At 40.4% G+C, this 208,599-nt stretch overlaps 17 protein-coding genes and 1 long non-coding RNA gene across 32 annotated transcripts; 4 read left to right on the top strand and 14 right to left on the bottom strand.

The window, feature by feature from the left end:
* Window positions 1-11,957: 11,957 nt before the first annotated feature.
* On the bottom strand, window positions 11,958-19,226 carry LOC103709552 (probable 2-oxoglutarate-dependent dioxygenase At5g05600). The gene is made up of 3 exons (XM_008794978.4): window positions 18,698-19,226; window positions 17,149-17,479; window positions 11,958-12,506 (listed from the first exon to the last, which is right to left on the bottom strand). The coding sequence occupies exons 1-3, from the start codon at window positions 19,183-19,185 to the stop codon at window positions 12,261-12,263; spliced, it is 1,065 nt and encodes a 354-aa protein (XP_008793200.1). The 5' UTR covers window positions 19,186-19,226; the 3' UTR covers window positions 11,958-12,260.
* Window positions 19,227-21,613: 2,387 nt separating this feature from the next.
* On the bottom strand, window positions 21,614-32,300 carry LOC103709560 (PHD finger protein ALFIN-LIKE 2). Its single transcript, XM_008794991.4, has 5 exons — window positions 32,016-32,300; window positions 31,895-31,927; window positions 31,515-31,737; window positions 22,168-22,288; window positions 21,614-22,087 (listed from the first exon to the last, which is right to left on the bottom strand). The coding sequence occupies exons 1-5, from the start codon at window positions 32,113-32,115 to the stop codon at window positions 21,836-21,838; spliced, it is 729 nt and encodes a 242-aa protein (XP_008793213.1). The 5' UTR covers window positions 32,116-32,300; the 3' UTR covers window positions 21,614-21,835.
* Window positions 32,301-33,443: 1,143 nt separating this feature from the next.
* Window positions 33,444-39,275, bottom strand: LOC103709570 (dnaJ protein homolog 1). Its single transcript, XM_008795002.4, has 3 exons — window positions 38,977-39,275; window positions 38,437-38,867; window positions 33,444-34,163 (listed from the first exon to the last, which is right to left on the bottom strand). Exons 1-3 carry the CDS (start codon window positions 39,139-39,141, stop codon window positions 33,722-33,724), a joined length of 1,038 nt encoding a protein of 345 aa, XP_008793224.2. The 5' UTR covers window positions 39,142-39,275; the 3' UTR covers window positions 33,444-33,721.
* A 4,864-nt stretch (window positions 39,276-44,139) lies between these two features.
* LOC103709576 (60S ribosomal protein L13a-4) lies at window positions 44,140-47,590 on the bottom strand. The gene is made up of 4 exons (XM_008795015.3): window positions 47,266-47,590; window positions 47,074-47,190; window positions 46,892-46,979; window positions 44,140-44,629 (listed from the first exon to the last, which is right to left on the bottom strand). Exons 1-4 carry the CDS (start codon window positions 47,535-47,537, stop codon window positions 44,486-44,488), a joined length of 621 nt encoding a protein of 206 aa, XP_008793237.1. The 5' UTR covers window positions 47,538-47,590; the 3' UTR covers window positions 44,140-44,485.
* Window positions 47,591-52,496: 4,906 nt separating this feature from the next.
* On the top strand, window positions 52,497-58,539 carry LOC103709587 (carboxy-terminal domain RNA polymerase II polypeptide A small phosphatase 1-like). The gene is made up of 6 exons (XM_008795026.4): window positions 52,497-52,945; window positions 55,712-55,840; window positions 55,929-56,049; window positions 56,153-56,234; window positions 57,803-57,956; window positions 58,103-58,539. The coding sequence occupies exons 1-6, from the start codon at window positions 52,655-52,657 to the stop codon at window positions 58,235-58,237; spliced, it is 912 nt and encodes a 303-aa protein (XP_008793248.1). The 5' UTR covers window positions 52,497-52,654; the 3' UTR covers window positions 58,238-58,539.
* Window positions 58,540-60,258: 1,719 nt separating this feature from the next.
* On the bottom strand, window positions 60,259-93,580 carry LOC103709595 (symplekin). Of its 3 annotated transcripts, none has more exons than XM_039124290.1 (28): window positions 93,131-93,580; window positions 89,726-89,885; window positions 88,118-88,210; window positions 87,890-88,001; window positions 87,596-87,758; window positions 78,814-78,988; window positions 76,328-76,453; window positions 75,673-76,245; window positions 74,976-75,563; window positions 73,574-73,642; window positions 71,451-71,567; window positions 71,129-71,371; window positions 70,425-70,472; window positions 70,191-70,331; window positions 69,215-69,373; window positions 69,055-69,117; window positions 68,834-68,941; window positions 68,355-68,438; window positions 68,205-68,252; window positions 66,511-66,585; window positions 65,133-65,228; window positions 64,980-65,060; window positions 64,822-64,893; window positions 64,167-64,211; window positions 63,948-64,031; window positions 60,946-61,049; window positions 60,704-60,854; window positions 60,259-60,592 (listed from the first exon to the last, which is right to left on the bottom strand). In XM_039124290.1, exons 1-27 carry the CDS (start codon window positions 93,343-93,345, stop codon window positions 60,710-60,712), a joined length of 3,987 nt encoding a protein of 1,328 aa, XP_038980218.1. In that variant the 5' UTR covers window positions 93,346-93,580; the 3' UTR covers window positions 60,259-60,592; window positions 60,704-60,709. The 3 variants fall into 3 exon arrangements, with proteins under 3 accessions (XP_038980218.1, XP_026660999.2, XP_017698891.2); XM_026805198.2 differs by having other exon boundaries at window positions 89,738-89,885; XM_017843402.3 differs by having other exon boundaries at window positions 60,270-60,584.
* On the top strand, window positions 78,995-87,540 carry LOC120110161. The gene is made up of 2 exons (XR_005510920.1): window positions 78,995-79,695; window positions 87,376-87,540. It is a non-coding gene; the product is annotated as an uncharacterized LOC120110161 (long non-coding RNA).
* A 3,892-nt stretch (window positions 93,581-97,472) lies between the features above and the next one.
* Window positions 97,473-100,543, bottom strand: LOC103709609 (putative serine/threonine-protein kinase-like protein CCR3). The gene has a single exon (XM_008795055.4). It carries the CDS (start codon window positions 100,113-100,115, stop codon window positions 97,734-97,736), a length of 2,382 nt encoding a protein of 793 aa, XP_008793277.2. The 5' UTR covers window positions 100,116-100,543; the 3' UTR covers window positions 97,473-97,733.
* Window positions 100,544-105,001: 4,458 nt separating this feature from the next.
* Window positions 105,002-106,647, bottom strand: LOC103709618 (rhodanese-like domain-containing protein 10). Of its 2 annotated transcripts, none has more exons than XM_026805350.2 (2): window positions 105,932-106,647; window positions 105,002-105,858 (listed from the first exon to the last, which is right to left on the bottom strand). In XM_026805350.2, the coding sequence occupies exons 1-2, from the start codon at window positions 106,375-106,377 to the stop codon at window positions 105,639-105,641; spliced, it is 666 nt and encodes a 221-aa protein (XP_026661151.2). In that variant the 5' UTR covers window positions 106,378-106,647; the 3' UTR covers window positions 105,002-105,638. The 2 variants fall into 2 exon arrangements, with proteins under 2 accessions (XP_026661151.2, XP_008793287.2); XM_008795065.3 differs by having other exon boundaries at window positions 105,002-105,840; window positions 105,932-106,454.
* A 513-nt stretch (window positions 106,648-107,160) lies between these two features.
* On the bottom strand, window positions 107,161-119,530 carry LOC103709629 (NF-X1-type zinc finger protein NFXL2). Its single transcript, XM_008795074.4, has 13 exons — window positions 118,254-119,530; window positions 117,943-118,056; window positions 117,793-117,848; window positions 117,037-117,103; window positions 115,940-116,032; window positions 114,910-114,995; window positions 114,672-114,834; window positions 114,306-114,527; window positions 113,867-114,057; window positions 111,721-111,802; window positions 109,213-109,419; window positions 107,677-107,763; window positions 107,161-107,594 (listed from the first exon to the last, which is right to left on the bottom strand). Exons 1-13 carry the CDS (start codon window positions 119,391-119,393, stop codon window positions 107,436-107,438), a joined length of 2,667 nt encoding a protein of 888 aa, XP_008793296.1. The 5' UTR covers window positions 119,394-119,530; the 3' UTR covers window positions 107,161-107,435.
* A 394-nt stretch (window positions 119,531-119,924) lies between these two features.
* On the bottom strand, window positions 119,925-128,807 carry LOC103709636 (phosphoinositide phospholipase C 2-like). Of its 2 annotated transcripts, none has more exons than XM_039124289.1 (9): window positions 128,342-128,807; window positions 126,278-126,474; window positions 124,377-124,512; window positions 124,059-124,295; window positions 123,733-123,968; window positions 123,348-123,465; window positions 121,404-121,524; window positions 121,199-121,285; window positions 119,925-120,862 (listed from the first exon to the last, which is right to left on the bottom strand). In XM_039124289.1, exons 1-8 carry the CDS (start codon window positions 128,696-128,698, stop codon window positions 121,230-121,232), a joined length of 1,458 nt encoding a protein of 485 aa, XP_038980217.1. In that variant the 5' UTR covers window positions 128,699-128,807; the 3' UTR covers window positions 119,925-120,862; window positions 121,199-121,229. The 2 variants fall into 2 exon arrangements, with proteins under 2 accessions (XP_038980217.1, XP_008793309.3); XM_008795087.3 differs by having other exon boundaries at window positions 121,375-121,524; window positions 128,342-128,801.
* A 5,437-nt stretch (window positions 128,808-134,244) lies between these two features.
* LOC103709645 (protein DOG1-like 4) lies at window positions 134,245-135,716 on the top strand. The gene has a single exon (XM_008795098.4). It carries the CDS (start codon window positions 134,560-134,562, stop codon window positions 135,538-135,540), a length of 981 nt encoding a protein of 326 aa, XP_008793320.3. The 5' UTR covers window positions 134,245-134,559; the 3' UTR covers window positions 135,541-135,716.
* Window positions 135,717-139,650: 3,934 nt separating this feature from the next.
* LOC103709653 (uncharacterized protein At4g08330, chloroplastic-like) lies at window positions 139,651-140,872 on the top strand. The gene is made up of 2 exons (XM_008795111.4): window positions 139,651-139,935; window positions 140,040-140,872. Exons 1-2 carry the CDS (start codon window positions 139,856-139,858, stop codon window positions 140,389-140,391), a joined length of 432 nt encoding a protein of 143 aa, XP_008793333.1. The 5' UTR covers window positions 139,651-139,855; the 3' UTR covers window positions 140,392-140,872.
* Window positions 140,873-144,512: 3,640 nt separating this feature from the next.
* On the bottom strand, window positions 144,513-145,588 carry LOC103709660 (fasciclin-like arabinogalactan protein 12). Its single transcript, XM_008795122.4, has one exon. It carries the CDS (start codon window positions 145,477-145,479, stop codon window positions 144,739-144,741), a length of 741 nt encoding a protein of 246 aa, XP_008793344.2. The 5' UTR covers window positions 145,480-145,588; the 3' UTR covers window positions 144,513-144,738.
* A 2,505-nt stretch (window positions 145,589-148,093) lies between these two features.
* LOC103709669 (dnaJ protein P58IPK homolog B) lies at window positions 148,094-156,601 on the bottom strand. The gene is made up of 9 exons (XM_008795132.4): window positions 156,330-156,601; window positions 155,180-155,345; window positions 154,131-154,332; window positions 153,868-154,028; window positions 153,441-153,534; window positions 153,132-153,344; window positions 150,501-150,581; window positions 149,923-150,141; window positions 148,094-148,655 (listed from the first exon to the last, which is right to left on the bottom strand). The coding sequence occupies exons 1-9, from the start codon at window positions 156,427-156,429 to the stop codon at window positions 148,467-148,469; spliced, it is 1,425 nt and encodes a 474-aa protein (XP_008793354.2). The 5' UTR covers window positions 156,430-156,601; the 3' UTR covers window positions 148,094-148,466.
* A 1,563-nt stretch (window positions 156,602-158,164) lies between these two features.
* LOC103711143 (zinc finger protein MAGPIE) lies at window positions 158,165-159,487 on the bottom strand. Its single transcript, XM_008797172.3, has 4 exons — window positions 159,361-159,487; window positions 158,830-159,229; window positions 158,664-158,735; window positions 158,165-158,567 (listed from the first exon to the last, which is right to left on the bottom strand). The coding sequence occupies exons 1-4, from the start codon at window positions 159,485-159,487 to the stop codon at window positions 158,165-158,167; spliced, it is 1,002 nt and encodes a 333-aa protein (XP_008795394.3).
* Window positions 159,488-184,078: 24,591 nt separating this feature from the next.
* Window positions 184,079-198,221, bottom strand: LOC103709679 (probable E3 ubiquitin-protein ligase HIP1). Of its 9 annotated transcripts, none has more exons than XM_039124285.1 (8): window positions 198,051-198,221; window positions 195,061-195,138; window positions 186,293-186,415; window positions 185,507-186,196; window positions 184,975-185,387; window positions 184,798-184,896; window positions 184,574-184,717; window positions 184,079-184,420 (listed from the first exon to the last, which is right to left on the bottom strand). In XM_039124285.1, the coding sequence occupies exons 3-8, from the start codon at window positions 186,387-186,389 to the stop codon at window positions 184,259-184,261; spliced, it is 1,605 nt and encodes a 534-aa protein (XP_038980213.1). In that variant the 5' UTR covers window positions 186,390-186,415; window positions 195,061-195,138; window positions 198,051-198,221; the 3' UTR covers window positions 184,079-184,258. The 9 variants fall into 9 exon arrangements, with proteins under 9 accessions (XP_038980213.1, XP_017698913.2, XP_038980209.1 ...); XM_017843424.3 differs by lacking the exon at window positions 195,061-195,138 and adding an exon at window positions 187,009-187,316; XM_039124281.1 differs by having other exon boundaries at window positions 186,293-195,138.
* Window positions 198,222-199,824: 1,603 nt separating this feature from the next.
* On the bottom strand, window positions 199,825-205,471 carry LOC103709701 (protein transport protein Sec61 subunit beta-like). 3 transcript variants are annotated; one of them, XM_039124287.1, is made up of 2 exons: window positions 205,021-205,470; window positions 199,825-200,115 (listed from the first exon to the last, which is right to left on the bottom strand). In XM_039124287.1, exon 1 carries the CDS (start codon window positions 205,356-205,358, stop codon window positions 205,044-205,046), a length of 315 nt encoding a protein of 104 aa, XP_038980215.1. In that variant the 5' UTR covers window positions 205,359-205,470; the 3' UTR covers window positions 199,825-200,115; window positions 205,021-205,043. The 3 variants fall into 3 exon arrangements, with proteins under 3 accessions (XP_038980215.1, XP_026661298.2, XP_038980216.1); XM_026805497.2 differs by lacking the exon at window positions 199,825-200,115 and adding an exon at window positions 200,226-200,500 and having other exon boundaries at window positions 205,021-205,443; XM_039124288.1 differs by lacking the exon at window positions 199,825-200,115 and adding an exon at window positions 200,507-200,874 and having other exon boundaries at window positions 205,021-205,471.
* Between the last annotated feature and the right edge of the window lie 3,128 nt (window positions 205,472-208,599).

Below are 208,599 nucleotides of genomic sequence, written 5' to 3'. Positions count from 1 at the left end.
TCACATGTACTTTGTAATTTATGATTCTGGAAGGTCGACCAGATGCAGTGTGTTGAAGTTGGTTCGGCCAATGGGCTTAGAAAATAGGCTAGATTAGACATAAATGAGTAGCTAGGTTGCGACGGCATTAATTGCTGATTTGATTGAACCGGATGGGTTCCACATGTTCGAAATTGGAGTCATGGGGTTGGCTAGCTACTAGTTTATATTATTCTAGTCTGAAGGATCTTTGGTATTTTGTCAATTTTCCTGTAGCTAGAAAGATGTTGCTATTTTTCAACTGCGAATGCAAATAACATGCAGAGTTCGAGTTTACATTTTACTTTGATATGTATCTCATCTGCCCAATCTATATATGGCATCATATCTGAGCTTCTATTTTGATTATTACGATGTCATACAGCATGAAGCTTGGATAGACTTGCAAGGATAAAAATTAATGCATGGGAAGAAAATTTTTTGGAGTCCACATTGAAGCTAGCATCTATGTAACTCGATTATTGATTCCATTTGCAACAATAAACAGACTAGAATGGCATCCAAGATTTATATTCAGATAGCATTAGGTCCATACATCTCTAGTTTTTCATAGGATTCGGCTAAGAGTGGAATGGTGATTCTAAGTGCAATTTAAATGACCTTTCACATTTATAGATGCTTATCTTCTGATGACCAAATTAAAGTTAGTTTTATAGTTAAGATTATACATACTGTTACGGGGGGTTCCCCGAATTTAGTCCCACATCGGCTAATCAGCGGGAAGGTCTGTGCCATATAATGGGGGGCTCAATCACCCTTCCCTTAGGAGGCGCCTTTTGTGGGGCAAAACCGTGAGGCGCCGTGAGGAGGGCTCCGGGTACGCTCGACCCCCAAATCGGACCCAAAGCGGACAATACCTTCTGAGGGACACTCTTTCTTCCCCTGCTCGGCTGGTGTGTGGGCTCTGCTGGTGACGGGGTGCAAATCCCGCATCAGATGGCGCTAGAAGGAGGGCCTCGGCCCTCCGCTTATCCAGCAAAGGAGCCGACCCGGGCACAGGACCTCCCCGCTGGGGGGGCTGTGTTACGGGGGGTTCCCCGAATTTAGTCCCACATCGGCTAATCAGCGGGAAGGTCTGTGCCATATAATGGGGGGCTCAATCACCCTTCCCTTAGGAGGCGCCTTTTGTGGGGCAAAACCGTGAGGCGCCGTGAGGAGGGCTCCGGGTACGCTCGACCCCCAAATCGGACCCAAAGCGGACAATACCTTCTGAGGGACACTCTTTCTTCCCCTGCTCGGCTGGTGTGTGGGCTCTGCTGGTGACGGGGTGCAAATCCCGCATCACATACATACATACATACATACATATATATATATATATATATATATATATATATATATATATATATATATATATATATATATATATATATATATATATATATATATATGTATGTATATATACCCACCTTTATAAATATCTAGAATTAGACATATGTTCTTGCGTACTTATAGATATTTATAACATCGTGAAGAAATGAGTTGTTGAAAATTAATGAGGAGAATGTTCTTAACTCAATAAGGACAGATCAAAAAGAAATAACTTATAAAGATATACATGCAAATAACAAACTTGAAAGAATATTTATATAATTTTAGATATTTACAAGGGTATATATATCTATATATATATATATATATATATAATTAAATTCTAGTTAAACTAACATCATTGAGTGGACTGTGATAGATGTGCAATAAAAAATAATTTATAAATGTATCACACAAATAGTGAATTCATGATAGTATACATGTAATTTCAAATATTTATAAGGATATACATGTGAAAATCCTGGATTAGATGGAAAGCATCAAACACTATGGTGCAAAGCATGTCCTATCATGTGAATCGTGCTGTTCTGCATACTAAAATGATTCTTCAATGTATCATGATGGAAGCACACCGTTATTACCCTTTCTTGTATGCGGCCAGAAGAGTGTTAATAAAAAAAAAAGAAAAAAAAAACAGTCTTCGATCCTTTATTTGTTACAAAAGGAGACATATGGTTTCACTAAAATTGCTGCATCAATTGGATATAAACATTAATCCAATTATATGAGTTAGTGTTGTTTTTAGCCTTTAAACTAGTTCCTTCACACCTTGTGAAATGAAATGGGATAATTTGCCAGCTTTTGATTATCATTCAAAAAATAAAGAGTAAAGAAGCGGAAGAAGAAGCCCTACAAGGGATCCTACATTCCCTAGATTGGATTCTCCTTTAACATAGTACAATATAGCTTGCTATGCCTTTAGTCTTAGGGATGCAAATAATCGATATTATTGTTAATTAACTACGACAACATTATATTATTAAAATGCATGCAATGTAAGTTTTAAACTTTTAATAAAAGCAAATTTTAATAAATATAATAAGAAAATGTTTCATAATGCAACTCGCATCCCTATCTATATATAGTCACTCAACCTGACTTACTATCTTCTATCGTTTCTCAAATATTTTCTAAAAACAAATTAATGTGACATAATCCGCATGGTAAAATTTATGCTTGTGACATATGAGTATGTTTTTATTGAAACTCAATCTGATGTGAAGGAACCAAATAACGATTACATGCCAAATGCCATGACGTTCAATGGAAAGCGTGGCAAGCTGGCAGACAAGTCTTATCACACGATTTGACCAGCAATAGGAGACCTGAGCCACAAAAATCTTGACCATCTTGGCTTTCCTCCTAGCTTGCGAATTCTTTGCATCGTCGTGGAAGTTCTTGGCAACTTTTTGTCGTTCCCTTATGTTAGCCCGAGTCCATAGGCATGCAATCATCCTGGCTCTCCACGTAGCACAGATTAAAATATTTTATGGTTTTTCTCTCTTTTTTTGTACGAGACTCGGTAATTGAAAACCTATTCTTGTGAAGAACTACTTAACCACGTGGAAGCGAGATACCGACAAACTAAAATTAATAGTCGTTGGTAGAATATTTGGAGACTAGCCACTGATGCAGTGTTTCTTTTTAACACTTCCGCATTAAGCAATCATACAAAGAACTTATTGGTGGAGATCAACGTCAGTCTATAGAGATCACTCATCCATAACTGCATATAAAATCCCAAAACACACCACCACCACTCAAAAGCTTCAAGCTATATCCAATGATGCTTTCTCCACTTGGCTTTGTTTACACTTCAGAGTTGATTAAAATCCTAAGCTTTTTTGGTTAGATTTGCCCGAGGGATGCGTGATCGTGTTGTCCGCCGCCATTGGAGAAGGATTCTAAACCGCTGAATCCTTCTGTGGAATCCAATACCCAGTATTCGCATGCACTAATACTTGGCTGTTATCATTGCAGGAGATGAGGTTTTTATCATTTAAGTTTTCCTGCGTGGGGACAATCCAAAGTTGGCCCCCGCAAGAGCCTAAATGGGTGGCTCTTAGATAGCGTTCGGCCTATTCTGCACGCTGTGAAGGAAGGGATCGAAGTTTGCAAGATGTCCCAGAACGATCGTCTTGTTTACCCCCTCTCTCTCTCTCTCTCTCTCTTCCCCTCCCTCCCCACACACACCCAAAAGAGCCATGGATGGACCAGATAAAGAATTTAGATTGCAGGCATGCGATCATATATATGTACATTCTTAAAGGTGCCATTTTTCTTCGCTTGAGACTGACTCAAATAAATCTGATCAGAAGTCCAAAGAAGAACAGTGGAAAGCTATGCTTTACATCGATCACCGAGTTCTGATTCAAAGCAGTATCCATCTGGGAGGATCCGAGATCAGGTCCATGGAAAACATCCAACAGGACTAAGACCTTGGACGTCCACCTGGCTTCCCACCTATCCCAAAGTGAGATGCCGACTGATCCTGCCTTAGTCCCCAACCCCCACCAAATTGTCCAAGAACCTAAAGAAGGTGGGGGTGAGGGAGAGGAGCGGACACTGCAAAGAAGAAACACCCTTCCAACCACATGCCGCCGCAAGCTGGTTGACATCTGGGGCATCAGAAAGAATCCCATGCCCACAAACCCTTGCATCCATTGGCTTGGCCAGATGCATGAACCCTGCAACCATATATTATATGTATTTTATATTTTTGTATCCCTATATCACTTCAAAACAAAAGAAAGGGTCAACCCTAGCAAGCTTCCTTTCCATTATATTTCTCATCCCTCCTAGTAGGTGCATGTTCCCGTGTCCAGAGTCCTATCTGATAGGCATCTTATAATTGGCACATACATTATAGTGGCTCGAAAAAGTGCAGAAATGAGACGACGATGACGACAACGACGATGATAAATAGATAAGTTTAAACATATGATTGTGATATTAAAAAATTAAGTAAAATACAATCTTTCTAAATTTATATTTATTACACTTACATCCAACAGTTTGTAAAATCTACATTAATACCGATTAAATTAACAATATTAGTGAATCCAAAATTATCTTTGAGTTAAGATGAGGATACATACATTAAGTTAACGGTGTGACTAACGTTATGTTAAGTCATGAATTAAAATATTCGATAAAAAAATCACAACAGACTAGCGTAGGTTTTTTATACTATTGGATGCAAGTATAATTGATCTCTAATCTTAAAAAAATTTCTATAATTTATTTTTATAAAAACTAATTTTTTTGCTTAAAGAAAAAACAAATTAGTTCTATAGCAACTAATGAGCCACACGCAAGCGCACGTCATATGTATATATTATTATAATTCAAATTACTCCGAGCATTTCATCGTGGAGATCTTTTTCTCTTAGCTGTCCAGCCACAAGCAGTCATGCCCATCTGCGGCTACATGAAAGAGATGGCCTTGTCGTATGTGCCATGCATGTGCTTTGCCACATAGGGAAAATACGGGAATGGCCATATCTACTTTCTTCTTCAGACAACATAGCCCATGGAGATAATTATTTATTCTAATTGTAATAAAAACAGGTCTTATATTGCTCAATAAAAGATTAAACAGACAGAGGAGGCCAATCAATTAGATGATGATCTTGTGGTGCGTAATATAAAGCTCTATCAAGAATTGAATAAAATTGGAACAGGACAAGGAGGAAAAAAAAAAACATGTAGGTAGATATAGAGATCAAAATTTGATGGAAACTGAGAGAGAGAAAAATACTATGTTGGCTATGCGGCATTAGATATCAAAAGAAAAAGAAAATAAAGCAGTCATGCTGCCTCTTGGAGAGTTGCTTGCTAAGGAAATAAATTCACTCTTTTACAACAATAAAATGAAAGGTAAATATATCTATATTTTCATTAAAAAATATTACACAACTATATATTTCTAATGAATGATTGAAGTATTTAAATTCACGACAAAGAATGAAGTATTTTTTATCAGATTCCCACCCACTAATCAAATGTCAACTTGCTTAAATGCATCACATTTTTCACACATGCTTAAATGATCTAGTCTTGATATATTTAAATGGATTGAAAAGGATGGCGACAGGTTTTGGTCCAGACATTAATTAAAAAAAGATAAATATGATTATGAAATGTCTGATCAAGTTAATGTTCAATAAACATTGCTTACCTAACTGCAGCCTGGCTATTTAGTTGCACACCTACCTTATAAAGTTATAAAAGCTTTGGAGATATAGCGTCAATGGTGGTAAATACCTTTTGAGGCCTCTGGTTTAGGCCATGACGTTGTACTTGCATCCATTCATTATTTGGATGTCGAGGAGAAATTCGAGCAGGACTTAAACTCGAAATCCTGTCTTGGTGCGATTCTAACTTGTGCCACAAGCGAGTGGGAGCCTGGTGGGCCTTGGTTGATGTGTGATAAACAAAGACATAGATAGACCTCCTAGCCCAAGTGAAAGGGATCTATGCTTGCCTCCAGGATATTTTTGGGGCATGTGAGGTATTCAACTTCACCCAAAAACTATCCAGATTCTTCTGGATGATAACCCATATAGGATTAAGCATAGCTCGTAGTCAATCTAAATGAACCCATGCGGTGGTATTCCTCAGTTCACATATGATAGGCCAAATCTGTTTTAATACCATTTATAACAACTCAAAGACTCACCAAAAAGCTGGTTGGAAGATATTATGTGAATTTTTTAGTTTCTTAGGAGATATTGGTTTCGATATCTTAAAAGGAGGGACAAGACGGTAGAAAAGCTACACCTCACATTTCATTCATGAAATGAAATGAGGGACATAGAGCTACAAATAACTCTAAGAAGTACAGGGAGAGCAAATTTGGGAACTTACATAATGGAATTCTAGATTGGTTCCCGAGCACCCCTCAAACAGAGCACTGGCCTAGAACATTTTTAAGTCAACAACTACAGACAGAATGCACAGCTATACTAAAGAAAAGAAGATCAGATCCCAGCCACTGAAACTCCTAATTACTCTCAGCTGAAACCAAACTCAGATACTGAAATGCGTCCTGCTCTGTCTTCTCCGACGAACTAGGCTGCTTAAGATTTTTTCCCCAGCATGGCATCAGGCCATTCCTTGACATTGATAGCATGGAGAAGTTGTAGGAAGTCCTTCCTTCGGATGTAAAGATTGGGGAATAATAGATGCCCCGAAGTATTTTTCATCTATATTTCCCTACATCAAGTATAGGTACCCTATGGTCACGAGTGACTTTCCAACATCCTCCAAAATCTTCAAAGCTCGTTTAGTTTGCAGAAAGAATATGTCACGCCCCAAACCCAACACCCGAGCTTGGGCACATCACACAGCCGCACATCCCTAGAGCAGAGCCCTAGAGAATATGCTAGGCCTGAAATGAACACAATTCACACAATACCAACAATTATAATTAAATCAATCCACAAATATTAGATCATCAACAAGTTTAATTACAAATTTTTTGATATCCATCAGTATCATCAAAATAAAGAAATAGCTAACTAACTAATGATTAGCTGCATAAACTCCACGTCCCTTTCATTCGAAACTACGCCTCCCAGAGTCCGTCGAAGTCAGGGGGTAAGGAGACTCCTAACCGGGTAAGGAGTCTTCCTCCCTCCGCCCCTCACATACATCGCACGTTTAAGCTATTGGGCCTAGCCTCTTTGGGCCGGGCTACAAGCACAAAAAAAATTCTGGATTGTTATAGAATATTTTTTCATTGAAATATTTTTTTCTAAAAAGTTGATATTCGGGTATATGATGCCTGAAAAGGTGGTGTTGATATATTTTTGTTGACTACGGAAATGTAGCATATTTCAGAATGATTCATGTTTGATTGAGTATCTATTTTTCTGAGAAGTAGAATATGTATTATGTCCTTAACCAAGAAAAAGATTTTGCATCACTCTATCTAAAAGCTAAGCACTTTTGAAAAAAAAATATTCTAATTTTCAGCACGTGAGAATTAAATTTTTCCATATCTCACATATATATATATATATATATATATATATATATATATATATATATATATAAAATATAAAAATCTTATTTCTATAAATATATTCTTTTTTATTTTTTCAAAATACTATTAAATATGAAGCTTTTTTTTTTTCGTTGACCCCGTTGGAAGCCAGGGATTAATGGAGTACACGAGGTTGACCGTCGATATATGCCCGTGTACCAGGCTACTAGGTAGGGTGAAGCCTTTTTTTCGATGTCAAATATCCATGCATATCTTATCCTATCTTTGCTATTCCAAACATAGATCCCGATTTCTGACATCATGAAGAACTCGATCTGTCACTGACAAAGGAGGCACACCGTCGCTATGCTCGTCTCGAAAGGTCTCTTATATCAGGATTCAGGAGGGCAACAGGTCATCACTTCCAGTTTGCCAAACAAAAATAAAGGGGAAAAAAAAACAGAGAAAGCTTTTATATGGGAAGGGGGTCAATTCTATCTTATTTCCCAAGAACCATGCCGAGCGGACCGAGCCGGCTCACCATGAACCAAGCTTTCCGAACCGAAGACCCTGCATCATTCCTGACATTGCCATGACTAGTAAATGTGATTAGTAAGGGGGTCAATTCTCGATACAAGATGGGTATATATGTGTATATATACATATATGACAGGTCAAATTGCTAACCTAACACTCCACTCATTTAATAAATTGGTGTCTTCATACGAGCACTAATGCACTAGATTCCATCAGGACTTTTCTAGTAAATTGGCAGTTTTATCTGAACGGACACAAACCCAAACCCACTATAGATCAACTTGAGTTTGTGGATGGGATCAAAGATCGAAGCCTCCATTACAGGGGTAAGGGCAACTCATGGACCTTTAAAAAATCATGCCTGGAGAATAATGCTAGATCAGCAGTTCATTGGTGCATGTCAAAGTGATCATGCTCCAAAGCACAAATTCAAAGCCACCTCTGTGACTGCACCTAACCCCATAACGAGAAATTACCCCAAGGGAAAGAAACTTCCACAAACAAAAAATAATGATATATATATATATATATATATATATATATATATATATATATATATATATATATATATATATATATATATATGTATGTATGTATGTATGTATGTATGTATGTATGTATTGATGTCCTCAAATTATGACAAAATAGGCTCTTTTAACTGATCTTAGGGCTCTATTAGGACCGCAGAATGAGCACATCTGTCTGCAACTATAATTAAAACCAACTTCGGTTGGTACACAGACAGGAATTCCTTTCCCTAAAATATAGAACGGTTCATATGATAATGATGGTTATGTAGAACCAGTTGCTTCATATTGATGGCAAATCAGACAACATGCAATTGGCCACCATAGCTTCCATTGATCCATTTTGGCTATGGTAGGCCTTATTTAGTGTTTCTCCTCTGCCTCTCTTTCTAGCAACTAGAAAAATTTTCTAGTTTCAAATTTGGACTGAATCATCATTATGTGCCATCTCTAGAAATATCCTTCAGAAAGCCACCTGACCAGCCGAAAGAAGCTAAAATGCTTCAATGGCTAAGTCCAACAAACCGCGAAAGCACTAGTCTACCAAATAATAAGCTTGTGGAGTACACTACAATGGGCAATTAGGCAACAGTCTTAACAACAATGGCAGGAGGCCTCTCTGTCATGCCATGGTTGGAGGGTTTTTTTCTTCTCAGCCATATGCCTGCTTGCTGGAAACTAGCAGTACTTCTCAGGAGAGAGTTGGGTAGCAGACAAATTAAAAGCCAAAAGCAACGAAAGACTGACTGACATGATATTCGCCAACTCTTATAAGAGTCATGCATCAAACAATGTGATTCAGGCTCTGAAATTTCAACCAACTTGTCTTCTTGTAAGATGCTAGGACTATATATGGACCGCCAAGAAAAGTAAAGGATGGCAACACTGTTATGTGGCTTCATCCACAGATACATATGTTAGGTCCATCTTGATCATTTTTGTAGAATTCCTCCAGCTTCTGCATGAAAGCTGCAAGCTTTGCATGTGTGCTAGCTTTCAGGACTCGAATCACCAAGGAACTTGAGCTCGAAAGATTCCATTCATTCGTTCGATGCAGCTAGCGGCACGTATCCCCTTCGTCCTTGCAACTCATATTAGGATCTGCATTAGCCACATCTTTCTCTTTCCCATCTGTGGTGCTGTGAGGATGAGCTTCACCGACAACTCGTTACCTGACAGGACAAGCCAACCAACCAACCTTAACGATGAAGAGGGACATCAGTGATTTCCGCATGCATGGGGAAAGAGAGATTCAATGCATGCACGTCGCTATGCTAAGCTGTCATGATCATCATCGTTTGAAAGACTCTAGAAAAAAATCATGGGCAACTTCAACTGAATGTACATGTCTGAACTCAGAACGAGTGGTCGATAGATATCATAAGAAACATTAATCTTCTTCACTGTATGCTGTGATCCTCAGCTTGGTTGTATCGTATGGACTTTATATATGCATCCCTTTCGGTGGTCGTCATCGACTGTCGACATTTTCAGGGACAAAGCTCAAACATACTGCTTGGGCTTCTAAATAAATATCGTCTCCATGACAGTGAATCAACCACTCGAATCCTCTACTAAGGTGGGCCGCTCTGAAAAGCTAACAATCCCCCAACTGTCAGCATTATTGATATTTAAGCACAGGAGTTGCATAAAAGCTCTGGCGTAATGATAATACTGCACCATGTCAGATACATCAAATGCGTTCTATATGTGGACCTCTTTTTCTGGAACAAGTGCAATAATTTTTCATACACATTAAAATGCACCATTTGCCGATTCAGATATCATTACACAAGTACAAATAATTCCATACATGATTTTCTTTAAGCCCGAGATAAAAGGTTTTATGTTACCAATAATCACTACCAACTAGCTCTCCAAATCAATCATATACTTACCAATTTTCAGGCAGCAATTGTCCTCAGCCTCATGCATTTCTTTAAGCCCAAGATAAAAAGTTTTTTGTTGCCAATAATCACTACCAATTAGCTCTTCAAATCAATCATATACGTGCCAATTTTCCGGAAATTTTCCTCAGCCTCATGCAAGCTGGCCTGTAAAATATCAGTGAAATCTTGTGAATCATAAAAGGCAGCTTCCACATCTGGAATTTCATAGAAATTTTTATATATTAGTTTTTTTTTTTCCAATAAAATCTTTTGCTAAAGAATTATTATGACGCACAACTGCATTTCTTTAAACCTGATATGGGGTCCTGAAAGGTCTACTTTTGCTTCATTCCAACTTCTCTTTGGAATGAGTTTGGCTAAGAAAGACTACTACGTAGGGAAATTTTGCTATTCCTTGGCATATAAAGGTGAAGGACGTATTAAAGCAAATATGATGAGCGAAATGGAAATTCCACCTTGTAGATGAGTGCAGCTGGTAAAAACCTCGTGGAGGCAGCGTTATCTTTTAATAGTCTTCAACTTGTTGTAATCTTCGTTCTGTTTCAGTCACTAATTTTCATGTTCTCTTCCTTGTTCAACGCCATCATCATGGAATTCACCAAGTCGCTGGACAAACAAATAAACAGTAATTCCTCGGCTTCCCAACCATGGCAAACTGATGGCATTTCTCAGATTCATTACAAGAATGGATTTAAATTGACACAATCTAAGAGTGAGAGACAATTACATGTTGGGTCCGGTGTAGACTATAATCCAAGAGGATCATCAAATTTGATATGGACCAGTTTGGTTTATTACCGAAATCAAAATAGAATAAAGGAATGGGACTTTCTCCAACCAAATGCACTCTAAATTCTATTAAGAGCAAGAAGAGATGCAATCAAGTGATCGACCGGCATAATGCCGCACAATGACATGATTGCAGATCATAGCAAACTTTGACAAGAATGCTTCCCCCATCACTGTCCAAACTAGGATGTGCGTGGCTCTGGCTGTGGCAAAAGCTCCATCCATTCCCATCAGTCGGCCTCATGGAATCGCGTGGTTCAAGGCATACTTTCTACTACTCCAACAGAGCGTAATTGGGTGGTCTCCATGCGTGGATGGTATAAAAGAGAGAAGCGGTTTTCATGAGGGCAGATGTATGCGTACCGTCGGAGAGATCCAATCGCTTGTTGATTGCATCATGATTCGTGCAGGCTAAAACGGATCGTACGACTCACGTGGATCATTTCAACAGATATAATGCCAATTTCTCTCGAAACCAGTCACATGAATCCACAACACAGTAATCAACATAAATGCAAGACTAGAAAAAATAACCCAGGATCGTGACCCCATGAGAAACAGCACAAAGTCGCCCAAAAGCTCGTTCTAGAGAGCCGCTTGCAACAAACTACGAATTGACGCCTAGAAAGCAAAATTTGGAGCTCAAAAACTCTCAAACCTCACCTGCAAGATATTTCTATAGCCTAGATATTAATGTTATTGATTGGGCCCTCCATGTTCCTCTCAATCGTTACATCATTCGACCAAAATACGTGTTCTCAAGCAGAGTCAATTAAAGATGAGTACTTGCCATGCAATTAGCCAAGTGGATCCTGTACTGCCACAAGATGGCCATTACAAATAGAATTTAGCTATTAATTGTTTCAGCCGAAGAGAGTGGACGTACATTTGTAATTATCAATTTATCCGTGTACTTGAAATTAATTTATAATGCGACCACATAAGCACAAGCCTTGTGAAGCATTAACATGCTTGAAATCTACTGCCTTTCGCATTAAAATTAAGGAACATGAAACGATACATGGTGGGCAGATAGAATCAATCTTAAACAAACATTACAAATGAAGTTCTCTTTCCTTCCCCTTTTTTTTCCCTTGAGAAACCGGTGCAAGAGCTACCGATGAGAGAAAATTTAGGCTACATGGCTATCAAAGATTCCACTTGCGACTTGCCACATAGCCCTTTCTTCCTTATAAATAACCTGTATTTGTCGAACGTCATCGGTTTATAGAGTGGAGGTCGATCTGGGGTCACAGTTTCTGGAGCAGGTCCCACTAGCAGGTCACCTTTCGGGTTGTAGAAAAGAGCAATGGATATCCTTGCTTCTGCTGCATTCACAAACACACGATGCTCCACGCTCTTGTAAATTGCATTGCTTAGCACCTAAAGGAAGACATAAAAATTAGTCTTACATAGTAGTTTCATATATTATTTTGGGCATTTAAAATGACACCTTTATGTCATCTTCTTTCTTTTGATACTAAATGTAGTATTCATGCTAGGCTGATATGAACTATCGCTGTACCTAAAGAAAAAAAGAAAAAGAAGAAGACACCCAAGGATCCTATATATGTACATTAGCAAGGCCAATGACCAAGAGGCTGTATGAATACAAGTTATGAATTGTATCATGATGTTCAAGAGGTAGCATGATCGGTGAATCGATAGGGACTCAAATTTGATTGAAATATTCAAATAATTAATGACTCTCCTCAAGAGAGAGACGCATTCAACATGGCTAACTAATCTTTAAGTACCTTTCTTCTCCAAAAAAAAATCTAGTCTTCTTGGTGCCCAACAGGTGTGAAAGATACCGAACCTTTGATTGTTAGCCAAAGACACATTTAAAGTGACGCAGAACTTTGACCCCTGATGTTCTTAGGTTTGCAGATTGTAGCACATGCTGCATGTGTTTGTTTGGAATGTGTGTGTGTGTGTGTGTGTGTATATATATATATATATATATATATATATATATATATATATATATATATATATATATATATATATATAGGCAACCATGCAAGTAAATGGATGTGTGCACGAATTTCCTCTCATGGTGCGAGGAGATTTGGACCGTGAACTAGACTGCATGGTTCTTCAAAACGAGACGTCTCTTAAGTGCACTAAAGTGCCTTGATCAAGGACTTACGTCAGTTTTGCGAGCCCCAAGAATGAGAAATTTGAATCTGTGAGGGTGAAAATACTAAATATGTGATGGGATTTTGTCTTCTCTGTTATTAATTTTCTCGTTCTTTGTAGTACTAGTGAAATACTGAATCGCTTCTCTATTATTGCAGCACGGACTTGTGCGTGTGCATGCGTGCGTGCATGCATGCATGTACATGCTTATGTACGTATACATGCACGTACCAGGAAGTTTAGCCAAACCACCTTCAAAAATTGGAGAATTAATTTGACCTCCCAAAGTCCAAACAGAGTGGAGGATCACCAACTTTAGCTGAAACCTGAACAGCAAAAGCCGGAGCAAGGAGGAGGATCAGAAATTACAGACCATCCCAACAAGAGGAACACGTAATTGACTGATCTAATGCTCCACTGGAGTAGGTAACACCAGAACAACGAAAAGGAAAAACACGCTAGAATAATGAAGTTAAATGGAAAGAAGAGACGGAAGGGAACAAGATTCTTCTTTGGACCCGACTTTTATTAAGTGCATAGCCGCAAAAAGAGTTAGTGCTCCTTTTTCACAAAGAAGAAGAAGACTCTCCCGCACTCGGAGTGTTTTTTTTTGGTTTTTTTTTTGGTTGGATGATGATAAGCTCACACGCTCACAGATACCATGCTTTTGCCGCATATATTTTTTAAACAATATTCAGAAATTGAATCCTGGATCTCCAGAAGGGCACAAAATTTCAATAGGATGAGGTGCCAACCTGCTAGGCTAATAGTTCTCGACTTTGTCACACATAAAATCACTAGAATTTATAAGTTATGATAACTTATTCACAATTAATCTTTCTTAGAAAAAAAAAAATACTAATAATAAGATGAAGGACTAAGGTTTGATTACCTACATGGCCTATGCCTATGTTTTGTCAGAAGAAGAAAAAAATTGCTAAATTGACAATAGTACAAATAAAAAAATGTCAAAGAATTAAGATGAACACCTAATTAATTGTGATTAGAGATGGATAGCCCCTACTTTGGTGTTTGGCACTAGTGTTCTCCACAGAACATCTTTTGTTGGAGCAAAAATTGGTGAAATGATGCATGCTTTGGATTTGTAAATCATTCTAGCTCTGTTCCCTGTTTCTCTATTGGCAGATTAGTATTGTTCATCGAAATTTCTTGTCATGTAAGGCCAAAATTTAGTTGGACTATTGTCTTCTTCAATTTGATCATCTAGAGTTTAATAATATGACTTACACGACTTCCATATTTTATACTCTTTTAATAGGAATCTTCCCAGGAAAGTATGGTGTCAAAATCTCACCTAAACATGTTGAGCAAAAGGAGAAGATCGTGATAAATTAGATTCATGTCATCGTATGGTCATTGGGTAACAAAACAGAGGATAAACTTCATTCGATTGCCTGAGCTTAAAGCGAAATACCACTAAGTGAAAGGTATGTAAATAGAATAGCAGTTTTAACAAAGTGCATCATGTTTATCCAACACAATTTTGCATGCACTTATCTGTTTTTTTTTTTTTCTTTATCCCCAGAAAAATGCACCTAAATGTTTGAAGCAATCAAGTTATAAAGGACAAGCATGAAAAGGACCCCCGGTTGATCTAAAAAAAACAACTACTCACAATTTAGAGTCTAAAATCATTTTATTTCGGGTAGTGTCATTATTTTATAATTGTTGATCTACCCATAGCTGGACCCCGTGAAGTGGATTGATGCAAGTCAAATTGCTGGTTCGCACGAGGTGCTCTAATGACCACACGTCACAATAAGATCTGTACGTCTTTGAGTCACATGTTGGAAGATAATTCTAAGAGCAACACCCACGAAAGCGCCCGAGAAGCAGCATTCATTGAACAAATAATGAAGAAATCCAACTAAAATAATGTTGTGTATCTATCCGGTGATGGTGTACGTTGCACTCAGAATTAAGACTCGTCTAGGATATGCCTGCCATTTCCAAGTTCTTAGTATTGCCAACTGTTCCAATTGAATGAGCACTGCCCATGGTGCAGAGATCAATTGCAGCTTGGAGAGGGCCACATAATTGGAGTCCTACTAATTATACTGTTTAAAACAGTCCTAAATGTCTCTAGCTGCTTTCTAATTTTATGAGCTCGAGGGGGAATTAATCTTTGCAACCATAAAAACAACACAAAGGCAAGAACCAGGTAGTACTGGATTCTGAACATTTAATTGCAATCTTGTCTCCTTAATGAAATCACAAGAGCTAGGGTCATTATATGCATTCAAAAGTTAGGAAATTGTCGAAAAGAAAAGTCAAGAAATTGTCACTAGTCGCGAAAGGGAGTATTAGGGAGCCATTTGACCATTTTTGTTGCAAACAGTGACTCAATCACGCTGGGAAACAATAAGAATTACTGCAAACTTTAGAATCATATTTTCGGGAAATATTGCATCCCTAGCTGGTACATAAAAGAAAAGGTAAAATAGAGGGACCATAAAAAGAGGGACCATAGTTGGATCTAACCCACCTTCTCAGCAACTTGTTGCATAGGTTTCTAATTTTCATTTCTCTAGCTCGTCTTTGGCTTGGTCAAAAAGTGAGATGGTAGCTAAAACACATAGGCTGCTTAATTACTTGTAGGAAAAAAGAAATAGAAACGAGGGGAATACAAAATGCGATGTTATCTTTACTTTCTGGTTTCTGCATGCGAATCACATTCCGTTCTACGCTTGCTCCTGGAGAGGACGAACTAATTGATGATGTTATGGTCATAGTGCTTGACTCTTGACATGCCATCGTGAGCCGTGTCCAACTTTTGTGAATTACTAATTAATTAAGGATAATGTGTCACCTTCCACTATCCCGCAACCTTTTCCTTTTTTTCTTAAAAAATAATGAAAATATTCATCGATCACAAGATCCATCTATTAAATAGAAATTGAAAAAAGAGATTCCTCAAACAAAAAGGGTAGTGATGTATCCACAGCTTATTTTATTGTTTTCAGAGTGGTAGAATCTAATTTGATCTCTGATTGCATGTTAGCTAGTATTTCTTCTGTTCTAGTTCTTCAAGAAAATAAAAAACAAAAAAAAAAATATTGAATTATCATACTGTAGACTTAAAAGGGTAAAATAATCTTGGAAATATTTTTCAAAAAATCTCATTATCCAAAAAAAAAGGTGGTCGAACAAGGTTTTGAAAATACGGATATCCCCTAATAATAGTGGACTCGCTCAAAGCCATTATTTACATAATCAAATTTAGTTTAGTAGAAAAATAGCTATTATATGGATATTGCTAATCAGTTCCCACAACAGGCAATATACTAGAAAAGCCAAAAAAAAAAGAGTTATTTTTCAAATATAAAGAAATATTTTAATTTAAAATATTATTTTAATTGAATGACTAGTGAGAGTGGTAAATAGTAGTTAATTTTCTCTTTATATAATGACCATTATGATGATATAATAGCCAAAAATATTGTTACTTAAATACCTGTTATATACGTAAAGAACTTAACGAGAGCTCGCAAAACCCTCTCCCCACTTAATTATGGAGGCAATACCATTCCTTAGTTATAATTATAAATCATAAAGTGTTAAGTGCAACCTGAGTAGGCCTAACTGCATTGGTAGTTAACGTGACATGTATGTATATAGAACATGCATTATATGCAAGGAGCATATATTTATTATGTTAATAGGATACAAAAAAAAAAAGGATAAATGCTTAACAAAAAGCTTCGCATGTGCAATTCAGATAAGAACATCATCATCATATAACCAGCACTAAGTTGCTGCTTTTTCTAGTGGCATAGCATCTATTATCAACTTTTCGAGTCAAAAAAAAATAAAAGAATGCAGATTTATTGAAGGATAAAAAAGAAAAAAAACGGGAGAAAACCTGAATTTGATCTCCGAGGTTCACAATGAAAGCATGGGGAACGGATTGCACGGTGACCCATGCGTCACCTTTGCGCACTTGAAGACCTTGGACACGTTCGTCAGGGAGGAGGATGGTGAAGCCACCGGGGTCGGAGTGGGAGGAGATACCGAGGGTGAGGTCTGGTTGTGGACATTTTGGGTAGTAGTTCACCCTCATGCAAGCCCCGGCTTCTTCTTCCCCGAATGCCTTCTGAAGAAAGCTCTCATCCAATCCTAGTGTTATTGACAGCACCTGCATCAGTACCCCGCACAACTTTACTACTTCTGTTCCATAGGCTTCGGTTATTTTCCTGCTCAAACATCGAATCCAGTACATAGTTATTCTCATAATTCTAGCCAAGAAATGGAACATAAAATGGATCCCTTACCCCAAGTTAGTAACCCGTCCATAAGAACTATATGCAACAGTCCCGGTTTCTCGACCTAAGGAGTCTATAGTTTTAAACCTGTCATGGCGGTGAAAGCCTCGTGTTTTCTTTTGCCCACCTCTCTCTCCCTTTTTCGGTTCTTTTATTTTTTTTTTTCCAAATTTTTATTTGGATAGATAGAAAGAAGGGAGTGCCTAGGCCCAATTACTTGGGGATACACCACCAAGAATTGAACCTAAAACGCCTGTCCAAAAGCCAATATCCTGGATGAAACTTCAGCTTATTTTCTGAGAGACTCGTTAGTTTCAGGAAAAGAGAAACTAGTCGATTGGGGTAATAGAATTGCTTGCATGTTCAGTAACAAGTTTATATTAGCTAGTGAACAATTGTTTTCTGATTATGAGCAAACCTTTTAATGGCTTTTGTTTATTTCCCGTAATAGTTTGTTATTGTATAAACAGGACCATATAATTACCTAAATACATGCACCATTTTAGTACGTAGCTTTTGTTTACAAGTTTTGACCAAATCATATTCAAGAATAAAGTAGTTATTTTCATCAAATTCTACTTATATCAGGCACAGCTATGTGAGATTAAGTTATTCATAATTAACCTAGTCTTGCAATAGAGTCCCTCTTTTTTCATTTGTTTTTTCCAGAAAAGGAATAAATTAATCTCTTAATTATGCATGCCTCTGTATATTTTGTTGTTTTTTAAATGATGGACATGAGCTGTCCTAACTAGAAATATTCTAAAAATCATAGCCAGACAAAAGTGGGAACGACTTGGGAAATAACCATTCCTCTTCTACTTCCATTATTCCTGTATGCATGAGACACATTAGAGAATAATGCTCGTCTTTTTCTTGTTTCCGTCTAGTAGTTTTTGTCTCTTATTTTAATAAATATGTTAAACTATATATCAAGCTTAAAGAATGAAACTGTAGATGAGTCAGCCCGGCACCCCCTCTTCGTTTAAGTTCATCGAGCGATGTAATTTGTTCTAAATCTATTTCAACAAACGAAAGTATAGCAGATTTTGCATGGCTCCTGGCGTTGGTCGACGTTACTCAGAGACCAGGCAAAGTTGCCCCGCCTCTGCCGCGTGTGTATATATATATATATATATATATTTATACCTCAAGGATGCAGGAAGAGCAGGCCATTTGTCTTGGTTCTTGATCGACTCCGGGCGGAGATGGAGGAAGAAATAGTCCCCCCAGTCGAGGCTTGCACCCTTCTGGATACCAAGCCGGCTCCCGTACCCCTCGAAGGTATTCGGGGAGTTGGCAAACACCTGCTTCTCCTCCGGAGGCAGGTGGAAGAACTCCCTCCACACCTCCCTCGCCCTCCTCATCAGCTCCGGGCTCACCCCATGGTTCACCACCTGGAAGAACCCCCACTCCTTGCACGCGCCCGATATCTCCCGCATGGTGGCCTCGCGCTCCGCCGCACCGCCGGTGAGGCCACCAAGGTCGACGATGGGGATCATATCGACGCTCGCATCCTTGGACGCATCGCCAGGCCGCTCCGACGGCGGCTTGACGTATCGGTCCGGGATCACGGCGGCATCAGCCAAGGATTGGACCGGAACCACGGGCTCGGGCCACTCTAGTGGGCACTCCATGCATGCCACAACTTTTCTACGCAGGGATATTAATTTGATTGTGTGATGATAGTAGTGCAGCAGCCATGCAAGATCTCACGACGTATTTATAACATGGGACTCTCGTTATGCGTCACCCCACCTGGTGAGCTAACCTCCTAGCGCCCACCGAGAGCATGATGCAAAGATCGAGGCACTACTAGAGGAAGGAGTAAGATTTCGGAGGTTAATTAACGTGCCGTAGGATGGTAGTCAGCAAACAAGTGATCGATGCAGCCAAGGAGTAGCTGGGGAATTGAATTGATGCACGCGGGCTTGTCGCGCGTGCAGGGCCGTCTATAAACGTGTTAAGTATGAGGTTTTGAAACGGTATCGTCTCCTACTCTCCTTTGACTGCCGCCTTGGGTGGGAATTGTGGGGCGAGGAGATAATGAAAGCGATGGCATGGGGTGGGAGAGAAGGGGAAAGGCCAAACCGGACACTACGACCGGTCTCCACCTACAGTGAAGTAGAGGGAGACGTGAGCCGGCTCATGGTCCTTTTTTTAGAATTTTGAACAGTGGAACGTGGAACATGGGGGTGGGTTGTGCCGACATCCTGCCCCCCAACCTGGTTGAATTTTGCGGTACCTTTCCGAATTTGCGGTTCGGTCCAGGGCCGCAACCGTCTTGTTACTTGATCCCATATGTAACCTATAAAGTAAACCAATAAAAATATTTGTTTGATATAATTATTGTACAGTTGAGTCGGATGGACTGCAGATTTATTTATGAGATTGTTCAGTTTGTTGAATAATTTAACTGATTTATTTATAAATTACTATTTTTTATAAAAACTTTTTATTATATATATATATATATATATTCTTTATAAATAGTTTTTGTAAATTTTAATTTTTTAATAAAGACCGGTGGCTTTACGTTTCTCTTCAGACTGCTGCTATAGTGGCATGGCCTGCATGTATAGTTTTTTTACTATCTAGGTAACTAGATGTTGTGGATCAATATTGTGAATGTGCTTTTTTTCTTTTTTTTTTGTTAATATCGAATCATGTGTTGTCAAGTTGGTGGGAAAAAATATTCGCAGCAATATATATAATAGCGGTTGAGCATCACCTTTTTTTTTATTTTTTCTTGTTTTAGCGTTTTACCAGGAATAGCGGCTCGGCTTACCTCGAGATGCGACAGGGTTAACTTCTAAAGCGAATGGGCACCACAAAAGACACGGAAATAATCCAAGCCTCCCAACTCACCGATCGTCAGCCACGAGATAAAGACGTGATCCAAAAGATTCCACGCAGTACCTCCATACCATCTCCATTTGGATCCCAATGCAACGTTTTCTTGGGCACGTGGAAGAAGGATTGAGTGAGTTTGGACGTCGTAAAAGAGTCATCGAGCTGATCGAGTGATTACGGGAGGTGGGGCAGGAAGAGGGTGAGCACCCGTTTCTAGAAGACAAACGACACATGTTAAAGCACTACCATGCTGCTCAGATCAGACACATCTTTCGGAAGACGAGCCAAGCTACAGATTGGATCGTCTCATTTGCTGTTTATTATTTTAGAATTTTTTTATGGATCCAGCAGTCTTCCATTTCTTCTGATTTCTGGTTTATATAGTTTTCTTGATAGTGATGCAGCTGACTGTACTCATACAAAAGCAGTGTGAGCAGCCAGTGTATAACATAAAATAAAATATAAGAGAGAGAGAGAGAGAGAGAAGGTGCAACCCATACATTTGCTTAAGGTATGACCGGCATACATTTGCTTAGGGCAATCCATATTCACTGTACAAGTCAATTTAAAACCACACCATTACCCATCCCTTAATGGGCTGCAAGCCACTACAAAGATGAACCATCACATTGCCATCAGATCGAGTTACTATAGATCACCTTGTAACGCCATTACCGTAGGAAATTGTCCCACAAGTTCTGTCTCGGTATTCTATTCCATGGATAAACAACAATTTCTTCAAATGTACCAAAAAAAAAACCCAATTTTTCAATATTTTTTCCTCAGCTTCTTCGAGAATATATCTACCAGCTCATGTAAGGTCCGGCGAGTCTTGCCCGCAACTAGGCGACTGGAGATCAAATCTCGATGGTTTTGATCAAATCCAAGTCTTCAACAAACATGGACTAAAAGAACTATACCTATGAATTCACGACTGGTCTTTTTATTTTTATTTTTTTCTCTGTGTAATCTACCAAGTATCCTTGAATTTTCGAATGTAAAATTTTGAAGCCATCAACCTGCAATATCACCCCATTCCAGTAGAAAATCAAGCAACAAATTATGCCATTGCCCAAGTATATTACCATAAATGGATATTGGTTTTCCATGCTATAAGAGCGAGAATGCAAAACTAAACAATGTTTAAACGCAATGGTTATCCATAAGTATTCCCTACAATTACTACAAGCATGCAAAATAATCAAGACTGGATGATACAAGGGTGAAAAAGTTAAATTCATTTCTAAAATGTTAGTATGAATTATAGATTACAAAGAGCTTCCTGGATCATAGCACAGATCTCTTTCTAGATGAGCACAAATAACATTACAAAACATGGACTGCCACACCTAAACTACAAATGTTAACAAGAACAAAGTCTCTAGAATTTACCAGTCTGAAATGGAAAAATACTGGAAAACAGGTTTTTTTAAGTTACAGCCTTCCTTTCTTTGAACTGCAACTGGGGCATTTGTATTGCTTTATGTTCTCAGCTTTTGCTGGAGTTATCTTCACGCACTTGCCATGGAACCACCTTTCACATATATCACAACCAATCCAAAACTCGTCTGCATTATAGTTGCCACCACAGGTTCCACACAGAGTTTCACTGTGTTCATCATCATCTTCACCATACCCCTCATCAACTGTCTTTGAATTGTTTTTCATCTGTCCATCACTTGACCTCTGAGGAAAAAAAAGACAGTTATCACCATGTTTATTTACTAACAATAAAGACACAACTAAGACCTCCAAAATGTCTTAACCTTTGTTGAGAGTTTGGATTTACTTCCGCCATCCATGCCAGGCTTTTCTCTTGATTGCCTCCTATCGGTTACAACTTCAAAGACAGTTGGAAGATCATTGATCATGCTAAACAAACGTTTCCTGTTGATATGGACATACAGTTTTTACTATCATTTTTGAAGTGAGAGGTAGGTCAGATTGCAATCAAGAAATTCTAACAAACAAACACCAAGCACCAAAAAGAACATTAAGACAATATACCTTACATACTGCATGCATGTTGCATGCAGATGATTAATGAGTACAACCGATAGGCGGGGCTTTCACTTGTTGCATAAGCTTAAAATACATAACCTAATAAAGCTGTCCTTTCTACACGCCAAATGGCCTTCAACTTGTCTTGCAATCTCTTTCTTTTAATTCGAGTTGCTCTTGCCAAAAAAATTTGATACCAAAACATAGAGATATAGTTATATTTAAAGGTCTCTCAAACAAAACAAAAAAAAAAAAGCAAACCTTGATGGACCATAAAAAACCAAACCGTATGGAAAGATAGGGCTTGCTGGCTGAAGTTAACATTATGCAATTGGTGCAAGATTAGCATTGCTCCATAGGTGATCTTTCCTACTGACATTCAGCAATGTTTTAGCAAAATCAGAACACTGCAGTGTGGTTTTGATGTACACAGAAACTGGGACACACATACAAGGCTTCCTCACAGGAATCTCATAGCATTCCTAGATAGACACATTTCTAGAAGAAATGACATATCTACACTCATGTAGAGATAGACTGCCAAAATGAGCAGTTTGCACTCAACAACATCCACGTGCTGTGAGACCCCACCATGTGGCCTGCTGCTGCTCGGTGTAGGCCTCATATGACGTGGAGCTCCTTTTATTTATATAGTTCAAGAACATGTGTTTTGAATAGTACCTTTAGCTAACCTACAAGCAATTTAATCCACGAAAGACAATAAGCTAATTCTCTGAGCAATATAATAAACTAATTATGTTGCTTAAATAATTAGATAATTCGCACCTAACTGTTAAATGTCAACTATTGGACATATAAAGCTGGCCCTTCATGTTTAGCTTTAAACATGCATAAAACAAGAAAAAAGTGCTGAAATGTTCGCCTGATTATTTGAAGCGAGTTTTGCATGGGTTACCTGGAATTCATCGACTACAGCTGCATCCGCAGAGCATGCCTAGGAGCTCATCATTCAGAAAAGAAATTACAAGATTTGGATGAGCAATCTAGACTGCATTAAATGCAGTATCTACGAGAACAATAACAAGCATTGGGAGATAAAGTTATGATGGAACAATGTTCCCAAGATACGAGCAAAAATCCAAAGCACCTTGACTGTAGATTATTTATCACCATCTGTTATTGCCTAGTATTGTTTAGGCATACACTAGGTCATGACTATATACAATATGTTAGCACAACTTTAGCTCAAGAAAGTGATGGTATGTTAGGGCAAATTTGTATAAAATGTCCACCCTGAAGTTCTTCAATACCTGGAAACCAAGAGAATTGTGCATCTTTTCTCTTTGCAGTTTACTGCCATCTTCCTGTATTTCCTTGTGATTTAGGGAGTAGGTTGATTTTTATAGTCTCAACTGAGTCCATGGTGATATTTGCAATTGAACAAATTGAATCAAAAGCCTGTTGATATATCTAGATATTTGACTGCATGTTTGCATTAAATACCGTACTTGGTAAAAATAAACTGACGTGTCGATCATGTATTGGCCACCTGACGATCTATAAGCGAATATAAATCGACATTTTCGCCATGGTCCTTTTCAAGCAGGTTCTTTCTTTTGTAAAGTGTCATATGTCAAAATTCACTCTGGGAGCACTGAAAAAAGTGATTTAATACTGTCGCACTTCACAGAAATTTCTTTTGAGTGGAAGTAAGGCATATAACAAGAACCTGTAGGCCATTAGGCAAAATCTGATTCATAATCTTGCACCCAGACCTACAACATTTAAATGATTTGAGGTGTTTTATTGCACTACTTACTAGCAATTGCTGCAATCAGTAGTCAGCACTATGCTTCTATCACACCAACGTTAATACAATTGACAGACTTAATTTATTTTGGCCATCTTCATGTTCAAAATCATGCACATGTTTGATTACATTTCATAATTCCATAAATTTCTTTTAGTTAAAATGTGCCTTCCTAGGTGCTCTGAGTAACTTGTGCTCCTCTTTTATCACTCAGCATATGTAACGATATGGACCTAATCACAGCATAACTAACCCATCCTAGTCTGACAAATTCAATAGCTGACCATGACCTTCAATTCATTACTGAATATGTAAAAGTATAAACTTTTCGACTTTCAAGCAATTTTTGACCCAAAATTTCACCGTCAAAAAAATAACCTTCTCCGCCTCTGATCTACATCAATACTTAGATATACAAGAGAAAATTCATGTTTTCATATATGGAAATCAAATTTTTGTGGAAACTCATCTGCTTCCCTTCACCATTTTCCACCAAAATCCTGCTTTGTAAACCAACAATCCCCTGATTCCCTTCCAAAACTAGCTTTCGTTAAACAATAGCTGAAATTATACCTATATTTCCAGCTAATAATTTTCCAGCAATGGTCACAATTTTCAGCATGATTTTATAAATATACAGGATCATATACTAGTTATTCTTTTTTTAAAAAATAAAGATCACATACATCAACAAACACCACACATCGATAGAGATGAATGGATAGAGCCTAAATACTTATTGCCAGGAGATGTATGGTCATTGCAACGATGACTACTCATGGTACACCCACTTGATGCACAGGATCATGCAAACATGGGAGAATCTGGGACATGAAGCTCAGCTGCAAGTGATAGGAGTAATGTGAACTTCAACTATGGGCACACACTATCTGGGCCCAATTGAGCAACACTGCAACAGCAAGTCGGCAAGCTTGCATGGTTTATTGTACTGTCCTGCTTTGACTTCAAAACATGAGAATGGGGCATTCATGTGGTTCTCTTTTTTTCTTATTTTTGTCCTTTGGGTTTTATATAGTTTTTGTTAATTGGTTCCATTTAGTGTTAGACTCAACCATTTAAATCTCTTAGTACATACTCCTCACAATATCATAGTTGACAACATTACATGTTTTAAAATAGCTTCTTTATTGTTTTCAAGAAAAACAGTCAGATATTGACTCAACCCAAATCATGGAGTCGTATGACAATATACATATCAAATCTAGACTCAACAAAAAAAAAATCGGCAGCAATTAGGCAATCAGACCTGGACCTGATCAAAAATATATCTAATCACATCCAATTAGTCCTGATAGGAAACAAATCAACCCACTAAGTTAATGGGTTGAAACCCAGTTTCAAACTTGAACCAAAATTTTTAGGGTTGGATCAAGGTGGTGTCAAACCTAGATATTTAATAGATAAAGCAAATCCACAGTTCCTTAAGGATCCTGTAAGCAAGTAGGTTCAGATTGTCATTTAGCTTCAGTGGCGAATCTAGGTACAGATGGAGATCCGGGGAGCCATTTATGGAAGAAAGTCCAGGTACATGTGCTGATGGAAATCTAAACCTAATCCTAACTGGCCCGGTTAGATTTAAATCAAAAGTTGTGATTGGTCCATGAAATTCAAACTTGACTTGAGATTTGTTTAGGTACACAGGTCCAAAAAGATAAACCTGACTGAAACAAACCCCAGTTAAATCAGGCATATGTATATATATTTTAAATTGTCCTTTAATTCTTCTTTTAAAAGAGCGATATTAGGACCATCCAGTGCATGTGAAAAATACCGGAATCCGAGTCAATTCAGTACAATCTTTTCATTCAAGTCCGTAGTATGATGACCCAAGAACTGAAGATCATCAAAGCTGGGTTTGCACGATTTTTCTGGGCATAAGGTAATCAAGCCTTCAGGAAATATTTTATGCTTAAGAGATCACATTCATAATAAAAGATCATACCCTATAAAAAGGATGTTGTTTGTCCTTTGAGAGTTTAAGCCATTATATGTTCTATTATATCATAGCTCTTCCTTTCAAACTTTTATAAACTTTGACTCAGTTAGCATTAAAGTTAGCTAGTAAATTTCGATTTTTATCTTAAACCTTCACTAACAAACAATTGATACTACCGTACAACATAACAAAGAAGGTTAAAAAAATATCTTCACAATCAGAAAATGCAATAAAAATATAAAAAAGGAAAAAAAGATCTTTGAAAAGTAAGATAAGATTATTAATAGAGATACAAGTTGATTGAGTAGATTCAGATTTGATTTGTACTCAACATCATGGGAACCTTACTAGTAACAATTTTCATGGCTAGGGTGAGAATGATCTCTAATTGGATTCTCAAGTTATAACCAGGCTAGAAATCAATTGTACTTAATTAAAGAATGGGATCCTCTTCGGTTCTGCAGCATGATGCATGATCCTCAATGAGTAGAGATTCTCCAATGCTTTAGCTTTGACTTCTCAAGCTCCCCTTCACTTAAGAAAGAGAAAATTTTAAAAAAACTCTATCTCCCCAAAGCCCACACCCCAAATCGGAGGATCATCTTCCACCCCCACACACCATGCACTCCATCTCTCTTGCTGTGGCTTGGAGCACAAACACGCCAACATGGAAGCCTTTTCAGTCCTTTGGTGGCTTAGATGTCAAAGTGCATTACTTGATCCTAAAATTTCTTCTCTCTTAAGATTACAGCCCTATGCATATAAATCAACCAAGCAATTTCCAGTGATGCTTTGGAGTGGATGCCAGACCACTGTATATAATTATCTTGTGAGACACCAAAGAGATGCCCTTTCAAGATTTTACCTCTATACTTCATTATGAGGGGAAAAAAGATTTGCATTTCAATCATACTCTCTTCATGGAAGCCAACTAAGAAAGAATGAGCCTAGGGAACCAAACAAAGAAGAGCACCTAACCCATAACAGTAAGTCCAAATTCTTAAGCAGTAAGAACCTTCATCAACTTTTACTGTTTACTATTTGGGAACACCACCAGCATATAATTGCTAAGGATTGCACCAGATACCTCTTTATAGTGCTCTAGACAGGCTCCATCAATGTTTCAAGAAATATTGGAATGAAAATCGAGGAAGAGATGGTGTGACATTCTACCAAGGAAGATGGTGTCAGGTCAAACCAAACACTAGCACGGTAGCACCAATAAGGTTCTCGACCCCATCAATATCTGACTAGGACTTGTGAAAGAAAAGGTGGTTCTACCTTGGGATATCCTAGCGAAGTCCTTGGAGTTAGGGTGGTCTAGACATGAACTACGGCTGAGGGAGATAGGCCCAAGGAATTAAAGGTAATAGGAGTAGATGAGAAGAAATGGAGGTAAAGGGGTTCCACTGTCTATGTTCTTTTCTCCCATCAGACAGAATGATAGAAAGCTAAATATGATAAAGAAGTTGATGGTTAGAGTCAACTGTCATTGTTTTAAGAGATTACTGATACTACCTTTGCCTTTCTTTTTAAGTATAAAACTTTCAATAGTATAGCAATAGGAGATCAGCTTGATGCACAAAATAATTCTTGTATGTCAAATTTATGAATAATTTAGTGATGTTTGTAAATAAGTAGCAATTTTTTCCTCTACTTTTGATTAGAGCTGTCAAATGAGCAAGTGTTCATAAGCAGCTTGATTTTGGCTCAAACTGAGCTTGCTTAATTAGTAACGAAGCCAAGTTACATGCTTGGCCTGCTTAAGCCACACAAAAAAAAACAAATAGCTAATATATATTATTTGAATCATTATTTATAGTAAACAGCTGTTTCTATACGATATAATCATAAAAGATTAATATGCTACTTACAAAAAAATGTATATTCATTATAATATTGAAATATGGTGATGAAAATTTGATCGAAGTGTGTATATATGATGGTGTTGAGGGACATCGAACTCTCCCTACTGTTAATAAGTTGTTTGCAACCAAATCAAGTTCGACTAGATTAAAAAGCAAGCCCAGCTTGAGCTACATTTGGATAACTCAGCTTGAGCATGATGTAACTTTGGTGTTAGAAGTCCATGATATTTAGAGGACTTACACATAAGTGGTTGTTTATGGACCCTTATAATATAGGAATCTCGATAATCCAAGTAAGATGAGAATGCAATTAAAAAAAACTCAGTAATAGATTTTGATGTATGCCAATCACCATAATCGTTACTAGTATGCAAATTTTTAAGTACAAAAAGGTCTGCTTCAGCTGTGCAGATGAATCTAATGTAAATACATCCTCCAACTATTGGAGAGATGATAAGTAGGCCTCTTGTGGGTTAAATCTCTGGCAACACTGTAAAGGACAGAATCCTTTTTCACCCACATTGGCTCAATCCTGTAACACTTACATAACCCTCTAATATCATCCATAAAGATAACTTACCATTTAAAAGTAGCAATCTCTAGTAATGACAAAACCCTTTCAGTCATCATTACAGGGCCGGCCCAACCCTTAGGCGACTCAGGCGGTCGCCTAAGGCCCCGGCCCGAAAAAAGGCCCACCGCAGTCCAGAGCTACAGTAAAACCGTGAAAGCTACAGGCTATCTCATGCCTTCAACTTCAAGACGACAAGACATGGAAAGTCGTCGTCCCAATCCCATCGCAGCCAAGCTTCTTCCATGGCTCCCTCCTCCCCAAACCCCTCCCTTTCTCCTCCCCCAACCCCACTCCTCGCTTTCTCCCCATCCGCGCCAAGTTCCGCACCAAGGCCGACGGGGAGAGAGGCAGCAATTGGCCACCGCCGCCGCAATCGGCGACGGAGAAAAAGTCCTTCGCCGTTTCCATGGGTGAAATCCTCGGCCTCACCTCCTTGCTCCTCCGCAACAGGAGCTCCACCGCCCCAATCTCAACACCGCCTAGCGGCTCGGAGGTGTTCCAGGATCGAGAGGAGGCGTACTTCTCAGGAAAAGGGGAGTTGATTGCATCAGTGGTGGAGGACCCAGTGGTCGGTGGACTAGGAGGTGATCTGGGAGCAAAGGTTGAAGGATTTAGAGGCCGAGAAGGAGAGGAAGAAGCCAAGAAGGTGACAAGCCCTGGGTTCTGCTTCTCGGCCGCTGGCCCTCTATTTCCCTACCATCTTGGGGTTGCTCAGTTCCTTCTCGAGAAAGGTTACATCAAGGTAATTCTTTTGGCTCTCGTCACAAGCATTTCTTGTGTGCGGATTGTTTTCGGGGAATCTGAAGGTAGATTATCTAAAATGTTACTCTAGTAAATGATATATGTAAATAGATATTCAATGTTTCTAGGATCTGGAAATTAATGACTTGGGGCTATGAAACTGTTCTGCATGAAGAACATTGAGTTGAACCGTGCTACACGTCTTCTATCTGGTGCTTCTGTTTAAAGTTTAAATCTTTTTAAGAAATGAAAATTAGGCTTCTGTGCTACATAAATACATTGAGTTTCAGTGCCTCCGCATGCTTGCTAAGAGGTGATAATGTATGTTTTGGTTCCTTTGTTAAGTTTATAAAAGGAAAAAGGGTAGCGAAGTGATTTACAAATTACACATTACCAGAGGATTCCACATATGATTTATGGGTACACATTACCAGAGGATTCCACATATGATCTATAGGTGCAAGTGCTAACATTACCTGTTTAACTTAAAATGCAAAAATATCCCTTCAAGAATTTAGGTACTGGTTATACATATTGCCTGTTCATCTCAGCGATAGTCATAATCAAAAGGACTATTATGATCAATCTAGAGCACTTATATATGCCATTTTTTCTGGATTTTCGTTTACAAATGATGCCTATTACCTAACCACTAAAAGAAGTAAGGAATACTTTTATCAGAGTCAGATACTTGTGTATTTTAATATCTTTAGTACAATATTGAGCTTATCTTACAAGTCAAGAAACTTAAACACCTCTAATGACTAGCTCTGCTCCAAGTTTCTGTAACTTTGCTTAGTTTAGGATTTGTTGCCAGCAATCTTAGACCACACATCTCTTGGATATCATTGGATTTTTTTTTTCATGAAACAAATTTTCTAAGAGATGCTTTAGAAAATGAACTTAGCCTATTGACATATTGATAATGAATCTTGAGTACAAAAGTTTGATTAGTAATTTTGCATCTCAAGAAGCTAGACGAATTATTTTAAATGAATTTTTAAAGTATTTTACACTTATTAATTTTTTTATTTTTTTTAAAAAAAAAGCCTCTCTTAATGAGTTCGCCTTAGGCCCCCAAATTCATTGGGCCGCCCCTGCATCATTACTACCAAAAAGCAGCTTATAGACATGCACCAAAATGTATGGTCACTTTAAACTCTAAAAAGAAGTGCAGATAGCCTCAAGGGGCCTGGGTCCGTAAGCATTGACTGAGTCCCTTTCCATCGTTGCTCACACTCATACCAACCTGAGGTTCTAGGCAGATTATATTCTAAGGAGAAACAATAGATGGCATGAACAAGTCCATACCACTAATAACCAGAGCCCCTTCCTTGATTATTTATGAAATCGAGGACACAATTCAAACTTTAATGTCTAGGCCGCTCACCTTGATCAATGTTAGTTTTGTTTAATTTTTAATCGCATGCTATCATAGAAATAGTTATTACAAGCATACCGCTGTATCATGTGAACAGTAAGGGTCTGAGGAGTCTAACTAGAACCCATTTCAATCAATAATCAGACCTGATTACAAGTAGACTATGATAGCCACTCACCCAAGAAAATAGAACATGATAAATAGTTTCCCGGAGCTTGCAGAATAGTTCGATATTGTCCTCAGAATGATGTATAAAGAGGAAAGGCAAGCTAGGTATTGTCATTAATATCCATGTGCATCGTTAATTTTGGCTTATAAAAGAAGGCTACATAAATCTAATGAAGAGTAGGTATTATAATATTCAAAAGAATCCAACCTGCAAACAACTTTTAGATCCTTTCGCAATTCAAGAGTAGAACATTGAAGTTGACGACCTGATTCTTCCTCCTTTAACAATTAGAGTTTGCAAGCCCATTGTCAATCTAATATACGTAGAAAAGTAAAAGATCCTGACCATTTAATATTCAAGAAACTTACAGCATGCCAGAGTTATCACCCCAATTTTCTACCGTAATTTTCACATAAGCATGTGTAGTCACATCAAATAGATTCAAAATTAGGTTTTGACAAAATCTCCAAGGTTCTATAAGCGAATACCAGCCATCCTATCCCTCCATATCACATAATCAGAAAAATAAGAGCACATATCTGTTCTTCTATAAATCATACAATATGAGAAACCATATTATAACAAGGCAACAGAATATCTAATAAATTAAAGGAATGGAGAGGTGGAAAGCCGACAAAGGCGACGGCATACCTCTCATTGCGGTTCAGGCGGGCCCCGAGGTAGAAGGCAACCGAGAGGAGCCAGGAGTCGCTGTGCACGGCGACCAGGGAAAGCCAGTCCTTGCGGTTCATCCCATCCCTCGCGAAATTGATCCCGAGCGCCGGCTCCGGCAGCTCCGGTGGCACCTCCTCCGCCGGGAGATTCACCTCCCATGACTCGTTCGGGTGCCCGTACAGGCAAAGATTCTCCTTCTCTGTTCCCATCCAACCAAAAAAGAGAAAAACAAAAAAACAAAAAATTGCAACAAAGAGGAAAGATTAGCACAAATTCCGGCAGGAAAGAACAAACTCTAAAATCGAGAAATTCGGAGCAAGAGAGGTCCGATCTGGAACCGAAGCAATCGAGGTCACCTGGATCGCATTGCGCGTAGAAGGAATCGACATCTGAGAGAAGGCGACAGAAGGGTTAGTAGCAAGAAGATTACGATTGCGAGAAAGGAAACCAAGGGGGACGAGGAGATAAAAACCCGACCTGTGGTGAGAGCTCGGACGATGGCGGCCCTCCGGCCGCCATAATCCTTGAAGATTTCCTCGACGGTGCGAGGAGCCGAGGAGATCGAGCCCACTTCCATGGCGGCGGAGATCAGAGAGGAAGATCCGCCGTTATCGGTCGCTCCGAAGCCAAGAACAAGAAGAGAAGGACGACGGGAGATTGGGAGAGAACGCTCGTCGGGCAGCGCTGGCGATCGATTAAAAGGGGGAACTTACTAAAAACGATTTCGAAGCGGAGTGTGAGAAGGGGGAGAAAATAGAGGATAGGTTTCTACCTTTTCTTTCTTCCTTTTATTCACCCACTTGGAAACCATGTACCATCACTATAGAAAGAAAGAGATTTCGTGACATGCCACGTGGATATTTTAATGGACTTTGGCAACATCTTGGGTTCCGTTGTCTAGGTCGCTTTACCATCGCTCTGATAGTCGGCATAAAAATGTTTTGTTGTCCGTATCAGACAAAACCCAACCAATTCCATCAAAGAGATTATGTTTTCCGATATGTTGATGTTATTCTTCGGCGACGCGAACTTCGTAGGTTTGAATTATATTAGACTGGCCTGGCCCATCCGTAGATGCCCCGTCTGAAGATTTCTCATCATAAGGGAAGTGATGCTGACGGTATAATAACCAATTATGTCTAGCTTGGTTGTGGTATATATATGGCTGCTCTCCTATGTGTCCCTTTAGAACTCGCCTAGGTCTTAGCTCCAGAAACAGGATAAAGGAGAATGGTGGAATTTCATACAGAAAATGAAGGCTATATTGTTGGTTCTTTGCAAAACAAGAATCTAGATGGAACTCTTCTTACTTAAATTATCAGACTGGGAGAAATTAACCGTATTCTCTATTCTTCTCCGTTATGAGAAGAGGTACGCAGCCAATGAGACAATGCTCAAAACTGAAGGTCCGGCCAATATTTAAACATAAATAAATAAATACGAAAACCTACTGAAACTTGGGGAAAACGGCATGAGAATGATGGCTATAATTATTTGCCACTGGAAATCTAATGCTGCAGTGTAGAAGTCATGCCATGAAAATATAGAGAGTCATTCTAAAATGTTTTTTAAGGGAAGAAACACCAGGAGCATGCCCCGCAATGCATTGCTTCTTCACATGTGACAAATTTCAGGACATGGCAAGCTAGGATGCTTCACCTCAACAACAAAGCTCTTGCCACGAAATTAGATTTCAAAAGATGCTTAGTCTCTGCATCAGTCTTCGCATAACTTCAGCCCAATTGCATTCCCAAAGTCTGCTGTATTTCCCGTAATAAACCAACCTGCCACGGCATATTGGTTCCCCAATAACTGGGGGTGAAATTTTCCGCACAGATTTTCTCTCTATCTTACCAAAAAGAGACAGCCATGCTGAACCAAAATAATTAACATAGAATCGTTGTATGGTCTAAGAGAAGGCATTGGAATAAAACCTGATAATTACAAAAGAACATATCCATAGCAGCTGCAAGCGGCAAATCCAACTAAAAAGAAAAAGAAATTAAGCCCTAAATCAACTACTAAGCAAAACTATTAAGGTCAGTTCTGCTAGAATTTGTTATAAATAAATAATTAAAAGAAGCAAAAAAAAAAAGCTAGCACCGTTACAGTTTCTTCACAAGGTCACAAGATGGGAGCTGAAGTATTCAACAAAATTACAAGAAAGAATAAGCATAAACCAGTCAAGAAGGAGCTAACAACTGCTTGATGCCCGTCTTCTGCTCTGGTGTAAGTTTATAGGGGAACTTGATTTGAAATTTAATCCTTAAGTTCCCTTTCTTAGATGGCTCTTTTGTAATTGGCATCCCTTCACCTTGAACAATTTCCTCATAAGTGGGGCTGATTATGGTATTGATGGGAATAGTTAGACTTCGACCATCGAGGGTTGTCAGCTGTACAATGTAACCTGTGAGAGCTTCAACAAGTGAGATCTTCTGGGTGACGATCAAATCATTCCCTTCCCTCTTAAAGACACCATGAGGCCTTTCATCAATGATGAAAACCAGATCTGCAGGTATTAAATTGCGCTGCTCATTGCCTTTCTCTGGGAATGTAATCTTTGTACCCTTCTTCCAGCCAGGCTTGATATCAATAGTCACCATCTCCTCTACAGTAGTCGGCCTCCTACAAAAGAAGTGTACAAGATATCAACCAGATGATTGGCTTTCCTCTTATGTAGTCCTATGGAACTCTCTCTGCGATAATCATTAAGTATACACAACAGGGCCTCCCACCCCAAACTAAAGTATAAACATATTTGCAGGATGCAGGAGCCCAACCCACCCACCCCTTCCAACAAAAGAAACAACAACAACAACAACAAAAAGGCACTCACATTCGAAAAAAAAGTTATGCATTTTTTAAGAATTGGTAATAAATATAATATAATCTCTTTTTCTGGATAAATAGAATATATAGGATAAGGGAGCAATAAAAAGCAAGGGTGATTGAACTCCACCAGATGCAGATTCATCAACAACAAAATCAAACCTCTAAGATTCATTTTAGCTAGAAATCAGCCAATTTATGCTGTATGCCAGTATTTCCAAAAGAGACATTAACTTGCAACAAACTCCAATTGACAATACAGGTAATCTGGAAAAAGGTGGGCGCACGATTTACCTTCTCAGTCTAATTATTTGTTTCCGCATATGAGATTCTGTGGTTAAAGGAAAATAAATAATTTAAGCAGTATACTGAGTTAATACTGCAGACCCATGTGGTAACCACACATACCTCTTGTATAATGACAACTGCGCAAACTGGAGAGCTACATTGATAGTTTGGTTGGTGTAAAATCACACTGCATACATGTAATGTTACCAAGTATAGAAGCTGATGGACCTGGATTCAACAGTCAACAGTTCTTATGCTCTAGTAGCTAGTCCAGATTCAATCTTCAACTGGATGAATTTAGAGCATGGGTGAGTGGAATTCAGGAGTTGTTTGAAGAAAGCCTTTTCTCATAGAGATAATCATGATCTTTGAATATTTAAGAGAAATGTAAACTTATCAAGATGTTATCATGGGAAGCACACTGGAGCATTTCATCCTCAACTTTCTAATGGGTAACCTGGGTTACATGCTTCTCCCCAAAGATGTGGAAGCCTTGTTAACCAGAGAAGAGCTCGAAGAATTAAGTTAAAATCACTTAAAAGGATGAGCAAAGCATTGTAAATTTTGTAAGAGTAGATCCAAAGGTGCTATTAACTATTCTGGACAGTTTCCTTATTAATATGCCAAAATTGAATAGTGATAGGAGTTAATATGGAAAACTGTATCATGCGCACATTCAAGAGGTAAGAAAAGATGCTACAAAAATGGTATGACTGTTTTGTCAATCGCACTGGGTGGAAAAACTCAGTCAAGTATATGGAACTTGAACTTGTGTGAGCATATTTGCCAATATAGACCGAAAGTGCATTGTTAATGCAATGAACTAAGCACAACAATAACTTTTAATCACCCAGCATTTGATTTTAAACATTTTGCCCAAGTTCAAGGCCAAAATGCTTCAATGTTACTGTTTTAATGAAACAGGACCCGAAACTGATTCCAAACATGTGGTGCATTCCATGCCAATGACCCATCAACATGCCACAAAGGGGCTCCATTTAGTGCCAAGCAAAATTGCCTGCATCAATAAAGTGATATTCTGCATCATAATGTTACATTGCAGTTATATTTATAGTCCAATATCCAACAGCTTTGGTGTATTTGACTTAAATGCATATTATCCTCCCCCCATGGGTTCCTAAATCCTTCTATTAATGCTACGAAGGTCTGATCACATGATTATGACAACCAGATCTAAAGAACTCAATGTCCTGATATATTCATCTCTAAACGACAAGCTAATTTGAAGATATCAAAGTCAAACGAAATCAGGAAACCACCCCCCCTCCCCCCGCCTGCCCGCCCCTCGGGGACTTTCATAAATCATTCTATTAATGCTACGAAGGTGTGATCACATGATTATGTCACCAGATCTAGAAGAACTAAATGTCCTGTTTATTTATCTCTAAACCACAAGCTGACTTGAACATATCAAAGGAAGTCAAATGAAAATCAGCAAACAGTAGAACCATTATCATGAGGCTTAAGGTCCATATATGAATCAGTGCTCAGATTGATCAATGTAAGTCAAACCTCTTATGGCTTATCTATGCGATATTTAGCCAGCATCAGCAATTGATGTTCCCTTATATTAATATGTGATTTGTCTCTTCATTACTAATATCTCGTAAGAAACATATTGGCACTTAATTCTTTTGATCACTTGTGAGGATTATAGGGAAAAAATGAATCATCTTTTTTGTGCCAACACATGAACTCAATACAAGGAGTAAAAGTATAATTCATGCATAAGGAATCAAATGACTAAATATGGCCCTTAGTTGAGTTTGAAATGAAATAGACATGTATAATTATCACTGTTATGTGTTGCACAAACAAAACCTATTCCATGCTCACCGAGTCACAAAACTGAAGGGGCCAAAGATGGGCATGTAAGAGCTCATGACTAATAAAATACAGAATCTTATTTTCAGAGTTAAGAATGAGTTAATATGAACTACAAAACGTATATCCTGAAATTTTACATACAATTCTTTTTCCTAAATAATTTTCTTTCAAAAATGAGTTCACACTCACTGAAGCTCAAGTCATATTTATATAATTAGCAAAATAAGACCCAAGCAATGCAATAGTTTAATGAGTTTTTTTAGCTATTAACAAAACATATTTCATAACTTAAGATATACCAGTAATTAAACATTTAAAAACAATGGACCAGTTGAAATGAATAATATTATTTACAATAAAATCAGATAAAGTGGCATGATATCATTCATTTGCAAACATGAATTCCTTGAAACACTCGAGTTAGCAAAGCGAAGTAGCAATTACGGGCACTTATTTTTAGAGAAGAAGTGGGAGCATAAAAACACTGAAATCAGCAGTAAGACAAAAACAAACAGAAGCCATAGCTGGATAAGGAGGAAAGCTAAATGTTAGATTCTTAGTCTCAGAGTTGGAGCAGGATGACTTAATATGCATTATAGAAGTGGATGAATGAATTAAGTTTGTAGTGTAAGAGTTCACCTAAAAATAATGAGTTTGTGATGCCAGCTGTAATAGGCGAGTAAGTTGAATTGACATATAGTCAAGCCAGGGTATCATCACCATGCCTAAAGCATTCAGTTTCATGTACTAAATTGTACGAATATTGGCACACTTCAGCATAAAAAACTATGTACTCGAATGAAGTTTGAAAGATACATATGACATGTTTGATCACTTTCAGATGAAAAATCGTATGGGTGAAACACTAAACCATACATTTGACATGACAAATCATAAATCTCAAATTATCTATTTATCTTGGATAAGCATGTTGGCAATTCTAAACATAATCATAGGATGCAATATATCAACAATTCTATCTCATATGTTAACATCAAAGATCACATATGGTATGCTAATAAAATAAAAAACCTCAAGATTTTTAAATCCATAACCATATACTATTCGGCTTTAAGCTGCAAGTATGAGATGAAAAAATTTAAAGACTTGGCACAAGATACTCTGATCATCAAGACTCTACACAAAATATTCCAAAACATCAAGATAATAAATGACACATTGCCACAAAATAATATGCATCTCCATGCACCATGTCAAAACTATACCAACTGAATGAAGCCTGTAACCAGTCCACTTTTTACCAGATGTTATCCATCCACTTCGCAGCTAAAATGTTGAGCGTCCTGCTCATGTAGGATTATTAGCACTCCCAATATTGCCCTCAGTTGTACAGTCGAATGTTGTCAATTTAGACTGTGTCAAGAATACTGTAGAAACATAGAGTGTAGACCACATAGTTAATATAGCATGTAACCTCTCATGCACATAGGCGGAGATGCATTGTGTCAATAGACTGGTCATGTAATAGCTCCCAGCTTAGATGAGTGGATTTGGTGCCACTTTGCGATGAATGTTGCGGTTAGTCTCATCTTAAATTGTATATTTAGGACAATAATTGAAAATGCTACTGTTTGTTGTGGTGTATTTGGCACACATAGTTATACAAGGGAAGTTTACCAAACAGTGCATTAAGATGCAAGAAAAATCTTCAAGCAGTCATCCATTATACCAGATCAATGTGACTCTGCTCCCCCTAGAGATACTGGAGTCTGAACCACATTTATTGGGCCAAAAATAGGATTAAAGGAGGATACCATGTAATACAATACGGTAGCTCCATCAACCTAATTCCCGGGTTGAGCTAAATCTCATTACAAGGATCCAATGCATATGCTATACAATTATATAAAAGAATCAAAACAATATGAACAGCAAAAAGAATTTGACGAAGAAATTGAGCAACTCAACTCACCCACTGGAGTCCATCACATCCCTCGAGATCCTCATCTTCTTCGTCTTCCCCTTGTACAGATCCTCGAGGCTACAAACCAATGTCCGCTCGATCTGCGGCGCCTTCCTGGCGGACGCCTCCGCGCCCCCTCTCCCTCCCCCAAACGCCGCGAATATATCCTCCCCAAAGATGCCTCCGGGGAACGGAGCGCCGCCGCCGCGGGACCCACCGGCGGCACCATCCCCCATCCCCCGGCCGGCGGCAGCACCGAACGGGCTGGAGAAGCCGAAGAACTCGGAAAAGACCTCGTCGGCGCTCCGGGGGTTAAACCGGAAATGAGCGGCGCCGCCGGGGAACCCCGAGGCCCCGCCGCTCGGCGGGGGTACCTGCCCCTTGAGCCCTTGCTCTCCGTAGTGATCGTAGATCGCCCTCTTTTGCGGATCGCTCAAAACCTAATTCAAGAGGGGAAAAGAAAACCAAAAACGGATCAAGCTCTAGGGTTTAATGTCGGGTTCTTGATCAACGAGAGAAGAACAAAGAATCGAAGAGAGAGAGATGGACATCGTAGGCTTCGGAGATTTGCTTGAACTTGGCCTCGGCGTCCTTCTTGTTGTTGGGGTTCTTGTCGGGGTGCCACTTCATGGCGAGCTTGCGGTAGGCCTTCTTGAGGTCGTCATCCTTGGCGCTGCGGTCGACGCCGAGGGTCTTGTAGTAATCCACCCCCATCTCCTCTTCCTCTTCTTAGCCGCTCTCTTTCTCCTTCCTCCTCATTTTATAGCTCCATTCGTCGGGCGAGCCACCCACTAGCTTTCTTGAGATAAACTTTGACGGAAATACGTATTTCTGATAACGGAGGCAGCACTCAGCAGAGGAGTGGACTTTGTGAATTGTGACGAGAGATCGTAACTTCAAACTCATCATAGTCGAGGATCGACGTCTATTCGGTGCGACTCGAAGCAAAGCCCAGAGCTACATAAAAAAGGCATCATCCATACAAGGCCGGTATAACCATGTTGGCAGACAACTACGGCTCCAGAATATATAAAGATTCTCTAGAGAATGCACCTCCTTTCGAGTCACTCGTATTCAGAGTTATCTGCACATCATTCAAAAGAAAATTTCTAAAAAAATTATCTTTTTTCATCAATTTTGTTTTATGATCTTATTTTTTATACCCATGCTTGATAAAAAAAAGCCACGACCATTTTTTTTTTTATCTCTGCAAACTTGTTTTTAATTTATTAATTATGTTTATTTTTATTTATTAAAAAAAATTGTTTTGAGCACTAGGTTTTCCGAGTTTTAAATTGGATCTCTTAAATTCTGATCCAATATGATCTTTTCATCCAATCTTCATTTAATTGATCTCCCTGCATTGTATTTATTGCTGGAACCGGGGCAACCGCGAACCAAGGAGGAGGAGCTTCTGCTGCGGTGCGGTGGCGGACGACTGTCTCCAGCGGACCTGCAAAAAGCCTTGGGTCGGAGGATCTGTTGAAGATCCTCCAATGCTTAAGTTTAGAGAGGGATCTGGAGATATTTTTAATGAAAAGGTGTTTCCTAGCGAGGAGAGAAGATGCCCCTCTCTCCGGAGTCCCCCCTTTATAGGAGGGGGTGTAGCGGTTACACGGAATCGAATGTGATTGCGCAAATCTTAGTTTAAATAAGTTACCTTAGATGACACCAGATTTCAAGCTAGCTGGCGATCGGTTGAAATTGCGAGGATTCAAATATTGACAGCCGTTGTGGCAAAGACTGTGAGATTTGATTCCGGATATGGAGGATTTGGCAATCCCTTCTTTAGGAGGATCGGCTTGACTGTTGGTGGCATCGGGGTCGGCCTCAGCTTCTGACTAGATCTTCCTTGATCTCAAGGTCAATCGGGCTTTGCTCAGCCGAGACCATGCCTGCTAAGGTCATGCCTGCCGAGGCTGTGCTTGTCGAGGCCACACTTATCGAGCTTACGTCTGCCGTCGGATTCGGATGCTTTAATTGTATTTGTGAGGTGGTCCACTTTTCCTAGGGGTGGCAAAATATGACCCGACCCGCCAACCCGACCCGTGTTCGACCCGCTATAAACAGGTTTGGGTTTGGCCTAAATGGGTTCGGGTCGTAAACAGGTTGACCCGTTTAACCAGTTTATTAATTGGGTCGGATACGGGTTTTAGATATCTAACCTGCCTAACCGTTTAACCCGTTTATAATTCCATGCCCAAGTTTTTTTTTTGTTTGTTTATTTGCTCGCTGGGAGGTGGGAGCCTGGGACGGCTGGGAGGGTGGGACGGTCGGGCAGCCCATAGAAAAATCCCCAATCCCCTCACGGCTCACCCTCACTCCCACAAACCTTCTCCCCCTCCCTCCCTCCCTCCCTCCTTCGGTCCTTCCCATTCTCAAAAATCCACGAGTGTCAACGAAGAAGAGCTTAGAGTTCCCCTCCTGCCGTCCAAGGACCCACTGAAAGCCCCCCTCCAAGACTCGTCCCCTCACCATTCTCGGCCCCGACGACCCGTGCGACGCCCTCGAACGCCGACGAACCCCGCGACGCCCCCGAACGCTGACGAACCCCGCGACGCCCCCGGACGTCGACGAACCCCGCGACGCCCCCGGACGCCGCCGACCTGAAATCGAGCAGCGGCAGGGGCTAGGGTTAGGGTTTCGGGCCCTCCCCTCTCTCCGTTCTCCTTCTTCGGCGATGAGAAGGTACGAGTTCTTCGTTTGCCGTTTGCGGAAGGATGGGATCATGGAGGAAGACAGAGTAGGGCCGGCTGCGAGTGAAATTTTGAATCGGTGGTTCTCCACCGTGGAGGGATTTGAAATTTGGGAGGAAGAGATTAGGGGCCTACTCTGGCTGTGAGCCTGTGAATCTGTGATCTAATCCCTAATTTAGGGCGTTATTAGGGCTGGCTGTGAGCCTGTGAATCTGTGATCATTTCTGTCCCAATTTTTTTTTTTATTAAATGGGTTAAACGGGTCGGGTCGGGTTACCCATTTAATAAACAGGTCAGGTTCAGGTTGCAATTTTCTGACCTGTTTATTAAACAGGTCGGGTTCAGGTTTACAATTTTTTGACCTGATCTGCATCTGACCCGACCCATTTATGTCTGACCCGACCCGATTGCCACCCCTAACTTTTCTTTTCCCCCATCAATATTATATAATGTCCGGGTGACAATTTTAAAGATTAAAATATACTCATGTTGTATGGAGGAAAAAACAAGAAAAAAAAACTCTAATCCTCCTAAAAAAATTATTAGTTGAACAGGATCTACTGGCTCAGCGGCAGATCAATCTAATCACAACAGCAGCTCCACTGTCGCCGGTGCTTGCTTTGCATCCCCTTGCTCCTCCACCAACTCTGCGATCCGCCCGACCGCTGCCGCCCCCGCAGCCATCACCTGCCTTAATTTGGTTCTCCTTTGCTAGGCACAAGGAGAACAGCCTCCAATCTCCACCTCGCCACCCGCGCACTACTCCCGTTCTCTTCTACCAGCCCTACCAACCCCTCCACGGTCTCCCTCGTTGTTCCAGGCCACCACCGTCCACACCTTCGCCGGTCGTGCCCCCGCCGCCACTGTTCCCTCCAACACCGCGGTTGCACTAATTCGCGCCTCCATCGCTAGGTGCTCCCTCGTCACCTACACCAATCTCCTCAGCCTCTTCGGCCGCCCTGCCTTCTCCGCACTCTCTCCTCCATCAGCGAGTACATCGCGAGCACCTCCATCCTAATCCAGATCCTCGAACACGATCTCGATCAACGTCGATAAGTGACATGGCGAGCCTCTCCTCGGAGTTCAGTAAGGCAGGCACCGACAAGACTACCGTTGCGTTGCAGTGGATCACGGCGAGCCTCGTGAAGGGACATACAAGGGAAGCTGGTGGAAGAGATCAAGAGGGTGGTGCGGAGTGATGCAGGAGGACTTGCAGAGGATACCATATTTGAAGGCTGTGATCATGGAAGGGTTACGGCCACACACACCGGCCACTTTGTGCTGCCACAAACAGTGACGGAGGACATGAATTTGAATGGGTACTTGACAGTGACGGGGCTAAGCTAATCGTATGAGAAGGTACGACAGGAGCTAATGGAGTTATGACGCAAAAAGTTCTTTGCTGGTGGTCGGCTGAGTGGGTGAATATAATCGGGTGCAGGGAAGTGAAGATGATGCCGTTTGGCGTTCGGAGGAGGATGACTTGGGCTGGCCATGCCCCAACTCGAGTACTTTGTGGCTAATCTAGTAAGGGAGTTTGGGTGGATGGTTGTCGAACGTGGGAGGGTTGACGGGGTTTCTTTGGGTTTTTTTTTTGGTGAATAAAAGTTGACTTGCTCAAGACGCTTGAATTCGTTGCGGCAATGAGGGCCTTTTCCTAGGAACAAGCAAAGAACGTGTATTTGTAGGATATCTTATTTGTTTCCTTTTATTCTTTTATTTATTCTCTCTCTCCATTTTATTCAAATTTAAAAACTGAAAATATTAGAGTTTTTCTCCAAGAAAATAGGTGATTAAAATTGAGAAGAAAAAAAAAATCAACTACCCTTTTGATAATTTGTGGAGAAATGGCAGATCAACTTGGAAGACTGATTAGAAATATGTCGGAAGAAAAAATAATTTTTGGAGAAGAGAAAGAGAGAAAAGAATTGATGAACCCATAAAGAACTAGAAGAAGAAGCCAATGAAGAAAGAGATGGGGAAAAGGGTAGATGAATTGATCGCAAAAAACTCTAGAATCTGGATTACAAAACTGAAGCTCATTCTAATTAGAAATTTTAAAAAACAGCAAGAATGATTTTGTCATCTTAGACAGTGCCTTAATAGCATCAAGTAGTAAGTGAGGCTCAGGCTCATACTGGATGGCTTAATAAATTTAAAAAATTTAATTGAATTTTTTTTAAACAATTACAAGGTAAGGGAAATTGGGGGAAAAAATGAAAAGGTGGATAGGTAATTTTCCCTTTCACTCTAGTGCCATTAATTATCCTGCTTCTCTTGATTTCTTTCGTTTTTCAGTGTCCCATAGCGACTCGGAGGTTTAAGAGAGTTTGGAGAAAGAGAGAAGGCAAAACGGGGGAAGGGCTTTGGATGGAGAAGAGTTGAGGATCAGAATCCATGGATCCAATAAATGCTCCATCCTTACACGATCATCATGAATTTGTCAGTTAATACGTTCATGTATCTTATGGGACTCATATGGTCATCATGGCCTTTGCACCATAAACAGCTTTAATCCAACTGGCTCTCTCTCTCTCTCTCTCTCTCTCTCCAATGCAATCCTGAACCAAAGAGGATCAGCTCCCAATGTTAGACAGCACCAACAACTTGCAGGAGCAATTAAAATGGAATACCTTTTCTGAAAAAGTAGTCATAAATTTTTCGAAATGTTAGCTTTCTAATGAAACAAACGCAAAAAATTAGATTTTTCAAGAAAAATCAGTTTTCCAATTACATCTAAACACGTCCTAAAATAAAACACTTCCAATTGTTTTAGCATAAAAGATGCTCATGCACATATTTCCATTGTATAGAAGATAAAGGAGAGATTTGTTAAGTAAAAGAGAAAATAAGGGGGACAAAACAGAAACCGGCATCCACTGCTTTCCATGTTGCAATTTCAAAGAGATGTAGAGTCTCCGCTCCTTTCCGCATGGGAATTCTACTCCAGAACTCCTGTGATGAAAAGAAAAGAATGGCTCATATATTTCAATACTATCAACAATAAAGGCCATCCTGAAGATAATGGTGGTCGTAGATATCAGCCCATGAGCAGAAGAATGCTCAGTTGCATTAGCAGCAATATCCTATAACAATACTACGAAATGCCAATCTAAAATGTGTTCCAAACAATGCTGAGACAAAGCATAGGCACAAGAAAAAATTCTACAAGGAAAATCAAGCCACTAAAGCGCCAGCAGTTGCAGTCTAAAGTCCAAACATAACTTTGTGCTCATGTAAAACAAAGTAGTCAAAATAGTCACCATTGCAGCTTCCAACTCGGAGAGAATGACCCAACTAATAAATAGCAAAAAGGATTAATATTGTTGTTCCACAAAAAATAAACCTAGGAGAAAACAGTCTCAGTACTTCAGTGGGGCAAGGATATCAAGCTGGGAGCCAAGCTTCTCTTCTGCAGTTTTTTCAGCCTTCAACCTCAGTTTTGCTAGTTGCTTCCTCCTTTCATATGCCACCTGAGACCTCTGTTTCCTCTTTGCCTCCAGCTCCTGCACAAGGAGTTAAAATTGTGAGAGATCTTGACATAATAGCAGAAAAGCATTCCTGAACCAATAACTTCCACAGCAGCAAAAGGAAACAACATATTGTCTTAAGGAACCTCCCCCTTTCCACGAAGCTTACTTCAGATTGTCCAACAAGCAGGATGAAGCTGAGGCCAATGCGCTTGCCAGAGCATTATCTCAATATAGTATAGTGTGCTCACAAGCCAAGTCCAGACTGGTCGAAATGAGACCAAAGTTTATGGGGACCAAAATAACTTGATGGTGTTTGACTCAAACAACCAATGACTGCATTAACATGGGTATTGGAGACAAAACATACTTCTTTCTATCAGTTCATTCAAACTTGTCACCATTTTGAAGAGGAAAGATATATTTTGATTCAGCAAGATATATTTCAATCATATATATAATAGGTGTACAATTAATATGCAAAAAATAAATAGTTAGGGTGTGTTCTTGTTCCTACAGGAATATTATGCAGGAATCAAGCCTGTTGGCCCGCCCAGCCTGCGTCTTGTAAGGTCCTGCTAAAGCCCCAGCCTAAATCCCAGTTGTGGCCTGTGGGTATGTAGGAAGGAAAAAAAGACCCATTGAGATTTTTTCCCACTTTCCACAGGATTCGAACAGGGGGGATTTTGGGTTGATATCCCAATCCACGAATCCAGCAGGAAATTCAGCCTAAATCCTGCTAAATTACCAAAACAGGCCCTTAAACTGATATTTTATCCAAAAAAATACTTTGACATGTGCATCTCACAATTACCTGAGTTTTCTATCCAATTAAAATATGGTGTTAGGCTACTTGACTAGTTTATGGTGTATAACTCCAAAGTAGAGCACTAGACAGACCAGAACTTCATGTAGCAATGTTACACTCCATACAGTATGACACCTAGATAGACCCAGATGATATAAAAATGTATGCAATAGATATGTCATAGAAAATTGCTATATGTGCTGAACAAGAGTCAGGCATAGGCAAAGAATTTGGGCCCACAAATTGATAAAAGAAACATCAATATGAAGCTAAACATCTTTAAATATACTAAATTATTAATGTCAATGACGAGATGGGCCCTTTAGAACTTGCAATATTCATGACATAACATCTGAATAGTACAGTTGGGAACACCCTTGTACATAATTTGTTGACAGAAGTATTTTGCCTCCAACTAAAAACGTTCATTTTTTGTGTGTGTGTGTTTCTTTTTTTTGGGACGCGGGCATAACTAGATGCCTGGATTCAGCACCCAATGGCATCAAAACTCTAACAGAACCTTCTAGATCTCTATCTTGGGAATATACAAATATAAACTGCTGGAAAATTCATCTGGTAATGATTTGTAAAAGTACTATCCATAGCAAAAAAATTTGTATACCTTTTAAATGGCGATTGGGAAATCCATATCCCACCAGGTTATTGTTACAGCTAAGCTAACTTGCAATTTGCTCGGAAGTGATGGATTGGAAATAGTACAGGTTAGATTATAGTTGATTTGTTTTTCCCCTAAAAGCTTCTGTCACCTTTCTGACTAAAAAGAAAGTTATTACTACAACCCGTCACCTCAAAAACAAAAAAGAAAAAAATTGTACACTTGAAACAAACAGAACCCACAGCACTCTCTCTTAGCAGTCATGAAGCTTTCAGTAATCCCCTATAAGACCCCAACACCCTCCAATACTAATATCCAACAGGGTATTAGTTCAGTAATCTTACATATCTAAAAAGAAACTGCATTCTGTCCAAGAAGATGTCAAGATTATAAAAAAAAAAGGAAACAACCTCCAAATCTATAAAGCAATATTTGCGTGTGCTTTCCATTTCCCATTTTCTGCCCTCCAATTAACAAATTATCAGCATTTCATTAAAAATATAGGTCCAGTGCACATCCTAATTGTCCAGACAACAAAAGAAGACGTACAGTAAACCAACAGATCATTGTTCTCTGAATTCATAATTGCACCATTTTACCATTTTTTTCAATAAACAAAGAGCTAGGCAGGCTACTGCTGAAGTTGGCAGCATTACAAGTGACTAAAAAGTGTGAAGACATATTAATCAAGCGAAAGAAAACAAGAAAAAACTACATTACATCGAAAATCATAAATGGATGAAAAAAGATCGTTATACACATCAAAAGATAAGCAGGCGACAAGGTTAACATAGAAACATCTGACGGCACGTAAAAAGGTCACCAGATAGTAACTAAACATATAAAGGAAGTAATGGAGCAGATTTGGTCTGACCTTAATAGTATCATAGTAATTCCATCCAACCTCCGAGGAAAGCCGCCCCAGCAAGCAGTACTTGTGCCCAGCCTGAAGCCTCAAAACCCTAATTCCCCCCAGGAAAACCACCAAAACATCAATAAAGCCGACAAAAATCGAAACTTTTCCAGACAAGGATAACAGCAGTAGCTAGCTCGTACTTGAGAGCGTCTGGAATGACCATCCTCTTCATCCTATCGTACGGCGGAGGCACCCCCTCGTAGGCCTTCAGCCTGGCCAGCGCGGCCGCGCCGCGCTTCGTCTTGTGCGGAATCATCCTGCCAAAATAACGATCAAATAGGACGAGATTACCGGAAAAGCCTAATTTAGAGAAAAAGAAGCGGATTACGGACCCACGGATGGTGCGCCAGAGGATCTTAGCAGGGGCGCGGAAGTGGATGGGGCCGTGGGAGGGTTTGGTGTTCATGCGCTTGCGGAGGAAGCGGAGGTACTTCATCTTCTGGCGGACGAGGCCGCCCGAGAGGCAGATCTCCTCGCACCGCACCACCACCACGCGCTGCCCGTTGAGGAGCTCCTTCGCCAGGATCGACGCCAGCCGACCGAGCATGTGGTGACGCGCGTCCACCACCACTCTCCTCGCGCAGATCCCCGATCCCGAAACCATGGCTCTCTCTCTCTCTCTCTCTAATGGATTCGCCAAGGTCCCTCTTTTATGGGGATGGCGGCTAGGGTTTTCTATCTGTGGTTTTCTGAAAAGCGCCGACGAGTATCGGTATAATGTCTCGCGGGGTAGGATAAAAAAAGTCGGCTGCGGCAATTGAAGCCCCGACATTAGTAACGTAATGAAAATTTACCTGCTCTGATTGGATTAAATTTAAATAGCCCGTGGTCAAAATCGTAGTTTCACCCATTCTTCACTTTCTACTCCTCACTTCTATACCAAAACCTACTCAGGGGTCTAACCAAGTGCAGTAAACATTTTTCCCATTTACTACATCGTTTTTCTATCATCTTTGTCATTTTGAGCCTTGTTTTGAACTTTCTTTGATCAGCTTTAACTACTAATGATATGCAGTCAAACTGTATTCAGAATTGGTCAGCACCTATGTTGACATCCCTCTATGGTCTCCTATAATTTTAGCAAAATTTGAATTTCCTAGCCCATTCAAATTTACGGCCACATTTTGCTAATTGAATATTAAAACTTAACCAATCGCTAAGTTTACCTACAAAAGTGACCCACTTTTACGATTCATTAGAATCTTATTAATGTTTTCTCTTCATTGATTCTAGGTGCTAGGAGTTATGATCCATCACAAAGCCCAACTATGTGTCACATTTCAACCTAGATCATATCGTCCTTAGAACTCTTTAAAACATCGAATTCTTTATCCAAAAATTTTCCATTTATAGATATTCCCTTGGTCAAAGCTATGGAGTGGTATTTTAGAAAACTTTGAAAAAACTCTTGCACTTAGAATTTTGAAAATCTCTTAAACATAGATCTAGGGTTATAAAAGAGAAGATAGGAGAGCTCCCATTTACGAAGAATTTACCCTCTTGATCTCCTCTTAACTAGATCTACCTCCGCTAAAAACAAGCTTAGGCTTCAAGATCCATTCATCCCAAGATCCCCCCCCCCCCCCCCCCCCCCCCCTCCGTGCAAAAAATAAAATAAAATAGAAAAAAGAGGATAAATGTGATTTATGTACACCTTTGGTAAATCCCAACATTTATAAATCCACTGAAATATGTCTTAAAATTAATATTTGCTCACAAAAGGTGAAGCATAATTCATTATGGCAGACGTTCATATCCTAGTTGACACATATTTTTGAATTTCAGCCAAGTATGTTGTTTATATAAACTTTGAGTTAGTATTGAAAGAGCAAATTATTTATATTTTTTTTCAAAAAATTAGGTTTTGGGGGACTAGGACAATCAGATGGTAATTGGGACAGCCAACCAGGCAACAGATGCATTTCAATAAATTTCTAAAATCATTCTAACATCAATTTGGTGCGATGCCCTGTTGCAATTGTTGTTGCTATTTGCAAATGGTTTAATTCAAATGACTACGTGCTGGTTGTTGTGACGTTATATGCGCCGCTCAAAGCATTGATTCTTGGTTGTCCTAGTTGGTTGATTTAGTAAATTAGAATACATACATATACGTGCATACATACAGTTACAAGATCTTATATAATCCGTATAAGTAGATTTTAAAGAAAAATCATTCATAAACCACTACTTTTAAAGTAAAGCTAGTTGCTGTAAAACATTAAATGTATAAGATAAATTATTTGACAGCTTATCCTTCTTTTTGCCCTTTTGATCATACAATATCCATTTCATTGTCAAGAAAGAGGATTCTATTTTATTTTTCTTTTCGTGGCAACTAAAACCTAAGATAATGGACAAAATTCATAAGAACGCCATAATTAAGCATAACTTACGCAAAAATACCATTATAGTTTGCTCTAATTGAACTTCATTAATGAAAAGAATCTGTCATAGAAGGCACAATTAAAAATAGAGTTTTTTTACATATACAGCCTTCTAAATATAAAAAATTACATGAATACCCTCATCAAATTATTTTTTTATATATATCTTTATATATATATATATATATTCATACCATCTAATATTGTTAAGAAAATAAATGGCTTAAAACTAAAATAACTAAAATACCCTTATGGGTAGATATGTAAAAAAAAAATTATAAAGGTATACATATAAATAGCAACTTTGCGAGGGTATTCATGTAATTTCTTATATTTAAAAAGGTATATGTTTAAAAATTATTAAAAAAATCAAAACTCAGCTGAAATTTGCTAAGTATTTTATGATTTAGTTGGATCGATAAGTCAAAAAAAGATTAAGCGATATTGTCGATTTCTTTTTTAAGATCATGACTCGGTTAAGTTGTAATATTAGATGATCATTTTGGTAATGCTATTCTCTATTTAATTTTGATATAATTATCATCATTGAATCTATGACATCTATATATTCTTCATTATTTTTAACAAATTAAAGCATATCAAATTTAAATTAATTATAGATTCTTATATTAGTAAAATATTTTTTAGTGATTAATAAATGTTGAGTTGGTGTTTGTTTTCGAGGTAAGAATTTCATAAAAACAGCATGATTTATTCTATAAAAGTTGATATTAACATGAGAACATATGACATAGTAAAATTATTTTTTTATCATTTTTTATTAAAAATAACTGAATTATCTTTACCAAATTTTGATTATTTTTTATTGAATTTTTTTAAAGTGTATATCCTCCTAAATATGCATAATTGCATGAATATCTAGAGTATACATACAAAATAAGTATTTTATGAGAGTATAATGCAAATAGCAATTTTATGATAATATTGATATAATTTTGTATATTTTGGAGGGTATATAGGCACAAAAAATTTTAAAAGTATCCATTTCTAGTCGTACCTGATAAACAAGTTATTCATTAATTTTAAAAATAAGTTTTGTTGTTTTATGTATAAAAAAAGATAATGTTTCTTGTTGGTCATTGACGGCCCCACTTTAGAGCTTCACCTCATAGCTAGGGGTGGCAATTGGGTCGGGTTGGAGATAAACGGGTTGGGTCAGATGCAGATTAGGTCAGAAAATTATAGACCGACCTGTTTAACCTGTTTAATAAATAGGTAATCCGACCCAACCCGTTTAACCTGTTTAATAAATAGGTAACCTGTTTGTCCAACCCGACCTGACCTGTTTAACATGTTTCGAGATATCAGAGGGAACTCAAATCATTCATCCGGTGAGGAGTGAAACATCGATAAAACACCATTATTCACCATCAGGGAAAGGAAAATATAGGAAAGAACAGCAAGAAAGAAAGATTAAAGAGAGATTTTGGGGGATGAGAAGTATCGGTTGCACCTGGAGGTTGATGAGGAGCTTGGTGGTGACCCGATCCGTGGAGTCCACGGTGGAGGAGATGGCCGACGTCATGGCCCAAAACTTGGAGCGGAGTAGAGGGTAGGCCGAAGAAGGAAGGGAAAGGACCTCATCTAGCTCGCAACTAGGGTTCTGGAGAACGTACTTGGGACGCCATTAGAAGAAGAAACCCTAAATTAGGGACTCAAAGAAGCTAGGATTTCATAGAGAGAGAAGGGAAAGGGGAGTACTTCCATATGACGTGGATGAAGTGCTCTTGAACTCCGTTCGGAGAGCTCCGTAGTCGAAAATGGAGCTAAACGCCATTGGTGGGAGGGAGGAGGCTTGTGTTCCTGCTTCCTTTGCTGCAGACACAACTCTCTCTCTCTCTCGAGAGAGAGAGAGAGTCTCGAAACTAGTAATCAAACAGATTGCCAGAGGTGTAGGACCGTAGGTGTATAGCTTCCATGGGGCATGGGCAATGGGATTACGATGGCCAGACCGCGGACGGCAACTCCGCTGCGAGTGATTGCAACTGCGATTCGTGGTAGACTCGGAGCTTGGGCGGGGGCTTCTTTGGATTTAGGCCAGCCCTAAACGGATTAAATGGGTTAGACATTTAAAATATATATCTGACTCAATTAATAAAAAAGTTAAACGGATCAACATGTTTACGACTTAAATTTATTTAGGTTAAACTCAAATTTATTTATAAAGGATCAAACATGTGTCGAATCGATAGGTTGGATCATATTTTGCCACCTCTAGCCATAACTTATCATGCAGGTCCGTTGCCTTTAGATTCTCCACTATTGCGGTACTTTTGAGAGAACTAAAGGATACGAAAGGGATCTTTAGAAAGGAATCCTTTCCTCAGGGCAATGATACCCTGAGACAAGATAAAGAATCAAATATACATAAAAAAAATATATAAATAATCAAATAGCTCTCACTCACTCGCGCTAAAAGGTGATGCTAATCAATGACGAAATAATGAACAACTTTTCTTTAAAGAAAAAGGATAATAAATTCCGTAGTTGCATAGGAATTTACATCTGAATTTATTGCAGAGTAACCAACTACTCGTCATTAGATCAACCAATTCAAGTGAAGACAGCATGTTATCTATATCTACCTTAATAGGGCTGAGGTTGCACATAATTCTTTATTTGCCATGTGAAAGCCCGTATTAATGATGCCAACAAAAACTTCTAAAAAAAGCTCAGCATGTATAGAGTTCTCTGTTTACTGTATAGATGTCAGTATCAATTACATACATTTTTGTTTGACCATAAGTTTATTTAGCTATTGAAGTATTTTATTTATTATAATTTATTATATTATCATATTATTTTAAAAATTAATTAAAAAAATTGTATCACGTGTCAACCTAACTTCGAAAATAATATTAGGAGTCTCTACCTAGTAACTCAACTTATGTACAGTTCTCGTTTATCACATGGATATCGGTACTTGTAATAAAAATTTCTACTGATGATTATTAAATTTTTTTAGTTAATGTATAATAAAAATTTAATATTTTTTTAAATTTGTTATAATTATTATGTTGCTATATTATATTTTTAAAAAAATGGAGAAAAAAAAAAATAAACGGCGTCCTTTGCATTCTTTTTGAGGTGGGGTATGAAATGCTATCCAGCCCCATGTTACCAACCGTGCATATAATATTGCTTTACTTAGAAACAAGCGAATCTCGGAGTTCATCCGGATCACACCAACCTTTCATTTCTCTTCCCCTCGTGGCCACTCGAGCGGCCGCCCACCCACCGGATCCCCTCCGCCGCGGAGGCGTCCGCCCCAGCCATCCAGACCGCACTTCGTGCCCACGCGAGTCCCATTCAGATGGAGGAGCTGGCCCGCTCGGCGCCGGCGGCCATGTACTCCCCCGGAGGCGGCGCCGCCAGCAGCCTCCCCGTGTGGCGGACGGTGGTGAGCTGGGCTGGGTTCCTGCTACACATCCTGCTCCAGATCCTGAGGGGAACCCCCTCGTGGGCCCAGTTTCTCTCCTTCGTCCCCTTCCTTTCCTCCTCGTCCTCCTCCTCTCCAGCCTTCAGGCCCCTCCCCGTCGAGGCCCCCGCCGACACTCCGCTGCCGCCTCCCACCGTCTCCGACATCCCCTCCGACAAGCTCACGGTATTGCTTCGATCCTGCATCTCCTCTCACTTTGATGTAAAAATCCCTCCTTTTCTGTTATTCTCTCCGCATTTTCGTGTGGAGATCCCACCATTGTTATTTTCCTCCCCAGAGTGGATAGGAATTATGGTTCAGTAGTCTCAGTTGCATCCATTATGTGAAGATCAATGACTTTACCGGTCGAACTAGTGAAATCAATGTAGGTTTGATCGCTAGCGGAAAACAAATGGTCTGAGTACTGGATTCATGTTGCGAGTAACATGCTTGAATTGGGAATTTAGAGCTGTAATGGAAATTTGAAGGAACTTAAAATGATCTGGAGTAATTAAAATGAGCATACATGATAATCCAGCCATCATGGTATGTTTGTGTCAGCGTGATGCTTGAGATTATAAGCGATTTCATTTGATTCTTTGATTCATGAAGTTTCTTTTATCACACTTCACCTATAGTTCTTGATATACTGGATGAAGTGAAACTAGTTATCTCAATTCTATATTTTAGCATGATAAACCTGAATCTCAGCAAGAAATCTTGCATTTTTATTGTTAAAAATGTTGATCTCATGACTTACTGAGTTCAGATTACAGTCTCATCAGTTAGAAAGCCTCTTTGGCAGTCTCTATGGTTACCATATATTTCTGACAGCTGCAATTTGTACTTTAAAATACATGTGTACAAAAATATTGAATTTTCACAAAATATGGAGGTTAAAAGAGGCTTGAAGATTTGCTTATGGAGTTTAAAAGAGGCTTGAAGATTTGCTTAAGTGCCAGCACTCATTTTTTGTATGCAGTTGTTTATTTTATAATGCGATTGCTTTACATAGTAGTATTGGATTTCTTGGTGGGGATATGAAATAATTGATTGTTTGGGGAAGTTCCTCTCTTTGAGAGAAGCATTGATGACATAAGTGCTCACTTATGCTGTCTCCACATCAATGATTTTGCTTATGATATGATTGTTAGTTTTTTCTCAAAAAGATATGCCATTGTTCTGTATTACTCGATTTCAATTGTTTCAACTGGAAGACAGGTTCCTTTTCTTCTTCTTACCCCCAATCTATCTATGAATAAATTGTTTGCCTCATTTGTTACATTTGGGTGCCAAATCTATTCTATGTTTCGTAGAAGGCAGACTTACATAAGCTGTTTATGCTAATACTAGAGGCCAGCATATGTGATGCATGTGCATCGAAATTTGTGGACGGCTGTCTTTTCGTTTAAAAAGGGTTTGAACGGGAAAGAGTTTCTTTTGTTTTTTGACCAGCACATATGGTGGGAAAAATGTAATATGTTGTTTTTGTGGGAAAAGGTGTGTGGGAATCGAAGAGGGAAATGCAGAACCTACATCTTTATTTTACTCCTTCTGGTGGGCGATATGTGAGGAAATACTGAAGCTGTGTACTCCAGGCCAGGGATGGGAGAAATGGCCTCCAAGGCTTTTCTACCATACATAGTATGAAGTAAGATTAAGTATACTGTTTGATGTGGAGTTTCAGGCGACCTTATTTTGGGCTTCTGCTTGTAGATAATATGGATGCATTAGCAAGAGCGAGACCATGACTTAATATTTGGTTGGCTTAAGATGATTTAACACATAGGGGGAAGACAGTAGGAATTCAGGTAGTGGAATTCAGAATTCAGTAGATATGGGTCTGTTATTGGTGTATGATGTTCTGATGACTTAATACCAAGCACCCCTAAGGTTGGATTTTGGTGGTTACTACAAGAATGGATTACAGTCTACAGTTAAGTAACAACAGAAATAATCAAACAACCAAGGCTACTGCCTGCCATCACTTCTTTTCACTTTACATTTCACCATGCCATGCTACAAATAATTATCTGGCCTCCCAAAACACATACTCAGGCATTGTATGAACTGTAGAGTGTGTTGTGGCAAACTATATTAAGGAACATTTGTAAAATCAAGTAGAAACTCATCTGAGCATTAAGTTAGTACATCGCAAGCTGTTTTAACTTGAAGTGTAGCTGAAGTTACCATTGACTCTCAAACTTCCAAGTCTTTTTTATTTCAGCTGTTATGAAATCTCCATTAAACTTTGGATTTATAACTTCAACTGGATCTTCCATTTTGAGAATGCCACGTAGATGCCTGGTAGTAGCTTATTTCATGTTAACAGATTTAGATATTAATGATCAGGTTAGTTGATATTGGCAATGACCCATGATTCATGCTGTGAAAATTAACCCAGAACTTGAATTGATGGCTGATGCCATCTATTCGTTATTTTCTAATGCTATTTTGATATCTGTGACATTGTTTCAATATTCAAGTAGACTTCCCTCTAAAGAAACAGGCTTTTCAAATTTTGATTGGGAGTTTTGTTAAACACTTGCCTGGTTTTTAGTTTTGAAAGTAGTAGGAAACCAGCATATGACCTGGTGATTCTGATAAAAGCTGGTTTGTGTATGGTTTGTTTCTTAGGTCCTCATGTTGTATTTATCTGATTCAGCTTGGTGGTCAGATGTGGTTTTCAATATTCTGTCCTGAACTTTATGTTACACATTAGAAGGCCTTTTGTTTTCATTTCTCTTGCTTCTTTTCTCCCCTACCCCTTATTCCCAAATGATGCATAATTAAATATTTTGGTTGGCATTTTTATCCTATTCATTGGAAAATAACCAGAAAAATGCGGTACTTTTATCAAGTATTTTAGTTGGTCAGATGCTTGATTTTGTATTAGTTATTATATTTTGTATAAATACCATCTGTTAAGGGGAAACTTGGTATAATGTGCAGGTTGTTCTTGACTTGGATGAGACTTTAGTATGCGCATACGAGTCATCTTGCCTTCCTTCCCTTGTTCGTGATCAGGCTATTGAAGCAGGTCTGAAGTGTTTTGAGCTGGAATGCATATCTGTGGAGAAGGTTTGTCCCTTTTGAGCTGTATTTTTCTACTTGCTGTGTCTCATGTTACAAGAGGAACTTTTTCAAAAGTAAAATTCTTGGCTTGAAGGATGCTGAAGGAAAACAAAAGGTGAATCATGTCACAGTTTTTGAACGTCCTGGTTTGCGAGATTTCTTGCAGCAAATTAGCGAGTTTGCAAACCTTGTTCTCTTTACTGCTGGTCTTGAAGGTCTGATTGTTTGGTTATCTTCTGTTCCACCTCTTGGTCATCCTTTTAACTAAGAAAGAGAAAAATTCCTCATTATGGTTATCATCCTTGTATGCTGTTTCAGGTTATGCAAGCCCTCTTGTTGATAGAATAGATGTTGATAATAAATTTTCTCTTCATCTGTACCGGTCTTCAACTGTCAGCACGTAAGTTGATCTTATCTTTCATAAGTAGCTGGAATTACTTTTGGACTGAATTTTCATATTTTTGAACAAATTGTTAAGCAAAACTCTGCCGTGTCAGTAATAAATTCATTATAATAAGCTTCTCGGTTTTCCCTATCATTGTCATTCCTCTGCTCTCATTCATGTTATATCATTATTATACTATTAAAGTCGAATTTGATTTATTTCTGTATGATTAATACATTAATTTCACATTGGCTTCAAGCAATTAACAATAGTAAAGGTTTGAATAGAACTTGTCAGTTATGGTCAACATGTTAGCAACTGCAACTTCTTTTTTTGAGGCAGCCCAATTTTCAACTTTTCGCGGTCAGTAAAACTAAAGCTACAAAATTCAAATAAACAATAATATTTTGCTGATCATCTAAATACTTTTCTAGACAATAACTGTAAAATAATCTGCTTCTCTATCATAATGTTACATTAGTTGGTTCCACCTTAAATGCTAAAGATATACTCTTTAATAGTGACCTTATATGATATTATGATCTTCATGGTAATCGTTTTCATTTATTTTAAAGCAAATAAATCTTAGTGTTTGATGCCTTCTAATTACAAGTATTGTAATCAATGGAAAGAAAGAGGATTCATAACAAAATCCTTTTCTTGTTGATTTGACATCAGAAGGTCTTGTTTCCATAAACAGTGGTGTACACAACAACTACTGGGTAATGATATGATATCAATTTTTCCTTAGATGTGCTGCTTGATTGATATTCTGAAAGCATGTCATTCTGATTTGTACTATTTCAAGTCTTCTGAAAGTTGGGCTGGTAGATGATAGAAGTTAGTGCCAGTTATTTGATAAATTATGTGTATCGGATGAATATATGTCAAAAGAAGTTTAGTTCTTCCTTAGCCGAGCTAATTGTTCTTAACTAATCTAATGGCTCAATGGTAGGGTATATTAGCTCTTCTGCTATTTTTAAGTCCATAACTGGTAGACTTTATTTCCTCATTTCTTTTTTGGTTTTAGCAAACCTACAACGTCAAGGTCCGGGGGTAATCAACGAATTACCCATCTAAACACCATCTACTTTGTCTCAACCAATTGAAGTTTTCTTACTTCAGGCACTTAAAGTATGTTCTAGATTTTGAAAGTGAATTGCCCCAATGGTCATGCTACTCTGCATAGCAACCAGAGTTCCTGGGTTTGAGTCTTGGGTGGTGCATCCCCAAGCATTTGGGCCTGGGTCATTATAATGGGTGGATCTTCCTCCCTTTTGCTCAAAAAACGAAGAAATTTGGAATGTAGATTTAACAACCCTTCCTGCCAATGATGTTTCAGCCCTAAATTGAAATACTTGCTCGTTCTCTGATTGGCATTTTCAAACACATGACGATGCTGCTTGTTGTACACATTTTTCCCCTCTAAATTTGGTTTACCATTCATAACATTTGTTATTGTTTCCCATCACCCAATCTTGACTGGATTATGGAATGAATTTTGCAATAGCAAGAGAGGGATGGAGATGTAATAAGCCTAGTTTTGCATCATGTGATCAAACTTTTAGCATTCTATGGATCAGGGAATATCGGGAGCACGTCAAAGATCTTTCTTGCGTGTCAAAAGATCTCTGCCGGATTGTCATTGTTGACAACAATCCTTTCAGTTTCTTGCTGCAACCACTGAATGGAATACCATGCATCCCATTTTCTGCAGGACAGCCTTGTGATGATCAGGTAGTGAGAGATTATAATTTCCTATGAGATTAGCCAATACATACATGTATATCTGCAATTAGGGTGCAATTTCTTCACCGGAATCTTTTTCTTGGAAAAAAGTATTTGAGTTCTTATCTCTTCTCATCATATGTTGTGCTTATCAGCTTATGGGGGTTCTTCTTCCGCTTCTCAAGCACCTATCGATCCAGAAGGACGTCAGGCCTATATTATATGAAAAATTTCACATGCCAGAGTGGTTTAAACAGCATGGAATACCCATCCATGATTGTAGTTGGTGAAATTTACCGGGTACGATTGCAAAGCTGTCCTTCTCGAGGCCTCTGAGCTGGTGCTGTCTTTCATGCAGATCTTTCTGACCCCAAAGGCTTGCTGTACGTTATCATATTATCCGGTTGTATTTAGGGAACTCCGGAGTTCAATTAGACCCTCGTCCCTCCCATTTTAATATGCCATTGTTATACATTATTTCATTAGCTACATAAATAGCGAATATAAAGTAGCAATTATCTGCTGATTTTGTCATGTAGTCAATACATAATATTTTTATTATATTTATTGTTGAGAATTTTCATAGTAGAAATAACTGGCTGGTAAGTTGCTGAAGGTTTTGGATGTATCATGAAGATGTGGGTGTGTACTTTGAACCAAATTGGCTACTTAGTGAACTCCAAAGAATTCTTATTTTGATTTGCACCTTTGTACTAGAACCAACATTTCTTCATGTTCTCTTTTCTTTTTCTGTTCCTTTTTTCCTCCTCATCAGCTACATGACCACCTTGGCATCATCCTTATAGCTGCGACACATTATTTTTCATTTTCTAGCAGATAGGGATGGTATGATGATAAGTTTTTGATAAGAATATATGATGATAATTAAGCTGCAAGTTGAAGCTCTGACCTTATTTCTGGGAATCATCACTTTGTCTCAGTATGATACTGTACTTGCATTATTTATTTACATGGTGTGGAGAGACCCATAATTTCACTTTTTAGCATGTTGACTGTGCGTGTACTTCGTTAAGTGCTGGTGTCCAACGTCATCTTCGAGGGGGATCCATGACAGCTTGTGGGCTCGCTAAGCTGCCGAACGATGGCGAATGGCCAAAGTTGGTACCGCGTGCCCAGAATCTTTGAATTCGTTCACCGGCCCGACGACTTTTTAGCTAAGCTCAACGTCCATCCCTTGAACGAATATAACCAACCCCGGCTTTATAGAAGATAATGAACTGATCAAGGGAAATCCAGCGGGTTTCTCAGTGTAGCATGGAGCCCCACCAGCCTCCACAGACCAACGTCAGCCGCATCCTGACCCTTTTCGTTGTATGCTTCACATTGCTCCTCTCTCTCATTGGATTCACTTGTTTCCTCACCACCTACATCCCCTTGTCTCGTCACCAAGTCGGTGGCAAAGAGGCTCTCTTCCTCTACAAGGCCATCAACCGGATTGGAATTGTGCTCATGCCGCTCCCCTTTGCTCTCGTTTTCATCTTGCTGCTCTTTCTCGCATTCCTCCGATGCACCGGCCGAGCCAACGATGATTCTCCGGTGCCGATGTCGGAGTGTGCCGCCGATGAAGCTGGGAATGCGCTCGGGTCTGGTTCGAAGACGGTGTCCCACGCCGTTCACCGGACGAGCTGGGATGGAAGCGATCCAGCACCACCTGACTATGACAAAATGAATGAGCTGATGCTGGCTTTTAGATTGGAGAAGGAAAGAGCATTAAGGGAAGCCGATTGGGGTGGTGGGATGTATCGAACTTGAGCTCCTGTATTTAGATTAGCTACAATGTTAATTTTCTCTCCAGGTCCAGGGTCTTGTGTTTGTGTTGAGAGAATAGGGAGCCGACTCTCTTCAATTTTCTTCTCCAGGAATAAATTCTAATCCTTTGATTTCCGACCGATAACCTTCTCTCTTTTAGAAGAAACTGGTAAATTTGGTCTTATGTTTATGATCCTCCCTGCTTTAAACCTTTTGTTTTTTTCCGCTGCAAGACGCCCTGGGTATCAAGTCCCGTGAAGGGAAGCGTAGTGTATTAGAGTTTCTGAGCGATGGGAACAATTAGGCGATTTTACAGTTCTCAGCAAACCATTGTACCCGGGCAAAAAGGGCTACTTTCGTGAGGCATACAAAGGCCAGGCTACCTCATGAAGCTTGCAGTTTAGAGCCTATCAAACATGTAATCTTGTTCATTTAGATGTGAATGATTAACCAAACTCCGAAGCAAGGGGAAGTGAATGGGGGAAAAAAATAACACAGACAGTCAGATACCAAGAATAAAGACCAAAATTAAGTAACGGATACATCAAAACCACTGCAAATTCATCTATGGCACATTTTATTTCCATTATTGTTCCAAAAAAAAGAACCTTATCATACATTACTCCTGGTGCCAAGAATCCATCGAGTAACTCTTACATATGACATAGAGGACCAGTTTTCTAACATTTCTTTGTATAACATTTTGCAATAAACTGCAGCAATGAGACGGCAATACAACCATCAGACCAGCAAAGAGCGAAATATAGCACCACACTTTCTACTGGGACATTATCCAACCTCAAGAATATTTGCTTCCGGTCTCAATAAAATCCTTTATCATGGTCTGCCATTTTGTTGGAAATAATACTGAAAACCTAAGGGAATATAAATTAAGTAGGCACCAATGAGAATCAAAATCAAAAGGAGCTTGTAATGTTGCAGTTAATTGATAGCCACTGACACTAGCAGGATCAAAAACTCCTTACCTGGCCTCAGCTAACAGCCGTAGATTCTTGAGTTACTTCCGTAGCAACATCTGCAGCAGAACTGCCTGTTTCTGCAGCCTGACTCTGGCTTGTCTGTGCTGGGCCTGAAGCTTGTGAATCTTGCACAAGCCCCAAAACCACAAGTGTAGACCTGGAGTCAACATATAAAATCAAGTTTCAACATGACAATTGCTAACTGAAAATCACAACATGACAGAAGAAATATGAAGGGCCCTATGGACCTCGGTAGAGTTGAACGTATGTTCGGCTGGTTAGCATGCTCGGCCAGTGGAGCCCTTAGCATGGGATTTCTGGTCAATGCATTTTCAAGCTGTGGGGCAGGCAACTGGCAAACACAAGAATGGTGCAACGTCAAATACTAACACAGCTCTACTTAACAAAGACATTATCATAAATGGATCCATGCTAGGTGCAAGATTATGCATTACAGCGAGAAAAAGAATAAATAAAATTATACATTAAAATCAAACATCAACTTGCTATCAGGATTTGTCTAACAACCTTCGCACATGATAGAAATTTGGGACCTCAAGATACATAACATGGGCTATTTATTATACAACATTTTGTAATTGAAAATTTATTCTCTCTCTCTCTCTATCTCTATCTCTATCTCTGTGTCTGTCTCTATCTCTGTGTCTGTCTCTGTGTGTTGGTGGGTGGGTGCATACAGAGAGTAAATTCAAATACCACTCTAAAAAACAAAGCAGGGAGCTTATTTTTCCTTTCATAACCATTCTTAGATCACTATGTTTCTCAATACTAGACTGATATATAATAATTAAATAAACCATTTAGCAAAAGGAACAATTTTGTCATGATGGGTAATCCGAACATTCATGTGATCAGACGAACTTGCTAAGGTGATACTGGAATCAGCTTCCAGCATAAAATAAATGGTGCTTGCTAGTCATCAGGACCTGCAAGTAGAATGACAATTAAAGGAAGCACCATAGAAGCATGTGTGGATCAACTTAGCCTAGAGTACCTGCACCCAACACTTGGATATTGAAATTGGTAAGGACACTCAGATGCGATCATGACAAGAAATTCTTAGATATTAACATATGAATTCAAGTCCATTTTAACATATGTGCAGGTTCAGGTTTCTGAGGGGAGTATGTTACTCTAGGTGCAAGTTTCTTCTTACTAAGCTTCTCCCCCTCAATTACAAATGATGATATGTAAACAAGGTTTTAAAACTTAGTTTTGTTATTGGTTTTGGTTGGTTCCATGGAGTTCTCAAATGGAAAATTTTAGTGTTTCATGTATTTATCTCCACATTTCAAAATTGCAATTCAAAAATTTGAGGAAAAAAAATCAAAGAAATGAAAAATGAAGAAAAATAAAAGAAGCATGTAAAAGTTAACATACATTAGTTCGAAGAGTATTTTTTGTTATATGGGTTCTTTATTTATATAGTTTTGACAAGTTTAGACTGATATTAACATTGCAAATAGGTTAAGTTCATGTGCACTGGTATTTTGTATTGCGAACATAGGAGTGCCAATAAGCCGGGTTGGGCCTTGGCCCGAAGCAAGCCCAAGGTTTAAACCTCAAGACTCATTCTGGCTCGACCTGAATCTGGCCCTAGGGCATCATATTCAAGCCTGACCAAGCTCCGAGTATGCTTTCAGGTCGATCCGGGTTTAGATATTTACCCTATTCTCAACTTGGGCCTGGCCTAAAAATTGACTGGCCCTTAATTTCCAGGGCCTCAGCCTGGCTTGCAGCCCTAAAACCTAAGCTCAAGCCTGTTTTTTCCAGGTTCAGGCTGGCCTGACCCGTTGACAACACTATGTGAACATATACACCATTCCATTCACTTTGGTTATATGAAAATTCATAATATCTAACAATATGAAACCTTTTGGCCCATAGTGCGTCCAAATCTTTTTCTACATTTTCTTGTAAAACTCACAAATATGTTAAGTGACTATTTCTTCCCCATAGTCTTGAGGTTAAGTGTCCATTTAATCAAATTCATGTCATTATATAATGTTATATTTATTTTATATGTAAAAATGTTGTTCCTATAACATGTCCTGTAATTGTTGTTCATTTTAGTCTTCATTGCAAAATAATAGACCTTTTAGAGTCCTCGACACATAAAGGACACGTTTTGTCCATCTTCTCTTTTAACTCAGGATATAAAAAAAAGAACAACTAAAATTGATACCGTACAGCCATCTACTTAAATAAGTAGAGAAATGGCCTCAACATGATAGTAACTATCAAAATAAAATTACATTGTTAGTTTCAATCAATTCACACCGAAATTAGACCAAAACCAGTCAATCAAAGCTAACTAAAAACCGCCGATCAACCAAAATTTTGGCCAAAACTAACTGAAATTGCTGAGATCTGCTGAAACCCAAAACAACGGTTTAGTTTTGGTTCAATCTGGGCTGAAACCAATCTGTTTTAGCAGAACCTAAAGCCTTGTCGGTAAATGTCTTGGCAGCAACAATCCAAAGGGTACAAGTTTTTTTTACAAGTACAGCAGAAATTGAATGATGTAGCATTACTATTGGTACAGAAGTAATGTCAAGTGCAAGGTCAATGCTGTGGTGAGCATGTGCTAGACTAGGTCAAGGCTTGGCAATTGACTCCTCATGGTAGATGCTTTTCAAGGTTTTCTTGCACGGATATTTTTTTTAAGGAATGGGGTTGACCTTTAAAATGGGGATTGTTAAACTAAGGTGTTGAGTCAAAAAAACACTCCTGCTCTTGATCCCACTACCACTCAGAAATATAAAGAATGATTTTTCCGTCCCTCCAGATCTCATTCCTACTCCTAGCTTCTATGGGCCTCAATTATTCCTTGTTCTAAACCTCTATTGACATGGAGCATGAGCATTTTACTGTAATTTCTCCATTTCTATTTTTCACTAGAGGAGAACCTTTACCAGCAAGCCAGATACAGAAACTGAACCTTCTATTAATATTAATGAAAGAATTCCCTAGTGTATAATCCTAATTAGTCCCTAGAAACGATTTCCTGCACAAACTTTAACATAAGCCACAATATTCTAGTCAATATAAATAATGTCTCCCTTTCAGTGAAGTTCTCATCCTATTTCCAAGCAAAAATGTTAGCATGCAAGAATCTTCAGATTTCCTCCTATATTTTCCGAGCTGTCCTACCTATCAGCAAGGTAGTAAAAGAACAGTAACTTCAAAAGCACATAGCTAAAAAGTTTTGAATAGCAAGTGAACCAACCTGCAGCAGAACACTGAATGACTGAGGTTTTGTCTGGATAGCACACTTCAGGAAACCCACCCATAACTTTGGATACTTCCATATCTGCAGCAATATATGAAGGCACACAATTTACATTAAATGATTGCTCTTAGAAAAAGGTACACTACAGGTCATCGTTGTTTATCAACAATTGTATCTAGGGGAATTAACTACTCAAATAATTTCATAAAGAGCTACCTGCTTGTTTATAAGCCGCGATAGAATCTCCATTACAAAGTCCACCTATAGAACAATCAAATCAAACCATTATTATAAATAATAGAGGTGCCATCAATGAAAAGGAGAAAAATAGTATGATAATCGAAGTGAATTCACTTAAAGTAAGAGCCAAATAAATAAATAAATAAATCATTGTAAACCATGAAGAATGGGGTAAACATAGTCGGATTACAACAAAGAATTCATAGTTTTCCACCAACCCAAACATGAATTTGATTAAAACACAAATTTGGTCAAAGGACTGACTCTATTGCAGTACTATCCAAGGGTACGAGTCAAGAAATACCCATCAAATATCCAAGCATTCAATGGCCGAAAAATTACTAGATCTGAAGCCAATATTAACAGATATATAAGCCACAAACCATATAATACTTCTATACAGAACATGACCATCGTTATATCTACCAACATAGAGCGGATACCTATCAAGGTGGCAAATGGTTGGGCAGGGTTGGTGTTTGGCATTAATAATGACAAATTAGACTTGAACCTCAATTGACCTATTAGCAATTCTATGGAGTCTTACTTGACAACTAGTTGTCCCACATGACCTGACTCTAAGACAGCTTTTTATATAACTTACATCTCCAACTTTAAAAAATTGACTCACCAAGGCAGGGAATACACCTATTGCCTGTATGACAGTTCGCATGAACAACAAAGGAAGAGGTATCTGTTCAACCTGTAAAAAAGTGATTATTCTCAATGATCAAATAATCAGTAATAATAACAAGACGTGAGAAGTCATCTAGTTCCAGAGGTACATACTAATTGATTCAAAACCTTTGCCAAAACTTGTTGAGTGAACACATTCTGCTGTTCAAAGCAAGCAGAGCAAGCATCCATGACCTACATTGCAATCTAAACTTAATTATTTGCACAATTGAAGCCAGCACCAAAACTAAAACATGGCTTGATTACCTTTTTCAGAGGTATCTTATCTTTCTCAGGATCTATTCCATGGATAGCAATCAAAATTTCAGGTGGACTGAGGCAAGGGCCAGTATGTGGTGACCCCTTAATAAACACAAGGAAAGAAACCAAAACAAAACTAAATATATAAGAGAAATTTACTAGGTCAAATAAAAGGATGAGATGCTAAGCAGACTATATAAATGTCCAATCCTCAAGCAAATTCATGGAAATATAAGGCATAATTGTCTTTAAGCATTTCCAAATGTCAATTGAGAATAAATGTCTTTGCAGTAAAGCAGATGAGATGACTTCATGCAATATACCAAAAGGAGAAAAAGCACCAGACTCCTAGACAATACTGCAAATATTTTGTTGATGTTTAGAGAATGAGTAAAGCACTTACAACCCCACCTATCAGTTCCCTATAGGAACTATCCGCCGAACCTCCTTTGCATACTGACATTTCCTTATCCTCACCCAATTCCATTCACTTTTTCAGGAGGTTCTCATTACTTAAAGATAAATAAATTCAAGACCCACAATTTTCTTCACATACAAATCAATAAATTCAAGACCTACACTGTTTACATACAAATGCAAACTCGCTTAAGTTAATCTTTAACCAAGAAATCCATACGAAGCATCCAGAAGAAATTGTTAAATTTACAAGCTTTTCCAAGCCACTCATACAAAATAAGGACCATCAACATAATCAAAGTTGTTGATCACATTCACCCTACCAGTCACCAGAAATCCATTCCTTCATCCCTTTTGCATATATATCACTAATGAAGTTCAATGAAAGTTGACCTCTGTGTGTGAATGCTCAACCTAGTTTTTCTGATCAATACATCATCCTTAGCATTTTCCTTCATATGAGGAAGCAAAAATATAATATATGTTTTATAGCATTATGAAGCAACGGTTCTCTAACATCACTTCTTTATATTACTATAGAAGGACAAAGTATTTTAAAATTATAAACAACTTAATTTAATAAATATCCTATCATTTCTGCTTATAAGAGCAAGCACTTTTTAGAACAATTGTTCCAAAGAAGGTCAACTTTGTCTCTTCAGCAATTTCTGCTTTTGCATTTAATGTGTTCACATGCATATGGATATCATATATTAGAGACAGCCAAAATCAGAAAGACTTGCTAAAATATTTGATTTCACTATTATAACTTGTGCCACCTAGCTACCCCCAGCTCAACCACCAAATAGCAGACTTGGAATTAGTTACTAAAAATGAAGGCAAAAACTCATTCAAACAGAAAGAAACAGACATAAGAATAGTCAAATGAAGAACAATTTTATTGATGCCATCCTATCAAATCACCATTTTACATCTAAAAAAGGAACGGACACTTCGTCAAGAATACCTGTAGCATCCGGGTGAGTCCAGCTTGAAACTTATCCAGGGGAAGATTAACAATTTGGGGGAAAATAGGAAGGATCTAGCAGGCATAAAAGCAAACCAAGGTGAGAATCTAACTGGAGTGATTTACGAAGAATAATTCTATATAAAAAAAGTTTTTAGATAGTCATAATGTGTCATCATCCTATGCAACCAAAACTGTTAAAAGTCTAAAAAAATAACAGGAAAAATGTATGTGAAAAATAAAAGAAGACTAACGAAATGACATACTAAAGCATCAAGATCAAATTAAAACAGCTTTCAGATGTACAAAACACAAAACATTGTGACAAAGAAACTAACAATTTTAAGCAAAAAGCTATCTCAACCACTTATCCACATTAAAAGGGGGAAAAATATTGATACCATTGCATGAGAGAGAAGTTTACATGACATCATGCAATTAGATAGACATTATAAAAAAAAAAAGTTATGTATATATGTCTATGTATATATGTATGTGTATAAATGTATATAAAAGTTATGTATGTATATATGTCTATGTATATATGTATGTGTATAAATGTATATATGTTATATATCTATATATATAATAGAGCTGATGTGTGGGTGCCCATACAACAGTCCAAATAGGGTGACTGGATGACTGGAGACCACACATCAATGTTCCAAGGCATTGGATATGATCCGCTATCTCTAAAGTACATGCTGTCAAAAAACATCATGTGATTTGGAGACCCTAGACTATGCATTCCTTATGCATCCAATGCTTAAAAATGGGCAGTTTAACTAACACGAACAATACATATTTTTGATCATTGGAAGCATAGGCTAGGATCTCCAAATCACATGATTTTTTTAACAGTAAGCAATTTAGAGATAGTAAATCACATCCAACGGCCTTGATCATTGGTTCTGTGCCTTGGTCGTCCAGTTAGGGCCGATCTTATTCAAATTGTTGTTTGGGAAACTACATATTAGCTCTATTTTATGCATATACATATATACACACATACATGCATATACATGTATGCGCATGGAGTATGTATGTTTGCAGAAAACAAAAATAGCAGGTGATATATCTGGCATATTAATTCCTAATGCAACAACGAAGCCAGCTTTGTTAGCTTCATAACTATTGGTTGGAGGAATGTCACCAAAGAAAAAGGTAAGACATTTAAGAAAATAAAGTCAACTAGTCCATGAGGGCTGTAACACCCAGAAGAATACATGTTATTAGCAGCAAAAGTGGAGGAGGAATATCAACCTATCCATAAAGACAGTCATATGTCAAAGAAATAAAATAATGCTCTAACATTTTTCCTGTCCTTTTTGCACATTAATGAAATCCAACTTGACTAGTTATTGATTTTGTAACTTCTAGCTTGCCGCTGTTAATAACTAAAAACGACTGTGGCGGATCCTAAATTTGATGTATATCTAATCAATTCACAGAACAAACTATAGCATAAATCACCTTTGCCGCTAAAGAGAGCAACTGTATCACTCCTAACAAGGATAAAAACTACGGAGGAAACAAGTGTGATATAATAGGCGGAAACATGTCACATTAGACAATAGCATGCATATTTTGCTAACACATGATACAGGTAAAAGTTTTTTGTGTCTGGGCATGCGTGTGCGCGCGCGAGAGAGAGAGAGAGAGAGAGAGAGAGGAGGGAATGTTGGCAAAAAAACCTCGTCTTTTGATAGAAATGATAATACTGGAATTAGAATATCTACATCCTGCAGGCAAGAAAAACGTCAAATAAATAATAATAAAAAGAAAAGGAAGAATAACACAAATATGCAAACTCTGATTTTTAAAGAGTAGTTAACTGAATCAACCTGAAATTTGGAATGATATAACTTTTTGACTGACGAAATCAAATCTTGTGAAGGAACAACTCCATCTGTTAGTGTTTGCAAAACCTGCTCAATTGTAATGATAATGTCATTCAAATGTGAAGTAAATGAAATGGATTAATAAAAGCTAAGAAGTAAAACTATTCGGAGGATGATCTGGTTTCTTTAAGTCTACATGCATAAATGAACTCAAGTTTCATAAGAAAGTAATAGTAATTCTCATAGTAAATTGCTTCCATAGTTTTCATGGGAAACCTAAATAAGATTGCAATACATATCCAAATAGGGAACAAAATGGATTTCGCCTCCATTATGCTTTCAACCTGGAATAAGCTGCAATCACAATTTATTTTCCAGTGTTCCTTAGTCTATGCCAGCATCAACAACATGAAAGTTTTGACTCTTCTGTCCTGCATTTATCAGTATTGACTACACAGAGTAGAGCATTTTTTTTAACAAACCAGCATGAGGAGGCTCTCGCTTCCAGTTGGTGGATCTGAGATAATGCCAAGCAGTTCGGGTGAAGTCCCTATAGTACGAACCAGGATGGGAATATGGCGATGGACTGCCTGCACAATGTAAATGATTAGAAAAACAAGCAATAAACGGTACAAGATGGAATAGGCCTTATTTTTTGTAGAATATCATGAACATGCTAGAGAGAAATAACAGTGGAAGAAACCTGTTTTGCAGCTTTTGGAATGCATTTGTAAATTGCAAAAATTCTCCGAAGAAGGGAATGCTTCTGTCCAACATATACAGAATTCACTTAGCCTTGAATAAGGATGCACAGACATAGCATGTGCAAATGCATGATGAAGGCTGCATGAACCAATCCATACCTTGGTGCAAAGAGCAAAATAAAGTGATATGCACCGTTGTGCCTCTGATATTGAAGAGGAAGTTGTATTTTGGTCCAATGGGTTATCAGATGTGAGCTCATTTTTATCAAGACTTGGGGGCGGCTGCCGCCCAGCAGGTGGCTTTTCCAAATCACCATTCTGATGAAGTTTGAGACAGATTTAATAAGCACAAACATAATTATATTTCTCGAATAAAGTAACATCACAACAGCTAAGTACTGGAAGAAATTAACACCAAAACCTTCTGCTAGACAAAATGAACTTCCAATATTGAAAAGACTCCCGATGATTCAATAAGTTTAATTTATGTACACAAAGTACAGAAAGCAATGCAAAAAGGTGATACAAGCATTTTGAGCGGATACAGCTTTAGCAATTTTTGAAAAACCACTCTTGGTTGTTCCACGAGACCTTTGCATCAGAATGTCTTCCAATGGGACCAGAATAGAATGGGCAATTCATCCAAGAAAGACTTAAAATTCAAGATGCCAGCTGGATGTAGTTCGCCTAACATGTACAATAGGAAGTGATGAATTGTATACTATCAAGCATCTTATTAAGATGGAATTATCATCAAATTACATGCATCTTCATGACTTAAAATGGTTATATGTTGAAGTTTAGAATCAGCAATGCTCCAATGAAGATGCACACAAAGTTTGAATGATGCTTCAGAGAACAAACACTTCACAAAAAACCCACTTAATGTTTCACTCCAACTGTATTTTACACCTCAAAAGCAAAAGATGTTTTTTGAGGGTGAACTTTAACAAAGTGGTCCAGCCGACAATTAACCAGCCTACTATAAACAGTATTTTATTTATTCTGATTTCAGGCACTAACTCCACTGAAAGGTAGGAAAGTGTCCTACTTGATGTAATGAATTTCTTTTATCAATACGACAAACGTAAAACTATAATATGTCAAATGCTACTTAACAGCATACAAAGCAAACCTTTTGCAATCCAAGAGCTGAACCATCGGCATCGATGTCCTCCGTGGCAGGAATATCATCTGCTACTGACTGGAGCTTCTCACTAGCAAATACTTCAATTTTTTGAGAAATGCTTGGCATAGGAAATAGCTTATTTGCTACCTGCAAATAAACAGAATCCAAACAGAAATATAATGGATGAAGGATGTTGATCAAGCTGATGTTCAGCTGCAATAGCAAGGCGTGTAGAACTACCAGGCGTATTGCTTTCATTCGCACTTCTTCCACAGGATGTACTGCACTCTATTAGGAGAGAAAAAAGAAACAAAAAGACAAGAAATGAAAATAGAACTAATCAGCTTTATCAGAGATACAAGTTCATAGCAAACAAAAGGAGCACCTTTATATCTTTCAAAATTTATGATTCAGTCAATTGCCCAGCTAGGTTTGAGACTGTTTTTTGTAAGGCCCAAAGAATCCTTTTCTTTTATTTTCTATTTTTTTTTGGTGGGGCAGGACTATTTTATAAATTAGTCAAGAGAGCAAACCATCAATACTCTTTTACAAAGCATGCCAGTGGGAATATGATATCTTATCGAGCAAAGCTAATCTAAAATGAGTGAAGGCTGGAGGAAAACAGTCAAAACTCAAAACATTAGCAAGGTGGGGAAAAAAGACAGCATAGGATGAGGAGGTGCCTTAGAAGCTCATTTGGATAAAGTTATTTTCCTTACATAGCCGACAAGCTACACTACTTCCCAAGGGATTCCTCCAAAGTTACAGCTAAAAGAATTATGAATTTCCAACCATCAACAAGAAAAGGAAGGCCATCCAACATATGAATTTCCATTCAGCATGACCAAAAATGCAAGATAATAAGGATACAGTGTATAGAATGCTTGAAAAAAAATGTAGATAAATACAAAATATTGGATAATCTAAATTTAAGAATAAAAAACCTGTAATGCAATCTGGAGGCATCTGTCTCTATTAGAAGGCCTAAGCAAAATCAGATTCCAAACAGCACTGAGGCCTTGCGTAACTCGGTCACCACTTTGAAAGTCCTTTTCATGTCTCTCATTTTCAGGAGAGCATAAGCGCTCTAACAGCTTCAATACACCCTCCGGTAGGTAAGGCACTTCACCAAGCAATCTGCTCAAGGATTTATCCAAGGCTGGGAAAGTATCGTGAAGTGTTTCTGCCTATACATAAATTTTAAATTAAGAAAAGGATCAGATAATTTACATATGACTATATGAGACAAGAAGGATTTATACACACCACAGCAAGAAGAAATGTTTCATAAACTGATGTGGCCGTTCTAGATGAAAAAAAGTCCTGATCCTGCTCTGCCTCCCGATACAACCTGTATAGGACACGTAATGTCAACTCGTGCCCCTGAAGACATAAATAAAGTCAGGAAAATGCATCTCATAAACCAAAAATATTGATTAGCAGACTAATAATCACCTAACACTGCAACTACATACATGCATCTGATCAACAGCATGTAGGGTAAAAAAAGAAACCACATTTTGCAAGTGTCTAGACTTTAAATGATCAAAATACCCATATAAAATATAGCGAACATATCAGGAACTAATAACAAAAGTAACTCTGCATGCCAAGTTGCCAACTGTAAGAGGAAGTTTAGATTAAAAAAATTAGTTTTAAAATATGCAATTTCATACCAGGTCCAATCTAACACTCTATTCTTATACATTCCTAACTCAAAAATCAATTCTAATGGAACATTTATAAAAGGTTCCAAGTGCTGAAACTATCAAAAGATAGACACTACATTCAAGCAAAAACATGTAAGTGCACATAAAATTACTTGGAGAAATTACCTAATCAGCATCCAAAAATTCTGCTTATTTGCGGGTGCAAAAGCCTTAAAACTTCTCTAATTGCTTTGCAATATGCATCATGGTCATTTCAATATGCATCATGGTCATTTCAAGGCCCTTATTCATTACCTCCCTGCTTCCCGACAAGTTCAATTCTCAATATCTACTATATACAATAAGAACTCCCAAGCTAAAGATGAAACCAGGCTCCCAGGGAGTGAAGCCTCTTTTTATCTAATATTGTAATCTACTATATATAATGAGAACTCCTGAGCTAAAGATAAAGCCAGAGTCGCAGGGAGTGAAGCCTCCTTTATGATTAGGGCTGTAATTTTTATTAATCTAGGGGGCTCTGCATTTGGGACTCCCTCTGAGAGTGAGCATAGAGAAAAAGGCTTAAAATCAAAACTCTTGACTTGATGTAAAGCCGGACTCCTAGATGAAGCCTCACAAGGTTAGTAATTAAAAATCACAGGATGGGCCCAGCTATTTCTGCAGAGGAAACCACTCGCGCCATCCAAAAAAGAGGGGCCCATTCCTTTTAACCTGATATGGCTCTCTTTTCTCTCCCTCTTCTTCCCACGCCATGCTCCCTTTGAAAGGTGGATGTGCATAGCATGTTCTGTAAACTAGTATCTGTAAAAGGCACTTCCTGATATCCAGCCATTAATCCAAAAAATGTCTGGAGTTAACGAATTTGACCAGTGCCATCTTTACAGTATGAGTGTAAAAAGGAAATGGATAACCTGATATGGCTCATTTTCTCTCCCTCTTCTTCCCACGCCATGCTCCCTTTAAAAGGTGGATGTGTATAGCATGTCCTGTAAACTAGTGTCTGTAAAAGGCACTTCCTGATATCCAGCCATTAATCCAAAAAATGTCTGGAGTTAACGAATTTGACCAGTGCCATCTTGACAGTATGAGTGTAAAAAGGAAATGGATAACTTGTATATTCATAAAGCACCTTTTTTAGAACTTGTCCATATGCAGTTCAATATGTCATTTTAGTTTATGGAACAACCTACACAATGCAGCTAAATAAGATTGAAAAAATAATATATCTGTTCGTTAATGTCTTGTTACAACACTATAATTGTCAAACAGATCACAAGTCTACTGTATCACACTTTTACTAGCCCTTACCCTCCATGTTGAATAATCTAAATGCTGCATTTCTTATAATTACCTACCCTAAATAATGTTTCTCACTCGACACACATCAGCTCTCTGGTCTGCACCTAACAAGATATAATATCAAGTGCACTAGCCAGATAATTTGGCCCTCCATTAACTTACCCAAATAGGAAACAATCTCAAGAAAGATGTCCCTATACATCACATATACTATATTTTGAATTTTCAGCTGCAATTGAATGCAAACTCAACATTAGAAGGCAATGCAGCAGGCTGGAGTTCTGTCATACTTGAAAATTAAATAACCAGTAGATGATTTTGTTACTGTTTCCAAATACCCAAGAGCAATAGATTGATTTGTAAATACATACAAGAAAACTAAATATAACAGTAAAAATGAACCGCCAAGTTATACATTACCTCATGATTCATATAGTCAGACAGCACATGCTTTTGTAGAAGCCCCCATGTATCTAATTCTAAAGGGTACTGCAGCAAAACAAAAACTCATGAAGAAATGTAAATAACAAAGCAATGGCCGAAAAAAATAACACCAACTATGTGAAAGGGAAGAAAACAAATAAAATTGAGAAACTCCACCAATACAAGATAAAGGAAGCCGAACAATGTGCAAGCTGATTTGAAATAAATTGAGATACATGTATTTATCAATGAAACTGGAGGTTTCAATACAGCAGCCTCTGTGCATTGAGGATTTAGCACTGGATGCTCTATGCACAATCATAAAAAATGGTTGATACTCAAACATCAGCAGCAGCCAGATTGATCATTTGTATCAAAGTATTTAAATAGTGGAAGATAATATCCATACAAATTGATCAAAATAACAAACTGTTGTTATTAGGTCACTTGTAACTAGCTAAGTCTCATGCAGACCCAAGGCAGATTCAGGTTAGCCTAAACATTGCTTGTCCATGTCCCCCAATAAGCTGGGCCAGGGTTAGCTTGTCATTTGAAATCAAATTAGATGGACCTAGCTCAAGCCTGGTCCCACACCACTCTAGAAAAAGATCCTCGTATGGCCTGAGCATGGTATATTGATCAGGCTACATATGCAAGAACAAGCTCATCGTGTAACCATTAAAATGAACCACCGAAAAAAAACTTTGAAGACTTTACACATAAATAGCTTAGTGAATGGAGAAAGATGCTAAGATATGAAATTACCACCTTTTAGAAACAATGAACATTTTTAATATCTGAACCAAGATTTGCCATCTCGGTCAAGACCTTGCATACCATGTCCATATAGTGTCAATATGCCCGGTACAAGGGTCGGCTTGGCGTACCTAACCTCGGCGTCTTAGTACACCTCCCATACCAAGTTTCAGTTCAGTACTAGTACGGTATGATATACCCGGTATGGGTGGCAAGCACCGGTACGACAAACCTTAAATATAAACCACATAGAAACAAAATTTATGACCCAGCAGAGCCTTCAAAGACAACCATACCAGATCCAAAACTCAACAGCTATACTAAGCCAACTTCATTGATCAATGTCAATATACGACATGAAATTAGTCTAAGCATCAGCTCACCTCAACTTTACCAATCCCAGTAGATATGGAAAACAAAAGATTAATTCACTAAAGATAAGGTCACAGTTAATCTCTCTTTTCTCCATATTCCCTGGTTACAAAGGAGTTGAATTGAGCATTCTTAATATAAACATCAAAAACAGAAAAAGAACAAGCAATTTACCAAAATTTCAGTTAGCCAAAAAACATATCAGCTAAGTTTCCACGAATCAAAATTGGAAATAGTGATGGAAGCTTGCGAAGAACAAAAGGATTATTACCTCAACTCCCAAGTGAGAAAGCAGGGGAAAGTGGATTTGTGATCCACCAGATATTGCTATTTGCTTGTAAGCTTCAAGGATGCGCATGAATGCCACTTTTTGCAGATGATCTTTGTCTTCATCAGTAAGGTCGACATTAGTCACTGTCATCTTTGGTAGAATATATTGAGGAGCAGTAGTAACAGATGCTATACAAGGCAGCTGGCTTGCATCTGTTATGGCTGGTTGTGGACTCTGGGCTTCACAATCAGTTGTAGAAGCATCAAGCCGCATTGTGCTGACCAAATTAACAGCATGTCCTAGATTTGTTTCTTGCAGCTCGGCAGTAGAAGTATGAGAAGCATCCTGGGACTCTTGAATCTCATCAAAAGAACTGGTGGAATCCAAACCAGGTATTTTACTCTCTGTTGTTTCCATGTTTGCATATAATGGAACAGCTGTACCGTCTTTTTCTGTTACAAGTTCACTTGGCTCCACAGAAGCAGGCAAACTGGCAGATGTAGTTGCAATGACATCACCAACACTAGAGGGTGAGAAAGTTGCATCTGTTGTGGCTGTCATTTTCTCTTCATCTCCCTGCTGGATTTTCTGCAATTGCAAGGGAAGTTTGGAGCACCTTAAAACACAATCTGACAGTTCCAAAATCCAAAAGATATTAGAACAGATGCACTAGATATTTAGAGAACAGAGAGCTTACAGAAATATCATATGATGCTGAAGGTTGAATATTCAACAGTGACGCTAGCATTGGTAGAGAACTTGACAGTGAAAGAATATCTGAAGCAAGCACTGATGGCCGCAGAGCAGGCAGGCTATTACTAACAAAGCCAGAGGCATAACCCAAACCAGAAATTAATTCTTCCTTCCCATCTGCTTCAGGACAAGTTGGTGGAAGATGCTGCATATTAGCAATAACTACTTCCGCTAGCAAGTCACAAGTGATACTTGAAACAAGAATCTCTAGTGACCCAGCAGCTTTATCACCTTGGGCAACTAATGCACCAAACATGCTAACAAGTTGCTGTACAGGTCCAGAACTTCCATCCCTCGAAGTTGTAGAGCTAATCAAAGGCAGATTAATCTGGACTGAATCAGGACTTTTCTGAAGCGATTCATTGGTAACCTCTTTAGCCGCAACAGATGTTTGTCTAGCTCTTTTACTAGAAACAACATCATCTTGTGACAAATCACTGCACTCTTCATCCATATTTCTTTTACACCCAAGATCATTGTTTCGCTCATCACACTCTTGCAATGTTACCTTATCATCCTACAACAATTTCCAATCCATATTTAGATGAGGAGGGGGAAGGGGAAGGGTCTAAGTTACCAAAACGGAGAAGGGAATATACCTTAGGAGGTGACAACTCTTCTCTACGGACTACTATACCTCCAGAATTCTCCTTAAGCTTGACTGCTGGTTCTGCCAACTCACCAGCATTAATGGCTTTTAGAGCTTCAACCAAACGAGCACGCCACTGCAGAGATAAGAAGCAACATAGGCCCATTTCTCAAATCATGAAAATCCTTTCTGAGCTGAATTTACTTTAAAAAGAAAAGGACTTACATTGTGAGCAGCAGCTTAAACTATATTCATGATATGAACAAAGTTTAAATAAACCTGGTAGAAGCTAGACCTGAGCAAAGTAGGACACGCTGACCCAACCCGACTTTTAGCAAGCTTGGTCTGGGGTTTCCAGCCCAATGGGCCAAGCCAACCCCCATTTTTTTAAGCCCAAACAAAAAATTGGGCCAAGCTCAGGCTTCCAAATTTTAACCCCAAATTCTAGTATTTAAAAACTTTATATAAATTATATATAATCAAAAGACTAAAATTACAAAAATAAAGAATATAAAACCCAAACCCTAACTTAAACCCCCTTGCCCCCTCTTTGTTTCCTCTTCTAGCAACCACCCTTACCCCGCAAGCCACAGTCCAACCTCCTTGTTCCAGTCTTCCCTCTCCTCTCACTTTTGCGCTCCCACCTGGTTGTCGAAGCCGCATAAGTACCCAGACCTCTCTCTCTCTCCCTCCCCCATCCCTTTGATCCCTCTCTCTCATGCACCCCCTATAGCCACCAAAGCCTTTTGACCGATGGCTCAACTTGGATGGCCAAACCATCCCCTTTCTCCTCTATCCCCACATCCCCCATCCTTTTGATCCTTCCCCCTCCCTCTCTCTTGCCCCTCGATCTAGACCTTGAAGCTTGCTGGTCGAGCACAACCTGACCCAGGTTGTGCTAAACCCGATTAGCCGAATTAGCCCGGGCCAATTGGGTCAAACCCAAGCACGTTCCAACTTGGTTGGGCTTGGGCACCAATTTGTTGGATGGGATCAGGCCGAGCTCGGATTGGACTAGCTACTTGTGTGCCATCATAGAACATAGGCCCCACATGAACGTAGCTTAGCCACCCCAACAAATGCTCAGGTGCAATAGAAAAATAGACTTCAATTTTTTTAATAAAAATTTTAATTATTCACAATAACAAAATAAAATTCATAGTCAAAAGGAGAACTAAAATTAGATTACATTCCCATATCTTTTTAAGTTAAGAAAACTGAAGCACCACTTTGAAACAAAAGTACCATAGCATTGCTCAATTTTTCATCTAAACATTGTTTCAGGTAAAAAGTCCATATTGCAAGGAAAGGGTGGTAGAACTATTTAATTTATGACTATACTTGTTTGCCCATATCTAAGTTCCAAAATTTCATGCAGAATAAAATAATTAGTTGAAGCTACCATCATCATAGTAGAAGTTGAACTGATCTTGGAGTCTATTGAATAGTAAAGAAAGAAATGTATGAGTCACACAAAAGAAGCACTTTCTAAGGATGGATGCAAGTTGATAACCACTTAATGAAGCACAGAACAATAGTTGCCATTTGCCACATTAGTCAAGATACCTCTTGCTGTCCCCAAAGAACAAATACCCTACTTTAGGACGTTAGAACCGACCATCAATCTTCAGCTGCACTCTTATCACCTATTGTTTCTCAAAGAAGGAACATATTTAGAGCAGAAACTCATGCATTCGGCATCATCAGCAATGCTCAACAAAAGTCAAGATAGCACATCACTTAGCATCTTTGGTATTTGCCACCAATCTTTCACAATTTCTGGAGAGAGACAGTATAATTTCAGCCTGTTGAGTTGTAACTTTTCAATCAGGTTCTTTATTTTTTTTTCCTTTTTGGTTCAGAAATAGCCTCTATATGTGTCATCCTGTTTCTATGAGAAACGTAGTTCGAGTTCTAAATAGAATTAACAAACAGTGAGATCTTGCTAAGCACTCACATGTGCCGGCAGCACGCAATTACACATCTGAAAAGAAGAGAAGAATAAAAAACTAAACATGAGGGCCCAAGAATCAAATAAAGAAGCTGTAGGTCGTTTGGGAACATAAGGAAATAACATTAAAAAGGAATTGTCAACTATAGTTAGCATAATTAGAACAACACTGCATGTCTAACTTAAAAGAATCAAAGTAATAATACAAGTTTCAGATAAAAGGAAGGTAGAGGCCACACAAGAAAAGGCTTCCTATATCACAGAATGCTGTAATATCTGTAGTCCAAATAAATGAAATAGCAGATTGGTGACACCACATATCCCAGGCTATCAAACTTGAGCTACTCTTTATATATTTGTATCTTGCGCAGCTAAAATGTTCTTTATTGAAAGATGTCCACAGAAAAAATATACAAATAACATTGAAAACAAGGCAAAGGTGGTTGAGCCGTGACATTCAAAGACAAAATAAAAAAAAATTTAATAGAACAAACAAATAAGTCTATACAGATAGCATTAATGCCTACTTAAGATAAAAGAAATACCGGTTCAGCACTTGAATGTGTACATTTCAAACATGCCATAAAGGCATTCTTCAATGCATGGTGTGCATTTGGGACTTGCACTCCTTTGATCACAGAACTTGCTGGATCCAAACCAAGTAAAACTGGTAATATGCGTCCATAAAAGGAAGGCCTTTTCTCCGCGATAGCTGAGAGACTGGTACAGAACATTAAACCAACCCAAAAAATGGCAGAATAAAGAATACTACACAGAAACTAATACAAATACAAAATGACACAAAATGGAATAAGCAATGACTGAAATAAAATTTGCACATTCATTTCCATACAAATATAAAATGAGGGATCCTTGCACCCCTTAAATGCAAAGAACATTGAGATAGAATTTCAGTAAGATGAAACATATTCGTACTATCAAAGATTAGTTCGAATTATGTCATTACAGAAACTAAACCAAACAACTGAATGGAAATTTTGTGCAATTCACTGGTGCTATTGTCAGCAATTTAGGTAGTCAATTTAGGTAGTCAAATAAAAAAGTGGGACAACTTACACTAGCTAAAAATTAATAAAAGATATCAGCAAAATGGTGATCTACACTCCACAGATCAACTGCTTGTGGAATATTTGACTTTGCTAATGAAGATCGAGTCAAAACTCGTTGTTGTCAATCCTAATGTCATCCAGCTTTTAGTAAGGGTGTTTGCCAATGACTTGATTTTCAGAGACACTTCAAGGTAAAACTAGAAAGTTGGACAAGAACGTTCCTCATGACAACGTTAATGTTCTTTGATGCCTTAAAACCTTCTATATGCTGTTCCAGTTCATAGCAGTAGATACAATACATAAATGTAATAGGAAATAAATAAGAAGTAAGCTGATACATTATAAAATAAATAATAGGTGTGATGCGGGACAGTTGATTTAGAGAAGAAATTAAGTAGGGGAAGGAGGAGGGAGGAGTCTGGAGTCCACCAGATACTAAAGCGAAGTCTCGTTTTTAATCCCCAAAATATTCTGCTGAACAATAGATAAGGGGGTGCCATATATAGCCCCAATACAACTACCCATGATCCCCACAAATGAGATCATGTAACTACCCATGACCCAACAACATCATGGGTCACTACACTAGCTAAATACAATCAAACAAGCAAACAACTAATAAAATACGAAAATACATAAGAAATAAATGAAAATACGCAAGAAAATAAAACTAGGGTGGCCAAAGTGCTATGCACGCCGGCGACGCCTGTATACATGCTGGAAACGGTGGTTTGTGTCCCCACCAACTCCCCTCAGCGGAGAAGAGTTCGCCTCTGGCGAAACGGATGTCTGGTAATGCTCCAACAGGTCTGAAGCAAGTCGCTGGAGCTCATCTCTGCTAATCCAAGTATCATCTGACGGAGGTCGACCATGCCATCTGACCAGGTATCGCTGATAACCACCGTTCTGCGTACTAACAATCTGATCATCCAAAATCTGTTCCACTGTGTCTGTGATCTGCGGAGAAAAAGGTACAGGAGGCAAGGCAGGAGCAGGAGATATGTTCTCAAAATTGGATGTGCAGTCAGTGTCAGGCTCATTGAGCGGGTCTGTAGGAATAGTTGTCGGACCTCGGTAGGCAACTAAGTCTTCTACGTTAAAAACTGGATTAATCCCAAAATCACTTGGAATATCCACCACATATGCATTAGATCCAACCCGTTTCAGAATTTTGTATGGACCCATACTTCGGGCGTGCAATTTCCTAACGGCTCCTGGTGGAAACCGTTCAGGTCTGATTCTGATCATTACATCATCACCCGCTCGAAATTCTTGATAACGTCGACGTAAGTCAACGGCCGTTTTATATCTCACATTGTTGATTTCAATTTTTTTCTTAATCTCTTTATGTAAATTTTGCATGTGTTGCGCAAAGGATTCAGCGGTCTCAGAGATTCTATTGTTAGGGGCTACTGGGATAAGATCAACAGGTTTTCGCGGTACATAGCCTAAGACAATTTCAAAAGGGCTCAAGCCAGTGGTCCTGTTTACAGAGCTATTGTAGGCGAATTCAGCTATGGATAAAAGAAGATCCCAATTACCTGGGTGGTCACTTACCAAACATCGTAGAAGGTTTCCTAGACTGCGGTTGACCACCTCAGTTTGCCCGTCTGTCTGAGGGTGATAGGCTGTGGAATATTTAAGCTTAGTACCCATAAAGTTCCAGAGGGTCTTCCAAAAATAACTAACAAATTTGACATCTCTATCAGTCACTATCGAGGTTGGAAGCCCGTGGAGCCTAACGACCTCATCAAAGATAATCCTCGCAACTTTGGAGGCATCAGAAGTCTTGGAAGTGGGTAGAAAATGTGCCATCTTAGAGAACCGATCCACTACCACGAGAATGGAATCATGCTTACTTCTAGTCTTTGGCAATCCTAGCACGAAATCCATACTAATGTCCTGCCAAGGACGATCTGGGACAGGAAGGGGCGTATATAAACCAGTGTTTTGTTTGCGCTGTTTGGATAGTTGACAAGTACGACACTGACTAACAATTTTTGCAACATTCCGTTTTAAACTAGGCCAATAAAATCTTTGTTCGACCATATCAATGGTCTTATTTCTACCAAAATGGCCAGCTATTCCTCCCGCATGAAGTTCCCAAACAAGAAAATCTCTAAGGGATGTTTGAGGGATACATAGCTTGTTTCCTCGGAACAGAAAGGAATCAACCACAAGGTAATCACTATAGTCCCTGGTGCGACCATCTAAGACGCTTGCATAGATCTCAGCGAAGTCTGGACAAGTTGCATAATCGTCAATTATTCGTTCAAATCCAGTAACATTTATGCTTACCGACAAAAGTAATGCTACACGACGGCTTAAGGCATCAGCTGCTTTGTTGTCAATACCTGCTTTGTGACACAACACGAAGGTATATTCTTGAAGAAATTCAGCCCACTTTCCGTGTCGTGAATTCAATCGCTTTTGGGAATTTAAGTACCTCAAAGCTTCATGGTCGGAATATAATACGAATTCCTGAGGTAGCAAATAGTGACGCCAGTGACGCAGCGCTTGTACAACTGCATAAAATTCTTTGTCATAGGTGGAATATTTTCGTTTGGCATCATTCAGCTTTTCACTGAAGTATGCGACAGGATGCTTTTCTTGGCTTAAGACACCACCTATACCTATACCAGATGCATCACAAGAAACTTCGAAAACTTTAGTAAAATCTGGGAGGCGCATCACCGGGGCTTCAGTCATTCTAGTCTTGATCTCTTGGAATGCCCTTGAGGCCGCAATGGTCCAATGAAATTCACCTTTCCGGATACAATCCGTAATCGGTGCAGTGATCGTACTAAAATTCTTGATGAACCTTCTATAAAAGGTGGCTAGGCCGTGGAAGCTTCGCACCTCAAATAATGTAGTGGGTTCGGGCCATTCAAGAATAGCTTGGACCTTCTGTGGGTCTGCTGAAACACCCTCAGAAGAAACAACGAATCCTAAGAAGATTACACGATCAGTCATAAATGAACACTTCTTAAGATTCGCATATAGGCTTTCTTTTCTCAGTGAATCGCAAACCAAACGTAGGTGCTCAAGGTGTTGTTCCTTGTTTTTGCTGTAAATTAAGATATCGTCAAAGTAGACTACAAGGAATTTACCCATGAAAGGTCTTAGTACTTGTGTCATAATTCGCATAAATGTACTAGGTGCATTTGTTAATCCAAAGGGCATGACTAGCCACTCATATAACCCATCCTTGGTTTTGAAAGCTGTTTTCCATTCATCACCTGGGCGGATACGGATTTGGTGGTAACCACTCTTAAGGTCAATTTTGGAAAAGATAGTGGCACCTGCCATCATATCAAGCATGTCATCCAATCGTAGTATTGGAAACCGATATTTAACCGTTATCTTATTAATTGCCCTGCTATCCACACACATTCTCCAAGTGCCGTCTTTTTTGGGCGTTAGAAGCGCCGGCACCGCACACGGACTAAGACTTTCTCGGATGAACCCTTTTTGGAGTAGTTCATCAACTTGCCGTTTCAATTCAGCGTGTTCAATCGGATTTAGTCTATAATGAGGCAAGTTCGGGAGAGTCGCCCCTGGAACCAAGTCTATGGCGTGCTGAATGTCACGCATAGGGGGAAGCTCATCAGGAAGGTCCTCAGGAAAGAGATCCTTAAATTCTTCCAGAACATGATGAACTTCCTTCGGAAAATCTATGTGAACATCAGGAACAACTTCTTTGGACACTAACACAATGACTATGGATCCTTGGGTTGCTGCTTTCTCGAATTCCTTAGGACTAATGATTTGAAGGCGCTTTTCAACCTTCACATCCTTCTTTCCAGCAATAGAAGGTCTAGGCGGTAGAGGGTTTAGTCGAATTTTCTTTCCTTGGTGAACAAAAGAACAGGAATTGGATTTGCCATAAATAGTCACATCCAAATCATAAAGCCACGGTCTACCAAGGATGATGTGTCCGACGTCCATGGGAATAACATCACACCAGACCTTATCATTATATTCAGAAAAGTTGATTTGGACGAGGCAACGCTCAGTGACTGGTATAGCGGTTTTATCCACCCAAGACACATTATAGGGGTTAGGGTGAGGCACTGTCTTTAACTGTAGCTTCTTGACAGTTCTTGTGGATACAACATTGACACAACTCCCACTGTCGATGATAACCTTACAGCTATGTTCGCCACATTTGATATAGGTGTGAAATATGGATCGACGCCTCCAGTCATCATCTTCTCGCTTTGGTTGTGTAAGGACACACCTGACTACACCTAAAGGAGTGGAACCCTCAAGTGAGTCCGGTTCCTCACCTTCATCTGACTCTTCAGGGTCTATCTCTGGTTCATGGACCAACTCATTCTCTTCATCATTTCTATCTTCTTCGATGACCAATGTTTTCTTAGTGGGACATTGACTAGCTCTATGCCCAAAACCAAAACATCTGTAACACTGATCTCGAGAAATTTTGGGTGGTTCACTTAAAATTCCCTTACTCTTTTGATCATTAATTTTTGGGGACTCGGTCGCTTGATTTCTGACATTGGGCTTACTCCAAGTATTAATCTGACTACCGTGGGTGTTCTTATAATTGGTCTCCTTAAGATCGAATCGCCTAAAGGTTGTCTTATTAGTATAACGCTCAATGTCTTGGACGAGTTGATAGGCATGTTCTAATGAATTGACCTCGCGTAAAATAAGCTCTTTTTGTAGATCATCTCGTAATCCGGACCTAAACCTAGAAAGGGTCAATTCCACACTCTCGCGTGCATCACATCGCATGAAGAACTCATCAAAGCGAGCGATGTACTCAGACACAGGTTTGTTTCCTTGAATCAAGCGTTGCCACTGATCTAACAGGCGACTCTTATAGGATGTTGGGAGATATTTTTCTTTTAACTTCTCCTTCATTTCATCCCAATGTACCACAGGGGGTTGTCTAGCTCTAGCAAGCATATTTTCTATTGTGTTCCAATGTAATTTTGCAGGACCAATGAGCTTCATTTTTGCAAAACGAACTCTGCGATCGTCAGACAAGCTATACCATTCAAAGTAATGGTCCATATCAGCGAGCCAATCGATGAAGACTTTTGGGTCAAGACGACCATCATAACTTGGTGCATCGATCTTAATACTGCGCATTACATGCTCATCTGGTGTCTCACGTGCTCTTAGATAGTCCCTTTGGTGTTGTGGCCCAAAGCCTCTGGGGCGGGACGGTTCAATCTCACCAAGTTCAGATTCTCCATCGTTGTGAGTAACTTGGAGGTTGGTGATTGAATTTTCAGCTATAGTCAAGCGAGTATTCAGCCTAGTTTCAAGGTCAGTGATTCTTGCTCCTAATCTGGTTTCTAATGCTGCTATGGCATCTAATACCTGTTGGTTTGGGTTGGTCGACATCTCATGTGAGTAAGATGTACCGCTGCGAGTTGTCATACTCTAGAATTCAAAATTCCTAGATATATAATTAACATTCAGAATAAAATCAACGATGTTGAATAAAAGACGACTTTTGACGTAGTCTCGGTTACCTTCGAATTAGCACAGGTGATAACAAAATATCAGGACCTTAGGTACTGCTAACCTTGGTTTGGATCATGCAAAATCTTTGCAGGTTAATCTAATGAAAGTGGGGTCCTTCAAATTGATTTGGGTTTCACCAGATTCAAGTAAAATTTCCTAGTTGCCTTTCGAGGATTTGAAAATAATTTGTAAGGCTCAATATGTGTTTTCAAGGGGCATAGGCTTTTATAAAAGTAAGGTCCTATCTCAAACCAACAACATGAAGTGAAACAATAATAATCTAAAGATAAGCTAGTTTATAGGGAAAGGCTGAAAAATAATTATTTAAAGAAAAGATACGACCTCTTCTTGCAGATCTGAATCAGTGGATGAGTTTGGATGGCAAAGTGTAGGATGCAGAACCGGAACCCGACGATTTGTAGAAAATGCTGCTGGAAGATGGCTGACTGCAGCGTCGTTGTAAAAGTCCAACTCACGGCTGGGTCTGGATCCAGATGCAGGGCCTGAAAGCGAAGCCCGCAAAACACTGGGCCAGAAGATCAGCTCGGCCCGCGTGACAACAGGCCGAACACAGGCCGGCCCACTCGTCCGAAAAGCAAAGACTAGAGGGGACCCGAAGCTTCTGGATGGCTTCGGATCCCGCTGTGCGTCGTTGGGTGAGGAGCTTCTGATACCAAGGAGCTGAGGGTGACACCGGTGGAAGAAGAGAGGGGAGATCTCCGTTTTGGGGAGCGAAGGAAGCGACGAGGGCGGACGATGGAGTCGGCAACGGAGGTGGAGGTGGTGGCGCGGGGAAAGAGATGGGATGGAGGTTTCGGTGAGATGGGAGGGAGAAGGGATGGGAGAACTCGAGGGTTGGAGAAAGAGTGGGAAAGAATAGAAGAAGAAGGGGAAGGAGCGATATCGGAGGTGGATCCCTCGTTCTGGGGAGCGAGGGGGTCGGCGAAGGCGGAGGATGGAGTCGGCAGCGGAAGTCGGAGGTGGCGGCACAGAAGAAGAAGGGGTCTTGGTGAGATGAAAGGGAGAAAAAGAAAGGGGTTTAGGGTTTAGTGAGCCGAGAGGGAGAGGAAGAGTCGACTGAGGGAAGAAGAAAATGGGAAGACTCAAGGTCGGTGGAGGGTGGAGGAAACGGAAAAGATGAAAGAGGGGGAAAGGGGAGGGTGGCGGTGTGATTGAATCAGCGGTGCGTGCGGTCGCTGAGGTGAGCTGCGGCGGCGAGCGATGGTCCGACAACAAGGAGGAGAGACGGCTCGGTGGCAGCAAAGAGCGGCGACAGTGGCGGTGGAGGCGTGACAGTGAGGCGTCGACGGCGGCGGTGGTGGCGGAACCCTAGATCTGGGTTCTTCTCCGTCGAACGACAGGTACGGTCTTCCTTTTTTTTTTTTTTTTTTTTTTTTTTGAACAGCACGTGCAAGTCACGTGCTGCGTCTGGGGTGGTCACGTGTGAAGTCACGTGCGAGGCTCACGTGAGGGTCATGTGACCTCTTTTTTTTTTTTTTTTTTTTTTTTTTTTGGGGCGGATCCGGCTAATGAACTGGTAACGGGTGAGGGACTTACCCGTTAACTGGTGTTTCTGCAACCTCCCGACGGTTTCGGGAGGTGGTACCGGGCTCTGCGGCTACAGTTGCTGGCAGTTCCCGGCGGTCGATCGTGGCGAAGTCCACGCTAGCAGTGCAGAGGAGGGAGATCTCAGTGGTCTGTGGTGGTGGCCGGCGACCGGTCACCTGCTCCGGCACTGGGTTCCCTCGCAGGAATGTCTCCTGTCTCTCTTCGTGTGCGCGGTGGCCAGCAGACGCTTCGGCGGGTCCGAGGGACAGGTCTGAAAGAAGGGCAGCGATGCTCCTCTTCTTTTTGACAGAAGGAGTCACCCGTGGTCCGTCAGCTCGCTCCGGCGTCCGGGGTCGGGTTACCGCGTAGATTTCGTGTGCCCACCGGAATCCTGGGATCCGGCGATGCTCTGCCATACACTTGGTAGATTTCTGTGGGATTTTCGGGACAGAGGAGACAACAAAAGTTTTTTTTTTTTTTTTTTTTTTTTTGCAGACTGTCCCACTGCGGCCCAGAAAATGGCAGTGAAGAAAAGGAAGGGAAAGGATCACGGATCGGGGCGTTGGCACAGAGGCAAAGCCCAACAGTGCTCTGATACCAAACTGATGCGGGACAGTTGATTTAGAGAAGAAATTAAGTAGGGGAAGGAGGAGGGAGGAGTCTGGAGTCCACCAGATACTAAAGCGAAGTCTCGTTTTTAATCCCCAAAATATTCTGCTGAACAATAGATAAGGGGGTGCCATATATAGCCCCAATACAACTACCCATGATCCCCACAAATGAGATCATGTAACTACCCATGACCCAACAACATCATGGGTCACTACACTAGCTAAATACAATCAAACAAGCAAACAACTAATAAAATACGAAAATACATAAGAAATAAATGAAAATACGCAAGAAAATAAAACTAGGGTGGCCAAAGTGCTATGCACGCCGGCGACGCCTGTATACATGCTGGAAACGGTGGTTTGTGTCCCCACCAAGGTGAACTGATGCATTTGCTACTGGGGTAGCCATTAATTGTTTTCATTTGTTTTTCTTAGTTCTGCGGTCTTTGTACTCTGTGAGCTATAAATGTTTACTGATAAGTATTTGTCTATCATTACATAGACTAAGGAATTAAGGGTTGTGGTATGCTTGCTAAAATTGAAAAAATAAACAAGAAACAGAAAAAAGCAAGGTAGGATTAAGAAAAAAAACCTACCTATTTATGAGCACAATAACTATGGAGTTACTAAGTGATTTCACTTGCGGGAACCTAAGTTGGTCGAGCAACAATCGCAAGCTCTGACTGGCTTCCATAGCTAGATCTCCAACATTAAGCAAAGGATGGCCTCCTCTTAACCATGATATATTGAATCCCATCCCTATCATAAGATCAGCACATCAATATAATGTTAAGCATCAATTGTGTACACAGCAAAATAGGCTCACTGGTAGCTTCAAAGTGATTGGAAAAACTTCCATTACAAGTTGAAAGCAAATAATTCGTCTCTACCTTCACAAGCTTCATGGGGTGGATCAGAGGAAACATCAGGATCCGGTGTATAAAGTAGAATTATTGCTTCAATAAACTTTACCGCAAGCAATCTAACACCATCACTCCCAGGCTGGCAAAGAAGTTTAATATTACATGTTGCAGCAAGCAAATCAAAGGAAGAGAGACAGAGAAGAGAGAGAGATCAAAGAACACAATGTGGCAATCATGATCAAAAACAAAAGTTACCTGGACTGCTATTGGCAATACTGCATTTTTGTACTTTAGCATCCATGCCCATGACGATTTTAATGAATCGTCTAAATCACTTGAGCATAAACCCTGAATTGGAAGAAGCAGAAGATGATAAATGAAAAGTTGCTCCATGCAATAAAGAGCAATTTCACATCTGATTGTTTTGAGAAAACCATAGAATGACTAACTACTATATGTTTCCAATCATAGTATACTATATGGTGTTCAGCTCGATTTCTGTTTGTGGAAGTCGAAAGGCATTTATCATCCAGTCAATTCAATTGATAAATTTACCGGTTATTGAATCCTTTTTTTGTCTGAAATGAAAATTTCTGTATAGGCTGCCACTCCCACTCCCTCTCTTGATTCAAATTCTCACTTCCTCTCCTGCACCTGATTACAAATGCTTCCTTCTTCTCCTATATCTACTGTGTATTACCAAAACCAGTATTCCATCAAATCAATATTAGTTCCATAATGCCCATACAGTTTATTGTTTTTGTCGTTTTTCTTAGTCATATATCCTGTATAGCTTATCTCTTCTAACATCACTTTCAGCACTAAAGTTTCTCCTTTCCATTATACCATCATCCTTACCACAGAGCCTTTACATCAATATGCAAGGGAAGTAATTAATCCACTTCTTGAACAATGCATATGTACATCTAACAACTGTGAGCTAGATTAAAGAAGAAGCTATATAAGCATCATCTTGAGCCATAAAGCAGACTTTCTCTCCATCTCAGCAGCCTCCTTTTAGTGTCATCTCTTCTACCTTCACTTGCAGCATTAGAGATTCTTTCCCTTATCTATTATTTTTGATTTCCCATTAAAAATGGCAACCTTACATCCATCAATACCTACAAAAGCCAATTTCTTCATTACTCTAGCTCCACTACAGTATCATCAAACCCTTTACAAGACCAAATTGGAACACCAAATCAATCTCCATAAATATTGCTTATACAAGAACAAATTTGAGTTTTAGAATTAACGGTAATGGTTTGAAACCCTATTTTATTCCATTGAATTATCAAGCTGTTGTCCCTCAAGACCCCCCTTTTTTTCTCTGGCACAATAAGCTGATCGTCTGTTATTACTGATATGCCTTTCCCCAATCTTGGCACCCACCAACCATACAATTCCCACACTGTATGCATATTAAAAGTGAGTTTTCACACTTAAACATAAAAATTCCATCTCTTAGCAGTAAACTCCATATATTTATTGTGGTACGTAGATGGGATGAAACCTGCAAGTCTTGGTTCAAATTACTGTCCTTCGTGTGAATAGTATGTTAACTTAAGACAAAATTGTACCATGATGCTCACCAGATACGCTGTTATGATCTTTCTTGATATTCACAAAATGTGACTTTTTGTTATGGTTTCCTATAAAATACTATCAGTCATTCTGACAAATAGTCAATGACATGATAATTAATGACTAAATCTCCCATACAGAAGCATATAAGGTTAAATTAATAATATTGCAAATGGAAATCAAATAAATATGAATAAGGTAGAAAAAGAAGAAATGACCCTGACAATTTGAAGAATTCTTAGTAATATGGATGTAAAAAATCAAAAATGTGGGACTTGCCTGAATTACCACCTTTTCTAACACATTTCGAAACAAATAAGTTCCTGTAATAATAGCTTGTCGAGCAACTGCAGGTGTTGAATCCTTTAAAAAGTAAATTAAACTAGGAATCATTTCAGGTAAAAGCTCCATATGCTTCATTCCAATATCACCAATCATCCTACATTAGAAGCACCATCAAAGACCATTTACAAATTTTGAAACAATAATAAATCGATGCATGCTGAGATAAAAGAGGAAACAAATAAAATTAAAAAATAGAAGGTTAGAATCTTCAAGAACTAGAAGTTAATGATAAAAGAATCTTTTCAATAGATCATGGTTTAATAGCATGCAAATATGCTAACACTAGAAGGACACTTAAAATTAAGGTTCCATGCCCACTTCAGAATCATGTTGGATACTTGTTCCCATGACCTCTTCCAAAGTATTTCCTTATTCTATATTTTTTTCAAAGATCCGTTTCCCCATACCAAAACCAGAATCCACTCTCGCAACTGCTTCTAATTCAGGTAACTAAGAGAACACTTGCAATTTTACATGGGAAACAAGAAACAAAAATCTTATAACAAAGTTGAAGTCAGGTGAATTGCAGGTAATATAAGGTCCTAAACCAAATAGATAACAGAAGGCTTCAGATTTCTGAAAAATAATATAATTTAATGATTAAAGAATATCTTTCCCACACCTGATATGTGTAAGAAGCATATGCAGTACAAATTTACACATATATAGTCTACCATTCTCATGGACCTAGTTTATTACAGAAAAAAACATAAGCCATGATGTCTTCATACAAGAAAAATTGCGGTGATCCACCCCTGCAGTCAATGATAACCAAAGCATTCAAGTCCTAGCTGGATGGTCAGGCATCCCACCATCCCAAGTGTCAAGACAGGGCATCATCTCGAGTATCAGAATAGGATCAAGACGGGATGAGGACCTAATGCAAGCAAGCCTGCATGAAAATATGGAATTCGAGGAAGCCAGAAATAACTATTGGCCTCAGGTCAACCCCTTGAGAGTCTTCAGCCTCTCGCCTGCAACCTCTCCGGAGAATATTCGAAGCTTCCGACCTCGCACCAGTCACCTTTCACGAGATCACAGTCTTGCACCATGGCAAGCAAGGAATTGAGGAACTTTAGAAGCTTTATTACTAAGTTCTTGATGTCAAAAAAGTACAATTAGGATCTATTTATAGGATATAGGTTAGCCCTTATACGAGTTCTAATCAAAGAAGAGAAGTCCTAAAACAATTATATCTAGGACCTATTTCTAGCGCATAGGTCAACCCTTATGCTAATTCTAATTTAAAAAATCCTAAAGCAATCCTAAAAAGAAAAAGAGTCCTTAAAGAGGCTTATTTATAGGGTTCTCTGTTCAAATTCAAATTTATTTCCTTTTTCCTTCCTCTTCCATGTTGCATCATCTCCCCCTAGCTCAGATAATTTGGCTCCTGACAAATGCCTTGCCATATATTCTTCATAGAGGTCTAGGCTAAGCCTCTGCAGGTCTCTTGGCTTCTTTATTTTGGGCTGTGAATAGGACAAGAACAGACACCTCTTCTTCCTCATCAGAGATTAATTGATCAATTGAAGCCGTAGGTTCAGCAAACTATTCAATGGGTTCCTCTTCGGGAAAGTCACCGGCTACTCCATAGATAGGCTCCTCCATACCCCAATAGTTCATATTATGAGTAAAGTAGCCCTGCTTGTGGCATCTGAACATCAAACTTGATCCATATAATTCTTGAATAGTGATACACAGGGCCTCCCTTTCTCCTTGCCCAGTGCTTGGGGTAGTGTTATAGAAGTAAGATGAACATGCATTCGAGCAATGATGCTCAACAACTAGTCGACCCCCTCTGGTTTTGAGAGCTCAACATCTAGCCCACAGGGCAGTAACCTTCTTTAATTGCAAAGCTTGATGGAAGGCCTCATTAAGGGCCTCTAGTCAATACAATGATAGCTTAGCTTTTATGTCGACCTGTAGACCATGTTGGTATCTGTCATACGATGTTCGTCATGGCCAGCAATTCCAGACCTTGCAGTCAATTCATTGAACTGCTCGATGTATTCGATGACAATCATAATACCTTACTTCAGTGTACAAGCCTTTCATAAATTTGCTTGTGATAATTATGGGCAATGTACTTTTCTTACACTTTCCTATGAATCGCCTCCCAAGTGTTAACGGGTTCAGCATAAGCACAAGCATGATCTTCGACTGTTTTCCACCAAATTCTGGTTTCGCTTTTGAGATTTTTTTGCAAATCAACACTTCTTGGTCCATTTACTTCCATGGATGTAAGGCAATCAATGAAAGAGTCCAGATTAAGTTTGCGTAAAGTTGCCTACCTTGAACCAAACCCTTCTGTAGATATTTTCATCGGTCACAAACTCTTGGTTGGGCAGAACCTCTTAAATTTCATCCTGGCATTTACTTTTCTAATAGGAAAGCATGTCGATCTTCCACTCCTCATTGGCCACTCTGTCTATAAATTCTCTCACCCAAAATTTGAGGTCCATGCTAGTCATTTTTTATCAGATATCCTAACAAAGTAATTTGCCTACCTTGAGCCGAACCCTTCTATAGATATTTTCATCAAGGTCACAAACTCTTGGTTGGGCAGAACCTCTTCAATTTCATCCTGGCATTTACTTTTCTAATAGGAAAGCATGTCAATCTTCCACTCCTCATTGGTGTCTCTGCCATAAGTTCTCTCACCCAAACTTTGAGGTCCATGCTAGTCAATTTTTATCAGATATCCTAACATAGTAACATAAATACTCATGAGAATTGTTTCCAGGTCAATCACTTTTTTCCATTACCATTGTTGTCAAGTTTATCATATTTCATCATATTACAGTTGCCCGACTTAGGATCCCTCAAGCGGGTATGAAACCAAATGAACAGGACCCTACGATTTGCTAAATCCCCACTTTTTATCTTCAACTACTACTACCTAAAAAGGAGAAAAAGAACAGACTTTTATACCAAGAAAGTTCAATATATCGATAAAGCCTCTTAAAGTGCCCTTTTTTTATCAACAAAATTCTTCTTTTTTACTCAATTCCATAATTGTGGGCTGACAGGATGTTGAAAGATCGAATTCCCCTCCTTTTTCTTTATTCTTGAAACCTGCATTGCATGACCACGACCAGAAACAAAAAGAAACAAAGAAAAGGGAAGGATTTTTGCGATGCAAGAAACAGTGTACTTTGCACTTGCAACCTTAATGGACTTTCTTGATCACATTATATCATCCTTTTCGCTCTCCTGGTGTCAAAATCTCCCCCTTCTTTATTTCTAAAAATCCCGGCTTAATAACATTGAAAGAGGGTTCAAGAAATCGCCAAAACGATGGAAGAAAAGGTGAAACGAGACAGAACGGAGCAGACTTACTCGGCAAGGAGCTTCCGCACGGGGCTGGCGCGGTCGGCCTGGAGTTCCGCGAGTCGGGGCGCGAAGTCGGGCAGCAGAGACGGGTCCCGGTGCAAGAGAACCTCCTTCAACTGCCGCAACCACCGCAGCTTCGCCGGAATCTCTCCGGAAGACCTCGCCGAGTTGAGAAGACTCACCGCGGTCTCCGCCCAATCCGCCGCCATCATCCCCACCATCGCCGCCCCCCAAAAAAACCCTAGGTCCGGCCGATCCGGCGAAAGAAATCCCACATAACTCACGGAGAGATATATGTGTGTGTGTATATATATATATATATATAGAGAGAGAGAGAGAGAGAGAGAGAGAGCGGGGTATGGTCCGCCGCCGGTGACCGCAAGAGGAGTTCGCTGGAGCTCGATCGGAACCGGAGACGAGATTTAAAGAGCGGGGGAGGGAGGGCTTGGAGAAAATTCGTTCAGGGTCCGCTGAGGATTTAATGGGGTGTATTCCGGTGTTCCACAGGTTCTTGATAAACTGAAACGTTTATTGTACGTGGCGTGCTTATATTGGTTATAAGTACACAAGGGAGACAACGACCAATGGAAATTAGTTGGCTTGGTTTAAGGGGAGGTGCTGAGGGTTATTTTACAGGAGGTTCCGTTTGGGTGAGAGAGCGTCTTTTTGTGCGACCGTCGTGAATCGTAGACGGCGAGCCCCAATTGCCAGGATCCGAGGGCAAAGATTCTGGAAATCCTTGTCTAGAAAAGACCAGCATTCCTAGTTACAAAATTTAAAATACATTAATTGGCACCTCCAGAGTCACTCACTAATTTGAGTGATTAGTTGCCATGGCCAATTCATAATCTTTGAGAAACAATAGAGACAATCATTTTAATTAATGCCCTCCAGAGAATATTTTTATTAATCTTTATTTTTGAAATTTTAAGTGTCATATTGTTGTGTCCATTTCTCATTCATTCATGAACAAAGATTGGTTCGACCACTTTTAGCATATTAAAATTAATTCCAGTGGAAATTATACTCCTTGATCATCTTTTAGAAATTTTAGCAGGCATGTTCCGTTGATCTTGTACAGGTTAAAAAAGGCACTGTGGTAAAGCCAAGGGTTTATTTTGCTATCTCAAAATGCTTCAAGCTTTTAAAGATTACTGGCTTAAAGCGTTTTTTTGGATAATTGGGCTGAAATAGGTTCATGGGTTAGCGGGTCTTCTTCTTTTTTTTTCTTCTTATGGGATTCGAGCCGGCCCACTCCAAAATTACATCGGGGTATTTAGGAATATAGACCCAACTCAGCCCATATTTCTATAATTTTGTTAGTTGTACTAGGCCATCCAACGAAAACTCAATCATCCAAATAGGTCCTCAATTGAATTAACTTCTTTGACTCAAGCCAAAAATAGCTAAATTGGACCTATATGGCACATAGTATTCGCAGCCCAGGATGAGGCCCAAAGATTTGAGTCATGGCTCATCCACAATCAAAAAGCCTAGCCAAGGCCATTAACACCAAGTTAGTTGAAACATTGCTATCATCCGCAAACTCTATACAATTTATGTTCGTCCGATCTCGATACTGACTAATATATCGAACATGCAATACACGTGTCTTTTATAAAAAAGGAAACATTTGATGAATGACTTTTGTACCGAGGACCATTTTGTTTAGAATATCTTTGCTAGATTTACTCCTGATGTAATATAATTTGCTTCTTCTCCTCTTTTTTTTTTCTCCATTTTATGAGTTTTTATAGAGGGCTATATTTTTTAAAAGAACAAAAGATGTGAAAATAGGAGGAAAAGGAGAGGTGCAGGTGTACACTTGCTAAGAAGTGTTGCAGCGAGGGAAGATGAAAACATTGGGGATGGAGATGCCTCAAACCCAATGTGAGTGGTATGTAATCCCAGCCGTAGCAAGATAAGGTAAGAATCAAGCACCCCATAATCGCTACCTAATCGAATCAAGGAAGCATTGCAAATTAAGTTATTCAAGCGTGCAAATGGGCTCGTCATGCTCCACTTGAATGATCCCACTTTTGCTAGATTAATTTCTCCTCCATGCTTCTTATCTTTTAGATTTTACATGGGAACAAGTTAGAGCGCATGACCGTTCGAGGAACCTAGATGGGCAAGTACTTTGCTTCATAAGTCCAAACTCACGGACTGATTTTGTTCTAGCTGAAAACCGAACCTAAATAAGCGGAAGATATATATCTTCCAAGTTCAAACCTAATCCAATTGCACCAGAAAAGGCCTTGATTAATCTCAAGAAAATATCAGTTCATACATTCAAATGAATCAAACCTAGAAAGGGACCTTACTCAACCCAATTTGACAAGTCAATATGGGAATATATAGTTATACCATCCAATGGTTTAGATCCAAATCAAGCTCAATCCAGAGACCCAACCTGACCCATTTGTAGCCCATGGTCAATAGAATGCATGATCAAAGCTTCAAGGTGCTTGTAATTGGAGACCACATGTGGCTGCCTAGAGCACCACACCAATGTGCTCGTCAACCTTTGGATTTCAGTGAGGTTGTCATTTTAAACCACCGATCTCCATAAAGCCGTGAAGACCTTTTGGGCCGCCCGGGGTCGGCAGCCAGCGGGCCTCTTAACTGCACGAATAAAAAGACAGAGGACCCCACAAGAATACCCACGGAGATAAAAATTAAGTTTGGCGGCGAATCCTAAGCAATTTATTATTGCCCTTGCTCCTCCGTTTTCCAACCATGCGTTTCAGTGCTACTGTATCTCCTCTTCTTCTTCTTCTTCTTCTTCTTCTTCTTCTTCTTCTTCTTCTTCTTCTTCTTCTTCTTCTCCTTTCTTTTTCTTTTTCTTTTTTTTTTTTTTAGCTAAAGCGGTCATTTCATACAACACGGGTACGAATACACCCTAAGAAGTCAGAATACAAAATGTCCCGAAGTGCGCCGGGCATCTCTCTCGCCCCAGCCCATAGGGTGCCTCCTGAGTGGCTCGCTACATACGCAGCCACCCAGTCGGCTGCCCCATTGGCCTCACGATATACATGCCTGGCCTGAAATGTAACCCCCTCTCCCACCATCGTCCAAATGTCGCGAAGCAAAGGATGAACACATCCATGACTACCCAGGCTCCTACGGATCCAGCTGATCACCGTGACCGAATCACCCTCCACAACTTTAAAAGAAAGCACACAACCAACGCTTAAAGCTTTCATGAGATGCATAATTATAGCATGACCTGCAGTGGGAAAGTAGCAGCTTACTAAAATGGAAGGTAGTCCTACCTACCCACAAGAAAATGTTTGCACAGCTCACATAAAAGTGATGGTGTGGTGTGGGAGAAGTCTTTTTGTTCCCACTGCTTCTTGTGTTTTCATTTGAATCCATCAAGAGTAATCTTAGGTATAGTGGCAAAGCAGCTGATGAGTTGGTGTGATCTAATATTATTTGATATCCAAAGTTGTCGATTACATAATTAACTTCTCTAGTTTGAATTATATGGGGGGAGACCTTTCTCTGCCTACATTATCAAAGATTTGTTATTCAAGGCCTGAATTAGGTATGCGCGAGCCGAACTCGCATCATAGGGCCGACATTTGTCTTAGAATATATTTGACATGCAAAATTAAATCATCCAATCATTGAAATCTAAAAGCATCATCGAAGTCTGAAAACAACATATTGGAAACCTCTTGCATTGACACCTCACCTAACTTATACTGTATTAGATAAACTAGACTAAAATATTTTCCTCGCATGTCACCAATTAGATGATCCACTCCTCAAAATAATAGAGGAAAACAGTCCTATAATCAACTGCAATCGTACCAATAACAGATTGACAGAACATCTACTACATAATAACTAGAGACAGTCTTTCGATGCCTTTTTAATGGCTTCAGCTTATGAGGTCATTCTAGTTGAAAAGTTTTTGATAACTTTACCTAACAAATATATATTATAGAACTAGGACTACTCAAAAGAAAAAAGAAAAAAAAGGAAAAACAAAGCCACTATCAACTGCCACCATTTGAAAGGTGAAAAGAAGAACCATCACATGTAAGAATTGCCAGTCAAGATTGGAATACTCATGGTCAAGTGAAGTATATATTTTGAGTAAAAGAAGCCCATGTCATCTCTCCCTATTTATACAGGACCCTCATTGGTTTATGACCAAGACCAGAAAGAAAGAGGTGCATAGTTCAAACCACGCTCCTTGACAGACATTCAAAGAAGAGGTTTACAAAGGCAACTTTTTTTCCTCTCTACCCATCCTCCTTTTTATCAGAACAACTCAAATCATGAGACAAACACGGGCTATACTCCCCAGTTCCTCGTCAAACAAAACCATCTCATATAGCCTCGAGCTTCATGCTTTATTTGATTGTCAAAATTTTCATAATTAATTCTGTGTTCGCTTAACCTAGAACCATCTTTTTTAAAAAAAAAAAACAAAAGAGAGAACTTGACCAACCACCAGGATTTCATAAGAATTTCTTTTACATGCATCAAAAATGAGGTATTAAAATCAAAATATTTGGAGAAATGGAAGGGAAATGTTAAGAAAAGAATTCTTTTCTTTCGGTCTCTCCTCAAGGAAAAGAAAGGGAAAAAAATATCAATCGACGGAGGCGAGGGATATGCTGGAGATGCTGCCATGGCTGTCCTCGCAGAGCGCGAGGGCGCTCTCAAGGTTGGCAACGATGTCGGCCGCGAAGGGCCGCTCCCTCCCCTCGAGGCTCACGCAGTGCACCGCCGTGTACGCCACCAGCTCCACCGCCTCCGCCTCGTGCGGCCCCGGCATCGGCACCCGCGCGTCCAGCACCCGCGCCACCTCCGCGGCCACGATGCTCGGCACCGCGTAGTCCACAACGCTTATCGGTTTCCCCTCCTCCTCATCCTTAAAAATCGCTCTTTTCCCCGTCAAGACTTCCAGCATCACCACCCCGAGCCCGTAGACGTCGCTCTTCACCGTCAAATGGTGGAGCCCGTAGTACTCCGGGTCCATGTACCCCACCGTCCCCGCCGCCCTCGTCGAGAGGTGCCCGCCGTTTGACTCCGGCTCCATCAGCGACAGCCCGAAGTCCGACACCCTCGCCACCCAATTCCCGTCGAGGAGGATGTTCGACGATTTGATGTCTCTGTGGATGATCGGCGGTACGGCGTAGTTGTGGAGGTATTCGATACCCCTCGCCGCGTCCAATAGCACCTTTATCCTCATTTTCCAGGAGTTCAGGACGGTGGAATTGTTGTCCTTGGAGTGGAGGTGGTCGTAGAGAGCCCCGTTCTTCATGTACTCGTAGACCAGGAGCCGCTCCTCCTGCTCCTCGCAGTAGCCAACCAGGCCCACCAGGTGTTTGTGGTGGAGTCGCGAGAGAAAAGCCAGTTCCGACTGAAAGGCGCTCTCTTTCTCTTGGAACTTCTTGGTCCTGGGACCGGACTCGCTTCTTTTGATCGCCACCTCGCGCCCGTCGGGGAGCTTGCCTTTATACACGGTGCCGAAGCTCCCGGCGCCGATTTTGGTCTCCAAGGAGAAATTTTTAGTGGCGGCGGCGAGCTCGGCGAAGGTGAACTCCTCTGCTCTGTCCTTGAACGACGACGGGCCGCTCCTCTGCCGCCGCATGACCCGCGAGCCCTGCCGCCGGAATATTCGGGGCCCGGACCCCGAAGTGGAGGTGAAAGGGCTCGAAAGGATCAATCCTCCAGCTCCGGCACCTGAAGTGGCCCCTGCATTGGATCCTCCATTCTCGGCGGCGGTGATGGTGGGCTGGACTGAATTGTGGACCTTCTTGTTCCTGCACACCCCTGTCCACAGGCAGTAGATTATCGTACAAGCTCCGGAGAAGGCCCCGACTGATCCCACTATCGCGAAAGCCAGCCACCCCTTGCTTGTCTTTCTTGACGTTAATGGCGGAGGTGGTGCCGACGGTGAAGGAGACGGCGGTGGAGACGACGGAGATAGACAGGGCCTACAAATAACTCCAGAACCAGAGCAGAGACTCGCCGAATCCGGAACGATGTCACATGTACAAGAGCTCTGATCAGCAGTACAAATCCCTGGAAGAATTCTCCCCAATGAAAGGGGCACCGCCGGTTTACTCCGGTTCGTCCCCCAGCATACCACCGAAAAGTTCATAGTGGTGAGGCCGCAGGTAAGATCGCCGCCGGCCACGATGAACAGGAACGAAGTCGCGTTAACCGGAGCATAGGTCCCGCTCCCGCCGCCGCCGCCCCAGCAGACCACCGTGCCGTTGGCTTGCCGAACCGCGCACGATTGGCTTGCTCCCAGAGCGAGGCTGGAGAACTCGAATGCCGGGCCAGAGGGCGCGTCCAGTTGCCCATAATCGTTGATTCCCCGACAGACTAAGAAGCCCGTGGTGTTTAGACCGCAGACATGGAAGTCGCCTGCAACGATGCTAGCCATCGACGCGTTCGAGAAGAATCCTTGGATCCATTCGCCGAGCACCCCTCCCCAGCACCGGACGGTGTTGTTCGCGTCGATGGCGCAGGAGAAGCCGCGCCCCGAGGTGAGCGAGCGGTAGGACCTGGAGACGTTGAAGCGGGGGAAGCTGCCGCCCCCCCGCCACCACCGGATCGCCGTGCCGTTCCGATCGATGGCGGCGATCTGGTTCTCCCCGACGGTGAGGTCCGTCAAGGCGGGCCCGCTGTAGACGCGCTTCTGTGGGAAGTCGGTGGAGGAGGCGTTGCTGGCGTCCCAGCAGAAGAAGGCGGTGCCGCCGGACTTGAGCCCGCAGAGGAAGTCCCGGCCGCCAGAGACGGAGTCGAAGGAGACGTTCGACGATATAGAGAAGGCCGGCTGCGTTCCGCGGGCGCACTGGATACTCCGAGGCGCGTTCCCGGCGAGGACCCCGCAGACGGTGTCCGTGCCGTGGCTGATGGCGACGGTGGCGGCGGAGCCCAGCCCATCCGCGGCGGCGGAGAAGAGGGCGATCAACACTACGGCTATCGTCCCAGCAGCGGCGGTGACGGGGAGCCTCATCGGACGGTCCTGATGGGGCCAGGCCAGACGATACACCGCTCTTCCCTTCGGTGTTGCCTCATCAGGAATGTTGGACGAGAGAGCCTGAGAACAAAATAGAGGGATTTAAAAATTTAGGGGAGTAATGAAGGGAACGCGGACTTGGGGGACGCGGCAGTGATTCGGAAAATTCGTAAATGGACTGAGATAAAAAGGAAAGAGATGGGAGGATTTGGTCATGAAAACCAAATCAACGGCGCCGGAGAGATCTGGAACTTTTCTCTGCCCTTTGAATTTAATATAAAAACGGTGGTAGGAAGCAGCAAACCAGCCACAATTCCACCTGCTTTTATTGCCACCATCCCATGGAATGTTGCACGAGATCTTTTTTTTAGTTGAAAAAATTTATATAAAGAAATAATAAATGAGTACTAAAAGAAAGATTAGAATTTCTGATGTTTTATTTTATTTTTATGGAATATTTATATAAATAAGTAATAAATATACCATTAAAACTTTTCATCTTGTGGTTAAATTGTAAAATTGGTTAAAAAAAAAGCATTGCCGAGTTTGAATTTTTATTATTTTGATTTTATTATTTATAAAATATTACATAAATAAATAATAAATAAATGTGCTTAGTGATGTGGTTCGGATCGACAAATCACGACATGCCATGTGTACATGAATTAAAGCGCATTAAATATAATTAAAATTTATCAAGAGAACGGTTATAGTTCATCCAGCAATTTTTGGCCAATGGCTTAATCGCCTCTATTTTTATATAAACAGGTTCAAGAGAGCCTCCAAATATAATCATTTTTTCACTCTTTTCTATCTTCTATAGTTCCTTAGTCTCATATTTAAGCATCAGACAATTTTCAATAGTTCTCTTTACTGTTTCTCACTCCGAATAGTCCATTCGAGTAGACAAATCATCGTTTGTCAATTCATTTAGCTGTATTAGGCTAGATTTTTAGCGGCAACGGCTAGAACTTTTGATCTTAGGGTTAAAATGTAAGATAGGTGCGGGGAGGAGAAAATCTGCTGAGGTGGAAAAGAGCATCTTGGAGAAACAAACACCCACATTGGAACACCGTTCACCGTTACAAATAAATGTACATACCATCTTTTGACTGATCACGGGTCCTCTACATATCCTAACACTCCAAGCGGTGACCATCGATCATTTTGAGTTCTTTTTCCTTTTAATCAAGCTTTGAATGGATGCAGTGATTACAAACTAATTTTCTTTCTCGGATGATGGTGATTTGCTATGGAACTTTTTATTAAAAAAAATGGATTTAACTAAGTTTGGAACTTTATGGGCTCGTTTGGTTCGTGAGAAGCATTTTTCCTCCTAAAAATATGATTTTTGGAAAGCAGATTTCTGGAAAAAGTATGCCTGTGAAAGTATTTTTGGCGTATTTGGTTGACCATGAGAAAGTTAAAGATTCATAGAGTGCTTATGTTTGGTTGACCATCCACTTTTCTTAGAAAGTTATGTGTAATTCCTATTATACTCTTAATAAAAATTAGGTCTTTAATATTTCTTTAATGCTGAAGAATTTTTTTGGGAAAAAATAAAAATGGAGTTATTCTCGATCCACGAAAAATTAACTTTTTCATGTTTATCATGGGAAAGATTTTTCCATTAAATATAGGAATCATATTTTCATAAAAATACAATTTTTTCGTTTTTCTCCTTTGAAAATTCTAATATTATTTTTTCGTTGACCACACTTTTCTTCTTCTCTTTCCGCGAACCAAGCTAGCCTTATAGCATGGATGTTTTCCTGCGGGGGGGAAGGCATGGTCATCAACATCATCAAATAGCTATCTGGAGCGTGACACGATCGTCGTTGTCTGAGAAGCGTCGAGAGAGGCCAAGAGGGGAGGACTGACCAACCGTGACACGTTGGTATTCTCGCGCGCGTCGGGCCCTTTCTTCTCGTCTCTCCGGTGTGTGACCCGGTCAGCAGTCAAAGTGGCCGCAACCATTTGGTCAAAAAGCGGGGGAGGGGGGATAGCCGGAGGCTTGAGTTAGAGATCCCGTAACCTTCAGGCGACGACGTGATGAGCACCGCGTAGAGAAAGAGGGGTATGGAACCGTGATCGATGACTCATCGGCGATGGAAGAGGTATCGTGACCTCTTACGGCTCCAGAAGCTGCTAATTTGAAGTGAATGGTAAGAGGATAATTTGCTTCAGTCGTTGCCGTAGTCACCTCTTTTGGCATCCTTTCACACGCTAAATCTCAAGGGCGCAGCCGACATGTAAGAAAATATAAAATATATAAATAAATCTGTTGTGGTTCAAATCTGGCCCGAGGGTGACCACTCCGGAGGAGTCGAGAGAGTTGCTGGAGTGTGGAGGAAGACAGAGAGAGCCACCTCCTGCGGTCAGCGATGTACCTGCACAAAGCCTCACCGGTGTTTCCGATGAGGACCCTCCGACGATCAAGTTAAAATGGAGCATTTTAGATCCAACTAAAAGTCCACTCATGTGTTACCTGTTGGTTTTTTTTTATAGTCCAAATAGGGATGCTTAGGTGGCGGAGGTATGGCCCGTTCCCATCATAAATGGGAGTGGCACGCAACCAGAGCTTGGCTATGGCACGTGGTGGAGTCCGTTCTTGGAAACGGTAAGGCATTGACAGCCGTGGCAGGGTATGGCCCGTCCCTATCATGAGTGGAAGTGGCACGCAGCCAGGGTTTGATTATGGTGCGCGGTGGAGTCCGTTCTTAGAAACGGAAAGACGTTTGCAGGATATGGACGGAGTAGTATGTCATGGTGGTGTCGCAATGTACGGCCATGTAGGAGGGTGTGGGCATGCACATGGGTGCGGCCGTCCGTAAAACCGAACTTATTAAGAGGTCACATCATGCTTTTGGCGAGGTAGGTTTGATAGGTGCCGAGGTGTGCCCGGTGAAGCGCCCCGAGCTTAGGGGCTGGGATGTATAATTGGAGAGGGCGCTCCGAGCTTGGCTGGGGCGCGTCGGCAAATAAGAAAGGCGCCCCGAGTTTGGCCGGGGCGCGTCGGCGAATAAGGAAGGCGCCCTGAGCTTGGCTGGGGTGCGTCGGCAAATATCCAAGGCCGAAGGAGTTTTCGGTGGAGTCCGAGGTCGGGCTGATTCTGGGTCGGACCGAGGACACGTCGAGTCGATGTTGGTGTCTGTTGGGCCGAAATTGGGTGGCCCTTTTGTTGTGGACTGGACGATCCATTTCGCCCCCCATCAAAATCTATTTCATTCTATAAACTTAACTTTTTGGGACAAGTGGTGACTTCAACATGGTATCAGAATAGAGCCCATATATTGTAAGAAAATATAAAATATATAAATAAATCTACTTCATCTTATAAGCTTAAGCTTTTGGGACAAGCGGTAATTTCAACAAACGCCATCGCTGCCACTACTCAATGGTTACTCTTGCTCCTGAAAGACGTTGGTTGAAAAAAGATAATTTTTTTTCTTTTTTTGCTAAAGCGGATGTATGCATACATGGTGGGTACGAAGACAGACGCAAATTGAAAGTTGGTCTTTTTTTTAAAAAAATAATAATTAGAAAAGTATCATAAAATTTTATTTTGGATGGCTAAGAGATCTAGTGTTCAATTTCAAATAGAGTTGCTTTCAATGGTGGAAATTAGGATAGAAGAATGGGAATTAGTCCCTCCTAATCTCAAGCCACTTGAGTAAGAGGTTGAGAGTCCAAGCTTCTAATCTCACAATTTTTTTTTTTTAAATAGAGCTTCTAGCAGAAAAAGGTTCATTTCTTCAATAAATATGAAAACAAAAGCAAGATGTATGAAAGTTAAAAAAAAACATGAAACAAAACCAAGGGACATAAAAAGTCTTATGCAAAAATATTATGTTCGACGTTGATATTTTGTTCATTTATGCAGAAATTAAAATGTAAAAACAATAGTATATTAAACAGGCCTTAGATTTTGGGGTATCTGTGCGTGCTTACTGCAGCAATGAGTTGGATATTGCGTCAGGACGAGGTTGGATACTTGGTGGCTGCTTCATCATATAGTTTTCCTAGGATATGCAATGCATCGTGAGCACTGAAGACGCAGGTCATATCTATGTAGTCCAGAGTAGAAAAGTCTTTAGAGTCTTGACATCAACGATAGCAATCATGCTCGTTATGGTGCGTTTGATGTGTTTTTTTTTACATTAAAAAAAAGTTCAAAACCGTAAGTTTGAACACCTTTTGTATCAAATACAAATACGTAAAACAAAGTGAACAGAAACCGATTACATGCATGGGTTGTTGCCAAGTATATACAAGACACATGCATGGTTACAACAAAATCCATTAATGAAGAGAGTATATATATGCTCATCCAGCGACCCACATGAATTCCCTTTCCCGGGCACTTGTCAGAATAAAGGGAACTAGAGAAAGAAATAGGCACTCCACCACTGGTGGGTTCCCTGCACACGAGAAGGATGACCGGGTCTTGGCCATGATCTGATCATCATGATAAAGCTTGCATGACCGAAAAGAGCAAAGAAACATGCATGAGCTTGAATGCAATCTGGCTGCTTCTGAGCATCACAACCTCATAAGGATATGAAGCCAACCAAAGTTTTATAGGCCAGTACCTAGCTCATGTCCATTTCCACCGGGAGGAGGGTCATGGAGCCCTTCAGTTCTCTGTGGTTATAAAATCTGCATTCGTAACTCGATTCCAAAATTGATAATGCTCAAGAAGTCTTCTTGAATTCTTTCATGAAGTATACGAGGAGTTCGAAATCAGCCAGTTCCAAGGTTTTGCCTCACCTCACTTTTTCTCCTTTACTGTTGGGAAATAAGTTTGCCACTTCCTAATACTCTCCTTCGCAAAGAGTTTTTCTTTTTTTCCTTTTTTTATGAGGAAGAAGGACGCAATAGGATTATACGATTGCCACCAATTTATTAAAAAGAACAGTTCTTACAGAAGAAGATACGAAGATCTTGTAGACTTCAAAAAAGCAGAAAATTGCAACCATAACAGTCAGCTCGAACAAGAATGGGGAACCTCACACTTCTATGCACTCATTTAGATTTATCATTGAGGTCAACCTAACAAAAGCCTCTATTTTGTCTCCACCTTTCATTTCAAATGAGTGAGTTCTGGCTAAATTTTCTTATCCTTTCAACTCGTCCATCAATAGTTCCTCACTTATTGGCTGAACTTAAAAAGCTCTTATCATGTCGTCCACGCTCTACATTTTACAAGACGAAGTCTTAGCCACATACCTTAATTAACTCTGTTTATCTAGCTCGCTCTTTACACAAGTACTCAACTCAAGTTTCTTCTATATAAACACCCTCTTCACCTCTCTCTCTCTCTCTCTCTCTCTCTCTCTCTCTCTCTCTCCATGTAAAAAGAATAAAAGCTAAAACATTTTTCAATTAGAGGGCATCTCATGCGTTGCAAGATACAAAATCACAAAAAATAACAACAATCATATGGTCCGTCGACCAGACTACTGTAACAAACAAGGCTACCACAAAAAAGATCCATCAACACATGCGATCATACTCACATCAATTCTCCTTGCCGAAGACTTGCAAGAACAGAAGCAACTGGAGGAAAAAGTAGGACACTCCACCTACAGTAGCATACCGTAGCTTGGCGCTTCCCTCGACCTCAGCAAGGTCACCATCTCCTGATCTATTGAACCCTCCAGCCAACCATCCCAAGTTCCTGTACCCTCCCTTGTGCAATATCCTCACCGCAACCATAGACCTGAAGGATGATACCACCCTACAATCATCTTAAACATAAATCTGAGTTCAAAAGCTTCAATAAAAAAATGAATGGAGGGTGCTTCATCTACCTGAGTCCTTCACCACAGGCCACAAGCAGCTTATCCTCCTTGTCAGGAACCATCTCCTCCACCTGAGGGAGGAAGCGTCCGTTCATGGTGGTGAAGCGCTGACCGGTCCACAGCCCAACGTAGCCGAAGTGGACCCACTTCTTGAGGAGGGTGATGGGGCTGGTGTCGGTGTCCTCCACGAAGAGGGCTACGTGAAGGGAGCCCCCGACGCGAGCCTTCTCCCACTCCCATGCCGGCCGGACGTCCAGCAGGCGGAAGCCTTGAGCTTGCAGCGCCGACGCCGCGTCTCTGGGCGGTATCGCGCGGACGACGCCCGAGCGGATCAGCTCCTGCGGGCTGCCGCCGCCTCCTTCCTCCGGGTAAGCCTGGGTCTGCTGCTGTCGGGCTCGCGCCCCACAAGCCACAATTCTTGAGGAGAGGTGGTTTACACCAACTGCTATTCCCATGGTTTCCTCCTTATCCGGTGATTCTCATTTGTGTTCTCATACTCTTTGCGTATGCCTAAGGAGTAAGGACTAGGAGTGGAGTTGGTGTCACCGCAAGGTGAGCCAAGTCTCGAATGGTGATTTAGACGAGACAGGTAGATGGAGGGTGACCAGGTCTCGGCCCAAAGATCGGTCCAAGTTCGAACAGAGTCTGGCTGGTGGCGATACCACTACAATCCCCTTCAGAAAGTACTTTCGAAGAAGGTTCTCGCTGTCTAGCTCGATTAGCTGTACGCAATCATCGATCAATAGGATCTAGCTTAGATTTTTAGGCAGACCCAGCCCACTTCTTCTTGCACGACAAATATATTGAGGAAGAATTATGTAGACCTCAAATTACTCGCGTGTCGATATGTCGCAAGCTTCACATAAAGTCTCCCCCCTAGAAACTCTGAATCTTATTCTCTCATCGAGGATAGCCGGTTTACACCCGAAAGACAAAAGCACAGCCATCTCCAACGTTGCCTTCCCCTCGTCTTCCCCTTCACTGTTGGGCGACTTATTTTTCACACCAAGCAAACAACGTTGCCTTAAAAATGGTAATTTCGCAAGCAAGCAAGCAAACAACAGTCCATTTCTTACCATAACAGCAGCTCCAATGATGTTACACTCTTGACCGAACAAACAGGACACCCAAATAATTTCGATCAAACAACCACAACCCAATCCTGAGGCATCATATTTTGTTTCAAACAGAATACAACATCTACAAACTTGCACCCATGAAGATATAAAGCTTCGCTGACCACCAATCACGGAAAACTCCTACAACCCTTTTGATATTACATTTCTGTAAACTCTGCCTTAATAATATCAACAATGTCGAGTTAGTCTATGGTTACAACATTAAACAAAAATGTCTGATGCACCATTACAACTTTTAGCTCAAATAGCTTTTCTGGTTCACACTGTACAATTATAAATAGAACATGTTAGATTTGGCATTATTAGTGATCACCAGAAGGTAACTAAATGTAAACAAATAAATAAATCCAACGGCTTTTATTTTTCTCAGAAGATCAAGCTCTTGGAAATCTTTGTCTCAGCCTTCTTTCTTCGATCTCATTCATCCAATCGGAAAGCCAGAAAAGGCCCTTATAACCATAGTAAGCACTTGCAATGATCATTGCAGATATCAAAATAAACAAAAGGAATCTCCAAACAGTCTGCTTAATTGCCTGTGTAAAATAAGAAAATTCAAATCATGCATATGAAAATAGCAGCAATACAACAACATCATTTAGAACAGATAACACTAACCTGAAATTTTGAAGCCTGCCTGGTTTCCTGTACCCGCTCACGTCTCTTCCGGCGCTTGGGGACATTTGATACTTCCACAACTGGGCTCTTTGGAAATAAATTTGAAGCAAAAGTTAACACCTCAAGGGAAGTAGTACATATTGCATGCATTTACAAACAAGAGAATTTGCTTGCATTGGTAAATGACACAAAAAATGCATGCTTCCTTTTAAAGCCACATTTTACTTATCCTATATATGAAGGGCAACAATCCTTCCTCTCCTACATGTCACACGTGATAAAACAAACTCACTTCACCTCTGACTGAGAATCAGTACGCTAGAAAAGAAAGCTAATATGCAGAGACAGAGATGCCATAAAGAGCAAGAGTCCTGTCCGTAAACTTTGATCCTTATTTTGAACAAGAAACCACAAAAAGTTAATTCTGATTTGAATCAGAATCATGACCTTAACTTTTAGTTGTTCAGATATTTGCTTAGAGAAGCTTCCGCAGGTAAACACGCTTAATAGTGTTCCAGAGTGTCCGGAAACTTGGATGGATACTTCTTTCAGCAAATGCATTTATCATGAATTCGTGTAGTAAGAAGAGCAACAATAAATTAAGCCAGAGAGAAGAATCACCTTGAGCTACACATAAAGATAGTTTTCTGATAGGATATTCAATAAGCAAATCATAGATTAAAACAAACAATATCATAACCTTCTATTTAGGGTTGGCCATGGATTAAAACAAATGAAAAAAAGAAAATTCTCAACAGAACATATTTTCCACTTAAAACTAAAATCTAAATAAGAGATGCAAAATGAGCCAAGCAGCTCATGAGTTGCTTGAGCTCGACTTGGGTCCAAGCTCACCTCGGCTTGACTATTACCAAGCTCAAGTCAAGGTCGAGTGCAAAATACTTGGCTCGAGAGGCTCGCGAACCTAGTCAAGTATATACATATTGTTAATAATATTATATTTATTTATAATATATATATATCTCACTAATTCAATATTTTAAAGATAATATTATGTTATATTTTGTTTTAACCATATTTTAAATTATGATCAAGGCTTGAATTCGAGCTCGAACTTCAGCTCGAGTATGGCTCGGTTAATATTCGAGTTAAGTCAAGTTGATCTCGAGTATTTTTTTTGACCAAGTCGAGTTCGAACTTGGCTATTAAAGCTCGATCAATCTCGAGTCGAGTTTTGAGCCCGAGTAATTTAAATCGAGTTGAGCTTAAGGCTTTAGCTACCCGGCTTGGCTTGATTGCATCCCTAATCAAAATGACTCTCTCACTTTCTAACTGACTAGGAGTAACACTTCTTATTGAAGAAATGATAATGGTCGTGGCACTGGTGGTAATGATGAATATATAAATAAAAAAATTTGCAAATGTGACTCTTAAATGAATGTGCTTATTTCTTCTGTAATAAACCCATAGCTTAGAGTATATGGTGACAATCCAGTTCTTTCCAAGTATAAAAATTGGACAGATTAAAAGAATTATTAGGAAGTAGCAAAAATAACATAGCAAATTATATATTACCTTGGCCTCGCTAGTTTTGCGGAGCTGTAATTCTGACTCAACAACCCTGACTTTATTAGGGCAATTTACACTGCATGGAAGCAGACCAACTCCAAATTGGCTCCTTGGTACGTCTCTAGGATCCCGACCAGCATTGCGATATTCTTTTTGTACATCTTGGCATAGCCACTCCTTTTTCAGGTTGTTACATGCACAACGGACAGTGACCTTGCAAGATATAGCAGCAAAAAAATAAGAAGCTAGATAAAAAACAGTGTCACTTTAGTTTTCCTAAGAAATTGATTTTCTTTTTCTTTTTCTTTAAAAAAAAGAATGAATGCTGTACATAAAACTATATTTTTTTCAATACGAGTCGTAGTGAAATCCAAAGTAGAATACTTTGCTACAAAACCTAGACAATAGCCATAATGTATATAATAAAGCCATAATCATAATTATCTAGCTTTCTGGTTTGACTTTATGGTTCCTCATTCGCCAAACATTCTTATTTAGAACTTCCTGATATGTCACTTCAAGTTTTTCCATTTCTTTTTCACAACCTCCATCCATGTTACCTTACATCTTTCCCTCCTTTTGTTGCATCCTCCAAAACAAAACAGGGAATGACCAAACAATCACACTTGCCAAATTTGGATCTATTTCAAAGTTTAACATGTTTTTTTGCAATAGGCTCTCAATTTAAATTAATTGCCCACCTTTCTCATATAGTCTTGAGACAAGCAATAGTGGTGTTTCATAAATGCATTAATCCAAACAACATGAGCTAATTTTTTTTATAGCATCACCCTTTCAGCTTATCTTAGTGGACAAAGATGACAGACAAAATAAGAAAAAAGAGGCGAAATAATGAAAAGACCAAGAAACATGTTCCTTAGCATTTACTAAAATTCAGTAAATAATGGAAATGAGAAAGGCAAGTGTGTCTCATGAAAAGTGCTTAAGAAGTGTGATTTGAGAATTGTTAATTAACATTAAAAAAAATTTCTTCAAATGAAGTTATGTGTGTATATATACATATATATATGTGTATGTGCATACATGCACACACATATATATAGAGTTGGACTTGGTTACACTCGAGTGGATCTCCACTCAGATTCGGTTAGATCCAGATCGGATGATGGGGGTCTCATATTGATAATTCGAACTGTTGGATGTGTTCTATTATCTCTAAATAGCTTACACATAAAAAATCATGTGATTTAGAGACTCCTAGCCTATGCATCAAATGGTCAAAAGAACATGTATTGTTTCATATTATTTAAACTGTCCAATATTTTAACCACTTAATGTAAAGGTTAGGGGTCTCCAAATTCCATGATTTTTTTGTATGTACACAGTTTATAGAGAGTATATTATATTCAATGGCTTAGATCATTGATGTGGGACTCCATTATCCGATCTAGACTTGATTGGATCTGAGTGAAGATCCGCTTGAGTGTAGCTAAGTCTAGCACCACACACACACACACTTTATATTAACTCCTTGTAAAAGAAGTTAATGATTTTAAAATCAATGATACGCCATTCAAATTGAAGATCCAAACTATTGAATATGACCTATCCTACAAGAAAAGCCTAGAAACAAAATTTATACATTTTTCCAATCTCTAACCTATGCATCAAGTCAATACAAAAAAATGAAGATATCATATGCACTAGTGTGGTAAAGTACATGATCGAGCACATATATTGATAATCCATTTAATGTATCATGATCTATGCAATCTTCAAAACATAGGTAGATTTAAATTCATTAGATTTTTGATGAATAGATTATAATAAAACATAGTATCATGGTATTAAAACCATTCATTTTAACACCTATTTGATGAATAAGTTAGAAACCACTAAAATATATAAGTTTTGGTTTCCGCACAATTTTCATAGTGCATATCATGTTTCATGGTTTGTATCTTGAATTGGATAATTTATCATTAATTTTGAATTGTTAACTATTTTTTCAAGGAGTTGATGAAACTGTAAACTTAGTTTTGAAGGGTTGATTTCGAGTAACTGGCCTTAAGGTTTCTCCTTTACTAAGTATATTCCAACGTCACCATGCTTAAGAGCCTCAACTAAACAATATGAACGAATGGAATAAGGGTTGTTCTCTGTGTTTACATTTAGGCTTTCTTTTGGCAATTTCAGCTTTAAATCCAACCACCACCACCACCAACATGGGTTTCCATTGTTTTACCATTAGGTCGAGCAGAGAATTCAGATAGGTATATACAATCTCCTTGAATTCACAAATTAGGGCTCCCTGCTGCCAAAATGACACTGAAACTGTTCATTGCATACCTTGCTTTCTGTGCTTACTTTATTAAAAAAACATAGTATTTTGTGGGTGGAACCAATGAAGTTACTGTATCAATTTAAGTATCAGTAGCATATATGATAATCATAATATTTATTGGGACAATATAAGTGGAAAACGATGATCATATGGAAGAAGAATATAATATTTTTCATCACGTAGTATGATTGAGGTGGTGTCAGCTTTACCTTTTTCAAACATTGATCAATTGATGGGCACTGACCAGGATGACATGTTTCAGAGCATAAATGTGGACAATTTGATAACTTTCTGCACATAAACATTCACAAGGATAGTGCTCTTATTGTATGAAAAAAAAGTCAATGTAAACAAGCTATAAACTCACACAAACAACATAATCAACAAGGAGCCAATATACAAAATCAACAATAAGAGATTAATTCTTTCATCATGTTAAAGCTGATTAAATGGACATATAGCAAAAAAATAATAATTTAGTAACTGCAGCCTCACCCATAACCAAGAGGCCTTATCCCATGATTTCCATCTATTTGGCAATATGAATCATCTTTTTCTCTGGAACTAGTAGAAGCTCTTCCAGGTACTTTCCCACAATCCGTATCAAAGTTATCCGAAAACCCCAGTTGCCCATCTCCTCCTTGTTTCTTTCAGAAGATGATTCATTTACTTTTTGTGGCACATGGCCACAACATATCAAGTGTTCCTCGACATTTGATATGCTACAACTACTTTCCCTGTAAATTCACCTCCATGTATCTTCTTAAGCTAATTTTATGTACTCATGCCCTCTTTATTGTCAACTTTTCAGCCTATACATTTCAAGTTCTTCAAAATTTCCCCTTACATTTCACCAGACATGGTTTTCTGTTAACACTCAAGAAGTGTATTTCTCATGTATCTACCCCACAACAATTCTTCAAAATTGCCTTCATCATACAAAAATTTTATTTGTACAAATATTAAGACGCCCAGGACAAAGCCCGCCCATCCTTTTTCGAGATGAAAGCCCAGTCGGATTCACTTTTCGGGATAGCGTTTAGCAGTACCAATTATTTTGCAACTATTGATTTCATTGCTTCCATCCCAAAACCATTATTTTGCAGTGCTTATTGAAGTTGTTTATGACGTGACCTAATTTGGAAACATTTATGATAGATTTAGAGAAAATGGAAGCTGATTTCATATTATGATTAGTTCATCTCTTACACAACAAAAAGTATTATTCACCATTATGTTTTGATACATTTTTGGAACTAGTTTGTCAGTTTAGCCTGGATTTCTTGTTGAAATTTAGCGCAATCTCCTAACTTCGGCCGTTACATTATCATTGACGATTTCATGCATATGCAATTCTAGGATGCATTTTTCAGTTGATTAACACAAAATGACACCTATAATACAATATAACTATATTATGACCTGAAACTTTTGTTTTTTTGAGAAATATGGTAGTTATTCACCACCACTCAGGTTGAACCTAAAAAGCCTTATAACATATCCATGAACTGAAACTTGAAGAGTGTTTAATCTTTAACATTGAGAGTAATGTGCGCCAAAAAATTGTCCAAAAGGTGGTCGGCTGAGATGTATCAAATTGATGAACTTAGAGGTGAGGATGCAAAAATTAGATAAAAAATATATATCCCCTTTATTTAATATTGGCTATGTAGAATCTAATTGTGCATCGGTGCTTATCTAAGGCCAAATTATTTGAAATAATGAGGTTACATTAGTGGGGCATTCAAATGACAAGATAAAAGATTAGCACATAAGCAAGGAGTGGATCCGAGGGGTTTTGAGCAGCAATTTGGGTTTTAAATGATTTGACAAACACTCTTATAAGGGAGGTGAAAACCATGAATAAGAATGATGACACAATAGAGCAAGGTTCGCAAATATTGATGCGTACTGCGAACCTCCCGTATTGGGAGTATGGTTATCGTACTAATTCTGATACTCGGTATAGGAGGCATATCGAGTGTCAGTGAGCAAACCAATCCCCATATTAAGCATATTGTCACTATTCCAATATGATACCGGTACAAGGTCTGATACCAAGATTGTGAACCTTGAAATAGTGTCAAGAATATGCAATAGAATTAGGATAGTTTGGCATGCGTAGAATGCTTATTGCTATCACATAAACTTACATTTGATTATTCAGCATGGTTTTTCTTTTTTCAATTCATAGGAAAACAAAAATTACCATAAATATGAGCATATGATGATTAATCGTATCTAATGATTCCATACATAGTTACAATCCGAGAAACCTAATAAACAACATGGAAATTGCCAACAATGTAGACTTCTAATTAAAAGAAGCAAGAAAAAGAGAAGGGTATAACTTACCTATGGCATGGTCCACCACATGACCGCACTCTTTGTTGCTCCTTGTCACTCAAGCTGTTGTAATATATACACTCAAAAACATGCACCATGGCACCACAGTGACAAGATCTTTTGACAAGGACCTTGCACGGCGGGCAATCATCGGAATGACATGGTAGAGGGCAAGGATGTGAACATGATGGCTTCCTAACCTGAACGCATGCAACTTAAAATTGAGCAGATACGAAATTGTCTAAAAGTAAATTTTCCTATATGAAAATAAAGATGGTCATAAAATACTAATTATAGAAACTTTCCAAAGAGAAAGGAGTCTTGATGTGATATTGAATATAAATATATATATATATATATATATATATATATATATATATATATATATATATATTGCTGAGAAATGCATCCTGACAAAAGTAGTGCGATAAAAATAATGCAATTAAACCTTTTCGCAAGGAAGGAAGCACTCTTCACAAGACTCTGCAAGTCCACTCTCAGCATCTAATGGGACGAGAGCCTGTTCCTTATTACATCTTTCATGCCGATCCAATTTCAGTTGTTGGCTCTTTAGAACATGACAAGGTTTTGTGCAGTAATGATTGCCACATGAGAGAAGGTTTCCACATAAGTTCTGACAGGTAAACTGTCTCTTATTGGAGCAAACCATCTAAAAATCAACATAAAATCACATAAGAAAGATGAAATATCAACTGCCTTATGCGATCCTTTATGAAAATTCAGTTTTTTGAAAAAAAGAAACTGTAGCATACTTCTAGCAATCTTCAGTAAAAAGGATCAGTTAAAAACATACCGGACGTTCTTCCCCAACATGCTGGCCAAAGCATGATATCCAAACGACTTCTTGGCAAGGAGGACAGGGTGATCCAGTTATATATTCAATATGCTGGTTCACTTTCTTTTTCTTTGGTTTCAGGGTAAATTCTGGGATAGGAGGCGGCACAGGACCATGGCACCTAATTGTAAATGGAATATATTATATCAAATATATAGAACAAGTTAAAATATCTTGTTCAAGCGACATGTCAAACCTTTCTTTACAATTATGGCCACAACGAAGTTTGTCCCCACAAATCATTCGACAAGGCGGGCAAGCTCCATAGTGGCACTTGTGGGGCTGGTGGAAGAAAAGAACATTAAACATTATGTGAGGAGACTTGAATGCAATTTTCTCTCGAGATAAAGGACACCATATTTCCAGAAAATATAATAAGAAAAAGTTAACTTGTGTGCTAAATAAAAAAATGCAACTAAAAGAGTTTTCCAATCAACTTAACAAAGATGCCCAACCATTAAAATGTGACTGATCAATATATCACCAGCTTGTCACCCAAACTCTGCATGCAATTTGGGGTCATCATTCTAATATCTGGCCTTTAACCCACTCAAGTCCAGCCAATATTAATTTCTCCTGATGAGATAACACTTGTATCTCATCCAGCTTCCACAAAGGACTCAAAAATGAATAAAACCTTCAGTCTTGTATGATAACTTCCAATTTATAACACTAGCTAATTATGTATCATAGACCAGTAATGAATTATCCAAACATGATGCTCAAACGTTTAGAAAATATTGTAGATCTTAGCTTCCTAACTTAACTGGTTTTAAGAAAGAGACAGTAAGATGCTATGGCCCAGGTTCTCCCCTTCACTTATCCTTGTACCATGGTTAAACAAGTCAGTTTCATTTTGACATTCATGATTTTCTAATAAAAGGTAACCTAATGGGATACATAAAAGATGCATGAATGAATAGTGGTGTCTTGTTATAATACATATCAAACAATATGGTACAGTAGACACCATAAAACTTAAACCAATTTTATAAACAAGATTCTGGAGGAAACTAACAAGGCTATTGGTGCAAATGTGAAGTTGCAACACACACAACCTTGTTTTTAAATAAGCAACATGACTGCTGTACCAACCAATCTATCGATATCTACAATTGTTCACAACCATAACACTAAGAGGCATACAAAATAATGCTCAGGGAAATAATAGCAGGTTGTATCAATGTTCTAGAGGAGACTGAAATTAAGCAAATAAATAGTTTTACCCGGCATTCAGATGCATGTATACAAAGACGAGATATATGACATGGTTTGGGACATTTGGGCGGCTTTTGACTCTTTTCAGTCCCACAAGGAACCTGAACAATTGATTGAAGCAATATCAACATCAGGATAAATATGGTAGAAGTTGCTTAAGTGTAATTTTGAATAAACAAACTTTAAAAGTTCTATTAAAATATATTTCATTATTTTTGAAGTAATTTATGTGCATGATTAGCGATAAACCAAATATAGAATAAATGCCTCACAGGCATTTAATAATTGAAACATTTATGTGTAGTCCATAATAATAAATATAAATATTTTTTATTGATTAAAAGGAGGAGCTTTCAGGCTTGAAACAGAAAAATAGGTTCATGCAGTTTGCGACTTGTATAATTGGAAAAACATATTCTATGCATCAAAAAAACGGTGGGCAAAAAGAATTTTAAGTAGGGGTGGCAATGGGTCGGGTCGGGTTAGGTCAAAGTAGGTCATGTCAAAAAAACTCCCAACCCATACCCACCCATTTATAAATGGGTTGGTTTTGGATTGACCTGTTCCAACCCAAATTTAAAAATGGCCAATCTGAACCTATTTATTTTGTGCATGTTGGTGCAGGTTGGCAAGTTTAGGTCGAGTAGGGGTGGCCATGGATCGGGTTTGGTTCGGGTTGAAGCGAGATTGGGTTAAAAAACTTCCAACCCATATCCACCCATTTTATTAATAGGCTGGTTTCATTTGATATGTTTCTAATCCAAATTTAAAAATGGTCAACCCGAACCCATTTATTTCGGTTGGGTTGTCAGAGTTGGCACTTCCAGGTCAAATTTTGCCACTCTTAATTTAAGACTTTTTTCTATGCTATATATAGAAGCATATGATATTTCATATCTTCAGCACAATCTCACGGTAAATATTAACTGCAAGAGATTTGTTTGTTTGCCACTCAAAGATTTGTTTTAATGGTTGGAGCTAAGCAAAAAAAAAAAAAAAACCATTTTTAAATGTACGGCAACAAAAATACATTCTTCGAGTACATATATAGAACAAAAAATAATCTAGCAACAATGTTTTAAATATATAATCTAATTAATTGCACCTCAAAGTGTGTCTCTCCACATGAACATGAAATGGACACCATCACGGGACAAGGAGCACAGGCACCTCTAGGAAGAAAATGCAGATAAAAAATAAGTTATACAATATTAGAGAGAATAAAAATTACAAACAACACAAATAACATTTCAAATGAATAAGAAGAAATCTTCGAAAGATTATTGCCATTATAAAAGATTTACCATAAACAAGTGGAGAAAAGCAATACTAATTATCAAGAAGAGTCAATTTAAAGTTCTAGCAAACAGAAATTCTACTGAAGATTGCTGACTCATTATAACATTAAATCCTGGATGGGAATGTATCTGCAGAATTAGATATTAGCATCCATTAAAGAATGAAAAGGCTAAGAGACTTCTATTAGGTCAACATAATTTAATTATAAGAAAAACAAAATAATAATGAAAATTACCAAAAGGGAATCTTGTCAATTTTTGCATACAAACAAATATATAAATATAAAGAGTATAAGGCAGACTGAGAAATCAAGATTACACACCATTGGTTGGCTATATGGAGCAAATGAAAATTTCTCCTGCTATACAAGACTATTTTTGATCAGTTCAGGACTTAAGTTTAGCCTAGACAAGCATATTTTGCCAGATGATAACACCATATATCTTTGACCACAATGTTTCGTTGCAGCACAGATAGCACAAGAGAAGACAAATATACATGTCACTGAAAGCTCCAGAAAGTAAATATCAAGTCATATGGCATCATCAACGGGATCAAGTACCTGTGGCATGGTGAAGGACATTTATGGTTGCTGCATCTTAGCTTCCTGCCACAAATCTGAACTTTCAATAGTTTACTATTTCTGTACTAGTGCAAATGAAGACTCCTAACTGGAAAGAAGACAGCAAGAAAGTTTTTGAAAGATATACACCTCTGGGCAAGGAAGGCAATCCCCACCACAGCAGCGACGCCTACAAGCATGCCGTCCACAATCTCGTACCCGCTGGCATTTTCTTTCACAGACCAATTCTTGATAGCATGGAACCTATATTAGATTGGGGTCCAATTGTGTAAATTCAGCTAATATACATGGTTATACTTTGCTTATTATAAGCTATTACGTTAACAATTTTCAAGGTATAAGGAACAGAAATCCCATACGATTTCCTTAAACACAATGAAAAGAAAACCAAACTTTGAATTTATAATAAGAACACCTTGGCATCCGAAGCCAAGACTAACCTCCTTCTTCAAGCTCCCACATCGGCAAGACTTGACGACGACAGTCCTACATGTCTCCACACATGGCCCCCGGTGGCACCTCTCTGGGCACTGATGAATTTTGCAGCTCAGCATCTTCTCGCACGTCGAGCCGCATGCAGGCACATTTGCATCACAAGAGACCCCTCTATATTCCTTCTTCCCGCACGGGCACGTCCTCCTCCCCTGAAGAGGGCAATTCCCGCACGGGCCCGCATGGCACCCACGATCACACTTGTGCTTCCCGCAGCTGAGCATCCCATCGCATGGTCTTTCGCAGCGGAACCCCCGCTCCGAGCACTCCCTCTCCTCCTCTGTCTTCCCGCAGGCACAGCGGTACGTCCCCCTCACCCGGCACGGAGGGCAGGGGCCCTCGTGGCATCTCTCCGGACAGCGGTGAGTCCTGCAAGGCAGCGGCTTAGGACAGGGCTGCTTGCAGGAGAAGTGCTTCTGGGCGCAGCGGCGGACGTCCTCGCGGGAACCACAGAAGCAGCGGGCGGAGACGTGCTTGGGGCACGGCGGGCAGGGGCCGGGGTGGCAGAGGAGGAGGCACTGGTGGCCGCAGTTCCCGCTGAGAGGGCGGCCGCAGACCTCGCCACAGGAGTGGGGGAGGATCCAGGGATCCGCGGGCGGGTCCTCGACCTTGCCGCAGAAGCAGAGGTAGGATCGGGGGATTAGGGTTCTTGGGTAGGAGAGGCGGCATTTAGGGCAGGGCCAGTCGGTGGAGGCGGCGGCAGGCTGGGTGGCGGAGGGAGGCCGGTGGGAGGATTGGTTGGCCCAGCTCTGGATGCAGAGGAGGTGGAAGAGGGCGTAGCAGCCGGAGGAGCAGGACCAGACGGGATCGGAGGGGCGGACGCGCTCGAGGCAGATGAGGCAGGCGACGTAGGGACCACGGCCGGAGGCGGAAGCTAGGAAAGATCGGATCTTGGACAGGTCAGGAGCGGAGCGGCCGGAGATCTGGAGGTAGGCGGCGAAGATCGAGTCCTCAAGGGCGGTGCGGCGGCCCGCGGCCTCCTCGCCGCCGCTGCCGCTGCTGGCGTCGGAGTCGGAGAAGACGGTACCGGAAGGAGGAGCCGGGTTCTGTATAGGAAAACGGCCAGTGGAGGCGGCGGCGGCGGCCATTAGTGAGTGGAAACACGCTGATTATCTCTCGCGACGACAGGAATGACGGCAAGGAGAGAAGGAACCTCCTAACCAACCCTCCTCTCGGCTTTTCTTGCGTACTTCTATGGGGCTGGCTGTCTTTCCCACACCAAATCAGTGGCTGGCTCTCATATGAAGCCGGCAACCGGCCTTGCCGACTTCATGGCTTTTCAAGATTTGTTATTTATTTATTTTTTTCAGTTTCCTAGATCCTAGAGAGACTTCATTTTCCCAAATTTTGTCTCTGAGTATCCAAATCTCCAGGGTGTTTAAATTATAATATGCCGTGCCGTATCGAACTGGACTACATCGGACATACCATACCATACCACTTCGGTACTGGCATCGATACCGATAGCGTATTGACTTTCGTTATGTTAAAAAAAATGCATGTCGTACCATACCGATGTTATATTGATGTAATACCGGTACGGGCTCCAGTACCGAATCGGTGAACTTTGGTTTAAACCAATCTCCATAAAGGTACAACACAATTTGGCTCCATTAACATATGAAATAACAACTTTACAATGCACTTGCAATTTTTTTATATAGGTACATAAATGTTACTGAAATTTTGCATTTTTTTTTAAAAAAATTAACTTTCTGTATAAATGAATATTAAACTCCTCTATGAATATAGAAATCTTACATAACAAATAAGCATGCGGGCTAGATGGCAAATGGCAGCGTTGCACACACTTGCAATGTAGGTTTCAGTCAGTTCCTCCGGGGATTCTTTCTCCAATATCCATCCAATTGATTTTGCGAGAGAGAGCTATGAGTTAAAGTTTTGAGTATCCGATGTTAATGGCTTGTCGAACGATCAATCAGCGCAAGGACGAAGACCAGAACTTTTCTAACTGCCAACTGCGAAAGGAGAAGTGTTGTCTCAGAAAAGCATGGAGGTATTAATAGTTTCAAATGAAAGACATAGCATATTGTTACAGAATATGGAAACCGAGACCGACTGAATCAATAGCTGCTTGCCCCTAAAAGTAATCCTGTAATCCAAAACTAGATTCTCCAAAGAAGATTATTTTTCATTAGGAATAAATAGAATAATAGTTCAAATATAAGAACAGGAGGTCGAAAGCCTTTCAATCATATGCACACATCGGTCTTTATATAATCCAGCTACAAGAATCTGCAGGGATCTCAAATTCGAAACGCATTAGTAGTTTTACAGACTTCAAAGTCTCTCCCTTGCGGTCGCAGAGCGGGACGGACCGAATCCCTGGCCTCAACTCCGACACAGGCAAACAAGTCTGGCCAGCAAAGTCATCCGTGTCAGACATATCATACTCATGAACTTCAATTCGAAGCAAGGCCAGTTCTGGAACAGTCAAGGGGAATATAAAATCTTCATCCCAAACTGGTGTCCAGTTGTCCTCAATTGCTTTCGTTCTTTTCATTACTGTATCAGCTGGGACTCCGGCTATGCCAACCTGCATGCAGAAGGATGGATTACCTGTCATTCAGTTTTCGTTCACAACATTTATAATTGAGAAGAAGACCAACTTATAGTTCTCTTTAATTGTTCAATCCCTTTGGGTCTACCACACCATGCGGACTGCGAGATGTCTAACATCATGCAAATGCAGTAGGTGCTTACATTGTGGACAAACCTACTCTGTTGTTACATGGATAACAATCTTTTTAGCCAGTGAATGCAGAATGGTAAAGCCCAGCAGGACATCAAACTGTGATCTCAATCACAAGGGATGGTGCCTTACCTTTCCTGAGATTTATTGATATGACATTATCTATTTTCCTAATCTTACCCTTGTATAGAAGTCAGGTGGTGAGTATGTATCAAAGTGTGTGTGATGAAAATCGAAGCGCCATCCATCTCCCATATATACCCTCACCTGTTTCATGGAAACATCAACTGGGACGTAAACGGCAATAGAAGGTAAATAAGGACTCACGTAACTTACAAGCAGTGATAAGGGTTCACCTTCAATATTTTCTTAACTGGCAATGTACCTTTAGGATCAAATACATGATCTGGATCATTATCCAACAGAAAATCTGGTTTCTTTACATAACCACACCCTCCATTAGCTCTAAACATTCCATGCACCAACCAGAGTGCCCTCCCATACCCCTGTCAGAGAATAAAAACACATGATCAAGTAAATGAAGTAAAAATGTCGAAGACAACTTTTTGCATGCAATTAGCTTGATGAGTACAAAATTTGGAAATGTTGAAGATTAAATTTAAGAAGGCACCAGCAGATCAAAGTACTTTTAAGAGAGGTAAATAGCTACACCACTTGCATGCAAATGGTGTACGATTCTTCTGCAAGAACCTTTTAAAGCAATCAGAATCAATAGAAGAAATTTACAATGAATAAGAACCTAATGACCTTCATTATCTGGAAGTTTCACACAATATAGTGTTAATTAAAAATCATTGCAGCAATGCAATGATGACCTTGCAAATGGGACGTGACTTAGTAGCATCAGGCAGTGAATACAAAAGTTTCCACCAGCCACAGGTGTTGCTAGAGAAAGAGAGAGAGAGAGAGAGAGAGAAGAGAGAGAGAGAGAAGCTCGACCTGTAGTTAATAATTCAGAAACAATGCTTGCCTTAGACCTACAAATGGAAGCCGAGTCTGCGAAAGTAAACCATAAACAGGTCTAGATATGAATAATTTGGACTTAATTCTGAGGCACAGTGGAGAACAACTAGGACTGGTTTTCATGCAGGCTCTACACTCTATATTGACACATGGGGAATGAATCAACTTGTCATTACATCAAAAAGTTTGGACAAACTAAAATTTGGAAGAGATGTTCCAAGTTAAGGTGTTTTATGAGAAATATTCTGACATATTTTCTTGGGAAAAAGAATAATAGCATGCACATTAGCTGATCTGGTTCAGAACTGGTTAAGTGTGTTTTATTTTTCATTGTTCTTCTTTCATAGCTTATATGTTCTGTGCCATGTAGAGTATCATAGTTGTCCTGTTGACAGATTATTTTTTTTTTCTTCCAGATATCTACTTCATGTAATAAAATGTTTTTTAAGAATTTCTGCTTCTCTCCCTCATAATTCAAACAATAAGCACCAAGCCCTCCCGTGATTTGACAAGCTAAGAGATCATAAATAATATTTTTAAATGTGAAAGATCAACAAGGTAACAACCCCAGTAGATTCAGATCACAGACTCAAGAAAAGAAAATTGAACAAGTAAGGCAAATAAATGGGTTCATCTCAACTGTATTTATTTGGTCAATAGCTCTCTAGTTATAAGCTTCCAGCAAACTCAAAGAATATCTATAAATATGTATAGACAGAAAATTCATGATTGCGATCCATTTTGCAATTGGTGATTAAAAAGCCAAAAATAAGTCTATTATTTTGCAATGAAATATATTTCTGTCTTCTAGGTTTCGGTATATGAAAAGCTCACAATAGCTAATAGAAGCATCTAATCAGCACAAATAGTCGATATACTTTGGTACATATATCCGAAGAGTTCTAACAAAAGCTCATAAAAGTAAACTTATTTCAAAGTAACCTTGAGAATTTTCAAAATCTTTGCTTTGGTTTTGCAATCATCAACAGAATTCAGCAAAGATGGCTATTGTCCAAACTAATCCCAGTTCTTTAATGCAATGAAGAAATCGATGTTTTCATGAAAGTGGTGGTAAGATCCAAAAAGATTTCAATTATGTTTCCAGAAAAATAGCCATGGTATGTCCAAAAGTTCCTCCTCTCAAGCAAAATCTGGCCATCCCATTTTAAACACATAGGAGTCCCATCTCCAGCCCAAGTAATATCATTTCATACTTATCGTACAATGACTCACCTGAGAACAGACATGAATAAAACCTATCTATGGGTATAAAGAAATGGTTATCATGAAGTAGTTGTTTTTTCCTAAAGAAAGAAAATCTGGATTGCTAAAGGAAAATTAATACCTGCATATTTAATGCAACCATCTGAGCTCCATACATCCAACCAAGCAATGGGCTGTAATTAGAGGAGGTAACACGTGTACCCTTCGGGTAAATCCTCAATAGATTATTTTGAGTAAACCTACAAAAAAAGATTTGTGCAGCTCAGGAATTTCTGCTCCAACGTATTTTACATGCAGAAATTTATCAGGCAAAATTTAGTTCATGAGATTTTTTTTTAAAAAAAGTGAGATGTGCATTATTTAAGATAACCTGAAATCTCTTCACTTCTTAACTATTTGACTTAAATGGAAGGTGTGCAACCGAAGGCTTATGCATGCTCACACTGATAGAAAAGAGGCCAGATATGAAATATCACCTAAAAGTATTATTTTCCTTTCTAAGATACCTGACAATTTCAGTTCCATGAGAAATTACAGCCTTTTCAAACAACAGCTCACTTAAGCTAAGACGAGTTACTTTATCAAGATCAATCTTAAATGCATCAGCTAGCTCTCCCTTTCCTTTTTTGGCAGCAATTGCTATTAGACTCTTGTACTCAGGCGCAACTATCTGATGTGGTTTTTTATCACCTTCATCAGGATCTTCATCTTCATGGTGGTGTACACTATGTTCATGCTCAATCTGCAAGTCAATAAGGAATACATCAAAGTTGCACAATTACAGATAAAGAATTGAGGAGTAAGTAAAAAATATCTTGCTTTCTTATTGCACCTTACTTATAGCACTCATTTCAGCTCTAAGATCAGGGACTTCTGTACCCCATGCTTCATCTTCAGTTCCCTTTTGTACTGCTTGGTCTTGTTCCTTGATGGTCTTGGATTCAAGGTATTCTTTTGGTGGTTTGGTTGATATTAAAATTTTCATTTTTAATGCTTCAGGTGAAGGGAATTCTTCCAAAAATTCCGATTTTGTAGTAAACAGCATTTCTCCATAAGTATCAGTTACCATCTAGATCGAAAAGGAAAAAGAAGATCAGATGGGACTTTTGACACCTAAAGGAGAGTATCCTGAAAAAAGATTATCATCTACCTCAGCTACTTTAGCCTGAAGTTCTGGAGTTAAATGATCTTCAAAAGTAATTATGACCGGGTATGGAGATACGCTAAAGGCATGCTCTTTAATGGACTCCAAGCATTTGAGAAGTTCTACAGGAGTGGTCAGTGTCCTACAGTCATGAATAAATCAAGTCACAATGAATTAAATCATCAAACAACCTCCATTATTCTTGAAACAGATAACCACATTACACCTGTAGGTCAAGGTTAAAGTTTTCTGGGGTCAACATTGCTACCATAGATTATGAACAAACAGATAATGCAAATGTATTGATTGTTGAATCAATTCTTGGCCATATGCAAGCAAAGTTTGAAAAAATGTATGTATGCTGAATAGTAAAGCAACTAATTCAATCAGGGATATTTTGAAATCAAAATTTATAGCATATATGCTTTTGATTTCCTCAAAAACCAGGCAAAAGAATTGAGCTTAAGCAATCTATCAACCCTTCTCAACATAATAGTTGTCTGCTTCTCCTATCTCTTTCTTTCTTTCTTTTTAAGCAAAATGGTGGGAGAAACCACCGCATTTTATTAGACATGAAAAGGGTAACATGGCTTCTGCTTCTTCTATATTTAATTGGCTGCAGACGAGGTCACAGGTGGCTAGAGTAATTACATTCTGATGGAAGATGTCTGGAATCATCTGGTTCACGATATTCTGACACTTACTCTTAAGTGTTTGAATAGCCTTCATCAATTGGTCTATGTTGACTTATACATATGCCGACTAAGTTGGCTTTCTGTTGCTTAAGACATGTCCATAGAAGTTTTTGGCATAACCAATGACAGGACTAATAGAGAGGTGGTTCGTTGACAGAAAAAAGAAACGTGACTTTTAGAGGAACCAGTAAGTGAAGTCAAAGAATGGACAGTAATAAAAGTTAAAAGAAATGTTTATCATTTGATTACCACAAAAAGAATGCATATAGATAAGAGGGCATTGAGGCCCATCACAAGCTCAAGACATGGTATTGACATCTTTCCTAGGAATTGCCAAGGTAGCTGGCCGACATTTGAGTTCCAACATGAAAATTGAAACAAAACCATTAAGACAAGGTCCTTACATGCTAACAAAGTAACCATGTGGCACCGAAGTGCAAACCCACAATTATGGTCCCAATCAAAAGTCTAGCACACCAAAAGCAGGGGCAATGACCAAAACCATTTTCTTGCATGGCTCAAGGTCTTCTAGGCATGGAAAGACCAATTTGAGAATGTTTCCTAGATACAGAACAAGGTCCGGAAGGCCTAGGGGATTATAAAAACCCCTATAGAGTTTGACCTTTGGTCACATGAGCTTTGCCCCCACAGACTTTGTAAAGCCCGTGCTAATATTATCAAATTGGTCACATGAGACAGGCCTTAAAAGAGTTTGGGCTGCATCTTGAATGGCGGCAAGCCCCTGAAGGGATGCCAACAGGAGTCTTAAAAATGTTAAATAAAATAGAAGAGAAGAACAAGGGAAGGTAGAAGGAGATCGACCCTTTGCACACTCTTATGGAAACTTCGTATATAATCATTAATATAAACTATCTTACAACTGCATATTGTGAAAGAATTGACAAATAAGAATTACCTAGACTCACAACATTTAGTTCGCACATATCCATATGGACATACATGCACATATAATGTGTGCATGTCCTATCTCTAGAACATCATTCTCGTCCACCATATGTCTGTGTGCCTAGAGTTGTGCCTAAAGTAGTTCATGGGTGTTACACACACTCATGATTGGTTAGGCAGCATGGATGCAATATGAAAAGTTCCGTAAATAAAAGTTAATTCTTTCTCAAAAAAAGTTGAATCACAGATAATTTTTTTAAAGAAAAAATCACAGATAAATAGAAGTTATTTGGACAGATCATGTACCCCCCATGACGGACTTCCACACTGTCTTTTGAAGAATTTGGCCATAAGTCCAATTCAACTACTCTCACTCCTCTTTGCAGTGCTTTTATGATAGGGACATCACTGCATTCACTACTGAGTTGGTTCCCTGTTAAATAGGAGTTATGGCCCGTATATATGAAATAGTGTGACAAGGGAGCACTCATATCTTGGTGAACCTGGAACAAAAATATATTTTCTAGATATTAAATGCAGATTATTTTTATAAAAAAAAACTTAAAAAAGAAAGTTGATTGTACATGATAAATTGCTCTTCAATGATCTCATGTCCATTTGTCAATCAGATATATGATTGGAACTAAAAAGTTCATGCATAATAATTACTGAGTATAATGAAATTAAATTCATGAGAAACATTTCCTCTGAAAAAATTGTGACAAACAAATATTTCTATAGTAGACAGAGAGTGGTCTTTCTTGTGATTTTAAGAAGGTCTTACATCCAGAGTATGAAGTCTACCTACTTATGTGCATCATAACATACAAGACTTATTTTGCACACCGGCTCATAGAATTGTCAGCATATCATCACTTCCCCTTAAACATATCTTGTTTTCAAGGTCAAGTCATTCCTCATATCAGCCAGTCATTATGTTAAAACATTCCAAACAGCACCCACCCCAATCATCTAGTTTATCTGATCAACTTCACTCTATAAGACATAAATGTCAATGTCTTCTTGCAGCAGTGGCCTGGGCTAAATTCTCATCGCACTTTTACAAAAACCTGTCATCAGGTTGCTCGATCTTTGCCACAGTGAACCACTAGATACATACACTAACACTGCTACCTTTAAAATTTACTCTCCTGAATAATCTTTGGCTTGTTGCTGTAACTACATCCAGACAACCAAGACTAATCTTGCACTGGCAAACTTTGTCCTTTAACCATGCAACAAACAACAGATAGAATAATGTCTATGAGGGATATTCAACAGCTGGCAAGCTTCTCAAAGCAGGTTCCATGAAAAGAAGAGGTCTAGCTATTCGATCATACAAAGCGCAAGTAAACTCATTGTCTTTGACACTATAGCTCCTATCCTCTTCATCACTAATATATGTTATTTGAGGTTTTGAGCACATCCTTCTCCATCTATACAAACATACCGATCTCATCTTATCCATGTAACACTATAAACTAGACTTGCCAGGGTAAAAAGATGGCAATCTTAGTAAAAATATATCACTTATTGAATCGGACAGCTCAAGTATATATTTCCTTCTCATTTCCAAGCAATTAAACATGCACAAAGAGATGAGGTAGTGTCCAATTCCTGGTCACCTTACCAACATGCTATATGAATCACTTTTAGCTACTCTATTTGCTTCTCTGACTTCTTGCCCCCTCATAATTGATTAAATTGTTTAAGTTTCAGCTAATGAATACATCCATTTTCTCACAACTACTATAATTCATATTGGCAGTATCTTCATCTTAGCCCCATATCAAGGATCCATGATTCTAGGAATTTTGAATTTCGAATAGCATAAATTTAGGATTGATCCTTGGGGTCCATTTGTTATTTCTTTTTATCTTTGTATGATCGTAGTTGTAATCTCTTGCACATTCTCAGCTATAAATATACATGATGACTATCTTATGAGGTCTTTCCACAGTATCTTTCTTTCCCACATGGTATACATATGAAATTTTAAGACATACATCCATGCATGCAGAAGACATGCAAAAGCTATGGTGCACTAGATGGCAGTGCCCTACCAGCTCCCAAGTCAGGCCAAAAAGCTCAGCCCAACCCAACAATACTCTTTAACCAGCCCTGTGTTGCACCTTTACCTGTCCCATGCCGATGTGGTACCCTGCAGGCACCCAGGTGCATACTTCATCCAAGCCAAGGAGACATTCAAAACCATATTCCAAGGCATCAGCAATTAAAAAAGAAAACGAACAGGTGTCATTATAATTCTTGAATCTTAGTTAGACTAAACAGGTATCATTATAAAACACGGATAGAAACCACGTATAATGGAATGGAGGACCAGAGAATGGAAGGGAAAGGGGCACGCACTCCAAGAGAACGGGAGAGGGCAGCGTTGTCGTCGGAGGTGAGGTACCGGAAGAAGGCTTCGAGGGAGATCCCCTTCTTCTGGAAAACATTGAGGTGCTTCAACTTCCTCATGCCGTCGATCACGTCCTGCGCCGCCTCCCTGGTGACCTTGGCCTCCCCCTGGACCTCCACCAGAAACCGCTGCAGCTGCTCCGCCCCCATCACCCCGCCCTCCGAGTACCTCCGGAACACCTCTTTCACCGCTTCCGGCGGCTCGTTCGTCGCCGGCCGGAATCGTCGCTGGAAACAGAAGCAAACTCTATACGTCGTCATCCGAAAGGCCGAGACTTTGAGAGGAGAGAGGTACCTATCTACCATTTCAACGTGCAAAGTGGCAATGATGGTTTAAATAAATGGAGAGAGAGAGAGAGAGAGAGAGAGAGAGAGAGATAAAGAGAGAGGTATCGGGGAGTGGAGTGGGAGGTGGACAGGGAAGCAGATTCCTGGGAGGTGGACTCTTTTTTGTTGTTCGGTTTTGTTTCGTGGAGAGTGGGTTTCGGAGGGAGGGATGCTTTCCCCCGGGGCGGGTCACGTCGCTGCCCCGGTTTGAACTTGGAGTTCCGGGCTCGAACATATGTCCTTGGACTCGGCTCTTGGGCCATTCGTTTCTAATCCCGTTTGTCAATTAATCAAACTTTTCTTGATTTTATAAACAGTGATGCTATTTAATAATCATCTTTCTTCATTGTTATCTACTAATTAATTGTTATATATATAGATATATATATAAAAGCTGAGCTGGGAGATAAAGGAGATACTTATTTCAGGAATTCGGTGTTAAAGGAGATGCCAAACTTGGATGCTGGTGCTGGAGAAGGTCACCTAATTCTCAATCCTTTTCCAACATAAATGTGGCCCCTGCATCAACTAGATGCATGTATGGTCCACGTAAAGAGAGGCATGTGGGGCTTATTCTGCATAGGTCCTCATATAAGTGGCTTTTGCTGCTTTGCATAGCACAAGTTACGTTTGGCTTGTCATGCGTTGGAAGATTGGTGAAAGAAAGAAAAGAACAGTAAGATACAGTAGCAAAAGACTACATTACACTAGGCATATTCCTGCAGGACATCATTTGCTCCTACAAATCCTTTTTTTTTTTTGATAAATAAAAAAAAAGAGAAGTCGAAGCTTTAACAAAGTAAATAGAACTAAACAATGTAGAAGGATCCTATCAATTTACGCAATGTAATTCATGTCATGGTTACCTTGCTATCTGATAAAAGCCTTTTCCTTTTTTGTGGTTCAGACTAATCTTAAAGAAGAATGGACTGGTCCTTTCTGCACTTTAATCAAAAATAAGGGTCACGTTCGCCTTTATTTTTTGCATTCAATAATGAGATTTTACTACAAGTGGACCATCAACTCTCAATCTTCAAACTCGAGAAGCATACCATTGTTTAAACCCTTCATAAACAATGCCATGCAAGGAGGCTGCTTAGATCTCAATAGCCCTCAATTGATGTTGTTATGGATGCAAAACATGGACAATCCGGTGAGTACAATACAAAAAGTTGCAACCTGCGTTAAAATGATGCCAAGCTTTGGTACAGCAGCAAGCGAAGGTCATAAATTTGAAGCACCAAAACAGTATCTAATGCAGCATGCATTTGATCTTTCTCAGATTCTACAAGAGCGGGGCGTCCTACACCGCCGATCTATTTTTCTTTTTTATTCAGTGGCATTTTACTTGCAATTCCTATGGCTGTCACAATTCAATTGTCAGTAGTTAGACTCTGCTAGTTGCTGGGGACCATGGTTATCATAGGATGCTATGATTTGAATTGCTTCCTGCGAGTACTATATCCTGTTTGAGGTTATGCGGGAAAGCACTGCATATCAGAATTGCAGTTCCTATGAAAAGGATGCTAACCTAGCACCTTGTGCAGAAGAACCTCAACCTTTCTCCATGGGATATCTCTGGATGCAGATGGAATCGGGAAGAAGAAGAGGACCCACGATATTAGAATTGGCTGACTTCGATCTTGGATTCATCGTGGAGAAGGATTTGTCTCCTCAGAGAAGCATAGTTTATTCCATCACACCTTTTAAATTACATCTTATGCCATCTTCTTACTCATGAATAGTAGGAACTGTTGTTTTATGAATACTTGTAAATAGGAATAGATATCCTGAATTTCTTCACTATTCTGAAATGTCATTCGACGTTATATCAATACGCATAGTTTATTGTCTTAAATGAATTCAATAGTTATTAAAGTATCAAAATTCATTTTTAAACATGGTAATCAATCTTGATTTTAATTTATTTGTTGATTTCAAAATATAAGTGAGGATCTTGTTGTTTCCAACTCCCCCCCCCCCCCTCCTCTTCCATCTCATCAGAGATAAGCCGATGTCCAGGTTAATCTCGATGCGATCATGCAACAGAATGGCTGTACTCCATTTAGAAACCCTATATGAAGTCCATAAAAATTGGAGAGTCAAAGACCATCTCAAACTTTTCGTAGAAATCAACTATAAGTGCAACAATAATTCAAGGATACCACACCACCATGATTACATGATTTTATGTTTACGTAGACTACAAAATCCATCTGCAAGGTAGTATGCTATACAATGCAAAGCCCTCCCAAGGACAAAGCGCAGATACCACACATTCAACAGCAACATCAAACAAACTCAAATCGCATGAGCAGCTTTACAGACTTGAACTTCATTCCCTTGCGGTCGAAAAGAGACACAGCTCGGATCTCTGGTCTCAACTCTGATACTGGCAAGCAGGTCTGCCCACCGAAGTCATCCTTCTCAGACATATCATACTCATGCACTTCAATCCAAAGCAAAGCCAGTTCAGGCACGGTCAATGGGAAGGTAAACTCTTCATTCCAAACTGGTGTCCAGTCATCCTCTATTGCCTTTGTTTTCTTCATTACAGCATCTCCTGGAACCCCAGCCATACCTACCTGTTAATTAATCAATCAGTTGCTGCATAATTTTCAAGTTTTTTTTTATTTGGACTATGCAACATATATAGACAGGTTCAGTTTGAATGCCTCTCTAAGATTAATTGTGGCAAAATGTGTGTCCGTCTATCTCTATTGGATCATGTACATCTCATTCAAAAAAAGATGCAACGGATTTCTAATCATATGTACAAAAAAAGGACAAATGGAAGAAGAATAGAGGATGGTGCATGCAGCAAATATATGGAGCCAAAATAGTAAATCTAGTTTCATTACCCTTGTATAGAAGTCTGGAGGGGAATATGTGTCAAAGTGAGTCTGATTGAAGTCCACGCGCCAACCATCTCCCATGTGCACTTTGACCTGTTGGAACATATATAGAAATTCAATCAAGGGGAAAAAAAAATCAAATGAACCTATAAAACATCGAAAGATAACGAAAAAAATGCACATATGCTGGAGTCCGAGATCCAGCTTTCTATTTTGCATGATTTATCAAAATTTGTTTATCTAGAGAAGGGAGACCCCCAAAAAAATATGTCAATGATTAAGTGGATACCCAAATTTGCCGGTAGACGGATTGAGGGTTAAGATTGAACTTATATAAATGACACCATCATCAAAAGAAGGTACTTATTGCTGCTAGAATCCGAGCTAAGGTAGCTGATATTGAGGTAAAGAGCAAGTCCGCCATGAGGAGTAGCCTTAGGATGCTAAAGGACTAACATCGCCTCTTCGGCGAGCAGGATATGAAAGGAAATTTGTTTACTGGAATACTTTTAGCAGAAGAATGAGAGTGGAAGAGTATTCAAGAGTGCTTATTTGAGAGTCCTCCGGTCACTCCTATATATAGGAATGGGTGAGAGTCTGTTATGTTAATCGTCGGAAGGCACAATAATTGCATAGCGACAGTTAGCCTCATTTATTTAATGCATGGTAATGGCTCCTGGCAATATGTTCATGATGTTAATTGTGCCGATCATGTATTTAGGGTCGATCTAGGTTGACCGTTGCCAAGACCATATCTGCGACTCCTTTAATGATCCTTGGCGTTACCCCACAGTCGATCCAATCAGCATCGATCAATACCAAGGTCATTCATCTCGATCAAAGCCGAGGTTGCGGAACAATCTGAGATTAAGATAGCCAATATTCTTCTCATCAATAATATTTGAAGAATCTTCGCAGTGCATGCAAAAATTTTCAACGTGAAAGAGGAGTGGGGAGTGGACATACAATTGCACAAGGCTTGATCAGTTCCCTTATATTCTGCTGCCACCATCTCGATTTTGAGCTGAAGAGACGGTGACTCTTGAAGAGAAGATGACTCCAGCTCTCTTGATATCCTTAATCTGAGTAAGATGAGCATCTCCATTATTGTACAGTCATCTCCGCGATATTTATCGGACGGCCAAAGAGACATGCCTCACCAATTTTTGCGAAGTCTCTCGGATTAAAATCTCTAACCACACTGGTCACCAGTTGAGATAGTTTAGAATGAGATAGCTTCTACTGGTCGGAGACGCACCGGCAGATTGAGGAAGATGCACGGTTTTTTCACGAATATCTTGTGAAAGTTTTGGTTGGATTGTTGCTACATTTTTTTTCAAATCTCAACACAAGGGTTATCATCTGAAATATCCATATCGATCAATTTATCTCCTTTGCGAGTCTTGGTTGACCCACGATAACCATCGAATCTGCGAGCAAGCAAAGCAAAGTAGTTAGTGCAAGCCACCTACCCGGGTGGCAACCTTGAAATGATTTTTCTAAGTTACGGCCGGATCAGAATACGACGAGGAATCCAGAAAACGATGAGGAATTGGACAAAGGAATATTTTATTTTCGTGTCACTGGTCATCATCTCTTTGCTGCATTTAGATAAGGATCGTATTTTTTTTTTCTAGAACGGGTAATTCTTACGGATACACCTAATAAAATTAAAAAATAGAATATCTCAAAATGTCCGAAGTAACTCTCTATACCCTGCCCATAGGGTACCACCCGCATGGCTGGCCACAGGCCACATAGGCGGCCACCTAATTCACTGTTCTATTAGCTTCGCGAAATACATGTTTGGCCTAAAAGATTCCTCCATTCTTAATCATTGTCCAGACGTCACAAAGCAACGGATAGTTGCCGCTGGCACCCCTCGATCCTCTCTGGATTTACCTCATTACCATGGCCGAGTCACCTTCTAATAAGGAAAAATAAAGAGGTTCTACTTCCTTTGCATGATGTCTACCTTGGGAGCTATGTAGCTTGGTGAATGAAAAACTATAAAATATTTTTTTTTAATGATCAAACATTATATTTTCAAAAATCAACTTTTTTAAAAAAAATATTTTAATAATTTTTTTTTACAAATCAAATGAATCTGTAAAAGAAAAATATAACATTACTATTGCAGCCATCCATTTCAGTCCAATACTTAACGGCCGTCGCGTTTTTGCTTGTCCTGGACCGAGAGTCCAAAACATTGCGGGCTCGTTTGGTTCGCAGGAAAAGGAGGGGGGAAAGTGTGGTCAACGGGAAAGTAATGAAATGCCTCTTGTTTGGTTGGAGTTTTCAAAGGAGAGAGATGGGAAAGTTGTATTCCCATGGGAATATGATTCCCACATTTCATGGGAAAGTCTTTCCCATGAGAAACATGGGAAAGTTACTTTCCCATGAGGTGGGAATCACTCCTTTTTTATTTTTTTCCCAAAAGGACCCTTCAGCATTAAAGAAGCATTAAAGAGGCATTAAAGACATAATTTTTATTAAGGGTATAATAGGAATTATACATAACTTTCCTAGGAAAGTGGATGGTCAACTAAACATAAACACTTTGAAAATTTGTCACTTTCCCATGGTTAACCAAACATGCCAAAAGTACTTTCCTAGGTATTCTCTTCCTAGGAATCTGATTCCCAGGAATCATATTTCTAGGAGGGAAAATACTTCCCGCGAACCAAACGAGCCCAGCGTGTGAAACTTATCCATTTTAGTTCTTATACTCATTGTCCTGAACCTCCTCACCAAAAAGTAGAGCTGAGGAGATGTATCGTCTCGTGGCCTCTGCCAACTTCATGCAAGGGCACACGAGACGCGGCGAACAAGCCACGGGGAGGGGTACATACCCAAAGCATCCGGTCGAAGAAAGTCGCAGAACTCCTCAAAATCCGGCCGCAAGTATCCGCCGTTTGCCGCCCAGGGAAAGCCAGTCCCGTTCCAGCCCCCGGTCCTGCGGCTATCCCCCCTCGCGCATTCCCAATGGCACGAGACAGGCGGAGGGCAGCAGCTAAGCGGCAATTAGATACGGGCCCACCCCCGGATATCGCATCACAACCGACAAACGGGTGCATCCCCCATAAGCCTTATAAGAGGGTTGGTTCTCTGCTCCCCTCTGCCAGGAACGTCCCATGCCCCATGGAATCCAGCGACGGGCCCGATGCCATCCCCGACGCGACGCAGAACGGGGAGCCGCGCGAGCAGTTCGCCGAGTTGTTCGAGTGCTGGCTCGCCGAGAGGAAACTCCACCTCCAGGCCCTCCGCGCCGCGGCCTCCGCCCCGCGCCCGGAGACCCCTGACGAAGAAGCCGAGGAGGAGCGCCGGCTCACGCTCCTCGTCAGGCGCGTCCTCGGCCACTGCGAGTACTACTACCGCGCCAAGGCGGCCTCGGCGAAGCGCGACGTGACCCCCATGTTCTCCCCCACGTGGACCAGCTCCAGCGAGAATCTCTTCCTCTGGGTCGGCGGGTGGCGGCCGAGCGTCGCGTTCCATCTAATCTATTCCAAGTCCGGCATCCAGCTCGAGTCCCAGCTGGCCAAGGTCATCCGGGGGGCGTCCACGCGGGACCTGGCCGACCTCTCGCAGGGCCAGCTCAAGCGCATCGACGAGCTCCAGCGCCGGACGATCCGGATCGAGAAGGAGATCTCGGAAGAGGAGGCGAGGACCCAGGAGGGCGTGGCCGACAAGCAGATGGTGTTGCTCTCGCACGTGCTGAGGGAGATGGGGCGAGACGGGAAAGCAGCGGAGATGATGGAGCCGGCGATGCAGGACAAGAGGGCGGGAATGGAGAGAGTGTTGGAGAGGGCCGATGCATTGAGGCAGGAGACGTTGAAAGGGGTGGTGGAGATCCTCCGGCCGATGCAGACGATCCATTTCCTGATCACGGCCGCGGAACTGAGGCTCCGGGTGCGCGAGTACGGGATGAAGAAAGACGCGGAAAAGGGGACGGCGTCGTCTGGGTGATCGGAGCTACCCTCTGATGCGGTTGACCCTGTTCGAAGTTTAACTAAATACTTAATCCTCATGCTGTTAAGGTGTTTATTTAGTTTGGACCTTTTACTTTCCGCACGTGTGTATGTTTCTTTCTGCTGAACTACGTTTATGAGGGCTTAATCTGAAAAGGCACTGTTCTATATCTACCGTTCGCTCTTTGAGCGATCATAGTGTGAGGGTGCTTTAATCTTTGCACGGTGGCTGCGCGATTTTGTCGAACGGAAGGTGGGCATCGGACAATGGGCGATCGCAGTGCCAATCCAGCAAAAGGGTCCTCCGGCATTAAGGACCATTCTTCTCCGGGGCATGTGGAGGCCTACACGACGTGGGCGAGCATGGTGTAGGACTCCTCCCGGTAACCATTATGGACTAGTCATAAAATCTACGAGGAGGAGATTGAGAATCTGGAGGTTTTGGAGTTACTGGAGAAGAGGGTGGAAACATCGAGGCAGGTGTGGGAGTCTGTGTATTATGAGATTGAAGCCTTCCCGATGGCAGAGGATAACTGCGTCTTCTGATTCAGGAGCAAGGAAGACCCGAATGTGGCGCTGGTTGGTGGCCGGGCAGCTATTGGCGATGGAGCTTTGGTCTTCCCGGTGTGGATATAGTCAAGAAGGCGGTTGTATGGATCTGTTTGCCCTACCTTCCTCTGAAGTATTGGAGGGACTCAATGCTCGACATGGCGGCGACGGCCCGGCAGCCCCTACCTTAGAGGACTTCACGGACCAGCTGGATAAGGCTGCTAATGGGCCAGGTTGACCTATAGCCTGACTCGCTTTGACCCGATTTAATCCAATTTAAAGGACTTGTAGGGCAGGTTGGTTTCTGAAATTGGATCCATTTCATTTTGCGGGTCGGCTCTGGGTTTACTAAATTCTGATCTGACCCAACCCGAACCATTTGATTTTTAAGACAATTTTGGATTTCTTACCCTATGGCCCGACTCAAACCTAGGGCACCGTTAGAGCCCGCAAGGGTGCTTAAGGGTCTTTAACTTTATATTTCTCTAATCTCCTCTTGTGTTTAAAGATGAGAAGAATGGAAGAAACTATTTTTGTGTACTATCGAATGACATGAATTATATATTAAGGCTTAGGTTAGTTACATTAAATGGAAACACTGTTATGTGGAAGAAGGCAAAATAGAGTACAACTTTGCTATGTGGAAGAAGATGGATTCATGATGAGTCCTTTGCGGCTGTTAAACTTTATCATGTGTCATTATCAAAACTATATTCTTCATCTTGGTGGCCAGACATTTAGTGAGGTACTTGCTTGAACTGGAGGGTCTGTGGTGAGAGGTAAGGCCCCGCTAATGAGAATGGAGCAGATGTTCAGGACGTTCCTCTAAGGGACAAGAGGGCAAGGGGGTGTGCACCTGGTGGCTTGGGAGTGTCTGTCAGCCTTTGCGCAATGGAGGATTGGGCATCCAGTCGCTCCTGATGAGGAAAGAGGCCTTGGCGGCCAAACATGTGGTGAGGTGCTTGCTCGAATCGGAGAGTCTGTAGAGCTCCATGATGAGAACTAAATATGATTTGCAACCACAATGTCAGACTTTCAGGCTAAGCAGCAATACTCCTTCATTTGGTAGGAGATGTGTGCTCGGGCTCTATTGGTGTTGTCCTGTATCAGATGGTCAATTGGAGATGGAAGCTTGATTAATGTGATGGAGATGCTTGTGTCCGAGCAATAGTTAAGATCTTGGCCTACTATGGTTGATCTAGATAGCGTGGAGAGACTCAAGGTTAGTGACCTCTTCCTCCCGGGGGAAAGAAGGTGGGATGTTGCAGCTGTTGAACGTATCTTTGGGGACCATCTGGCAAAGAGAGTCCTTGCTGTGCTGATTCCCAAGTAGGGAGTCTTTGATAGGAGAGTATGGAGAATAACCTACAGATCGAAGGCGAGAGCCACTAATCTCTATGACCTGTATAGAGTAGAGCCCACGTGGAGGATGGATGATGGTTGGATCTAAAAGCTTCACATTCTCTCTTCGGTGGCCTTGTTTCTTTGGAAGGTAGCATGGGGATGCCTTCCAACCAGGAGCGTGTTGTGCGGCAGAGGGTTGAGGCTTCCTTTAGCCTATGACAGATATCCAGATGAGGAGGAGACGGTAGTGCACGCCTAATTTGACTACCCAGCAGTGAGGTAGTTTTGGAGATTGGCTGGGGTCACCTAGAGTTTCGTACATTATATGACCCCCGTCGATGTTTTCCTTGCTTATTTGGAAGGAACCATGAGGAGATCTATTATGGTTCCATGGGGGTTTGCATATTTGGCTTACCACATCTGGTTTGATAGAAATGTTCAGGTCTTCGAGAATAGAAAGCAGCAGCCAAGATTGATTATTCATAGGGCCTTACTTCGTGCAGCTAAGATCATCCAGTCTTCAACCGTCGAAGAGCTCTTATTCAGCTCTTGCAGTGACTCAGACGATTTTTATCTGCTGCGAGCTCCCACCCCCAAGCTTTTTTAAGGTTAACTTTGATGGTAGTGTATCTGATGGTAGAAGCAGAGGCATAGCCGAATTTATGATCAGAGGCCCTGACTCTAGAATGGTAGCGATTGGGGGCAGAGTTGAGGGTTGTCTAAAAAGACATTACCTATGCAAGGCTCAATGGGAGTGGAGTGTATTCAATTTCAAGGGGACTCTACTATAGTGACCGGATGGATCTGAGGTCATTGCACGATGAACTATGGGCATCCGCTATTGTAGGACATCCTCAAGTTGATGAAGGATTACACAGTATTCCGGATAGCCCATATCTATAGGGAGGTAAATAGAGTTGCTAAATAAGTTGCCTCCTTTGTTGCTTAGCATTCTGGCCGTTGTCTATGGAATAACTACAAAACTATTTTTCTCCTCCTACAATATTTTTTATTTTTTGATTTTATTGAATATTTTCGTACAATATATTTGATCTATGGAAAAAGAAAAAGAACTACGTATACGAAGAAAGAGATATAATTATATCAAAAGCAAGCGTTCGGTTGTTCTGTTCTGGGCCATTGGTTCCTGCACTGTAATTTTTTTTTTTTTTTTGGAAACAGGAATCTGTTTATGGTGACAAATTATCCCCTACATCATATGTTCTCTATAAAAATCTTTTGGCTACCAATGACTTGATAATTTTTTTGCTATTTACAATTTTGTTATGATCAAAAGAACAGATGTCATTATGATCCGGAGTAAATTATTTGTTCAAAAAAAATATAGATTAAGTCATTTTGATAAGATTCTATAACAACATTATCCTATTTCTGTATTTTTATCCTTGAGTTTTTTTTGACTAAATATTCAAACAGATCAACCCTAGAGATTGTAACGATAGTTCCAGAAAAACTAGGCTTCACATCCCTGAGGTGGCAATATGATTTAGAAAAAATAATTTAATATACATTGTTCGCATCCACAAACACCATTGACCAAAATATTCATGCACTCTCCGTGGTCGGCTCTCCCACATGCACACACATCATTTTTGTTAGAAATGTTTTATTATTATCACATCTTTTTGTTAGAAATGCGAACTAGTCAAGCTTTATTAAACTTGGGTCATGTGAAAATCGGCTTGAAAATTAATTTCAAGCTTAAAATACTTATTCAAGTTTGCTTTGTTTGCTACTATTTCAGGCTCCATCTGAATCTAGTCTAAACTAACACTTTTAAGTTCTTAATCAAAATAAAACTTAATTCAAACTTAAACCAAAGCTTGAATTAAAACTCGTTTTTAAGCTTGATTGATCTAAATTAGTATTTTGTGGATTTAAACAATAAAACATATTCCGGTTAAAGTCTTAAATTTTAGGAAAAAAAATACTAAAAAGATGACTGATTATGTTGTTGTACAGAAAATCGAGTCTTGTTGACCGAGCTTAAACAAGCCAAGTGTTCGATTCTTTTTTATCTTTTTGTTTTTTGCCACCCCCGGCCCTCATACAAATTCTAAATGATTCCACGCGTCGCAATCAGGCTCAATTACGAATCTTTAAACGCACGTGCATCACAATCGCAAGCCCTGGGTCCAACCCTCTCCTTGCCTCCGTCCTTCCCAGTTCCCACCGCGCAGCGTCGTCATCGACATAAAAAACCGGTCGGTGGAAACACGTTCTTCCTCCTCCGCGCGCGGACTCGGTTTGCTTCCGCCTCGCCCATCACTCCTCCCATCCCTCTCACCCATAAATAGAAAGCCAAGTTCCACGAGCCCCTTCTATCTCTCTCTTTCTCTCTCTCTCTCGCGCGCACACAAATTAGAAACCAGCTCCAAATCCAAATCCGTGCACCGACGATGTTCTTCCAAGAAAGCTACCAATCCCAAACACCACCCACCACCCATCCCCTCTCCTCCCACAGAGACGTCACCTATAGGTATCCGTACTTAGTACATGAATGAATACAGGAAATATGGAGGATTTAGCTCTAATTAAGTTTAGAATTTTAACTTTGGATTTATTTTTTCCATAATGACGCAGCTGTGGTTCTTGTGGGTTCGCCTTGAATCTGAGCTCCTCCAACCGGAATACGACGAGCATCGGTTCCAAGTACGGGAAAGCCATCAAGAAAGGGGTGGTATCCTTCTTTTCGATAGACGAGAGCAGATTCTCTCAGGCTGACGAGCTTCTCTGCCTGCCCTGCAGCTTCAACTCCAAGCACTCGTGGGGGCTGTTCGGGCGGAGGACCCGACTGCTCTGCCGCAAGTGTGGAACTTTCATCGGCAGCGCTTCTCCCATCGGGCCGAACAGCTGCAGGAAGTATAGCATCAAGATTAGTGCATTGCAGCCATCCTCCGCCGACGAGTCCCCTGTTCCTCCTCCCCGCGCATGATGGGAATTGCAGACAGAGGGCTTTGCTCTGTTTGCAATTTATTCGCTCTTTCAGGCCTCTTTGTGCCAAAACAATTCTTTCATCGTGGATAAATGCTCGCCGTTGTGATCTTAATCTGCCTTACGATGCGTGCTCGTGGTGATTTTTATGAGAAAAAAAAGGGAAAAGTTTCTTTGTATGATTGGCATGTTTATTTTTTTTTTTTCCTTAAACGGTTCCTTTCTTCTGCAATTTCATTCTTGGATAAAGCGACGCTGGAATTTCTTGGATAGCATTGGTTAAAATGCTTAATCAGAAGTTGGGCTGTGATCGTTGCGGTGGTTATATCTTGATTAGGCGCCTCTCTGGAAAAGGAACTAAAAGAAGGTGTCGGCAGATTGTGAATGGAGTAAAGCTTCCAGGCAATCAATCATGTGATGTATCACCGGCAATCTAGATGCAATATTCATATTTAATCCAACTTTCTCAACTTTGCATCCAACCTTGTGAAAAACTTATTAAATATAATATTTTATGGATGTGAGGATCCGTACGGAAGTGTACTTAATCTCACATCAGTAATTTGCCGAAAAGATCTTGAGTACTTATGCAGGATTAGAAAATCTAAAAATACCTTCCGATAAGTTTTTTTGGACGAAGTTTTAGATTGTTACATATAGAATTAAAGCGGATCCGGCCCATAGCCCATGTGGATTACGAGCTCGTTGAGACGACTACTTGTCAATCGTGATACTTGTGATTAGATTTGAATGCATTTGGACTCTTAGTCTGATGAGTACGTTAGGGCTCAAACGGGATGAATATGTGAGGATCCATGCAGTCGTGTATTTAGTTCCACATCGATTATTCGTTGGAAAGATTTCTGGATTGTTACTGTAGACCTTTCAACAAGCAACTTGAGATTAAGGCTATTTTGATGGTGCTGTATGGATCTTTATGCCCTGATCATTTTAAGCTCTGCTTTCGTCCAAGATGGTGCAATTCCACGAGACATTGTTAAGATTTGTGGATCTCCTAAGCTTGTTGGCTCTAGATCTACACCTTTATAGAGTTCAGCATCCATGATCTGTGGACATTTCTGTTTATAAGTCTGCACTCTTAAGGTTTTTTTTCCTGAACTGTGTAATTCAGGGGCCTTAGTCGCAGCTTGTGACTGACCTCTTGATCGGTAGCCCGGACGATGCTGCACGCACCATGTACATGTGATTGGTTAGTCTGGTGATGGCATGTCAACAACATGAATTTTTAAACTGATATCTTATTGAAAATTTATGACAACCCATACCAACTTGATTACTTTTCAGCGACCATGAGACATTTCGATCATCAGTTTCATAATTTCGAGTTAGCTTTTTCTGCAATACAAGCTTTTACTCGTGATAATTGAAGAAGACGGCATGAAGCATGACATGAAACCTTATATTCTGTTGATTCATGGTAATACATCATGGCCGGCACCTTGTCCATCAACGTCAATGAAACAGGGCGTCATGTCATTTGAGTTGGCATCTTAAGGAGGTCATGTCAATCCTTTTAGAATTTTATATCGATCAAATGAATGTTTTTCACTTTACCTATTCAAATGTTGATCAAATTTCTCGTCGATGATACTCTTCCCAGTTAAAATAGATTATGACCGTTATGCTGCCATTTCAAATCTATCTGAAGATGCTCCCAATATGGAGTAGAGAGTAAGCAAGCCATATAAAATCCTTCCAAGAGATATTTTAGAAAAATAAGAATATATAAAAAAAAATATTGTAGAGAATTTTTTTTACTTTCCTCATGAAGTAGTCACTATGTATACTTATAATGATTACAACTAGGATGATATAAAGATAGAAATAAATAATAAATAGATTCCTAGAACCAATCCTAAATTTATGTTATTTAAATTCAGAATTTAAAATTCAAAATTTCTAGAATTATGGATCCTTGATATATAGCTTGATATGGGGCTGAAATGAAGATATTGCCAATACCCCCTACAAGCTAAGGTGGGTGCCACTTAGAGCTTGGAACACAATTATTGAAAGCGTTGAGAAACAAGTCTTTAGTGAATATATTAATGAGTTGGTCGTTGGAGGAGATGAATTGGCTATGAAGCTGATGACAAGCCACTCACTCTCGAACAAAATGAAAATCAATTTCAATATGCTTGGCTCGAGCATAAAAGATGGGATTGGCAATAATATATATGGCAAATAAATTATCACACCAAGTGTACGAGCTTGAGAAAGTGAGATACCCAATTCATGTAGTAAAGATTGAATCCAAATTAATTGAGCAGCAGCATTGGCAAGCCCTTTGTATTCGGATTTGGTACTTGAACGTGTTACAATACGTTGCTTTTTAACACTCTAGGATATGAGATTACGACTAAGAAAAACATTACAGCTACTTACAGAATGCTGGTCATCAGGATCACTAGCCCAATTGGTGTTGGAATTGGCATGAAGAGAAAAGGATAGGCGTGTAGTTAAATAAGTATTATAGTCAATAGTATGCTTCAAATAACGAAGAATATGCTTGACTACAAGCGAGTGCATAGAAATGGGCCTATTCATGGACTAACATACTTGGTTGACTGCAAAGACAATATCATGATGTGTAAGAGTAAGGTACTAAAGCACACCAACCACACTCTGATATTGAGTTGGATCAGAAAGTGGCAAACCATAAGAATGAGAAAGTTGGGACTCAGTAGATATAAGTGTCGAGACATGGTTAGAACCATCCACGTTAGTTTTGAGAAGAAAACCAGAAATATACTTTGATTGGGTCCAGAACTAGTAATTTTAGCCTTAATGCCCCAAAAGTAGTGAAGAGGACCTAGATTAGTTTGTAAAAAAGCAATAAGATCATCCAATGGAGTAGTAAGAGTGTTAGTAAGAATAATATCATCAACATGAACAAAAAAGTGCCACATATTATTCTTTGGTGCGCTTGATAAAAAGTCAAACATCGGCCTTAGATCCATGAAAGCCAAGAGTATGTAAGAGCTCAATCGTTGAAACTAAGCACGTGGTGCCTATCTAAGACCATAAAGAGAACGTTGTAGCTTTCAAACATAAGTAGGATGGTCCGAGTCAGTGAAACCAAGAGGTTGTTTCATATAAACGTCCTCAGTGAGAAGTCCATGGAGGAATGTGTTTTTGACATACAATTGCTAAATGGACTAATCTTCAAAAATTGCAAGAGAAAGAACTGTGTGAATTGTGACAAGCTTAATAATTGGGTTGAACGTCTCATCATAATCAACACCCTCTTATTGATTGAAGCCTTTAGCAACCAAGCTGGCTTTATAGCGCTCGATAGAGCCACTAGATCGCCTTTTGATTTTGAACACCTATTTGCAGCTAATAATATGTTGTGAAGGAGAGAGTGGAACTAAAAACCAAATATCGTTAGAGAGCAAGACATTGTACTCATTTGCCATCGTTTCACGCTATTGAAGATCACGTTGAGCTTTAGTACAATAGGTGAGCATTCACTTGTGCAATACCTTTACTTTCATATTGCTTTTATGGTCAGATGTCAAAATGATACTAATGCTGCTAAAAATATCATTGAACTAATAGATGCACCTCATGAGACCAAAATTATCATATCTTGAATTCTCAATGTGCGTGAATATAATTTAGAGAGAGAGAGAGAGAGCAACGGCACCACAAATGGTTTCGGTGGCTACGATCAGGTAACAGGAGATGACGTTGAGGATGTTTCACCAAGTACTGGAGGGTTAAATGATCTATAGACTAAGAAAACTACAGATCCTGAAATGCCTATCTTAGATCTCTATCTCTCCCTTGCTGTAGATTGTTGCACAGTGTGTGATGAACACGGGGAGATGTATTTTTTTTTTTTTAAAAAAAAGCCAAAAACGGGGAGCTGATATTGCTGCCTTACATACCACAAGCATTTTAGAATCTCTAACATTTGGGTGCCAACAGCTTTGTTAAACTCGACATAAAGGTGGCATTGGAAGTTTGCAGATTTGCAAAATCTCCACTCAGTTTCTACAAGGTTTGAGTAAATGTTCTTATCTTTCACTACAGTTGAGCTGTCCACTGAGTTCCCCAGAGCAGATCAGTTACCCGTGCTTTGCCAAAGAGATCTTATGACACAAACTAATTCTTAAATTCAGAGACTATATGAACACATTGAGGTTTATGTTATCACTCTCTCTTTATCTTAGCACATACACAAATGGAATAACAATACAAAATCTGTTGCAGTGATAAAACAATGCAAAATTAAATGACACCTGAAAAATGCAAGCCTCCATACCCGACACAGACCAGTGACCACCACTTAGAAAAAGATAGAAAAGAAGAGCGACAGCACTCAGAGACCCCACCAGAGAGACATGAGAGCGACTGCAAAAGCAGCGGCACCCGCAGATGCACTCCAATTCAAGCTAACAGCAGCAGAGGCCCCCGTAGAGTCCGACGAAGTGCTCGAAGGCCCATCAGCGACAGGAACACCCTTCTTAGCTTTGGAAGGTGCAGGAGCAGGGGCAGGGGGTCCGAAGATATCCAATGGGAGGAGCACCTTCTCAACTTGGTACACAGCTAGCTGGTTGTCTGAGTAGATGGTGTTGGATACCGTGGTGTTGACAATCCCCGTTGTTATGTTGACGCCGTTCCCCACGGTTGTTACATTGAGTGCGAACCGCCCATTGTTTGCATCACCTGCCTGTGTTCGGAGTGGGTTGCTTACTGTTTGGAATTCAGTCATGGAGATGAAGGAAGGAAGCACATGGAACTGAAGCAGTTCAACCTTCTGCTGGTCGGTGAGGGAGTTGAGAGTGCCTGCGGAAAGGCTGGAGAAGGCATTGTCCGGGGGAGCAAAGACAGTGAGACCGGAGTCGGAGTTGTTGAGCTGGTTGTTGATCTGGTCGCTAACTTTGGTGCTCTTTATTAGCCGGATGAATGTGGTGAACTGCCCTGCCTTCTCAAGTATTTTCGTGATGTTCGTTGGGCCTGGTGGAGCTGGAGCTGGAGCTGCTGCAGGCTGAGCTGAAGTTTGAGCGTTGAAGTGGAGGAGAACAAGCAGGGCGATGGGATAGATCCTGAGGTGTTCCATGGCTTTTTTGGCTTTCTTCTTCCTGGCTTCAAGAGGGACGGGGTAAAGAAGGGGTTCAGATATCTATCTGTTTATCCTCCCTCTCTCTCCTTGCTTTGGTGGATGGGGTTATGGTGGCCTTTTTAAGGTCGTAGGAAGAGGGAGTGGAAGGGGTCGGGTGGTTGGTGGTGGGGTGGTCTCCAGCACCAAACTTAATAAGATGCTGCAACTAGTTTGCTTAGAGTGTCAGCAAATACAGTGAGGTATGACCTTAACATTTGTGCAACGATTGTTTCACAAAAAAGCATCAGTGCAATGATGGAGGTGAGCTCTGAAATGCTTTTGATGTGTAAGGTGGATTGTGTTCTACCCTTTAGTTATTCTGTCTCCTCTTCTTCTGTAATTTTTTTTTCACAGCACAAGCTTATTGACATCATTTTAGATATAGCTTAGTTTGTTGGGCTGTTCTTGTAAATAACGGTCGGTGGTCATGAAAAATATACAAAAATTTTGTGGGTTGCCATCAAAGATGATCACTGCCTTACGATTGCCGCTAAAGAAAAGGATCTGAAGCTGGGGATATCGCCATCTCTGTTGCTAACGGCACAAGCGAAAGTACAGCTTGCCAAAGCAGGAGGAGTCCTTTTTACTATCTCGGGAACAATGAATTTGCCGTGGCTTATTTATTTCTGCTTGATCTTTCCCTAAAAACGGTGGTGCTGTCCATGATCTGCTAAATAATTGACGTACGTATATTTAGAAGAAACTAGGCTTGCCCCAGACTACAACAACACGGGACTAGGAATAGTCCCCATCTCAGCTATATACGGAACCAAGAAGCTGGTAGCCTATCATATCTAGCTTGATACAAATACCTAAAGGGTGCATCCGAGGACAGTGATGGACAAAGCGCTATTTCATGCTGCTGAGATCACTAGAACTACTGCGGAGGTTTTATTTGGGACTTCCTAGCTTTCTTAAGATGAACTTTAACGGTAATGTGTCCAAGAGTGAAGGCAAAGGAGGAGTGGACTTTGTGATCCGAGGTCATGACTCCAGACTTGTCGCAGCTGGAGGACGACGCATATTCGACGTGACTATCATCAAAGCAGAGCTAAGAGCTGCATGGAAGGGCATCACTTATGCGAGGCTAGTTCTGGATGCGGACAACATCTACCTTGATAGGGATTCTGTTATGGTGAACGAATGGATTCAAGGCCAGCATACGTATGATGACGGGCAACCATTGCTTTGAGACATACATAGGCTTTCGAGAGGCAAATAGTGTTACTGATTGGATCGTCTTCTTTTGGACAATCGCAAGTCTATTCCGTTTCTCCTTTGTCAACTTTTTTTTTTTATTGATTTTATTGGTTGTACTCATGCACTACCATGAGTAACCGTTGTATCAAAAGAAAAAAAAAAGTTTTTGAGTTAATCGTGTTCCACAATGTTTCCCGTGATCTAGCTTTATATATATATAAAAAAACAAGTACATAGTATCGGATGTTGAAAACAGACATAAGAATGGTTTGCTTCCCCTGCGATCTATTTATTTTCTAATATCTGTTCCTTTCAGTGGAGTTCTTTATTTCCAATGCTGCGTGGTTTGCTGTAAGTATATGCAAAACTATAGAAAGATCCCATAGAATTACAGTTGCAAGGCGGATTCCGACAGAGGATGCAATGCTAAATGGTGATTAAAAAAACTTTATCAAGAATAAAAAGGAACGAAACGGAAGGGTGATGAGTAGACGAGCATGCGGGAAGTATTTTAGTTCAGATGCAGATACAGCGAGCAGTTGTTGTGATGTAAGTTGTCCAACTTTAGTGGTACAGCAATCTTTTGCCCGTTGTTTACAGCATTGCGTGTGCTTGGTCGCTCATCGATGGATACGAATGTGAAACATGCAGCCTATTGGATCTCCTGTTTTAAAACTACCACGTTCGTGAACAGTTAAATGGTTCCTTTACCTCACAGAATTAGACAATATACCTTGATATTGGAGAAGCATTATGAAAAAGGACGCTGAGATCTAGGATTTTGTGGAAGAGCAGGAGGTACTCTTCTTTGTTCCAAAAGCCTGACTTAGAACAAAAAATTAGAAAAATAATTTCTGACTGTTGCTGATTTTTAAATAAATAAAACAAAAGGATTAGAGCATTCCTCAGGCTTCTTAAAGTGGGTTGGCTCGTCCTTTTTAGGGTATAATGTAGATATATGTTTTGCTTACTCTTGGGGATTTGCAGATGAGGGAGGTCGTAAAGCATCGCAACCATCTGTGTAAAAATAGAATTACAAGGCTTATTTTCTTCTTATATAGATTGTTGCAGCAGCACCTGCAACCAATTCATGAACAGCCCAAGGGCAAACCATCATTAACTCGTGGCCCCATCCCAGGCCAATGGACACCTGTTACTGTGGAGTCTCAAGAGAGCAAAATCCTACGAGCATGACAATCTGCTGGTGTTCCACTGTCCTGATTAAATCCCCGGGGGTAAACAAAGGGAGGGGTGTCTGAAAAAATTTCAGTTGTTAGTTCTGCTTGGTTTGCTTTCAAACCAAGTCAAAGTTCTATCAAAGCATAAAACCATGAGCATACAGATGATTAAGGTTGCCTTTTACTGATGCAAATACTATGAAAAATCAGCATTACCATTGGGAGAACTCCAGAGAGTAATTAAACCAAAGTGTCTTTCTCTCAAAAAAAAAATAATACAATGTACGCAACTTATATTGTGCGCACCAGGGTTTGCAACACCGGTTAAGTATGACTTAACAAGAAAATTTCTCGAAAACTTTCAAGAAAACCTGCATTTTCCATCTCATTTCTTACAAGCCTCACTTGGGCTGTTTAATCCAAAATCTGATACCTGTTAGCAGTCAGCGCCTCGTGCAATAAATTAGCTTTCTCAGTTCTTTTTTTTTCTCAAACTCTTGACTTCTAAAGCGCTTCTTTGGGTCAGCAAACATCTGCGGAACTAAGAATCAAATAACACAGGTGTGATCAAAAATTGAACCCAAATCCCCCAGGGAAACCACCCCCAGGGAATCCTCCTTCGAACTGAAAAGTGAACTGTTGTCCACCACCACCACCGCCAAAAGGGTTGAAACCTCCACCTCCCATTCCCATACCCATGTCATCCACATCCTCACCTCGGTCATATCTTGTACGTTTATCTTCATCACCAAGTACCTTTACAAGGAAAAAGGAAGAGTTAGAATAGCAGGTGAGAATCGGAATTAAACAAAGATAAAACAGAAATATCACACTCAATATATAATAGCAACAGCTCCGAACCAAATTTTGGAAAAGACATGTGAAACAAGGTAATTGCCGAACCTAAAATATAATGAAGTTGGCTACAGCTTATTATCCCAGATACAATGAAAAACCAACAAAATTTGACACGGTTTACACTTCATCCAGGATATTGCAAGTGCTTGAATTTTGAAAATAACAAACTATCATATTCCTTCATATATAATCTATTCAAAAAGCTTAAAGACCATAATCCTTAATATCAGGTCGAGCTGTTTGACCAAACTATACAACCACCATAACCCGTATTCCTGAGGATATTTTATCCAGTCTTACCTTCGCCTTGCCCACCCGAATGTGAAGGACGTTTTTCTTTAGGACCTAGGAGGATCTTCTTTCATTTTTCTGCATGGTTTCGAGAGCATTCCGCCAGTTTTTGGCGACTTTCACTTTCAACCCGATTCACCGCCTGCGTGCCCTTTACGCCCAGTCATTCCGAAGAACACTTGCCCCCCCCCGTCTTACCGCGGCTGCTGGCACGGAGTTAGCCGGGACGGAAAAACGTAGTCACGGCCTGTGCTATAATGCATCCCAAAAAGCCTTCCCCCCCACCTTCAAGTCAACAACCCCAAATTCCTCCCGGATTGATTTGTCCACTTCGACTTCTCTCTTTCCTGTCGACTTCTTCGATTTGTGAATCATTTTTTGATTGGCTTTTCCGAAGGGAAATGCCTTATTTGACTCGTTTTTTACAAAATGAGATCAGAAAGTATCGCCTCCCCGCCCAGCTCTATCAGCAGGCCCCTTCTTTTGCAATACTTAATAAGGTCTCTCATGGCCAAATTCGTCTCTTTGTTCTTTTAAAGCTTATCTAGTTTTTAATAGTAAAATTGGAAGCAACACATGGACAGATTTCTCAAACGGTTTGAACATTGAAAATACTAACACTACAAAAATGACGCTGGCCAGACTACAATATAAAAATTTTAGCATTCTATGTTGCAAAAAAAAGATGGAAGAGAATGTTATCAGGATTTGTTGGAATATTGGGTAAACACAAGCTTACTTTACTTCAGTATGATGTGCTAAAATACCAGATAATCAATTGGTAGATGATAAAGGATAGGGAATTCATTTTCAGTAGAGCTTTCACAAAGTTAATACACGAGACTACCATTAACCCTACTGTTATTTATATTACCTCATATGCCGCAGCAATTTCTCGAAACTTGGCCTCTGCTTCCTCTCTGTTACCAACATTCTTATCCGGATGCCACTGTAAAGCAAGTTTCTTGTAGGCACGTTTAATCTCTGCAACAGAAGCAGTTCTTGAAATCCCCAAGATTTTGTACCAGTCCTTGCGTTTGCTTAACTTCAGTGATTTTTCAGCCCTCATAAGTGCTTCTCTAATATTCATATCCTGAAAAATTGTAATCAGCAATCTCCAACTATACAAATTAGTTTTAAACAAGTATGGGGAAAAAGAATAAATTTAAATAAAGTACACAGATGACAGAAATAATCGGCAGATAAAAATGAGCTTAAGGTCTACATATTAACCATAGTACAGATACCCTAATTCCTAAATCAAACAGTAGGCAAAGTATTGTAAACACAAACATGAATCAAAAGAGTTTGGATCAATGGAATATGCAACTATACATGACACCGACAATTAGGAAAGAGGAAAAGAAGATTTTCTTTTAAAAAAATAGCAGTGAGAAAACAGTTCTATTATTTCCAGTAATGCTCATTGAAAATTTGAACAATATAACAAACCTGTGGAGATTTTTGAGCAGCTATTTTCAGATCTTCCACAGCTCCCTCCCAATCTTCTGTTATAAGTTTAGCCTCACCTCGCTGCATAGAGACAGCTAGGCCTGTTAGATAAACACAACCAAATTCAAGTACAAAATATTGTCGTGGCAGATGTAGAACTTGTGGAAGACAAGGTAGTCAAGACATGCTAGGCGATTCTGACATATTCGAACTTTACTATTTCACAATTAATACATCTACAAAACAGGCTGTCATCTTTGGCACCACCTGGTAATTGAAAATTAATCAGAGTCATATTTTATATCTTCGTGAATTTGTCTTTCTTAGATGCAAAACTGTTTCTCCAAAAAACGACAGGATCAGATTTGTAAGCAATGATAGAAGATGCCCACACTCAATCTTACCGGGAAAGGCAGAGGACCAACAAAAATTTAACCTCTAGACCTTACATCAGCCAAGTTTGTCAAACTTAAAGATGTTTATGGTGCTTAGACCATCAGGTCAGTAAAGGAGGCAATTGGAAAATCTCAATCTGATGGTGTTGATACATGAGATTCATGTCAACAAAAAATATACCGGCCAGTCTTCTCAAGCAACAATACTCTTAAGAAATGAAGGACTACAAACAGCTATATTCAGAAGGCAAAAGGGCCGATTAATATATAGCTTCTGCATCAGTGAATATCATTTATGTTACATGATATCGATGTCAAGAATGTTGAGTGGTAAAACAGACTCTTACTTCAACTTTACATGTATAGCTCAATTGACACCATTTCTGGCTCTTCAATGGCCAATCCTGATACAATTTGACTGCTTAATTTCTTCAAAATCAATCAGATAGTCAAAATTCTAATTAATCTATTTACACATTCCACACTAAAACTGATTGGCGCTAGAGTGTTGAATGTCACTCAAGAGGAAGGACTAATTGATTGATAAGTGAGAACCCATCAGCCAGCAGAAAGCTAATGACTGACATTTTCCCCAAATTTTATTAATACCAATTGATGAATAAACTACCTTTGGTCAATGTCATCTTCTTTTTCTCTCTCAAACATTATCAGGATAGAGAATAAATGGCTGTACTAACCGCGTATCTATAAATATAAATCTCAAGGACTTACATGGAACATCACAAAATTTGGAATGGTTTCGTTTTCTTTTCAAAAATTTTACATGCAGAAAGTTTTATTCATAAATTGAAAGTTAGATGGACAGGAGCCATGTCATGATTGTACTCAGAAATGACTTATTCTGTTTTTATAGGTGGTGCTGCAGGGGTTTTATGAAACTGAAGGAATACACAATATTGCTTCCAATGTACATTCTGCTTGCTTGATTTCTTTCTAATATGTTCAAGTGAAAAATAGAAGAAAACATATATCGATAAGGGAGTTTACCTATCGATTTTATGTCTTGACATAGTGACACTACATGACCAGAAAAAGAATGACCTATATATAGCAGTATGATTACAAGATGACCAAACCATAAACATACACATATCACACATACATTAGCAATATGGAAAAACAAACAATTTTCTTCTTTTTTCCCTCTCGCCGAGAGAAGAGAAGACGGAGGGGGGGGGGGTGTGGCCATTAGTACAATACAATATGCAGTTGCAAATAATCAAGTGCTTCCCTTCAAACTAAATATGCTTAACTGAAATGGCTCCCACATTTATCCTTTTCCAACGGGAATAGTGCAGAGGGGGCAACAACATAGGAGAAAAGTAAAAAGAAAGTTAAAGTTGTTTCAATAACTTATATTTGACAAAATAATATAACAATTAGCAGTAAAAGGAACAGAGTTTGACTAATTAAGAGGGGAAATGATTGCTTTAAAGGGACATATAAGAAGGTGCAGATAGAAAAGTGGTGCAGGAAAGCCTCCTTTAGCAGGTGCCATGTAAGCTAGAAAAAGGAAAATTTGCCATGTTTGATTGATCTATAGCAGTGTTACTGCACAACCACAACTGACTAAATTGAGCCTACGTTACTTCTAAGACACAAAGTACAACAGATTATAAAATAAAATCAATGGAAAAATGCAGGTGTTGTGATTGTGGATAATAAAGAATACCCTTGAAGGCATTACTATGGTGAGTATATGTAGGGTGTGCAATGATCAGGCTGACTTTCCAGATGAATTAGGGTAAGCTTTGTAGTTGATAATGGAATATGTAAGCTTGTGGTCAGTATGCTAAGGTCCCAAACTTGCAGAGCAGGGGTAGGAAATGGCATGCCAATGCCTGAAGTTCCCTCTCCACAAGTTCATTTCACAAACAAACAGTCCTTAAACAAGACTTGTTAATATTTAGAACTGGACTTCTTAACTTTTTATGAAATGCCTTCATAAGATTCACAGCATAACACGTAGATATCTATGCTTATTACTGCCTCAGCCTTGAAGCAGGTTGGCTTCATTTTCCTGACCAAATGACATTGGGGTAGCTCATGGCACTGCTCTAGCTCATGTCACCAGTATGAGGTCAGGATCTAGATCTCGAAGTTTCCAGGTCACCCAATCTAGATAAATCGAGTTAAGACTTGAGATGCATTTAGTTTATAATGACTAATTATAGCATTTCAATAAGATTTGGAAGTTTGAAAAGCCGTAGCAAACCTGGGCCAATGCTTCAACAAGCTCTTCATCAATCTCAAGTGCTTCTGTGCAACTGTTGATAGCATCCTTACCTCTGCCAAGTTTAACCAAGACCTTACATAAACCAAGGTGAAGATGTACATTATGAGCACTATGACTCGGGTCCATTGCAAGGGCAGCCTTGAAGTCCTCAACAGCCAATCGTAGCTTACCCTTTGCAGCATTGTCTTCTGCCTGAAATAGTCCCATCAATTTACATTTTATGAATATACAATACAATTAAATAGTAATTTGCAGATTCATATCTAAGCTCCAGAATAATATCCTTACACTCTTGGTCTTCTTTAGAAGATTTTTTAACCCAAAATATGCTTTCTTCAGTTCACTATGTTCAGGATCTAGACGGAGTCCCTTCTGAAAGTGCCTGAAAAATTTTACAAAAAAAGATAATAGTACTTCCTGCATCTTAAGCTTTCTTCTGACCAATAGCACAATCTGTCATATTCTTTTGTTTGCTTATTCTTAAGATATCAAAAATAAGAAATTAGGTGTCATATGCAACATAATGTTAAAGACATGCAGGGATTAGACCTTGCAATTGTTTGGAAGTGCTAGCCTATAAAGTTAAGCTAATAACTGCAGCTTAAAGAAAATGAAAACATCATTGCAGCAACATGCAAAAAAAATGCACATCTAACAGATAAAATCTGAAAATTCTTTTAACATATATCTGTAGGGGAAATTTCATAAATCAAACCTTGAAGCAACATCATCGTCTGAGAGATAATAATAAGCACGGCCACGAAGCAGTAGTGCCTCCAAATTATCTTCCTCTTGTTTAAGTATGTATCCTGTCTCTGAAATAACATTGGAGTAGTCTTTCAGTGCCAACAGCAATTTTACCTTAAGAATTTTTGCCTGCAAAGAACAAGCTTCACTGGAGTAAGACTGCATCTTATCAATACAATCCAAATCTAATTCAACAAGCAGAGCCAAACATCATTAGTCCATAAAAGGTACCTTTAAACATCCTGGAGAAAAGACAAGAACAATTTTGTCGATGTAATCCAAAGCTTTTGAGAAATCACCAGAGTCAAAATGATTATTTGCGGAGTCCAGTGCGCTTTGAGCCTGCAATAACTGGGAGAGCTCCTTCTCCACTGAAGATACCCCAGGTTTTAGCTCTAGAAATTTTTTATAGTCTTTCTCAGATTCCTCAAATCTACATTAGATAAAAATTATGTGAGATAGCATTTATTCTGAGACCACAGTTTTTGGAGAAGTGAAACATGCCCTAAAGACAGTTCTGTCAGATTAACTCTTCCTAACTAAACAATATCTTTCTTTAGAACATTGTCCTCCATATTTATCATTTATTATACATTTACTTTAGTACCAGACAATAGAGTATCAATTGCACATGGTCAGTTATATAATCATGACGAATGAGTCAATGATCAATTTATGGGGGAACATAATCTTTATACTGTGTAGAGCACAAGACATGAAGCATGCCACATCACAAAATTTGCATCAGCAATGTTTTCTATGTACTAGCATTAGCTCAATGTTCTCCATATTTTAGTATCTTGACTTAAAAAGAAACACCTTCAAGTTGACTTTAGCCCTTTTCAAACAAAAATGCTATACTCTACAACTCTTGCATTAATGGGAACATGCATGGGTTTTGAATGAAGTTAAAACTGATAGTTTAATTTTTCTGTACAGCTACATGTATCAGCGCTTTGAGTTATCAAATCTATGGGTTGAGACTTGAGAATTATACACCCCTATGTTAGGATCCTAGGCAAAACTACATCATGTTGTATATGCCTTAACTGTTATCTGATTGATCGTACTGAATTGACAAGTTCACTCAATTCATATTTAATGACCTCAAGCCTCTGATGTAGAAAGACAGAGGAAATAAAAAAGACTGAATGAAGTCCCCTCCCTTCCCTCTCTCATTTTCATGAATGCCTAGATTGCAATAAAACGTCAAACATTTCATAATGAAATTCAAATAAACAAAATTGTTGGAAAAAATTATATGTATAGCAGAAAAGCACCTGCATAGATGACGAAGAACAGATGCTCGCTGTGAATAAGATTTTGAAAGATTTGGATTTGCTTCTATTGCAGCATTGAGAAGTCCAAGTGCATCATCATACTGTTTCACCTTTATCATGTCAGAGGCTCTTTTCAATGAACTAGCAGCATCACCATGTTGGCTTTCTGCATATCAGACAAACCAAATTAATACAAAAATGGACACTGATATACTCATCACAAAGCTATATAAAAAACAACTGCATAGACAATCAGCATTTCTTAGTAAACAAAAAAAATCCATTGACATTAGTCTGCATGAGAAGGTATATACACTGAACTCTTTTTTGGTAAACTGGATTTATTAAACCAATCTAGAGTAATTAACCAAACCTTTTTTTTTTAGAATAAATATACACACTGAACCTCGATGGCATATATACCGAACTTCAAAAAGGAAAGAACAGTATAGAAGGCACAGAAGCTGGCACTCTATATTATCTCATATAATCTAATTAGAAAAGTTATGAAAACCTAAAACTTTTCTCAAATGCATACATGATACAGAATGGTGGATTGACGTTTCCAATGTACCAAGAACTGAAAAGCCACCGGTTTTTTTTTCAAGAAGATAAGATAGAAAACTCTATCATATCGGGAATATCCAAGTACAGTATTCAGCTCCCCATCCCTGGGTCCAAAATCCAGCAAGAAAAGAAACGCTACACCAGAAAGCCACCTTTTAACCTCCCCACATCAGCACACCATCCCCCTTCCCGATTAAAAGAAACGAATTGCATAGACAAGGTTAAACTACGCCTTAATTCCCAATATCAAAGGGTTTAAATCAATTCCAACACCTCAACCCAGTGAATCATCCCATATAATAAATAAGAACAAATGTAGTTGCATGCAAGTATCCAAAACTGATAGTAAAGAACTGACAGGATCGTCTTGAATTTAAAAAAAACAAAGAATCAGGAATTCGCAGTTTAAAGATTTCATCTTTTTTACTTCTTTTTCATATATAAATAAACCTAAAAAATCGTTTCCTGAAGAGTACCACGCTAGTTACAACAATTAACACAAAGAACAACGACATCAATCCCGACTCAGTTCACGAAAAACAAAATCCTAATCGATTCAACGGAAGCGGCGGAAAGGGCGTACCTTGGCCGGTGACGAGCGGGGATTGGGAGGAAGACAGCAAGTGGAAGAGGAGAAGAGGCACGACGACCAGTCCCCCGGAGCCGGAGAACATCGCCGCCATCTTTTCCTTCCCGAATCCAAAGCGAAGACAAGAAGAAAGCCCCAAATCCAGATCCCCGATCGATTCAGAAGACCGCACCGTAGCCTTTGTCCGGGGATTCTAGTTTGGGGCTTTCTATTTTTCTTTTTTTTGTTCCCCTTTGTTTCAGGTTCTTGATCGAATCGGGAATCGGACAGGGGAAGTATTTGAACGCCATGTCATAAACTTCGTATACTGAAGAGACACGTCGCACAAACCAATGATTATGCGCCACGTTGTTTTAGCTTGGACGAGCTTACTTTGCATACGGTCAAAATCCAATTACCATACACAGAATCCAAAGTCCAATCACCATGGATACAACCGAAAGACCGGTTTCTGTCAAAATCCAATTGCTATCAGAACTCGAGGGATGCTGTTTGTAAGAATTACTTTTCGGACAATCTACGGTCCATGCATGCAAAGATGAGCCAGGGCGGTCAATTATTTTTAGGTTTTTCTATATAAATACTCTTCCAAAAATTCAAATTTAAGTAAATACTTTTTTAAAATTTATATTTTTTTATTTATTTCTGTATTCTCATAAAATATTGTTTTACATAAATATTGCTAATATAATGGTTCTTCTAATACCATTAACAAAAACCATATTTATTATAATTAAAAATAAAATAAAATTTTGAAATTATTTTTTTCCATCACTATTGTCTTATATATATATATTTTTTGCATATCTACTCATTAAAAGTATTTTAGTTATCTTAATTTGAAACCGTTAATTTTTTAACGTCGTTAGATGGCATGGGTATATATTGGATAAAAAAAAGTAGAATAGCAAAACACATATTTTATGGGGGTATACATGCAAATATCAGTTTGGAAAGGTATTCATGCAAAATTTCATATTTAGGAAGGTATTCATGCAAAAAAAAATCGGTTATTTTTTCTAAAAATTTAGCTACGGTAGTCCTTTATATTATTTTATAAAAAATAAAAAATATTTTGACCACCCAATAATAGATATTGATGGTATCCACCTCCCAACTTTTTTCATTATTTATCTCTTCTGCTCGCTTTCTCCAGCTCCTCCATCGTTCCGGTTACAGCGCCGCTCTTCACCTTTTACGAGCTCATCTTGGATATTCTCATAGAAATCAGGCCTATTAGGTCTTCCGAGCATCTAACAACTTAGCCTTGGGCCTATTAATTTCTGTAAAAAGAGAAAAACCTCTCATAGGATCCAGACCAAGGAATGCTCGTTGATATCGGCCAGGCTCAAAAGAATTTTTCCATCCATTCATCCAGCAGGAAGCTATCGAATCCCGGTGCCACATTGCTATAATCCTCCGCCTCCTCACCGGGCACAACCTGAAAGAGCCATCTCAAGATGGCCGGTGCCGGGCCACTAAGGTTGGACAAGATATCAGGCCATGGGCTATTTTATTTGGGTCCTAGCCCACTTTCACTGGATCAAGAAATGAAAGCCACAATTTCACGCATGGGAAAAGATAACCCAAAGGCCCACAGCACAACCACAAGAAGATCAAGAATTAGAGATAAAATTTAAGATAAGAAATCATTTAAAGTTCCAAAAACAAAAGTCTGCATTTAAAGTTTTTTTTTGATGAGAAGTCCGCATTCAAACTAGGACTAAAATATGAAAAATTTAAACCTTCCAAGCAAGTTCAATAGTCCAAAATCCAGATGATCAAGGAGAACATATCTTCGCCGACGGTCTTCACCGCCAACGACAGCATCAGAACCACCTCCCACCCATGAAAGCCCATGCATCCACCGGCAGCAGGTCGGAATCATTTCCACCGAGCAGCATGAAGTCCGCGGGCAGCCCCATTCCCAACGCATCTCCCCAAGGATTCACCACCGGCGGCCCCGGCGGCGCCTGCAGCCCCGGCGGCGCCGGCAGCCCCTGCATGTTTCTCTGCTCTCCAGTCTCCCCGAACCGCATCGGCAAGCCGCCAACTCCCTGCATATCCGTCGGTTGCCCACGATGCATCCCGTTCACGCTTCCCATTCCTTCAGCAAAGTTGGCAAACGGTGGAGCCATCAGCGGATGCGGTGGAACCGGCGTAGGGAGTGGCAGAATTGCATTGGAACCGTCATTCGCTCCCACATTCGGCATCGTCGGCACGGCAGGAAAACTGCACGACAAGAGCAAGCTTCGTCAGTCCATTGCGAACCAGAGCTGCCAAGCAGCTCGGATCAACGAGCATCGAATCAGAGAATAGACTGCATACGGTGGAATCAAATTATTGTACTCTCGGTGAGCCACGTTGCAGCCTTCCTGGTGAGCGAGAAGACTGCGCTTCCTGTATATGTCAAAAGAAACCACAGCATTCGAGTTGGAGCAAGCTTCAGGTAGTTACGAATGGAGGGAGTAGGAATCGGCAGGGCAATGCTTACCGGCTGAATTCTTGGCCGCATTTCTCGCACCTGAACTTGCCGGAGCTGCATCTGCTGAAGTGCGCCTTCATGTCGGACTCCGTGGCGTACATCTTGCTGCATTTCTCACACCTCCACTTCCTCTCGCAGTGCTTGCGGATGTAGTGTTTCTTGATGCCGGTGATGTCGCCGAGGGCACGGCTTGGGTCATGGTGTACGCAGCTCGGCTCAGGGCAGACGTAGACACGCTTCCCATTCGTGGAGCTGCCGCTCTTCTTAAGGTTCCCCTCCAGGTTGTGCGCTCGCCGGTGAAGCTGAAGGTTCTGATCTCTTTGGAACCCTCGGCTGCACACTTCACAAACATAAGTGCTTGTCGCTAGTAGCTTCTCTGGAGACAAGGATATAACCTCTGCCCTCGGATCTATTGGCCATTAGCAGCATTGTTGTTCAGGTGGATTAAATAAGATTAAAAAGCAAAGAAAAGAAATAGTGAGTAATGATCGAGAATGGAAATAATGATGCAAGGAATATGAAAACGGAGAGAGGATTCACCTGGCTGGCCCGGTCCATTTCTCTTTCTCTTAGGCCTGGCCGTTTGCTGCTGGGGAGTCAGGTCGCGGCTTGTTTCCCCAGGGAGACCTTGGGCGGAGAATGGAGTGGCAAGAGCGTACGCAGACATTGTGCTCTGAAGCCATAAAATGGTTACAAAGTAATCCTCATGCACAGAAGCAAGCAAATGAGCAACCAACAGCAAATGGATATTTTTGAATTCTTCAACCAAACCAAACTGAGAGTGTAAATGATCTAGAAATCAACAAGAACTCCTTTTCACGATACCAGAATCTCAAAGCCAACCTTCTTTCAGAAAAATAAAAAAATAAAAAAGCTGAAAGTGAAGTCCATATTGAACTACTACTTTCCCATGGATCTCTTCTACTTGGGCCTCTATCTCACTCCCTAGCGTGCGTGCATGTATGTGCTGCTGTCATATGATTATGACATCCGACGTAAGTAATCTTCTTGGAAGGCTTGGGGCTGCTTGACGGCAGCCTTAAGCACATCAACCTCATGTGGTTACCCCAAACATCTTATGTTCCCTGACCATGATTGTGTTCAAGGTTGAAGATCATTATTAGAACATTGAACCCAAAACCAAGCCATCATGTAGAGCGTCAAAAGCAGAATTTTGAATAAATCACATTTTGCATCAAAATTATTAGGCCTGATGATATACATTGTTGATCTTTTCCCTATTAAGTTTTACGATTTAGATGGTCGGTTAACATGGTATCAATGGTTAGATTCGCAAGAGGTCATGAGCTCAAATCTCTCCAATTCAACTGTTTATCTAATTATTCTTGTTTATCTATTGTCAAGCTTAAGCTTTAAGATTTTCCATCATTTTCTCTAAACTCTTGGTGATGGCATCCGAGGGTTATGAAATTACTCAGAAAACATGTACTCCATGTATAATGGTCTCATATTTTACTTTTGAGGTTGATAATGATCTCATAATGAAATATATACACATTTAGAAGAATAAAGATAAAGATGAAAATAATGCATATATGGTTTTATGTGATTCACACTCATGCATATATCTACCATCCAAACATCGTGAATATATCCACTATCCAAATCCTAAGATTTTCTGCTGTACAGAAGATAAAGTTAGAGCCTTGAAATGTTTTTTTTTTAAAAAAAATCAAGATATGCATTGCATCTATGAAGAATAATTGCCTGGTGAAGATATTTAAAACTTATATCTTTCTTCACTTTCTTTTTTTTTCACCTTTAAATATTTTTTTTTTGTTTTGGTGCGATTAACCTCATCTCTATGTCTCAGTCTAGAGGTACTTTCTCTAGTACCTTCATGCTTATGAGTAAGGCCCCACTATCCTTTTAAAAAAAATAAAAAAAGCATTATTGAAACACTAGGTGATCGATATCACAAGAGAAGAAAAAAAAAACTGAACCTTATACAACCTTAATCAACCTTTGCTTAATAGCAAATACCAAAAGAATATGATTTGATGTAATTGATAGGAAATGGAGCATAACAAAAAGAACTTTTTTTTACGTTTGCAAATTAACCTTTTTTTCATGAAATATAACACTCGACAGAATAAAGAATAAGTCCTATTAGAATTGAAACAGGACTTGTGGAAGCTCTACATGGTGGCATCCCTACTATATTCCTTAAGGGGGATGGTGAATTTATGAGGGAGCATGGAGCAAGATAGGAGAATGAATAAAATAAGAAGTTGCTAACAAATATGGAGTATAATTTGGAAGACTCTCTTTTCTACAACATGAAATGAACATAAAAAGAAATGATTAAAATATTTCACAGTCAGATTGGGATGGAGAAGGCATGTTAAAAGAGAAGGAAAATGAAACTAAACTTAGTTTGAAAACCTGATGTAATAGTAGACATATTTAAAATGTAGTTACAAGTTATATACTTTTATTAAAGAAAAACAAAGACTATGGTAGATAAGTTCTAGGTATTAAAAATAAACATGAAAATACCAGAATACCCACTTGTAATTAGCGTAAGTAAAGTCACATTTGAATGTAGTACAAAAATCATGATATCTTGAGATTTTTATATTTTTTTAAAATTAAAGTTATCACTTTGATAGCTTGGTATATGTAGTACATGAATTTCACAAAAATTTTCAAAATACTATAATTAGAAAATTTATACTTGAGTAATTTACGAGATCAATTTTGTGCACATAAAGATTGCTTCTGCCACATGATGCAAAGGAAGTGGTGTAATTCATATGAATTGGTATCACACATGGGATGACTTAAATATGGAGATGCCAAAGCCAGCATTAGTGTATCTAAAGAACATTACATGTGATCAACAACCTAAAATATTTTTCTCTCTACTTTTTTTTGGGTACATTTTTCTTTCTACTTTGGGTATAAATTTTGAAACTCATGATTTTTGACTCTTTATCAATTTACAATGTTCTATTTTTGAAATTTCTCATTTTAACAACCAAGAGACCTACTAAAAAAATATGAACTTACAAAAAGTAAAACTTTTAAAAATTAGAATAAGGTCATGATTTTCAATTTAAGATACCCAAATGTAGCACCTCTGGCTACTTACTAATACAATTTCACATGGCACTAGACAATTTTAAATTGTTTACTCTTTTACCAAATTAGTGATGCCTCATCCTTAGCTGAGATGGATGGACCCTACTACCAACTAAAGAAGATGAATAAGTCATCCATACAATTTAAAGTTAGTAGCAAGACTACATGAGATCGAAGTAGTTACATTAGCATGCCCTCTAGGCTTGCTGAGATTTTTTCCCCTAAAAAATTGACAACAACTCTTAATATGTCCACATTTGGAAAATGCAAAATTTGCAAGCTTCCCATTTCTATAGGAATTAACTAAACTAATAAAACTTAATTATGTTATCAGAGATCCATATGTCTTTCTTAAGAACAACATGCAAATACCTAGTCAATGACTAAGATACTCTGTAGATAAGGAAAGATACTTGATAAATGTAATGAAATAGGTATACTATCATATGTTCCTTTTAGCTAAGACATGTATACAATACTTGTGCATGATTGAATCATATATATATAGATTGCAAGTCCATAGTTAAGAAAAAAAGATAAATAGCTATATCTTCTTCTTTATCAGAACAAGTAATCTGATTAATAATTCTATTGATTTTGAACACAAAAAATAAACATTAAAGGATAAAATAAACAAAAGAGAGCAAAATATTAAATAAAAGTAGAAGAATATGCAAATACAATCTCCATATCCATCTTTCCTAGATGGGTATGAAACAAAAGGATGCAGAATATTAATTTAAAATATAACCTTTTTCTAAAATACATCAATGTTAACCCTAGAGAAGATAAAATATGATACTTGAAAAAATATGACGAGTAGTATAAATCAATTAACTTAAGAAAATGAATATGCACAAGCAAAAGGAGACTTACTAGATATACATCTTCATTTTTTCTTTATTTGGAACATTATGTAATCATATTAGAATTAGAATGAGAGCAAGCAATCTCAAAATGAGAAGACGGCAAAGAGTGGGTTTACTTATTTGACAAAAGGTAAAACAACCAAAAGGCATATTTGCCCTTTTAATCATGACTAGTAGAAGGTTTGGGTGTGCTTACATGGAATGATCTTAGGTGGATAGATCACAATTTTTTCCATCATATATAAGACATAGCTAATGTGATAAGATATGAAAGGTGGTAAATTTTTTGCATATGAAATCTATCAAGTGAAATCATAGAAATACACCATCATAATAAAAAAAGAGAAAAATCCTAGTGACAAGTTTTCGATTCTACAAATCAAAAATAAAAGGCATAAATTTTTCAATCATCAACAATTTGTGTAACAAATTTATGCAATCACCCCCCCCCCCCCAAAAAAAAAAAAAAAAACCCTAGCGATAAGCTTTCAATTTTGCAAATCAAAGTTGAAAAAACGATAAATCTTTGCGACCATTAATGCAATTTGTGTAACAAATTTGTGCAATCAGATCTATTTCATACCGAATCTTTTCTTTTGGAAAAATTTACCGGTGAGATCATTCATTTCTGGCATGATCGGTCATATTATCTATGGATCTCAACCATATGTTCAATACAATATCTCAATCATCGAGTTTTCATGAAACAAGTAAGGAAATAAAAGATAATTTGATCAAGAATCAATATGAGAAGAATATTACCAAATTTTCTAGCTTTTCACTTTCTTTCAAGTTAGGGCTTCCTTTTCGAATCTCGTTGTGCTATTTTATACATATTTGCACATTTTCAATAAAATATCACAATCATTGAGTTTTCATAGAACAAGAAATTAAAAAAAAAGATTTGATCAAGAATCAATATGAGAAGAATATTACCAAACTCTCTCGTTTTTTTCTTCCTTCCAGGCTAAGGCTTCCTTATCGAGTTTCGCTGTGCTATGCTATAGCTGTATACATTTGCATATTTGGGGAAAAACAAGATATTTATACGGAGGCGCGGTGGATGGGTGGGATGCTATTTATGGAAATGAAGGATGCCCTAAATCTAATTAGTTGCATGTAATTAATTGCATATTTTGTATGCTGAATCCACATCATGTGTCACCAAATAAGTGGATGGCCTAGTCTTATACAATATAACAATTGGTACTTCCTTTTTAGAAAGGAGGCATCCTTTCTAAACATGTTTTAATATTTGGTAAATAATGGATCTGCTCTCTAGACAAGGATTTCTTGTTCAAGTTTATATATATCCTAAATTCAGATAAAAACTTTAAACAATCTAAACTATTTATGCTATGAAAATCAATTAGAGTTAGAAAGTCACCTTCCTAACACAACTTGTATTACTATGAATTTGACTCTATAATGGACACTCGTTCATCTTGGTAACATATCCTAATTTAATTGGAGGTATTGCAATTGCACTAGATACCATATTCAATAAAAATAAAAGTTTAGAGAATATATCTTAAGAGTAACTGGTCTTGTCAATGTGGCCTCAAAATTACATCCCTCTTTTATTGAGAGTTTGGAAACCTGTAAATGTTTCCCCAAGTGTTTAATATGTATAATTGTCCAATCATTTTCATGAAATGGTTGGTCAAGCACCAACCATTATCTTGAAAAAGAAAAAGAGGAAAAAAAATGACAACCATCAGGCTTAATTAACTAGCCAAAAAATCACAAATTTGGAAGATATTTATTATGAAAAAAGAAAAGAACTCACTAAATACAGACAAACAAATGATTTTATATGTTTGAAGGTCATATATGGTCATCCATGCATCATGCAAAAATCTATTCTTGCACCAAACTCAATGTAGTGTATAATATGCAGTCTCATGTATTGCATAAGGCTCATACAATCACAAGCCACTATTTCATGTACATATGAAGAATGGCTTCCTAGTTCAAGTGTGAATTAAAGAGAAATCAAACTCTTCATATTTGGATTCACTAAGTATTTTCATTAAATTTGCACCCTTGATAAAGTGGGTGAACTATCTAAATAAGGATTTTTTATGTTGTAGGATGCAAAGATGATGGATGTTCTATAAGCTAGACCTCTCTAATTAAGAGTGAGCTAAAGAGGATCCAAAGTCCTCATATTTGGGTTCACTAAGTATTCATTGTCTTCACTTTTGATAAAAAGTGAATGAACTGGCGGACAAGAAATCTATATGCTAGGTTATTTGTGCTAAGTAAAGGCAAAACTTTGTCCTTTATTTGATCATCATTTTACATATTGTTATTATAATGTAGCAGTTTATGTTTTATCAATCCCTTTTAGCCCAACATGCACACATTATGCCCATAATTAGTTTTTGCATATAATTATATTTGTTTTGGACACAATTATATGCAACTATATATATGGCTAAAGATTGGACACAAAATGATTATTGTATCAAAAGCTCAAAATCAAATTTTCAATCAACAGGGTTTAAACACAAAACTAGTGTTGGGCAACGGGCCGTGCCGGGCCGGCCCGGCCCAGGCCCACCGGGCCAAAGGACTAAACGGGTCGTGCCTGGCACGGCCCGTCCAGCACGGAACGCCAGCCCGGCCCGGCCCCAGGCCCGCAACGGCTCCAGACGGGTCGTGCCGGCACGGCCCGTCTGGAGAGGGGGGAGGAAAATAGCCGTTTCCAACGGCTATTTTCGGGAAAAAGTTCATTTTACCCCTTCCAACAGTCCAATAACGGCTGAATTGAGGGGTATTTTGGGAAAAAAAATTTTTGGGCTTCTATAAATAGCCCATTCCTCCCTCATTCTCACCACACCAAACCTCTCATTCTCTCCTTCTCTACTGCTATTATTTCTCTCTTCTAAAGTGCTCTTCTAGCAATTTAATTTTTAGTTTGTTCAAGTGCTACACAAGAGGAGGTTCCTGTTGAGAAGAGAAGGTCGCTTCTGTTGAGAGCACAAGAGGAAGCTCGGAATCTCGGCTCTGCCTCTGCCCTCCGACCCTCTACTCAATTCCTCCTTGCGGTTAGTTTTTATTTTTTGAATTAATCATAGATATGTCATCTTTTGAGGAAAGTCAGTTTGGCATTCCTGTTTCTGAGGGAGAAGAAACTAATTCCCAACCCCATGTTCCTAGTTCCTCTAGAACTGGTGAACCGAGTGAAGATCAAACCTCTTCTCGTAAGAGGACTAGTGCTGTATGGAATGAATTTGATAGAGTTATGGTTGATAGAGTCTGGAAAGCTAGATGTAAAAAATGTGCCAAACTTTATAGTTGTAGTAGTAGTGGGGGAACAGGGCATTTAAAAAGACATCAAGAGAGTCATAGGATGCATGATTCTCATGCTCAAACTCAAAGTACCCTTAATATACAAGGGGGATTACTTGTAGGTAATTTTGCATATAATCATGAAAATCAAAGAAAAGCACTTGTAAAATGGATAGTTAAGGATGAATTACCTTTTAGTTTATGTGAATCTTTTAATTTTGAAGAATATGTTCAATTAAACCTACAACCTGCTTACAAAAGAACTAGTAGGCGTACATTTAGAAGAGTAGCTATGACCAACTTTTTAGCAATGAAACAAAATTTAATTGAAACACTTTCTATTTTAAATGTAAAAATTTCATTAACTTCTGATATTTGGTCAGCATCTGTAGGTAGTAAATGTTTTATTGCCATTACTGCTCATTATATTGATAATGATTGGCAATTAAATAAACGTATTCTTGCTTTTCGTGCTTTTGATTTTCCACATTCTGGGCAACAAATTTCAAATATTATTTATCAAACTACATGTTCATATAATATTAATGATAAAATTATGTCTATTACTTTTGACAATGCATCTAATAATAATTCTGCTGTTGCATTATTAAAAGACTCATTGCATCCCATATTAGATGAAAATTTACTGCATATTAGATGTGCATGTCATATCTTAAATCTTTCTGTTCAAGCTGGCATGGGCATGATTCAAGATGTGATTTCAAAAATTAGAAATGCAGTTTCTTTTATTCATGCTTCAAGATCAAGACTTCAAGAATTTAAGGAATTATGCATAAATCATGGTAAACGTTTTAAAAAATTTAAACTTGATGTAATTACTCGTTGGAACTCCACATATAGCATGATACATGATGCATACCCATATAAAAACTTATTAAGTGCATATATTAATGATCGTGGATTAGGCTTTACATTGTCTGAAACTGATTGGAATAAAGGAAAAATTTTGGAAGATTTTTTGCTTAGTTTTTATAATGCTACCAATGTTCTTTCTGATATTTATTACCCTACTTCATGTTCATTTTTACAACAAGCATATATAATTAGTCAAAAATTTGCAGAACATAGATATGATGATGTTTTAATGCCTATTATTGACCTAATGGAATCTAAATGAAATGAGTATTGGGACAAGATATGTCCTATGCATAACTTAGCTACTGTATTTGATCCTAGAGTTAAATTAAATGGCGTGCTAATTTTACTTGATGCATATTCTGAAAATATGAATCAAGATTCTGAATCTGCTAAAGATGAGGTAAAACAACTTCTTTATGATATTTATGCTATATATGATGAAAAAATTCGTGGATCTAGAACACAAATACAAACCTCTATTTCTTCTTCTAGTAGTTCTCGTTCGTCATCTATTTTTTCATTCATTGCACAGAGAAGACACACACATGCTTCAAGTTCCTCTTCATCTTCTTCATCTTTAAGTAGTGAACTAGAATTTTATTTACGAAATGATCTTCAATCTGCATATGATGAAAATCAAATAGAGAATCTAGATGTATTATCTTGGTGGAAGAGTATTAGAAATCAATATCCTGTTATGTCTGCAATTGCACGCGATATTTTAACTGTGCCGATGTCCACGGTAGCATCGGAATCCGCTTTTAGTGCAGGTCGGCGTGTTCTTGACGAAAAGAGAAGTAGGATGACAGGCGAAACGGTGGAGATGCTTCTCTGCTTCAAGGATTGGTTGGATGCTGAGGCAAGACTTCAAGATAAAGGTGGACATAATACAACATCCTCTGATGATGATGATACAAACACTACTGAAGACTGAAGACTGAAGACTGAAGAGTGAATAATGATTCACTGAATCACTGATGATTAGTAAGATTTCTTAATTTTTTATAATTGTACATTTTTATTGTATTCTGGAGGTCAGACCAAGGTCCAAACCTCGGCCCTTTCTTAGTTTCTTATTGTATTCTAGAGGTCAGACCAAGGTCCAAACCTCCCTTCATGTACCATTTTGATTTAAATTAATAAACTGGTAGGGGTCTATGCCAAACCCCCCACCATTAAGGTGGCTTTATATTCATAAATTCTTAGTTTTCAATATTTATTAATTTTTTTAGAAAATTTATGAAGCATTAATTTTTATCGGGCCGAGCCGGGCCCAGGCCCGGACCGTGCCAGGCCCGCGGGCCAGCCCGGCCCAGGCCCTTATGGGCCGTGCCGGGCTGGCCCGCGGGCCGTGCCGTGCTTGGCCTGCGGGCCTAGAGCGGGCCGTGCCGGCCCAGGCCCGAAGCGGGCCGTGCCGGGCTTGGCCCGCGGGCCAGTACCTTGTGACCCAGCACGGCCCTCTCAAATGGGCCGTGCCAGGCACGGCCCGGCACTGTAGCAAGCGGGCCGTGCCGGGCCGTGGGCGGCCCGGCCCAGTGCCCAACTCTACACAAAACAGTAGTCAATCTAAAGGTGAAATCTCAATCACCCTCTTTAACAAGTATTAAATAAAAAACTATTGTCAATCTTAGGGGGAGGCATCAATTGCCCTCTTTATCGATCTAGATTTGTTGGAATGGGACATCCCTATTGGAAGTAGTCCCTAGCTTGAAGGCAAGACAGTCTACTATGATTTTGATCGAATAAACTTAAGGTCTAATTTGTATATTGGTTAGATTTATCCTTGGTAGGGAGCACACTAGTTTATTGTACCAGTTTCTAATGGAGGTAAGGATTGTTCAAAGATTCCACCTATGATGTTTTGTCCAATCATCAAAACTATGTTAGACATAGGAGTCCTAGATTCAAGAAATGATTTGATCAGATATTTTTGTATCACACAAATATTATTTATTTTAATAAACAAAATATTTTTTAAAATCTGATTCTGTGCATGCATTGGTTTTTAGTTGCATCTAATATATGATCCAAGGTTTTGATGGGCATGAAATCGATTGACTATAGGTTTGATAGTACCGATATTTTTCTAATAGTCAGTTCAATAAAAAAAGGGATAAATAGACTGGATTGTATCAACAATTGCTATGCATGAAGAGAGATTCTTCTATCTACTGGGGATTAGATTGACTATGCATTTTATGTGCAAGCAGATTTATGTTATGGTTGTGGCACATCTATTAAGTAAGATGAAATGTATACTAGATTAAAAGTCCAAATTGATCTCAAGGCTCCATACTTGTCTGTCATTCTGAGCCTTTCCATAAATCTCTTCATTCCTCACCAAACTTAGGTTCAAGAGCAGATGGACTAGACCTTGGTATAGGATTGATTCATTTGGGCTGGTTAGACCTAATTAAATTGGTCGGATAAACCAAAACTCGAACCTTGACTAGAGTTCCACTAGAGTTTCCTGTGTTGCTAGCTCCTAAAACTGGGAACCTACAGTGCCAGACCACAAGGTGCAGAGTTTCCTAGGTGGCCGCTAGATGTTAGGAATTAAGCCGACGAAGTTGCCAACATCTAGGGTTTCCTAGGTTAGCATGCAAGGCCAAGGGTTTCACCCTAGGTTAACTCCTCTCCTCATCATAAGTAGGAGGGAAGGCACAAGGTTTCAAAATGCTATATGTTTTTCAGAAATCTCATATAGAAATCTCAAGAAGGAGATAGTTAATAAGCTGCCCACAAGAGGAGAGAGAAAGAAAAGAAAGGTTGTAGGAAGAAAGAAACAAGAAGAAAACTATCCACTAATTCTTGGAGGGTCTACTACTCCGTTCTTATGCTTAATGGAGCCTCCAACTATTTTTTCTTATTGTTGCTGGAAATTGGACCCGGGGGCCACCGCGAAGCCGGGGAAGGAGGAGCTCCGCTGCTGCAGGGGGCGGACGGCGGTGCGCCGGCTGGCTGCGTCCTCCGCCGGGGGGCGTGGGAGCGTCCGAAGAGGGGTGGTGCGTCCAGTCCTGTCCTGTCCTGCAAAAAAGCCGGTGGCCGGGCTCCCCGGCGCCGGCCCTCCGATGCCTAAGTCAGAGGGGGCAAGTATGTGGAGAGAGCAGGGGAGAGAGTATGTAGAGAAGACAGAATCTTGTGTTCAATTGTGTCTGTGCTGTTTTCTTCCTTTTTCCCCCGGTCTAGGAGGGTTCTCTCCAGCTCCGGGTTTTTTCTCTTGCTTTTGGTTCCCCTTTCCTCTTCCCCCCAGGTTCCCTTTTATAGGAGAATTCGGTTACCTGGGTGGTGACATGAGGTTTGTCCTGTTATGTGATAATTGGGCACGATTTGGCCCATTAATGGCGTGGTGGAAAATAAGGCCGAATCAGACCGGAACCAGGGAGTTGTCACGGTCGATCGGACCTGTTGGAGTGGTTGAACCGCCGGCCGTAGCGGGCCTGGGGTCTGTGGATGGTAAGTGCATTTATTACCGAATGAACCGGCGGTCAGGTAGAGCCATGCGCTCTGATGGTTCAGTGATCCGGAGATCGTCTTGGGCCGTGTTCATTAAATGACTGAGTGCATCGGAGACTTGAGAGAGTCTCGTGCATTAATGGCAGGCCGTGCCGAATACCTGCGAAGATCTTATGCCTTGATGGCTTGGAGATAGTGGCAGGTCGCAAGCCGTAGGAGTTGTCAGTCCCTTGGACTTTAGGCGGAGGTTAAACATTTGGTTAGGGCATCGGCTCGGCAAGAGTGCCGAGCCGAGCTGGTCGCCCAATGGGGCGCCCTGTGGCGGGGTTGCTTCAAGTACTCCTGGTCGGCGCCCTTTAGGCGAGCACCTTCTAGCAGAGCGCCTTGGCGCTGTCTTTGGTCAGCACTTTCTAACCGAGCAGCTTTGGGTGGGGCACCTCTTGGCGCGCGCTCTGGTCGACGCCCTCTAGTCGAGTGCCTTCCTGGTCGGCATCCTTTGGCCGAGCAGCTTTCCGGTCGGCGCTCTTCGGCCGAGTGGCTTTCCAGTCGGCACTTCTTGGCCGAGCAGCTTTTCGGTCGGCGCTCTTCGGCCGAGCGCCTCTGTGGATATATGACTTAGGGTTTTTCCCCTAACACTACCCCCCGACTTCCGAGCTCCAGTTGGCTATCAGCTGGAGCGCGGGAAGTAGCTTTAATTGGGTCATCACGAATTCCGAAAATTTTGATTTACTGTGCGTTTTGAATTATCGAACGCTTCGAGGAGCCTTTAATAGGCGGCGTCTCTTCTTTCCCGAAGAGCCTCATTATTGGGACACCTTTTACGAAGCGTCCTCGCGTCGTGGGCTCATGATGGGGCCGCACGATCTTCGATTGCGGATGCCTTTCCGCACGATCCGATGGGGCGCTTCGACATTCGAAGCGCCAGCCCTAATTAAATGCGTCGTTCTGTCTTTTAGGCCGACACGTGTTATCATCTAACCAGGACGCAGCGCTTTCTTCGCTGATCCGGGCCGTTGGGGAGGTCTATATAAACTCTCCCCCGGCCCCCTGTCCTCTTTCTATTGCCTTCTGCTTCCAGCTTCCTATTCTCCCAGCCTTCCTCAGACCGAAGTCCCTTTTCTCCGGCGTCTTTCCCAGGTCCCCCTTCTTTTTGATTTCCCTCTCTTGTAATGGGTTCTTTGCCTAGCGAAGTAGTATCCACCATGAGTGTCCTGGAGGTCGAGATGACCGAAGAGTGGTTTTTCCCTCTTCACGGGTTCCATTTGGAACCCGCCAGGCGAAGGGATCGGGTAACCGATCCTCCGGTAGGCCGGATCGGAGTGCACTCGGAGTCACTCTGGGCCGGCCTCCGATTTCCTCTTCACAGCTTTGTGAATGAGTTGCTGGCGGTATGCCAGTTGGTCCCGGCGCAACTCACTCCAAACGCTTGGAGGGCAGTGATGGGTTTCCTATCACTGTGTTTACTACAGGGGATTCCTACCTCTGTTAACGTCTTCCGGCGACTTTTTATTTTTAAGTCGAACCCAGGAGACGGGGAGTGGCTCTACATCGCCCTCCGGGCGGGTCGTCCACTTTTTCATGGTGCCCCCTCATCCATTCATGGTTGGAAGGAGAAATTCTTCTTCCTGGGTTCCGACCGGTCCTGGGGGTTTGACCCCAGGTGGAGGCCGGCCCAACTTAAATCCATCAACAGGCTCCCCCAGCTTTTTCCGCGTGAGCAGGAGATCTTCGATACCATCCGCAGCCTTGGGGACGGGATTTTGCTGAACGGCCTCATTAGCGAGGACGCCCTGGTGAACGTGGGCTTGAGCTCGGCACGTCCTTAGGGTAAGGATAGTTACAGCAACTTCTTATTTCCTTATTGTTCTAATGTTCTAATTTTGCTCATCTTTGCAGACATCGCAAAAATAGTGACCAAGAGCGAAGTCCTTTACGCCCGCTTCCAAAAGAGGGCGGCTGAACTTTCAGGAGAACCGACCGAGCCGAGGAAGAAAGCAAAGACCTCGGCGAAGACCTCGACGACCACAACCGTTGAGGCGCGCGCTTCTCGCCCCGTGCGCCCTGAGGCTGGTCGGGGAGAGGGCGTGGGCTCTGGCGGAGCCACGATGGCACCTCCGTGTCCGGTGCCGATTTCGCAAGTCCCTGGTCGGCGGGAAGCTCCAAATTCCGACCAGGGAGGGAGGACCTCAGCAGATCTGGCGCTCGCACGCCCCACCTCTACCACGCAGCGGTCCGGTCAGCCGTCTACTCGACCCCAATTCCCCAGCTCTGAGCCGGGGAATAGCCAAGAAGCAACGGGGTCGGCCGCACCCAGGCCAGCTGAAGCCGGTCTGGCGGGTCCTTCGGGTCCTCAGGAGCGGGTGCCTTACGCTCCTGGATGGGCTGTTTTCGAGGGCGACTCGGCCCTCGATAATGTACAAGTGGCGCGCGAAGTTCTTCGGGTCGCGCTGCTCCCGGCCGACCAGGCCAAAATTCGGTCCATGAACTACGGCGAATTCATGGACTCCGCTATTTGCTCTTCCATCCGAGTAAGTCAGCTTTTATCTCTGTGCAAATGTGTGTTTTGGCTTAACTGTTTCTTACATGTCCCTCTTGCAGCGCCTCCACGAGACCGAGACGATGATTCACATCATCCAGGACTATCGGGACCGGGCCCGAAGGCATCAGAGGGGGCGCGAGGAGGCCGAAACAAAGTTCCTCGCGTCTGAGGCCGAGCAGAAAGTGCTTCAAGCGAAGCTAGGGGCGGCCGAAGACGAGGTTCGGACTCTGGTCGCCGAACTTGAAGAGGAGAAGGGCGCGCACTCTTTGACTAGGTCCGAGGTGCGCGCCGCGGAGGCCCGCCGGACGGAGGCCGAATCGTCGCTCGCTATACGCGAGCAGGAGGTGGGGGAGGCTCGAATAAAGGTCCGAGATCTCGAGATCCGTCTACTTGACGTGCAATCTCTGCTCGCGGATCGCGAAAGAGAAATAAAGATTTTGGAGCGGAAGGCCGCCTACCATGAGGCTCGGGAGAAGGAGGCCCGGGAGCAGGCCCAGGACGCCGTCAAGCTCTTCCGTGAATCGGAAGAGTTTCGCAACTTGATGGAAGAGGAAGGCGTCAATGGTCTCATCCAGGGCTTCAAGGACTTCCGCAATCAGTTGCGGCGGCTTCTCCCAGATTTCGACCTTAGCCTGCTTCAACCAGGCGCTGGGGTCGAAAACCCAGAAGCGGAGGCGGAGGTAGAGGTTCCAACCTCTGGCGGGACCGACCAGGAGGGTCAAGCTGAAGAAGGCGAGATCGTTCTCGAGGTCACCGAGGCAGCTCCTAAAGCCACCGTGGGGGCCTCGGCCGCAGAAGAGCCAGCCGTTCCTGAAGTCGCCGGGCCTGAGCCCTTTGTGTAGTTTCCCCTTTCTCCTATTTTCTTTTTCCTTTTTGTAAGCCGGAGCGGCCTCTATACTTTGTTAAGGCCGGGTCCGAGCTCTTGTACTAGGCCTCCGGGCTTTTTGAAATGAATATTCATGTGTGGAAACTTGTCTATTGTAGCATAAGTTTCTCTGCTCGGATCTATTTTAGGTTCCGAGGATATGGGCTCTAGGGCCTGAGCTTAAGTTGTCTTGCCGAGCTCCATTGCTCGGCTCTTCGACCAATGGTATAGCAACGCATAGATAATGTAAAAAAATATTAAATAAATGGGTACCTTGTACCGTATGCGTCCATGCGCCGAGGCGACTGAGGACGCTTCTCTGCTCGGACTCCGTTCTTCGAGGACGTCGGCAGAGAAATCCAGAAGCAGAATAGATAATGTAAAAAACATTAAATAAATGGGTACCTTGTACCGTATGCGTCCAAGCGCCGAGGCGACTGAGGACGCTTCTCTGCTCGGACTCCGTTCTTCGAGGACGTCGGCAGAGAAATCCAGAAGCAGAATAGATAATGTAAAAAACATTAAATAAATGGGTACCTTGTACCGTATGCGTCCAAGCGCCGAGGCGACTGAGGACGCTTCTCTGCTCGGACTCCGTTCTTCGAGGACGTCAGCAGAGAAATCCAGAAGCAGAATAGATAATGTAAAAAACATTAAATAAATGGGTACCTTGTACCGTATGCGTCCAAGCGCCGAGGCGACTGAGGACGCTTCTCTGCTCGGACTCCGTTCTTCGAGGACGTCGGCAGAGAAATCTAGAAGCAGAATAGATAATGTAAAAAACATTAAATAAATGGGTACCTTGTACCGTATGCGTCCAAGCGCCGAGGCGACTGAGGACGCTTCTCTGCTCGGACTCCGTTCTTCGAGGACGTCGGCAGAGAAATCCAGTAACAGAATAGATAATGTAAAAAACATTAAATAAATGGGTATCTTGTACCGTATGCGTCCAAGCGCCGAGGCGACTGAGGACGCTTCTCTGCTCGGACTCCGTTCTTCGAGGACGTCGGCAGAGAAATCCAGAAGCAGAATAGATAATGTAAAAAATATTAAATAAATGGGTACCTTGTACCGTATGCGTCCAAGCGCCGAGGCGACTGAGGACGCTTCTCTGCTCGGACTCCGTTCTTCGAGGACGTCGGCAGAGAAATCCAGAAGCAGAATAGATAATGTAAAAAATATTAAATAAATGGGTACCTTGTACCGTATGCGTCCAAGCGCCGAGGCGACTGAGGACGCTTCTCTGCTCGGACTCCGTTCTTCGAGGACGTCGGCAGAGAAATCCAGAAGCAGAATAGATAATGTAAAAAACATTAAATAAATGGGTACCTTGTACCGTATGCGTCCAAGCGCCGAGGCGACTGAGGACGCTTCTCTGCTCGGACTCCGTTCTTCGAGGACGTCGGCAGAGAAATCCAGTAACAGAATAGATAATGTAAAAAACATTAAATAAATGGGTACCTTGTACCGTATGCGTCCAAGCGCCGAGGCGACTGAGGACGCTTCTCTGCTCGGACTCCGTTCTTCGAGGACGTCGGCAGAGAAATCCAGAAGCAGAATAGATAATGTAAAAAACATTAAATAAATGGGTACCTTGTACCGTATGCGTCCAAGCGCCGAGGCGACTGAGGACGCTTCTCTGCTCGGACTCCGTTCTTCGAGGACGTCGGCAGAGAAATCCAGAAATGGAATAGCGGGCCGAGCTCGTTGGCTGAAGCCGGTAAAGAATGAGCCGAGCTTGCTTGGCCAAAAAAGACAACATCCCAACGTATCGGGGCATCCCGGCCGAGGTCGGGGTAGGAGCACGAGCCGAGCTCGTCCGGTCAGAGGACCGCTACTCAATAATCGATGGAGCACGAGCCGAGCTCGTCCGGTCAGAGAGGACCGCTACCCAATAGTCGATGGAGCACGAGCCGAGCTCGTCCGGTCAGAGAGGACCGCTACTCAATAATCGATGGAGCACGAGCCGAGCTCGTCCGGTCAGAGAGGACCGCTACTCAATAGTCGATGGAGCACGAGCCGAGCTCGTCCGGTCAGAGAGGACCGCTACTCAGTAGTCGATGGAGCACGAGCCGAGCTCGTCCGGTCAGAGAGGACCGCTACTCAAGTCGATGGAGCACGAGCCGAGCTCGTCCGGTCAGAGAGGACCGCTACTCAATAATCGATGGAGCACGAGCCGAGCTCGTCCGGTCAGAGAGGACCGCTACCCAATAGTCGATGGAGCACGAGCCGAGCTCGTCCGGTCAGAGAGGACCGCTACTCAATAGTCGATGGAGCACGAGCCGAGCTCGTCCGGTCAGAGAGGACCGCTACTCAATAATCGATGGAGCACGAGCCGAGCTCGTCCGGTCAGAGAGGACCGCTACTCATGTCTCGACGCCTCGAGCTTCCCGGTAACCGGGGCGTCCCGACGCCTCGGGGCATCCTGACCGTGGCCAGGGTAGGAGAACGAGCCAAGCTCGCTGATGGAGAGCGCACCATAAACTCACGGACATCTTCAGGGAGTCCACGCAGGTACTCCATCCCGAGGTATCAGGGCATCCCAACCGTGGTTAGGGAAGAAGAATAAACCTGATGCCATGGAAAAATCAAGAAAATTGGTGAGCTCGGAATAAGTCCGCAAACCATCAGTTTATCGTGAAATGAAATTCATAGAGTGAAATTCATAGAACGGAATTTAGTGGTTGAATAATGAGGGACCCCTTAGGGTTCTACTGGTGGTACACGCGGAGATTTTCAGAGCTCCAGCTCCGCGGAATGGGAGTCCCATCTAGAGACTCCAATTGATAAGCTCCGGGCCGGCGAATGCGCGTGACTCGGTATGGTCCTTCCCAATTCGGGGCCAGCTTCCCTCGCTCAGTTGGTCGGGAGGTTTCAGCTCTTCTTAGGACAAGGTCCCCTGGTCTGAAAGATTTGACTTTGACCCTGGCGTTGTAGTACTGAGCTGTCTTTTGTTGGTACCTCGCCATACGCACTCGGGCGACCTCCCTTGTTTCCTCGATCAAGTCGAGATTGCCTCTGAGCTGCGAAGAGTTGGAGCTAGCATCGTGGTGCTCGACTCTTGGAGAGGGGAGCCCAATCTCTAGTGGAATGACGGCCTCCGTCCCATATGTCAGGTTGAAGGGAGTCTCGCCGGTGGGGACGCGGAACGTAGTCCGGTAAGCCCACAGGACATTGTATAGGTCTTCGACCCATTGTCCTTTGGATTTGTCGAGCCTGGTTTTGAGACCCTGCAAAATAGTACGATTTGTTACCTCGGTTTCTCCGTTTGTCTGAGGATGCGCGACCGAGGTGAAGCGGTGGTCAATGCCAAGCTCGGAGCAGAACTCTCTGAAATGGATGTTGTCGAACTGGCGACCGTTGTCAGAGATAAGGATGCGGGGAAGCCCGAATCTGCAAATGATGGACTTCCAAACGAAATCCCGCATCTTCTGCTCGGTTATCCGGGCGAGGGGCTCAGCTTCCACCTGCTTAGTGAAGTAGTCGATGGAGACGACCAGGAACTTCCTTTGCCCGGTGGCCAGAGGAAATGGCCCGAGGATGTCAATTCCCCACTGGGCAAAAGGCCAAGGGGAGCTGATAGAAGTCAAAGGAGCCGAGGGCCGGCGCTGAACATTGGCGTTCCTTTGGCACCGGTCGCATCTTTGGACGAAATCCATAGCATCCTTCTGGAGTGTCGGCCAATAATATCCTTGGCGCAGAATTTTATGGGCCAAGGCTCGTCCTCCCAGATGGTTTCCACAAATTCCTTCGTGGACTTCGCGCAGGGCATAATTAGCTTCCGTTGGGCGAAGGCATCTGAGAAGGGGAGAGGTGAAGGATTTCCGATAGAGCTTTCCCTCGTATAGTATGTATCAGGTGGCGAGGCGCTTGATTCGGCGAGCCTCTCGTACATCAGCGGGGAGGGTTTCGTCTTGCAGATAGCTGATGAGTCCATCCATCCAGCTTGGCTCGAGCTCGGTGCAGAGGGTCTGCTCGGGCTCGTCTGTGCTGGGCTTTTGGAGATATTCCAGGACTGCCTCTTTGGGAAGCTCGCTCATGCGAGAGGACGCCAGCTTTGATAGCTGGTCGGCCCTGAGATTCTCCGACCTGGCAATATGTTGAATGTGGAAAGAGTCCAAGGTCGAGGCGAGATCCCGTACCTTCTGGAGATACTTCTGCATGGTCGGGTCTCTAGCTTCGAAGTCGCCCACAATTTGGTTGACGACGAGCTGAGAATCACTAAAGGCCTTCAAGTCCTTCACTCCTAGCTCTTTGGCTAGCTTAAGCCCGGCGACGAGCGCTTCATACTCCGCCATATTATTGGAAGCAGAAAACTCGAGGCGCAGGGCCTGCTCGGCGACCACCCCCTCCGGGCTGGTGAGAATAAATCCTGCTCCACTACCCCCCGAGTTTGAAGAGCCATCGACATGTAGAGTCCATGTCAAACTTGGGGTCTGTTCCAACGGTGGCTCAGGTTCAGGCTCGACCTCATCTGGTATGGTGCACTCGGCTATAAAGTCTGCGAGTGCTTGTGCTTTGATCGCCGGTCTGGGCCGGTACTCAATGTCGAACTCCCCAAGCTCAATGGCCCATTTAGTGATCCGACCCGCACGATCTGATCTTTGCAGGATCTGCTTGATCGGCTGGTCAGTCAGCACAGCTACTGTGTAAGCTTGGAAGTAGGGTCGGAGCCTCCGAGCTGAGATGACCAAAGCGTAGGCGGTCTTCTCAAGCTTGGAGTATCGGGTCTCAGCATCCCTTAAGACCCGGCTGGTGTAGTACACCGGTTTCTGAAGTTTTCCCTCCTCTCGGACCAGGACCGAGCTTACTGCTACAGGGGAGACAGCTAAATACAAGTAGAGGAGCTCACCCTGTTGAGGCTTCGTGAGTAGGGGAGGGGAAGCCAGCAAGTGCTTGAGCTTTTCAAAAGATTGCTGGCACTCGTCCGACCACAAAAAGTTCTTCGGCTTCTTGAGGGCTGCAAAGAATGGAAGGCAGCGCTCGGCTGAGCGGGAGATAAACCTCCCGAGGGCTGCCACTCGGCCCGTGAGCCGCTGTACCTCCTTGACCGTCCTGGGAGGCGTCATCCTTTGGAGGGCTCGGATCTTCTCTAGATTGGCCTCGATTCCTTGTTGTGTAATGATGAAGCCGAGGAATTTGCCGGAGGTGACCCCGAATGCACATTTAGCTGGGTTGAGCTTCATCTGGTACTTTCGGAGTGTGGAGAATGCTTCATTGAGGTCGGCTATGTGGTCTTGCGCCGCTTTACTTTTCACCAGCATGTCATCCACGTAGACCTCCATGTTTCGGCCTATTTGGTCTTTGAAGATCCGGCTGACCAGCCTTTGATAAGTCGCCCCGGCATTTTTTAGACCGAATGGCATCACTTTGTAGCAGTAGGTTCCCCCGTCGGTGATGAAGGCTGTTTTTTCCTCGTCTTCTGGCGCCATGCGGATCTGATTATATCCGGAAAAGGCGTCCATGAATGCCAGCAGCTCGTGACCCGAGGTGGAGTCCACGAGCTGGTCAATGCTGGGAAGTGGGAAGCTGTCCTTCGGGCAGGCTTTATTCAGGTCGGTGTAGTCCACGCACATACGCCACTTTCCGCTAGCTTTTTTGACGAGGACCACATTGGCGAGCCATTCCGGGTAGGATATCTCCCGGATGAAACCGGCTTCAAGGAGCTTGCCGACCTCCTCGGCCGCTGCTCGTTGTCGTTCAGGGGCGGCGCCTCGTTTCTTTTGCCGCACGGGCTTGCAGGTCGGCTTCACCTGAAGCCGGTGGACCATGACCTCCGGGTCTATCCCCGGCATATCTACAGGCGACCAAGCGAAGACATCCATATTGTCCCGTAGGAAGTCGACGAGGCGACTCCTCTCGTTTTCGCCGAGGCCAGAGCCGATCTGCACGGTTAGCTCGGGAAAGTTCTCTCGTAAGGGAACTTGAACTAACAACTCACCAGGCTCCACCCGCTCTTTCTGGGGGTTGACCCGTGCCTCCATAACTTTAGTTGAGGGCTGGTCAGTCGTTGGGGCGGGCACCTCGGCTGGTCGTCTTGCCTCGTGGGTCGCTAGGTAGCATCGCCTTGCCACCATTTGGTCCCCTCGGACTTCACCGACTCCCTGGCTGGTGGGGAATCGCATCAGCAGGTGGTGAGTTGAGACCGCTGCTCGGAGGGCGTTGAGTCCTGGCCTTCCGAGGATGGCGTTGTAAACCGAGGGCAGGCGTATCACAAGGAAGCTCATACCCACGGTACTTTCACGAGGGGCGAGCCCGGCTGTGACCAGAAGGTCGATCTCGCCCTCTACTGGGACTGAATCCCCAGTGAATCCAACTAGCGGAGCATTCATCCTCCGTAGCTGTTCTTTTGTCATCCCCATTTTACAATAAGCATCAAAATACAAAACATTCGCCGAACTTCCATTATCAACCAAAATGCGTTTTACATCAAATTTATTTATGATCATGGAGATGACCATGGCATCATCATGGGGAGTTTCGACTCCCTCTAGATCGTCATCTGAGAAGGAGATGGCTTCAGAGGTGCGCGGGCGCTTCGAGGAGGCTCCTTCCCCTGAGGCTTCCCCAGCCGAGGTCCTTCCTCGGATAGTGTTGATGACGCCGGCGATGGGCCTGTTGGCATTAGAACCTTCAGGCTGTGCTGCTCCTTCGGCTGGCTTCTTTCCTTCACGCCGGCCTTGTACAAACCGATCAAGCACCCCTCGGCGAATGAGTGCTTCGATCTCATTTCGGAGCTGATAACAATCCTCGGTATCATGGCCGTGATCCCGGTGAAAACGGCAATACTTCCGGAGATCACGCCGGATTCTGGTGTCTGGCTTTGGAGGGGGGAGCCGGATGCAATCCCGACTCTCAATCTCCATGAGGATTTCAGCCCGAGGAGCATTGAGAGGAGTATATTCTTCATACCTCCCTTCAGGTGCACGGGCCTGCAGTGGGAACCTCGGGCGGAGTGACCTCTGCTGCGGCGGTCCTCTCAACCGGGGTGAACTTTTCAGGCGGGGCGGATTCTTAGCTCGTCGTGGAGACGGGCTTCTGGGTCGGCTGCGTTCCTCACGGCGCCTCTTCTTGGGGTTCTGCTCGGTCCCGCCCCGCCTGACGGCCACGGCTTCCTCAGCCTTGGCATACTTCCGGGCTCGAGCGAACATTTCTGTAAGGTCCGCTGGGAAATTCTTCTCAATCGAGAAGAGGAATCTGTAGGACCGGGCTCCAGTCTTCAGCGCCGACATGGCGATTGACTGGTCAAGCTCCCGGACTTCCCATGTTGCGGCGGTGAACCGGTCCAAGTATTCCTTGAAGGATTCTCCCTCCTTTTGTTTGATATCAAGGAGGGAGTCAGATGTCCGCCGCTGGGGCTGGCTGGCGGCAAAGTTGCCAGCAAATTGTCTGCCGAGCTGCTCAAAGGAAGAGACAGTACTCGGCTTCAGCCCGGTAAACCAAAGCCGGGCTGGTCCTCGGAGTGTCGCCGGGAAAGCCTTGCACATCATGGCTTCCGAGGCTCCTTGTAGGGCCATTAAGACCCGGTAACTCTCCAGGTGGTCAAAGGGATCTGCCTTGCCGTTGTAAGGCTCCACCTGGGGCATCTTGAACCAGAGGGGAACCGGTTCATCTTCAATCTCCTGGGAGAAGGGCGACTTCGTATTGAACTCGAAGTCGCCGTTACGTCCCGATTTTCTCCCGTGGAGTGCCTGGATTTGGCGCTCCAGCTTTTCGACCTTCTTGTCGAGTTCATCATTCTGGAGGATCGCTACAGCGGTTCCTCTGGGTGCAGGTTGCCCTGGAACCGACTCGGCTTCTGAAGGCTGTGGCCAGCCTCCGTGATCTCTGACTGGGTGCTCTCTCCAGAGGGAGGCCTGGACTTGAGAGTCCTGACCTCGAAGAGGAAGCCCGCTTGTAGGGGGCTCCGGTTGAACTGGAGCCGGGGGAGGCGGTGCTGCTGGGATGCCCCTGGGTTGCAAACTTTGGACGGCGGTAGCCAACGCCTGCACTTGCTGCACCAGGGCATCAAATTGTTCCGGTTGAACTTGAGGTGCTGGCTCAACCGGGGGTGGTGAGTTCCGAACGGAACATTCTGGGCTTGGTGGAGGACGTCGAGAGGCGTTGGAAGCCCCTTTGCTTCTTAGCTTCATGGTAGCGAACTCGGGCCCTTCCTCTAGCGCCAACTGTTGCTGGAAATTGGACCCGGGGGCCACCGCGAAGTCGGGGAAGGAGGAGCTCCGCTGCTGCAGGGGGCGGACGGCGGTGCGCCGGCTGGCTGCGTCCTCCGCCGGGGGGCGTGGGAGCGTCCGAAGAGGGGTGATGCGTCCAGTCCTGTCCTGCAAAAAAGCCGGTGGCGGGCTCCCCGGCGCCGGCCCTCCCGGCGCCGGCCCTCCGATGCCTAAGTCAGAGGGGGCAAGTATGTGGAGAGAGCAGGGGAGAGAGTATGTGGAGAAGACAGAATCTTGTGTTCAATTGTGTCTGTGCTGTTTTCTTCCTTTTTCCCCCGGTCTAGGAGGGTTCTCTCCAGCTCCGGGTTTTTTCTCTTGCTTTTAGTTCCCCTTTCCTCTTCCCCCCAGGTTCCCTTTTATAGGAGAATTCGGTTACCTGGGTGGTGACATGAGGTTTGTCCTGTTATGTGATAATTGGGCACGATTTGGCCCATTAATGGCGTGGTGGAAAATAAGGCCGAATCAGACCGGAACCAGGGAGTTGTCACGGTCGATCGGACCTGTTGGAGTGGTTGAACCGCCGGCCGTAGCGGGCCTGGGGTCTGTGGATGGTAAGTGCATTTATTACCGAATGAACCGGCGGTCAGGTAGAGCCATGCGCTCTGATGGTTCAGTGATCCGGAGATCGTCTTGGGCCGTGTTCATTAAATGACTGAGTGCATCGGAGACTTGAGAGAGTCTCGTGCATTAATGGCAGGCCGTGCCGAATACCTGCGAAGATCTTATACCTTGATGGCTTGGAGATAGTGGCAGATCGCAAGCCGTAGGAGTTGTCAGTCCCTTGGACTTTAGGCGGAGGTTAAACATTTGGTTAGGGCATCGGCTCGGCAAGAGTGCCGAACCGAGCTGGTCGCCCAATGGGGCGCCCTGTGGCGGGGTTGCTTCAAGTACTCATGGTCGGCGCCCTTTAGGCGAGCACCTTCTAGCAGAGCGCCTTGGCGCTGTCTTTGGTCAGCACTTTCTAACCGAGCAGCTTTGGGTGGGGCACCTCTTGGCGCGCGCTCTGGTCGACGCCCTCTAGTCGAGTGCCTTCCTGGTCGGCATCCTTTGGCCGAGCAGCTTTCCGGTCGGCGCTCTTCGGCCGAGTGGCTTTCCAGTCGGCACTTCTTGGCCGAGCAGCTTTTCGGTCGGCGCTCTTCGGCCGAGCGCCTCTGTGGATATATGACTTAGGGTTTTTCCCCTAACACTTATTTTTTTATGTTCTCTTATCTTCTCTGCATGCATCAATCTATTTCAATATGCATGTAATCTATGATTCCAATAATTTATTGGAAAAGGTGATCCAGAATTCTGCTATTGTATTATGATGTTGGACTGCATTACTGTCCATCACTCCAAACCGTCACGACCAAACCATGAAATATATTGGTTCTTTAAATTTAACTAATTTTCTCATGTAAAGAGAGACGGTGACTCTTCGTGCAATTCCAAGGACTGGGTTACCGAGCAAGACTTTCTATAATAAATGATAGGTCATAAAGCATGCTCGAAATATGTATCTTTTTCGTAAACACAAAGGTACATATTTAAAAACTGTCGTCCTTCTATGTGTTTGCATGCATGATAAATAAGGTGTGCAACTCGATGATCCTCATGCGAAATTTTTATTATTTAGTCATGAAGCCAACTAAAAAGCTACTACAAAGAAATACTTCTACTGTGCATATATATTGGAACTTCCTGGTGCTTCTAAACCTTGCAGTTGTTTCAACCATGATAAAGACAACAAAATATGCAGTAGCTTTCACAATCATCCTCTCTCCCGACTATTCTGCGGGTCTTCGAACCCATCTCCAGCCTCCCAACATTTCAACCATCACAGTGACCCATCCGAAGTGCTTAAACTTCAGAAGATTGAAGTTGGTTCTTCATTCCAGGGAGCTCAGAACTTTCTAAACAACTAGCTTTTACCGACTTTGCTCGTTCAACAGTAAATTGCTTGGCATTCTAATTGTTTATTTTGTCCCCAGCTGCTAATAATACAGAATTCATCTGATAAAACCCCAGCAAATAGATGCTCAAGATGTACCCAAGGACATGGAGTCACATGCCAATTCATATACAATATATCTATTTAAAATGAATGAGAATCAAATTTTTTAAGCAGATGTCAATTTAAAGAATTGTCTTGTTCAGACGCCAAAGTATGCCATGCCCCTGGGTACGGTATATTTACAAAGCAAAGCAGAAAATAATAAGGTGACTAGCATGAGATTAATTAGAAAGGACAGATTTGTTTCTCCTTTGAAATATCTTCCAATGCAGAGGCTTTGCAGACTGGGCAAACATTTTTTATCTCCAACCATTTCCTGATGCAGCCTATATGGAAGTCATGCCCACATTTCATGCTCCCCAGGTTATCTCTATCTTTATACTCTTCCTGACAAAACAACATAACACAAGACATCTTAGTTACAAACTAACTAAAGATTATCTTAAGATCGAGCAAATAAAATCATCCTAGAATATGGTAGAAGCAGTTTGATTTATGCAAACGTATCTACACTTGATGAAGCGATCTATTGAATCTTACCAAGCAAATGGCACAGCTTCTTTCCTCCTGGTCATCATGAGTTTGATTAGAACAGTGTACCCTCTTTATCAGACATGCCAAAATCCTGTCTTCTGACAAACCTGTGCTGACATTCCCAATGCTTTCTTCCAAAGCAAGTAATTCCTGTAGTGACCAAGTATTTTTAGTCCAGAATTATGGAGTGCAAGATAGAATAACTTGGAAAAAGAAAACAACTTTCACACCTCATAGCTCATGTTGTCTATGTCCAGTCTCATGTCTCTATACCGATCAAACAGATCGCTAGGGTCATAGAACATTGACTGGTCAATCATAACGATACCCTGCAATAAAAATGTAATTCCCATGTTGCATATTACATGACACGGAAAATTGTTTGTTTGACAAATAATAAAACCCACCTCAGATACCCATCTATCATGGGGATTGTCCTCATTGAATGAAGAATGAAATGTGTTATATAAATTCCTCGCCCTCCCACGCCTCACATTACCACTATGCCCTATGATAGGCAACGGCCTTGATTGTCTGGAAGACACAGCAGCTTCCGCTTGCAATGTCACTCCACCCTCTGAAGATGTGGCTGCAAACCTGAGCGGGTGGCTAGAAACAGTCCTATTGAGAGTCATTCTTTGATCATAGTTGCTCTGACCTGGTACCATGCCTTGTGGGGGAGGAACAACTAGATTTGGCAAAGGACAACTCCAATTTCTAATAGTGTTAGGATAGTACACTGCATTCATTGCAGCAGTACCATTGTTAATATTGCTTCGCCCAAGGGACTGGTTCAGCTCATGATTGTAGTAGCCATTATCTGCAATCCCAAAGTCAAGTATAAATCAATAAACAAATAATTAAAAATAAAATATAATAAAAACAGAGGAATAGATGTAACATGAAAACAATAATCAGGAATACTATAGTTTGAAAAACCTGAAAACAAAATCCTTCCTTGGGGAGTCCCAGACACATGAGTTTGGCTCCCTTGCTCTGCCATACTCGGACCAGACATGCTCGCAGTTGAACTTGAATGATGAGGCATGTTACTTGATGGATAGGCCCCAGCTGGATTGTGTTCTAAATGGAAGGTATGACTATGTCGACTTCTTACATTCCTCTGAGGTCCCTCCCCCACACTCAAGAGATTGTCACTCCTATAGTTGGGGCCTGTGTATGTGGAATTCAAAGGCCGGTATTGAGGTACAGGAATAGGCTTCGCCTGTAAATAATCAGAAGAAATGGGAAAGTTGGAAGAACTTCCAGCACAATAATATCCACCAACATTCGGTCTCTCAGCAACCAGGGGCATCTCTGGGCTTTTCCTTTTCAATGACACCCTTCTATTGTCAATTTGAGGATTAACTGTGTTGCAACCATCCCCCATTATAGGTCGACTGTAGCCAGGCATATGTGGGGCATGATTTGGTGAAAATCTAAAGCAGCTGCCAGCAGGTGAAGAATGCATATTTTGAAATTTTAGTGGGTTGGCAGCCCTGTAGTTCAGGTATTCTAGACTGAAACTAGATGCGGGATGGCCGTTTGTTCTTGGTGCAATGTTATGAGCCATGGAATTTACTCCACTGGTTGCTGAATTATCCATAGAAGGCATAAAAGAATTATGTCCTGCAAATCAAATTTTTAAATGCGGAAGCTTTTAGTAATTGAGTCTAATTACATACGGACCCAACAATTATGAATGCATGGAAGTGAAAACCATACCTAAGAGCATTCGAGGATTAGGATTTTGATGATTCCATGTATAGGTATGGTCCATATGTGATGGCTGGGATGCATAGGACAAACTTCTATGCACCATTTAGATGTTGCTAGTGTTCAAAATCTCTGCAAAATTTAAAAAGAAAAAAATAAAATAGTTAAAACTTATCATTGGGAATTATAGAATGAAACTGTTGGGATCAATCCACTGTTAAGAAGAAAAAAAACATGGAAAAATAAGTAATGGCTACATGTAAAAGATAAAGACAATCAGAATTCTTTAACATTGATATCTAGCAAGATCTTTATCAATCAACATAAGCAGTCATCCACGGATCTGATCCCAAATCAAACTATTCACTATCACCCATGGGACAACCTCCTTCCAGATCACTAACTGTACTTATCACCTATATACATCATTCACAAGAGTCAAAAAATTGAACACGGCGCAGGAACAATCATCCTTTTCCTATTCAACAGTCCTGCAACTGTGCAAGATCTGATTCCTAATTTTAATTGCCTAGCACAGAAAAGCCTATCAACTTTGGATTTTCAGTAGGACACCTTCATACACCATGCCAACTAAAACCAAATGGAACATGTACCTGCAAGAAGTGTGGTTGTGTGTGATATTAATTACCAATTCTGCACCTACCCCAAGATAGAAAGAAAGAAAAATGCTTAATCCAGTCGAATCAATTTAAAAAAGCACATACCTCAGGTCGTACAGAATCATTTGGTGATGTTCTGCCAGTAGTTTATGAAAAGCATAGAATGATGCTCATTCCCAAAATGAACAGCAGAATGAGCAATTCCTTTCTTAAAAGAAGTGTAGATATCCAAATGCAGCAGTTCCTTTCTGAAATTGTTATCCAAATGCAACTCTAAAAGCAGCAAGATAATAATTTCATCCCCTAGCAGTATAAAGTTGTTGTAGATCATTAATCCTGCATCCTCAACCATTTAAAGTTTTCTAGGAATGAAATATCCAGCTACAAAGACCTTCCTGAGCTGCATTTGAACACTAGACCACATAATATGTCGTTACATATATCAGCTGACAAACTGGTGAATCAGACTCAAATGAAAAACAAGGGTAATGAAAAACAAGGGTGACCTTGCAGCAAGCAGGAACATCTATAAAGTACCATGGGATATTGGGATTACTTCTTATTATCTAGCAAATTGATGCATCGATTGCTATGAAAAATATGGATCTTTGTGCAGAACTTAGGAAAGAAGAACTAAGGAATTTTTTCTTGTCTTCAAATATATACTCTGGCCAAATAAAATAAAACTAACATTTGGACTTTAAAATGACTAAATTTTCAAGCAAACAACCAAAGATGTAGCACTCCTTACTATTAACATGTAAAGTATTTGTTGCTTGATGCCAACGCCAAGTTAACTGAAACTTTGTGGGGGGTGTAGGTGGAGGGGGGTGCTAAAGGAACAAGACAACCTGATTGGACTTTCTGTCTGAAAAAATAAATTTAAAACAGTAACAACAGGGCTCTGATCAAAAGATTATGTTGGTTAACACTTGAAGGTAGATTATGAGTCTATGATGCACATGCAAATGCACAGTAGGTTTGGAAAACCCAAAATCTTGTGGGAGATTCCTTGGTGTGGATAATAACCAAGAAAGAAGTTGGAGGAAGACCGCCACTTTAGTATAATTTGATCACTATGGATATGGAGAAACTTTATCTAGAACACTTTGTGCTTGATAACAAGTCAGTTGTGGGAAGACTAAAAGATTATAGGTGATCCATTAGGAGTCAATCTAGCATAAATTTCAAATGATGGTGGAAGCCTATCTCGATTTATATGCAGTGGGGGATCCAGGCTGGTCAGCCATAAGGTGGCAAACTAACTCTTTTTTCTCTTTCTAAATATTTTTTTCTGTTTTTACTTTTTTGGGAAATATGTAGGAAGGCGGCTTCCTCGGTACATAGCTAAGTAGCTAAGAGGTTTTCAATGTTGAAAACAGAAGAAACTAAGAAAACATATATGCTTCTCATATTTTCACAAATAATAAAAGCAAGGTATATCATATCGTACTAAACCGGATGGTAGAAGATGTACCGTACCATACCGAACCATACTGATACATAATACGGGAGGCATACCAACACTCAGTACATCGAACCAGACACCGTACCAGGCATACCGATATAGTAACAGAGTGGCACTGGTACGGGGCTCGGTACCGAGACGGCATACCTTGAATAAAAGTTTTGAAATCACTCGCATCTTTCCTTGGATCTTATTGATATTCTACCATCAGGGGCTTAAAACACACTCCTGCACATGGTGAATGATCATATGCAGAAACACTTTCTGCATAAATCTGAACAAACTTCGAGGTCTGATTTAGTTCTGATATGAAAAAATGTTAGTCTTTTTTTCTTTTTTACCCGAAAAATTAGACACGGAAGTTACTAACCACTTCTCAAAATTAATATACAAACACAATAAGGTTTAGGATTTCAAATCCCCAAATTCGGCTTAAAAAACTATGGCATTAGTACCTACTGTTAGTCAAGTTTCACACATTTAATCATCAAAACGAGGTGCAGTTTCCCATAAGATAAGCATATATATTATATATATGTTAAGTCCAGATTTCATCCATCAAAGAAATAAAAAACTAGTCCTTGATTAATTTGAATTGAGAAAACAAATAATATAATTTAAGTGGATGGAGGTGGTTGGTCATGCATAACCAAAGAAGTCTTGCATTTTATATTATATATTGCATCTATAATGTTGTTTCACTCATCCTTGAGATGTAAATTGCCAATAATATGATAGAAGCATCTTCTGAACAAATGTCTGACAAGCATAAAAAAGAGAGTCAAGATCATCTAGTCTGGAATATTCTTTCACCAACTTCCTTTTATCTATCCAGATTACTGAGTGTGACAATAATTAAAAATAAGTGTTTATTGATGAGATGAAAACTACATTATTTATTGCATAAGTCTCAATCGAATTGATCAAATCACTTGCTACCATACAACACTCCAAAAGCTCCATTCCACAATTATGATGACAGCTGTTTCACATTACGAAAGCCAAAACAAACAAAGAGCAGAACATTACCATAGCATAGTTGTAGCAGGTCACTTTAACAGCATCGACATTCAGTGGTCAATGTTGCATAAACTTAAGGCAGAGGGCAGACCAAAACAAGCCATTCCCAAAGTAAAGCAGAGGATAACTGCAACTATATCTGTCTCTATGCTAGATGATTCCACCAAAATGGGCAGAAAATTAAATTTATGCTCTCAACTATACATATTACACCACTAGAACATATTTGAGTAACTGAGTGGTTCAGAAATGCAAACATATGAGCATACTACATAACACTAACAGATAAATGTGCATACGCTAATACCTCTTGAGTCCCACTTGCAGATGCCTAGTGGACCTGCATAACCAGCCAAAAACAGTATATAGAGAAAATATACATGATTATTTATTTAGATATTAACTGGAACTTTTTAATATCTTTTCATATCAGCTTCCACATATTGTTCAACCAAATGACAATGATTAAAAACATTATTCTTTCTACTAGTACAATTCTGTTATATATGAACAAGCCCTCCAAATATTATCCAAAACCTCTTTAATACAATTGGAATAGGCTGCTCTGAGTAACACCTGAAAGAAGATTGCCCCCTTGGGAGAACAAAACACGATATGGTATAAGGCAAAACCCTAGACATCTTGGCATGCTAGAGGGGACTGAACATGGCAAAAGCAGTCTGCAGCTTCTGAAGGGCCAGAGGATTTCATGAAAATTGGGCAAGGACAAGATATGTCCCCATGAAATTTACCGGAGCCGTGGAAGATTCCATACAAGTGGCACATAGTACTCCTCCTTAAAATATGTTGTCTTTTATTCCGAACACTCTTGCACTATATTCCCTCCATCACTGAACTGCTGTTCGAATGATTGTCCTAAAGAAAAAATCGATGGTGCAAACAGACTTTTCCTTCAAGCAAATCAGATGCATTACTGATGTGCAGAACATAGTCCCTAATAAGACCAACCAACACACTGTGCATGCCATCTAGTGATTGCCAGCTGAAATTGGACTACAAATTCAATGCAAAAATCTTTCATGCCTCTAAAGGTCAGAACCATCTTTCGTAGTTAACCTTAAATGCTAAGTTTTTGGAAAATCAACTGCTATAACATTTATTGTCTTCCATTCTGAACCTGGAGCGACAGAATCTTGCATTTCCTCCAAAATATTGCATCTCCCTCCACTTCACTGCATGTGAGTGATCCCACGTGTGCTCATTGGAGATCTTCTTTGGAACAAGACCAACCAGCTTATCATGCAGTGCCAACTCAAAATCAGCAGCATGCCTTAGAGCTACGAAGCTGGTGAAAAATCATTCAACCCTTTGTAGGTCCCAGTCACCTGCTTAGAGCTAAACCTCAAAACTAATTATTAGAAAGTATGATATCTGTCAAACAATATCTTCAGATTGCATTCATATCTTCTGCCCTCCTCTTAATACAAACCACTGACCAAAATTAAAGCATAGAAGTGCCGAATCATGAAGCAATGTGAGGCAATAATTGCACATCCAATGTTGCGAAGGCTGTTGAAATCCTATCTTACAATAAGATAGACAAGCAAACTTTGAAATGAATCCAAAGAATCTCAAGGCAAAAATCATTAGCAAATGATATGCCCATAGTATCTCCAGGAGGTACACCACTGCGAAATGTAGCATGTGTGCATGTGATGCCTTTGTCATTCAAAAACAAATGTGCTTTGGCATAATCTCTAGACACTTGCACTTCAACTCTTTGATATGCCTTGCTGAGGAAATAACAAAGTCAGTCCCCAAAATGTGATAAACCCTGTTTTAAGGAGCATCTTGTGCTGTTACAATGTTTAGGCCCCACTTAAACAGCCAAGGATATGACGAGCTAGGCTGATGCCTCCAGGAAAGAGGCTGACATGGTAGAGCCTCGAAATTCCTGCCGTTCAATCTCACTGATGATGGAAAACTATACATTTCAAAATAATCCTGTCCTATATGGTCCAAAGAAGCCAATTAGTGCTTGCAAATCATTTTTAGTTCAGTTGAAACCATCTATGAGAATACCACAAAAATTGTACCCTTAAAATAGGTTCACGCGAAGAAGATTATGGAGAATATAATCTTCTTGGTAGCGGGTTCCCTAAACAGGACAGGATAAGGAGTATAAGTAGATGATAGTGACGGGACAAAGATGTGGTTTGTTCCAGTAAACTTTGATGGAAGGGAGAAAAGAAACAAGGCACCAGATATCTACAATTGATTTTGAGCGATGATCTTACCACTCAAGAAAAGTGCACACTTCTAAGAAGCAGAGAAGAATTGCTAATGTTATCACTAAATGAAGTCTATACCTATCAAATCAAAAAAAAATCCATAACCACTAAAGAATAGAAATTAAGCGCTGATTCACACCTACCCACCCACATCTGTATGAACAGATCCTGTCCAAATTTGAAGTTAAAAGGTCCCAGAGATCCAAATTTACCCCTTTTTTTGATATATTGTATGTGAGGACTTTCCAAGAAGTGGTCTACGTAAAAGGCACATTTATATTGTTCACCTATGAACCTACAAATTAATCAAAACCAACCAATTCTTAGGGAACATGAGCATAGAAAGCAAGTCTAATGACTGTATTTCAGGTCACCTGAGAATGCATGAAGCAGCATCTGTACCTGTTTAAAGAAAAGATAAGACACCCAGGCATCTGAATGTCATACACATGCCTCATAACCATGTTTGAAGAAATATCTGCCCTTCTGAAAAGTAGTCATGTGTCTTTCCTTTTATAATGAGTTATTTTTTTGGAAATAAATATCCATTTTAATATAGAAGGACATAAGAGGCAGCATGATCCCCAGAAAACAGACCAACCATATCAAGGACTGTGTTCATTTATAAGATTCATGCGACAATTGTGAGGAAGCCATAATCACTCAGTATCAGAAAAAGTAAGATATCTGTAAAAAGCAAGGCATTTGCTTGCAAAAAAAATGTTAATGACCATTGAGTCTAAATGATTTAGAAAAATCAGAGGTGTCTCTTCAAAAGACATTTACCGAACCACATATAGAGAGCTTCAAAGAAGGAAGCAATGGACATTGTAGAATACCAGAAGAGCCAACGAAATATGAATCTGGACAAAGGGTCAACCTTCATCCTATCTTTCTTTGTTTATTTGCTTGCATTGATTTTATCTGAAATAGTGTTGATCAATTTGGCATGAAGATGACTGATGCTAAAATAGTTCAACAAAGACATGAATATTAATCAGGATTAAAAATGAAAAAGAAGACACAGCAACAGTAAACAGATACCAGTGTCCACTTTGTTATCTCTTGGCAAGTACAGAAGTGGAGAGAAGCATGAAGATAAATCAGAGAGAAACAAAGAGGGTTGAATGAATTGGCATGCTGTGTTTAAAATGTAGTGTGAAGGTTACATGGTGGTTTAGCAAAATAGAAAGTTTAAGAAGTTAACAAAGAAGCCGATGCTTTTCAGGGTCCAGATGCGTAGCATTGGCTTTGCAGAGATCAGAATGCCAGGTCCATGTGATATTCTATTTGTATAAGCATGCTTAGCAAAAAGTAGATGAGATATTGGAAATGGCCAAGGCTCAACAGCTCACCATGAGGATGATTCATCAAAGGGAAAGCATGAAAAATAAGACAAGTATTGAATGAAGGGCTTGCATAGACTGTATCAAAATAAATAAGATAAACCTCATTGGGTATGAGTTATGAGTTATGACCATCGTTAAACATTGCATTCGAGCAAGGTGTTCTTAAGAGCAAAATCTAAGCTGTTCATGCAGTATGAAAAATAAATATACTCAAGAAAAAAAAGATGGACACCGAACTATAAGAGATTTTCCACTTGACTACTCTCAAGCATTTCCGGCTAATTTTAAATCCTAGCAGAAGCATGTATGTAAAATTTCTTAGAACTTATTCCCTATAATTTTTTTAAAAATAATCTTCTCCACTACAATAAAGTTTAAAAGTTTGAGGAAAAGACTCTTAAAACATAATATCTATTAAGAACTCTGAGTCCAACAAGATTTAGTATATAAGAAACAAAGTCACATGTAAATCCCTAAAGAACATGAAAGAAAGTGTCAAAGACCTTAACATTAGATGCAACTAAAATCATGGCATATCCTAATTTACAGGTGACAGCACAACAGGACACAGAGCTCCCCCACTAAACATGAATAATGCCAATTAGTTGTAGGAAAAATGGTTCGGCCGAAGAGGAACCCACTATAATGGATCCACCTCCAGTTTCTCAATGGGTCTAGAGTCATCCAAGAGATAACCATCAAATTCACAACTATTTCTGCATCAGACCAGTGCATGTATAGTTTCTTGTCAACCTAAAATGGAGGACAGAAAGCACAAACAAATGCCCCAATAAATTAACAGAAGGCCACAAGCAGGATATGTTAGGCACGTGTAATAACTACATCATAAAGATACATTCTCTGTATATTGTAATTGTCGACAGAGAACAATCAAAGCTGAATCTAAAAATTTGCTCAATAAAAATAGGGGGAAAAGGGTAACTTTGTGTTCTCTAAACTGCATTCCTTCCATCAAAAGAGTCTACATGGACCTAGAAAAGGGACCTGAAATAGCCAAAGCCAAAATTCCAATCATATAAAGGGCCAATAAAAGCATACAACTATCAATAGTTTGTCCAGAATTTCCACAGTCTACTCTTGCTTCAATGTTGAAATGACAACAGGAAGTTTCAAACTATTGAAGAGAGACATGATAGTAAAGAACTTATCCTCACAATGTTGAAAACCAAAATCATCTTTGCTCTGGGTCATTCTTACACAGGGATTATCCATAGAATATGAACCTTGTATAGTTCTGCTCGAGCATTACAATTGTCATTCAAACTCGTAAAAGATTGCTAAGTAACAATTGCATATTAAGTGAGGGTTCATCCTTACAAGGTGCATCATTACAATCAACAGAAACTCCAAACAGATGGACTCCTATTCTGTCAAGATTAAAGGTGAAAACTGCAAGATGAATCAGCTATGATGAAATTGGCTGTTTGTATTTTTTTCGAACACTCTTTTGAGCTGGTCGATGAAATTTTCATAAACAATTGAAACCACATTGATTTTATATTCTCAAAGCAAGAAGTATTTAAATGATTCAAAATCAATTTACTTCTCCAAATTATTATCTCTCCATCAATGTCCTATAATTCATACAAAAAGCCTAGCAGCCAGAATCTAGTTCTACTGTAATCAAGCCCCAATCACAAGGCAGATGAGGAACAGACGCATTCCTAGAGGCAAGTATGTCAAGCATCTAATGGTAAAATTAAAAAAATCATATAAATTGTCATCTCTTTGTCTGTAACTATGTTTTCATAGGTAACCAGGTCATTGTGGGACTTAAAAATGAAACAATATGATTAACTTTTTATAGAGTATACAGGCACATCAATAAGAAAGCAAATGTAAAAACTATCAGAAGGTAGGTACCAAAAGGGTGGTACCAAGCAAGTTTGGAGGGTCTGGTCCAAAAATAATATTGCTGATAAGAAGATATTCATGTAATGTTAAAACGTGTTCATAAGTGGTGCCTTGGTCTACACACGAATTACTGTTCATCAGTGCATCAATCTTCCTCATGGGTGAATATGATTTTATAGGACTACGGACATACATTACTCTGTGTAAGTGATCAAGTGGGCATCCAACTCACACAATAATGAGGTCTTATTTCAAAGACATTCCTCTACACCTGCATAATTGATTTCAAACAGATCAGCTTAAAATGGAGGGCGACAGAAACTGATCTACTATCGCTTATATTTGTACAATATATATAATTTTCCAAACACACTAGGGTGACTGTCCATGTATAATGATGAATCCTCCAGCATTAGCTTGTAATTTAGAAAGCAAATACTTCTAGGCTATGGCTGACAGCAAATCATATATGAATCAAAGATTGTTATATCCATATTAAATGGATGTGAATAAATAAATAAAAAAAGTGCTAATCAGACTACTAAAAGATACATATATAATGTTCTAAACAAATACAGATACAAAATGAATATGACTAATGTCGATATTTGTTTAAAAACATGTACAGATATAAATTAGACAAGGAATACCTATATTTCTTTAAACATAACAGATACAAATCAAATAATTGAGTATATCAATGAGTTAGATAAATCAAATATGGTCAGATAAATCAATAACATATATTAAAAAGCCAGTCTTCAAATAGCAAATCCAGAATCAATAATATAACTCATACTGAAATTTTAATATATCATCAAGATTAAAGTATCATCTTTGTGCAAAGTTGATGGTTGCTAAACATCTCAAAATCTGGCTATCCATATTTAAATAATACTTCAATACCCATATACATATCAAAACCTAAAAAAAGGAACTTTATCAAATTATCCATGTCTTTATCTGTATTTCAGATAATGATACATGCATATACAATTTTGGGTGAGGAAAAGCATACAGTTGAACAATATCGACCTATTTTCAGCCCTGATCTTAAATAATCCAACTAGACAGATGCTTTCACCAACAACGCAGGGCACATACACAACTACCCGATAGGTTTCTTCTCCATTGAAATTTATCACTACTAGATCTAAGCTGATATCTTGAATAGAATGTTTCATCACTTATCACAACAGTTACACCACATCAGGTTCCTCATTTGGCCTTGTTGCCACTATAAAATTAGATTTCAATGAAGTCCAAGTACTATTTCAAGAAGTTACTCAATGTACATGTTAGATAATACATTTTTAGAAAAAGGAAAATAGAACTACAATGAAAATGGAAGCAAAGTGGTGTCTGAAGAAAAGAAATTTCAATGCAGAAATGACCGTTTTTGCCCCTTTTCTATACTAAAAGAATATAGAATAGCTGGTCAATCAATATCCTATTTAGTCAACAGCTTCCTATAGCATCAAGCTTCCAAATGATTTTGAATGATTCCAGCTTTTATGTTGCGTTCATGTCCTACACAAACAATCTTGAAAAGCATTATGTGAAAAGCTTCATGAACAATGAAGAAATCAAAGGAAACGAAGATCCTCTAAAAGAAACTGAGAAGTAGAAATAGTTTCAAGACTCATTAATTCTTGGTCACAACGTCTAGGGTAACAAGATCGGGCATTTAGGATCAGAGGCACTTAAGCTTCCAGCTGATGCTAGAGTTCCATTGGAAATTGGTTTGGAGTAAGCTCATGATTGGCAGAGCGAACCAACCAAGGTAATGCATATTATAATCCACGTAGTATTATAAAAGATGCAGAGATTGAATAAGACGCTTCAGTGAACTTAGACATTTTGGACTTAGAGACAGAAGATGACTTTAGAGATTTTCTAAATCATTCTTATAAATTTTGTGAACCCTATTCTACCAAGTTCAGACTAACATGTTTTCTGAATTCTTCACCTTACTTGAAAATTTTCTTTTCACCCTTATTTGAAAATTTCAAGCCACGCTGGGTTTCTCCCTGCACCAAACAGGCATCATCAGAGCATCACAAGATAACTTTTCACCCTACCCAAAAAAAAAAAAAAATCGCAACTATGCAACACCTGTATCCAACCAACTACCCCAACCTGACCAAAGAACATCAAGCAACACCTTCCATGGACCAATGTCCGCTAACAATACTGACCATGGAATGCCGTACCGGCCGGTACGGGCGCCGGTACGTACCGGTCCGGCCGTGGACCGGTACCGGAACGGATAAAAAAACCGGTATTTCCCGGTTTTTTATCCGAACCGGCCGGTACGGGTGCGTACCGGTTCGGAGCCCGTACCGGCCGATACCGGCCTCGTACCGGTGCGAACCGGCCGGTTCGCACCGGTACGATTTTTTTTTTTTAAGAACCACAGCGCCGCGCGCTGTGGTTTTTGAAACCACCGCGTACCGGCCGGTACGGGACCGGTACCAGCCGGTACGTACCGGACCGGACCGGTACCGTACCGGTCCGGCCGGCCACCGGTACGCCGACCGGTACCGGTACGGCGGACCTTGATACTGACCCTCGAAAATCCTAACAAAACTAACATTTAAACTTTCTTTTCTTCAAACAAAAAAAAAACTTTCTTTTAACACTAGAGATCAAACCACATAGGAGGCAACTTGATCAACTTTTCAGCCTGCAAAATTGAAGATCACTGCCCATCGAAGAGAACCGTAAAAAGATAGCAACAGGCCCTAACTACAGAAAAAAGGTTGCACCTTTTCATCATTAAAGATAAGAAGGACGCCAAGAAAGCCAACAATTCCCTCACTCATAATTTTCTAAAAATTAAATTACCAAACAAAAGAAAACACAATCACCAGATAAAACCCAAATACGAGAATTGTGATGCATTATATCCAATCTAACAAGCAGAGACCGAAGAAGAACAATTGACACATTAACAGCCAATAATCTTGAAATATAAAGCTCCACCGAACAAGAGAGAAGGGGAAAAAGAAACAAAAATATCTCACAAACATAACAAGTAAGAACAGCAACTTCACGGAATAACGTCAAACCAAATAATCAACCCCCAGAATCCTTTCATGGAAAATCAAAAGGAACAAGAAGAACAAAAAGAAAATCCCAATTCATAAGCCATGACACGATCAAGAAGGGAAGGTATCGTACCTTTAAATTAGTCTCTTTTTTAGGTTTTTTCTTGCCTCTTTGTTTCTAACCCCAGACAAGAATTAGGGTTTGAGCGCAGGGAAGGGGAAGAGAGGAGAAGGCGAGAATTCCGTTCGCGGTCACGGCACCAACAGGGCAACACGAAACCGGCACTTGTTTCTCCCTGAAACCAGAAACCCTTGCAGTTATATATATAGAGGAGGGACGGTGGAATTCTGTTAATTTAAATGTATTGAAAAAATAAATTAAAATTATTTTTGGTGTTTTTCTCTGCTTATCTTACTCTTTTTTTTTTTTTTTTTAGGGTGGAGCCCATCGGAAAGAATCACGTGCGGACACGTGGCAAGAGGTCAAAAGAGGGGTCGCGTGTCTCGCGGGTGAGCGGTGTGTCGACACGATGACGCTCTCGGGCCCCAAAAGATACGTCGCGGATCCGCAGTTACCCGGAGGAAGCAGTAACGTAGCGACAGGAACCTGCTTGCACCCGTTTCCCGCGTGGACTCTATTCGTCGTGCGGAAAACTTACCGGATTTCGTAAGCTAGCTACTCGGGTTGATGACGACATGGTCCCGTAAGTGGGCCATATTTTGTGAGCGGTCAATGGTTCCTAGCCCGTCCGGTCAACTCGTGTCGCATGTCCACAACACCAACGATAAAAAACCTCGTGGCTTTCATGGCGTCTGAAATCTCCGTTATGGTCTAATTTGTAAACCAGATGAGTTTTAAGCGTGCTAGGGACACGATAGAAGAGATGGGAAAAGTTTGGAAGGCGAAGATGGGTTATATTCGATTTGGACCAAATGCTTGATTCAAGTTAAGGATGACCATGTCTTTGGTGGCTTGTGTAAGTTTGGTATCAACCATACAAGAGCTCTTATCTTTACTTTGATTAGAACGTAAAAATGCCGCTCATAAAATTTAGGTTTTGAAGCAATCTTTATCTAATATGTAAGCGCTAATATCCGCAACTGATGATTAAACTTGGCATTACTCGGGATATATTAGTTTGTAATTCTGTAGTGGTTGTGTCAGGATATGTTAAAGTCCAATTTTTCAGCTGCAAGTCTCCCTGGATAATCGGTAGCAGTTGCATAGGGAGAACGCATGGAATAACAATAGTTTCTAGGAGGTTTTCCATGTTGCTAACCATTTGGGTTTGGTGTAACAAACCCTTGCAACCAAGACCTCTCCACTCTTCTATCGAATGGCTTCGCACTTTGTGCTGGGGGCTAAGACATCCCAAACGGCAAAGCCATTCTGGGCCGGGCCTGAGAGGTGAACCAACCATGATTCCAGATTCGCAGTTAGGGTTCAAAAAAAAAAAAAAAAAAAGGGCCGCCTACCAGCACTCAGGCCGGTCCATTGCATTTAGTCCAAACCACACAAAGGACCGCCTACCAAAACGCCGAACAATGAGGAAAACGTGCTGCAAAAGGAACTTGGAGCGGTCCAAGGGGGTTGTACGGTGAGTAAAACTAAAAGACGAAGGACGAAGGTAGATTCCCAGAAATAGCAAATCTATTTATTTCATTGATAACCGAGACAGATTTGGTGCATCATAGAAGATTTTTGACCCCCATGCGTTGGATTTTAAAAAAGAAAAAAAAAAAGAGTTATGGTCACAGATCTTGGACATCCATTGCCACCAATAATTGGGGCACAACACCATCTTTTCGACACAGCCTCCAAGGAAAAAGAGCAAGGTATGAGTTACCACTTAACAAAAAAAGCCTAAAACAAATTAACAAAATTTTGTTTGTAGGACAGGGAGTGCTGAATTTTCTTTTTGAAAAAGAGTAGGATTAATGAAAGGAACTCTTTTTTGAAATGCCTACATGAAGGATTGAAATGATCAGAGTCAATCTTGAAAATTCTCAGGTTAAATGAAATGACTGCTCAAATGGAGAGACAAGAATTCCTCGAAATGATTGCAAGAAGAGTGACAGCACTGTGCAAGTGGATATACAATAATGGATACCATCAATCCAAATCCTCGGAATGAGTTGCAAGTGGTCCTTAGGGAAACGATCGGGAGCCTGGTAAAGGTCTGAAAACACCCCTCAATCTGTCATATAATGCAAAAAAAACTCGGTTTCTGTCACTTCCACGAGAAAAGCCCTGAATAAAGGGCTCCATGTATCAAGTGAACTAAATTTTGCTGCATAAGCATGAAACTTGGCGAAACATATAGGTCCATGGTATTCCATATGAAATAGATCAAAACACTACTGGATGCTGGGAGCAATATGATAAAAGTTCAGAAAAAAGCAAAGAGCTTGTAGCTTTACAGAGACATCAAACTATTACCAAAGAAACAGGAAAGCAGATTTCCATAGAAAAACACATGAAATAGCTAGTATGCAATCTTTCATAATATCCAGGCAACCATGCGCGCCTTCAAAAGTTTCATGCGGCGTCAAGATTTTTCAGCTGCAGCCACTTTTTGTTACCTGTCAATAAGATTTTACAGCTGACTTGCTAACATACATCTAACAGTTGAAACAAAGACCTATAGGCATAAAACTTCCAAAATATATGCAGCCCTTGGGGGGAAAAAATGCAGCAAAGAGCGGACATTTAAATTTAATGATCTTTAGCTACTCAGTTCCTCTTTTCCTTTTAAGCATGCCAAATTCACTCTGAAGTCCAGTATAACCACCAAAAGTCCTTACCATCATGCTAGCTGGTTCTTTACAAGAGCCAATAGCCTTATAGCTAGAGATTAGGCACCCAACCTCACCTGGGCCTTTTCTCTCAGGAGTCTGTTCCCCAATTTTTAGAGCATATGTAATTGACAAGCAGATTGGTGTGCGTCCTTGGACTTCTGAGAAAGGAGTGAATTGAAAGACGAGTGCACTTGAGATAATGACCAGGTTAACTATTCACATCTATAAAATGAATTTCCTCAAAAAGTATTTATAAAATGAAAGAAAAAGGGTATGGTAATGACAATCAACCTAAACCAAACAATGACACATGACAGAAGAACATACAATTAGATTTTTTTCTGGTGATGTTTATTATATTATATCATCTATTGATTAATAACCCTAGGTTTGACATAAAAAACTATGATCAGGGCTAGGATGACAGATTGGCGGAAAAAAATAATTAGGAAAATGATAAGTGATCTGATCCGAACAACAAATTTAATAAATAAACCTAAGAACAATTTTAAGCAGATAAAGAACCAGTCTTTTTGAACATGATGGCTATATAGATTAAAAATACAGAGAGGGATTGATGATTAAAGAAGGAAAATTTAAGCTGCATAGAAAGCAAAAGATCATGCTGGATAATAAGGCTAATTATTGGGAGAGAGAGTGTAGATTTACTAAAGGGAAAACTGGAGATGAAACACTAGAGGGGAAAAATTGGGTCCCCAAGCAGAAGCATTCGCAGATTAACTCTTCACCCTACTGATCTGGAGTAATCACTAATTTATATGTCAAACATCATGAACCTTGCTGAAAGAGCCACAGATCATGGCAATAATCAATAATTTGGACATAGGTCTGATTAATTGTCATGATATCTCCTTTCTCCCTGGCAGTAGAAATGACATTGAATATAAAACCCCAAGATCTCACTACATGTACCAAGACATGCATGGAAATGCATTCATGAAAGTATTTCCTTCATCCTCAACAAGAGAAATGACACTCATTCAAAATACTAAGGATCTCGTCAATGTGAGTATACGCATATGTGGGTGAGCATGAATATATCAGTTTCTACATTTCATGCTTGCATGTACGTGTGATGGGAGTTTAAGCAAATCAGGCATTCACATTCGCATGCACAACACAGTCATCCATTCTATCATTATATGATTTTGTTTTCCTTCCGACTCTGTCAAAATCTAGACTCTGATATTTTGAGGAGGAAGGGAGAGGCGAGGGTGCAAAGACATAAATGATATAACTAAAGAAATGAAAAGCAGCACCCTAAAGAAATTCCAGAGCTACATAAATGCAATCTAGTAAAAGTACATGTGGTTATAATTCCCTGTTAATCATAGATGAAAATGCAAAAAAAAAAAAAGTAACGAACTAAATCTTGAACAAAGAACGCTACTCATATGTAGTTCAAATATAGAGGAACTGAATGCAATTTCATCATAACAATTAAGTCTAATTTGTTCTTACAAGCACCCATCTAAGCATGAAATATAGCCTGGTCTATGGACATTTACAGAGCACAATTTTGGTTTCTTTGCCAAATTTCATTCTTGTGTTTCTAAAGTCATTTTTTTATTAGCATTTTGTTTTTTTGTTTTGCTACTTTTTTTCTGATTCAGCTATCCATTTTTCTGAAGTAAACAGTTTAGTTCTCACCTTCTAATCACATGGTAACCGCATGTTCTTCATGATCGGTGGCAAAGTAAGTGAAAATATTTTCAACTTTAAGAGGAACTTTTCACAAATCAGAATCCCAATATGGACTAACTCATGAGAAGTCTAGCAGAAATCCTCCCAGCATGTCCTCTCAATACTCCCCTATCTCATGCTCCATCTTGTCCCCCCTTCCCCTCCCACCCCTCTCTCTCTTTCTCTCTCTTGATTCTCTCTCTTAAGACCTCGAATACATCTTATCTCATGCCCCATCTTACATGCCCCCTTCTCCCCCATCCCCGCCCAAGCCCCTCTCTATCTCTGGCTTGCTCTCTCTGATGTTCACTTCACACAGTCTAGAGAAAAAAGGAACCTGTAACAAGGAGCGAACAATAGAGATCTCATGCCCCAAGCTCTCTCTTTTTTTTCTCAATGATTACCAGCCAAACTAATTAATCTGTTAAAAATCTATTTTACCCTTGATAATTTCAAGGGTCAATATTCAGTAGATAAAATAGTTACCATTTTTTACAAAAATGTGCTAAAGCACAACTCTTCTTATTATTGTGTATGGAGAAGTTGGAGCATACATGCTATCTCCTGTCCTATTACTTTTTACAAAAATTTGGCAAAGCACTTTGCTTTCTTCTTCTTTGTATTTCAAGCCGTGAAAATTTAGAAACAATGGGTCTTCTATAAGATAGAACAATCACTACCAAGAAGCAAAACTCCAAGAGATGTTAAATGGAACCTTCTATCTGGTATTCTGATCCTATGAACTGATTTAATAGTACTAAACCATGCCAAGAACAAATCTGCAAGGAAAGCATATCATAACAACTAGCAAGAATTCTTATCCAATTTATATGGGATTAGATACATAAGTCCATCTATTTTCACTAAATGACTTTTGAAAAGCCATCTTAACAATACTCCGATCCACTATTCTATGGTTTCCCTCCTCTCTTCTGACAATTCATGTTAACTTAATACCCTCGCTGGTCAGGGATAAACAATCAATATTTGGTTTCCATGACTAAATTCTCGTTAACTCCATCCATGAGCCTCCTCCTGCATACTCTTTATTCTCCCCCAATTTTACAGAAAACCCATCTCAATGTTCATATTGCGACTGAAAACATCATGCACTTACAACATACTCCAAACTAACATAATACTGGCCTACTTGTTTAAGATGATAAACTCTATTTTAAAAGCAAAAAAAAGGAGGAACAGACATGTCTATATGATGGAGAAGAGGGTACAAAATGCCAATGAACAAGTGGATAGTAGGGCAAGGGCACCTAAGAAGAGAGAACAAAATATATTCAACAAAAACAAGGAGAAAACAACATACCAGCATCCCAGAGGACAAGAAAAAACATTAAGATAAACCTGCCTATCAAGAGATTAAAAAGAAAAAAAGGAAAAAAAATGTCAGGGTCTTGCATGCAAGTATAAATGAATTTTTCTATAAATTTAACTAATTAAGGTATGGGAATGAGCACTGGAGGATAAACTCACTATAGTAAGTGAAGGAAGAGACCACAATCCATGAGGATACAGACAACAGATTAAGTCAAATTATGTATGAATAGGAGGCAATTTCTGTTCCCCCGACTCTGGTAGTTGTCGCTTTCAACGCAGATTTCTCCTATGGTTGTCACATGGGATTATCCCCCTGAGATAGCCATTTAGCTAAACTCTTTATTATTTGATGAGATTCTAAGATCACCCTTTCATATCAACAACTAAAAGTGACCAGACAGTGAAAACCTTTTGAGCCTCCCATTTCAACGTCTCCTTGCCTAAGCATTGGAAAGCTCAGTAACCCCTTGTAATTTCTTTTTCATTGAAATTTATGCAAAAATGCAAGCCCACCACCCTCCTTCACAAAAGTCACGCACATCTAAACCTTGTAAGGTTGTAGGTTAAAGCTCTTAGACTCCTGATCTGGAAACCATTTTTAGCAAATACTATGTCAAAATCATTTGGTCACTGACATAGAAACTGCTGTTACTTGGCCTATATTTAGTTGACCAAATTTGGCTTTCAGAGAAACAAAATTTCAAAGCACCCAAAGAGAGCAGCATAATGACAAGAAATAAAATGATGAAAGGATTTTGGTGCATTGATATTCACAGTTAGACACATCAATTGTGGAAATAAAGGTGGTCAAATTAACAGAACCAGAACAATAAGAGTCAGCTGGTCTGCAAACGGGGATCATGTATGTTGACGTTTAGGTAAATAGTAGATGACAGAACCAGCGACGCTATGCATCGATTTATTGCTCAAAAGATTAGTTGACAAAAAAGCTCTTCTAATGAATTCATTGCTTATGTTTTATATTCAGAAACATCATCGCAAGGTTACCATATGTATATCTGCCCAATTTCAATAATCCTGTTATCCATGAATAGCAAGCAAAACTACCATTCAAGAACGCAAATAGATTAACAAAATAATTAAAAAAGAACAATGACAAAATTTCATCATATATGGAAAGATCTAGATCGAGACATGAACCGGAAACGAACAATTCTAGGACACGAAATCTCAGTCTACAAGAATCGTCAAAAAGGAAAGCTGGACCCAAAAAAGGGAAAGAAAACAAGAAAGCTTAGATCTTTTACAGTGAGATCGGGCGGCGGGACGATCAAGCACCGCCTGTGGTGGCGGATCGGTAGCGGTAGAGCTTGCCGAAGACGTGGAGGGCGGTGACGAAGCCGATGAAGCAGAGGCTCATCACCAGGACCACGGTGGGCGTCATCTTGAGGCCCGGGGCGTCATCGGTGTAGAACCTCAGCATGTTGCTCCCGCCGCCAGAGGCCCCTCCGCCGCCGCCGCCGCCCCCCAGCCGTCTCCGCCGCATCCCCGCAGCGGCCGCGGCCGAACCCCGTGGCCCCACCGTGACCGGCCGCGCGCCCCCCGCGTTCGACGACGCCTGCGACTGCGAAGTGCCCCTCGCCATCGATGAGCCTGGTTCCTTCTTGGGATGCCGGACAAAAAGAGAGAATTTTATTATTTTTTATCATTCGGGAAGATCGCTCAGCCACGGGCGATTGGATTGACTCCAGCGAGAGCTGTGTTCTGGTGATCCGGCGAAGCATGTTAGATAATGATTAATGCAAATAAGTACAGTAAGGGATGGACTTGGTATTGCCCTTAATCCATGATATTATGGCTATTGTGATCCCTTCTGTAGCCGCTAAATCCTCAACCTAGGTCAGAGTACGGCTTCGCTTGCTCTGAGATTGTTGAAAATCAAACTAAATGAGATGACCGAGATGAAAAAGAACCGGTTATCTTCGAGAATGACCTGCAAAAAGTTCACTTACCGAAAAATTTCTAGTAGGAACCCTCCCATGCCTAAGTCAACATGATAGAAAAGAGAAATTCTGTAGAGTAAGATATTTGATCAGCTTGAGGATTTCCAAGCCACCTCTTTATATAGGATGGTATATATATTCATTATCAGATTTGGTGCGACATGCTTTAATTGTAAGGTAACGGTTAGTTGCATGTTTACAATGTAAAAACCATCCCACGTGAACAACATACAGCAGTAATTACGCAGATTGTGCATTGACTGCAGTGTTGCCATAACTATTAGTCTTTACTAGCACGAGCAGAGTAGCTCCTCAGTTTTCATAAAAATCATTTACTTTGGTTAATACCGAGGCTAAGGAAGTCGATCTATTCTGAGGTCGACATGTCCAATATTTTTTCTATCATCTTCAAGCTATATTTGAGAAACTTTGAACCATGAAACAACACTACTTATGAAATTGTTGCATAGAGACGTCTTCCTAATTGGTGTCTAATTAGAAAATCAGCACCGAGTATGGAATCCCTAATAGATACATTAAAATTTATCCTCGGCACATTGAAGAGCGAGGATAGCCAAGAAATTGTAATAGGGTAGTTTTCATTCTAACACAGTTTGCCGGAATCGCTGCTCTAGTGCCTAGTCATTGGTATAATGCCCGCTTTCATTAGTAGTTGATGTGTAGATAACTATTTTTTTTTGGAAGAGCCTTTTACTTTTACTGAGACTATTCCACATCATTCATCCCATATGAGCAATAATATTGAAGAGAGTTGCTGCATCAGCTGCGGTAAATAATATTCTTTGGGGAAATAATTCACAGTTAATCTCATGCACAAGGAACAAGATTAAAAGTAAACCATCCATTGTACGATGGTTAAGTTGATGGTGCAATTTTCATCCCTTTATAATACGTAATGTTTTAACCATAAAGTCATCAACTTGGAGTCCAATACCAAGATATGTCTTATATTCGAGTCTTCAAACAATTTTTAGAATTTCCCACCAGATGTAGCCTTATCGGTCAGATACTTGGGCAAAAGTTGAGAGCTGAGGCTTTTCCCAGCGATCACATGATTTATAATATCTAACATTTGGATCTTAAAAGTTATTTACTTCAAGTCTGATACAAGAACAATCTCATATTCAAGCCTTTAAACAACTTGCAGAATAAATCATGACCCCCTGCTTGATTTAGCCTTTCCCATTGTATGTTGTTTCAGATGAATAGAAGAGACATGAATTGTTTGATAAGATGGCATAGATAACAAAACTTTGGCAAAAGTTATGAACAGGGTTTTTCTTAATGGTCATACTTCTATTCTTAGGAACTACATATTTTGGGCTTTAGTCCTGGACAATGAATCCTCAAGTATTGGGACCTAGGTAACTATAGTGTATGTGAGATATAAGGTGTGGGTGGGTGGTCTCCCTTCCTCTCTCTCTTAAAAAAAAAAAAAAACAAAAAAAAAAACAAAAGTTCAAACAAAGACACTGTACCTAGCAGGACAAATCGGTACGAGCTGCATCGGGCCGTGCCGGATACGTACCGACATAGTAGAAGAGACGGAAAAGAGAAAGAATGGGATAGAAAAAGAAAGAGAAAGCGGAGAGAGAGGGAGCGAGGCTGACGAAGGGTAGCATAGGGCTGTTAGAAGCCTGCGGCGGGGCAGCAGTAAAGACCGCGGTCATTCCCTTATTTCATTTGAAACTAGGACAATTAAAGATCCACTTTGATGGATCATGAAGGGTTGGTTATAGCTGCAGGTACGATCTCTCTCCATGCATTATCCTTACTGGCTGATGAACTCGTCGGTGCTTGGTATTGAGAGCAATATTTGGTCAGAGTGCAACTCAACAACAATGGTGGCATGGATTAAAAGGTCTCCTACTTCATCATCTCACCTCTTCATTTTGGAATATCAAAGTGCCTATCAGCTGCTTATTCTCCTCCTCCCGTGCCAGACGGTCATCAAATTTCATTGTCGGCCATGGTTCTCCTCCAAATCCTTTACTCTTTTCTTCCTTTTTCCCCTCAACCTCAGTCATATACATGCATGTGCAAAGAGCACTATTATAGTTTGCAATTCACTGCAATAGCAAATATACCAAGACACAATTGTACCGAGTTCTATATTTCCCAAAAGCTCCAAAAAAATATATCTATTAACAAATTTTTTTTCAAATAGCGACATGGAGCAATTCGACATCCTAAACACATTTGCACCCACAAAGCAATAGCAGCAAAGCAAGCTCACCAAGTCATTCTTAAATTGATCCAACCTTTTGTCCTATTGCAATAGCACGGTTATTTTTTTTAAAAAAAAAGACTGCACTGTTGTGCTAACATTAGGGCTGTTAACGAGCCAAGCCGAGCCCGAGCCTGGAAGAGCTCGGCTCGGCTCGTTTCACAGAAGCTCGGGCTCGGGATCGGGCTCGGTAACGAGCTCTATATTAGGCTCGAGCTCGAACTTGCTTGGCAAAGCAAAGGCTCGGACTTGAGCTCGTAAAGCTCGTTTCAATTACGAGCTCCAGAACGAGCCCGAGCCCGGGCTCAATAACAGGCTATTTTTCTTTATATGGTCAGATTTTTATGAATTATGGTGCTGAAATAAGATCTTTCAGTGGGAGACTAGAGCTCGTGAGCTGCTCGGGCTCGAGCTCGGATGTAAACGAGCCTCATATTGGACTCGGGCTCGTTTAACTAACGAGCCGAGCCCGAGTCGGATTTTTACCAAACCGAGCCGAGCCTGAGCTCGGCTCATTAACAGCCATACCCAACATTTGCTTAATCTTCCTTTCCATGCAACAGAAAATTTAGGTTAGAGTAAAATCGTATTTCCAAGCCCTAGCCCGGTTGTTTTCTCCCGCCCCCGGGCATCGC

Source organism: Phoenix dactylifera, chromosome 3, assembly GCF_009389715.1.
Source record: "Phoenix dactylifera cultivar Barhee BC4 chromosome 3, palm_55x_up_171113_PBpolish2nd_filt_p, whole genome shotgun sequence".
NCBI lineage: Eukaryota > Viridiplantae > Streptophyta > Magnoliopsida > Arecales > Arecaceae > Phoenix > Phoenix dactylifera.
Note: the sequence above shows the minus strand (reverse complement) of the source record. Positions and strands in the feature narration are given on the sequence as shown.

What these genes read in the sequence shown, in the direction of transcription:
- LOC103709587 (XM_008795026.4), top strand. Translation starts at nt 52,655, where the DNA reads ATGGAGGAGCTGGCCCGCTCGGCGCCGGCGGCCATGTACTCCCCCGGA. An exon ending in TCCCCTCCGACAAGCTCACG is followed by an intron (nt 52,946 to 55,711) that starts GTATTGCTTCGA and finishes TATAATGTGCAG; the next exon opens with GTTGTTCTTGACTTGGATGA. An exon ending in CTTTACTGCTGGTCTTGAAG is followed by an intron (nt 56,050 to 56,152) that starts GTCTGATTGTTT and finishes ATGCTGTTTCAG; the next exon opens with GTTATGCAAGCCCTCTTGTT.
- LOC103709595 (XM_039124290.1), bottom strand. Translation starts at nt 93,345, where the DNA reads ATGGTGGGGATGATGGCGGCGGATTGGGCGGAGACCGCGGTGAGTCTT. An exon ending in CAGCATCATATGATATTTCT is followed by an intron (nt 75,564 to 75,672) that starts GTAAGCTCTCTG and finishes TTGCAATTGCAG; the next exon opens with AAAATCCAGCAGGGAGATGA. An exon ending in GCCTCCAGATTGCATTACAG is followed by an intron (nt 70,473 to 71,128) that starts GTTTTTTATTCT and finishes CTCTCCTAATAG; the next exon opens with AGTGCAGTACATCCTGTGGA.
- LOC103709636 (XM_008795087.3), bottom strand. Translation starts at nt 128,698, where the DNA reads ATGGTAGATAGGTACCTCTCTCCTCTCAAAGTCTCGGCCTTTCGGATG. An exon ending in GTGGAAGTCCGTCATGGGGG is followed by an intron (nt 124,513 to 126,277) that starts GTACATGATCTG and finishes TCATGACTGTAG; the next exon opens with GACACTGACCACTCCTGTAG. An exon ending in TTCAGGCTAAAGTAGCTGAG is followed by an intron (nt 124,296 to 124,376) that starts GTAGATGATAAT and finishes TTTTCGATCTAG; the next exon opens with ATGGTAACTGATACTTATGG.
- LOC103709653 (XM_008795111.4), top strand. Translation starts at nt 139,856, where the DNA reads ATGTTCTTCCAAGAAAGCTACCAATCCCAAACACCACCCACCACCCAT. An exon ending in CACAGAGACGTCACCTATAG is followed by an intron (nt 139,936 to 140,039) that starts GTATCCGTACTT and finishes ATAATGACGCAG; the next exon opens with CTGTGGTTCTTGTGGGTTCG.
- LOC103709701 (XM_039124288.1), bottom strand. Translation starts at nt 205,358, where the DNA reads ATGGCGAGGGGCACTTCGCAGTCGCAGGCGTCGTCGAACGCGGGGGGC.
- LOC103709669 (XM_008795132.4), bottom strand. Translation starts at nt 156,429, where the DNA reads ATGGCGGCGATGTTCTCCGGCTCCGGGGGACTGGTCGTCGTGCCTCTT. An exon ending in GACGATGATGTTGCTTCAAG is followed by an intron (nt 153,535 to 153,867) that starts GTTTGATTTATG and finishes AAAATTTTTCAG; the next exon opens with GCACTTTCAGAAGGGACTCC. An exon ending in TTGTTGAAGCATTGGCCCAG is followed by an intron (nt 150,582 to 153,131) that starts GTTTGCTACGGC and finishes GTCTCTATGCAG; the next exon opens with CGAGGTGAGGCTAAACTTAT.
- LOC103709679 (XM_039124281.1), bottom strand. Translation starts at nt 186,389, where the DNA reads ATGGTGCATAGAAGTTTGTCCTATGCATCCCAGCCATCACATATGGAC. An exon ending in TAGACAACATGAGCTATGAG is followed by an intron (nt 184,718 to 184,797) that starts GTGTGAAAGTTG and finishes TGGTCACTACAG; the next exon opens with GAATTACTTGCTTTGGAAGA. An exon ending in GAAGCTGTGCCATTTGCTTG is followed by an intron (nt 184,421 to 184,573) that starts GTAAGATTCAAT and finishes TTGTTTTGTCAG; the next exon opens with GAAGAGTATAAAGATAGAGA.
- LOC103709570 (XM_008795002.4), bottom strand. Translation starts at nt 39,141, where the DNA reads ATGGGGGTGGATTACTACAAGACCCTCGGCGTCGACCGCAGCGCCAAG. An exon ending in AAATCTCCGAAGCCTACGAT is followed by an intron (nt 38,868 to 38,976) that starts GTCCATCTCTCT and finishes CTCTTGAATTAG; the next exon opens with GTTTTGAGCGATCCGCAAAA. An exon ending in GATGTGATGGACTCCAGTGG is followed by an intron (nt 34,164 to 38,436) that starts GTGAGTTGAGTT and finishes CTTCTTTTGTAG; the next exon opens with GAGGCCGACTACTGTAGAGG.
- LOC103709576 (XM_008795015.3), bottom strand. Translation starts at nt 47,537, where the DNA reads ATGGTTTCGGGATCGGGGATCTGCGCGAGGAGAGTGGTGGTGGACGCG. An exon ending in CTCTGGCGCACCATCCGTGG is followed by an intron (nt 47,191 to 47,265) that starts GTCCGTAATCCG and finishes TTATTTTGGCAG; the next exon opens with GATGATTCCGCACAAGACGA. An exon ending in GTCATTCCAGACGCTCTCAA is followed by an intron (nt 46,980 to 47,073) that starts GTACGAGCTAGC and finishes GGGGGGAATTAG; the next exon opens with GGTTTTGAGGCTTCAGGCTG.
- LOC103709552 (XM_008794978.4), bottom strand. Translation starts at nt 19,185, where the DNA reads ATGGAGTGCCCACTAGAGTGGCCCGAGCCCGTGGTTCCGGTCCAATCC. An exon ending in GCTCTTCCTGCATCCTTGAG is followed by an intron (nt 17,480 to 18,697) that starts GTATAAATATAT and finishes ATGTTTGAGCAG; the next exon opens with GAAAATAACCGAAGCCTATG. An exon ending in ACCTCGGAGATCAAATTCAG is followed by an intron (nt 12,507 to 17,148) that starts GTTTTCTCCCGT and finishes GTCTTCCTTTAG; the next exon opens with GTGCTAAGCAATGCAATTTA.
- LOC103709618 (XM_026805350.2), bottom strand. Translation starts at nt 106,377, where the DNA reads ATGGGAATAGCAGTTGGTGTAAACCACCTCTCCTCAAGAATTGTGGCT. An exon ending in GCCTGTGGTGAAGGACTCAG is followed by an intron (nt 105,859 to 105,931) that starts GTAGATGAAGCA and finishes AGATGATTGTAG; the next exon opens with GGTGGTATCATCCTTCAGGT.
- LOC103709560 (XM_008794991.4), bottom strand. Translation starts at nt 32,115, where the DNA reads ATGGAAGTGGGCTCGATCTCCTCGGCTCCTCGCACCGTCGAGGAAATC. An exon ending in CGTCCGAGCTCTCACCACAG is followed by an intron (nt 31,928 to 32,015) that starts GTCGGGTTTTTA and finishes GCCTTCTCTCAG; the next exon opens with ATGTCGATTCCTTCTACGCG. An exon ending in CGCCTGAACCGCAATGAGAG is followed by an intron (nt 22,289 to 31,514) that starts GTATGCCGTCGC and finishes CCATATCAACAG; the next exon opens with GAAACGTTTGTTTAGCATGA.
- LOC103709609 (XM_008795055.4), bottom strand. Translation starts at nt 100,115, where the DNA reads ATGAGGCTCCCCGTCACCGCCGCTGCTGGGACGATAGCCGTAGTGTTG.
- LOC103709629 (XM_008795074.4), bottom strand. Translation starts at nt 119,393, where the DNA reads ATGGCCGCCGCCGCCGCCTCCACTGGCCGTTTTCCTATACAGAACCCG. An exon ending in GTGGGAGCTTGAAGAAGGAG is followed by an intron (nt 118,057 to 118,253) that starts GTTAGTCTTGGC and finishes AATCTAATATAG; the next exon opens with GTTCCATGCTATCAAGAATT. An exon ending in ATTGCCTTCCTTGCCCAGAG is followed by an intron (nt 117,849 to 117,942) that starts GTGTATATCTTT and finishes TTGAAAGTTCAG; the next exon opens with ATTTGTGGCAGGAAGCTAAG.
- LOC103709660 (XM_008795122.4), bottom strand. Translation starts at nt 145,479, where the DNA reads ATGGAACACCTCAGGATCTATCCCATCGCCCTGCTTGTTCTCCTCCAC.
- LOC103709645 (XM_008795098.4), top strand. Translation starts at nt 134,560, where the DNA reads ATGGCACGAGACAGGCGGAGGGCAGCAGCTAAGCGGCAATTAGATACG.
- LOC103711143 (XM_008797172.3), bottom strand. Translation starts at nt 159,487, where the DNA reads ATGTCTGCGTACGCTCTTGCCACTCCATTCTCCGCCCAAGGTCTCCCT. An exon ending in AAATGGACCGGGCCAGCCAG is followed by an intron (nt 159,230 to 159,360) that starts GTGAATCCTCTC and finishes AATGGCCAATAG; the next exon opens with ATCCGAGGGCAGAGGTTATA. An exon ending in TGCGGCCAAGAATTCAGCCG is followed by an intron (nt 158,736 to 158,829) that starts GTAAGCATTGCC and finishes TGACATATACAG; the next exon opens with GAAGCGCAGTCTTCTCGCTC.